Raw genomic sequence first — 271536 nt, 5'->3', positions numbered from 1 at the left:
TTAACCAAATAGAAGCACGCTCAAGTTCATTAAACGAATACTTCTGGACTTACAAGCACTGATAGACCCTCGCACAGTAATAGTGGGAGACTTCAATACCCCACTCTCAATAGAGAAGTTAGACAAACAAAAATCAACTAGGAAACATTAGAATTAAATGATGCCTAGACAGCGTGGAATTCAGAGACATCTACAGAATATTTCATCTAGTAGTTTCACAATACACATTCCTCTCAGCATCCCTTGGACTTTTCTCCAAGTTAGATTGTAATCCAGGATATAAAGCAACTCCTAGGAAATAAAAGACAATTAAAAGAGAAGGGAAGGGAAGGGGGAAATGGAAAGGGGAAAAGGGAAAGGGAGAAGGGGAGGGGAAGGGAGGAGAGAGAAGGGAAGGGAAGGGAAAGGAGGGAAGACACTTAGCCCTAGGACAGTACAGCAAACTAGACCAGTCACCAGACCACACCAGGAGTTCCCGCTTGCCTCTAGAATCTTATCTTACCACCTGTTAGGAAGTGGTATCTTTCTGCTTCTGCCCTTAGGCAAGGCCCAGGCTGCCTGAGGACAACATCATTACTTTCCTAGAGGGCCTGTGACCTATATGTTACTGTGTTCTTAAGTAATTACAACTAAAGAAGCTGGGTTGACCACAGCTCAAGCTATCCAGTGATCTCAGTAATACTTGGCAACTTAGCCAACAAAACTGACTTGTGGCCAGGCACTGGTCGCTCATACTTGTAATCCTAGCAACACAGAAGACTGAGATCTGAGGATCACAGTTCAAAGCCAGCCTGGACAGAAAGTCCCTGAGATTCTTGTCTCAAGTGGTAGAGTGCTAGCCTTGAGCAAAATTTTTTCAGGAACAGCCAGAACAGTCCTGAGTTCAAGCCTCAGGACCCACATACATACCCCAAAATATGAACTTATGAATTTGTTACTCAGTAAGTTCTGACATTGTGGGAAGATAGAAGCCTGTCTTTTCTAACTCACTCATAATGACCATTTTTTTCGTCTCTGAAAGTTTATGATAAGGGCACCTCTGTGTAAAGAAAACAATGTGGGGTGCTTTTTTTGGGGGGGTTCCAGTTGTGGGGCCTGAACTCTGGGCCTGGGCGCTGTCCCTCAGCTCTTCAGCTTAAGGCTAGCACTCTACCACTTGAGCCACAGCGCCACTTCCAGCTTTTTTTTTTCTTTTTGCTTATGTGATGCTGAGGAATCGAATCCAGGGCCTCATGCATGCAAGGCAAGCACTCTACCACTGAGCCACCTTCCCAGCCCTGTGGGGTGCTTTATATTTCATTTGTTTATTTCTCCTTTTTTTTTTTTTTTTGGTCAGTCGTGGGGCTTGAACTCTAGGCTTGGGCGCTGTCCCTGCTCTTCAGTTCAAGGCAAGCACTCTACTGCTTGAGCCACAGCGCCACTTAGGTTTACTAGTGGTTTATTGAGAGTCTCATGGACTTTCCTGCCTAGGCTGACTTTGAACCACGATCCTCAGATCAACCTCCTGTGTAGCTAGGATTACAGGCGTGAGTCACCAACGCTCAGCTTGTTTTTTTTTTTTTTTTTTTTTTTGCCAGTCACGGGGCCTGAACTCTGGGCCTGGGAGCTGTCCCTCAGCTCTTCAGCTCAAGAGGAGCACTCTACCACTAGCGCCACACCGACATTTCCAGCCTTTTCTGCTTATGTAGTGCTGAGGCATGCAAGGCAAGCATTCTACCACTGAGCCACCTTCCCAGCCCTAGATAATTTTTTTACAAGAACAGTAAGAACTCTTATGGAGTACAAATGCTGAGACAAAATATTTTTTCTTAAGCTGGGCCTTGATGGCTCATGCCTGTCATCCTAGCTACTCAGGAGGCTGAGATCTAAGGATATCTGTCAAAGGCAGCCCAGGCAGGAAAGTCTTTGTCTTTGAGATTCTTACCTCCAATTAACCACCAGAAAACCAGAACTGGCACTGTGACTCAAAAAATGCAAGTCTTGAGCAAAAAAATCGCAAGGACAATGCCTAGGCCCTGAGTTCAAGCCCTATGACTGACAAAAAAAAATTGTTTTTCTTGTTTGCCAGTCCTGGGGTTTGAACTCAGGTCCTTATACTCCTACTTGACTTTTTTTACTCAAGGCTGGTGCTCTACCACTTAAGCCTTAAGGTGCACTTCTGGCTTTTTGGTGGATAATTGAACAAAAGAGTCTCTTGGTGGCTGGGAAGGTGGCTCAGTGGTAGAGCGCTTGCTTTGCATGCTCGAGGCCCTGGGTTCGATTCCTCAGCACCACATAAGCAAAAAGAAAAAAAAAGCCAGAAGTGGCGCTGTGGCTCAAGTGGTAGAGCACTAGCCTTGAGCTGAAGAGCTGAGGGACAGTGCCCAGCCCAGAGTTCAGGCCCCACGACGACCCAAAAAAAAAAAAAAAAAAAAGAGTCTCTTGGATTTTTTTCTGCCCAGGCTGGCTTTGAACCAGGATGTCAGACTCCTTAGGCTTTTTTTTTTTCTTGTTAGTTGTGGGCCCTGGGCACTGTTCCTCAGCTCTTCAGCTCAAGGCTAGCATTCTACCACTTGAGCCACAGCGCCACTTTGGTTTTCTGGTGGTTTGTTGGAGATGAGTCTATGGACTTTCCTACCCGTGCTGGCTTTGAACCACGATTCTCAGACCTCAGTCTCCTGAGTAGCTAGGATTACAGGCGTGAGCCACCAGCACCCCCTAGCCTCCTTAGGCTTATAGGTGTGAGCCACCAACATCTGACTTCCTTTGTTTTTTCTTTTTTGACAGAGTTTCACAACTCACTTCACAGCCCAAACTGTTCTCAAACTTTCCATCTTTCTGCCTCCACTTCCCAAATGCTGGGATTACAGGAGTAAAATGCCATGATCTGGCAAGACAGAACTTTGGAGTACAGATACGAATAAACATTAAATGTATCTTGGATCCTTATTTCCTTGCTGGGGAAAAAATGAATTTTTTTTTTGCTTTCAGTGACATTTACAAATAGCATGACATTTATTGGTGAAATCTGTTGGTTCATCAGCTTGAATAAAGAACCGCTTGTTTTTGTTTTTTGTTTGTTTTTTTAGCTTATTATCAGACGATAAAATGAAGACCTCTTTAGCATCACATAACCTGTCATCAATATGTCAAGCTATTGTTCTCCATGACAATAGAATCGTCACTCTTTTGTACTGTGTCTGGCACTGGAATGTCACTTGTTCTAATTTTATATGCTTGCTAATTATTCAGTTCTCACCAACTGCTGTAATTTGGGTTTTGAATGTTCCCCTAAAGGCTCAAGAGTTAAAGGCTTGGTGCTTTAGCACAATTTGAAGGTGCTCTTAGGGGCTGGAATCTTATAGGAAGTCCTTAGGCCCTCAACAGGGACTGGACAAGGTCCAAGGCTCAATGCCTGTAATTCCTGCTACTCAGCAAGGTTGAGATTTGAGGATCAGAGTTCAAAGCCAGCCCAGACAGCATAGTCCAGGAGACTCTCATCTCCAATTCACCAAGAAAAAGCCAGAAGCAGAGCTATGGCTCACATGGTAGAACACTAGCTATGAGGAAATTGGTAAGTGAAAATTCTAGGCCCTGAGTTCAAGCCCCAGGACTGGAACACTCACACACACACACACACACACACACACACACACACACACACACACACACACACACACACACACACACACACACACACACACACACACACACACACACATCTCCATATTGGAATGTTAGACCTTTTTTATAAAGCATAAATGTTATTAAGATGTAAAAAATCATGGAAGATGACTAAATCAACTGCAGGTATTACGAAATCTTTACAATAAAATTAACTCAATCTGCATAACTCCCATTTTATGGTGTTGATACCAAGAGTAGGGGAGGCAACTGAGTCACAGCATGAAAATATTATTTTGTTTTGTTTGTTTTTTGTCAGTTGTGGGCCTGAACTCTGGGTCTGGGCACTGTCTCTCAGCTCTTCAGCTCAAGGCTAGTGCTCTACCACTTGAGCCACAGCACCACTTCCGGTTTTTTCTGCTTATGGTACTTAGGAATAGAACCCAGGGCCTCATGCATGTAAGGCAAGCACTCTACCACTGAGCCACTTTCCCAGCCCCCAAAATACTATTTGTTTTTAAAACAAGGTCTCACTATGTAATCCAGGCTGGCCTTGATTTGTAAGAGTCTTCCTCCTGTCTCTGTCTCCTGAGGCCTGGGATTGCTGTGAACTACTACCCAGATTTTTTTCTTTCTTTCTTTCTTTCTTTTTTTTTTTTTTTTTTTTTGGGTCCAGTCGTGGGGCCTGAACTCTGGGTGCTGTCCCTCAGCTCTTCAGCTCAAGGCTAGCACTCCACCACTTGAGCCACAGCGCCACTTCCGGCTTTTTTCTTTTTGCTTATGTGGTGCTGAGGAGTCGAACCCAGGGCCTTAGGCATGCAAGGCAAGTGCTCTACCACTGAGCCAACTTCCCAGCCCCCAGATTTTTTTCTTAAGAGACAAAATTTTGCTATGTAGTCATTTGTACTCAATCTCACCATCCTCAGCCTCCTGAATACTTAAATTACCAATGTGTGCCACAATGTCTCGTTTAACTCTTGCTTGCTTGCTTGCTTTGTTCTTTCTCTTTTCTCCTCCTCTCTCTCTCTCTCTCTCTCTCTCTCTCTCTCTCTCTCTCTCTCTCTCTCTCTCTGTCTCTTTTGCTTGTTCAAATGCCAGAATTTGGCAGGGGAAACTTGGTTGGTCTCCTTGCTCATAGCAAATGCTGGTGTTCCACCAATTGAGCCATGCCTCCAGCCCTTAACTATTTCTTTTCTTTTCATTTTTAGATCTGGAACTTGAACTCAGTACCTGAACTTCTGCTCTCATTCACTACTGAACGGGCTGAACCATCTCTTGTAAGTGGTTCTGAGGTTCCCATCTCTGAAAGCTTCCATTATTGCATCCATGTGCCAACCCACAAGGACTAAAGACCCAAGGGCACCTGCCCAGTGCTCAAAACCCAAGCCCCACATTGCTGGTAGCTCACGCCTGTAATCCTAGTTACTCAGGAGGCTAAGACCTTAGGATCATGATGTGAAGTCAGCCTAGGCAGTCAAATCCCAGAAACTCATCTCCAATTAACCAGCCAAAAGAGAAGGAAAGCTGTAGCTCAGGGATAGTGTACCAATATTGAGTGAAAAAGCCATGGGGGTGCTGGGAAGGTGGCTCAGTGGTAGAGTGCTTGCCTTGCATGAATGAGACCCTGGGTTCAATTCCTGGGCACCACATAAGCAGAAAAAGCCAGAAGTGGCGCTGTGGCTCAAGTTGTAGAGTGCTAGCCTTGAGCTGAAGAGCTGAGGGACAGCGCCCAGGCCCAGAGTTCAGGCCCACGACTGACACCCCCCCCCAAAAAAAAAGCCATGGTGGGGGGGGGAGAAAAGCCTTGAGTTCAAGCCCCAGCACTGTCAAGTGTGCGCATGCACACACACACACACACACACACACACACACACACACACACACACACACACACACACACACACACACACACGACCTAGAAGTTGATTGTGTTTCTTTTGGCCATAATTCTATTCAACAGATGCTCTAGAGCTGGGGGCGTAGTTCACTGGTAGTGTGCTTGCCTAGCAAGTGGGAAGAAAAGGAGAGAGCAGAGAGGGAGGGTTGTGTAGGGGGCGGGGGAGGGGTGTGTGTGCCTGTGCCCAGGGAGAAGAAGAGAAAGCACGGAGGGATGAGAAGTCCTGCCACAAACTGCTCTCTGCCTGCCCGCTGCTGGCACTGACAGGGCTCTGGGAGGAAATGAGCGGTATCTCCTCCATCCCTCTGCCTGTCCGCTGCCTGTGCCCAGGATGGCTGTGACCAAGCACTCAGGAAGCAGCTACAAAGGAATGACCTAGAACCTTCCAGAAGACCTTTGCAGTGTGAGAATAAATTCCAAGGGTAGGACAAGTTCTGCCTGGATTCCAGGAGGAAGACAGGACAGCAGGATCGTTGTGAATTAGACATATGAAGGACGCTAACACCTATCCCAGGCCTTTTGCTTTCTCACATAGACATAGCAGTCTCTCACTGGGGGTGAACCTGAGATTTGTTTTTTCGTGGGGCTTGAACTCAGGGCCTGAGCGCTGAGCTCTTTCACAAAAGGTGCGCACTCTACCACTTGAGCCACAGCGCCACTCCGGTTTTCTGGTGGTTTATTGGAGATGAGTGTCCTGGACTTTCCTGCCCAGGCTGGCTTTGAACTGCGATCCTCAGATCTCAGCCTCCTGGGTAGCTAGGATTACAGGTGTGAGCTAGCTTCAAACTCGGAGCCTTCCATCTCAGCCTCCAGCCCCCCGACCCCCAGGTAGCTAAGGTCATAGGTGTGATTCCCTCCTCCCCCCACCCCAGCGCCTGGCTGGCAACAACGTCCAAGCAAGCAGGTGACATCACAGGGCGGAGTTCCAAGAACTCCGAGTGTGGCCGCGGCCATCCAGCCCGGCTTCGAAGAGAAGAGAAACCAGAGAGAGGACCTCTCGACGCCCCGCTCCGGAGCTCTCGGGGCTCCGGAGTCCCCCACGTCGTCATGGACCAATCCCCCAAGGCTGCGGACGCCTCGGCTCGGCCTCAGCGCCCGTCAGTGCATACCGGCAGCTTCCTCGGGGTGCAGGACCCCGCCGTCAGGGCCCACCCTGGTGGCGGCCTGAGCCCCAGCTCCGGCCTCGACCTTCGCCTCCCGAGCAGGGTGTCCCCCACAGGGTTCTTGGGAGGGCCCCACGTGGGGCCCCCCGTAGGGATCCTCCACCACGCCCAGCACCCCGAGACCTCGCCAGACACGGGGCCCCAGCCCCACGGCAGAGCGCCCCACCACGGGCATGGGCATGGCGCGCACCACCACCCGAGCGAGCCCGGCGTCCCGAGCGCGTCCCACCACGGGCATGGGCATGGCGCGCCCCACCACCCGGGTGAGGCCGGCGCCCCGCCCCACCACGGGCATGGGCATGGCGCGCCCCACCACCCGGGCGAGCCAGGCGCCCCGCCCCACCACGGGCATGGGCATGGTGCGCCCCACCACCCGGGCGAGCCCGGCGCCCCGCCCCACCACGGGCATGGGCATGGCGCGCCCCACCACCCGGGCGAGCCCGGTGCCCCGCCCCACCACGGGCATGGCGCGCCCCACCACCCGGGCGAGCCCGGCGCCCCGCCCCACCACGGCCGGCCGCACCAAGGCGCGCCCCGCCACCACGGGACACCCCACCATCGCGCCGAGGAGCACCCCCCAGACGGGGAACCCCAAGCCAAGGAGGAGGCCGGCCGCGAAGGGTTCCACGCCAAGCTGCCGTCCAGAGAACGGCCTGCCATCAGCCAGGCCGCCATCAGCCAGGCCGCCATCAGCCAGGCCTTCCTGCCGAGGGCCCACCCCAGCATGACGCCCTCGGCCATGCGCTTCAGAGATTCCCTCCACAGCGCCGGCCCGTCCCGCGTGACCATCCTGTCCCGCTCTTCCCGGAGCTCCAGCAAAGTCCACCCCCAGTTCACCACCAAGGAATCAGAAACCTGGCAGGACGAGGAGAAGATTCACAAGCGCAAATGTGAGGGTTTGCCAGCCCCTCCCTCCCCATCCCACCCCACTTCTTAGTGTCTAGCCCAGATTCGTCCAGACTTAATCCAGGCCCAGACTTCAGTCAGCCCCAGCTGCCGTCAAATCAGGATCCTCAGATACCAGCTTCCTGAGTAGCTAGGATTATACACATTGAGCCACTATCTTGTGGTAATTTTTCCTTCCTTCCTTCCTTCCTTCCTTCCTCTCTCTCTCTCTCTCTCTTTCTCTCTCTCTCTCTCTCTCTCTCTCTCTTTCTTTCTTTCTTTCATGATACACCATGACCAGCTTATTGATTAACATGGAGATTATACTTCTGTCCAAGCTGGCTTTGAGCAGAGATCCTCATGATCTCTACCTCCTGAGCAGCTGGAACTAAAGGCACATGCCACTGTACATTCCCTCTCTCTATTCCTCCCTCCTTCCTTCCTTGCTTTTTCCCCCTTCTTTCCGGTTTTTCTTCTTTTTGTGCTGGTAGAGGAGCCGACACTCAGGTCCCTTCACTTTTCCCCTCAAGGCACAGGTCCACTTCAAACTTCTTGGTGGTTAATTAGAGATAAGAGTTTCATAGATGCAGGGCACTGGTGGCTCATGCCTGTAATCCTAGTTACTCAGGAGGCTGAGATCTGAGGATCACAGTTCAAAGCCAACCCAGGCAGGAAAGTCTGTGAGACTCTTATCTCCAATTAACCACTACAAAAAAGAAACAGGAAAAAAAAAGTAGCTCAGGGACAGCGCTCAGGTACTGAGTTTAAGCCCCATGAGAGTCTCCATAGACTTTCCTGCCCAGGCTGGCTTCAAATTGTATACCTCAGATCTCAGCCTCTTAGTGGCCAAGATTACAGGTTTGAACCACTGATCCCTGACCCATCCTTTACTTTTTTTTTTTCTTTTTTTTGCTTATGTGATACTGAGGAATCGAACCCAGGGCCTCATGCATGCAAGGCAAGCACTCTACCACTGAGCCACCTTCCCAGCCCCCATCCTTTACTTTTTGAATCTTGCCCCTCTGCAAGCCATGAGTTACATGTTTGGTCACTGCTTTATTCACACATTCACTTCTGAAATACCAAGATTTGTCTCGTGTGCGTGCCTGGCCTATGCAGGCCCTGGGATCACAAGGAGGAACTGGCACAGTCCCTACCTGCAGGGGTTCTAGGCTGCATGAGGTCCATCAATCACAGACAATCCTGTGCTAGGGGCTTGATATCCTCCACATCAAAACATTATTTCTGGGGACTCTGTATCCACATGTCCTCCACTAAATGGCGGGCTGCTGAGGACAGAGCCAGGAGTCAGTACCTTAATGGCTGTTACACAGTCCCCCAGTTCCTCGTAGTCCAACAAATATGGCAACAGTCCCATGAACAAGCAGAGACAGGCAAGTGATGGGCATGAGAAAAGAAGCCAGGAAGAACAAAGAAAGAGGAAAGGGAGGGCTCACCAGGAGGCTGGGGGTGGTCAGGAGAGGCTGGCTGGCCTTGTGTCACTTAACATGAGCACAACACAGAGAGATCCAGGACCAGGCATTTCAGAATCCACTCAATCCCAAACAAGCCAGCCACCGGTGGCCCACACCTGTCATCCTAGCTACTCAGGAGGCTGAGATCTGAGGATCATGGTTCAAAGCCAGCCTAGACAGCAAAGTCCTGTAGATTCTTAAATTCAATGAACCACCAAAGGATATCTGTGTCTCAAGAGGTAGAATGCCAGGCTTGAGCAAAAAAGCTAAGGGACAATGCCCAGACCCCAAGTTCAAGCCCCATTACCAGCACACACACACACACACACACACACACACACACACACGTGTGCTCACTCTCTCTCACACACACAAGCATGCACACATGCGCACACACACACACACACACAATCCCAAACAAGTTGGCCTCCAAACCAGAACAGGACTAGCACAGGGTGATACTAATGTGAGACCAGCAGGTCAGTAGGCAAGATGTTGATGAGCCCCACATCTGGTCTGAGAAGGTGCCTTCAGTTCCTAAACCCCTTCCCCCATACCTGCACAAACTTGACTTTTTGTCCCCTGTTACAGTGGGCAGGATCCCACGGATCCACAAGAAGATTTACGGTGGGAGTCTCGTCCAACAGATATTGGATAAAATATGCGCTATCCTGGGGACCCTGCGGATTATGATTCGGTCATTGACCTACTCCCTGGCCTTTGAAACAATCATCTTCCTTTTTGTCTGCCTTAACACCATCATGCTGGTAGCTCAGACCTTTGCTGAACTTGAGATCCGGGGTGGTAAGAGTCAGGGGCCCCTGTTCCTATGGAAAAGCCATTGATGTGGTCCCTGAGCCTGAGCTAATGATGGTCAATTTTCATAGCCTGATCCTCACCCCTGGGACATCAGTAACTCCCAGTGTTAGCAGAGATGAGGCTCAGGTCAGCCAGATGGGCACTGGAAGTTTGCGGTTCATGGATGCAGCCACCAGGTGGTGCACCTGCTCTAAATATGTTCTGGGTGGGAAAGGTTCTGGGACCTTTGCCTGCCTTAGGGGCCAAAAGACCCCTAGGAAACCCTGAAGTAATCAAAGTAAAATTCTTTGGGGCCAAGTGTGGTGGTTAATGCCTGTAGTCTCAGTGACTCATATGGCAGAAATAAGTAGGAGACACTATTTGAAAAACAAAAAATAGGTCTAAAGTTTCAGCTCAAGTGGTAGAGTATTTGCCTGCCAAGTTCAAGGCTCTGAGTTCAAACTCCACAAAAAAAAAAAAAAAAAAAAAAAAAAAAGCCAGATGTTAGTGGCTCATGCCTGTCATCCTAACTGTACAGGAGGCTGAGATCTGAGGATCACAGCTAACAGCCAGCCTCAATGGTAAAGTCCATGAGACACTTATCTTCAAATTAACTACCAAAAAGCTGGTAAGTGGAGCTGTGGCTCAAATGGTAGAGCTCTAGCCTTGAGCAAAATAAGTGCAGAGACAGAGTCCAGGCCTGAGTTCAAGCCCTAGGATCAGACACATACACTTACACACGTGTGTGCACGCACACAGAGTCTAGGGAGCAGAACCTGCCATGTGCAGACAACAAAACTAAGGTAGAGAGTGGTTAAGTCACAGCCATTTACGGGAGAGTCTCTGTATTTGGATCTTTGGGCGATCCCCCTGGGAAGGGGAAGTGGGGGGGTGGTCATGGGATGCTACAGCAGCTCTAAGCAAGTCCCTGGTGTCTCCACAGAGTGGTACTTTTTGGTCTTCGACAGTATTTTCCTCTGCATCTACGTCTTAGAAGCCCTGCTCAAGATCATTGCCCTGGGCCTGGAGTATTTCATTGATCCCTGGAACAATCTGGGTGGGTGGGGCTGAGAATGTAAAGGGGGGGGCTGAACTATGTGGGGTCTCCCTTCAGTGTGGGTTAGGGGTTCAATAGATCCCTCCCCACTCAGGTACCCTCTTTACCCCCAGACTTCTTCATCATGATCATGGCAGTGCTGGAATTCGTGTTTATACAGATCAATTCCCTCACCTACTCCTTCTACAACCACAGCATCTTCCGTATCCTCAAGGTCTTCAAGAGCCTGCGGGCTCTGCGGGCCCTCCGGGTCTTAAGGAGACTCAGGTTTGTACAGCCAAGGTTGTTCTCCCTGAGTGAGGAAAGGGGGACAAAAAGCCCAGGCACCAGGAGCTCAAGCCTGTAATCCTAGCTATGCAGGGGAGTGAGATCTGAGGATCACAGTTTGAAGTCAGCAGGGGGGAAGGAAAGTCCATAAGACTCTTATTAGGAAAACACAGGAGAAAGGAAAAGGAAAAAAACAGACTCGGGCCCCAACAGGCTAGGACTGTTTATTGAGGCACAGCAAGGGGGGACAACAAACTTTCCAGTAGGTATGGAGGTTGTGTAAGGAGGTGGGGTTGGAATTGGGCTTTTATGGGGTCTGAGAAAGGAGACAGAGGTTATTGAAAAGGCTATTAGGGCTGGAAGATGGGGGGTGGGGAGGCATTCAGTTAGGCCCACCATGCAATGTTGACAGCCAGGCTGAAGTTGGATTGCCCTGCCCACACCTCAAGACATCAGCACATACCTGGGGTCTTGCCTGACTTCCATATGCACCTGGGATAATAGAGTGGGAGTCAGTCCTTCAACTCTAACCTCCAATTAACCACCAAAAAGTTGGACGTGGAGCTGTGGCTCAAGTGGTACAGTGCCAGCCTTGAGTGAGAAGAGACAGCCCACAGGCCTTGAGTTCAAATCCCAAGTACCAGCACCAAAAAAAAAAATAGGGAGGGAGGGACCAAGGGACGGATGAATACAGCCCTGTTTCCAAGGAATCCAATGATGAGGGTGAGGAGTTCCAGCCTTCACCTGGCTTTTAATAAACCTAATCTGGGATCCACGGCTGGGATTAATGTCTTGGTTTTCCAGGGAAGGGCTAGGACTTGCTAAATTACCAGCAAATCATGGGTCCCCAGCCTTCCCCCCACACACACACACTGTTTCAGCCTCTTTTTTACCTCTGCCCACAGCATCCTGACCAGTCTCCACGAAGTGACAGGGACCCTGGCCCGAACCTTGCCATCGATCACCGCCATCCTAATCCTCATGTTTACCTGCCTCTGTATCCCCAGCAGGGAGGCAGAGGGCGGAGCGGGTCCACGAGGGTCTGGGGCAGCGGGCGGAGCCTGGGGTGGGGCGGGGCCACGAGGGGCTGAGACAGCGGGCGGAGCCTGGGGGTGGGGCCGGGGCAGGAGGGGCTGAGGCAGCGGGCGGAGCCTGGGGCAGGGCGGGGCCACGAGGGGCTGAGACAGAGAGCGGAGCCTGGGGTGGGGCGGGGCCACGAGGGGCTGAGACAGAGAGCGGAGCCTGGGGTGGGGCCGGGGCAGGAGGGGCTGAGACAGCGGGCGGAGCCTGGGGTGGGGCCGGGGCAGGAGGGGCTGAGACAGCGGGCGGAGCCTGGGGTGGGGCGGGGCCACGAGGGGCTGAGGCAGCGGGCGGAGCCTGGGGCGGGGCGGGGCCACGAGGGGCTGAGACAGCGGGCGGAGCCTGCAGGGCGGGGCCACGAGGGGCTGAGACAGCGGGCGGAGCCTGGGGTGGGGCCGGGGCAGGAGGGGCTGAGGCAGCGGGCGGAGCCTGGGGTGGGGCCGGGGCAGGAGGCGGGGCGGGAGGCCAAGGTGGGATGGGAGCCTGGTTTGGCCCTGAACTGCCTGCCCAGTCCTCTTCTCTGTGGTTCTCCGGGCTCTGTTCCGCCATTCGGACCCCAAGCGTTTCCAGAGCATCTTAACCACCATCTTCACCCTCTTTACCCTGCTCACCCTGGATGACTGGTCCCTCATCTATTTGGACAGTCGGGCCCAGGGTGAGTGGCTGGCAAGAGTCAGGCCGGGTGGGCAGACTCTGAAGGCCTTAGCTACCCATCTTCTGCAATGCGAGGGTTGAGGCCTACTGGAAGGGGTGTGGCAGGCGGAGGAGAGCTGGTGGCTTCACCCTTGTCTCCTCCTCCCTCAGGTGCCTGGTACATCATCCCCATTCTCATGATCTACATCATCATCCAGTACTTCATCTTCCTCAAGTGAGAACCCCACTTTGCTGCCCAGCCTTTCCCCCCTAATGCGCTCCCCACCCCCACCCCCTGCCCGCTGAACTCAAGGGCAGTTACAGGACTTCTCCTCTGGCATCTCCTTTGAGAGTACCCCACTGTCCCCCCTTCTCCAGCCTGGTGATTGCGGTCCTAGTGGATAACTTCCAGATGGCTCTACTCAGAAACTTAGAGAAAGTGAAGCAGGAGGTACTAGGGAGGGAGGAGAGGTGGCATAAAAAGCTAGTGCTCCAGGACTGGAAGAAAAGAGTTCCAGCAGGACTAGAGCCTTTCCCTCCTTGTCCCAGAAAGCTGCCCAGATCCATGAGAAGCTGCTGGACGACTCCCTGACAGAGCTTAAACAAGCAGGTACCTGCCCTGCCCCCCCCCCCTCCTCTCAGCCTCCCTCCACAGCCTGGCACCAAATCACAGGCTCAGTTATTAAGCACTGGAATCTGAAATTCAAGAAGACACTCTAAGTTTGGAACCTTGGTGCAAAGGATTTCAGGACAATCCTGCAAAAGCCAATTCATCATCAATTTCTTTTTTGGGGGGTCAGTAGTGGGGCTTGAACACTGGGGGCCTGGGCGCTGTCCCTCAGCTCTTCAGCTCAACACTAGTGCTCTACCACTTGAACCACAGCACCACTTCCGGTTTTCTGAGTGGTTTATTAGAGATAAGAGAGTCACCAACTTTTCCTGCCCAGGCTGGCTTTGAACCGAGATCCTCAGATCTCAGTCTCCTGAGTAGCTAGGATTACAGGCATGAGCCATGAGTATATTTCTTTTTGGATAATGTCATCCCTTCCTTTCCTTTCCTCCATTTCCCCCCAATCATTAATTCTTTTCTTTTTTTAATTGTGAAAATACTGTAAAGAAGGGTTACAATTACATGGGCAAGATAATGAGTACATTTCTTTTCTTTTTTTTGGGGGGGGGGTCTGGTCATGGGGCCTGAACTCTGGGCCTGGGCACTGTCTCTTAGCTCTTCAGCTCAAGGCTAGCGCTCTACCACCTAAGCCAGAGCGCCACTTCTGGCTTTTTTCTTTTTGCTTATGTGGTGCTGAGGGATGGAACCCAGGAACTCATGCATGCAAGGCAAGTGCTCTACCACTGAGCCACCAATGAGTACATTTCTTATCAAGCATTGTAGCCTCCTCCTTTGTTTCCCCTTCCCATCCCTTCCAATCCTCCCCCCACCCCCCAACCCAATCCTCCCCTCCCACCTAATCAATTCTTGAAAGACACATTTAGAAAATAACTATCTTGTACAATTATGATTCACCAAATCTCCATTTCTGTAATAACAGAAAGTTCATAGCAGCTGGGCTTCAGCAGATCAAGTAAAATCCCATAAATGAACCTTCTCCGTTCTGATTGGATCATGCACCTAATTTTGAACTAATCACTGCAGGCTGTGATTGGCCAGGCTGTAGTCTGTCATGTGATCTCAGAACTGAGGGTGGGACATGGTCCCAATTAGACATCATGCACTGAACCTGGGAGGTGGTGGTTCCTCTGAAAAACTAGAATAGCTAGGGAGTAGAACAGTAGAACATTTGCCTAACATGCAGGAGGTCCTAGATTCTATCCTCAGCTCCACAAAAATTATATGGCTAGTGCCAGTGACATGCACTTGTCATCTCAGTTATTTGGGGGGGGGGGGGGCCTGAGATCAGAGGACCATGATTCTAGGCCAGCCTGAGCAGAAAAGTCTTCAAGACTCCATTTCAACAGAAAAAGCTGAGTGTGGTGATATGTATCTATCATCTCTGCTATAGCAGAAGTAAGCAATACACAGACAGAGCTGGGCAATGGTGGCTCATGCCTATAACCTTACCTACTCAGGAGGCTGAGATCTGAGGATAGCAGTTCAAAGCTGGCCCAGGCAGGAAAGTACATGACCAGGACTGACACACACAGAAAAAGGCAGATTAAAGCCCAGACCTATGCAGAAAGCAAAACCTTATCCTTATCTTAAAAATATGCCGGGGGGGGGGGGGGGCCTGGGAAGGTGGCTCAGTGGTAGAGCGCTTGCCTTGCATGCATGAGGCCCTGGGTTCGATTCCTCAGCACCACATAAGCAAAAAAGAAAAAAAAAAAAGCCAGAAGTGGCGCTGTGGCTCAAGTGGTAGAATGCTAGCCTTGAGGCTGAAGAGCTGAGGGACAGCACCCAGGCCCAGAGTTCAGGCCCCATGACTGGACCCAAAAACAACAACAACAACAACAACAACAACAAAAAAGAGTTTAAAGCTCAGAGTTCTAGGCCCCACTATCAGCACCATAAAAAAAAAAGGGGGGGGGGCTGGGAAGGTGGCTCAGTGATAGAGCGCTTGCCTTGCATGCATGAGGCCCTGGGTTCGATTCCTCAGCACCACATAAACAGAAAATAAAAGCTGGAAGTGGTGCTGTGGCTGAAGAGCTGAGGGACAGCGCCCAGGCCCAGAGTTCAGGCCCCACGACCAGATCCCCCCCCCCCCAAAAAAAGGGCAAGATGCATGACTCAGAGCCAGGCCCCAGTGGCTCATCTCTGTAATCCTAGCTACACAGGAGGCTGAGATCTGAGGATTGTGGTTCAAAGCCAGCCTGGGCAGGAAAGGCTACGAAACTCTTATTTCCAATAAACCACCAGAAAACTGGAAGTTGTGCCATAGCTCAAGTAGTAGAGCACTAGCTTTGAGCTGAAAAGCTGAGGGACAGCGCTCAGGCCGAGTTCAAGCCCCATGATGGACAAAAAAGCGATGCATAACTCAGAGGTAGAGCACATGCTTAGCAAGTGTAAGGCACTGAGTACTACCAAAAATAATAATATTAACTTATCAAACTAAGGGAATAGATAAATGAAAGAACAAAGTCACTACCCATTCCATGCTTGAAGATATGACCTGTTTAGCACATGTTGGATGGAAAATCCCTTAAGGCAGCCTTATGCCTGACATATGGGGTTCTTGTTCCCCCTCAAAACCTGACACACCTCCCTCTCTCTCTCCATGCAGAAAATGAAGAAATCAAGAATTCAATTGCCTTGGGAAAGGAGTTCATTGAGAGAAAGTTCGGGACCATGACAGAGAAGTGAGGAGTCCAAAGGAAGGGGAGGCCTAAGGCTGGAGGTCTGGGGGTTCTCACAGGACAGTGGCTGAGCTGGGAGGGAATGGGATGTTGTTTAACTCTCTGGAAACAGAGTGGAGCATTGAGGCCTTTGCCCATGCCAACAAGTGGGGCATTAGACCATGGGTGGCCCATGGCAGGGCAGGGCAGGGCCCAACTTTAAGAAAACAGGACTCCAAGTGGCCCTCCCTGATGGACCAGCCCAGAAGACCAAGGGGAATCTTGACTGAAGATGGAAATTGGAAGTCAGCAGGGGCAGACAAATCTGTGAGATTCTTCAATTAACCACCAAAAAGCCAGAAGTGAGGCTGTGGCTCAAGTGGTAGAGCACCAGCTTTGAGTAAAAAAGTGAAGGGAAGGCCCTAGGAGTGTGTGGCTTAGTGGTAGAGTGCTTGCCTAGCATGTATGAAGGTCCTAGGTTTGATTCCTCAGTACCACATACACAGAAAAAGCTGGAAGTGGCGCTATGGCTCAAGTAGTAGAGTGCTAACCTTAAGCAAAAGCAGCTCAGGGACAGTGCCCAGACCAGAGAGAGAGAGAGAGAGAGAGAGAGAGAGAGAGAGCGAGCGCAGATGGCAGATAACAGCTAGGTGGGTAGACAAGAGTGGGGGATTGTAGCAGAACATTTTGGGCATAAACCTGGCAGCTAGATGATTAACCCCCTTGCTGTTTATTCTAGCGCTCCATCTGTGTGTCTAGGGTCCTTGGCATGGCCTCTGCTTCCTGGCTCTCAACCTCTACTCCTGTGAAGTCTTTCTGGAAACTGTCTGTAAACTGAGCCCTTCTCATCCTGTCCAATCTGGCTTCAGCCTGGCTCCCACAGAGCATGTTGGCAGAGCACTGGCATCCTCTGGGCTCTGCTCACCCTGAGAGTCCAGGCTCTGCGGACTGGCCTGCAGGGCCTTCGTGATCAGTCTGTGCTAGCCTCCATTGTGCCACGCTCCACACAACCCTGCTTTGTTTACATCTCCCAAACACGGCACATGGCTTCCAACCTCCAGGCCTTTGGCCTTCTCTGTGAGGGTTGTCCAGTCTCAGGTGACAGGAGTGAAGAAAGGCCATTCCTGTTTGCTTCACTTCTTGGGGCCTCCTCTGCTCCATCTCTTTGTTCTAGCACCTGGGACACCACCCTGTTCTAGCTCTTTTCTCTTTTCTCTGGGTGCATGGTTCTCCACTGCTCAACTTCACTGAGAACAATCTTTGTTTTCTTTTTTTTTCCTGGTCTGAACTCTGGGCCTGGGTACTGTCCCTCAGTTCTTCAGCTGAAGGCGAGCACTCTACCACTTGAGCCACAGCGCCACTACTGGTTTTCTGAGTGGCTTATTAGAGATAAGAGTCTCATGGATTTTTCCTGCCTGGGCTGGCTTTGAACCTCGATCCTCAGATCTCAGCCTTCTGAGTAGCTAGAATTACAGACTTGAGCCACCAGCACCTGGTAACATACATATTATCTCTCTCTCTCTCTCTCTCTCTCTCTCTCTCTCTCTCTCTCTCTCTCTCTCTCTCTCTCTCTCTCTCTCGGTCTTTTTTTTTTTTTTTTGGTGGAAGGCAGACTTGAACTTGGTACCTTACACTTTCACTCATTGGCTAGCGCTCTACTAACTGAGACATGCTTCCAACCCAGGAATATTTTTCTCTTCTGAGTCTAAGCTCCTGCCATAGTTTCCTCTCACTGACACTTTCCATCCCCTCACTCCCTGAAGCAGGCTTTTCTGAAGCCTGCCCCGGCCTTCGGGGAGTGACAAGGCGCTGCTGGGTGGAGCACTGAGCCCCACCTGGCAACCCCTCTCACGTGCTCGTGTTAGCTCCATGCTGCTCCTACCAGGAGCCCTCCAGGCCCCAGCACGGGGTGTGACTTCCCTCTTGGGAGCCTTGAGCACCCCATGTTTATACTATGTATTGTGCATGGGTGGCTGTCTGGATCTGAGGGGTGAGGCATCTTAGTCATCTTTTATGTCCTTGGCATTCCTTGCTCATTGTTTCCATGGTAGTTGGCGGGTAGATTGATAAGATCTAATGGGTTGGTGGATGGGTAGGGTGGTGAGTGAATGAGTGGGGGGTGGGTGGGTGTTTACGTGGGTGACTGAGTGCCCAGTATGGCAAGGGCCACACCTTGCCCATGGGTGGGTGGCTCTAGAGAAGAGCAAGTGGGTGAGTACAGGTAGGAGCAGTGGTGGGATTGGTGAGTGAATTGATATAGGTAGGCAGACGGTTGAGTGGTCCATGTACAGAGAATGGGGCAGGCAGATGGGTAGAAGGAGGAATGAGTGATTGGAAGGGTAAAGAGTTAAAGGGTAAAGAGTCAGCCACCAGTGGACCATGCCTTTAATCCTAGATACTCAAGAGACTGAGATCTGAGGATCAGGTCTTGAAGCCAGCCTGGGCAGAAAAGTCTATGAGACTCTTATCTCTAATTAACCATCAAAGAGATTAGCACTCCCCTTGTGAGTTTGCACTCTACCACTTTGGTAGAGTGCTATTTGGTAGAGTGCTAGCCTTGAGCACAAAAGTCAAGAATAGAGTCCAGGTTTTGAGTTCAAACCCCAGGCAGTACCAACATGCACGCGCGCGCACACACACACACCAGTTAATGCCAGAGCCTCCATGGTACAGGCAGACATGGGGACCTTGTCAGGTGTTGGGAAGGAGACATGTGAGAAATGGAGGTCTAGGGGGATGGAAGTTTTAGAGGCAGACTGGCACAAAGAGCCATGGAAGGCTCTGGAGGCCCAGAGGGCACCGAGGCAGCCAGCCTAGCCCTTGCGTCTGCCCCATGTAGGCAGCAGGCGCTCCAGTTCCAGTTCCTGCAGCTGGTGGCTGCAGTGGAGCAGCATCAGCAGAAGTTCCGTTCCCAGGCGTCTGTCATAGATGAGATTGTCGACATTGCCTTTGAGGTGCTGCCTGCAGGGCCTGGGAGGGAAGCTGGGGAGAGGGGCTTCTTGGAGGATTCCTGCCCAGAAGTGGCAAGCCACAGGTGGTGTTAAGTGCTGGTACCTATTTATTCCGCCTCCTGTCCAACCTCTCCCACAGGCTGGAGAAGAGGACTTCACTCAGTGACCCTGCAAAGTGCCACCAGATACAGAAAGACAAGCAAGCAAGCTGCCCGTCAGGGTGGAAGGGGACTGCTGGAATGATTGTCTGGGCCCTGTATAGCTGGGGTCTCAACAGAGTTTTTTAAACCCTCAGTGGCTCTGTGTCCTCACTGGCTGGGCCAAAGCACAATGCAAAGGAATTTCTACCCCTGTGCACAAATCATGTCTAAAAGGTTGTTCTTTTGTTTTAGTCAGTCACGGGGCTTGAACTCTGGGCCTGGGCACTGTCCCTCAGCTCTTCAGCTTAAGGTGAGCGCTCTACCACTTGAGCCACAGTGCCACTTCTGGTTTTCTGGTAGTTTATTGGAGATAAGTCTCATGGACTTGCCTGCCTAGGCTGGCTTTGAACCACGATCCTCAGATCTCAGCCTCCTGAGTAGCTAGGATGACAGGCATAAGCCACCTGCGCCCAGCTTATTCTTTCTCTCTTTCTTCTTCTTCTTTTTTTTTTTTTTTTTGTATCTGTACTGATACTGGGGCTTGAACTCAGGGCCAGGATGCTTTCCTTTAGCTTTGCCACTCAAGACTAGTGCTTTACACTTGAACCGCAGCTCCACTTCCAGCTTTTTTGTGGTTAACTGGAGAGAAGAGTCTCTCCGACTTTCCTTTCTGAGCTGGCTTTGAACAGTAATCCTCAGATCTCAGCCTCCTGAGTGGCTAGGATTACAGGTGTGACTTATGGCACTGGACCAAAGGGGCTTTTCTTGACTCTCCTCTGGCCTCACCAGGGCCCAGCATCCTAGCTCCCATCCAGCAATGCATTAGCCACAGTTAGAGAATGATACAGAAATGGGGCTGGGCTCCAGCACTGGCAACACTGCTGGGGGACAGAGCAGGAAGTACCCCACTTAGGGGAGGAAGGCTTAGTTAGCCCAACAGTCAGGAGAAAAACAGGCTGGATAGCTCCAGACTGTCAGGGCTCGGGGGCTCAGTGATCTCCAGGAATGGGGCTCAGCACTCAGGAACTTGGGCCACCAGCCTGGCTATTCTAGGACTTCTGAGGAGTCCACCATCTATAAGCTGGCATCCTGTCCAGCCAGGTAGCGGCCTGTGTTGGGTCCTACAGACTTGGTACTGAGTCAAGTTTAAACCCACACTTGGCTGGAGAGAGACTTTATCCAGGGATTGGTGGGTGGGGGCAGGGGAAGGGGGGCTTTCACCATCTATAACTATCTCACCCTGAGTGGAGGTCCATCCAGGGTGCAGTGCAGGCTGGAGGGACTCTGGAGTGGAGGCTCTGGAGTTTGACCAGCACCCTTACCCCACCCTGTGGGCTGTGCCAGAGAGTGAGCAAGCCAAGCTCCAGGACTTCAGAATAGTGACAGCTACTCTCCTCCTTGGCTTGGCCAGGAATAGATTGTACAGGAAATGCCATCTGGAATTTGGCCATCGATTCCAGGGGTGGAGAAGCCACTCGGCAGACATCTCTGGCCCCGTTTGAGCCCTGGCATCACAGTCATTCAACAAGTATTTCCTGCTACCCAAGCCTGCGTCAGCCACATGCCTGAACCTCCTGTTTGATGGCACCTGGGAGCCCTTCCAAGCAGCAGGGTGGGCTACCTGAGCTGCCATAGGCTGGGAAGTTCTAGAAGGGTTGCCGCCTGTGTTTCTGTCAAATACAGCCCCTCAGCTCCTCAGGCTTCCAGGTTGGATTAGATTTTTCTACCTCTCGATTCCCAGCCTAATAAGGACTTCCGGGTCAGCAGGAGGGCCGGCTATTGCTCATCAGATCACAGTATTGGGTGGAGGCAGGCGGCACAGTGGGGTGTGAGGCCTGCCTTAGAAGAAAGGGACAAGGGGAGGTGCGGCCCAGATCCAGGCAATCTCCTCGTCCTCTGTGGTCAGCCTGGGTCCCAATGGGCAACACTAACTGCTCAAGACACCTGCTTTCTGCATCCTGTCCTAGATGTGGGCGTGGCAGGGGTGGTGTTGGAACAATTCTGAGGTGCAACCCATGACTCTTTGTATGTCTGGGAACTGTGTAGTCTCCCTAGGGTGCACTACTTCTGTGTTTGGCCTGGGCTCCTGCATTGCTAGGAGGGACTTGAGGGTGTTTTTCTGGCCATGCTGGTGGTGTCTGGAAGCATCTGCACATTGTGTCTGTGTGTGTTGTACAAGGGATGCTGCATCTGTCTTCTCGAAGGAGTATGAAGTGAGGTCCCTCCCCCTATCAGAACCACCCTTCTTCCTTCCTGTGGCAGCAGATCAGATTTGTGTCCTCTGGGAATAGGTCCAACTCCTTCCAGGGTCAGGCATTTTGGGGGAGTCGTTGTGATGCGTGGCCCACAGTGAGAAGGGCAATGACCCAGCCTTGCCTCCTGACTTCTTGGCCTTATAGGGGCTGTTCATTCCCCTCCTGTCATCACAGGCACAGCAGTGTTTGTGGGCTCAGAGTTCAGTGCCCCTACCTGCACCCAAACTGCTCCAGGGTGCCGAGAGGAACAGGGCACAGGCTCCCCTTGAGAGCGCTCATGGCATGTGCACCAGCTAATGTGAGCATGGTCTCTCTCTGGTGCTTTGTCTCTGAGACTATTGGGGGTCTCTGGCTGTGTTGAGGGATGCTGGGGGTTTGTCTCTCTGTGATGTGGAGTGTTGTGGAGGCTCCAGATTTTGGGCACTGATCCCTGTTCCCTCAGTACTGTCTGGGCTGGTACAACAGAAACTGGCATGGGTGCCCTGTTAGTTGGGGTGCTGAGGGCCTCTAGGAGGGGCAGAGTGGTGAGGATGGGGAGAGGTGAAGCAGATAAAAGAAACCAGTGCAAGAAGCAATGCTGATTATTTATTTAGCGACTTGTCCCCGGCCCTAAGGTGCCATGCGTGCTGTGCCACTCCCACCCAGCCCTGCCGCTGCCACTCGGGGGTCTGTTAAATCTGAGCACAGTTTTGCTTTAGAAGCTGAGAAGAGTTCTTCCAGGGAACTTGGAGGATCTCAAATTCACAGCGCAGCTTCTGCAGACAGAGAATGATGGACAAGCAAGGGTGAGCCTGGCCCCTGTCTCCTTCCAGCAGCCAGACCTCAGCCTGCCTTATTGCTCTGGGGCCAGAGATGGGCAGTTGGTGACTCAAAAGACTTGAAATCACCAGGCACTGGTGGCTCATGCCTGTAATCCTAGCTACTCAAGGGAATGATCTGAGAATCGAGGTTCAAAGCCAGCCCAGCAGGAAAGTCCATGTGACTCATCTCTAATGAACACCAAAGACAAAAACTAGAAGTGGCGCTGTGGCTCAAGTGGTAGAGCGCTAGCCTTGAGCTGAAGAGCTGAGGGACAGCGCCCAGGCCCAGAGTTCAGACCCCACAACTGGACCCCCCCCAAAAAAAAAAAGACTTGGAATCCAGCCGGGCCTGTGGCTCACACCTGTAATCCTAGCTACTCAGGAGGCTGAGGTCTGAGAATCACCATTCAAAGCCAGCCTGGGCAGGAAAGTCTAGGAGACTCCAATAAACCACTCAGAAAACCTGAAGTGGAGCTGTGGCTTAAGTGGTAGAGTGCTAGCCTTGAGCTGAAGCGCTAAGGGACAGTGCCCAGGCTGAGTTGAATCCCCTCGACCAAAACAAATAACAAACCTGGAATCTAGCCTGGCACTGATGCCTCATGCCTGTAGTTCTAGCTATTCAGGAGGCTGAGATCTGAGGATAAATCTTGAAGCCAGCCTGGGCAGGAAATTTCCTAAGACTCTCTAACCACCAGAAAGCTGGAAGTGGAGCTGTGGCTCAAGTGGTAGAACCCTAGCCTTGAGCCAAAAAATTCAGGAACAGTGCTCAGGCCCCAAGTTCAAGTCCCAGTAGCAGCACAATCAAATAAACATAAGACATGGAACCTGATGGCCAAAGCTAGATCCTACCTGAACCAGAGCTCCAGCCTCCTCCACCCTGAACCCCACACTGGCCTGAGGCTGGGCAGGCTCAGCCAGGTCTCTGCCTGACCAACTCTACCAACTCAGGATGGCCGAGTTGTGAGCCTCACGCTCTCTGCAAGCCAGGGCTGGGGGCAGTGCTGTTACCTCCTGGTGCACTCCTGTAGCCAGGGGACAGGTGTTGAGGTCCACGCCACTTGTGTAGACCATGCTCTTCCTGCACTCTGTGCTCTCCATGTCCACCGTCAGGTAGTACTTGATGCCAGTTACTATCTGAGGGCAGGGCCAGGCAGGTCAGGGGTGCTGGCAGCCAAGCCTGGGCAGCTGCCCTGCCCCCCACCTCTTTCCAGGGTCTCCCAAATGCCCCAGGGACCTGCAGGGCTCTGGGGGTGGGGGTGGGGTCTGTAGGAGAGGCCTGGGCCAAGAAGGAGGCTGAGATCTGCCCCTGGGTAACACCTTCCTGCAGCCCAGGCAGACATAGAGGGGCCCCCTGGTGCCCCTTGGCTTCTCCCTCTGCCCCCATCTCAGGGACCCTCAGGAAAGGAAAGGGATGCTTGGTGCTCCTTGTGGAATTTGGCATTCATTTGCATTTTCAGGCCTTCTATGGAAGGTGTTGCCCAGGGCGCCCCCTGCCCCGCCTCAGCCCGCACCTGTCTCTCGGCCTTGACGATGTTCGTGTCCCGGAAGTAGAGGACGCTATTGCTGTCCATGTTGTAGGTGGCCACGGCCATCTGTGCCACCTTCTGCACCTGCGGGTCCTGGGGGGACACAGTCCGGCGTTCCCCGGTCCTGCGGCCCCGGAATTCAGCGCGGGCATCGGGGGACAGGGTGAGGAGGCAGAACGCCAGCAGCGCTAAGCCCATCGCCAGCGGGAGGTGTGGACGCGCCATGGCCCCAGTGCGGAGCCCAGCTGGGCCGAGTCCCTTTTACCGCTGCCGGCCCCGCCCTGCCCGCCCCCGCCCGCCCCGCCCCCGCCCGGCGAGCCTGCTGGAGCCGCGGCCGAGGTGGCCTGGCCATCCGCCCCCAGCCCCGCCCGAGGCCCGCAGAACCCAGGCGCCCAGGCCTGAGGACCCCAGGGCGCTGCGTGCGCTGGGGCCCCGGAGAGCGGACAGCGACGACGCCCCAGCAGCAAGCGCGCTCTACGGACAGCTCACACTGCCCCTCTGCTCACAGCGCTGGGGTTGAACTCACCATTTCCAGCCTCTGTGTGACCTAGGAAAGCCTGTTTCCTTTTCTGAAACATGGGTGTTAAGAGGATTTAATGAACTGACATGGTGAAGGGCTCCGGGGGAGATACCACCCCCTGCCAGAGCCAGCACCAGTCACTGCAGCCCTCTGCCCTCCCCTACCCCCCAGGGGAAGCCATTACTAATGCACCTGCTTTACAGGGAAGGGCCTGGCACAGAACCACAGCTGCTAACTCGAAACTGCCCCGGCAGTGTATGGGCCCAGCTGGGACAGGATGGGAATCGGCTGGGGTGTCTCGCTAGCTGCCAACCTGGGCAACTGGCCGTCTACCTCCCAGCTCAGTGCCCTCACCTGGAAGAGGCGACACTCCTTGCCCCCTGAGGTGGTTCTGTCATTGACACCTGCAGCCTGTGCTACCTATAGGTCCCCGGGCAGGTGCTAGCATCTCCCCCTCCTCAACATACCAGCCCCAGACAGTGACAGTGACTTCTAGACCAAAGAGAAGCCACTGGCAGCCCCATTCGCCACCCTGCTCAGCTCAGCTGTGGAAAATAACTGCCGCCACCTTGGGATTGGGAGGAAAGGGTGACAGATGTGTTGTAGGTACAGGTAACTGTGCAAAAGGGACACATTCCACTTTGTAGGAGAGCTGGCCCAAGCTTGACTTGCTGAGGAAACGCCAGACAAGCAGAGACCCTGCATTGAGGAGCGTAGGTAGGGGGAGAGTAAGAGGCACAGGTCTGCTCACAGGGTGCCATGTCAGCTGTACCCCCAAACAGCCAGGAACCCTCGTGGGGCTCTTGGAGCTCTGCTCACTCTCCCATCATGGGCTCTATCACGGTCACACTTACCTCCTATGACACTCAAAAACTAAACAACTAGCGTGGCTCCACTTCTAATCACTAGAAGCAGAGTCCCGAGGGGGACAGGGGTCTGGAGTCTACTTGTCATTACTCTGTACCCGTGCCAGTGAGTCTTTGCTACTATGATCTAGCAATTTCCAAGGCCTGCAGTTTTGCTGTCGCCCACAGTACCCTCTCCTGCTCTTGGCCCAGTGGGCCTTGATGCCCCGGGCAGGCCCTTAATATCTTTTCCAAGATCAGGCCTTCTAGGGCCTCCTTGCTCCTTCCAGAATGTTTTCAGGGGCTGGGAAGATGGGTCAGTGGTAGAGTGCTTGCCTTGCATGCTTGAGTCCCTGGGTTCAATTCCTCAGCACCACATAAGCAAAAAGAAAAAAGCCGGAAGTGGCGCTGTGACTCAAGTGGTAGAGCGCTAGCCTTGAGCTGAAGAGCTGAGGGACAGCACCCAGACCCAGAGTTCAGGCCCCACAACTGGACCAAAACAAAACAAAACAAAAACAGAATGTTTTCAGCTAGGCTCCCTTTCCCTGTCATAGCACATTCTGGAATGGAGACCTTATGGGAAGAACACCTGTGACCCAACAGTGATTAACAGACACCTGGTCTCTGGTGGTGACTCCATGGAGGAGTTACCCTACGTGCCCTCAGCGGCAGTGGAACCGTCCCAGCCCTGCACCCCGGGTGGGAGGACACAGAGCTCAGGGCAGCGGCAGTAAAGGAACTTGCAGTTGGCTCTTCAGTCAGTAATGATACAGGAGGCATGTACCAAGGGGCAAACTGGAGTCCAAGACCATGAGCAGCTTCAGTGTGCCTTCCACGCCACCTGGCCAGTTGCCTGGCAGGGTTGAAAAGGTGTTTTGTTCTCTGTATGTCTATGCAGCTTCCCCCTGCTCCCTACTCAGGGGCAGCAGAATCCTGGGGTTAGCTCACCTCAAGCTCCAGGACAGATCTGAGCACTGAGAATTAGAGCAGATGAGAGTCAGGCTCTAGCTGGGAACAAGGCTCACCCTTGTTTCAGGCTAGCAGGTGTCCAGGCCCAACTTGCTGGGCCTGTGGACACACTAGATAACCCGACTCTTGCCCGCTATAGCAGCACCCAGGCCTTGGTCCCTTTAGCAGGCTGGCTGAGTTGGAGCTGGACCTCTGAGAGGTCATTCTGTCACATGTACAATCTACATGCCCTTTGTCCCCTGGTGCCCCAGGGCTGCCCCAGGAACTTGTGTGGGATGCAATGTGGAGCCCAGATAAAGAGTTCAAGGCCTGCCATCCTGCTCCAAGAGAAATACAAGAAAGTACACTCCCTTGTTTGTTTGTTTCTCTGTCTTTGGGAAGGGGGTAAAGTGGACATAGAAATGGAGGGACAAAGGGTGAACAAATACAGCAGTGGTATTTACTAGACACTATGTTGAAAATGAACTCTACAACTTTGTGGGTAGAGGCAGGAGGGAAAGACTGGGAGAGAGTGAGGGAAGGGACAGAATTGTTCAAAAAGAAATATACTTATTACCTGACTTATGTAACTGTAGCCCCTCTGTACAATATCTTTATAACAATAAAAAGAAAGACAGCAGGTTCTAAACCCTTTAAGACAAAGGATTTCAGTAAAGCCATTAAAAACAAAACAAAAACAAAAACAGGGCTGGGAAGGTGGCTCAGTGGTAGAGTGTTTGCCTTGCATGCATGAGGCCCTGGGTTCGATTCCTCAGTACCACATAAGCAGAAAAAGCTCGAAGTGGCACTGTGGCTCAAGTGGTAGAGCGCTAGCCTTGAGCTGAAGAGCTGATGTATAGTTCCCAGGCCCAGAGTTCAGGCCCAATGACAGACCCCCCCCCCCAAAAAAAAATGCCAGGTGCTGGTGGCTCACTCCTGTAATCCTAGCTATTCAGGAGGCTGAGATCTGAGGATCATGGTTCAAAGCCAGCCTAGGCATGAAAGTCCATGAAACTCTTTATCTCCAATAAACCACTAGAAAACCAGAAGTGGTATTGTGGCTCAAGTGGAAGAGCACTCACCTTAGCTGAAGAGCTGACGGACAGTGCCCAAGCCCAGAGTTCAAGAAGTCCCACAACTGACCAAAACAAAACAAAAAACACGGGGCTGGGAAGGTGGCCCAGTGGTAGAGTGCTTGCCTTGCATGCATGAGGCCCTGGGTTCGATTCCTCAGCACCACATAAGCAAAAAGCCGGAAGTGGCGCTGTGGCTCAAGTGGTAGAGCGCTAACCTTGAGCTGAAGAGCTGAGGGACAGCGCCCAGGCCCAGAGTTCAGGCCCCACAACCGGACCCAAAAACAAAACAAAACAAAACAAAACAACAACAACAAAAAAACACCAAAAAACAATAAAACATCATCACAGGAAGTTGTACAGGGTTTTCCCTCAGATCCCAAAAGGGCAAATTCAGGCAACCAGTGTGGGCTAGAGCCACAGGAAGGGCTCTGTGGGAGAAGGGGGACTCTCCCATTATGGGGCAGGGTGCCAGCAACAATCATATATGGTCAGGACTGAGGAGTAGAAGGGCCCAGCCTCCGTGACAAGAGTTAAGGCTGTTTCTGGACCCAACCAGGAAAACATGGGCTACACAGTCTACAGCCTGAAACTCCAGGGCAGCCATTCCTGCTACATAGTCTGAGCTGAAGCACATGAACCAGGAAGTGTCTAGAACCACAGCTGGGCCTTGCTCTGGGCCAGCTAGAGCCATACACACTGCCCAGACCAGCTTGACTGAACCCTCATTCTCATTCATGTCAACAGTGTCCCATTTACCCCACAGCTGTTCCATCCCCAGCTCTTTGGTTTTTCTCTTATCCTTGTATTATTTTGGGATGTAGCTTACACACAGAAAATGGTACAGTATGTTTTCGTTTTAACAAAGAAGAGTCAATACCTGTATCCCCCACCTCAAAGGTCAAGAAGTGGTAATATCAGAACTGGAGGTGCAGCTCAGAAACCAGAGCTTCAGACTTGAGCAAAAAAGCCACGCAAGTTTCATGAGTTCAAGCCCCAGTACTAGCACAAAATAACCCCCTAATCCTTCAAACCTAACCCCCAAATCCTTCCTGAATCACTCTGTTCTCCCTTTCCTAAAATAATCATTATGGATTTTACTTTTACAGTTGACTTACCAATAAGCATTTCGTTGTTTTTTTTTCTTTTTGTTGTTGTTTTTTGTTTTGCTTTTTTTGGTGTAGGTATTGGGGTTTGAACTCTGAGACTGGGTATTCTCCCTGAACTTTTTTGCTCAAGGCTAGTGCTCTACCACTTGAGCAACAGCTCCACTTCTGGCTTTTTGTGGTTAATTGGAGATAAGAGTATCTTGACTTTTCCTGCCCAGGCTTGCTTTGAACCCTGATCTATCCTCAGATCTCAGCCCCCTGAGAGGATTACAGGCAACACCTAGCCTTTTTTTTTGTTTTTTTTAAGTTTCATCACACACGTAGGGGTCATTGAGCAAGAATTTAATTCTTAACTTTGCATGAATCAAAGCATACCATCTTATGTCTAGCTTCATTTGCTTAATATTGTGGTACATAGGCTGCTGGGGCTTCCCTGGAAGCCTAAACCTAACACTGCCAGTGCCTAGCACCTCAAGATACATGGTTAATGTCCTTTCCTGGATGCTGATGTGTGTCAGTGTGTTGGAGCAATAATTCTGTTGTGGCACACTGGGCTCTGCTTGCGTTTGGGGGCTATGTTCACATCTCCAAGTGATCTCTTGGAGGTGTGCTCCTTCTGGGTTCAGTCAGTGCTTCTGTGTTGCTACACAGGGGTAAGATTGAGGTGTGTTTGTGTGCGTGTGTCTTTTGAATGTGTGTGTGTAACAAGTGGATTGAAGACACAAGCCCAGGTATGCAAGAAATGCTGTACGTTTCCTCTAAGGGGCAACTGCTTTCATGGCAAAGCATTAGGCTGGAGGGAGGGAGAAGGAGTGCCCACTGTGAGGATTCGAGAGGTATTACCCTGTGCTTGTAGCCTCTTAGCCTTCTGACCAGGCTGAAGCTTCCTCATCTGCACCCAAGCTGCTACTGAGAGGACAGGGTACAGGCTCCCCTGCAGAGGGCATATGGCCCTGCACTCCCACTAGTGTGGGCTTTCACCCCTCCTCTGTCATTTTGACTCTGACCAATAGCCTCCTGTGACTATTGGGAGTCTCGTGCTATGTCGAGGGGTGCTGGAGGTTTGTGCCTCTCTGTGATGTGGGACGTTTGTGAGGGTTCACTCTAGATTTGAGAGGACTGATACACTGGGCTCAGACGACGAACTCCCATGCTACCACCATCGGGATGGCACGGGTGTTGTCAACTGGGATGCTGAGAACCTGTAGGAGAGGCAGTGGGTGAGGAGCGGGGAGTGAAGCACACAGTGTATGGAGTGCTGATGTGTGTCCACTTCCACCCGATCATGCTGCCTGCCCCCCCCCCCCCCAATCCAGGCCTGCTACTGCCAAGGATGGATTCCCACCCCTAATTCCCTCCAGGTTCTTATGCTGCCCCAGGGACCTGCAGTGTATGGTATGGAGCTCTGGTAGGGGCTCCAGGGGAGGGGAAGAGGCCTGGATCTTGCAGAAGGCTGAGACCCCCCCCACTGGGCACACCTTCCTGAAGCAGAGACAGATAGGTGGAGGGAGTATCTAGTGCCTCTCTGGCTCTCTGCCCCTTCATTTGGTAGAGGGAGGTGGGAGCAAGTTAGTTGAGTTATACACAGTTAGATGCTTTCTTTCAAATTTAGGTATTTTTCAATCCAATTTTTGGTATTTATCTGTTTTGTTTTCCCTTCCCCCAGTCCTGGGGCTTTTAACTCAGGGCCTGGACACTGTCCCTGAGCTGCTTTTGCTCAAGGCTAGCACTCTACCATCTGAGCCATAGTTCTACTTCTGGCTTTTTCTGTTTACGTGGTACTGAGGAATTGAACCCAGGGTTTCATGCATGCTAGGGAAGCACTCTACCACTAAGCCACATTCCCAGCCATCTATCTTATTCTTAAAAATATTTCATGAAATGTCTCAGTTGTCATTTTGGGATCCCTTTCATCCAGCACTGGGCTACACCTCACCAGCCTGGTTGCTGTACCTTGCTCTGTGCCTTAGGATGGTGCCACCCAAACAGTAGCATGCTCCTGCACATTTTGAAACTGACCATGACCACCTGCCCTGGCTACCAGGGGCCCTTCCAGGGTGGGCCACTTACACTGCCCAGACTCAGCTTTGAGTGAATTCTCATGCTTATTATTGAGTTCCTGACTTATCTCATAATTGTTCCATCCTCAAGTCTTTACTTTTGCTTTTCCTTTTTATCCCATTATTCTGAAATATAGCTAATACATAAGCAGTGACCTAGAACATATATCTCAGGGTCTTGGATATGTTAAATAGGAACTCTACCAGAGCCACATCTCCAGTCCCCAGATCCAACTACTGATTTTTTTTTTTTGTCATGCAGCTTTAACTCTGGACCTAAGCGCTGTCCCTCAGCTCTTCAGCTAAAGGCTAACGCTCTACCACATGAGCCACAGTACCACTTCTGGTTTTCTGGTGGTTTATTGGAGATAAGAGTCTAGACTTTCCTTCCTGTGCTGGCTTTGAACCGTGATCCTCAGATCTCAGCCTCCTGAGTAGCTAGGATTACAGGTGTGAGCCACTGGTACCCGGCCCAACTACTGAATCTTACAATAAGGATTTTTCTTGGTTTTAATTTTATCATACAAGTAGACATCACTAGGCAAGAATTACATTCTCAACTTTACAAGAATGGAACCAGTTTTGTTTCCTTTGCTCAGATTCTTCTGTTGTCCTGTGATTATTCACTTTCCTTGCTGTGCAGCTTTAATTACATACATACCCTAGCGCTGAGAACCATAGTGCTATGCCCTGCTGGGGGCTCCTATAAAACCAGCAGGTGCGTAGGTCCTGGTACAGGTGTTGAAGTTTCTTGGAGGACCAGTCCTGAGAATGGAATTGCTGGCTCACAGGGTGTGTCAGTTTTGCAAAATAACACTGAACTGTTTTTCTAGAATGCTCATAGCAATTTACTCCCACCAACTGGCTATCAGTTCCTGTTGCTCCATTTGCTCAACACTTGGTATTGTCCAACTTTGTGATTTTTGTTAATTGGGTGGGTGTTGATGGAATTTGCTGTTCTGATTACCAATGAAATTGAGTGTTTTCCTATGCTCACTGACTAATAGAATATAATCTCCTGAGGCTGCCTTTCAGATACTTCCTTTATCCTCTTGTCTGCCTTTTTCTCTTTCTTACCAGTCCTGGGGCTTGAACACAAGGCCTCAGCAGTGTCTTTGAACTTCTTTTGCTCAAGGCTAGCACTCTACCACTTGAGCCACAGCTCGACTCCCAGCTTTTTCTGTTTATGTGGTACTGAGGAATTGAATCCAGGGCTTCATGCACGTAAGGCAGACTCTACCACTAAGCCACATTCCCAGTCCCATCTTGCCTTTTTCTTGACAGAGCAAATACACACACACACACACACACACACACACACGCTCTGGTATGGTTGTTCACACACACACACACACACACACACACACGCGCGCGCGCTCTGGTATGGTTGTTTGCTTGTATTCTTTGTTTTCTTGGTGCCAATACAGGTGTCTGAACTCAGAGCCTGAGCACTGTTCCTTAGCTTTTTCACTCAAGGCTAGTGCTCTACCACTAGAGCCATTAACTCCACTTCTAGTTTCATGGATTTTCCTGCCCAGGCTGTTTTTCAGCCTCCTAAGTAGCTAAGATTACAGGCATGTGTCACTAGTGCCCAGCTACTCAAGTTTTTTTTTGTATTCAGGTAAGGGGTAGGTTTATTCAATAGACCTGCTGGGACCAGGCAAGGTTGGCACTCCACACGGCTGGCAAAAGGCCTGGGAAAGGGAGCTAGGAGAGCTGGGAAAGAGAGAGAGAAGAGCTAGAAAAGAACAGAGAGAGAGCAGAGAACAAAGAGCTAGAAAAGAGCAGAGAAAGAGCAGAGAGAGCGGCTGGGCCTGGGCTAGGCCTTATCTCGCTACTCAAGTTTTTAAATGAAATTTCTAAAATTGAGTTCAATTTGTCAACTTCCTTACAGTTTTTTTGTTTTTTTTTTTCTGTTTGTGGGGCTTGAACTCTGGGCTTGGCGTTGTCCCTCAGCTCTTCAGCTCAAGGCTAGCACTCTACCACTTGAGCCACAGCACCAATTCTGGTTTTCTGGTGGTTTATTGGAGACTCTGTAAGAGACTCACAGACTTTCCTGCCTGTACTGGCTTTGAACCGTGATCCTCAGATCTCAGCCTCCTGAGCAGCTAGGATTACAGGCCTGAGCCAATAGCACCTGGCTTCCTTACAGCTTTTCTTTTTTTTTGTCGGCCGTGGGGCTTGAACTCTGGGCCTGGGCACTGTCCCTCAGGCTCTTCAGCTCAAGGCGAGTGCTCTACCACTTGAGCTACAGCACCACTTCCGGTTTTCTGGTGGTTTATTGGAGATAGGAGTCTCACGGTCTCTCCTGCCCGGGCTGGCTTTGAACCTCGATCCTCAGATCTCAGCCTCCTGAGTAGCTAGGATTACAGGCGTGAGCCACCAGCGCCCGGCTCCTTACAGCTTTTCTATCCTGAGATAAATGAACAATCCTCACATAGACCCAATTTATACATTTAATAGCTGTCACTCTTGCCTCCCCAGACATTAAATGTTATGTGAAAAGCTGCTTTGCTTATACTATGAGCACTGCTTAATGATGTTTGATTGAAGGAATGAATGCCAATCAGAATGAGTGATAGAGCACCAACATTTAACTGGTCTCCACAATGCCATTTTCCAAGTAAGGAAATGGGCTCAGAAAGGCTGAGGTGATATGATCAAGACACACAGGCTCCCAAGTAGATGGGTTTCCAACTTACAGTCTGACTTCCACTACTTTCCAGCAGCAAGTCCATGGGCAAACTAGCCTGAACTGTAACAACACCACAATGGTTGGACACCAGTGGCTCACATGTGTAATCCTAGCTACTCAGGAGGCTGAGATCTGAGGATTACGGTTCATAGCAAGCCCATACAGGTAAGTCTGTGACTCTCATCTCCAATAAAACTAGCCTCCCATGCCACCTCAACCCCAGCAAAAAAAAAAAAAAAAAAAAGCCAGAGGTAGAGCTGTGGCTCAAGTGGTAGAGTGCTAGCCTTGAGCAAAATAAAGCTCAGCCACAGCCCCTAAACCCAGAGTTCAAGCCCTATGACCAGCATAAGCATGCGCGTGTGCACACACAGACACACAGACACACACACGGCTTATCATTCTAGAAGGAAAAAATGTAAGGATTTCTGCTTCAGGACTATACTAAGTGCTCAAGAAAGAGGCTGACACAAGGCATACTGGGGCAGAAGCACATATGCCTGTCAGCATCTGGATGTACTTTGAGTTCAAGGGCAGCTTGAACCACATTTTTTGAGATGTCTCAACAAAACAACAGCAACAAAAACTCAGGGTTAAAATGTACTGTATTTGGGTCTAATTCCTTCAAGCCCTCCCAGCTGGAATGACCATGTTTCCTCCCTTCCTGACAGCTGAGAAGACAGCAAGAGCTCTTCCCACATTTCCCAAAGGCCAGGAGAACAGATGGTGATGACTGGCAGAAGAACTTTTCCCCACATATGGTCCACCCTTTTCCTGGTACCTGTGACTCCCACTGACTTTTCCACCAGGTGCTGCCTAGCCCATTAATTGACTGACATCTGGAACCCCAGCCCACCTGGCTCCCAGGAAGAGAACAATCCACACTCTCCCACATTATTCAGGCATTGGGACACTCCAAAGCATCTGCCAAAGCCCATGTGGCTTGGGTGGCTCCCTCTGTGAATAGAAAGAAAAGCCACTGATAAAAGAGCGCACCAGTCCCTGGGGAAGAGATGACTTGTGGCCTGCCTGCTTTCCAATGCACAATGCCCAGTTATGAAGGCCACTGACTTTATTGATCTAAAAAACTTTACAAGGACAGTGACTTCTACCAAGAAAGGGGCCAAATGGCATTCAACAGACCAGAGGGGAGGGAGGGGAAGAAAGAGGCCAGGAATTCACTCTCAAAGGTGTGCAAGTGGCAGAGGAAGGAGGATGCATGCAATTCCAAAAAAGTTGAAATGACAAGGAGAGAACTCCCAAAAGACCCTGGTGTACATTGGAGGTGAGTGTGACAACAGCAATCTTTTCTTTTGCAGGAACGAGTCTCCACTCAGCTGCAAACACTGGAGACTCCACACAGGGGCAGGGGGTGGAGGGGTCTCCAAAGAGCATCACAAGAAGGCATCACACCACTCTCGAAGGCACCCAAAGCAGTCCCGGGACTGCTTCGCATTGGCACCACATGTGTCCTTCAGCCATTCCCGGAAGAGATCTTCATCTTTCTTTAGCACCAGAAACTGGCCAAGGACCACATAGGCCTACAAAACAGGCAAAGCAAAGGGTATGTTGGTAAACGCTCTATAGGGTTGTAACAGGTGTTTAACAGCAGCTTTTGCTGGGAAGCACTGACTCCTCACTTGGGCCCACAAATAAAGTAAAAGCAGGATAAATGCTCGGTACTCCAACTTTCATTTTGTAAATGTCTTTTCTTCTGAACCAGTCTCTCCTGAAATCACTTTACAGCATGTTGGAATCCAGGAAATACCAGCCAACTTGTCAGGAGCCAATAACTGTAACAAGATCCCATCTGACCAACCCAGAGACAGTAAACTGTTTAAAGAAGTGGGGAGGGGGCAGGGAAAGAGAAATAGGCATGAAAACAGAGCTAGGCTAACAGGAGTAACTACAGATTAGTAAGATCAGGTAGGTAGTTTGCATGCATGAAAGTAAAACGAGGGGGGTAAGAGAAAATGACAGAGTGTGATTGAATTGCATACCTGAATGGAATGTCACAGTAAAATCCCCCTTAATGTAACTAAAGTATCTATTTTATTTATTTATTTATTTTTCTTGGTCATGGGGCTTGAATTCTGGGCCTAGGCGCTGTCCCTGAGCTCTTCAGCTTAAGATCAGTGCTCTACCACTTGGGCCACAGCACAACTTCGGGTTTTCTGGTGGTTTATTGGAGATAAGAGTCTCAGGGACAAACTTTCCTGGCTGGGCTGGCTTTAAAAGGTGATCCTCAGATCTCAGCCTCCTGAATAGCTAGGATTACAGGTGTGAGCCACTAGCTCCAGCCTGTATCTATTTTAAAAAGTTGGATGAAGCCAGATAACACTTTGCTATGTTTATACATAAAGTTACTGCATTTTTTTTTTGGGGGGGGGGGGTCGGGCATGGGGCCGGAACTCTGGACCTGGGCGCTGTCCTTCAGCTCTTCAGCCCAAAGCTAGTACCCTACCACTTGAGCCACAGTGCCACTTAAGGCCTTTTCTGCTTATGTGGTGCTGAGGACTCAAACCCAGGGCCTCATGCATGTAAGGTAACACTCTACCACTGAGCCACCCTCCCAGCCCCTGAACTTTTTTTTACAGTTGGTCGTGGGGCTTGAACTCAAGGCCTGGGAGCTCTACCTGAGCTTTTTCTGCTCAAGACTAATACACTACCACTTTGAGCCACAGTGCCACTTCTGGTTTTTGAGTGGTTTATCTCCAATAAACCAGAGGTTTATTGGAGATAAACCACTTCATGGACTTTCCTACCTGGGCTGGCTTCCCACCATGATTCTCAAACCTCAGCCTCCTGAATAGCTAGGATTACAGGAGAAGGCCACTGGTATGGACTGTAAGACTCTTTTATCACCAATAAACTAATCAGAAAAAGTGAAAGTGGCACTGTGGCTTAAGTGGTAGAGTGCTAGCCTTGAGCACAGAGAGGCCCAGGCAGAGTCCAAGTCCTAGGACTGGCAATAAAGAAATAAATAATTAATTAAAATACAGCCGGGTGCTGGTGGCTCACACCTGTAATCCTAGCTACTCAGGAGGCTGAGATCTGAGGATCGCGGTTCAAAGCCAGCCCGGGCAGGAGAGACCGTGAGACTCATCTCCAATAAAACCACCAGAAAACCGGAAGTGGCGCTGTAGCTCAAGTGGTAGAGCGCTCACCTTGAGCTGAAGAGCTAAGGGACAACGCCCAGGCCCAGAGTTCAAGCCCCACGACCGACAAAAAAAAATAAATAAATAAAATAAAATACAAAAGAGTTTAAAGGCTGGGTATCAGTGGCTCATGCCTGTAATCCTAGGTACTCAGAATGCTGAAACTTGAGGATCACAGTTCAAAGCCATACTGGGCAGGAAATTCCATGAGACTCTTATCTCCAATTAAACACCAAAAGTCAGAAGTAGAGCTGTGGCTCAAGAGGGAGAGTACTAGTCATGAGCACAAAGCTCAGGGCTTGGTGCCCAGGCTGAATTCAAGCCTCAGGACCAGCACAAAAAAAAAAAAAAAACAGTTGGATGGGAGGGCAAGACCACCTTTGTGGCATTCAAAACACACAAGGTGGATGAAATCATAATATTCAGTGTATAGCCTATACAATTAAGAAAACTGCGGGTTGGATTTGAGAAGAATGTGGGAGAACAATGATCAAGATGCATTGTACTCATCAAATGATTTGTTGACTGATTTTTTTTTAAGTCCAAGAGATAATCACCAGCGTAGAAACAATCACATTACCCAACACTGCGCCACAAAGCTACCTTTTCCTCACTCCCAATCCGTCCCGCAATATTCCATTCCCACACACGCAGCTCTCCCGCAGAGACCCCAGACCTTGTCAAAGCCCCTTTCCTCCAGCTTCTTGCCCAGGACTTCACCAATCCCGGCCAGGCTCCCCACTGGCTTTTCCCCCATGGGCTCGGCCACGAAATCTCGATGCTTTTGGGAGGTGGTCATCTTGATCGGTCTTAATCTGGGAATCCCAAGAAAACGCAAGTTAGGGCTGAAAACCCGGGAGTGCATAGGGCACTCTCAGCATTACTTAGTCCTCCACTTGGTTCCCTTCATTTCACAGATGAGGAAAATGAGAGCTATTCCGCCACAATTCAGAAGAGAAAGCTTACTCCCCTGTCTGGGCCTGGGTTTTGGTACTGCTCCTGAGGAAACACTATACCGAAGGGAACAGGTGGCGCCCGCAGAGCAGCGAGAAGATCCCCAGTTAACAGCCAGGGACCACCCCGAAGCTGTCGCTGTCGTGACCTTGCTGCAGCAAAGACCTTAACCCTGCCGGAAACAGCACCGTGGTGCGAAAAGGTGGAAGAAGGGACTCTGCACCCCACCTCACACTACCCAACACTGGCAGAGACACACACCGGCCACCGCAGCCCAGCGGAATCCTCGCCTCGCGATAATTCCGCCCGCCCCCGCGAGTTCCGTCGACCGGGCCCGGCCCCGCCCCCAGGTGCCGGCCCCGCCCCCTCCACGAGCGACGGCTCCCACGCGCCACGCGCAGCCCCTCCCGCAGCGCGATGGAGTCCGCTTCAGCGGCGCGCCCTCCGGACCGCCTCGGCAATGGGGCCCCGTCCCCCCCGTCCTCCCGCGCCTCCTTCGGCCTCCAGCCAAGGCCTGTTCCGCAGCTCGCGCTCACCCCGCAGCTCCGGCTCCAGTAACGGCTCCTCCCGCCACCCGGCCGCTCACGCCGATACCTCAGGGCGCTAGAACGTTCTTCGGCTTCCGCTTCCGGGTCGCCTTAAGACCCGCCCTAAGAAAAATATTATAAGTTGGGCGCTTCTAGCTGCCTGCGGGTCATAGAGCTGAGGCGCCCAGAGCCCGCGGCCTCCGCACCAGCCGCTCTCGGAAGCGGCGTCGCCTCCCGTGCGCTCGCTTTCCGGCGGCCCGCGTTGCCTGACGAGGGAGCGAAGGCTCCTCTGCTGCCCGGCACCCGGAACTCTAGGACTTCATTTTGCCCGACCTGACACCAGGAAGGATTAGAGGGACGGACAAAGGAAAGGAAGGGTGGCCGGGAGGATTCCGAAGAGCGCCGGAAACTCCGTTCTTGTAGGCGTCTGACTCGGACTCGCTTCTGGCTTCGCGGGACCTGGGAACACCGGAGATCGGGCTTGACGCCGACTCCGCCGCCCCGGTCGTCGGCAGGACCAGTCTTTGCGTCTTCGTTGGCTTAGTCTGGAAGCGAGTCGCGCTCGAGTCGCTCCCAGCGTCAGCTGACCGGACAGCGCCCGCGGACCCGAGGGCCAGGGTCAGTGTGCATCTTTATTCCCGGGCGGGAGAGGAGGGCGGCAGGGGCGGCAGCCGGAGACGGCGCGTCGGACTTTGCTTTGGAAACCATTGGTCTCGGTGGTACTGAGTTCTCGACTATGGTAAGCCTGCTTACCGCGACTTTTAACAGGGTTCTGACTTGGACTGTCGTAGTGAATTAGTCTCTGCCTGTGGTGTGCTGAGAGACTGAGCGTCTGTCTGTGTGTGACAGTGCTAGACTTGGGGTGTACAAGCTGGTAGAATAAGGTTCAGTGTATGTCAGACTTCTCCGGAGAAGTTGCTAGAATGACTGTTCTAGATAACTTTGTGCTATGCATATAGTTTTTTTTTTTAATTATCTTTAACTACTCATACAAAGGGGTTTTAAAGACTGGGTGTTCGTGGTTCATGCCTGTAATCCTAGCTTTTCAGGAGGCTGAGATCAGGAGGAAGATCATGGCTCAAAGCTAGACCAAGCAGGAAAGTCCATGAGACTCTTTATCTCCAATTAGCCACCAAAAGGCCTAAAAGTGGAGTTGTGGCTCAAGTGGTAGAGTGTTAGTCTTGAGCACAAGCTATCAGACAGCACCCAGGCCCTGAGTTAAAACCCTGGGACCTACACAAAAAAAGGGGGAAGGGGCTTAATTAAGAATGTCAGTTTATGGGGCTGGGAAGGTAGCTCAGTGGTAGAGTGCTTGCCTTGCATGCACGAGGCCCTGGGTTCGATTCCTCAGCACCACATAAGCAAAAAAGAAAAAAGCTGGAAGTGGTGCTATGGCTCAAGTGGTAGAGCGTTAGCCTTGAGCTGAAGAGCTGAGGGACAACGCCCAGGCCCAGAGTTCAGGCCCAATGACCGGACCCCAAAAAATAAATAAGAATGTCAGTTTATTGGTACAGTGCATCTAGATCAGAGTCACCTCTCCCATTACTCCCCCTCCCATCAATCCCAACTTACCCATACCCTCAAGTTTCCTAGTTCCATTTTTACATACATACATTGAAGATCTCATGTTTTTAACTAGGTCACTCCTCAGTATAAGGCTGCACATCTTCAAAGCAGCCCTGGCTTCTGAGTCTGCCATCCAAAGACATCGTGAGGAGAAGTTGACAGTCTCTGCTTCACTAAGCACTCTGGACAGGACTCGGCATGTCTCAGGTCACCAAAAGGAAGCATGTGGTGAAGGAGGTGCTGGGGGAACACATGGTGCCCTCTGACCAGCAGCAGATTGTGAGGGTAAGTGGTGCTGGGCCAAGCAGCTCTTCCTGGTTTCCACTTATATTGGATCCATGGGGTAGAGGCTTATATTGGTTTTCCTGGAACAGGTACTCAGGACCCCAGGAAACAATCTACATGAGGTGGAGACAGCACAAGGGCAGCGCTTCCTGGTGAGCATGCCCTCCAAATACCGCAAGAACATCTGGATCAAGAGAGGTGAGAAAGGCAGCCCTCTAAGAGACAGACCATTTCCTATGGCCTTGGCTTCCCCCAGTGCAAGTGGTGACTGGCTTTGTCTTGTGTCATCCACAGGAGACTTTCTCATTGTTGACCCCATTGAAGAGGGAGAGAAGGTAAAGGCTGAGATCTCCTTTGTGCTTTGCAAGGACCATGTGCGCTCTCTGCAAAAGGAAGGACTCTGGTAGGTTCGTCCCCACCTTGATCATTGATTGGCCTTCTGGCTCTTAGAAAGATTGAGGGAACTATGGGAGGAAAGGTGCAACTGAAAACAGCTCTCTTACTGAGAGGTTTTCTCTAACCTGCCTCTTTTCTTGGCACAGGCCTGAAGCCTTCTCTGAAGTGGCTGAGAAACAAAACAACAGGAACAGGTGAGGAGCAAGTTCTAGGTCAAGGGACACAAAAGGAGGGCCCACATGTGATTCCCGGAGGGGCAACTTGAGCCATCTTTCTCCCTGTGCACAGTACCTAATGAGAACTCCCAACTCTGTGCTAGAGTATAGTGTTTTTGTGTCTTGTTTTGTTTTTTGGTCCGGTCGTGGGGCCTGAACTCTGGGCCTGGGCGCTGTCCCTCAGCTCTTCAGCTCAAGGCTAGCGCTCTACCACTTGAGCCACAGCGCCACTTCCGGCTTTTTTCTTTTTTGCTTATGTGGTGCTGAGGAATCGAACCCAGGGCCTCATGCATACAAGGCAAGCGCTCTACCACTGAGCCACCTTCCCAGCCCCTTGTATCTTGTTTTTTGAGATTGGTCTCTAACTTTGCTTGGGCTGACCTTCAATTTGAAATCCTCTGCCTGTCTCCCAAGTAGCTGGGACTACACTGTGGTATCTACCACCATGCCCCACTATAGGGGGCAATCTTTAGCCTGTTTTCTTTGGCCAAGATTTCCAGCTGTTTGCTTGATTCCATCCTTCCTTTTAGTCTTTAAGGGACTGCTGCATTTTTGAAGACCTGTGTATTCCTGGCTGCTTGACTAATGGTGTTGTGTTTCTTTTGGGGGGGGAGGAGATGGGGAACTCCTTGGTTGCATATCTGGTTTTCCCAAAAGCTGTTGAGCTAACTCTGTTGTCTTCGTTTTGCAGACAGCCTCAGCCAGAGCTTCCGGCTGAGCCACAGACCTCAGGAGAAGAGTCTGGCTCTGAAGATGATTCTGACCTCTTTGTTAACACCAACCGCAGACAGTATCATGAAAGTGAGGAGGAGAGTGAAGAGGAAGAAGCAGCCTGAGACCCGGGGACCCACTTCTCCACTTGCTCAGGGATTAGTCCCTGGTTCCTCTGGGCTTGGACATTCCCAAGGTACCCTGCAGATCTTCTCCCCTGGATGGGGATGAGGCAGGGTCCCCCTTTGAACTGACTTTCTGATCTAGGACAATTAAACCCCTGGTGGGTAGTGACTTGTACTGGTGTCTGAGTAGATCTCTGTGGAAATGGGGTAGAAATGACCAAACAAACCAATCAGCCTCTTGAGGAGGCTTTAGATGCCAGTGGGCAGAATGGGGAGGAAAGAGGGATGGATTAGAGTCTTTTCCAGGTAATTTATTCACTCAAAGTCTCATGGGACATTTAGAAAGCACCGGCTTACCCAGTGGTCCATGCCTGTAATCCTACTCAGGAGACTGACGTTGCTCATGCAGGAAAGTTTGAGACTCTTATCTCCAATTATGTACCCCCCCCCCAAAAAAAAAAAACAAAAAAAAACCAGAAGTGGAATTATGGCCTACGTGGTAGAGAGCTTGGCTTGAATAAAAAAGCTCATGGACAGAGCCCAGGCCCTGAGTTCAAGCCCCAAGACCAACAGAAAAAAGAAAACACCAGGCCTTTGGTGATACAATACCGTTACCAAAAAGAAAAAAAAAAAAAAGTTTAGGCCTAGGCCTAGTACTATATATTCACCTTGCATAAAGTTTTTAATATCTAGGAGACATTCCACTGCATTGCCTACTTTAAGATAATAACAATTCAAACATTCAAGCTTACAGCCTAGGACCCAGTGCCCACCTGTCTACAAAATGCTCAGGAGGGATCCCAGGGTGCCTCTGAGTCACTTTCCTAGTCTTTGTAGTGATCTGTTATAAGAGCACTGGTTAAGCTGCTGTCAGTTACAATTAGTTAGACCCTATCTCAACTTGCCCTAACTATAAACTCCAGAATGTGGGCTTGTGGTCAGCAAACCTATTTTCTTACCATCCTCTGGCTTCATTTGAAACCTATTTATCCCTAAGAACATGACTGCTCTGCTTCTGCTGTTCACCCTTATCTTTTGGGCTTCAACATCAGAAGTTGGAGTTGGTGGCCTCTGGCTACTCAGACTAGCACCCCTCTCCACATGCACACACTGCCTTTTTGTGTGTATGTGTTGGTCCTGGGTTGTGAACTCTGGGCCTAGGTTCTGCACTGTCCCTGAGCTTTTGTGCTCAAGGCTTGTGTTATACTACTTGAACCACAAACTCCACTTCTGGCTTTTTTTGGGGGGGCGGGGATGGTGGGGAGATGTTGGTTGTGGGGCTTGAATTCAGGGCCTGAGTGCTGTCTCAGCTTTTTTGCTCCAGGCTAGCACTCTATAAGCCATATATAGTTCCACTTCTGGGTGGAAAGTAAGAATCTCACAGACTTTCCTGACTAGGCTGGCTTTGAACCTTGATCTTCAAATCTCAGCCTCCTAAGTAGCTAAGATTACAGGTGTGAGCCACCAGCACCCAGTCTGCTGCCTTTGGGTTTTTTTGTTTTGTTTTTGTTGTTGTTGTTTTTGTCGTCGTGGGGTTTGAGCTCTGGGCCTGGGCTTAAGCTACAATGCCACTTCCAGTTTTCTAGTGGTTTTTTGGAGATAAGAGTCTCATAGGGCTGGGAAGGTGGCTCAGTGGTAAAGCGCTTGCCTTGTATGCATGAGGCCCTGCGTTCGATTCCTCAGCACTACATAAGCAAAAAGAAAAAAAGCCGGAAGTGGCGCTGTGGCTCAAGTGGTAGAGCGCTAGCCTTGAGCAGAAGAGCTGAGGGACAGCGCCCAGGCCCAGAGTTCAGGCCCTACAACTGGACCCAAAGAACAAGAACAAAAACAAAAGTCTCATAGACTTTTCTGCACAGGCTGGCTTTGAACTGTGATACTCCTGAGCAGCTAGGATTACAGGTTTGAGTCACCTGTGCCTGGCTGTTACTCAATCTTATGAAAAGTTTACCTCTTGGCTTAGTTTCCTCCCACTCCCCACTGAGTTATTTTCCCTATTTCACAGTAGACCTATTCAACACTATGGCCCCTGGTTCCTTGCTAACCCCCAACTGATTACCCCTCTGTTCCAGCCTTCTGCCGGTGCCCCTACCTACTCTAGATCCCTGATATGGCTGGAAGTATACAGTTATCTACTCGTAAGTGGATAACCTGTACATTTACCACCTGGCTTCCTTGCAAATTCAACTTTTACCTCTATAAAAATTCATCTAAGCCTGACGTTTCTCACCTGAAGCCTCTTTATGCAACATCAGTTCATGGTCCCCAGTCAGTTGCCTCTGTATTCACACAGTGAAATCCTAGCCCTCAGTCATTCAGCTCTGTGCTTAAGCCCAAGGCACTGTTACTAGATGATCTTAGCCATCTTAGCTCACCAGTTACAATGGAAATTGATCTCTTTAAAATCTCAGGTGAACCCTTGGCATTGCCTAGAAGTCTTAAGATATCTGCTGGAAAAGTTCAACTCCTTTTTCCACTCATCCACTTTTTTTGTTGTTGGTGGTAGTGGTCCTGGTGCTTGAACTCTGGGCCTGAACTCTGTCCCTGAGCCTGTCTGTGCTCAAGGTACCACTTCCAGCTTTGTGGTACTGAGGAATCAAACCGAGAACTTCATGCATGCTAGGCAGGCACTCTACCAAGTCACATTTTCAACCCTCCATATACTACTGTTAGTGTGCTCTTATGGGAGCGGGTGGGGGAGGGCTAGGTAATGCCTGTATAGCCTAAGGTCCTGAACTAAGGGCTCAAGCCTTACTCTTTTTTTCTGCTCAAGGCTGGTGCTCCACCACTTAAGTCATGTCTCCACTTTCAACTTTTTACTAGTTAGTTGAAGATAACACCTCATACTTTTCTGCCTGGGCTGACTACAAACTGTGATTCTTAGATCTTGGGTGCACGAATAACTAGGATTACAGACACGAGTCATTAGTGCCTTGCTAAGTGTGTGCTTCTTGTTTTTTGGGTTTTTTTTGGGTCTGGTTGTGGGGCCTGAACTCTGGGCTTGGGCGCTGTCCCTCAGCTCTTCAGCTCAAGGCTAGTGCTCTATCACTTGAGCCACAGAGCCACTTACGGCTTGTTTTTTTTTTTGCTTATGTGGTGCTGAGGAATCGAACCCAGGGCCTCATGCAAGCGCTCTACCACTGAGCCACCTTCCCAGCCCAAGTATGTGCTTCTTGATCTGTTCCCTCTTCTCTCATCTCTCCCCTCGCTCTCCTCGTGTCAGTGCAGGGCCTAGAATTCAGGGCCTTGCCACTACCCCTCAGCTATTTTTGCTCTTAACACTTGAGCCACACCTCCATTTTTTTACTTTTTGTGGTAGTTAATTGGAGATAAGAGCCTCAGGGACTTGCCTACCTGGGCTGGCATCAAACCACGATTCTCAGATCTCAGCCTCCTAAGTTAGACTTACAGTCTTGAGCATGTTAAGTGAGGTAAGACAAGTTCAGACAAATGACATGTTTTCTCTCATATGCAGAAGGTAGCTCTAAAATACCCCGGGACATGATAAATTATGTAGGACTCTATGCATTCATATACAGTGAGACCAAAGGAAGCTACTCTTAGAAGGAACACAAAGCACAATGCTTTTGTGTGTCAGATCGCACAAGGTAATATTTTATCAAGATGAACTCCAGGAAATAAAAGCAAGTTTTTATCTTTTTGTCTTGTTTGTTCATTTATCTGCATTTGTGAGGGTAAAGTGAGGCACAGAAATGGAGGGGCAATGGGTGAACAAATGCAGCAATGATACTCACTGGACACTGTTGAAAATGAACTACCCAACTTGTGGGCAGGGATAGGAGAGAAAAATTAGGAGTGAGGCAAGGAGTGACACTGTCCAAAAAAAAATGTATTCATTACCTGACTTAAGTGGTAACCTATCTGTACGCACCTTTAATAAATAAAGGATATTTAATTTTGTTTTCTTTAAAGCCATTTGTCCTTATTAACAAGTACAGAAAGGAAGAAGAATTGCTTTGGGATGAGGTTTTATTTTAGGGGGGTGGGGGCCTTGAACTCTGGGCTTAGGCACTGTTCCTCAGGTCTTCAGCTCAAGGCTAACCCTCCACTACTTGAGTCACAGTGCCACTTAAGTTTTTCTGTTTATGTGGTGTTGACAAATGGAACCTGGGGTCTCATGCATGTGAGGCAAGCACTCTACCACTGAGCCACCTTCCCAGCCCGGGATGAGGATTTGACAGAATTAAGACCCACCTCAGATTTTCTAAGAAATAGCAGTGTGGATAAATTACTAGTATATGGTAACTCTTGTCTTACCCCAGTTCTAAGAACCTGTGCACACACCAATTCACAGATGAGAGAACAGCAAATCCACCAGATGCTGGTGGCTCACACCTGTGATCCTGACTACTCATGAGGCTGAAATGAGGATCACAGTTAGAAGCCAGCCTGGGCAGGAAGCTCCAAAAAGCTGGAAGTGGAGCTGTGGCTCAAGTGGTAGTGCTTGAGAAAAAAAAAAGCTCAAGGACAGTGCCTGGGCTGAGTTCAAGTCCCAGGACTTGGCTGGGGGGGGGGGGAGGGGGCACAGACAGAGCAGGGACCTGACCTCAGTAACTTGCATGCAGTTAGGCAGACAACCAGAAGCCAAACTGAGGCCCCCAGGTTACCCTGGCAGAGACACGCTAACCCTCAGGTCAATGCTTATGAGGTCCAGGGTGAGAAGTACTGCTGGCAAGGGCAGAGCGTAGCCTGACATGGCTGCCTGCCCCTGGGGCTCCTGGACACTTGGTGGCTTCCAGTCTCTACTACCCCAGCCTAAGCTGAATGGCCATTTCCTAAAAACAAAGGTCAGTCCTCAGAGATGGTCACCAGTGTGCCAATGCTGAGAGCTCCTCATAGGCTTCCAGAAAAACAGTGAACATCTCCCCCAACCCAAGGCCCATCGAGAACATCCACAGCTGCCTCCTTGAGAAACAGCTGCAGGGAAAGATGGGGAAGAATCAGACTGGAAAACAGGAGGGAGCGTGTGACCTGCTGCCATCCTCTCCACATGAAAATTAGGTCCAGTATTTTTTTTTTTTTTTGGGTCAGTCATGGGGCTTGAACCCGGGGCCTAAACGCTGTCCCTCAGCTCAAGGCTAATATTCTACCACTTGAGCCACAGCACCACTTTCAGTTTTGAGTGGTTTTTTATTAGAGATTAAAGTGTCACAGTCTTTCTTGCCCAGGCAGGCTTTGAACCAGGATCCTCACATCTCAGCCTCCTGAGTAACAAGGCAATTGAATTTTGTCTCCCATTTACATTTTTCCCATTCAAACATTGTTAGAAGCCAGGTGCCAGTGTGGCTCACGCCTGTAATCCTAGCTACTCAGAGGCTGAGATCTAAGGATCACAGTTCAAAGCCAGCCCAGGCAGGAAAGTCTGTGACACTCTTATCTCCAATAAACCACTAGGAAACCGGAAGTGACACTGTGTCTCAAGCGGCAGAGAGCTAGCCTTGAGCTGAAGAGTGCAGGGACAGCGCCCAGGCCAAGTTCAAGCCCCAAAACTGACAAAAAAGGAGTTCATTTTCTCTGATTTATTTTTGGTTTCACGTTAGAACTTGTGACCCATCCAGAATGTGTCTAGAGGCATGTGGGACAGGACACCATCTTCTGAGTCCAGGCAGTCCTTTGTTCACTTCCATGATGTGGGGGCTTGTGAGCCCTTAACCAACCTGGCTCCTTTTCACCAATCACCGAGGAAGCCCATGACCCAGTGTGGTCCAGTGCGGCGGTGCAGAGCCAGACTCAGCCCTCCCAGAGCTGTGCGCCTGAACAAACGCCCAACCTAGGCTTGGGCAGGACACGGCCTGGCCCATCCTTGGCTTCACAGAGGTGAGGCAGCACAGGATGAGAGGGGTGAAGCTGGGCCCAGCCCTGCCTGACAAGCTTCACCATCCTGCTCACCCTTGCAAACCATCAGCGAGATTCCAGGGAGTGACTTGTGCAGCCCTGGAGACGCCATGGCGTTCCCGTCACAATATTCTATCCAGTGGGGATCAGGAGCTGGGCCTGCACAAGCGGGCAACCCACAGCTCGGCCGGTGGGAGAGGGAGAGCAAGTGGCTTAGTGGCTGCCCACGTCCTCCCTTCACCTCCATGTCACTACTCAGGACACCTGAAGGCCGGGTCCCACCAGGCACAGGCCGCACGTGTTCAGGGATGAAAAAGCCAAGTTCTCTGGAGAACAAGGGTTTTGACTGCAGAATGGAGGCTCAGAGGTTCTGCAATTTGTTGGAGATCACAGCCTGCCCCCCTCCCAGGACTAGCCCTGGAATCTGTACTGTGACCAGGGAAGAAAAAATAAGGAGGGAGCTTTATTCAATATTACAGTTGAGGAGGGGATGGGATGTGAGACCGTTCACTTGGTGATGGTGTTCCTGCAGAGAGAAAAGAGGCGTGAGGCCAAGCACGGCCTTCCCCAGCCCGGCCCCGCCCTGCCAGGGCAGGCCCTGGGCCCCCACTCACGCGTTCATGCTCTTGCCACTGCCACTGAGAACTATGTACGGGGTCTTCTGGGCCTTCTGCTTCTCCTGCAGCAGTGCCACGGTGCCCAGGGGCGTGTCGCTGGAGCTCATCTTCTTCAGGAGCTGCAGGTGGGGGAGGTCAGTACAGCCAGGGCAGGCCTGCATCCCCGACCCCCAACCGCTGAGCATAGCCCTCAGACACCCACCGCCTCCTCATCGAGCTTCTTCATGCGCCGCTCCGTCTTCATCTTGCCCGAGCCCTTCCCGTGGAAGCGATGGGACAGCTGCCGGAATGCCTGCGGGCAAAGGAAGAAGAGTTGGGTGCTGCAGGAGCCCCATGCCGGGCTAGGCCACCTATACCCACACAACAGGGTGCGTGGGACCAAATGACCTAAACCATGCTCAGGCTGGGGGTGAGAAAAGCACCCCAGACCTGAGGGGCCCTGAAGGGGTGAGACTGGCTTGGAGACAAACATGCTGATTGCTGGGATCCAGAACCAGACATGCCTCGTGTGGGCTGGAGACAGACCAGGAGCATGGGGGACCAGGAGCGTGGGGGACAGGGCTCATAGAGCAGAGGGGCAACAGGGGCCTGGTCCACCCAAGGGCAGAGCTTCTGCTACAGCAGATGGGCACTGATGGACGCTCTGGCCATGCAGAGCCCACTGAAGATAAGGTTCTGCCCCTCAGCCCCCGGTCAGCACGGGGGACAGAGCTGCGCTGCCGCCACGGCCCTGCTCACCTCCTTGGGAGTGAGTTTCCGGCCTGTCTCATCGACATACTCGATCTTAACATCAGGCTTGTAGCCGTCTTTCTCCTTGAAGTCCTGGGTGAAGCCTCGGTACTCCTCCCGCCGGCTGTACTTGTCATCAATGGCCCTGACGAGACGGCTCCGTGTGAATTGGGGCCCGGGCAGCCCAAGCCGACCCCGGCCTCTCCGCCTGCCCGCACCCCTGCAGCCACACTCACATCTTATCCTCGATGCAGTACACAGCTGAGGGCAGTGACTTGTTGGGGGCCTTCACCCGAGCCACCTTCTGCACCGTCGTCTCCAGCAACCCTGAGGTCAGAGGGGCCGTGAGCCTCCATGCAGCCTCCCTCCAGATGGGCACTACCCAGTGGGGCCTGCAGCGCCCACTCCCGGTCTTGTCAAGGAGCTAAGGATGGCAGAGCTGGCAGGGTGACCCCAGGGTCTTCCTGCTTCAACTCCCCCCGACTGCTTCCCAGAGGACCAGAGCCTTGAAGGCACAGCAGAGGCATGGGCACTCCCTGGAACTTCCACAACTGGGAGGAAGGCGGAGGGCTCGGGACCATGGGAAAAGGGGGCTGAGGGGCCTGAAGGTGCTGCACTGGGCCCGCCCCACAGGCAGGCACCCACCCAGCCTGGCACTACCTTTGTTCTGACACAGGAGCAGAGCGGCCGCCAGCCCTCGGTTCACGATGGGCTCTTCATCCAGGATGGTGGTGGAGGAAGCAGAGAACTGGAGATAACACAGGTGGGGCGTGAGCAGCCACAGGTGCTCCTTAGCCCCTTCCTTCCCCATCAGGCACCCCCCCCCGATGAGGCTAGTCCCCAGGCGGGCCTCAGAGCATGTTCTACAGAGGAGACAGAGGCTCTGCGGCAGCGGGTGACGCACCCTCCCCTAGGGCCCAGGCCCCACATCCAGCCCATACCCTGCACCCCTCCTCACATCCTGCTGCTGCTTCTCCTCATCCAGGTTGACCGTGCTCCAGCCAATGTTCTCTTCCCCGTCCGATTCGGAGCCGCCATTGGCCGAACGCTCCTCATCCCGTTCGAAGTCCTGGAGCCAGAAATCAAAGTCAACCTAGACCCCCACCCCACCTCGTAGCACAGGCCAGCAGGCCCTGATGGAGAGCAGAGAAACCCACCAGGGCTGTGGGGAGTTGGGACCCACCATGAGCTCCTCCTGCTCCTCCCGGTTGCCTGCCAGCCCGTAGGTGGGGATCTCCCCCAGGGTGCGGCAGAACTCCGAGGTGGCGTTGAACACGATGGCCCCCTTGCGCTCGGGGTCTTCCTCCTCCTCCCAGCCGCGCTGGCGTGACTCCAGCTTCTTTACAATCTCCACCACCTGGGGGAGGGAGCAGCTGTGGGCAGATCCGAAGTTTCTGGGGTGATACCACTAAGACCTGGGCCCCACAGATCCTCCCTGGTGGCAGTGAATAGGCCATTCCCACTGCTCCTGCTGGCCATGCCAACCAGTCCCCACCCCCATCCGCCTCGCCAGGCCCTCCAGGCTCCCGACCGCCCTTTAACATCCAGCCCTTCCTGACCCCTGCTGACCAACCCTTTCTCCAAAGCCCCTCATGCTCTCTCAGCTTCCCCTTTCTCCTTTCAAGAACGTGTTCTCCCACGGCTCCTTCCTGAGGCCGAGAGCATCCAGATGGCCACTCTTCACCTCTCAAACCTGGCTTCTCACTTCCTGCTTCACCAAGAGCTCCCACCTACTGCCTGTGCTGGGGCAGCCTCTCCCTTCTCCTGTCAGGCCACACGCCCAGCCTCGCTCCCTTCTAACAAGACCCCCTCACCACAGAGCCCCCACATTTCTAGTCACCCCCCTCCTGCCTGCCTGGTACACATCTACAAGGGTCAGCTGGCTGTGGCCTCAGGGCCCACATAAGCTGGCCTTACTGAGACTGGCGGCCTCTCACTTCACCAACCATCGACTCAGCCCTGCTCCAGCCCTGGTCCAAGCACTCCAGACAAAGTCCTCCTGAGGACGCCTGAGGTCCACGCTGCCTCCATGCCATCCGTACCTCTCAACTCCTGCCTCCACCACAGATCCCCGAGTTCCTCAAATCCCTAAGCTCAAATGTTACCCATGAGAGGCTGTCCCTGAGCACCCCAACAGTCATCTCACAATCACAAACTACCAGAGCTGCGTATGATCCCAGGTCCCTGCAAAGCAGGCTGTGAGCCTCGGGTCCCGTGGCTGCCCTGCTCCCCGGTCCTGAACACAGAACCTCACCCACACCACAGGGTGCTACACTCTACAGTACCCCAAGGCTTAATGGGAGACTTCCCCCAGAACAGGGGTGTTGAGTGCTCAGCCTCACCTTCTCACCACTGTCTCGCAGCTGCTGCAGCTGCTGCAGCTGCCGCAGCCGACGCCCCTTCTCCAGCTGCTTCTGCAGCTCCTGCTCCGCCTCATCCTCCTCGAGCACCTCGGGAGAGCCTGACGGCAAAGCACCCCCATCCTCTGGGGAAAGAGGAAGACAATGGCTCACTACTCCCTTAGCCCTGGCCCCGCCCCTCGCTCCCTGCTGGCCCCTCACCCTCATCACTGATGTCCATATTCTCCACGCGGGTGTCATCTGACGCGGGGGGCTGGGACACAGGCTCCTTATCTTCATCCTCTGGAGCTTCCTCCTCTGCCTCCGGCACTCGGCGCCGACCTCGGCCCCTCAGTCTAGGAAAAGGAGGACACTCTAGTGAATGTTGGTGCCCAGAAACCACAGCTCTCATGCCCCAACAGGTATCCAAGCCTACCTGGAGCCAAAGTCCCCATCTTGAGTCTGGTCCCCGAGAGGCAGCAGGTCATCTGCCCGCACTACCACTTCCTTCTCCTTCTTGCGGATCTTCTTTACCCTTCGCTTGGTCTTTTTGAAGGCTACCTGAGGGCCGAGAGGAGAGGCATTGAGAAGGGGACTCGGGGCCACCACAGCCCTCAATAACCATTTCTGGTGTTACTGTCAGTACACCACTGAGAAGACTGAGAGAGAACTACCCTCCTCGGGGAGCCAGGACTAGCCAATTACAGCTACCAAACTCCTCCTCACTCAGCCAAGATGATAACGCCATTGCCCTGGTTCACAGTTCTTCCCCAGCAAGATTCCTGTGCCCCTTGAAAAGCTCTGCCTGCCCACACTGGCAGAGTCCTGGTGGCATGTCTTTGCAGGCGGCTGCTGCTACTGCCATTCCAGGATCAGGTAAGTGGCTCACACAAGGCACACACTGGCCACAGGCTGCGTCAATTTGGCCCAGAACCTCCCCCAGGCTGCCATTCACCACCACCTCCACTTCTCCAGAGCGCATGCCCAGGCCCTCAAGGTCAGAACTGTGCCATTCAAATTATGAGGAGTCGGGCTGGGAATAGGGCTTAGTAGTAGAGTGCTTGCCTAGCATGCATGAAGCCCTAGGTTCTATTCCTCAGTACCACATTTGCAGAAAAAGCTGGAAGTGTTAGAGTGCTAGCCTTAAGCAAAAGAAGCCAAGGGACAGTGTCCAGGCCCTGAGTTCAAAGCCACAGGACTGGCCAAAAAAAAAAAGCACGAGGGCTCACCATCTCCTCAGGTGTGAGGTACTCGGAGGCAAGTCGGGGCCCTATGGAGCTCAGGGACTGAGCCTGTAGCCGCAGCTTCGCCCGAATTTCTTCCAGCTCGCGCTCCCGAAGGCCGTCAGCTGTGCCACCTTGGTCCAAACGGAAGGAGGATGGCCGCTCGCCCTCCAGCTCCTCATCATACTTAGCCAGGATAGAGCGGGGTTTTTGCTGCAAGGCAAGAGGGGTGGATTGGAACCCAGACTGGATCCTAAGAAGCCAGGAAATAATGGCTTCCTCAGCATTCCCCGTCCACCAGCCCAGGCCTTGCCCTGGCAGCGTGCCTGTGCCAAGTCGTCCACACTCTCGTCCTCTGCATAGGGCAGGTAGTCAGGCTTCTTCTTCCGCAGCTCCACGTTCTTCTCGGCACGCTCTTTATCCACCAGGTTCACATTCACCAGTACGTCCTCCCCCTCTTGCAGGACACCTAGGACAGAGCCGAGGTAGTACCACTCCAGAGCCAGAACACGGGGCCCAGTGCCCAGAGCAGCCAATTCAACTCACCTTTGTCCTTGAGGGTGAGGACCAGCGTCTCCCCTTCTCGGAAGGAATCAATGGCATGCTCCACAGTGAGGCCCTGCAGGTCACGGGCACTGTACAGGTCCTACATGGGAGGCTGGTTGAGTTGGGAGCCAAAACTCTGAGAACACCCCCCAACCCCGCACTGCCGCTGCAGCCTCACCTGCCGCCTCTGCTCAAACTCCTCCTCCACCAGCGTGCTGACACCGAATTCTTGGTCCATCTCCTCCAACAGCTTGGCCTGAGGGACAGGGAAGAGGGATTTAGGACCTCAGGCCCTTCAGCACCACCAGAACACAACTGCAGCTCTACCAAGCATAAGTACAAAAAGGACAGGCCTGACAGCCAAGGTGCAGAGAACCCAAAGCTGACCCCCCAACCTAGGCCTCTTCTGAACCAACCCCACACACCTCGCAAGGGTCAGCCCCTGCCAGCCAAGTGCTCACCCTCTTCTCTGCCAAGTCCTTCTCCTTCTGCAGCTGCCGGCTCCTCTCGATCCAGGCTGCGGTGTCATCCAACCAGGGATCATCTTCACCCAGCGTCTTTATCTTCCTGAAGAGAAGGAAGGTGGATGCTCAGGAGTCCAGCCATTACGGAGGCTTCCCATTATGGAGATGTGCTATGGCAGAGACAGCAGTCTCCTCTGCCCCTCCCTGGCCAGGACACTCACCCCAGCTTTTGGTTCAGTAGGCGCTTTTCCTTGGCAGCTGCCAGTTTCTCCCGCAGCTCTTCGCGCTGTCGTAAGGCCATGGGGTTGATGACATCAGCTGCCACGGGCTCCTCCTTGGTGCCCGCCTCTGGAAGGGGGGCCCAGACGTGAGGCTATGCCTGCCCATGGCTGGGGGGAGAGGAGGGAGCCACTCACCCTGCCCCTTCCAGCTCAAAGGCCAGAAGGGGCCAGGAGAGAGGAAGAACCGTTCATCTCACCACTCCCACTTCACTCTAGACAGAACCCTCTATGTACTCTGAAGTTCCTCGAACCAGGTTTCTTTAAAAACCAAACAACACAGCTGCAATATATGTGCACATCCTTCTGAATATCTACAGCAAGGACGCCATGGATGCACAAGTAAGCGGCCCTAGATCCCCACTGGGGGCAGCAAAGAGGAGCCTGGAGAAATACACAGCGCCACCAAGTGGTGCTAACTCTGTGCTGTAACCCCAACTCTTCAAATGCCCTCTTCCCACAGATGCCAGCCTTCAGCCCCCATCCTTAGCTCTACACTTACCTTTCTTGACGGCATTGACCTCTAAGGGTTTCAGCCCCAACTTTGCCCGGAGTTTACTGAGGACAAGAAACATAAGTGTTAGGGACTGCTAAGAAATAGGGCATCAGATGTTATTTCTGAACAAGCAAGAGGTGAAAAAAGAATGGAAGTGGGTAGTCCCAAGGCACCAAGGACACAGGCCTCTATATCAGGAACGTGGGCACTAGGTTTAGCCTAGCCCAGCCAGTGAATGCCATCCTCCCTCTCTTGGGTCTTAGTTTTCACCTTTGAAACTCCAATGGTTGGGTGAAATGACTCCTATTACCCTCCAACTCAACTGGCATGCTTTCATAGAAGATACCCTCCTCAGGGGCTTCACAGAATTGCTTGTCCCAGCAAACAGGAGACCTATAAGGTAACTAGTACTTACTTGGTCTCCTCAATGCTGAGTGATGAGGCATCTCCTGAGCTAGTTTTGGAGCTGGCAGCTGGAACAAAAAGAAACATGGTTCAGGGGCTGAACAAAGGGCCAAGAGGCCTATAACTCTGACTCTAGATGCAGGGTCAAAGACCAGGGCCTCTCACTACCACCTGGGCCTGTGGTAATACTAGCAAACAGTCTTTTTCCTCCTGAGCTAAAAAGCAGCAGCAACTCTTTTTTTTTTTTTTTTTTTTTTTTTAAGTGGGTCCTTGGAGCTTGAATTCTGGGCCTGGGCCCTGTCCTTGAGCTTCTTTTTGCTCAAGGTAAGTGCTCTACCACTTGAGCCACAGGAACACTTCAAGCTTTTTTGAGTAGTTTATTGGAGATAAAAGAGAGTCATGGAGTTTCTTGGCTGGTCTGGCTTTGAACTGTGATCCTCAGATCTCAGCCTCCTGAGTAGCTAGGATTAACAGGCATGAGCCACCAGTGCCTGGATTCTGGTGTCCTTCTATTCCACCACCAATTTTTCCTTTGTTAGTGGTACTGGGACTTGAACTCAGGAACCTTGTGCTTACTAGGCAGGATCTCTACCACCCTGAGCCATAATTCCAGGCCCAGAGTACCTCATCTCTGTATTTCCATTTCTGACCCAAGAAATCTAACTTTTGCATCCCTTTCTGTGCTCTCTTTACTTCTGTCCATTTTGTGGCTTAAGTGATAAGAATGCAAGTCTTGAAGAAACTAAGGGACAGTGCATAGGCCCTGAGTTCAAGCCCCAGAACCGGGCGGGGGGGGGGGGGGGGACACTTCCTGGGACATGTTCTGTGTTCTGTGCTGGATGCCGTAGACCTGTGCAAATAGGCATTTGGGAGCACCTCCACACACCTTATGAACAGCAGATAACTTCACCAAACACCAGAAAGGAAGACAGCTCAGCTGGAGCTCCTTTAACCAGCAGCCACTGTAATGCATACTCTCCTTCACCCTACCTCCTCCTATGTAATCCCCCTGGTTCCTCTCTCCACCAGGGAAAAGGACCCCAACCCATACAGGCTCTCTCCAAGGTCATTAGCCTTGTATTTTCAAATTCCATAAGTTCTCTTCAGTTCTGGCTTTGCTTCCCCTGCAGCAAGATGCTGTCAGTCACTCCTCCTCCCGGCAATTTTCCCTTCCCACAAGACTCCCAACTCAGGAGTTTCTTTTTTCCCTATCTTTCAGCTACTCTTTTTGTAGTACCTTCCTCTGCTCATAATTAGGCTACTGGTGTTTCCCAAGTTTTATTTCACTCATGGAGTTTTGTTTTTTTTTTAAATTTTGCCAGTCTTGGGGCTTGAACTCAGGGCCTGGGCACTGTTCCTAAGCTGCTTTTGCTCAAGGCTAGCACTCTAACACTTGAGCCACAGTGCCACTTCCAGCTTTTTCTGTTTATGTGGTACTGAGAAATGGAACCCAGGGCTTCATGCACGCTAAGCAAGCACTCTACCACTAGCCACATTCCCAGCCTTCACTGAGCTTTGATAACAACCTAACTACTCACTCTATCCAACCTATATCTTGGCTTTCTCTGCACATCAACTTCAATACTTTCCAAAACGACCTCCATTATCTTCCCTCTGCCTCAAACCTGCTTCTCTTCCCCAAAGTAAAGTCCTCATTTTCAACAGATGACATCATTCACCTAGCTGCTCAACCCAGAATTTGAGTCATTCCCTACTCCTCTTTTTCCTTCCAACATCTCCCAAACACCACATTTATTTTTTATTTTTTTGGTCAGTTGTGGGGCTTGATCTCTGGGCCTGGGCCCTGTCCCTGAGCCCTTCAGCTCAAGGCAAGTGCTCTACCACTTGAGCCACAGTGCCACTTCAGGTTTTTAGTGGTTAACTGGAGATAAGGGTCTCACAGACTTTCCTGCCTGGACTGGCTTCGAACCATGATCCTCAGAGCTCAGCCTCCTGAATAGTTAGGATTACAGGCGTGAGCCACCGGTGCCCAGCTCAAACACCACATTTTTAATTCCTTCTTCAGAGCATCTTTTAAATCTGTCCACATCTCTCCATTCCATCCCACTCTCCTGGTGCAGCCACCCTCATCTCTCCTCTGGTCGGTGCTTAATTGCCCTCCTAATTCCAAAGAAAGGTCTACCGCCCTAGGTTTGAACAACGGTCTCTAGGAAATACCGATCAGATCCACTAGCTTTCCCCAAGGGGCTGGGAGTGTGACCTAGCGGTAGAATGCTTGCCTAGCATGCATGAAACCCTGGGTTCGATTCCTCAGTACCACATAAACAGAAAGATCCTGAAGTGGTGCCGTGGCTCAAGTGGTAGAACGCTAGCCTTGAGCAAATGAAGCTCAGGGGCAGCGCCCAGGCCCTGAGTTCCAGCCCCAGGACTGGAAAACAAACAAACAAAAAAAAACATCTCCCCATCTTTAAGCCCCAGCTACCCACCACCATCAGGGCAAAATCCTGATTAAGACAGCATGGAATCTGACAGCCTGGCTGGCAGGCTTGCACTCCGGGCAATCCCGGACCACACTCCCCCCCCACCCCGCCCGCCTCCACCCCCGCGGCAACCTGGCACCCCCGCCCCGCCCCCTGCCCAAGACCCGCCCTCACCGGCCTCGTAGCCATCGTCCCGCTTCTCCCGCTTCACACGCCGCTCCGAGGGCTCGGCCTGGCTTCGTTCCCGCCCGTGCGCGCCGCCGCGGGCCTCGGCCTCGGCCCCGCGCCGCCCGCTCCCGCGCTCGCCCCCGCGCTCCCGGCTCCGCTTTCGTCGCTCGCCGCCGCCGCCGCCGCCGCCGCCACTCCGGTGCTTGTGTTTTTTGTGCTCCCGATGGCGCGGTGGCTGCTCGCTGGCGCTCCCAGTCCCGGCCGCCGCCGTCGTCCCCGCCGCCTCCTTCTCTCCGCGGTGCTTTTTAGACGAGCCCATGGCGGCAAGTCTACGGGAGCGGGTGGCCGACGAGCCCCGACGACGCAAAATGGAAACACTTCCGGGTCGTGCGGCGGACGCTGTTTTGTTGCCGGAAACCAAGAGCGGCGACTTCCGTCGTATACTAGGAAGCCTACCCCCAAAGGCTCATGGGTAAGGCCGAGTCGGAACCCAGCCTTCGCCACTTCCCTGGGCCGGATGATTATCTGCGCATGCGCCCCAGTGGGTACGCTGTAGTAGGCTGCTGGAGGATCCGACTCCGTTATAAGGACCTTGAATCCTTTGTAAACGCGCTTCTGAGGGTGAGGGGCGAGAGGGTCCTTCCTTGCCTTCCTCTTGCACGGTGTGTTCTTTGCTCTGAAGGACGGCTCCCTCCTCTCCACTGAGCAGCCTTCTATTAGGCTACATGGAGTATTAGACAATGTATGTTTTCCTCTTTCGCCCAGAGCCCCATAACCAACATTGTTAACAAACGGTTTCCCTGTTTTTTTGTTTTCTTTTGTTTCGTTTTGTGTTTGCTTTTTTTGCCAGTCCCAGGGCTTGAACTCGGGGCCTGGGCTCTGTCTCTGAACCTGTCTGTGCTCAAGACTAGCACACTGCCACTTGAGCCACAGCGCCACTTCGGTTTTTTCTGTGTACATGGTACTGAGGAATCAAACCCAGAGCTTCATGCATGCTAGGCAAGCACTCTACCACTGAGCCCCTCTACCCACTCTTAATCAGTATGGTTCTAAAATCCTAGCTAGAGCAATAAGGCAGGCAAAAGGAAAGGAATTTAAGTAAAGAAGAGATTAGATTATCCTTTATTTGCTGATGATAATGATTCTGAACTTAACAGATCTTTCAGACTCCAAACAACTTCCTGGAATCATGGGTTTATTTGTCCAGGCTGGCTTCAGATGGCAATCCTCAGATCTCAGCATCTGGAATAGCTAGGACTCTAGGTGTGATCCACCAGCACCTGGCTAGCCATTGCTTTCCAAGATATCCCAGCCCTCTGGAGCAGAAACAGGATGTGTGTGCTGGGTGGTGGGCAGCCAGAGCTCCTGATGATGTGAGTACAGGTAAGCCTGCTGCCACTCCTAATCCCAACCTATAGCTTCCCCTTACCCCAGAAATCGTACGCGGTATCTTCCAAAAAAGCCTTTAATATTTATCTTGAGGGTTTCTCTGGGACCAGGCATGGGGAAGAGTATCTGCCCGACTGAGCATCGATGGCTTCTGTTCTTGGGGGGCTCTGAGAAGAGGGCTTCATTCTTACCCCCACTGACCGATGGCTCCTTAAAGACAGATAGAAATTAATGGGTTCCATAGGTCTCCACCCTATGCCAAGACAGCCATTGATGACTGTGAGTCCAGATCCAACTCCTGTGTAGCTCTGGGCAAATGATTCCCCTTCTTTTGAGTTTCTTTATTGTGAAGTTGGCCTCGTAATCCCTGCTTTGTATACCTGGGGTGGCTAATGGGGCACTAGCCTTCATATGAGGTGCTCAGATGGCTACAGAGTCCCAGATTAGCTCTGACAGTTAGGGATTCCTGTGTCCTTAAACAAGGTCCTGGCCTTCAGCTTCTCAGGTTCTTCATTGGAAAATGAGAACAAGGGCTAACAATGTGGCTCATGTGGTAAAGCATGTGCTTAGCAAGGGTAGAGAGGACTCTGAGTTCAAATCCCAGTACCACCCAAAAAAATTCAACACAATTGTTTGGAGTCTTTTCTTTTTGTTAGTCGTGGAGCTTGAACTTTGGGCCTGGGCACTGTCCCTCAGCTCTTCAGCTCAAGGCGAACACCCTACTGCTTGAGCCACAGCACCACTTCAGTTTGCTGGTGGTTAATTGGAGATAGAGTCTCACGGACTTTCCTGCCTGGGCTGGCTTTGAACCATGATCCACCAGATCTCAACCTCCTGAATAGCTAGGATTACAGGCGTGAGCCACCAGCGCGTGGCTGTTGGAGTCTTTAACTCCCATTTCCTGTATGGAGAGCAGGAAATGTTTCTATTTCTCCTTACTTTAATCCTGTTATACTAAACTTGAAGAGGAGGAAGAGGAGTTAGGAGGGAGAGGAAGAGGGAACAGTAGACCTGGCCCGTGTTCTAGGGTGACATGGAGGAGACCCTACAGAGCCCAGAGGCTAGCCTTGTCTTCCCTCCCCACGACAGCTAGCTAGAACCAGTCCCTTGGCCAGCCAGTGGCCTCACCTGGACTTCCGGGAGGTGCCCTCTTTGTGCCCGTTCCCCTTTCCTGCCTCAGCCAGCAGCAGCTCCTCATCTACACCCAGGGCTGACAGCACCTGGGAGAAGCGCCGGGTGACAGTGAGTCGAGCGTTGGCCTGAGGAGAAAGAAGAGGGGTTCCCGCTCTTCCCGGGGCTGCTGAGGCTCTGATGACTAAGGGGTCTCAGGGCTTCCAGGGGCGCTGTCTGCTTGCACCATTGCGATCCCTCACCTGCATGGCCTGCTGGAATAGGAAGGGTCGGGCCTGCACCCGGTGCCGGATGCCTTGCAGCTCAGTCTGGTACTCAACAAAGCGCTGTCGCTCCTGGCGCCTGTGGGAGAGATGAGACTGAGTGGCTAACAGGCCACAACCCATATCCAGGCCAGCGCCTGCCAAACCTAACTGATCATTAAAAACTGTGAAGCCAAGCCCTCATGCCGGTAATCCTAGCTACTCTAGAGGCTAAGATCTGAGGATTGAGGTTCAAAGCCAGCCCAGGCAGGAATGTCTGTGAGACTATCTCCAAATTAACCACCAGAAAACCAGAAGTGGTGCTGTGGCTCAAGTGATAGAGTGCTAGCCTTGAGCTGAAGAGCTCAGGGACAGCGCCCAGGCCCCACAAGCCCTACAACCGACAAAAAGAAAAGAAAGGAAGAAAGAAAAGAAAGAAAGAAAGAAAATGTGAACAAGGTGCTAGTGGCTCACGCCTGTAATCCTAGCTATTCAGAGGCTGAGATCAAGATCACGGTTTGAAGCCAGCACGGGCAGCAAAGTGCATGAGACTCCCATCTCCAGTGAACCACCAAAAAGCCAAAAGTGGAGTTGTGGCTCAAGTGGTAGAGCCTTGAGTGAAAAAGCTAAGGGACAGGGGCTGGGAAGGTGGCTCAGTGGTAGAGTGCTTGCCTTGCATGCATGAGGCCCTGGGTTCGATTCCTTAGCACCACATAAGCAAAAAAAAAAAAAAAATGCTGGAAGTGACGCTGTGGCTCAAGTGGTAGAGCGCTAGCCTTGAGCTGAAGAGCTGAGGGACAGCACCCAGGCCCAGAGTTCAAGCCCCACGACTGGACCAAAAAAAAAAAGCTAAGGGACAGCACTCAGGCCCCGAGTTCAAGTGTGCCCATGCATGCACACACACAAACACACACACACACACACACCAGCAAAAAGTCAGAAATAGAGGTATGGCTCAAATGATAGAACACCAGCCTTGAGTGGAAAAAGCCAACCAAGAGCTAGAGGCTCTGAGTGTAATCCCTGGTATGGACACAAAGAACAGAGCAAAAAAAGAAACGGAGCTGAGTGCTGGTGACTCATGCCTGTAGCTACTCGGGAGGCTGGGATCTGAGGAGCTAGCCTTGGCAGAAATGTCTATAAAACTCTTATCTCCAATTAACCCCCAAAAAATCAGAAATGAAGCTGTGGCTCAAGGGGTAAAGTGACAGCTTTGAGCAAAAAAAAAAAACAAACTCAGTGACAGCTCCCAGGTCTGGCACAGAAACAAAAAATGGCCAAAATACAGGAAGAAAATAAAACAGCCAGGCTAGGAAGGTGGCTCAGTATTAGAGTGCTTGCCTCGCATGCATGAGGCCCTGGGTTTGATTCCTCAGCACCACATAAGCAGAAAAAGCAGGAAGTGGCGCTGTGCTCAAGTGGTAGAGCACTAGCCTTGAGCCTAAGATCTGAGGGACAGCGCCCAGGCCTAGAGTTCAGGCCCTATGACTGACAAAAAGAAGAAGAAGGGGGTGGGGAATGTGAAGGGGGAAGGGGAGGAGGAGGAAGAAGATGAGGAGGAGGAGGAGGAGGAAGAAAAAACAGCTAACTCCACCTGACCATGTACAGTAGTCTCCAGGAGAAGTCCCAGCAGGGCTTAAGTACTAATATAATGTTTTTGTTTATTAATAAACATGTCTGGCTCTAGGAATCAGAAAAGTGGGTTTCAAAACGGTAAGTATGGATAGCACATTTGACCTTGAGCATCCCACAGTTCTTCTGTTGTTGTTGTTGGTCGTGGAGCCTGAACTCTGAGCCTGGGCACTGTCCCTCAGCCCTTAAGCTCAAGGCTAGCACTCTACCGCTTGAGCCATGGCGCCACTTCCGGTTTTTCTGCTTATGTGGTGCTGAGGAATCAAACCCAGGGCCTCATGCATGCAAGGCAAGCACTCTACCATTGAGCCACCTTCCCAGCATCCCACTGTTCTTATTCACTGAGTGACCTTGGACCAACCCTTTCTCCTCAGTCCACAACATCTTCATCTGTGACTGTGGCCTGACCAACCTGCCTTGGGATCCTGCAGTGTGACCACCAGGTCCTCCTGGCCCTGGGCTCCTACCTCAGCTCCTCCAGCTTGTGCTGGGTAGTCCGGGACCCGTTGCTCCCTCGGGGTGCATAGGCTGCCAGACAACGGGTCACCTGGTGCTGAACTCGCTGTTCCCGGGCCCTTCGCATCTCAGCCTGCTGGCGCTCCTCCTGCTGCTGCCGCTCCCAGGCCAGCAACAGGCTTCTGGTGGGGAGAGAGAACAAAAAGGAGTAAAATCCATGGGAGGGCCCAGCACCGGTGGCTCATGCCTGTAACCCTAACTACTCAGGAGGCTGAGATCTGAGGATCGTGGTTCAAAGCCAGCCCAGGCAGAAAAGTCCGTGAGACTCTGATCTCCAATAAGCCACTAGAAAAAAACTGGAAGTGGTGCTGTGGCTCAAGTGGTAGAGAGCCTACCTTGAGCTGAAGGAGCTCAGGGACAGCCTCTAGGCCCAGAATTCAAGCCCCATGATCAGCAAAAAAAAGAAAAAAGAAAAAAAGAAAGTCCACGGGAGGGTAAGCCTCAAGGAGGGTTAGGGAGATTGGGAGAAAAACTGGGACTCCCAAAGAGTGAAGGGGGTTTATTGTGGAAGTGTGGGCTGAAGGAGGCTTCTTCTAGCACTGTTGCAAAATTCAGCCTTTCTCTTTCCTGCACTGAGCTCCAGTTTTGAACTTTGGCCCAGGCCTCTGAACCCGTGTGGAGCTCAGCATCCTCCCTAGGACTCTGCTTCAATGGTTTGAAGCACAGTTCTACCGATGGATAGACAGACAGATGACTAAAGAAATAGGAAAGTGAGAACAAATGCTAAAAAGGTCAACTGAAGGCTGAAAGGTAGGGACAGTCAAATAGCCAAGAACTAAACATCTGGAACATTCTAGTGATATGCCACTTAAACCATACCTTCAGTCCTTAGACCTGGAACTACTTTCTGCACATCTCAAGGCCAGTTTCTTCTTATCAGATCTTTGTTCAAATGTCACTCCTAACTATACAAACTTTCCCTGAACCCCTCATCAGCTCCACTTCTGGTTTTATTTTGGTTAATTGGAGATAAGAGTCTCACTGACTTTTCTGCCCAGACTGGCTTTGAACTGTGATCCTCAGATCTCAGCTTCAGAAGCTTAGATTACAAGCATGAGCCACCAGTGCATAGCTAGCTACACCTTTTGTTTATTTCTTTATTATTTATATCTGTCTTCTCATAACATTAGCCTCAGATGCTCAGGTTTCTTGTGTTCATTTGCACTGCCAGAAAATCCCCAGCATGTAGAACAGTGTGTAACATATACCAAAATATTTGGTGGATTTACATATAACTGAATCCTGGTTATATAGAAAAATGGCCAGGCAGACAAAGAGATATCAAGCTGGGCGCTGGTGGCTCATGCCTGTAATCCTAGCTACTCAGGAGGCTGAGATCTCTGAGGATCATGGTTCAAAGCCAGCCTGGGCAGGAAAGTCTGTGAGACTCTTTTTTTTGTCAGTTGCGGGGCTTGAACTCTGGGCCTGAATGCTGTCCCTTAGCTCTTCAGCTCAAGGCTAGCACTCTACTACTTGAGCTACAGCGCCACTTCCAGTTTTCTGGTTGTTTATTGGAGATAAGCGTTTCACAGACTTTACTGTCTGGGCTGGCTTTGAATCGTGATTCTCAGATCTCAGCCTCCTAGAGTAGCTAGGATTACAGGCGTAAGCCACCGACTCTAGGCTTGTGAGACTCTTATCTCCAATAAACCACCAGAAATCCGGAAGTGGCGCTGTGGCTCAAATGGTAGAGTGCTAGCCTTGTTGTTGTTGTTTTTGTCGGTTGTGGGGCTTGAACTGTGGGCTTGGGCATTCTCCCTGCACTCTTCAGCTCAAGGCGAGCACTCTACCATTTGAGCCACAGCACCACTTCCGAGTGCGCTAGCCTTGAGCTGAAGAGCTGAGGGGCAGCACCAGGCCCAAAGTTCAAGCCCCATGACCAAAAACAAAAAACAAAATCCTGGAGACATCATACTACCTGACTTCATCATATTCTATAAAGATATAATAACAAAAAAAGCATGGTACAAGTATTAAAAAGAAAATAAGACATACAAAGCATTGAATCAGAATAGAAGCTCATAAATCAGTGCATTGATACTCAATTGAACTTTTGTGGAAATATAAAGAACAGACAAGCCAGGAGGAAAACCGGAAGTGGCAATGTGGCTCAAATGGTAGAGCACTCTCCTTGAGCTGAAGAGCTGTTCAGGGGCTAGGAATGTAGCTCAATGGTCAAGGTTGTCTTAACATGGGAAGGCCCTGAGTTCAATCCCCAGTACCAAAGAGGAAAAAAAATAACAGGTTGCATGTATGGTTCAAGTAGTAAAGTGCTAAGCCTTGAGCAAAGAAGCCAGAGAACACAAGGCCTAAGTTCAATCCCCAGTAACAGCATGTGTGTATGTGCATGGGCACCCACACACACCAGGATGAAGACAGATGTGGCATGTGGTGTCTGAAAACACTGTCCTTATAAAGTAGAAAGGAGAACAGTAGTTATCAAGTGCAGGACAGTGCTGACAGGATGTTGGCACAAAAGGTACAAAATTTTAGCTAGAAAAGAGGAATTAATTCAAGAGATCTATTGTAGCATATGGAGACTACAGTTAACAATGGATTGTATGCTTCAAAATTATTCCAAAAGTAGATCTTAAGTGTTTGCAAGATATAAATATGTAAGAAAGCTCAAGGTCAGCACCCAGGCCCTGAGTTCAAGCTCCAGGACTTTCACTCAAAAAAAAACACTAAAAACAAAAACACCAAGTATGTAAGCTAATGCATCTGTTAATCAGCTTGGTTTAATCATGCCAAAATGTGAGTGTGTGTGTATGTGTGTGTATATATATTTCAAAACATATCTACAACTTCAAATAAACTTATTTTGAAAGGACTGAAAGGTTCTAACAGAATGTTGAGTGTAGTTTTCCCTCCTTCACATGCTACTTCAGCCTGGTTGAGCCAGCCTATGACTATCTCAGGGCTAAGGGCTAACTCAGTGGTAGGACACTTGAACTGTGATCCTTAGATCTCAGCCTCCTGAGATGTGTGAGCCCAGCTCTTTAAAGAACTCTTAAGTCAATCCCCTTCTCTCCACCCATACCTGTTCCAAGCCCTAATCATTCCTCCTCTAGACACTGCCATCAGCCCCTTCCTAGTCTTTAGCTTTCTCATTCTGCTCCCATGGTCTCCAGTTCAAGCTCAAGTATAATAATTGCTTAACTGAACTGACATAATTGTCTATGTATCTCATTTTCCAGACCCAGTCCTTCTCAGGGCTAGCCCAAGATTTAATTTTTATATCCTGAGGACCCAGGAATAGACAGATATGCATTGCAATAATCAGTTAATAGGTTAATGGATGGATAAAAAGCAAGAAATGAATGGAATGTGGTTTGGCTTAATATAGCTGGCCAAGTAGACAGATGGATGAATGGATGGATGATGGATAGATAGATGAGAAAATGGATAGATGGATGGATGGATGAGTGGATGGGTGAGTGAACAGATGATTAGATAACCAAAAACCTTGCAAATAGATAAAGGAATAAATGAACATACAAGAGACAATGTCTTTTGGAGAACTGTCTCCTCCATCTTCCACCCTTGCTTCTTACTCCCTTTACCTGGTAGCTTCCTGTCGTTTGTGGAAGGTGCGATTAGGGAGGTTGGCAGACAGGAATGTTTCATCATCTCCCAAGGTATGGGCTTTTGCATTCTTATTGGAGGCCCGGAGAGCAGCTTGCAGTGCTTTCCACGTCGGCTTCTGGGAGCCTGGGCACAGAGGAATCAAGTCAAGGGATTGCCTCGTTCCTGGCCTACTGAGCGACCTCACTCCCAGCACCCAGAGCCCAACCCATCACCTTCTGACTCTCCAGAGAGGGCCTTAGCTTCCCACCTTCTCTCCCCAGTGTAGCTTCATCGAGAACCCAGCTTTTTGAGGCCCTCACCATTATTGTCCAATTCTTGCTGTAACTGTTTGTGTAGCTTCTCCAGGTCCCAGGGCCCCTCCAAGTCCTTGGGCCTTGACTTTCCCCTCAGCAGCCCTCGGAGGCTGCTGGAGTTGGCACCCTTTTCGTGGCTCTGGCCTTGTAGGTCCCCTTCTTCTAAGGCCTCCTCAGAATTCTGCTCCTTTTTCTTAGAGCTGTCCTTCCTTTCATGGAAGGTTTGAGGCGCCCCCTCTTCAGCCTCTTCTGATATATCTGAGAACTGTTCCTCATCCAAGATGGCGTCTCTCCTGTGGAGCTGGGGCGGTTCCTTAGAGCTCGGAACCTCTTCAGCCTCCTCAACCTCAGAGCTTTCTGACTCTGAGGCCTCCTCATTCTCTTCAGACTCTGATCCTGAGTCAGCCTTGTTCTCAGCTTTATCAGGAGGCCGGGGGTCTTCTCCCCATGTTGACAGCCGCTGCTTCCTCTCTGGGTTTTGGGCCTCCATCTTCTGACAGAAGTCAAGGGCCTCTGGGAGGTTGATTGTGGACTTGTGCCTGGACCTGAGCTTGGACATCCCTGATGATAAGGGCCATAGGGATTGTTGGCTAGCAGCCTCAAACGAGTCCTGCTGAAGCAGAGCCAGGCCATCTGTGATGTAGCTCTCCCAGGCCCACTGGAAGGGGAATGAGGGTTTCCTAGCAGGAGAAGGAAAGAGACTGAAGAGGGAGATGGTCAGGGTCAGGGTCCTGGTTAGGGTCCCTCCAGACCCAGCCTTGCTCCCAGCCCATCCTTAGCTGCTTACCCCTTAGAGGAACCTTGACCTTTCTTGTTCCTCCCCCGAGGCCGGCGCTCCTTCTTTGCTGTCTGCCCTGTACTCTGAGATCTCTTCATTCCGTTATAACTCAGCATGACATCACCACCACCCTGTCTATCCTGGGACAGGGGAGGAAGCCAGCTCTGAGCAGCCTTCTGGACCATTCTACCCCTCCCCAGGGACCTTCTCTCCAAGCACCCTGACTGGGCCCTGTTATTTCTAAAAGTGACTGATCACAATGATCATCTTTCATATTAAAACAGCAAGATCCAGGTGCCAGTGGCTCATGTCTGTGATCCTTGCTACTCAGGAGGCTGAGATTTGAGGATTACAGTTTGAAACCATGTCAGGCAAGGAAGTCTGTGAGACCGCTTATCTCTGAAGTGGAGCTGTGGCTCAAGTGACAAAGTGCAAGAAAAGCTCAGGATAGGTTCAGGCCCAGAGTTCCAGCCCCAGGATTGCCACAAAAACAAACATACAACAACAACAAACAACAGCAAAATCCACCCCCACCAGAACCCCTCTTCAGTGCTTAGGACTTTCAGGTATATGTACCTCCCTAAGGCCATGACCAATGAGATTAGGCCACATCATAGATTCACTATATCTATCACATAGGTCCAAAAACTGAGGCTCAGAATAGTTCCAGTACAAACAGTTGATAAATATGTAAGGGAAGGAAAATGCTAGTTACCTAAATACGTCTTAAAGTAATACATTTTCATTCTGTGCCCCATAAACATGTACAATTATGTGTCATTTATGTGGATTGTTTTTTGTTTTTGTTTTTGGGTCTGGTCGTGGGGCCTGAACTCTGGGCCTGGGCGCTGTCCCTCAGCTCTTCAGCTCAAGGCTAGCGCTCTACCACTTGAGCCACAGCGCCACTTCTGATTTTCTGGTGATTAATTGGAGATGAGAGTCTCGTGGACTTTCCTGCTTGGGCTGGCTTTGTATAGTGATCCTCAAATCTCAGCCTCCTGAGTAGCTAGGATTACAGGCATGAGCCACCAACTCCTGTTGGTCAAGAAAAAAAAAAATCAGGGAGGCTGGGAAGGTAGCTCAGCAGTAGAGTGCATGCCTTGCAAGCATGAGGCCCTGGGTTCGCTTCCTCAGCACCACATACACAGAAAAAGCCGGAAGTGGCGCTGTGGCTCAAGTGGTAGAGCGCTAGCCTTGAGCTGAAGAACTGAAGGACAGCGCCCAGACCCAGAGTTCAGACCCCATGACCGGAAAAAGAAAAAAAAAAAAGAAAAAGATCCAACTCTTAATACCTGGAGAACCAAGAAAAAAAAAATCAGGCAGGTGTCAGTGGCTCAAGCCTATAATCCTAGCTACTCAAGAGGCTGAGGTCTGAGGATCCTGGTTCAGAGCCAGGCTAGGCAGGAAAGTCTGTGATACTCTGATTCCAATTAATCACAAAAAAAAAAAAAAAAAAAAAAAACACAACAAAACAGAAGTGGAGCTGTAATTTTAAGTGGTAGAGCGCTAGCCTTGAGCACAAAAGGTCAGGGACAGAGTCCAGACCCTGAGGTCAAATTTCAGGAACACACACACACACACACACACACACACACACACACACACACACACACGAGAAAGCCAGGATTAGTGGCACACATCTGTAATCCCAAACACGGGCCCCCCACCCCCTGCCATATGGGAGAATTTCAAGTTTGAGGCAACTTGGGCAACTTGTAAGACTAGTTCTACATTTGAGTGTCTCAAGGGCTCTGGACTTGCTAGAGCCAACCCAACAGTGCTCTTCCCACAGTCCTTCCCAAATTACTTTTTAATTCATCATCTTCATCCCACACCCTTTAAGTTTCCTCCTCCAGCGTCCCTGTCACCTAAACCTGAGTTCCAGTCTCATAGCTTCTTCTCAGAGCCTCACTCAGCCCTGGCTTCTCCTGCCTTCAGATGCCCACCTGCCACTGGGCAGTTAGAAGTCACCCTCCTACACACATACACACGCTGCCCCTTTCCCTCTCACCTGTCCTCTCTGGGAGAGGCTGGACAGAAACTTGATGAGCCCTTTTGTTTTCCCTGGAGCCTGTGACAGCAGATCCTGCTTGGGTCTCCTGGAAGTGGCCCTGACCAACTGTTGATGGGGGTTTTGCATAGCGATGTCCTCCTTTTGCCCCGCCCCCACCTGCTGTCCTGGAACTACCTGCCTGGTCATCTCCATGGCAACTAGTCCTTGTCTAGTCTGAAGGACTCTGGCAAAAAGTATGCCCCACAGGGCTCAGCCAGGGGAGGTGAGGCTGACTTCCTTCCAGGGGAAGAATTCACCAGGATTTGAGAACCAGACACAGAGCCTTGTGGGACACAGAGCCTTGTGGGACCTAGGGTAAGTCTCCTGCCCTCAACAGGCCCATGTCTGCCCATCACTTGTAAAAGTAACCTGAGGGTTTGCCATCTCAAAGGGTCCTCAGAGCCAGGCCCCAGGGTCTCATGCCTGTAATCCTAGCTCCTAGGAGGCTGAGATCTGAGGATGGCAGTTCAAAGCTAGCCAGGGTTTGTATGAAAGGAGAGAAGGTTAGCACTCCCCTTGACAAAGATGGAAGAGGCCCTTGGGCCTGACAACACACATATGGTTAAGGCATTGCCACCTACTTCGTGGCATCTAACCATTTTTTTTTCCAACTTTGGTGCAGGGGGGGGTAGGGGGAGCGGGGAGGATTGGGTAGGGGGACAGAGGGAGGATGGGAAGGAATGGGAAGGGGAAACAAAGGAGGAAGCTACAATGCTTGATAAGAAATGTACTCATTATCTTGCCCATGTAATTGTAACCCCTCTGTACAGTATTTTCACAATAAAAATTTTTTTAAATAAAAATATATTGACAATTAATTAAAAAAAAAAAAGCTAGCCAGGGCAGGAAAGTCCATGAGACTCTTATCTCCAATAAACCACCAGAAAACTGGAAGTGGCACTGTGGCTCAAGTGGTAGAGCACTAGCCTTGATCTGAAGAGCTGAAGGACAGTGCCCAGGCCCAGAGTTCAAGTCCTACAACCGACAAAAAAAAGTCCCAGGAAGAGCCACCACTAGGGTGGCTTAGGCCATCTTTTGAAGGCTTCAGAATCAGGGGAGCCAGTGGGGTAACTCTAGTGTGAGGCCAAGATCCTGTGTCTAGTGGTTTAGTTCAAAGGCCAGAGAGCCTAGACTTGGGTGCCTAAGGCAGTAGAAAAGTCTATCTGATTCTTCTTTGGCATCTATGCCATCTGCCTCCAGCTAAGAGGATGATACTGCCTACACTGAGGGCAAATCTTCCCCATTCACACTAATCTGGACCTAGCCTCTGTTTACCAATTCCTCAATCCAGTGAAATGGACACCCAAAATTAACTATCATAGATGGCATTTTGCCCCCCTTTTTTGAGTTAGGCACTCAAGTTAAGGCAATCCTTGAACTCATAGTTCTGCCTCAACCTCCTGAGTGAGGGATTACAAGTATGAACCACTGGGGCTGGGAAGGTGGCTCAGTGGTAGAGCGCTTGCCTTGCATGCCTGAGGCCCTGGGTTCGATTCCTCAGCACCACATAAGCAAAAAGAAAAAAGCCGGAAGTGGCGCTGTGGCTCAAGTGGTAGAGCGCTAGCCTTGAGCTGAAGAGCTGAGGGACAGCGTCCAGGCCCAGAGTTCAGGCCCTACGACCGGACCCAACATAAAAAAAAACAACAACAACAAAAACCAAGTATGAACCACTAGGCTAGGATTGTTTTTTGGGTTTTTTTGTTTGTTTGTTTTGGTCGCTCATGGGGTTTGAACTCTGGCCTTGGGCGCTATCCCTCAGCTCTTCAGCTCAAGACAAGCACTCTACCACTTGAGCCACGCGCCACTTCCAGTTTTCTAGTGGTTTTTTTTTTTTTTGGTCCGGTTGTGGGGCCTGAACTCTGGGCCTGAGCACTGTCCCTCAGCCCTTCAGCTCAAGGCTAGTGCTCTACCATTTGAGCCACAGCGCCACTTCCGGCTTTTTTCTTTTTGCTTATGTGGTGCTGAGGAATTGAACCCAGGGCCTCAGGCATGCAAGGCAAGCGCTCTACCACTGAGCCAACTTCCCAGCCCCTCTAGTGGTTTTTATTGGAGATAAGAGTCTCCTGGACTTTCCTGCCCAGGCTGGCTTTGAACCATGATCCTCAGATCTTAGCATCCTGAGTAGCTAGGATTACAGGCGTGAGCCACCAGCACACGCCTGTCACTTTTTAAGCCCTCATCCAGATCAAGAGTATGAAGGGATCAATGATGGATTTTGAAAAAGGAAGTTGGTGATGACATTGATTTTTTGTGTGTGTCTGACTGGGACTTGAATTCAGTATCCGATGCTTTTGCTCATTGACTGGTGCTCTACCACCCTATCTATGCCTCAACTCCAATGACATTTGGAAAGAGCTGCTATTCTGATGAGTCCCCAAGTATCTAGGGAGCTACATCTTTTTTCAGTGCTAGTATCAAACCAAGAGATTTGTACATGCTAAGCAATGTGCTCTACCACTGAGCTATATCCCCACCTCTTTTTTTGGGGGGGGGGCTGTGATTTTTGACAGAATTATGATTTGAATTCACATCCTGCATTTTACAACTGGAGCCTTGCCCTCTGTCCTTTTCTTTTCTTTTTTCTTTTTTTTTTTTTGTCGGTAGTGGAGCTTGAACTCTGGGCCTGGGCACTGTCCCTCAGCTCTTCAGCTCAAGGCTAGCACCCTACTACTTGAGCCATAGCCCTACTTCTGACTGTTTCTGCTTATGTGGTGCTCAGGAATTGAACCCAGGGCCTCAATGCATACAAGGCAGACACTCTACCACTGAGCCACCTTCCCAGCCCCTCTATTATTTTTCAGGTAGGGTCACTCCTTTTTGCTTGGGGACAGCCTCAGACCAGGATCCTCTCACCTTTTCCCATCAAGTAGCTGCCGTCTCAGATGTGAACCTCCATACCCATCTTGTTTGTTGAGATAGGGTTTCATTAACTTTTTGCCTAAGTTATCCTGGAACCCAGAACCTTCAGATCTCTGCCTCCAAAGCAGATGGAATTATAGGCATGAGCCACTATATTCAATTCCCTTGTTTCTGTTTTGTTTTGTTTTTTGTTTTTTGTCGTCGTGGGGCTTGAACTCTGGGCCTGGGCGCTGTCCCTCAGCTCTTCAGCTCAAGGCTAGCATTCTGCCACTTAAGCCACAATACCACTTCCAGTTTTCTGAGTGGTTTATTGGAGATAAGAGTCTCAGGGTCTTTCCTGCCCAGGCTGGCTTTGAACCATGATCATCAGATCTCAGCCTCCTGACTAGATAGGATTACAGGTGTGAGCCACCGGCGCCTGGCCTTGTTGCTGTTTTTAATAGTAAAGTTTAATTATGAAAAAAATCTTTCAACATATACAAAAGAATATTAGCCCTTGCTGCTCCACCTTTGAGTGACAGAACTCCAGGTGTGCAGCACCACAGCCAATGAGGAGCTACCCTAAATGTGCTACAAGTCACCTGGAAGGCTGAGGGGCTCTCCAAAGCCCTAGAGTCCAGTGGGTGAGCAGTACAGGCAGCCTCAGAAAGGACGGGTTCTGTCTGCAAGGGGAGTTGCTAGAAGTAAGGCAGAAAGTGGCACTGTAATGTGAGGCTCCCAAGAGAGGGTCTGTGTGGGTTGGAGCAGCCCAAAAGAGCCCCGCCCACTTCCCAGACTTTCAGGGGACAGGGGAGCCCACAATGAAACTCTGCGAGGACTGCTGGGGGACCCCTAGGAAGTAGCTATTAACTCTGTCATACATAATCACCCATAAACAGTTACCCAGCACCCATCATGTAAATACCTTCCTTTCCTTCCCTCCCTTCCCTCCTTTCTTCCTCTCCTCCTTCCTTCCCTCCCTCCCTTTCTTCCTCCCTTCCTTCTCACCTTTCCTTCCTTTCTTCTTTCCTTCCCATTCTTTCTCTTCTCCTCCCTTCCCTTCCCTTCCCTTCCCTTCTCTTTCCTTCCTTTATCCCTTTGTGTCTCTGTGGTGAATCAGAAGGCTGAAGAAGTAGAGCCAGCTGGGGAGGGGCAGAGCAGGGCAGACTCATCAGCAGGGCTGCAAAGGCCAGGAAAGCAGAAGCAGAGCATTTCCTTGTAAATCAAGTTCAGAAATGTGGCTCCTAGGCTGGGAAGGTGGCTCAGTGGTAGCATGCTTGTCTTGCATGCATGAGACCTTGGGTTCAATTCCTTAGCACCAAATAAGCAGAAAAAGCTGGAAGTGGTACTGTGGCTCAAGTGGTAGAGCGCTAGCCTTGAGCTGAAGAACTGAGGGACAACATCTAGGCCCAGAGTCTAAGCCCCATAACCGACAAAAAAAAATACATTTAAAAAAATGTGGCTCTTACAGAGGACTGGGCATTTTTGCTTTAGTGTTTTGTGGGTTTTGGTGGGTCTTTTTTTTGGGGGGGGGTCCAGTTGTGGGGCCTGAACTCTGGGCCTGGGCACTGTCCCTCAGCTCTTCAGCTCAAGGCTAGCACTCTACCACTTGAGCCACAGCACCACTTCCAGCTTTTTTCTTTTTGCTTATGTGGTGCTGGGGAATTGAACCCAGGGCCTCATGCATGCAAGGCAAGCGCTCTACCACTGAGCCACCTTCCCAGCCCCATTGGTGGTTTTTTTTTGTTTTGTTTTTAGTAGTCCAGGAGCTTGACCTCAGGGCCTGGGAACCATCCCTGAGCTTCTTTTTGCTCAATGCTAGCACTCTACCACTTGAGCCACAGTGCCAGTCTGGGCTTTTTCTGTTTATGTGGTACTAAGGAATGGAACCCAGGGTTTCATGTACGCTGGGAAAGCACTCTACCACTAAGCCATATTTCCAGCCAGACTGGGCATTAACTAATTTCTTTCCTCCATTTTTTTTTTGTGTGTGTGTGGGGGAAGGGATAACTGGAATTTGAACTCAGAGTCTCACACTTATTTGGTTTGCTCACTTGGCCAATGTTCTACCACTTGGCCATGCCTCCAGTCCTTGTTTTTGCTGGTTAATTGAAGATAAGCGTCTAGAGGACTTTTTAGCCCAGGTTAGCTTTGAAATTCCATCCTTGAAGTCTCAGCCTACTTACTGAATAGAAAGGATTACAGGCATGAGCCACTAGAGCTGGCTAGGAGATTTCTTTAGTGACTTCAAGACTTTTAAGGAACAGAGGGCAGTCAGGGGCCCATTCCTCTCTCTGGCTGCGAAGGAGAAATCACGTAGGAGGGCCCAGGATAGAAACAAGACTTGTCTGGGAGAAAGACTGGAGGACTTGGGCTGAGGAACACGGGAAAAAGACCACAGAGCAGAAGTCAGATTAGCCAGGCTCGTAATCCTAGCTACTCAGGATCTGAGGATTGTGGTGGGAAGCCAGCCTAGGAAAGTCTGAGATTCTTACCTCCAGTTAACCACCAAAAAAAATAAAAAATAAAAAGCTACAAATGAAGGTAGGGCTCAAGCGATCAAACACCAGCCTTGAGAAGAAAAAAAAAAAAAAAGCTAAGTGTCTAGGTCCTGAGTTCCTGAGCATTAGAACAAAAAAAAAAAAAAAAGAGAGAGAGAGAGATGGTTCTAGATCTGTGGCTGTTTAGTGGTTAGAAGAGGTCAAAGAGACCAGATGGCCTTGGAGACCAGATGTAGCAGCCTGTGAGAAAGAAGATTGCTGAGCAAACATGGGCTCCCTGCCAGCTGAAGAACGCCTTTTACCCAAGAGTGAAGTGACTGTGGCAAAAGCCACTGAGAGGTCAAGGCAAGGCCAAGAACTCACGACTGAATGCAGCAACCTACTGGTTCCCTAGGCCCGTTCTCCAAAGACACATCTAAGAGGCCCATTGCAGACCCGGGCTGTGGGAACTGGCCAGGGCCAGCCCCACAGGAAACTTGCCCTTTGGCCATAGTTTAGGAAAAAATTATTTTCTTCTTGAGACTGGAAATGTGGCTTAGTGGTAGAGTGCTTGCCTAGCATGCATGAAGCCCTGGGTTCCATTCCTCAGTACCATATACACAGAAAAAGCCCAGAGTGGCACTGTGGCTCAATGGTAGAGTGCTAATCTTGAGCACTTGGGACAGTGCCCAGGCCCTGAGTTCAAGCCCCAGGACTGGCAAAAATAAACTTTTTTCTTTACAATGAGAAACTTGTATATTCTGTCTGCTCTGGAAAAAAAAAGTTACTATATCTGTTTTTTGTTTTGTTTTGTTTTGTTTTTAGTTTGGCTGCCATGAAGTTCAGAGCCAAAATTGATCATTCAACTCAGAAAGCCTCTTATTGGCCTTTAGGGTCTATGTATTTGTTTTTTTTTTGTTTTGTTTTTTGTTTTTTTGTCGGTCGTGGGGCTTGAACTCTGGGCCTGGGCGCTATCCCTCAGCTCTTCAGCTCAAGGCGAACGCTCTACCACTTGAGCTACAGCGCCACTTCCGGTTTTCTGGTGGTTTATTGGAGATAGGAGTCTCACGGTCTCTCCTGCCCGGGCTGGCTTTGAACCGAGATCCTCAGATCTCAGTCTCCTGAGTAGCTAGGATTACAGGCGTGAGCCACCAGCACCCGGCTGGGTCTATGTATTTGTATATTTATGTTCTTGTTCCTGATCTTTCTTTTCTCATTCCAGTTACATTTCATAATCTTGGTTCTCCATTTCTATTTCCCCCTTCTAGTTTTTATTTCATCTTCCTTGTTCTTACTGGACTCACCTCGGATATAATTCAGCAAACCCATTGTCACCAAAAAAAAAAAATCTAAACTTCACAATGTTTGGCAATCAGTGAAGTATTACTACATTTACAAAGAATAGGATAGACAGATAAGCCAATGCGATAGAATTGAAAGTCCATAAATGTAAGAGCCCTTACATTTATGATCTATTGATTTTAGACGATGGTCTTAAGGCCAATGGGAAGTCTTTTCAACAAATGGTGCAGAGAAAACAACTACCCCAGTATTGGTTCACTACCCCAAAACTGATTCACTTTCCCTGCTATGTCAGAGATGACTTAAGACAATGGTAGGGGGCCGGGCGTTGGTGGCTCACGCCTGTAATCCTAGCTACTCAGAAGGCTGAGATCTGAGGATCGAGGTTCAAAGCCAGACCAGCAGGAAAGACCATGAGACTCCTATCTCCAATAAACCAACAGAAAACCGGAAGTGGTGCTGTAGCTCAAGTGGTAGAGCGCTCGCCTTGAGCTGAAGAGCTAAGGGACAGCGCCTAGGCCCAGAGTTCAAGCCCCATGACCGACAAAAAAAAAAAAAAAAAAAAAAAAGACAATGGTAGGATGTGAATTTTTAAGACTGAAGCAAAACTTGAAACAGGAGAAGGGAAAGAAAAACCATCTTGGGATATCAGGACAGGCAGCTTCCCCATCCCATAACCCAGTCCTGGCCCTCACAAGGCCCCGCCCATACAAGGCCCTGACTATACACTTGCCTACCCAGCTGTCCTGTCCAGCACTGATCTGTGCCCTTGTGACCCTTGCTCTCTCCTGTCTCTGTGTGTGGCTCTTTTTTCTTCATGGCTCCTATCTATACCTGACCATTGAGAGTTGTAGACTTTTGGTGCCTCTTGCCACCTTGCCTGGTGGCATTACAGGACAGCCATTACTGTGGTGGTTTTTGGCCTCTGCAGAGCAGAGCAGGATCAGAGAAGGGCCCTGAGCAGGTGTTCAGTGAATGTTTGTTAAGTGATTGCAGTCAAACATTTATGATAGCCACAAACCTCGCAGGGCCATGGTTTGCTTCCCTCTTGGGGGAAATAAGTCAGTTAGTTCATTCTGAAAGATACCTGATAGTGTCTTCTTTCCTTCCTTCCTTCCTTCCTTCCTTCCTTCCTTCCTTCCTTCCTTCCTTCCTTCCCTCCCTCCCTCCTCCCTCCTTCCTCCCTCCTTTCTTTCTTCCTTTCTTTCTTCCTTTCTTTCTTTCTTTCTTTCTTTCTTTCTTTCTTTCTTTTCTTTCTTTCTTTCTTTGTTTTTTTGGGATCCAGTCGTGGGACCTGAACTCTGGGCCTGGGCGCTGTCCCTCAGCTCTTCAGCTCAAGGCTAGCGCTCTACCACTTAAGCCACAGTGCCACTTTCGGCTTTTTTCTTATGTGGTGCTAAGGAATTGAACCCAGGGCCTCATGCATGCAAGGCAAGCACTCTACCACTAAGCCACCTTCCCAGCCCTCTTTCTTTCTTTTTTTGATCATACAGTGCACAGGCTAAAGCAGCTTGTGCTCCTTGGTTTGCTTATGGTACTATGTCAGCAGTAAGCTTGAAAAGACTCTCTTTTATTTCATGTGTGTGTGTGTGTGTGTGTGTGTGTGTGTGTGTGTGTGTGTGTGTATGTGTGTGTGTGTGTGTGTATGTGTGTTTACATGGTACTAGGGTTTGAACTCAGGGTTTGGATTCTGACCCTCAGCTTTTTTTTGGCCAGTCCTGGGGCTTGAACTCCTGAGCTTCTTTTGCTCAAAGCTAGCACTCCACCACTTGAGCCACTGTCTCATTTCTGGATTTTTCTGTTGATGTGATACTGAGGAATCAAACTCAGGGCTTCCTGCATGCTAGGCAAGCACTCTACCACAAAGCCATCTTCCCAGCCCTCCCTTAGCTTTTTTTACTCACCTCTAACCATGTCTAGGATGCATCTTTCTACTTGTGAGAGGTTTTACCCTGGAAGTACCTGACAGGGCATTGAAGCTAAGAAGGAAAAAAAAATCCCTTTAATTAACACTCCCACAGAATGCACAGACTTCCCTTTACCCCTATTCTCCCCAGGGTCAGTGGTCTGACTTTTTTTGTGTCAGTGTTGGGGCTTGAACTCAGGGCCCGGGTACAGGGAGGAAGCACGACCCCCACGGAGGGGGTGGCAGTGAATCCCAGAGAGGCGAAGGAGCTGTCAGGTCCCTCAGCTCCAGGCCAAGGGAGAAGCCAGAGTTGGGTGGGTAAAGCCACTGAATCTTCCAGTTCTTCTCCCTCCGCCCCCTCCCTAGCCTCGGGTCCCAGTCAACATCCACCTGGGCAGGTGTGAGGTAGGACCTCACTCCACTGCCTTCTCCCCACTCTACACAGCTTCTGGGCTCTAAAGAGCTACTGCCAGATGAGCACTGGTGACTCACGCCTGTAATCCTAGATACTCAAGAAGCTGAGATCTGAGGATCACAGTTCAAAGCCAGACTAGGCAAGAAAGTCACTGGGCCTCGTTTTTTTGTTTGTTTGTTTGTTTGTTTTGGTCCTGGGGCTTGAACTCTGGGCCTGAGCGCTGTCCTTCAGCTCTTCAGCTCAAGGCGAGTGCTCTACCACTTGAGCTACCGCGCCACTTCCAGTTTTCTGGTGGTTTATTGGAGATAAGAGTTTCATAGACTTTCCTGCCCAGGCTAGCTTTGAACCACGATCCTCAGATCTCAGCCCCCTGAGTAGCTAGGATTACAGGCGTGACACCGGCGCCTGGCTCACTGGGCCTCTTATCTCCAATGAACCACCAAAAAACCAGAAGTGGAACTGTGGCTCAGGTGGTAGAGAACACCAAGCCTTGAGAAAGAAAGCTAAGGGACAGTGCCTGGGTCCTGAGTTCAAGCCCCAGTACTAGCAAAAGAGAGGGAGAGAAAAAATGGAGAGGGAGAGGGAGAAGGAAAGAGAGAGGGAAAAGGAGAGGGAAGGAGGGAAGGAGAGCACTGCTGTCAGTGCCACAAAAACACTGCTCAGCCAAGGCAGGACGGAGACGTGGGTGGCAGTAGAGGAAATGGAGCGCGTGGCAGGTGGTAGGGTGGAGGTGGGCACAGAGGAACTGACAGAATAATAGAATCCATATAGAATCCGTACCAATTCCCTGGCCTGCCTCCTTGCTGCTCCAGCTGTTCCACCTGCAGCCCTCTCTACCAACAGCCAGGTGGCTTCCTTCTTCTTCCTTGTTTCCTGGGCTTTCTACTGAAATCTCACCCCGTCTGAGCTGCCCTTCCTCCTCCTTATGCACAGCACGACTTGCCATTTCACACGCTATTTGTGGTCTTCATTGTCTCCTTTAGAAATAAACTCCAAGAGCATTTTGCTCACACAATCACTACCACATAGAACATTGCTTCATGTGCAACAGGAGATAGACAGACAGACAGACAGACAGACAGAGACAGATATAATTTTTGTGTGTATGCCGGTCCTGGGACTTGAATTCAGCTCTGGGTGCTGGACACTTAGTTTTTTTTTTTTTTTTTTATTGTGAAAATACCGTACAAAGGGATTACAATTATATGGGCAAGATAGTGAGTACATTTCTTATCAATCATTGTTGCCTCCTCCTTTGTTTCCCCTTACCATCCTTTTTTTTTTTTTTTTTTTTTTTTTTTTTGTTGGTCGTGGGGCTTGAACTCTGGGCCTGAGCGCTGTCCCTCAGCTCTTCAGCTCAAGGTGAGTGTTCTACTTCTTGAGCTACAGTGCCACTTCTGGTTTTCCAGTGGTTTATTGGAGATAAGAATCTCATGGACTTTCCTGCTCTGACTGGCTTTTAACCACAATCCTCAGATCTCAGCCTCCTGAGTAGCTAGGATTATAGGCCTGAGCCACTGGTGCCTGGCCGGGCAATTAGCTTTTTCATTCAAGGCTAACACTTTATCTCTTGAGTCATAACTCTACTTCCAGCTTTTGGTGGTGGTGGAAGAGTTTCAGGGACTCTCTTGCCCAGGCTGATTTTGAACAGAGATCCTCAGATCTCTGCCTATTAAGTTACACATGTGAGCCGCTGACACCTGGTGAGGCAGAATTTCTATGAAGATATAAAAGTAGGGGCTGGGAGGGTGGCTCAGTGGTAGAGCACTTGCCTTGAATGCTCGAGGTCCTGGGTTCGATTCCTCAGCACTACATAAGAAAAAAGCTGGAAGTGGCGCTGTGTGGCTCAAGTGGTAGAGTGCTAGCCTTGAGCTGAAGAGCTGAGGGACAGTGCCCAGGCCCAGAGTTCAGGCCCCATGACCAGACACAAAAAAATAAATAAAGTATACAAATCGTGTGTGTGTATGTGTGTGTGTGTGTGTGTGTGTGTGTGCCAGTACCGGGCCTCTTATTCTCTCTTGGCTTTTTTGATCTCAAGGCTAGAACTCAGAACTCTACCACTTGTGCCACACCTCTACTTCTAGCTTTTTTTCTGGATAATTAGATCTCAGCCTCCTGAGTAGATGGCATTACAAGCATGGACCACAGGTCACTGGGCTCAAAAGTGCACAAGTTTATGTTTTTTGGTCATTATAAAGGTGATTGTTATTATAAAGGTGTATTATAAAGGTGGGGTTACAGTTACATCAGTCAGGTAATGAGTACATTTCTTTTTGGATGTCACCTCTTCCCTTGCTGTCTCAGTTTTTCCTTCCCAATCCTACCCATAAATTGCATAGTTCATTTTCCACCACTGCATTTGTTCACCCTTTGTTCCTCCATTTCTGGACCTCCCCCCTTACCCTTCCAAAGACAGATAAACCAACAAAACAAAAAGACAGATAAAACAACAAAAAGACAGATAAACCAACAAAACAAAAAGAAAAAAATCTGGTTTCCATTTCCTGGTGTTCACTTTGAAAAATACTTTACGTGATCAGAGGCACATAGGCATGGAGCCTTTGTGTTCTCCCCTGAGACTATGCTCCTGTGGTGTCACTGTGTTTGAATGCCTGGCGTCCTGTATCATTTATCATGTCCCGGTATATTTTAGATCTAGCTTCTGCATATGAGAGAAAACTTGTCTTTTGTCTCTCTGAGCTTGGCTTACATCACTTAACATGATTTGTTCTAGATCCATCCATTTTCCTGAAAACGATGCCATATTATTCTAATGGCTGTGTGAAGTTCCAGTGTGTATAGCTACCACATTTCTTGGATCCACTCATCTATTGTAGGGAATACAGTCTTTTTTTTTTTTTTTTTCCTTGGATCTGGTCATGAGGCCTGAACTCTGGGTCTGGGCGCAGTCCCTCAGCTCTTCAACTCAAGGCTAGCGCTCTACCACTTGAGCCACAGTGCCATTTCCGGCTTTTTTCTTATGTGGTGCTGAGGAATCGAACCCAGAGCCCCATGCATGCAAGGCAAGCGCTCTACCACTGAGCCACCTTTCCAGCCCAGAATACACAATCTTAAGTGCACAACTGAGTATGATTTTACCTACCACAGTTCCAGCTATAGTGTATTTCCAGATGCCTCTTATGGCCTACGAGTCTCCCCACCACTTAGATTACTATTATACTGATTTCCATCATCACTGATTAGTTTTGCCTATTCCTGAACTCTATTGAAATGAATAACATCATCTGGTACACTGTTTTTGTTTGGCTTCTTTTGCTCAAGAAGACATCTGCAAGATATGTGCAAGAAGTTTGTTCTTCTAGCTGTTCTTCTATCACACGTAGGCTACCGTGTGTGCCCATGCCTTGTTGAGGGGGACGGGGAGCACTCTGCTCATGTCTATTGGGGCTTTACTTCCTTTGGGGGATTTATAGGAGTGCAAGTGCTGAATTGCAGGGAAAATGGGTGTTAACAGACTAAACAAGAAACTGTAGCCATGTGCCAGTGGCTCATGCCTGTAATTCTAGCTACTCAGGAGGCTGAGATCTGAGAATCGTAGTTCAAAGCCAGCCCAGGCAGGAACATCTGTGAGACTCTTATCTCCAATTAACCACTAGAACACTGGAAGTGGCACTGTGGCTCAAGTGGTAGAGCACTAGCCTTGAGCTGAAAAGCTCAGGGACAGCACCCAGGCCCAGAGTTCAAGCCCTATGACTGACAAAACAAAACAAAACAGAACAAAAAACAAACCCTGCAGTTGGATGCTGGTGGCTCACACCTGTAATCTTAGCTACTCAGGAGGCTGAGATCTGAGGATCATGGTTCAAAGCCAGCCCAAACCATAAATCTAGTATTTATCTAGCTTGTATTATACTCATGAGCCACCAGCGCCTGGATTTTTTTTAACGTATCAATTCTCTTCTCCCCATCTTGTCCCTTGATCCTCTCCTGTCTAGAAGCCTGAAATCTCCCCTCACTCCCCTCTGAAGTCTGTAGTCTTGATTTTTTTTTTCAGTGCTAGAGATGGAACCCAGAGCTTTACACAAGCTGAACAAACATCTACCATATACTCCTCTTTCAGTCCCTTCATAACCCAGGTGAGGCTTATCTGGAGTTTCTCACCTCAGCTCTGTGAAGGTCCCATGGAGCTGGACTCCTCTCCATTGGTGGCACTGGATGTCTGTCCTCTCTCTGGATGGCTCATCTAGGTGGCCTGGGGTAGCCTATGCAGGCCCTCCCTACTCTCTGCTGAGGTCACCTGCTCTCCAGGTCTATACACCTGCCCTAGGCCTCCAAGTCCACATACCCATTTGACATCCTCAGCAGCCCAACAGACACCCCAAATTCATCCCAACCAAACTGATTGTAAGGGGAAATTCCTGTCCTTTCTCCCATGTTTCCCAGCTGGGAAACAGCCCCATCCCTACCAAAGGGCTGCAGAAAAGAACCAGGGAAAGGTTCTTATGGATTCCCACCCTCTACCCTTGTGCTCAGTCAAACCCATGGTCAAACAGGCCCAGTCTCCCCATATGCTCTCTGCCTCATCGTACTCTGACCTCTGCCATCCTCACCTGCGCTCTCAGGACGTCACTGAGGTCCCTGGATATCTCTGGCAGGAAGAAGCCAGTGACCTCATCAACACCAGAAGGAACCCAAGGCCTCCCTAGCTCCAAGAGTTTGAGAAATGTTTCTGGACCCAGGGGGGCAATGTAGCAGCCACCTCCAGGCTGCTCAGAAATGAGCATGGACAGACAGACTCCTCCATTCAAAAGCTGTGGTCAAAACCACCCCCTCCTGCTCCTTCCCACAAGCTCTCCACTGTGCTGAGTGCAGAGCTCTACAGTTTTCACGGCATACTTTCTTATCTTTTTTTTAGGTTCAAGACCAGGACTCCATCTTGGTACCTGCCGCTTTCACTCATTGGCTGGCCCTCTACCAACTGAGCCACACCTCCAATCCCTCCGGTCTCTTTTAAGGGCAGCCCAGGGAAAGGCAGAGGCCTGCCCAAGGTCACACAGAGCAATGGGAAGCCTGTCTTCCCATGGAGCTAGCACCTATTGGCTCAGGCCCTCACCACAGCCCCATCTTCCTTTCTTCAATGCCCAACACCACCATGGTGACCAGTCTCCCCATTTGACACCATTTTCCCTCAGCCACTGTTAGCCCCCACTAACCCTGACCCCAGCAGGTAATGATGGGAAAGCAACCACAAAGCCCTGAACAAAGGCTGGGAAGACACAGGCTCTTTCATTATTTTTTTAATAAATTTAAGAACAACTCCATCCTTTCTCCTCCCCCCAGAATAACTAAAACCAACTAAAAGGGGGTGCAGCCAGAAGGCGCTAGGAATCATAGTCTTCTTCATCCTCTGCATCGGGTGCTGAGGGGCCTGGGGGTGCCGGAGGCAAAGGCAGAGGAGAGGTGAAGGGCATAAACGGGGTCGGAGGGCTGCAGAGCAGAAAGTAGGAAAATCAGGCAGGCTCCCAACCCATTCCAGCCCGAGGGAGCTCATACTTTTCTCTGTAAAAATAGAAGCTATGGCCTACAGCAGATCAAACTGTCCTAATCCAGGTCCACCCACTCCCCCCGATCAAGGTGAAGACCTTCCCAGAGAACAGTCTCCTGGTCTTAAGATTTTCTCAGGAGCTAGAGGTATGGCTCCAGTGGTAGAGCACCTGCTTAGCAAACGTGAGGCTCTAGTTTGAACCCTGGTACTTCTAAAAAGAAAAAAAAAAATCCACCCTCTCCATCTGTCCCTGTCCCCTCTGACCCCCAAGTCTACCACACCCAACATCACCAAGTGGCCATGGGAGATGAGAGGGGAAAAACAAATGGCTCTGGGGAGTCTGGGAGCCCCTTCTTGGTGTTCCTGAGCTGCTTACCTCTGAAAGTGGGCAGGAGGGTGGCTGGCTTGGGGTGCAGGCAGTGGTGTGTCTTCTTCCCCATCAGTATCTGTGTCTTCAGACTCATCCTGTGAGCACAACAGGGGTGAAGTTGACAAGAAAAGGCAGGGAGCCAGGTGCTGCTGACTCACGCCTCTCACACCTATAATCCTAGCTACTCAGGAGGTTGAGATCTGAGGATCATGGTTCAAAGCCAGCCCAATTAACCACCAGAAAACCAGAAATGGTGCTATGGTCCAAAGTAGCAGAGCACTGACCTTGAGCATAAAAGCTCAGGGATAGCGCCCAGGCCCTGAGTTCAAGCACTATGACCACCACCCACAACAACAAAAAGGAAGCAAGCAAGCAAAGGCAGGGATCCATCAATGGGGAGCCCAAAGTCCTGAAAGTGGGAGAGACAGAAAGAGACCCTTCAGAGACCCAGAAAGCACGGGGGCCACAGATAAGGATGACAGGAGGCCTCCAGCCAGCTCAGCTTCCCCTCACCATGAGGGGAAGACTGAAAGTTGGGGGTGAGGGAGCGGGCTTCACTTACCTCCTGTTCGGAGTCTGTCCCCGATAACTTCTTGTCTTTGCCTTTGCTTCCCATTCCACCATTCTTCCGGCCACTGCTGCCTGGCTTCCGACCCCTTCAAGAAGGAACAATATCAGCCTTAAGGGCCTCTCCCTGCTCCTTGGCTGCCCCACTCCCTCAGAAGCCCCCAACCCTGTTCTCTCCCACCTGCCTATTTGGCTCCGGCCACCCACCTGCGAGGACCTTTGTCCCCATCCATGTGGTTGTCTTCCCCATCCCCCTGCATGTCAGGCACGGATGCCACCAAGTCCTTCAAGAAGTCAAACTTTTGCTCCAGTTCGATGCACTGTTTCCTGGGAAAGGTGGGAGGGACAGACCCTCAGGAACCCTCCCCATCTCTGCCAAGCCTCCGGGCCCCTCCCGGTGGGAACACCGCCTCCCAGCGGCTCCTCCCGGCTCCCAGGCCACTCACAAGTGGGATGTGGTCATGGTCTTGGCGTTCCGGGACTGGGTCACCTGGCAGGCCTTCTTCAACAGCGACTCCAGGAAGAGTTCGAGCGCCCGGGCTGGTGGGCTGTCAAGGAGGACTCGGGAAAGGGGAGTGTCCCAGGCCCTCCCCACGCCCCTCATCGCGGCCAGCCCCCCCCCCCCCCCCGGCAGGATACAGATGATGACAGGCACCGCCGCCGCCACCTTCCCAATCTCTTCGTCCGTCTGCATGATCTTCTTGATCCTGGCCTACGAAAGGGGGCAGTGTTCGGGCGCTGTCGCCGGCGTCCCTCATGGGATGTTGAGGGGCGGGGAGGGGTACCCCGGGAGAAAGGGGGCGGGGGGCACCAGGCCAGGAGGGCCCCGGAGGGGGCGGGGCATCAAGGCCTCCAACACCCGAAGCGCCCGCCCCCCCCCCCCGCCCGCCCTCCTGGCCTGGGCCCGAGCCTCCCCGAGCCCGGCCGGCTGCTGCCCGGCCCGGCCACGTGCTTACCGGCGGGAACCGCGCGTTGTATTTCTTCTTTTTGCTCGGCATCTCGGGGCCTCGTTCGTCGCGCCGGGCCCAGAGCCGCCGCCCGCAGCCTGCCGGCCCCCGGGCCTGCTCGCCGCCCGGCCGCCCGCCGCGGTTCCCCCGGGTCCTGGTGCCGCCCGCTCCGCCCCCGCCGCTCTCCGCGGGGTCCTAGCGCCGCCCGTCAAGATGCGGCTCCCAGGCCCCCGACGTCCGCCTCCCGAAGCGCCCCGGGCACAGCGCGTCCGCCCCCCCTCACAGGCCCGCCACTCCCGCCCGCTCCTGAGTCAGAGGGGCGAACGTTAGCCCCGCCCCCGGAGGGCCCGCCCCTCCCTGGATTCCCGCGGTGGCCCCGCCCCCGACAGCCCCACCCTCACGCCCCGCCCCCAGACAGCCCCGCCCCTCCGCCCCCGGGTCCGGCCCTGTGGCCCCGCCCTGTGGCTGCGCTTGTCTATAAAGTTGTTGTTGAGGCGGCGGGGCGCTAAGATGGCGGCGGCGGCGGCGGCGGCCGTGGCGGGGGCGGGGCGCGGCGGCGGCGGCGGCGGCGGCGGCGCGGACCCCGGGCCGGAGCGGAGTCGGGCCCGAAGCTGGGCCAGCGCCGAACGCAGCGAAAACAGGAGGTGACTGCGGGGGCTGCGGGAGGGGCGGGGGCAGGGCGCCGCTCGGGCCGAGAGCGCTAATGGCGGCGGGCGCAGCAAGGCCGGAACCTTGCCCTCCTGCAGGCCCTTAGCCGGGGTTCGAGTCCGGACGCCGCCATTGGCCCCCAGCTGGTTACTCCTCTCTCTGGGTCTCAGTGTTCGGGACTTTAAAACGCCCTTTGAGCCAGCCTGGCCCCGCCGGGCCTGTGCGTTCCCTGTGGCCCTGTGGGTCGCCGCGATCTGGGCACCTTCCTGCAGCGAGTCCATGCTCCCGCAGCTAGGCCCGCACTCCATCCCTGACATTCTGCACCGACAGGTGTGACCTTGGGCAAGTCCCTTTTCTAGGAGCTTAAGCTTCCTCGTCAGTGTGCATGGAGAGAATCAATAGCATCAACAGGTTTGACGTCTGACTGTCTCACGTCTAATCGATTGTGAAGAAGGAGCAACTGAGGCACATAGATTAGGGCCGTTGGGCCCAGCAATCTGTAGTTAGTGTCTCAGACCTCTGCTGACTTAATTAACCCTCCCAGCAGGATGGAGCCCAGTGAGGAGCTGGAGGAGGAGGACTCTGCTGGCCGGGAGGATGGCTTCACCGCCGCTGAGCACCTGGCTGCAGAGGCCATGGCCGCCGATATGGACCCCTGGCTGGTGTTTGATGCCCGCACTACACCCGCCACTGAGTTGGATGCCTGGTTGGCCAAGTACCCACCATCCCAAGTTACCCGCTATGGAGATCCTGGTTCACCCAACTCTGAGCCTGTGGGCTGGATTGCAGCCTATGGGCAAGGCTACAACCCCAACTCAGGGGATGTCCAGGGCCTGCAGGCAGCCTGGGAGGCTCTGCAGACCGGTGGGAGACCCATCACACCTGGTACCCTGCGCCAGCTGGCCATCACCCACCAAGTGCTCTCAGGCAAGTGGCTTATTCACCTGGCACCTGGCTTCAAGCTGGACCACGCCTGGGCTGGCATTGCCCGGGCTGTGGTTGAGGGCCGGCTTCAGGTGGCCAAGGTGAGCCCACGGGCCAAGGAGGGTGGGCGCCAAGTCATCTGTGTTTACACGGACGACTTCACGGACCGCTTGGGTGTATTAGAGGCAGATGCTGCCATCCGTGCTGCAGGCATTAAGTGTCTGCTCACCTACAAACCGGATGTCTACACCTACCTGGGCATCTACCGGGCTAACCGCTGGCACCTCTGCCCCACTCTCTATGAGAGCCGTTTCCAGCTTGGAGGCAATACACGTGGCTCGCGAGTGCTGGACCGTGCCAACAATGTAGAACTGACCTAGTGGGGCCAAGTGAGGGAGACCACCCTCGGTCCCCTGCTGGGGATGGAACCTTCTGTCTTCCTCTTCCTCTTCCCAAGAAGTCCAAGCCCCCAGCTCTGAGGACTTGTTCACTCAGGAACTGCCTGCATCTTCAGTCCCCCTGAACTTCCGCCCTCTGTTCAGGGCTCACTCCAGCTCCCACAGGCTGGGGGCTCTGGCTCCCTGAGGGCCGGGCCCTCAGTTTCCCTTTTTGATGCTGCTCCCCTCCCCTGTCCATCCGCAGGCTGGATGCAGATACTAAAGAGAGCCTTGCTTAGCCACCTTCATCCCACTGTATCTCTCCCTCTTCCTCTTCCATTCTTTCCCTTTTTCCTTGCTCCTCACAAGGGAGAAAACTTAGTGCTTCCAGTCCCTGTCCTTGGAGCTTTTATAGTCCAGGGGACAGGGGCTCTGCAGGACTGACTGCGCATGCCATTTAGGAGGAGGGGTAGTTGTGCCAATTCATCCCTTGGCCTAGAGGGGATGCCAGGCTGTGGACCTGCTCCTCCTGCCAGCTCATAGCCTGCATCACTGCCCTCCCTTCCCTGCCCTGACGTGTCTGCTCCTGGCATTTCAATAAAACCCAGCTTGGGTCTGTGTCTTGAGTGTTTTTTAAAATGCTGTCTTGTGGTTGGTTACCTGCTTTGATTGCTGGGGAGAGGCAGACTAGGAGAGCCCTCCCATCCCTGGCAGGCTTCCCAAGTGATGAGACCAGCCTCACTGCAGGGGAGGGGGCGGTTACCTCTGAGAACCTCTGGCACAGCCATCCTTGCACCCCAAGAATCACAGTCAGGTTCTCTGATTTCGCATCAATACAGGAGTTGACCTGGCTAGGAAGTCCCCAGAGTGCATTTGTGCATGTTGGAGAAAGGAGCTGTCTTGGTACCTAGAGGCCCAGGCCTATGGGGTGCTTGAGCAGAGGATGGGCTGGATTTCAGTGCCTTGGGCTGGATGTGCAAGGAACCCACACAACCTAGTGTCTGCTGCCAACCTACGTCTGCTGCCAACCTGGCTGTCGCCAAAACTCCCAGACAGTTTGCTAAGCACTTCTATAGAACCCTCTTCACTCTCCCAGCCTCTTGAGGGAGATACTGGTCCCAGCTAGTATCCCAGTCAAGATGGAGGCCAAGAGGAAAGAGTTTACTCAGGGTAGCTCAGTGGAGTGACCAGCATGTGCCTCCCCATCTTCTTGGTGTGGTTCCTGACCTGAGGAGAGAGCAGAGCTACACACACTGCTCACACGCCATGGGACATTCTGCTCTGCTGCCCTGCTCTGAAGTCTTCAGGCCTTGGAGCCGCAGAGCCTGGTTTCTATACTGCCACTGTCCCCGCCTCGCCAGCCCAGTGTCCTGCCCTCCTTTGGTTAGGGGCCAGGGAATTTGGCCAGGAGCCCCTGGGGACACTGCTCTCGTGCCGGGCCTGAGCTGACTAAGTCTCCAGCAGCCTCACCAAGTTGGAATTTGGAGCAGAGGAGCGGAGATGCCACCAGGCTGACTGGGTGGAAGTGGCTGAGTCATGAGATGCTAGCTCAACCCCCTCCCGGCTTCCTCCCCACCCTGAGCTGCCCCAGAGCTGAGCCCCCCAACTCCCACCCTCCCCTAGCCCAGCCTGGGGAAGTCCCCAAAGCTGATGGTCTCAGCCTGCTGTCCTGCCTAGTTGAGACCATCAGTGCCTTGCATTTGATTAAAGTAGGCCAGGGCGTGGGGAAAAGTGGGAGGCGGGGTCCTAAGTTGGGGGCCTCATGTATCCCCTAAAGATGCCAAATGAAGGGGGCAGCCCCAGTCTCCCATAATGAAGCCTGCAAAGTCCTCCCAACTCATCATTTCCACTACCCTACCTGAGTCCACCCCTCACTGTGTACCAATATGGTGGCAGCCTCCAACTCGCCTCCTCCACCCCAAGCCTCCTTCCCTGCCCCCTCCCCCCATAGCCAGTGCCACCTAGCTCCCTCTAGAGCTGCACATGCTCCTCCTCAAAGCACCTCTGGGCCCCCCCCCAGTCTGCAGGATAGAGGCCCTTCCTTCTGGGCCGGTATTGACCTGCTTCCTCCACCCAGCTGTGCCAGCTGTCTGCAGGCTCTCCTTCCCGCATGTGCTCATTCCACTGAAGCCAACTGGCACATCCCTCACCCCCTGGCAAGCAGCCCTGAGCCTGGGGCCTTCCTTCTGCTTCAACACCTGCTTCTCACTATAATCATAAGATTGGGTCGTTACTTATGTAACCAACTGTTGCCATCTATCTCCAACTGACCCCTAAGCCACATGTCCAGACTGCTTGCTCCTCAAAGGCAGGAAGTGTCTGTCAGCCCTGACCCCAGAACCAGCTCTTGATAGTTTTGTATGTGTGGTGTAGATGTACACGCTGGTAGTAGGGCTTGAACTCAGGGCCTCACTCATTTAGCTTTTTTCATACCAGGCTAGCGCTCTACCCATTGAGCTGCAGCTCCATTTCTAGCTGTTTGGTAGTTAACTGGAGACATGAGTCTCAAAGGCTTTTTTACCCAGGATTGGCTGAGAATCACTATCCTCAGATTTCAGCCTCCTGAGTAGCAAAGATTACAGTCATGAGCCAGTGGTGCTTAGTCATGAATTATTAAATGAAGGAACGAAAAAAGGAAAGAACTGACTCAGCCCAAGCCCCTGTGGCCCGCCCCCCTCCTCTGTTTTATACTCCTGTCTCATCCTCCTCCTGATGGCTGAGTTCAGTGGGTTTTCTTGCATGCTTCTGGCCATTCTCATTTCTTGTCTTGGCTTCTGCTGTAGCCTCTGGCCTGCCCAGCCCTTCCCACACACCTGGCTAACTCCATATCTTAGAACCACTAGCTCAGGTGTTGCCCCCTGAAGCCTCCCCAGACATCTTCATCCCAGGCTCCACTGTACCCACCTATAGCTGTCACCAGTGCATGCAGCACACAGCCTACCCTAGTGTTAGTGTCAAATAAGTACATTGCTCATGTGTGGATTGAATACAAGTCATTCTCTATTTGTAGGCCTCAGTTTCCTCCTATTATTAACAAGAGCCAAGCACCCTATGAAGCATTTACCCATGCTAACTCATCCAAACTTTTTTTTTTTTTTTCGTCTGTCGTGGGACTTGAACTCTGAGCCTGGGCACTGTCCCTGTGCTCTTCAGCTCAAGGCGAGCACTCTACCACTTGAGCCACAGTGCCACTTCCAGTTTTCTAGTGGTTTATTGGAGATACGAGTCTCATGGTTCCTGCCCGGGCTGGCTTTGAACCGTGATCCTCAGATCTCAGCCTCCTGAGTAGCTAGGATTACAGGCCAAGCTTTATCTGACTGTTGTTATTGCTATTTTGCAGAAGAAAAAAATGAGATGAAAAACTGAGCTAGGCACCAGTGGCTCACTCAGGGCCTAGGCACTATTCTTTAGCTTTTCTGTTCTAGCACTTGATCTACATTACACTTCAGCTTTTTGATGGTTGGTGAACTGGAGATAAGAGTCTTATGGACTTTTTTTCTGCATGGGCTGGCTTCAAATCTCCATTCTCAGGTCTTAGCCTCCTGAGTAGCTAGAATTACAAATGTGAACCATCAGTGCCCAGCTCCAGACTCCCTTTTAGACAGCTGGGTGGGGTGATATGCATTTATTATCCAAGCTAAGACAAAATGCCTTAAATAGGTGAGTCAAGGCCCAGGTATACATGTAGGCAAGAATTAAGATCCGATCTCAAAAAATAATTGACACAAAAAATGACTGGACGCTGGGCACTGGTGGCTCACGCTTGTAATCCTAGCTACTCAGGAGGCTGAGATCTGAGAATCATGGTTCAAAGCCAGCCCAGGCAGGAATGTCCATGAGACTCTGTATCTCCAATAAACCACTCAGAAAACTGGAAGTGGCGCTGTGGTAGAGCGCTTGCCTTGAGCTGAAGAGCTGAGGGACAGTGCCCAGGCCTAGAGTTCAAGCCACACAACCAACAAAAAAAGGACTGAAGGCCTGGCTCATTGGTAAAGAACCTACCTAGCAAGCATGAAGCTTTGAGTTCAAGCCCTAATATAGCCAAATGAGGGAACTGAGCCCTATACAAGTTCAGTAATTCACAGTTACAGAGCTTGCAGAAAGAAGAGACAAAATTTGAGCCTATGTCATGCAATTCCAGAGCACTTGATGCATGACACCTAGCTGAAAGTGCTGTTCCAGTGGGCCCTGCAGAAATCAATGAGATCTGGTAGTGACTTAGGAGTGATTCCTAAAGCACACAACTTAGAGCTTCAGAACCATTTGGGAGGCAGGCTAGCAAAACATGGAGGTTCCATGTGACACTGGTGCCGCTACCCAGCAAGAACAGCCCAGCGAGTGCAGCCACTAGGCCTATCTCTATAACAAGGGTCTTCCTAGGCCTGCAATGGGAACTGCTCCCCTTTCAGGGCAAAGGCACCCCCAAGCTGACAAGGAGCTCTGCTCTGTCCAGTTCCTGCCTACTTGGATTATGTAAGTAGCTAAGGTCAGGGGCAAACTTGAACAAACCTGTGTGCCCATCTCCTTTTTTAAAACCACCAGAAAATGCTGAGTGCTGGCAGCTCATGCCTGTAATCCTAGCTACTCAGAAGGCTGAGATCTAAAGGTCTCAAAGGCAGGAAAGTCCATGAGACTCTTATTTCCAATGAACCACCAGAAAAACAGAAGTGGCACTGTGGCTCAAGTGGTAGAGTGCTCGCCTTGAGCAAAAGAAGCTCAGGGACAGTGCCCAGGCTCTGAGTTCAAGCCCCAGGACTGGCAAAACACACACACACACACACACACCAAAAGATGCTATAAGCCAAGGAAACTTCATTACGCCCTCCCTATTCTTTTTTCTACTATAAACTGCAAACCCTGTCCCCCCTCCCCTCCCCAGGCCTTAGGGAGGAGTACAGAAGGGCTGTCGGGGAGACTGCCTGACCCCTTACTCAGGCCTGGACCCAGGTCACTGAATCAGGGAGTACAGGAAACAGCCAAGTTAGGAGATGCAGCCAGAGCCAGTTAGGGTTTTGGGATTTTCCCAGCAGGGCAGCTGCGCCCCACTCCTGCTGGCTGGGAGGGGCCTTGGCAGGGCTGAGGATTGGGTCACACAGCTGATTCATGGAAAAGGGAAACTCCCCGCTTGTGTGACACGCTTCCCCCGGGTATCAAGGGGTACATGTGAGGATGCTCGACTGTGAAACCCACCAATCTTGTCTTTCTGTGGTCACCGGTCTCCTGGCAGGGCAGAGAGCTAGATGAGCAGGTGACAGGGCCTTGGGGACAACTCCCTAGGAAAGAAAACTAGACTGCAACTTGGAGTGAAGGCTGAACAAGAAGCACCTCTGGTGTCCTTTCTCACCCATTTTATAGATGAGACAACTGAGGCAGAGAGTAATTACAAGCAACTACCCAGACGTGCTCTGGGCCAGGCATTGTCTAAGCAGGTTGTGTGCATTCATTCATTTCACTCCTCACCGCCCTGCTTTCACTGATGAGGAACTAGGATAAAAGATGCTAACTTGGTTGGCCAAGGTGAGGCCTGGAAACGCTCAGGCACTTTCTATGACTCTTTTTTTTTTTTGGTCTGTCATGGGGCCTGAACTCTGGGCCTGAGCGCTGTCCCTCAGCTCTTAGCTCAAGGCTAGCTTCTCTACCACTTGAGCCACAGCACTCCTTCTGGTTTTCTGGTGGTCCACTGGAGATAAGAGCCTCACGGACTTTCCTGCCTGGGCTGGCTTTGAACCATGATTCTCAGACCTCAACCTCCTCAGCTAGGATGACAGCTCTGAGCCACTGGCAAAAGCTGGCCTGGCAGCAAACCAGCCAAACCCACGGAGGCCAGGAGAGGGCACCGAAGCATTCCCGCCAGAACCTCTCTAGGGCTTTGACATTTTTCCAAACCCCAATCCTTTCCTCCCAAGTCACAGCCTTCCTTTCCTGTCTTGCCCCTCCCCCTCAGCCCCCCCTCCAGCCTGTGAGTCCAGCTCCCCCTGCAGTGCTGGCCACCCTGCTCCCCTCCACTCTGGGTGCCCCAGGGAGGGTACGGGTTGTGGCTCTGTGAGGTGTGGCCAGGGCTCCACGCAAGTCTACTCTGCTCCATTTGGCTCCTGCTCCCAGGCCTCATGACTCACCCCCTCGCCCCCCATGACTCAGTTTACACCGGTGCCTGGAGGTCCTCCCAGCTCGGGTGGGGCGGTTTATGGGTCCAGCCCAGGCCCGCCAGTCTTTCATCTCAGGATAAGCATTTCATCCCACTCTTGGCATCCCCAAGGACAGTAGGTCAGGCTCCTGAGAGCCTGAGGACAGGAAGTGGGGGGGAGCCCCAGATCCCCAATGTTGGGAGAACTGGGTGATAGACCCCAGCTACCCAGGGTCTGGGTACCTAGGGGAGGGGGAAGAGTTACCCCAGCAGTCTTAAAGGGCCAGGCCAAAAGGGTAGAGCTAGCTGTGCAAGCCTGACACCTCGCTTCAAAGGAAATGGTCCATATGGCACAATAATAGCAAGAAAATTCTCAAAAATATCCAGGCACTGATTGGTCACTTAGTCAAGCAAGCCTGTAATCCTAGCTACACAGGAGGCTGAGATCTGAGGATTGCAGCTTGAAGCCAGCCCAGCAGGAAAGTCCATGAGCCTTTTATCTCCAATTAGCCACCAAAAAGCCTGAAGTGGAGCTGTGAGTCAAGTGGTAGAGTGCTAGCCCTGAGCAAAAAAGCTCTGGGACAGGGCCCAAGCCCTGAATTCAAACTCCAATACTGGTACACACACACACACACACACACACACACACACACACACACACACAATCTCAAAAATATGTATATTGCTTCCTTACTATGCAGGTCCCCAACTGAGTTTTATCTGTACCTTACTTTGTTGATTCCCATCAATAACCCTGAAAAGCAGATGCAAATATTATATATTTTTATTTTAATAAACGGAGGTAAGCAGAAGGGAAGGGAATTGCTGTGTTACCCAGCCAAGAAATTTCTTCATTTATAAAAGGAGAAAATGCCTGGCCCACAACATCTGTGTAGGTGTTTGCTCTTACTATACGCCTCACTTTTCTCATCCATAAAATGGGTCAGAAAGGACAGCTTTGATGCCAGACTGCCGTCTGGTCTTCTTCTCTGGGAAGCTGCCCCCAAAGCCCTGGCCAGCTCACTTGTGCTGTCATCCCCTCCTTCTTCCCAGGCTGTGCTGCCCAGAACTGGGCTGAGGACCCCAGTGGTCATCCCCAGCCCTGTATGTGAGCTGACGGTGTTCTGAACGCCACTCGCTGGGGGCTCATCATTGTAATCCTTACACTTAGAAGGCTGAGATCTGAAGATTGTAGTTCAAAGCCAGCCCAAGCAGAAAACTCCATGAAACTCTTATGTCCAAGCAACCAACAAAAAAGTGGAAACGGAGGAGTGGCTCAAGTGGTAGAGCACCAGCCTAGAGCAAAAAAGCCAAGTGAAAACTGGAGGCCCTGAATTCAAGGTCCAGTACCAACAAAAAGAAAGAAGAGGAGAGAGGAGAAAGAGGAAATAGAGTAGAAGGAGGAAGGGGAAGAAGAGGAGAAAGAGGAGGAGGAGGAGGAAGAGAAGAAGGAGGAGGAGGAAAAAGAGGCAGAGGAGGAGGAGGAGGAGGAGGAGAGGGAGAAGAAGGAGAAGAAGGAGAAGAAGGAAGAGGAGGAGGAGGAGGAGCAGGAGGAGGAGGAGGAAGAGGAGGAGGAGGAGGAGGAAGAGGAGGAGGAAGAGGAGGAGGAAGAGGAGGAGGAGGAGGAGGAGGAGGAGGAGGAAGAGGAGGAGGAGGAGGAGGAGGAGGAGGAGGAGGAGGAGGAGGAGGAGGAGGAGGAGGAGGAGGAGGAGGAAGAGGAGGAAACTGAGGATCCCAGAGGGAGAGATTGATGTGAATTTCCTAACAAGTGGAAACTAAGCCCAGGCTAGGCTGGCTTCTGGAGTTCTCTCTACTGTCTGGGCCTAAAGAGTGGCCCGCGTGGGTAGCCAAGCCCCAGAAAAGAAACAGGAAGACCAGAGCTGCCTCTGATGTCCCACAGTGCTTAACTCAGTCTGCTCCCCTGTCTGGAGACTCTGGTCCTTGTCTGCCTCACAGCAGGGTGGCATGAGGCTCCAGGGACACAAAGGGTCAGGCAGCATCCTAGAGGAAGGTCACCCTGCCATCCTGGTGATACAAACCCTGGCATCCGCTCTAGCTCACCATTGCCCCTTCCCCTTTCACAAATGGCTTCTCCTTACCCCAGAGACCTGGAGGGCTAGGCCAGGAAGGCCCTGCCCCTCCCAGCCGCCTTGTCCCTCAGCCCTGCCCATCCTCACAGCCTGACTGCCCCTCCAGCTTGTCACCCAATGCATGCACATTCCTCTGGGTGCCCTGACCTGAGCCTCCCCTGCAGCCCACTCACAGGCTTTTGTACCCACTGTGTCCAACCCCAGGAATGTCTCCCTTGACCTCGACTCCCTTTTGCCAAGAAGACTTCTCCCACTCACTCCTACCCCAGTTGCAAAGAATCCTTCCTTTCTGGAGGCTCCAGGAATGTTCCATGTACTCTCTGACTCCTGCCTCCAGCCCTGTGTCCCAAATGCCAGGACTGTTTTCCTTGAGTCTGCCCACTTCTCTGAGCTTGGCAGTGCCTTGGAGCCAGGGTCAAGTCAAAAACCTTCTCTTCTTGACATCTGGCTCCATACAATCTTTAGTTCAATTAATTTGGGACAGACGCTAAAGGAACTGTGGTACATCCAGACAATGGAATACTACTCAGACATGAAAAGAGTCAACAAAGGCTATACAGACATGGAAGACCTTCACAGACACAACTAATCTATGACAATGGAAATGAGCCACCCAGCACCTAGCAATTCCAGACACTCTAATTCCTAGCTGTGTTCTAGCTTCTAGCATGTTGCTTCATTCCTCTATGCCTCCCTTTCCTAAACTGCAAAACAAAAAAATTGGGTTTAAAATGGTAAAATAGTTATCTAATTCCTAGGATGGTTGTGATGATTAAGTAAATGGTACTGGTGGCTCACGCCTGCAGTCCTAGCTACTCAGGAGGCTGAGATCTGAGAATCATGGTTCAAAGTCAGCCCAGGCAGGAAAATCTGAGACTCCTATCTCCAATGAACCACCAGAAAATCAGAAGTGAAGCTCAGGCTCAAAGTGGTAGAGCACTAGCCTTGAGAAAAAGAGCTCAGGGACAGAACCCACGCCACAAGTCCAAGTCCCATAACTGACAAAAAAATGAAAATAAAGAATAAATAAATAAATGGTGCCTAGTTCAGCAGAGCTCAGTGAGGTGAACCCCTCTTACTAACTCCTTGGTCCTCATAGTCCCCCAAACAAAAGACAACCTTAAAGATCGCACGAGTTTTCTAGCTCTGCCCAGAGCCCAGGTCTTTCTGTACAGCACTTATTTATTTATTGGTGTGTGCAGGTCCTAGAGCTTAGATTCAGGACCTGGGTGCTATCCCCAAGCTTTTTGTTGTTGTTGTTGTTCAAAGCTAACACTCTACCATTTGAGTCCCAGCTTTACCTCCTAGTTTTTGGTGGTGGAAAGAAGAATCTCATGGACTTTTCTGCCCAAGCCTGCATTGAAGTGTGAGCTCAGGCCCCTGAGTAGCTAGGATTACAGTTGTGAGCCATCAGTATCCAGCAAGAAAAAAATGTTTTGGTGTTGTTTTTATACCTCAGGCTAAGGCCCGTGCCAGGCTGGAGCCTGTGTTAGGAAGGAAAGAATGGCGGCAGGACACAGAAGAGTCTTTGCTGAAGAGAAGTAAAATGTCATCTCCAAGGACTGGGCTGGGACCTAATGGATAGCTAGTTCAGGTCCTGAGTTCTAGGACCTGGGTTCAATCTCCAGCACATGTGCGCTCGCTCTCTCTCTCTCTCTCTCTCTCTCTTACACACACACACACACACACACACACACACACACACACACACACACACTCACAGGTCACTTCTGTGAGCTGGTGGTTTACACCTGTGCTTCTAGCTGCTGCTGCTGCTTTTTGTTTTTTTTTTTGGTCAGTCATGGGGTCTGAACTCTGGGCCTGGGCGCTGTCCCTCAACTCTTCAGCTCAAGGCTAGCGCTCTACTTATTGAGCCACAGCGCCTCTTCTGGCTTTTTTCTGCTTATGTGGTGCTGAGGAATCGAATCCAAGGCCTCATGCATGCAAGGCAAGTGCTCTACCACTGAGCCACCTCCCAGTCTTGCTCCTAGCTTCCTGAGAGGTTGAGGTTGGGAGGATCTAGATTCAAGGTCAGCTAGACTGAAAGAATTTTTTTTTTTTTTTGGTCGGTTGTAGGGCTTGAACTCTGGGCCTAGGCGCTGTCCCTCAGCCCTTCAGCTCAAGGCTAGTACTCTACCACTTGAGCCACAGTGCCACTTCCAGCTTTTTTCTTTTTGCTTATGTGGTGCTGAGGAATCGGACTCAGGGCCTCAGGCATGCAAGGCAAGCGCTCTACCACTGAGCCACCCTCCCAGCCCCTATTCTTTAGCTTTTTCATTCAAGGCTATCTCTCTACCAGTTGAGTCTAACTTAACTTCTGATTTTCTGTGGCTAATTGGAGATAAGAGTCTCATGGACATTCCTGCCCAGGATAACTTTGAATCCTGACCCTCAAATCTCAGTCTCTTGAGTAGTTAGATTACAGTCATGAGCCACCAGCACAGGTTCTCTAAGATGTCTTTAACTTAGTACCTGGAAACTAAAGCTGAGCATGGGAGGGGTGTGTGTGTGTGTGTGTGTGTGTGTGTGTGTGTGTGTGTGTGTGTGTGTGTGTGTGTGTGTGTGTGTGTGTGTGTGTGTGTGCGTGTGTGTGTGTGTGTATGTGTGTGATTACAAAAACAAGTATGTAATCACAGTATTCTGGAGGCTTGGGTAGGAGGATCAAGAGTTTAAGGTTAGCTGGTACCAGTGGTTCATGCCTATAATCCTACAGGAGGCTGAAATCTGAGGATCATGGTTCAAAGCTAGCTCAGCAGGAGTCTCATATCCTATTAACCAGCAAAAACTGAAAGTGGTTTAAGAATGCCAGATTTGAGTGAAAAATAAAAGGAAAAGTCCTAAGGAAAAGTCCCAAAGCTGGCACACACACACACACACACACACACACACACACACACACACACACACACACACACACACACACACACACACACACACACACACACACACACACACACACACACGTTTAAAGCCAGCCTGTGTTACAAAGAAAGATTCTGTCTCAAAAAAATTAAAAACAAGCCGGGCGCTGGTGGCTCACGCCTGTAATCCTAGCTACTCAGGAGGCTGAGATCTGAGGATCGCGGTTCAAAGCCAGCCCGGGCAGGAGAGACCATGAGACTCCTATCTCCAATAAACCACCAGAAAACCGGAAGTGGTGCTGTAGCTCAAGTGGTAGAGCGCTCGCCTTGAGCTGAAGAGCTGAGGGACAGCGCCCAGGCCTGGAGTTCAAGCCCCATGACCGACAAAAAAAAAAAAAAAAATTAAAAACAGCCGGGCGCTGGTGGCTCACGCCTGTAATCCTAGCTACTCAGGAGGCTGAGATCTGAGGATCCCGGTTCAAAGCCAGCCCGGGCAGGAGAGACCGTGAGACTCCTATCTCCAATAAACCACCAGAAAACCGGAAGTGGCGCTGTAGCTCAAGTGGTAGAGCGCTCGCCTTGAACTGAAGAGCTGAGGGACAGAGCCCAGGCCCAGAGTTCAAGCCCCACGACCGACAAAAAAAAAAAAAAAAAAAAATTAAAAACATATTTTAAAAAGAAAAACAAGCACCTCTCCTACACACCTACCAAAAAATAAATGAATAACTATTTTTTTTTAATTTTGAAACTAGCAAGGATTGGCAAAGATCTCACACACTATTGGTGAAAATGCAAAATGATACAGCTACTTTGGGAACCAGTCCAGCAGTTCCTCAGAAAGTTATCATATGACACAATTCTATTCTTAGATATATACCCAAGAAGTAAAAACATGTTCCCCACAAAAACACATGCATTGATGTCCATAGCAGCCTTATAGACTGTGCATCATCCCATCAATTTAGGGATAAACAAACTGTAGTACATACATCTCATGGAATATTATTTAGTCAGGAAGAAGGAAAAAGACTTGATACATGCTATAACACAACTGAACTTCAGAAACACTATACTAAGTAAAAGAAGCCAGACATAAATAGTTACATGTCATATGATGTTATTTACCTGAAATGCCCAGAATAGGCAAAGACATGGAGACAGAAAGGAGATTAGTGGTTACCAGGAAAAGGGTGTGTGTAGGGGGGGGGGAGTTGGGAGGGATTACTTAATGACTATGGAGTGTTTTTCTGGAATGATGAAGTTTTGAAACCAGAAAGGTGATGGTTGCCCAACATTTTAAAATACACTAAATACCACGGAACTGCAGATTCTAAAACAGTTAATTGTATGTTAGATGGATTTCGCCTCAATTTTAAAAAGAAAACTTCAAATTAAAAAAGAGAATGGAAACCCCAAAGCATAAACATCACCTCCCGGGCCTCGGTGGCCTATGGACCCCACCCCCACCCCTTCACGCTCAGCCTGCTCAACCTTGGCCTCCTTTAGTCACCTAGCTGGGAAGATGGAGGTTTCCTGGGCTCAGAGACAGGAAGCCACTGAGCTGGTCTCATGGGGCTGCTAGGGGTCAGCAGCAGGGTCCCTCAGACCCCCCACCCCAGACTGGAAGCAGTTGTTCAGACACCCCCCACACACACACCCAAGTTGCTCCCCTGGATCCCCAGCTGGGAGCTGGTGAGGTCAGATACCAGAAACGTTTGTGCAGCCACAAGGCAGGAGTTAGTGAGTGAGGCGTTTGGAATGTACCACTGCTGAAAGGGCCTCTTGTGGCTTCTTGCTGGTTGAGGCAGGAAGGGCCTTTCAAAGTCACGTACACACACACACACACACACACACACACACACACACACACACACACACACACACATCCCCCAGAGACCTGTGTCCTGCTTGGCCTGCTCCCCTGACCGTGGGGGTGGGAGAGGGGACAGGGTGCTGGGCTGCAGCAAGGCAGCAATGCTCTCCAGGCTGCTGCTGGTCCAGTCTTCTCTGGGCCACCACCTGGCTGCCTGCCTGCGTCATCTGGTTTACCTTAGATCAGCTAAGGAGTTCAGATAGCCGCGGTTGTGTGTGCACGCACTGATGAGCACGTGTACCTGAAGTCCCAAAGAGGTTTTGTGTTCATTTGTGAATTGATTTTCACTACTGCTTGTCAAATTATTTTTTGGGGGGGTGCCTGTCCTGGGGCTTGAACTTAGGGCCTTGTAGTCTTGGTTTGGCATTTTTGCTCAAGACTGGTGCTCTACCATTTGAGCCACGCTTCTACTTCCTCAAATTCCTCCATGTGAGGCTAAGCATGGGGGACCTTATTTTATTGCCATCCTCCAGTAACTCTGAGATGTAGTTGTCATTACATCTCCATTGGACAAAGAAACAAAGAAACAGAAGCTCAAAACGAGAGCCAAGTACCAGTAGCTCATGTCTATAACCCCAGCTACTCGAGAGGCTGAGATCTGAGGATCCAGGTTCAAAGCCAGTCCAGGCAGGACTGAGACTCTTATCTCCAACTAACCACCAAAAAGCCAGAAGTAGAGCTATGGCTTAGGGGGTAGGTCAACCAGCCTTGAGCATAAAAAGCTAAGGAACAATGCTGAGGCCCCTGAGTTCAAATCCCAGCAGCAGTACACACCCACACCCACTCAGACCCACATACAAAGCTCAGAGAGATTGTGGATAGCATTCAGGTCACACAGCTTATAAGCAGCCTAACTAGAATTTAAACCCAGAACTCAGAGCTTTCTGACTCTAACAAGGATGCCTTAGGGTCTCACTGCCTCCAAAATGGCCCCCCAGCCCCCTGTGTCTCTCTCATTCCTATATTCTTCATTCCAACTAGTGCTCTGTTTTCTTTTCTTTCTAGAGGAAGACACGCACTGAGGAAAACCAGGTCAAGGGAGGGGCAGGAGGCCAGGGATCAGCTGAGCGCACAGCACTTTATAGCTTATGGAGCACTTTCTCATTTGTGATCTCATTTCTGCCCCGCAGCAGCCCCATGAGGTCAGCAGGGAAGGTTCTTTCAGACTGGGACTCGAGGAAGGTGACCTGTCCAGGGTCACACGGATAGGAAATGGTAGCACTGAGTCTGGGATCCCAGAGGGCAAAACCGGCACCTATCCACCAAAGCTCCTCGTGGACAAAACAGGAGGAATTGTGTACCCTTGGTAGTTCCTTCCTCTCTCTCTCTCTCTGAGCCTCAAGAGAAGGGTTCATCAAGAGAAGGATTGCTGAGGGACATCTCTCTACCCTGACATGTCTAAAAAGGTGTCTCTGCTCTGAAAAGAATCTTGGCTGAGCCTGAGCTTGGAGCTCTAGACTCCTGACTTGGCCATTTGCTTTAGCCAGTCACTTAGTGCCCTCAGCCTTGGTTTTTCCCATCGTTAAAGTGGGGGTAAAGATACTACCTATCTACCCAGCCCAGTGAGCCAGGTCTTACATTCTAAGGACCTTTCACCTAATTCTCCAACAAGGCTGGTGACACACAGAAAGAGCACCAATAATCAAGATGCTGGGTGCCAGTGACTCACGCTTGTAATCCCAGCTACTCAGGAGCCTGAGATCTGAGAATTGAAGTTGAGAGTCAACCCAGGGAGAGAAGTCCAAGAGACTTTTCTGTCCAATTAACCAGCAAAACTCTGGAACTGGAACTGAGGGTGTGACTCAAATGGTAGGGCACCAGCCTTGAGTAAAAGAAAACAAAGCAAGAGTGAAAGGCCCTGAGTTCAAGTCCCAGTATCAACACACACACACACACACACACACACACACACACACACACACACACACACACACACACACACACACAAGCTGTGTCATTAAGACCTTAGGATGCCTATGCCCCTCTGCTCTCCCTGTCTGTAGAGGTGCTGAATTAAAACTTGCCATAGCTCCTGAGACTATGCAGAGTAACACAAGCTTTTTCTTTCCTCCAATAATGGGTTTTAAACTTAAGGCCTCCCATTTGCTAGACAGATGCTCTACCCCAAAGCCATGACTCCAGCCCTCTGAGTAACATGTCTCTATTGCATTATATTTGTGTGTAGTTCAAAGCATCACCTTGTTTATTGCAACCATTTAAAATACATCGGCATTTTTGCAAGCCTGGTTTGTCATGCGTTCACTTTTAGTTTGTGTGAGTGTGTGTCTGTCCTGGGGCTGGAACTCAGGGCCTGGGTGCTGTACCTGAGCTTTTTTGCTCAAGGCTAATACTCTACCACTTGAGCCACAGCTCCACTTCTGGCTTTTTGATGATTAATTGGAGATCAGAGTCTCATGGCCTTTTCTGCACAGGCTGACTGCAAACTTCGATCTTCAGATCTCAGCCTCCCGAGTAGCTAAGATTACAAGTGGGAGCCACTGATGCACGACTATTCACTTTTTGGTTTAGCCGAAGCCTTAGTGCCAATGCAGCCCCAGGTGTTGGTATACACCTGCAATCCCAGTTCAAAGCCAGCCAGGCTACAGTGAGACCCTATTTTAACGAATGAACTGTGTGTGATGGCTAACTTCTATGATCACAGCTATGTGAGAGGCGAAGGTTAGAGGACTAAAATCTGAGGTGAGGAGAAGGGAGGTTGAGGATGCTAGCAAGATTCCGTGGTTCAAGGGGGTAGATCACCTGCTTAGCAACCATTGAGACTCTGAGTTCAAAGTCCAGTACTGCCAAAGTATCATCATCATCATCATCATCATCATCATCATCATCATCATCATCATCATCATCCCCATCACTTCACAATTCACTTTATCGTTTCCAGACAGGCAAGGTGATTATTTCCTCCTAGTGTAGGGAAGCAGACACCCAGGCCAACCAGGGCCGGGAGCGGGCCGCGGGCGGGGCGGGTTCGGGGTGCGCGCGGAGGGGGGGGGCGCGGGGAGAGGCGGGATTCCAGGCAGGTGCGCCGGGCGCGGGGAATCCTCGGCTCCACCTGGGCGCGGCGAGGAAATGGCACCATGTATGGGCAGCTACGTCAGAGGGGGCGGGCCCGCCGCGGTGGCTGGGGGACGCCGAGCGGGGCCCCCCTGACAGCCCGGAGAAAAAGGCGGCGGGCGGCGGCGGGAGGTGTCAGAAGCCGGCGCGGCGGCCGCAGAGGTGGGGCTCGGAGCGCCCCTGCCGTCGCGGAACGCCCCCACCCCGCGAGCCCGAGTGGTTCAGCCCGGCAACTTTTCATTCATAAAAAGAAAAGCCTGCGAGGCGGGCGTGAGTCAGAGCCCCAGCCGCCGACGCGGACCCCGCAGAAGCGGCCGGCCCAGGGCATGTACCGAGACTTCGGGGAACCGGGGCCGAGCTCCGGGGCCGGCGGCGCCTACGGCGGCCCCGCGCAGCCCCCGACCGCCGCGCAGGCGCAGGCGGCGGCCGAGCAGCAGGTGAGGGCGGGTCCGACGCCGGAGCGGGGGGGGGGGGGTCCCCGGCAGGGATGGCGTCGGGGACGCGGGGGTCGGCTCCGGGCGCAGCGGGCGGAGGCCGGGGGCCGGGGTGGGGGGATGGGACCGAGGCTCCGGCTCCGTGCGCGCCGTCCAGGGGCCGTTTGGGCCCCGACGCCTGGGGACGCGCACGGCGGACGCGCGGGCTGCGAACCCCCGCGGTCCCGTCGACCCCTGATCTCTGGCTGGCTGTCGGTCTGTCCCTCTGTCCGTCTGTCCCTGTGCCATCGCTTGCCGTCTTTGATTTCTTCTTATCCACCGCTAACTATCCACGTCCCATCTGCCCCGGCGCTCGCCGCCACCTGGGGCTGAGAGTCCTGGGGTCGGAGGCGGTGGGGGGACTGGGCTCGGGGTGGCACCGTCGGGCGGACACCGTCAGGAAGCAAGCGGGATAGAGGCGGGATCCCCGCCGCCCGCCGGCGGCTGTCCGTACGTCGGTCCGGAGCCGGGCCCCGCCGGGCTGGGAGACACAAAGTCAGACCCCGAGGTGCGGGACGTGAGCGGGGGCGGGGGGAGGTAACGGGGTCCCCGCAGCGCGCACGCGCCGGGTCCCTGGCTCCCGGCCCTAGGTGGCTGGGGTCCCCCCCCCCCCCCCCGCCTCGGGAGCGCAGGTGCCCATTTCCTGTCGAGGGGCTGCGCGCACGTGTCGCCGGGGAGGGAAGGAGCGGCGTCCGTTCCGCCGAGTCACGGCGGCTGAGTCACCCCGGGCGCCCCTCCCTTCCTGGCCCCGAGCAGCCCGGGAAGCGACAGCTTCTTCGGGAGCGAGAGATGCCCCCCGGCGGGGCCTCCAGCCCGGAACTGGGGTCACTGGGCCGCCGTACCTGCAGCGCCAGATCGGGGACACCGTTGCCCAGACTTGCCTGGACTCGCGGGGAGCTTCCCGGATGCCAGGTCTTCCACACCCAGAGCCCAAGTGCGGGGCCTGACCCCAGTTCTCTTCCTAGCACGCCGAGCCCCTCGTTCCCGAAGCTCTTCTCAGATTTCTAGTCGAAAGGGGATGGTCATGGGCAGCTTCCTGGCACCAGCCGGGGCGCCCCGCGCCCCGAGGCACTTTCCGCTTCGTTTACCATATGTTATGGACTCTTTATGGATGTCACAACCCACCAATCCTTTCAGCCGCTGAATTGATACATTGCCAATTAAACTTTGATTTCAGGGCTATCAGAGCTCCAGTTTCTCAGCATCAATGAAATGCTATAACCCTCATCTATGATAATATTAGAAGCAACGAAACTAGTGAGTGGGTCGCAGGTGGCTCTTGCCTATAATCCTACCTACTCAGGAGCCGAGATCTGAGGATCATTGTTTGAAGCCAATCTGAGCTGGAAAGTTCATGAAACTCTTATTTCCAATTAGCCAACAAAAAGCCCTAAGTGGAGCTGTGGTTCAAGTGATTAGATGGCCAGCTTTGAACAAAAAAAGCCAAGGAACAGTGACCAGATCCTGAGCGCTGGAAAGAAAGAGAAAGCAAGCAAGCAAGCAAGCAAGCAAGAAAGAAAGAAAAAGAAAATCAGGGCATAGTGAAGTTAAACATTTTCTTAGATCCATACAGCCAGTGGAGAAGCTGTGATTAGAATTGAGGCAGAATCTAGAGCAGCAGCTTTTGCCTGTTACAGCCCCTCCGCATTCCAGGCTGTCACACACATGCTCTGACCGACTCTTCAGTCACGGAGGAAGCTCTGTATGGTGGGTGCGGGAGTGGACAAGAACCCAGCCATCTGGACTCAAGTCCCATTTCCCACGCTGTGTCTTTGCACAACTGATCTCCTGTGTGAAAATGAAGATACTCTTGCACCATTATATGAGTCACTATTTGTAAAGTGGTTAGTTAGAATAGTGTGAATAAAAGAATTCACATTTGATTAAGATGAGTGTGATGGGGAAATAACCCCACAATCCCTTGAAGATAAGAGAGATTTTGTGACTAGCCCAAAGTCACATATCTCATGAACAATGATTTCCCTCCAAATCAATTTCTCTGATTGCCACTCTGTGCTCTTTCAGATCTCTCTGAAGTAAGTAGCATCTTCAACCTAAGGATGGAGAGCATTGTGTCCTGTTCCCCCAGAAATCCCTCAATCCACATAGACTTGATCTCTGACCCTCCATTTCTTATCTCTAAGAAGTTCCACCTCGTGCCAAGCATCAATGCTCTGAGCGGCAGCCAAGAGTTGCAGTGGATGGTTCAGCCTCACTTCCTAGGGCCCAGTGGCTACCCCAGACCTCTGACCTACCCTCAATACAGCCCTCCACTCCCCCGGCCAGGAGTCATCCGGGCACTGGGACCACCTCCAGGGGTACGTCGCCGGCCCTGTGAACAGGTAAGGAACAGACAAGTTACAATGGTTGTGATGACCCCACAGAGGGAGGGGACAGGGGACAAGATCTTGCTGGAAAGAATACAGGCCTAGAGGAGGGGGTGGAAGGGCCATCACTGACTATCGCCCAAGGCAGAAAATGATGGGAATCTCTGGGGAGGCCAAGAAGGTCATTTGTGGATCGAGGAAAGTTTCCTGGAAAAAGGTGACTGTGTGTTGACCTAGGAAGGTAGTTGAATAGGTAGATCGGAAAGAAGGACCTTCGTGGTAGAGGGGTGGCTGGCACAAAAATGGAAGTGGAAAAGAATGAGTATAAGGTGTTCATGTGGAGAGGTGAAAGGGTCTCCATCTGCTGGCATGCCTGGAGGGGGTGGCTTATGCTATCTGTAGTCAGGGAGGGAACCAGAACAAAAAGGTTTTCTTCAGCTCTTCTCTGGATCTGTTTCCTACTTCATTTAATACTCATTAAAAAAAAAAAAAACTGAGCTAGATGCTATATAATCCCAGATACTCAGGAGGCTGCGATCTGAAGATCAAAGTTTGAAACTAGCCCAGGCAGGAAAATCTGTGAGACTCTTATCTATAATTAAGCACCAAGAAGTCAGAAGGAGAAATATGATTCAAGTGGTGTAGACTGCCAGCCTTGAGCAAAAAAGCGAAGGGACAGCGTCAAGTCCAAGTCCAAGCCACATTAGATTTACATGTGTGTGAACACACATACACACACACACACACACACACACACACACACACACACACACTGTCATGGAAATTCTCTGGAAATGTACTGGAAAGATTTCCTTTCCTTTTTTTTTTTTTTTTTTTTTTTTGTTGGCCAAGAGACTTGAACTCAGGGCCTGGGTGTTGTCCCTGAGATTTTACTGCTCAAGACTAGCTACTTGCGCTACCACTTTGAGCCACAGTGGTTAATTGCAGATAAGAGGCTCACAGACTTTCCTGCCTGGGCTGGCTTTGAACTGGAATCCTCAGATCTTTGCCTTCTGAGTAGCAAGGATTACAGGTGAGAGCCACCTGCACCTTCCTTCCATTTTCTAGCTGAGGAAGTGAAGGCACAGAGAGGTAATGTCTTTCTTGCCCAAGATCATACAATAGTGAGTAATGAAACAGAACTGGCCTGGGCCTCAGGTCTACCCAACTTTTTTTGTTGGTCGTGGGGCCTGAACTCTGGGCTTGGGGGTGCTCTGAGGGGGTCCCTCAGCTCTTCAGCTCAAGGTTACTGCTCTACCACTTGAGCCACAGTGCCACTTCCAGCCTTTCCTGCTTATGTAGTGCTGAGGAATCGAACCCAGGGCCTCATGCATGCAAGGCAAGCACTCTACCACTGAGTCACCTTCCCAGCCCCTAGCCAACTCTTAAGTTGGATCCTAACCACCTAGTCACACTGTCTCACTGAAAACTAACAGAAGATTTTGGGCAGAGGATGCTAGGTTCTGTTGCCTCCCCAAAGCTCTTTCTAAAATAAATGAATAACAGATGGCATTCTCTTTTTCTTGAGAGAATCTCCATATGTAGCTCAGGCTGATTTTGAACTTGAGATACTTCTTCAGCTTTCTGAGTGTTGGGATTACAGTGGCTAACATGGAGTTTCTTTTCTTTTTTTGGGGGGGGGTCCAGTCATGGGGCCTGAACTCTGGGCCTGGGCGCTGTCCCTCAGCTCTTCAGCTCAAGGCTAGCGCTCTACCACTTGAGCCACAGCACCACTTTCGGCTTTTTTCCTTTTTGCTTATGTGGTGCTGAGGAATCGAACCCAGGGCCTCATGCATGCAAGGCAAACGTTCTACCACTGAGCCACCTTCCCAGCCCCCAAGATGAAGTTTCTTTAAAAAAGAATTAGTGCCAGGGCTAGGAAGGTGGCTCAGTGGTAGAGTGCTTTCCTTGCATGCATGAGGCCCTGGGTTTGATTCCTCAGCACCACATAAACAAAAAAAGCAGAGTGGCACTGTGGCTCAAGTGGTAGCGTGCTAGCCTTGAGCTGAAGAGCTGAGGGACAGCACCCAGGCTCAGAATTCAAGCCCCATGACTGGCAAAAAAAAAAAAAAAAATAGTGCCAGTCATGGGACTTGTACTTAGTTCCTGTGTGCTGTCCCTTAACTTTTTCACCCAGGGCTACCCTCTACCACTTGAACCACACCTTTACTTTCAGCTTTTTTAGTGGAGATGAGTCTAATTGGAGATGAGTGTCACAGACCTTCCTTCCTCATGATCCTCAGATCTCAAACTCCAATATAACTAGGGTTATAAGCATGAGCCACCAGCACCCAGCTGAGATGGAGAGGCTTTAAAAATTGACACCTCAAGCCAGGCACACGTGCTCACACCTGTAATCCTAACTATTCATGAAGCTGAGATCTGAGGATCTCTGTTTGAAGCCAGCCAGGGCAGGAAAGTCCATGAGACTCTTAACCTCTAATTAACCACAAAAAGCTGGAAGTGGAGCTGTAGGTCAAGTGGTAGGGCCATTAGCCTTGAACACAAAGGCTCAGAAACAGCACCAATGCGGGGGAGACTGTGTGGAGGATGTTATTGTGAGACTGCAGTGAGGTAATGTGTTTCCACAAGCTTCCTTGGCTGGGTAGAGATTGGGTACCTTTGGAGAGATGGGGAGTGGGTTTGGAGCCCTGGAGATGAGCTAACAATAGGATTCCTAGACATAGAAAGGCTAGCCTTTGTGACCATCTAGGAAAGGGACTTGGATTTGAGCCACAGAGGCAGGCCAGGGGTAATCCATCCTGTATTTCCTTCTTTCAGCCCTGTCCTGGGTGTAACCCTTGATCCTAAGTAGTACTGGGTTGAGGCTGTGAGCTGTGAGTAAAGTCCTCCGGGAAGGTGGTCTCCTTCAGCTGGCCTCTCAACCAATGTTAATAGAGTGAGTGGATATTAATTTCTGCCCAGAACTATAAACAAGTTATTCATCTTTGCTGGACTTACCCAACCTAGGAAGTTGGGTAAGAACCTATGATCAAGCTGGGTGCTGGTGGCTCACGCCTGTAATCTTACTTACTCAGGGGGCTGAGATCTGAGGATCATGGTTCAAAGGCAGTCTAGGCAGGAAAGTCTGTGAAACTCTTTTTTTTTTGTTTGTTTGTTTGGTCATGGGGCCTGAACTCTGGGCCTGGCTGCTGTCCCTCAGCTCTTCAGCTCAAGGCTAGCGCTCTACCACTTGAGCCACAGCACCACTTTCGGCTTTTTTCTTTTTCCTTTTTTTTTGGGGGGGGGGGGTCCGGTCATGGGGCCTTGAACTCTGGGCCTGGGCGCTGTCCCTCAGTTCTTCAACTCAAGGCTAGCGTTCTACCACTTGAGCCACAGTGCCACTTCCAGCTTTTTTTCTTTTTGCTTATGTGGTACTGAGGAATCGAACCCAGGGCCTCAGACATGCAAGGCAAGCGCTCTACCACTGAGCCACCTTCCCAGCCCCCGGCTTTTTTCTTTTTGCTTATGTGGTGTTGAGGAATCGAACCCAGGGCCTCATGCATGCAAGGCAAACGCTGTACCACTGAGCCACCTTCCCAGCCCTCTGTGAAACTCTTTTTTTATTTTATTTATTTTTTGGGGGGGGGTCCGGTCATGGGGCCTGAACTCTGGGCCTGGGCGCTGTCCCTCAGCTCTTCAGCTCAAAGCTAGAGCTCTACCAGTTGAGCCAGAGTGCCACTTCCAGAGTTTTTTCTTTTTCCTTATGGGGAATAGAACCCAGGGCCTCATGCATGCAAGGCAAGCACTTTACCACTGAGCCACCTTCCCAGCCCCTCTGTGAAACTCTTATGTCCAGTAAACTACAAAGAAAAAGCTGTGTAATAGAGTACTAGCCTTGAGAAAAGGAAGCTCAGACACAGTGGCCAGGCCCTGAGTTCAAACCGCAGGATCAACCCCCTGCCCTCCCCCCCAAAAAAAAAAGAAAAAGAAAAAGAAAAAAAACTATGCCTAGGGGTTGAAGGTATGAGTTAATATAGTGCTGGCCAGTGATCAAAAATGTTGGTTACTGAGTTTGAGTCCCAGTCTCACAGTCCCACACCCCGGCTCCCCCAAAGAAAGAAAACTACCTATGCTCAGTGATAGAGCACTTACCTAGCATGTACCAGGCCCTGAGTTCAATCCCTTGTCACAAAGGGGGTAAAAAAGTCTATGTAAAAAAAAAAAAAAAAAAAAAAAAGTGGCCGGGCACTGGTGGCTCATGCCTGTAATCCTAGCTACTCAGGAGGCTGAGATCTGAGGATCGAGGTTCAAAGCCAGCCCGGGCAGGAAAGACCGTGAGACTCCTATCTCCAATAAACCACCAGAAAACTGGAAGTGGCGCTGTAGCTCAAGTGGTAGAGCGCTAGCCTTGAGCTGAAGAGCTGAAGGACAGCGCCCAGGCCCAGAGTTCAAGCCCCATAACCGACCAAAAAAAAAGAAAGTGTTTAGGACTGGGAGTGTGGCTTAGTGGTAGAGTGCTTGCCTAGCATGAAGTCCTGGGTTTGATTTCTCAGTACACCATAAATAGAAAAAGCTGGAAGTAGCACTGTGGCTCAAGTGGTAGAGTGCTGTCCTTGAGCAAAAGAAGCTTAGGGACAGTGGGCACTGGTGGCTTATGCCTATAATCCTAGCTACTCAGGAGGCTGAGATGTGAGGATCACAGTTCAAAGCCAGCCCGGGCAGAAAAGTCCGTGAGACTTATCTCCAACAAACCACTAGAAAACCAGAAGTGGTACTATGGCTCAAGTGGTAGAACGCTAGCCTTGAGCTTAAGAGCACAGGGACAGTACCCAGGCCCAGAGTTCAAGGCCCAGAGTTCAAGCCCCAGAACTGGCAAAAAAAATGTTTTAAAAGTGTTTAGCTACATGTGGTTGTACGTGCTTATAATTCCAGCACTCTGTGGACAAAGGCAGGAGGCTCTGGAGTTTGAGGCTACCCTGGGCTATATAAATAGGGAGACCCCGTCTCAAAAAAAGCGGGGGGGGGGGAGGCTGGGAAGGTGGATCAGTGGTAGAGTGCTTGCCTTGCATACATGAGGCCCTGGGTTTGATTCCTTAGCACCACATAAACAGAAAAAGCTGGAAGTGGCGCTGTGGCTCAAGTGGTAGAACACTAGCCTTGAGCTGAAAAACTGAGTGACAGTGCCTAGGCCCAGAGTTCAAGCCCCAACACCAACAACAACAACAAAAAAATGTCAGCCAGGTGTTAGTGGCTCATGCCTATAATCCTAGCTACTCATGAGGCTGAGATCTAGGGATTGCAGTTTGAAGCCAGTCCAGGCAGGGAAGTCTGTGAGACTCTCATCGCTATGTTACTACCAAAATCCAGAAGTGGAGCTGTGGCTCAAGCGGTAGAGTGCTAGCCTTGAGAAACAAAGACAAAAACTCAAGGACAGCACCCTGAGTTCAAGCCCTGGGACTGGAATACACACACAAAGTCTATCTTTGTTTTTGGTTTTGTTTTGTTTTGTTTTTGTTTTTTTGGGTCCGGTCATGGGGCCTGAACTCTGGGCCTGGGCATTGTCCTTCAGCCCAAGGCTAGCGCTCTAACACTTGAGCCACAGTGCCACTTCTGGCTTTTTTCTTTTTGCTTATGTGGTGCTGAGGAATCGAACCCAGGGCCCCTTGCATGCAAGGCAAGCGCTCTACCACTGAGCCACCTTCCCAGCCCCACAAAGTCTATCTTTGGAGGTTACCTTGGCATGAACATGGCCCATGATTCCACCCCAGCACTGCAAAGGCTGGGGAGAAGTACCTTGCCCTTTTACCTGGATACTGACTACAAGCCTGCCATATAGCAGAAGGTTTAACTGGCACACTGTATGCAACTAAGAAATCACAACTTAGCACACAGGAGCCTCTCCTGGTCTGCATGGTTCCTGCAGGAAGATATTTAGAATCTCCCACAGATTCAGAAGATGAGGGCCCTGGGAAAAGGGGGTAACTCTGCCCAGGGGGACTCATAAGAGGATTAAGGCCACATCTGGCTGGGGAAGGAGAAGGCTTTCTGGAGGTGAAGGCATCCTAGTCGAGTTCCTAGGGAAGCAAGTTAAGGGTTTGGGATCATTACGAGAGAGAAGCTTGAAGTGAGGAGGAAATCTAAGTACTTATTTACTTGTTTTGCCAGTACTGGAGCTTGAACTCATTTCTTGGCTTTTCCCACTCAAGGCTGGTGCTCTACCACTTGAGCCATACCTTCCAGTTCTCATTTAGAAAATTAAGCTAGTTGGGGTGCAGGTTGAAGCAGAGGGACCCACACAAAGGGAGAACTCGGGACAGCATAGCCTGGGGGCTCCCTCACTTTTACCCTCTTTCCCGACTCCCCAGATCAGCCCCGAAGAGGAGGAGCGCCGCCGAGTTCGGCGGGAACGGAACAAGCTGGCCGCGGCCAAGTGCAGAAACCGGAGGAAGGAACTAACCGACTTCCTACAGGCGGTGAGCCCCGGCCCGGGGGGGTGGGGGGGGGAGTGCCCACCGAGCCTGAGGGGTGTGTGCGAGGGGGAACCTCGGCTCCCGGGAGCCCAAAGCTGGTTGGCAGTCTTCTAAGATGCCCCGAGTCCGATGGCAATCGTGCCCATTTTTCTCCCAGGGGCTCATGGGAATTGCAGTCCAGAATTGCCGAGGCCTCCGGCCCCCACCCCCACTCTGTTAGAGGCGTGAGGTCTCCGTCCTTAGCTTCCCTAACCTCTCTCCTGATCCTCTACAGGAGACTGACAAACTGGAGGATGAGAAATCCGGGCTGCAGCGAGAGATTGAGGAGCTTCAGAAGCAGAAGGAACGCCTGGAACTGGTGTTGGAAGCCCATCGCCCTATTTGCAAAATCCCGGAAGGAGACAAGGACAGGGACACAGGAGGACCCAGCAGTGCCAGTGGCACCAGCAGCCCACCAGCACCCTGCCGCCCTGTACCTTGTATCTCCCTTTCCCCGGGCCCTGTGCTGGAACCAGAAGCTTTGCACACCCCTACCCTCATGACCACACCCTCTCTGACTCCCTTTACCCCCAGTCTGGTTTTCACCTATCCCAGTACACCAGAGCCTTGTGCCTCAGCTCACCGAAAGAGCAGCAGCAGCAGTGGGGACCCTTCCTCTGACCCCCTGGGATCCCCTACCCTCCTTGCCTTGTGAGACACCTGCTCGTGCTCTGCAGGTGCTACTCTAGCTATTTCCTTTCCCCTATTGGTCCAGCTGGTCCGGACCCATACCATGCTCAGTGCCAACTGGTCTTCCATTCCTCCAGATGAGACAACATAGTCTGATTCAAGGTAAAACCAGCTTAGGGCAACCAAAACCACCCACTATTTCTTTGGGGCGGGGCTGGTCTATTACAAAATGCACTTAATCAGAGATAAAAATATTTCCTGCCAGCAGCTCACACCTGTAATCCCAGCTTCAGGATCTGAGGATCACAGTTCAAAGCTAGCCCAGGCAGGAAAGTCTGTGAGACTCTTCAGTTAACCAAAAAAGCTCTAAGTGGAGCTGTGGCTCAAATGGTAGAACACTAGTTTTGATCAAAGAAACACAGGGACAGCACCCCAAGGCCCTGAGTTCAAGCCCCTGAACTGGCACTGTGTGTGTGTGTCCCATTTGTGCCAGAGTAATCCTGGCAGCCCAAGACTGCGGATCCCCAGAGGTTCTCTGGGGCTCTACCTCCTGGCAGACTCCATCACCCGCTTCCTGTGGTGCACCCAGAATGCCGCTGACAGAGGTGCCCTTTTACAAGCCTAAAACACTAATTCATCCAGCCCCACTTCCAGCAGCACCAGATGATTGGACTAGGGAGATCTGCGGACTCTTCCTGAACCCGCACAGCTGAGGAGGTGCCAGAGGGCTTGGTGAGGAGCTGGTCGGCAGCCCCCAGCTCTGAGAAGCCTTTAGCGCCTGGGAATCCAAGCTTTCACAGAGAAGACAGCTATTTATTTTCCTAAAGAGAATATTTTTATACAAACCTGCCAACATGGAATAAAAGGCTTGAAGCTCTGGCCTGGGTGTCTGCTTGGATCCAGAGACGAAAGGACACCACGGGAGCTAGACGGCCTGAGTTCCGGCCTCCGCCCCTGACTCACACTGCTCGGCCTTGGACAAACTTCCCGTACTTTGGGACCAGGATTGGCTTATCTGATGAATGGGGTTACATCCTCATCTCCTCCACGGAGAGAATGCTCTGGGATGCAAGCAAAGAGGATTATCATCCTTCTCCTCATGGGGGCCCACAGAGCCGCGTGAGCACGCGGGATGGGGGGGGGGGTTGTGCTACGTCCCCCTTCCACGCTAAGCAGCCAGCCAGTGGGTTTTAGGCCCCCAGCACCTGCTTCCTGCCCCATTGTCTTGGACAGGAAGGAGCCGGGAAGGGAGCTAGAGCCACTTCAGGGGCGGGATGACTGCCCGTCCTGGCGCCCAAAGGGGAAGTCAGTGCTTTACCACTGTCCCATATTCTGCCCCAGATAATGGGAGTTCACAGCCCCTCCTGATGGGAGCGGTACGCTGTCGAGGCGTTCCCGCCCTCTCCCCAACCCCGGCGAACCTCAGACAAATTGCCCAGACTTCGGGCTCCGCTTCGGTCCCTGTTTATTAGTTTCCCCCCTCCAGCCCCCCCCCCCAGTAAGTCCCACCAATCACACCTCCAGTCCCCCCTGCTGCCCCGCCAGCGAGTGCGAGGGGCCTTCTCTAGCGCCAGGGCTTCTCAGGCCCCGTCAGCGGCTCCAGGTGCACTCCCCCCCCAACCCCCGAGGACGCGTCCTAGTTCGGGGGTTCACAGCAATCGCAGCGCTCCGGGAGCAATCTGGACGGGCGCCGCGTGGAAGCAGCAGCTCCCTCAGTCATCGGGGGAACAGGCCAGGGGCAACTGATCGGGGCTGCCCACGCTGCCGGTGCTGGAGCTGCCGTCGCCTAGATCGCGGGGCCCGCAGGGGGGCAGGGCGAGCTCCGGGGTCGGCGCGGCGCCCGAGCCCCCCGCGCCGCCACTGCCGCCGCGGGGCCCCCACTCCTCGCCCAGAGCCAGGCAAAGCTCCTTCAGCGCCAGGTTTTCCCGCAGCAGCTCCTCCTGGCGGCTCTCCAGCTCCGCTAGCTTCTGCCAACAGCCGCCCAGGTCCTCGCGCACGGCCCTGGAGGCTTGGGTCCCGAAGAGCTGCCACTGGCGCGCGGCGCGCCGCCCCCGCTGGCGCTCCGAGTCCAGGAAGCAGCAGAGGTCGCGCAGCTCGCGGTTCTCGGCCTGCAGGCGCCGGTTGAGCTGCTTGAGCTCGCGGATCTCGCCCAGGTGACCCTGCAGCTGCCGGTTCACCTCCTGCATCAGGCGGCCGCGCTGCACCAACGCCGCCAGGCGCGCCGCCTCCTCCCGCCGCAGACGCCGCACCAGCTCTTCCTTGCCCAACGCCGCCATCTCCTCATCTGTCAGCTCCTCCAGGCCGCCTGCCTCGGCCTCCATGGCTGGTCAGGCTGCTGGAGCATCGCCCGCCCGCCCCCGCGGCCCGGGAGCCCCTAGTCAGCTGGGCACCGATCCGGCTCCCGCTCAGACTCCGCAGGCGGCCGGCAGTGGCGGAGGCAGCGCAGGCTGCAGCAGCCACCCGGGGGTGGGCACGAGGCGAGGCGCGCGCGGGGGCGGGGGCTGATGGCGACACGCGAGGACAGCCAATCAGGAGGCCTTCCCGGAAGGGGGCGGAGCCCGAGCGCCGGGCGCCCCTTCCCTCCCACTCGCGACCCCCGCAGTGGAGACCGCCGCGCACAAGGATTTCCCTACGCCTTGTCCTCCTCCTTCGATGATCAGAATCCGGTTGAAGGCACTGCGTTCCTCCAAGTTGCACATCTCCTTAAGCCCGAGCTTAGACCTCTCAGCCACCTTTTTTGAGACCCAAGATTGGGGTGCCCAACCGTGACTCCTCACCACCACTTGAAGGAATACAGACTAACGGCCTCCCTCCTTCCTTGGACCTGGAGAATGTTGGATAGACGTCACTCCCAGCTCCTCTGAATCTTAAATCCAAACGCACTGACTCTACCAAAAAACTACACTCCCCCCTCCCCCCCCCTCCCTTCCATGGAGGTTTCCTGTTTCCTGAGGGCTACTGGGTGGGGAGACATCCAGGAGATTCATTTGTTCAGTAAACCTTTATTGTATGTAATGCCCACGCAGAAATAAATTTGGCCAAGATTCTGATCTTGATCCCTGAAGAGGTTCTAGCAGTCTGTCAGAGGAAAAAGCAAAAGCAAATGAAGGCAGAAGACTGGAGTATAGCTGCAAGCACTAAGCCTGGGCTTATTTCCAGCATTGGAAGGGGGAAAAAAGAAAAGGGAGAGGGTGGGGCAAGGGAGGACCATAGTAGAGTCTCCGGAATTGACCAGAGTCGATAGCTTAGGGACCCTGAAAGATTTATGACTTTTCCAGGTAAAAAGAAGGCTATTTAAGTGAGAATGCTGATTTAGGAACCATGACCAGCCTGGCGAGGGTGGCTCACGCCTGTAATCCTAGTTACTCAGGAGGCTGAGAACTGAGGATCGAAGTTCGAAGCCAGCCTGAGCAGATAAAGCCCTCAAGAATCTCTTATCTACAATAAACTACTCAAAAAAGCCAGAAGTGGCACTGTGGCTCAAGTGGTAGCGCACTAGCCTTGAGCACCAAGAGGCTCAGTTTGATGTCCTTATTCAAATGTAGGGGAAGCCAGGTTCTTGCATACCCAGGATTAAACTCAGGGCATGAATTCAGATCTGGATTGCTCCAGCTCAAACTCTACCACTGTAGCCATACATCCAGCCTTAGCTTTCACTGGTTATTTTGGAGATGGAGCCTGACACTTTTCTTCTTGGGTTGCCTTTGACTTGTGATCCTCCAGATCTCAGCATCCTGAATAGCTAAGATCACAAGCCAGGGACATAGTCTGTATCTAGTTAGAACCCAGGTTCTTAAAACCTTTTAGTACTTGATTGGAGAGTGACCAATTGGAATTTTGAACAGTAACTTTGTCCTTTGAGATAGGGTCTTAGGTGTGTAGCCCATGCTAGCCTCCACTAAAGTGGTATTACAGGCATGCACCATTACACCTGCAAGAGAGTAACATTTTAAAGTCTGCATTTTAAAAAGATTGCTCAGCAGCTGTGTGTGGGATGGACTCTGAGGGGAGGGGAGGTGAAGGCAGGAAGCCTAGTAACACTGTGTCAATGAGCAAGTAGAACTAGGCTAAGACTAGGCTGGGGCTGAGTCAGCAGGAGTGGAGGAGACCAAACAGATACTAGAAATGCTCAAGAGGCAAAAGAGAAGCAAATGTGGGAGAGAGAAATCTGGGAGAAAGTCCAGGTACCTAGTATGTAAACTGGGTGGATGTTAGGACTGTGACAGAGATAGGGACCAGGAAAGAAGCAGATTGGGGATAGCGAGAGTTCTGTCGAGTGTGTTAAGCCTTATGTGCCTGGTGCTGGAAATCCAACCTAGCACTTTGCCCCTGGCTACAACCATATCCTGGGTTGAATTTTGGAGGGGCTTGGGGCAAGATTATGTGGGAAGACTTGGCAGATGGGCAGCCCTGCAAATGAGGACTTGAGACAGATCTAAGGGACAGAGTAAGAGGGTATGAATTAACTCCTACAGAGGTGAAGAATGTGGTCAGAACTATGGCAAGCCGGGTGCCGTTGGCTCACACCTGTAATCCCAGCTACTCAGGAGGCTGAGATCTGAGGATCGCGGTTCAAAGCCAGCCTGGGCAGGAAAGACCGTGAAGACTCCTATTTCCAATAAACCACCAGAAAACCGGAAGTGGCGCTGTGGCTCAAGTGGTAGAGCGCTTGCCTTGAGCTGAAGAGCTGAGGAACAGCGCCCAGGCCCGGAGTTCAAGCCCCACGACCGACAAAAAAAAAAAAAAAACCCTAACTTATGGCAAGTGCCCCGTACCCAGGAGAGGGGCTCAACTGTAAAAAGTAGGGCTACACACATATTTGCTGAGAAGAGATTTAGGAATCGAGGCCTTGAAACTGGAAGTGTAGGATAAAGGTCAAAGTTAGGAGGCCCTGAAGAAGGCAGAGAAAGTAGGAGAAAACATGGAAGTGAGAGACAAATCTGCAGGGCAGGAGAGACGCGGCGGAAAGCACCCTGGATGTCCTCTTCAAAAGCGGGATTCCTCTCCCGCAGCAGCAGCTGCTATTCCGTAGCGCAGTATTTTTCTTCCCAGGCAGGGATTTCTTCCCGGGCTACTTCCGCTCCGCTAGCCCCGCCCCGGAAGTGGTCCTTCATTGGCTCCGGTCGAGGGGGAGCGGAATCTCGGAGCTCCCGGAAGTGGCTCAGCGGCGGCGCGCCCCGGGCTGGGCCCGCGCTCCCTCCAGCTCCTGGAACCCCGGCAGCCCTGGCACGCCGGGCGGGGCCGCGCCATGACCAGCGAGCTGGACATCTTCGTGGGGAACACGACGCTTATCGACGAGGATGTGTATCGCCTGTGGCTGGATGGGTATTCGGGTCCGTGAGTGGCCGGTCCGGAGGAGCGGCTGTTTTGGATGGGAGAAGGGGCGGGACCAGGCCTCGTGCATCCTTTAGAGTTCGCGGGCAGGTGGCTGGGAATAAGGGAGGGAGAAAGATTGGGGCTGGAAGCTCTGCAGCGTCTCTGGGGTCGGCGAGATAGGGCTTGATCCTTGTGCCCACTCTCCAGTGAGCGACGCGGTGGCTCTGCGAGTGCGTTCGGGAATCCTCGAACAGACGGGCGCCACGGCAGGGGTGCTGCAGAGCGACACCATGGACCACTACCGAACCTTTCACATGCTCGAGCGCCTGCTGCATGCACCGACCAAGCTGCTACACCAGCTCATCTTCCAGATCCCTCCCTCCCGGCAGGCGCTGCTCATTGAAAGGTGCTCACCCGGTGTGGTGACCTATATTCATTTTGCAGGCTGAAACTGAGGCCCAGGGAGGGATGGAACTTCACCCAAGGAACCCAGAAAGTTGAGAGAAAGGAACAACTCAGGCCCCCTTTTCCCTCCTTTATGAAGGGTCAGTGGTGTCCTCTGCCTCTACAAGGTACTACACCTTTGACGAGGCCTTTGTTCGGGAAGTCCTGGGCAAGAAGTTATCCAAGGGCACCAAGAAGGACCTGGATGACATCAGCACCAAAACAGGCATCACGCTTAAGAGTTGCCGCAGGCAGGTGAGCGCTGATCCACATGTGTATCACATCCCATATAGTTCACTCATTCTCTCCATTCCTTTGCACACTTGTTGCATTTTTGTCCCTTTTTTCTTTCTTTTCTTTTTTTTGGGGGTGGGGGTGGGGGGCTCAGTTGTGGGGCCTGAACTTTGGGCCTGGGTGCTGTCCCTCAGCTCTTCAGCTCAAGGCTAGCACTGTACCAGTTGAACCACATTGCCACTTCCAGCTTTTTCCGCTTATGTGGTGCTGAGGAATGGAACCTAGGGCCTCATGCCTGCGAGGCAAGCACTCTACCACTGAGCCACCTTCCCAGCCCTACATTTTGTCCCTTTTATATGATCAGATCTGACCATGACTTTCTCTTGATTATATACTTTCATTGGCTCCCATTGCCTCCAGGGTGGCAGTGTACTATTAGTCTTGACCTTCAGACTTCCCTGTGATTTGCTCTCTGCAGGTCAAATCCTTTTAGTCCCAATTTTCCTTTAGATTATGTTGTTGTTACTTGGAAAGTACAGTTCTTGCCCATATCTACCATTTGAATTTCTGGGCATGGCACTGGATGCTGCCTTCTCCACAAACTTAGGATTTGCTCATTTTGAGTAATTTGGACTTACCTAGGAGAATCCATTCTGGTTCAAGCTTATGGAGAACCAAAGAGCAAGGCTGGAACAGGACTGAATTAATAATAGAGAATAGTGTTTACTCAAGTCCAGATGGTAGAAGCAAACAAATATCTGTTGAATTGATAACTGCTAATAATAACAAGTAGTTATTGAAGGAATAACTGGTGCTAAAGAAATAGCTGCCAAGGGCTGGGAAGGTGGCTCAGTGGTAGAGCGCTTGCCTTGCATGCATAAGGCCCTGGGTTCGATTCCTCAGCACCACATAAGCAGAAAAAAAAAAGCCAGAAGTGGCACTGTGGCTCAAGTGGTAGAGCGCTAGCCTTGAGCTGATGCGCTGAGGGACAGCGCCCAGGCCCAGAGTTCAGGCCCCATGACCAGACCCAACAAAAAGAAATAGCTGCCAACTGGAGAGGCAGATAAGAGGGAGGGGGGTATTGAGTAAGCATTGATTGGCTTTTGACCAGTTCCTCTCCTCCACTAACCGCTCTGCAGTTTGACAACTTTAAACGAGTCTTCAAAGTGGTGGAGGAAATGCGGGGCTCCCTGGTGGATAACATCCAGCAACACTTTCTCCTCTCCGATCGGTTGGCCAGGTGAGAGGCCAACTATCTCCCACCTGCACATGCCTTCCCTAGTCCTTGAGCCTGTTACACTTCAACTCTTTCACCTCCTGGCTGTGCTGGGGAGACACTTCTGGAGGTTAATGGGAAATAAAAGTCTTAGGGAGGAAGTGGCGCTGTAACTCAAGTGGTAGAGGGCTCGCCTTGAGCTGAAGAGCTGAGGGACGGCACTCAGGCCCAGAGTTCAAGCCCCATGACCACCAAAAAAAAAAAAAAAATGTCTTAGGGACTTTCCTGTCCTGGCTTCAAACTGTGATTCTCATATCTCAGCCTCCTGAGTAGCTAGGATTATAGGTGTGAGCATATAGTGTGAGCACCCCACATTATTTCATTTATGATCTCTACTACAGATCAGGCTGACTTGGGTTCAGATCCTAGCCTGGTTATTTTCTACCTGGGCTTTTATGCGATGGCACTTAGGAAGTACGGAGACATGATAGCTGTTACTACTCACTGTATCTCTTAGGAAACTGGGCTGAATCTTCTCTCTGCACTGTTGAAGAGCCCCATAAGAGGTAGTTATGGGAGAGTCACACAGTGGGGAAAGAAAGGCCAGAACTCAGATGGCCAGCCAAGGTTGCAGGTGGAGGCTGCTTGACAAGAAGAAAACTGTTTTAATCCTACAATGTATATTGAGTGAGATGAATATGAACACATCGTTGTAGGCTTAGTAAGAAAGGATTTCAAGTCTTGAGAGGACCTACACTGTTCCCTGTCTACAGGGACTATGCAGCCATTGTCTTCTTTGCCAACAACCGCTTTGAGACCGGGAAGAAAAAGCTACAGTATCTGAGCTTCGGTGACTTTGCCTTTTGTGCTGAGCTCATGATCCAGAACTGGACCCTTGGAGCCGTCGGTGAGGCCCCCACCGACCCAGGTGCCTGGACCCTTCCCACCCTCTCAAGGCCTGCTTCCTCACCAGCACTTCCTTCTCTAGCCCCCTGGGTCTCAGTGTCCTTTCTTCAGGTCTCCACCCAGACCTCTGCTTATGTAGTCTACTTCTCTCCACCCCACCTTGTCTGAGACCAAGGGCTCCCTCTGTCTGGCCTGGGGCATGTTATTCCACCCACGAGACCCTGTTTCTTCTTCTGTCCTGTGGGGTGCAAGGAGGTGGTGGTTGAGAAAGGTTCTGGCTGTCGTAGATGAGTTTATCACTCACCCCATCTTCCTTCATGCAGACTCCCAGGTGGATGACATGGATGTGGACTTAGACAAAGAATTCCTCCAGGACTTGAAGGAGCTCAAGGTGCTAGTGGCTGATAAGGACCTTCTGGACTTGCATAAGAGGTGACCTTGGGATTCCATGGGAACCGAACCTGCAGTGAGGGCAGAGGTGATTGTAGTATGCCCTCTTTTTCCCTCAGCCTGGTGTGTACTGCCCTCCGGGGAAAGATTGGTGTCTTCTCTGAGATGGAAACCAACTTCAAGGTCTTTAGCCCTTTCAGCCCTCTCCCCTGGGGAATCTTCAGCTTCTTGGGTCATAGGTTGGCCAGCAGATGGCACTGCTGCTCCCTGTGCACTTGTAAACAAAGGAACTTGATTGGGGGAGGGAGGGTGTTTTTGGGGACAGACCAGCCTCCAAGCTCAGCCCCCAGAACTCCTAGGATCCTTGCCCCACAGAATCTGTCCCGAGGACTGGTGAATGTTGCTGCCAAGCTGACTCACAATAAGGACGTCAGAGACCTTTTTGTGGACCTGGTGGAGAAGGTGAGCTGTGCTGCCTGCTACCCTCGATCCACACCTGTGCTTTTCCCGAGTCGAACTGGGGATGGTAAATGTTCCCTTGGGCCCACAGTTTGTGGAACCCTGCCGCTCTGACCACTGGCCACTGAATGATGTACGGCTCTTCCTGAATCAGTATTCAGCATCTGTCCACTCCCTGGATGGCTTCCGGTGAGAAACCACAGGCCTCCTGTCAGCTTGTCCTGGCCCCAACCAGCCAGCCTCCTGGGGCCTCACTTCCCCCTCCCCCACATATGCACCCTTGGGGATCCCCATGTGCTACTTGGAGTGTAAGTCTCTGGTTCTAACCCATAGAATCTGTGTGACCTGGGACACACAGATTAACTTCGCTTTACCTCAGTTTCCTCATTTAAAATGCTACTGTAAGTAGAAGAATCATAAGAATTTATGATTTGTGGGTGTAACTCAGTAATGGATCACTTACCTAGCATATACAAGGCACTGAATTCAATCACCAGCACCACTAAAAAAAAAAAAAAAAAAAAGGCCAGGTGCTGGTGGCTCACGCCTGTAATCCTAGCTACTCAGGAGGCTGAGATCTGAGGATCGCGGTTCAAAGCCAGCCCGGGCAGGAGAGACCGTGAGACTCCTATCTCCAATAAACCACCAGAAAACCGGAAGTGGTGCTGTAGCTCAAGTGGTAGAGCGCTTGCCTTGAGCTGAAGAGCTGAGGGACAGCACCCAGGCCCAGAGTTCAAGCCCCATGACCGACCAAAAAAAAAAAAAAAAAAAGCCAAAGCCAGGCCCTAGTGGCTCATGCCTGTAATCCTAGCTACTGAGGAGGCTGAGATCTGAGGATCATGGTTCAAAGCCAGCCTGGGCAGGAAAGTCTCTGAGACTCTTATGTCCAATAAACCACCAGAAAACTGGAAGTGGTGCTGTGGCTCAAGTGGTAGAGCGCTCGCCTTCAGCTGGGACAGCACCCAAGCCCCACAACCACCACCACCACCAACGAAAAACCAAGTGCCAGTGGCTCAGGCCTGTAATCCTAGCTTCTCAGCAGGTTGAGATCTGAGGATCATGGTTCAATGCCAGAAAGTCTGAGACTCTTATCTCCAATTAAGCCGCCTCCCCCCCCCCAAAAAAAAAAAAAAAAAAGCCAGAAAGTGGAGCTGTGCCTCAAGTAGATTGCTAGCTTTGAGCAACAAAGCTAAGGGATAGCACCCAGGCCCTGAGTTCAAGTTCCAGGACAGGCACCACCACCACCACCACCACCCCAAAGAAAAAAAAAGGAATTTCTGAGGATTTAATAAGGTATAGGAAACACTTGCAGCCATCTCCGACTCAGGGTTTAAGTGAACATCTGTCACTGTTGCCGTTTTCATTTCAGGCACCAAGCCCTCTGGGAACGCTATATGGGCACCCTCTGTGGCTGCCTCCTGCGCCTCTATCATGACTGAGGCCCTCTCCCTCCATCCTGAACACAGTGACAATAAAATTGCCATGAGTTTGGAGACCAGTCCTGGTTCCTGGGGAGGAGCCCACAGGGCCGTGGGCAGCGTGCAAGTATATCCTGAGTGCCATGGCTTTTGAGCATGAGGATTCCGTGTACATCAGCCCCTCAGTGACCGGGTCAGATCAGGGTGGTCAGTGCTCTCCTGGCCCCGCTCTCTCCAGATCTCAGCTGAATCTACTAAGGAGCCAGGGGTATTATCTTGGTTTATTGAAGCCATAGAGAAAAGATGGCAAAACCTCATGATGAGTTTGGCAGGGAAGACAGCTGGTGTGCTGGAGAGGCTGAAGGGTGGCTGCCCCACTCAAGGAGGGCAGATGACTTGCTGCTTCTTAACTGGTTGTTTCCCCACGCGGGCTGTGATCGGATACTTGGTGATACCACAGGCATTGCTCCCCTTGTGGAGCCGGAAGTAGCCCTAGGAAATTTAGGGGCATTAGGGCCAGAAAGTGGAAAGGGCCTGTTCTGCCCCGCCCCTTCCCCATTGGGTCAGACTCACCTTCTCACCCCAGTGGGCCCCCCAGGAATTCTTCAGGATCCAGAATGGGGTGGAATGACTGGGATGACAAGATCCCGATGACACTGTCTTCTCTGCCTTGTTTTTACCAAAACCCACCAGCAGGACACAGTGGTCTACAAGTTGAGGGTCACAGGTGGTGCTTGTGGCTTTGATCACACCCTGTTGGTAATGCTGCAGGGGTAGAGGCAGAGGGGCTGAATCTGGGGTCCCCTTCTTCACATGGCCCTCCTCCCACTCTGCCCCACTTACCTGTAATAGGGCCTTGTTGATGGTCACAGTGATAGGCCCCTGGGTGGCCAGGTACCAAGCAATTTCTGAAGATAGAGAATGCTGTCAGGCTCTGCTGCTCTTGGCACATGGGCATGTTCCTCATGCCACTTGTCTGTTGTGTGTCTTTTCCCCAGTGTCACCATCACCCCTGCCCCTCCCCCCTACTGTCTGTAGTAGATAGGTCTGTCTGCCTCTGTCCTGGCATCTCTTTTCCTCATCACCCCCCCCACATCCCCACCCAGATCTCACTTGTTTCACTGTCTGGTAACATGATGAAATCCTGGATCCAGGCCACCTTGGTGTACTTCTTGGCCAGGCACCTGTTTGGTTTGGCACGGCCTACGTATGGGTAGTCCTTTTCACTGGCCAGACCACCTGAAGACGACAAGACAAGGGAAGAGTCCTGGTTCCTGATCCCTGCTACACGTACACACGCACGCACGCACGCGCGCACGTACATACACATACCCACACACACACCTGCAGCCACCCAGCAAGCCCAAGTACTCACTGTCGTTGAGGACAGTTATGAACGCGTCCCAGACGAAGCCACCCTGGCACCCATCTCCACAGCGGCCACAGTCAATCAGCTCTGAAGGCAGAAAGGGACCGTGAACAGGGCCTTCATCTACCCTTCCCTCTCCCCCATCCTCCTCCTTCCCAGCATACCTTGCACCGAGAGTTCTACAGACTGCTGGCTCTTGATGCCCCACTGGGCCTCGATGTTGCCTGCTGCCGCCATGGCCCAGCAGGACTGGCAGTTCTCCTGGTGGGTTAGATAGTAGGGTAGGATAGGGCATCCAAGTCTTGGCCTTCTTCTACCCCTTGGGCTGGGTAAGGCTGAACTGGGCGGGGCACATACCTGGTTCTTGATGGGTGAGATGATACCAGGCTTCTTCCGCCAGTCACAAGTGTGGGGCACCAACTCCCCCCAGTCTTCAGACCCTACCTTCCTCTCCATGCTGAAGTCTCCTCCAGCTGCCCTCCAATTCCCATAGAGCTGATCAAACTCCTCCTCTGGGAACAGAGCCATAGAAGTCACAGATTTGACCCTGTCCCCCCCCCTTTTTTTTTTTTGCCAGTCCTGGGGCTTGAGCTCACAGCCTGGCACTGTCCCTGAGCTTCTTTTGCTCAAGGCTAGCATCACTCTATCACTTGGGCCATAGCACCACTTCCAGCTTTTGCTGTTTATGTGGTACTAAGGAACCAAACCCAGGGCTTTATGCATGCTAGGCAAGCACTCTACCATTAAGCCACCTTGCCAGCCCTTGTGTTTGTTTTTCTTCAGTTGTGGGACTTGAACTCAGGGTTCTGGATGCTATCCCTGAGCTTTTTTGCTCAAGGCTAACTCTCTCCCATTTCGAACCACAGCTCCACTTCTGGTGTTTTGAGCGGTTAATTGGAGTTTCACCAGGACTTTTGTGCTAGGCTGGCTTCAAACCTCAATCCTCAGATTTCAGCCTCCTGAGTGGCTACAATTACAGATCTGAGCTACCAGCCGGGCTACTTCCAGCTTTTTGTCTTTTGATTTTCTTTTTTTTGGTCGGTCATGGGGCTTGAACACAGGACTTGGGCGCTGTCCCTCAGCTCTTCAGCTCAAGGCTAGGGCCCTACCACTTGAGCCACAACGCCACTTCCTACTTCCAGCTTTTTGATGGTTAATTGGAGATAAGAATCTCTCAGCCTTTCTTTCCTGGCCTGACTTCAAACCAGGATCCTCTGACCTCAGCCTCCTAAGTAGCTAGGATTACCAGCATGAGCAACAGACACCTGGCTACTCCACTCTTGATACCTTCTCCCACTCCAGCTAAGCGCATCCTTAGTCATTTGCATCCCTGTATCGGATGCATCAGGCAGAAATACTGAGTCCTCTAGTCTTGTCCCTGAGCTGCCTTGGATGCAGGCCAGCAGGGTTCCTGCCCCTGAATTCTGGGGTGGAACAGATACCTAGTTTAGTGCTTCAAGTGGACACTATTCTGTTTATCTGCCGTATCCCTAGAAAATTGCTTCTTCGCTCACTGCCTACAGTCCAGGGGAGTCTCAGTACCTGTGAGGTCACTGAATGGAGTCACCCCAAACTCAGCTGTGCCCAAGTCCTCTTCTTGTAGCCGCTGAGCCCGGATCAGGTTGTGGGCAAAGATGTCCAGACGGCGAGCATGCTCTGGACCAAAACGGATTTGTCTCAGACTGACTCCCTAGAGGCAGGAAGTGGCCACTGGCCGGGTTTCCGGCCACCCACCCCCACCCAGGTGAGCACAGACTCCTTTTCTATAGCCTCCAGTTTCCACTGTAGACACTGGGCCCAGGAAGTGGTTATCCAGTTAAGTGTTAGGTCCCCCAAGGCAGCAAGGGGGGCATCTGCCCACCCTGAGAAGAAGCAAAACCCAGAGTCCGGAGGCAGTGACTCAGAGGGGGAGATTGAGTGAGTAGCTAGGGACAGGCTTCCGGCCCGGCCACCATTTTGTCCACTTCACACCTCACATCGGAAGCTGCAGGGGGGAGGGGACAGCATTGTCTTGCACACACCAGCACTCGGTGGAAAATGAGACCTAGAGAGAAGGGAGGAGCAGGACCTTCTCTGTTCTTGGAATGGTGGTGACAAGGAATGCCATCATGGGCACACAATGCGGGGACTGGTGAGTGAACACCTGATTTGATAGTCATCAGTCCCATGCTTGTAATCACTGCGAGTTGACGAAGGAGCCAGAGGATCCTTTAAGGCTAGGGCAGATGCCTGTCAGCCATCATGAAATCCTCCAGCTTCAAGGCACAGGACAACCCTGTGTTCACCCACGCCCTGGACACATGAGCCAGTACAACTCCAGTCCTGTGTCCTGCTGGGTGGGATGGATCAAGCCTAGTCCCCAACCTAAACCTCCAGTTCTGTGTCTTTTTTTTTTTTTTTAAGTGCCAGCCCTAGGGTTTGAACTCAGGGCCTGGGTACATTCTTGAGCCTTTTCTGCTCAAGGTAGTATTCTACCACTGAACCACAGCTCCACTTCAGGCTTTGTGGTGCTTTGTTGAAGATACAAGCCTTAGATGTATCTTCTTGTCCAGACTGGCTGTGAACTACAATCCTCAGAACTCACCCTCCTGAGTAACTAGAATTACAGGTGTGAGCCACCAGCGCCCTGCTCAAGTTCTCTATCTTTTTTTCTTCTTTTTAAAATTTTTTTTATAATCATATTTTTTATTGTAAAGGTACTATACAGAGGGGTTACAGTTACATGAGTAAGGTAATGAGTACATTTCCTATTGAGCATTATTACCCCCTCCTTTAAGCTCTTCATCTTTTTTTTTTTTTTTGTGGTCCGGTCATGGGTCCTGAACTCTGGGCCTGGGTGCTGTCCCTCAGCTCTTCAGCTCAAGGCTAGTGCTCTACCACTTGAGCCACAGCGCCACTTCCGGCTTTTTTCTTTTTGCTTATGTGGTGCTGAGGAATCAAACCCAGGGCCTCAGGCATGCAAGGCAAGCACTCTACCACTGAGCCAACTTCCCAGCCCTAAGCTCTTCATCTAGAAATATATATGCCCCATGATACCTGCTGGGTTTGAGTAACTCCGGTTGAACTGGATCTGAAACATCTTGAAGACTTCTTTCAGTTCCAGTGGCTGGGGACCAGGGCCCTGGCACAGAATGGCAGGAAGAAGGGGGAGAGGGGAGAACTCATTGCTGGGAGTCTGCCTTAGCTATACCCCAGCAAGGCTTGAGCATGACAGATGTCTCCCACATCAAGTGCTCCCCCTGAGAAATGGAGGCTAGCTGGCTGTTTCGGAAGAGGAGCCAGTTGTGAGAAGCAGCTTGGCAACACTTACCTGAGCTCCAGGGGAATTCCAGAAGCCATGGGCTTGGCCTGACACCATCAGGACCAGGAGACAGGAGAGTTGGGCTGTCAGTGCCATGGTATGCAGCCTTGAGTGCCAAATGCAGGGGCAGGAAGCTATGCAGATCAAGTTGGAGGGGGTAGGGCTGGGGAAACACCCAAGACGTCAGGCTCGGGGTAGCAGGTGGACCCTAAAGCATGCGTGTAGGCTGCCTTCCGGACATTTAGGCCTGCTTAGCTTCTTTCCATCCTCCTTTTTTTTTTTTGTCAATTCCACAGCTCTAGGCCACTCCACTTCAGGGCAACTCTAGGGAGACAAAGACAGAGCTGTCCTTCAGGGGACTGGAAGGCAGATCTGAAGTGGACAGTGACAATATATAGACATGATGGGAAACCCAAGGGGCGTAGGCCAAAAAGACCCCTAGACACCAGGCAGAGATAGAAAATGATCAGTGCCCTCTTGACAGCTATTCATGCTCCTGTTAAGCTCAGCCATCTCCTTCTAGAAACTTTCCTAGCTAGGTGCTAGTAGCTCACTGCTGTCCGAGACATTCAGGAAGTTAAGATCTGGGGATCTTAGTTCAAAGCCAGCCCAGGCAGTAAAGTCTGTGAGACAATTTTTTTTCTGGCCCTAGGGCTTGAACTCTGGGCCTGAGCACTTTCCCTGAGCTATTGTGCATAAGACTAGCACTCTACCTACAGCTCCACTGCCCTTTTTTGATAGTTTCAGTGGAGATTAGAGTCCCATGGAGTAATCCTAACTGCTCAGGAGGCTGAGATCTAAGGATTATGGTTTGGAGCCAGCCTAGGCAGGCCTGGGTGCTGTCCCCTGAGCTCTTTTGCTCAAAGTTATTACTCTACTACTTTGAGCCACAGTGCCACTTCTGGTTTTTGAGTGGTTAAATTGGAAGATAAGAGTCTCACATGGACTTTTGTGCGGGCTGTCTTAAACCATGATCCTCAGATCTTAGCCTCCTGAGTAGCTAGGATTACAGGTGTGAGGCTCTGGCGCCCAACAATACATGAGATTCTTATCTCCAATTAACCAGAAGAAAACCCAGGTTGGGGCTGTAGCTCAGAGTGGTAGAGTGCTAGGCCCTGAGCAAAAAAAAAAAAGCTCAGGGACAGCTCACCTGAACCAAACAAAAAAAAAGGTCCCAAAATCTCCTGCCCATGATGCCCACTAGGGTCACTGAGGCTTTCTGAGAAGGCGATTCCAAGTAGCAAGTTCTCCTGGGCCTACATGCAAAGTTGGAGGTTCAGATTCAAGTTTACAAGTATACAGTCATTCCCCTCTGGGCATCAGTGTTTCATCTTTGTAACAGCAACAATTCTCTTTGAAGTTTGAATGAAATGATAGTGCACACCCATCAGCCTGGCCACCTGTTCACATGGTGGCTTCTTAACATTGATAAACACTGATATGGGACCAAGTCAGAATCTTGGAGACAGCGGGATTTGAATCCTCATGCTGTCCTTACCACTCTGGCTGTACCTAAGACAAATCTTTCAGCCACCCTTATCTGTGAAAGGGCGTGGTAACACCATCCCATTGTCCCATTATAGCTTGGCAGAATCGAATGAGGTCCTTGTCACTGCCTAGAATGGTTAAATCTTAATAATCAGGTGAGATTTTTTCTTGTTTTTGCTTCCTCCTCTTTTTTTCTTTTTAATTGGTCCTGGGGCTTGAACTCAGGGTACGGGCACACTGTCCCTTAGCTTTTTCACTCAAGGCTAGTAAGTGCTATACCACTTGAGCCACAACTCCTGGCTTTTTTTTTTTTTTTTGGTATTTAATTAGGAGATAAGTGTCTTAGGACGCCTATAACCAGCCCTAGCAGGAAAGTCCATGAAACTCTGATCTCATATAAACCACCAGAAAACCGAAAGTGGTGCTGTGGCTCAAGTGATAGAGCTTTGAGCTGACAGCACCTAGGCCCAGCATTCAAGCCCCATGACCACCACCACCACCAACAAAAAGAGTCTTAGGGACTCTCCTGCACAGTGTGGTTTTCAAACTGCAATCCTCTGGTCTCAGCCTCATGAGTAGCTAAAATTACAGATTTTTTTTTTTTGGGGTCCGGTCGTGGGGCCTGAACTCTGGGCCTGGGTGCTGTCCCTCAGCTCTTCAGCTCAAGGCAAGCGCTCTACCACTGAGCCACCTCCCCAGCCCAGGTCTGGCTTCTTTTACTTAGTACTTTGTTTTCAATATTCACCCATATTGGAGTAGTATCAGCATTTCAGTCCTTTATTTATTCATTTATTTTTGTAGCTGAATACAAGAATGGATAGACCAGCCGGGCGCTGGTGGCTCACGCCTGTAATCCTAGCTACTCAGGAGGCTGAGATCTGAGGATCGCGGTTCAAAGCCAGCCCGGACAGGAGAGACCGTGAGACTCCTATCTCCAATAAACCACCAGAAAACCGGAAGTGGCGCTGTAGCTCAAGTGGTAGAGCGCTCGCCTTGAGCTGAAGAGCTGAGGGACAGCGCCCAGGCCCAGAGTTCAAGTCCCACAACCGACAAAAAAAAAAAAAAAAAAAAAAAAAGAATGGATAGACCAAAATTTATCAGAGGATGGACATTGGCTTCTTTCTACATTTTGGCTGTTATAAATAGTGCTGCTTTAGCTGGGTGCCGGTGGCTCACCACGCCTGTAATCCTAGCTACTCAGGAGGCTGAGATCTGAGGGTCAGGGTTCAAAGCCAGCGGGGGCAGAAAAGTTCATGAGACTCTGATCTCCAGTAAACCACTAGAAAACCAGAAGTGGGGGGCTGGGAAGGTGGCTCAGTGGTAGAGCGCTTGCCTTGCATGCCTGAGGCCCTGGGTTGGATTCCTCAGCACCACATAAGCAGAAAGAAAAAAGCCGGAAGTGGCACTGTGGCTCAAGTGGTAGAGTGCTAGCCTTGAACTGAATTGCTGAGGGACAGCACCCAGGCCCAGAGTTCAGGCCCCACGACCGGACCCCCCCCCAAAAAAAAAAAAAGAAAGAAAACCAGAAGTGACACTGTGGTTCAAGAGGTAGAGCACAGGGACAGCGCCCAGGCCCAGAGTTCAAGCCCCATGACCTACAAAAAAAAAAAAAAAAGTGCTACCAGTACTACATACAGATATCTTGGCGTGTAAATGTTTTCATTTTTCCCTAGAGGTGAAATTGCTGGATCATGCAACATTTTGGGAAAAGACCAGAACGTTTTCCATAGCAGTTGCATCACTTTATACTTACAATAGAGTAGGAACAATGAATAGTTTATTGCATGTGCAAGAGGCTTCCCTAGTGCTGGGATGGCAGGCGTGTGTGCCACCATCTCCAGCCGTCATTTTTGGTTTGGATTCTAATTTTTAGCCTTGACCTAGTGGTTTGCGCGTTGGGCAGTGCGAAGGCCACGCTCAGTAGTTTTCCTTGAACCCCAAGGGCTCACACCTTAGCCACCACCTGCACCCTTCCCCCTCCCCGCACAGCCCCACCTCGGTGCCACCTTGGAAACGATGGCAGGGACAAGCAAGGATGGAGAAGGAAAGGGCAAGGCAGGGGTAGGCCGCGCTATTCCGGCTCGCAGCCCGGCCCAAGCGGGGGATCCCTGGACACGCAGCCTTTTCCCGTCTGGCCCGCCCTGAGACGTTTGCACGGCGAGGCCCCGCCCCTTCCTGGGGGCCCGGCTCCGCCCCAAGGCCTGCGCTCCGCTGGGGGCGGAGGCGGAAACCCGGCGGGGGACGTGGGTGAGAAGAGGGTGGGGAAGGGGCTGGCACTGGGCCCGGGCGTCCGGCTCGCCGGAGTTCAGGCATGCCAGCCTGTCTTAGGGGCTTCCATTCATTTGGGGCCAAAGGGGAATTGCGCCCCCAAACAGTTGCGACGTTGAGCCCGGCAGGCGTGGGGGCGCGCGCTGGAGCGGAGGACCACCGGGCCGAAGGCTGCCCCGCGGAGGAGGGCAGGGCCGGGGATGCACGGCTCTGCTGGGGGGGAGGGGCGTCTCCTGCCTGCGCCAGGGTCCCCACGCCCTCACTTTGGGGGCCACCTGGGAGCCCAGAATAAGATCTTGGAGGGAGGCGAGTGAGGGTTTGGAGCCCCCAGAATGAAGTGCGGGTTTGGGGTGCCTGGTACCCGTGAGATGTAGGTGCACCATCGGAGTCCGGGTCTTGGCAGGACCAAGGTGTGTTCGCACAGGATACAGTTCTGGGGGTGCAGGTTGGGTAGGGTGTAGGTGTACAGGATATATTGAGTGAGGGTCTAAGGGACCCCCCCCCCCCGTCCAGGTGAGCCTGGACGCCAGGCATCAAGGTTAAGACTGAATGCTGGGGGTCCCTGGCTGAACCCCGGGAGGCGGCTCCGGGCAGGGCAGCGCCGCGGGGGACCGGGTGGGGACCTGTGGCCGGCCGAGGGCGGAGAAGCGGGGGTCGGGGTCCCTCCCCCTGGCGCGGGCTCAGGAATCCGCCGAAGGGCGGGCGGAGGCGCCGGGGTGGGCCGCGCCGGGCGGGCGGGCGGGCGGGCGGGGGGCGCTTCCTGGGGCCGTGCGTCCAGGGAGCTGCGCCGTCCGCCCGTCCGTCCGCCGCCTGCAGGCACTGCCGGAGTCCACGGAGCTGCCGGGCGCCTCGGGCCCAAGTGAGTGGCCGTCCGCGGGGGAGGGCGCGGGCCCCAGCGTCCGCCGAGACAGCGCGGCGCGGAACCCAGAGGCCTGCGCCCCACGGCTCGCACTGCTGGGGCAATGGGCAGAGGCCGGGTGGGCCTGGGATCCGGGCCTGCGAGAGGAGTCGGCCCCCAGCCATGGAAGGCTCGGGTGCCAAGCACGGCCCTGAGCTGGAGGCGGCGGGAGCGGGGGCTCGCGTGTCTTGGCAGAGGCCCCTGACCCCTGCCCACCACCTCCTAGCCTCGGGATGCTCCCTTTCGCTTCCTGCCTCCGCGACTCTCTACTGCTGTGGGCGCTGCTGCTGCTGCTCCTGGGGGCAGCGTCTCCCCAGGAGTCTGAGGAGCCGGACAGCTATACGGTGGGGACCGTGGGGCCGCTGGCCTGGGATGGGGCGGGCAGAGAGGATGTTGGTACTGGAGTGGCAGCTGCGGGGACCCAATCTCCCCTTCCTGGTTGGTGGGTCGGCTGGAAGCTTTTGTTTGGATCGTGCTTGGAGGGTGGCAGGGCTCAGGCCCTGTGGTTGCTGGCTGGTTGGAGGAGACCTGGAATGAGCGCTGGCCATCTCTGGTTCCCTTCCAGGAATGCACAGATGGCTATGAGTGGGATCCAGACAGCCAGCACTGCCGGGGTGAGTGTACCTGCAGGACCCACTAGCCCCGGGAGCCTAGCTGGGGTTCAGGTGTTAACCACCACCTCCAAGAACTGTGGCCAGAGCCTAATGGCCTGCCCTCTACTCAGCTCTGCTGGGCCTAGGCCAGCTCCGGTTCTCTGGGGGCTCAATTAGAAGTGGCTCTTCCTCTAATCTACCCCCTCCCAGTAAGCAAGCAGCTGAGCACTACCCAGGAGAGCCAGGTTGCATACATCTCTCTGAACCACAGACCTAGCCCAGCTCTTTATCCTGTAACTTAGGAGGGCAGTTCATTAGGAGGCCTGCCCATTAGTCTTGGGCTGAGCTAGGGCTAGGGCCTTGAGGTGGGGCTGAAACCCACTTTGAGGCAAGAGAATTGGGACAAATAGGGAACAGGAGCCCCACCTGCAGCCCTGACAGGTCCTAGGCAAGCAGACATCCTTATCCACTTTAGAGAAGGCCGAGCCGGGGCTCCTGCCTCTCACTACCTCCAGGGCCAGCCCAGATGACTGGCTGTGCCCAGCAGGCCCCTCTCTGCAGATGTCAACGAGTGCCTGACCATTCCTGAGGCCTGCAAGGGCGAAATGAAATGCATCAACCATTATGGGGGCTACTTGTGCCTGCCCCGCTCGGCTGCCGTGATCAATGACCTACATGGCGAGGGACCCCCACCACCAGTGCCCCCTGCTGAACACCCCAGCTCCTGTCCACCAGGATACGAGCCGGATGAACAGGAGAGCTGCGTGGGTGAGTGCCAGCCACTCCAGTACCCAGGCTTCCAGCCCTCTCACCAGGCGTCCTCTCCTGATCCTCCCTTGCTCAAAGCCCATTGGGCTCTTCAGTGAGGCACCCCCACTCATTCAGATCCCCACTCATTCAGATCCCCACCACCCCCGGGGATGTAAGAGCTCTGCCCCTCCTCCCCCGTCCCCTCTTCCCCAGCCTCTGGCTCTATCTGCTTTAAGATCTATATCCCACCCCAGGGAGCCATGGGCCTTGAAGAAGTGAAGGTCCCGGTGTCAGTGATATTAGGGGGTGGGCAGAGCCTTGTTTAGCTCCACTGATATGGGGTGTCACAGGGTCAGGGTGCCTTTGGAGGCTCCCAGGCTGCTGGGTTTTTTTTTTTCTTTGTTTTTTGTGCTGTGGAGAGGATTTAATTCTTGTGTTCTTGCCAGTCTACCATGTGCCCATGTGAACGTTATCTGGTGTGTGCCACCACTCAAGCTGGTGGCACGTGGGATTGTGCTCAGAGCTGAGTGATGTCTTCCGCAGATGTGGATGAGTGTACCCAGGCCTTGCATGACTGTCGCCCCAGCCAGGACTGCCATAACTTACCTGGCTCCTACCAGTGTACCTGCCCAGATGGCTACCGCAAGATCGGGCCAGAGTGTGTGGGTGAGTCCAGGGAGTCTTTGTTCTGGGCCCTAGCCTGGCTCTCATTCTAGCACCTGCCCCCTCTTCCTATCTACTCCCTAAATCACCTCAGTCCCTTATCACCTGTGGGGGGGTGGGGGGGCACACTGTATGTGGGCAGGGGGCGTGTCAAGGCTGGCCTGGCTCTGGCCCAATCAGCTCCTTAGGTAAAGACAAGATGGATCATGGGTGCTGAGGCCTTGAGTTCTAGCTGACCAAGGCCCTGCCTGACCTCTACCCTCCGCCCTCCTCCCCTATCTCCATCCCAGACATAGACGAGTGTCGCTACCGCTACTGCCAGCACCGCTGTGTGAACCTGCCCGGCTCCTTTCGCTGCCAGTGCGAGCCAGGCTTCCAGCTGGGGCCCAACAACCGCTCCTGTGTGGGTGAGGCTGGGTCCTGGGTCCTGGGTCCTGGGAAAGAAGGTGTGAGATGAGGGAACTCCCTTCCTAAGATCAGCCTAAGTGGAGGGGGGCTGTGGGCTGCTCTGTTCCTTTCACCCCTCCAACTGTTCCTGGCACCTTCAGATGTGAATGAGTGTGAGATGGGGGCCCCGTGTGAGCAGCGTTGCTTCAACTCCTATGGGACCTTCCTGTGTCGCTGTCACCAGGGCTACGAGCTGCATCGGGATGGCTTCTCCTGCAGTGGTGAGTCCAAAACCTGCGCTGAGTTTCTGAAATTGCCCTTCCAGGCCTTGCAGTTCACCATGCCACCAGCAGCCACATGGTTGTGTTTGACCCTTCCGTGTCCCATTCTCCTCACCCATACACCACCATGCCCTCCATCCTGCGCTGGTCGCAGGGCACTCCAAGACGGTGGGCACCCTCAGGTGCAATAGTCTCCTTCTGAGCTGGCAAGACGAGAAGGATATGGGTACCATTCTTCCTAGCAGTCAGGCTGAGCTACATTTGAATCCTGCACTAGAGCAAGCCATTCGTCTCTCTGAGCTTGTTCCTTCTACAAAATGGGTTGGATAGGGGATGAATAGGGACAGTGATAATGGACCGGCTTCATCAGATCTCCAGCAGCTGAAGTTGGGAGAGGAGTTTGTTGAGAACTTACTCTGTGCAGGGTACTTGGCTCTGCACACTTGGTCTTTGTGTCACCCTGTCAACAATCCTTTGACATAGGTATGATTTTGTTGTCCTTTCTCTTCAAACAAGACAATAACATGACCATTATTGGGAGAATTGTAAAACAAATAAGTTTTGGGTGAATTCCTGAGAAGTTTAGCCTTCAATTTAGAGAGGTTAAGTGACTTTACCTAAGTTAATTAAACTCCAAGGATGAGATGGGCTGGGGCTCAATCTCAGACTTTTCTCTCCATGTCACGTCATGTGCCCTTTTTTTTTTTGTTGGTTGTGGGGCTTGAACTCAAGGTGTGAGTGTTGTCCCTGAGCCTCTTTGTGCTCAAGCCTGGCGCTCTACCACTTGAGCCACAGTACCCCTTCCAGTTTTTGAGTGGCTAATTGCAGATGAGAGTCTCATGGGGGCTTTTCTGCCTGGCCTGGCTTCTAACCACAATCCTCAGATCTCAGCCTCTGAGTAGTTAGGATTGCAGGTGCGAGCCACTGGCTCACACAGAAAGTATCCTTTCTGTCATACTTTGCTATGGAGTAGAAGCTCGTTGATGCCTGACTGCATAAGGGGAACAAGAGTAGAAAACAGCATCCTGTGTGTAGCTCATAGCTGCCAAGAGGGGACTAGGTGCAGACTGATTGTGGGTTGTAGGAATTGGACAAGTTGTTGAGAACTACAGCAGACACTTCTGATCTGCTAGTTTAACCTGTTCATGTTACTGGCAGGGAAATGGGGAAATGGAGTTGAATGTATGCCCAAGCCTTTAGATTTCAAGTTTTTTTTTTTGTTTTTTTTTTGGTGGGGGGAGGGTCCAGTTGTGGGCCTGAACTCTGGTCCTGGGCGCTGTTCCTCAGCTCTTCAGCTCAAGGCTAGCGCTCTACCACTTAAACCACAACACCACTTCTGGCTTTTTTCTTTTTACTTATGTGGTGCTGAGGAATCGAACCCAGGGCCTCAGGCATGCAAGGCAAGCACTCTACCCCTGAGCCACCTTCCCAGCCCTGTTTTTTGTTTGTTTGTTTGTTTTTTCCCCCAGTCGGTCGTGGGGCCTGGCCTGAGCACTGTCCTTGAGCTCCTCAGCTCAAGGCTAGCACTCTACCACTTGAGCCACAGCGCCACTTCTGGTTTTTTCTGTTTGTGTGGTACTGAGGAATCAAACCCAGGGCCTCATGCATGCAAGGCAAGCACTCTACCACTGAGCCACCTTCCCAGCCCTTTTGTAAAAATTTTAATTGTTTTTTCTATTAATGTTCTTACAGTCCTGGGACAGATCAAGGACTTAGGAGATCTGGGCCAACCTATAGACATAGCCTTCTAAGTTATTCACACACTTGCTTTTGTAGTACTGGGATTGAACTCAGGGCTTGATACTAAAGCATACAGAATACCACAGAAGTATACCCACAAACCCTTCAGACCTTTTATTTTTGTGCTGGTATTGTGGCTTGAACTCAAGGCCTGGGCACTGTCCCTAGTTGAACTCAAGGCCTGGGCACTGTCCCTAGTTGAACTCAAGGCCTGGGCACTGTCCCTAGTATCCTACCACTTGAGCCACAATTTCACTTCCAGCTTTTTGCTGGTTAACTGGAGATGAGTCTCATGGACTTTCCTGCATGAGCTGGCTTTGAACCATAATGCTCAGATCTCAGCCTCCTGAGTAGCTAGGATTGCAGGTATACCTGGCCCCTCTGACCTTTCTTTGAGCCCTCTATCCCCCTCCTGAGCCTTTCAGGGCTCCTCTTGTCCCTTCTCTCTTCCCATATCCAGGGCTCTTGTCCCTAATTGGGCTGTGGGACTCAATGGTGAGGGCTGCCCTGGTCCCGGTATCCTCATCTCCACCCTCCCTCCCTCAGATACAGATGAGTGCAGCTACTCCAGTTACCTCTGCCAGTACCGCTGTGTCAATGAGCCAGGCCGCTTCTCCTGCCACTGCCCACAGGGCTACCAGCTGATGGCCACACGGCTTTGCCAAGGTACAGGGGGCTGGGTTGGGCGGATGGGTTTAGGAGCTCATGTCCCTGATTCCAGCCCCTCTGCCCTGGTACAGACATTGATGAATGTGAGTCAGGTGGGCATCAGTGCTCTGAGGCCCAAACCTGTGTCAACTTCCATGGGGGATACCATTGTGTGGACACCAACCGTTGTGTGGAGCCCTATATCCAGGTGTCGGACAAGTGAGTCTCCGAAGTGACAGGCTTCTGTGGAAACAATTCCCAGAAGGCCTTATAGCGGGCTAGTGCACCTGAGGGCTGGTGGGAGTTGTAGTCTTCTGCTGGGATTCCCAAGAGGATCTTGGATGGGCCAGAATCTTACTGTCTTCCATCTTGGGGCCTCTAGCCGCTGCCTCTGCCCCGCCTCCAACCCCCTGTGTCGAGAGCAGCCTTCATCCATTGTGTACCGGTACATGAGCATCACCTCGGAGCGCAGCGTGCCCGCCGATGTGTTCCAGATACAGGCAACTTCCGTCTACCCCGGGGCCTACAATGCCTTTCAGATCCGTGCAGGAAACTCTCAGGGGGACTTCTACATTAGGGTAAGGTGCTCTCTTACTCACCCGCCGCCCCCCCAACATGCATTATTCTAAGAACAGTGAGTGGGAGACTAGGTTGTTCCACTACTTCCCATCCCAGGAGGCGGGACTGGTGTGTGCAATGGAACATTCCCAGGGTCCCAGCCTCTAAGACAGTTCTGACAGGCAGTTCATCACTGGGGTTTGAGCCTCAGTATCGGCCTCCCCTACCTGGCCTTGATTTCTTCAGCCACAAAACAAGGAATGGCGTTGAGATTTGTGTAGGAGTTGGATTGGATCCAGTTCTGCTGCTGAGCTAGCTGAGGCTGGCACGGGTCCAGGTGTGGCTTGCAGTGTGTGTGGGAGGGCCTCAAACCCCCTGTGTTCTGCTGTATTTAAGCTTTTAGAGGCATTTGGCATCAGAGCTTGCTTTTTTCCCCTTGGAGTTGAGTGCTTCGGGGCTGACAATGCAGCTTAGTGATACAACATGTGCTTAGTCTGTAGCAAGAGGCCCCGGGCTTGATCTCCAGCACCGAAAGAAGAAAAAAAAATACTGATGGCTTTGAAAGGGAGTCTAGTCTGTTCCAATTACCAAAGGCTCCATCATTCCAACACTGGCCTTGAGTCATCAGTTAATCTTGATTAGAAAGCAACTAGCTGGGAGGGGTGGGGAGAGAACCAGTGGGGTTATTTTGGAGGGCAGAACCTTAGGCTAGAAGAAGGATGTGTGTGAGAGCCTGGGTGACAACAGCCTGACCAGGGCTGCCCCCTCCCCCACTTGACTGCCCTGTGACGGGAAGTGAAGTGGAAGTGACACTGGGACAGGATCCTGCCTGGCACAGAGGCTGACGACCCCCATGTCCTGCCACCCACTGTGCCCTGCAGCAAATCAACAACGTCAGCGCCATGCTGGTCCTCGCCCGGCCAGTGACAGGCCCCCGGGAGTACGTGCTGGACCTGGAGATGGTCACCATGAACTCCCTCATGAGCTACCGGGCCAGTTCCGTACTGAGACTCACCGTCTTCGTGGGGGCCTACACCTTCTGAGGAGGGGGGGACCCTTAGAGAGGGGCCATCTGCCCCCTGTAGCTGAGGAGCCTGGGGCTCAGAGATGACTGTGTTCTGCTAAAAAGCAAGATGTTGTGAAGGATAGAAAGGCAATAAAGGGAGAAAGGAGGAGTCCTGGTGGCTGAGGTAGGCGGGCAACCTCAGCTTGGGGAAGGGGCCGGGCTTGGGAGAAGCAGGCCAAGCCCACCTGAAGGGAGCTGTGTTCAGGTTGAGGGGCTCCACTGAGGTGGGCCTGAGGGCTTCAGAATCACCCCAGGCCTCATCCCAGCACCCAGCTTGGCTGATGTGGAGGGGGGTGAGAAACCTTACCCAGGACATTGCCAAGAAGCCCAGAGTTAGAGTCCTAGCGCTGCCTCAAAGTAGATATTTGTTTAAGCCCCGCTCGCTTCCTGGGCCTGTTTCTCAATCTACAAAATGAGATGATGACTGTGACTGCTTTCCTAGCTCCTCTTTTCCACGTTATAGAGCTTCTTATCAAATGAACTTTTATTGGACAAGGGACCATCTAATTACATAAAGTAGATTCAAAGCTGCAATGCCCATTGACTCCATCTCTCTGACAAGGAAACTCCAGATTGTCCTGCTCAGCTTCCCAACTGCTGTTATTATGGTCATGTGCTACCACACCTGGACAGGAACTTGTTCTTAAAAGCACTGGCTAGGGCTATATCTGTAGCTCAGTGGTAGACTGCTTGCCTAGGATGCCCAGTGCTCTGTGTTTCTCAGCACTGCAAAACAAACACAAAAAAAAACCCACTGGACTCTACCTATTTCACTCCTAAGTTCCTGCATATTGTATAAGGGTCTAGGGGCTTGGCATTTCCTCCATAACACATAATAAGGCTGCAGACACAAAGGTTTTTATTGTAGCCCTAAAGATCTCAGTTGAAAGGCTGGGGAGAGAAGGAAGATGAGGACTGGGGTCTATCTCTTGGCACACGTAGCTCAGGTCAGGGGGCTGTAGCTGCAGTAGAGCTGGGACAAAGTCCTGCTCAGAGCAGGTCCCAGGTTCCTGCAGGAAGAGAAAGGCAGGGGACGGTTGGCCCAGGGCCTAGGCTGCCTCCCTCCAGATGAAGGCTCACCCTCACCTCTGCAGACGCCCACACTTGATAGTGCTCAGTAGCATCTCCTGCTCCTTGGGGGTGGCGCAGGCGTCGTAGGCGGCCAGGAGGCTGCGGGTGGGGTATACGGCGCTGACTATCTGTATGTACCAGCACCATGAACCATGAACAGGGAAGTCTGGGGTGTCAGGGTCTAGACACTGCATATTTTACTAAGCCTGATATTTGAGGCCCTGCTCCATCCTGTCTGTCCCTCTGTTCCTGGGGTGCGAACCAGCAAAGCTTCCCAAAGCTCCCCATCTTCCTCGAAGAAGCCACCTCCTGGCACCGGGTAGCACACATTCCTGTCTTCCCCCGCAATTCCATCGACCTGAGTTCCCAGGGTTCGCCTGGATCTGTGCACAGCCAAGCTCACTCCATAGGAGCCCTGGTGAAGGTGAACCTCACACAGGCAGCGCATACCTGGCGGGAGTGCTGTATCGCTCCAGGAGCGCCGCTGCCTTCTCCCCACTCAGCCCTCGCACCTGCATCAGCTGCCGGGCAAACACTTCTCGCACAGATTGGGCCTAGGGTTGGGGAGGCCTGGGTCAGGGGCAGGCTGGGCCCCTGGGCCACCTAAGCAGGGGCCAGGCAAGAGCAGTACCTTGTTCTTGATGGCTCCTGCGTTGAAGTCTCTGAAGGTGAGGAGTGAGCAGAGTGGGTTTGGGGAGGGCCTCTCCCCTGGCTTGGGATCCCCCTGGGCTCCCCAGGGGCGGCTGTGCAGGGTGCGGCCCTAAGGGAAGAGGTGACTTAGGCCAAGCTGGGCAACGCCCAACCTGTGTTTCCGAGTCCTGGGCCTCCCCAGGCAACCTGAGAAATGGACATCCCCCCCACACTGCCTGCCTAGGCACAGCGAGGCTCCACTGCCAAGCAGGAGCCCTCGTCACCTGGTAGAGTCTCTCCAGGGCCCGGGTCAGCAGTGCCAGGTAGGCGGCTGACTCCTTAATGTCAGCAGTGCGCTTCACGAAGAACCCATCGATGACCTGTGCAAGAGGAGAGCAGATAGAGAGCTGGCTCCCGGCTTGAGGCATGAGCCGTGGCTCCTGCCAGCCTGGCCCTGCCCTCCCACTTCACCTGGGTGTTGGTGACAGCCTGCAGCAGCGTGCTCTCAGGAAGGCTGAGGTTATGGACTGAGCCATGGTCCTCCACCAGATACACAGGGCGCCCCAGGCCGCAGCGCTTCAAGCGGAACTGGGGAGGTGGAAAGGGGGATGGGGTGGGGGAGGGGTGGTCAGGCCCAAATGCCCAAGTGACTGGGCTGTTTAGCATGCCCCACATTCGAGCTTGCAAGGTAACCCCAAGTCCTGCCAGTTGTCTCCTGCTCAGAGAGGTCTGTGCAACCAGTGTTCCTACTCCTGGGGGAACCCATCCTTTAGGCCCCTAAGACTTGTATGTGACCTCTGACCCTAAGGCCGGCGAATAGCCTCTGCTTTTCTATTACTGGGGGCCCTGGCCTTATGTGGGATGGCTGCACTGGGTAACAATAAGGTCTTTTTTTTCTTTTTTCATGTTAGTCCTGGTGTTTGAACTCAAGGCCTGGACACTGTCCCTCAGCTTTTTTGCTTAAGGCTAGTACTCTACCTCTTGAACCACACCTCCACTTCTGACATTTTGATGGTTACCAAAGATAAGAATCTCAGGGACTTTGGGGGGTGGGGCAAGGTGGGGAGAGGGCTTGGCTTTGAACATGGATCCTCAGATCTCAGCCTCCTGAGTAGCTAGGATTACAGACATGAGCCACCAGAGCCACCCTTGGGGTCTTTAAGATGCTCCTCAGCTCAAAGGAGGCCAGAGGTGCTTTGACTGGAGGAATCTTCTCAGCAGTGCCCTCTGCTTGCTTTGGGCTGAAGACGGGCCTGGGGCAGGCAGTGGGAGGATAAGGCCTGCGAGCCAAGGCACCTTCTGCTCCCGGAAGCGGCCATCCACGATGCTGCTGCACAGGTCATCTAGCCGCTTGCGCTCCACAATGTGGTCCAGAACTAACTCCCCAGGTCTTGCTGCCAAGAAGCCAAAATGCGTCCTCTTGACTTGTGACACCCCCCATCACCAGGTCTAGTCTCTGACCCTTGCCCATCCACAGATCCCTCCCTTTTTTTGTGCTAGTACTAGGACTTGTGAGATAAGGATCTCACAGACTTTCCTGCACAGGCTGGCTTGGAACTTCGATCAGATGACAGGGTATAGCTAGGCTTATAAGTGTGAGCCATGGGCACCTGGCCTATCCACAGCCTTTTACCTGGATCTCTGGGCTCAGTCTCCTGTGCCACCCACACAAAGTCCCCGACGTGCAGTTTGCGCACTGTGTGTGCCACACGCAGCCGCTGCAGCTCTCGGAGCAGCTCTGGCCGGTGTCCTGCCCTGAAATTACAGGGAAGGAGGCCAAAGTCAAGGTGGTCTACTACAGGCGCCCCCCCCCAGCATCTACTCATCAGCTTCACCACTATTCCCCCCACCCCCCTTACCCTCGAGTCTCTCCAGTGTCAACACACAACAGCACCCTGTACTCTCCAGGCCTCAGCTCCAGCAGGGGCTGCTGGCCCTCTCCTCCACTGGTGCCACTACAAGGAAATGGGGCGGAGTGTGAAGCCAGGGGCACCCCTGCACACACAGCTCACAGCTCGGCTGAGCTGCAGCTCACAGAATTAAGAATGTGCTTCTGGCTTCGTTTGTAGGAGCCCCCACCCTCCCTTGCCCCAATTCCCCCCCTTCTTCCTCACAGCTCGGCAGAGGCTGCTCTTGGCACTGCTGGTTCCTCCCCAGGAGGCTCCTTAGGCCTGGTGCCCACATTCACATTCAGCGAGCTTGAGCTTTCTGACTCTGCCAACTTCTGGGCCAGCTCCAGGCCCTCCGGGGTCAGTGAGAACCTGGGAGGTGGAGGAGACACACATAGCTCTCTCTTCTTCACATCTGGCAAGGTCTCCTGCTGCCCCTAGTGAGGTGAACTTCACCCCGCCTTGGCCTCCCTGCCCAGTCCCTCTTCCACTGTTTTCTTGCCTCTCAGACCAACTTCCTCAGGACCTCCTTAGTGTCACTTCTGAAGTCTGCAGTATGTGTGCCTCCGTCTCCTTCCCCTTGTCTTCACTCATGCCGTTCCCTCCTTTCAGCATGCTTCCTGCATTCTACTAGGGCCCCATACTTTTAAGGCCAATCCTCTCCACCTGAGCAACAACCCCAGCTCATCTTGCATTAGCTATTTTTCAAGTAGTGCCTCAATTATTATTATTTTTTCCCCCAGGCTAGCCTGTACTGTGATCCTCCTGTTTATACCTCCCGCATGGCTGGGAATCATAAGCACTCATTACAGGTGTGGCTTTGGTAACTTTGTGCCTGCTCAAACTACAATTCCCCAGTCTCTGCCCCCAGAGTAGCTGGGATTACAGGTGTGTGCCACTGAGCCTGTCCTCCAATCAGATTTAAAGACATGCCAATAATGCCATGTCCCCATCAAAGGCTTTCTGCTCCTCTAACAATGGAGCTCCCTCTGCTGTTTTAGTTGCTCATAGGCTCCGTTTTTCCACAGTGCAGGCTCCTGAGATGGGCTAGGCCTCCCCAACCTCAGCAGTACCATGTGTGGGAACTGCTGGGGGTAGGCGAGCCTCACTAAGAATGCCAGAATGCCGTGCATGCTCCTTCATTCCTGCCACCAGTATCTTCCTGCAGCAGGCCCATACCTGGCTGGCTGGTGTGTCCTGAGGACCAAGTTCCTGTGGAGCAGGCCACGAAGGGCAGGCCAGGGTCGAGTAGTCCCAGGGGCTACCTGGAAATAGGAATAGAAACAGAGCTCTTGGTATTCCAGGTTCCTGTGTCCCTCAGCCATGAGCCATACTTGGACAAGGCCTCATGCCGTCCTTCACTGCCATGAAGGAAAGACTCCAGCCCAACTTGGGTGCTCACCTTGGGGGCCTTCTGGCCACACCTCTGCAGCAGTTCCTCCTTGGTTAGGAAAGAGTGGCCATCAGGGTTCTGCAATCATGGTGGAAAAGTTAGGAGCTGCTTTTTTACTTCCCTGAATGGCTGAGAAAAACTTAGCCTTGCCATCACCAGGTGCTTCTTGGAGCCCACAGCTCCACTCATTGCCTCATCCCACCCACCGCTGGGGTGGCCAGCCAACTTACCAGGTGCTCCTGGTAGAGCTGCAGTAGAATAGCTCGAGCTCCTGAGTGCCGAGCTGGCCAGTAGCCACCAGAGCCTCCTGCTTGGGGTTGAGCAGAAACCTGAAAAGGACAGAAAGAATCTGGACATGAATGATGGTCAGTCAGTCAGTATCAGCTCAATCCCTGGCAAGGGCTGCATTTTTCACAGGCCCATGCAGCCTGTGGATGAGACAGAGACCAGTTGTAGGGCAAAGACAAAGGGTGGAGGTTTGTGCCTGGCCCTGCCTCAGTTCTGCCACCACTGCAAGAGAACACAGCAAGGAAATGGCTCCCTCTCTGTTATCAATATCCCCATTTACAGTCTCAAAGAGATTCATTGAGGAATCTCTCAAACCAAGTCGTACTCTCAGCGCTCCCCCTTTGCCCCCTCCTCACCGGCATGTTAGAGTCCTGGTCTTGGGCAGGTGACCCTTCCATAGCTGGACTCTTCTCTCCCGACGGGGGGCCTGGAGCATGGTCACCTGCGGGAGAAGAAAATCAACCTTGAGTCTTGGGGAGTACGCAGCTAGCAGAGTCCGTCTGTTTATGCTGTATTTGAGATCTATGAGGTTCAGAGAGTGCCAACCACTACCCCAGGCCAAGTGGCAGCTCCTCCAGGAGTTGGGGAGCTTGAAGCCAAGGCACCCAAAGTGGGCGCGGAGGCTGCCCCTGGCAGGCCACCCGCTGCGGCCCGGGGCGCTCACCGCCCGACGCTCGGTGCTCCTGCAGCCGCTCGTCCAGCATCCGGCAGAGCCCGTCTCCGAAGTGCTGGAGGATCTTGGCTTCCTTCCCGCTGCGCAGGGGCAGCGGGTACCGCCGGAGCGAACGCAGCGCCTGGCGGGGCAGGGGTGCGGGTCTCGGTCAGGGGGAGCGCGGGCTCGGGCGGCGCCCTCCCGCCCCCGGCGCCGGCAGTCCCGGTACCGGACTCACCTTCTGAAACACGAAGCGCGTGCGGCGCCCTCTGCGGGCCGCCTCGTCCCGCCACTCGGTCAGCCAGAGCACGAAGAGCGGGTTGGGACAGGCGGGCAGGGGGCGCTTGCGGCCCAGGCGCACGGGCGCCGCCATGAGCCCCGGGGCTGGACCCTCAGCGTCCCACGCCGGTGCGATCGCGCGGCGCGGCTGTCAGGACGCGAACATCTGGGCGCGCGGGCGGGGGGGGGCTGAGGCAAGAGTGAGGGCAGATCCTCCCCGAACACGTGGCCCCTGTTGGGCACTAACTAGAGGTTCGCTCCCTGCGCTTCTCTATCCCCGCACCACTCCATAAGAGACCCAGCGGGAAAGGGTCGCTACCATCTTCCCTCTCCCCACCCCCTCGGCTTCCCCAGACCCCACCCCCCTGCCAGGACCCGCCCTTTGGAAGCGTCCCGTCCAGGCCAGAAGCTCTGACCCGCCCCTTCCTCTCGCCTTAGATTCGAGAGCAAGGGTGGGGGGGAGCCTCTCCGTGTTGGAGAACGGAGGGGGGCAGCGCCCCCTGCGTCTGGGAGGACTGTCACCCGAAATTAGTAGCCCGGAAGATTTCTAAGCCTGGCAGTTACGGCCTCACCCCCGCAGAGGTGACAGGTGACCAGCTAGGCTGGAGAAGAGTCGGACAGGGCAACACAAGTACAAGTATATTTGTAGATGGGACATCCGGGAAGGAGTGTAGGGGATGGCACAAAGGTAAGACAGGAATAGCTGAAAGATCTAAGAAGAAATGGTGAGCCGTGGGACACGTGTGTATGTAGTGGGGGGGGGACACAAAGTCAGGGACGTGCCCCGAAGGCCCAGGCTAAGTGTAAGGGGCGCGCGGGGCGGGGTGGGTGTGGGTGTGTGTGTCAGAGAATAAGTAGAAGACCTTTAAGAGGTGCTGGGGTTCCTGGAAGGTTGGGGAGACCAGATTGGCGTGTGATGGCATCCCAGGAAGCTGCTTAGTAGACAGAACACTTCGTTTTCGTGGCTCACGGAGGTTGACGATCGAACTCTTGCACAGGGGTCTCAGGTTGAAGGACAAATGTAGGTGAATTGGGTACAGGTCTCGTCTGGGGTTTCAGCAGCCCCAGGCCGCCAGCTGTCAGGCCAGAAGTGGGCGGGCTCCAGGCAGCGAGGAGCGGGGCGAATCCTAGCTCCAGGCCCGCCCAGCCCGGCTCCCGGAGCCCGCCTCCTTCCCGACCCGGCCTTATAAGGAGCCTGAAGCCGGAGTTGGGGCCGGCCCCGCCCCCTCTAGTCTCTTGTCCTAATAAGGACATCTAGGGCATCCCGCGGCCGGGGGCGGAAGGATCGCGTCTCCAGGGTAACTACGAAGCCCCTTCCCCCTCCTCGTTGCTCTGGGAAACTGCGAGGCTCACAAAACGGTGGAGCTAGTCTTCTCTTTAGCCCGGGGTGCTGAGGGGACGCGGCAGAGAAGGGGGTGTCCAGCGGCTTCTTCTACCTGCTGCAATCGGAGCTTGGACGGTGGACGCTGCTGCCGACTACAACCCCCAGCATGCTCTGCGAAATAGCCCCCACTCCTTGCGTTGCTCTCCACTTGCACGCTTTATTCTGCTTGTGGTACCAACGCCCTTGCTCCGACTGTTTCCATTGCCCAATTTTCTTGTAGTGAAGCTAAGGTCGGTCGTTGTTCTAGGCCAACGAAATCTTCCTGGAAGTTCCCCACATGTTTAATTTTAGGCTCATGTTCCCATAGAGATAGTGTCTCGGTTTTTCTGAGTGTTAGAGTGACTAAATTTATCAACTTGACAACTAGGTTCGTCTTTCTCTTCTCTCTGCCTGGCAAAGGGCACGTAAGTCTTGAATGCACACACACATACACATACCCGTCCTGCTTCACTGAATTTGCCAAACGTTAAGAACCAAGCTCTTCTTTCAGATTCTCTTGTAGCTATTCCCGTGTGTGTGTGTTTCCCTCTTATTCTATATGACCTGTTCCTTTTTGTGAGTGTGCCGTTTTAGGGCTTAAACTCAGGGTCTGGGCACTGCCCCTGAACTTTTGTGCTCAAGGCTAGCACTCTACCACTTGAATCACAGCGCCACTTCTGGTTTTTTGGTGGTTAATTGGAGATAAGTCTCACTGTCTTTCCTGTCTGGGCTGGCTTTGAACTGCGATCCTTAGATCGCAGGTTCCTGAGTAGCTAGATTTGGCTCGACTGTTTAATTGACAAGAATTACTTCGCTCACGGAGGGTGCAAAGTTTGAAGATACTTTTTTTTTTTTTTTTTTTTGAAGATACTTTCAAACTAGGTTTCCAGAAAGTGCCAGGTGGACCTTAGGAAACCGTTTCCCGGCGGAAGAAGGAGCCGCTCCATCGAGGATGATTTTCGGGGCACTGCGCTCCGCGCTGGGCACCTCCCTCGGCGCCCCGGAGCGGTTCCTGGTGAGCCCCACCAATAGGCCCGCTCTACGCGCACAGCCCCGCCCCTCGGCCTACATTTCCCCGCAGGCCCTGCGGAGCCGCGAGGCAGGCGACACCCCCGGCTATTACCCAGGGAGCCCGAAGACCGTGCGAGACCCTCGGACTCCATTTCCCGTCGGCACGAGCAGGGAGCACCGGAAGCCCGCCCCGCCCCTCATTGTGCGGCTCCTACTAAACGGAAGGGGCCGGGAGAGGCCGCGTTCAGTCGGATCCCGACAGCAGCTGCAGCAGCTTTGGTTTTCCCAGGCTCTCCTCGCCCTCTTCTCTTCGCTTTCGGAAACATGGTGAGCGGCAGGCCGCGGCTCCCGCGGGGGAGGCGGCTGCGGGTCGGTCCCTCGGACGCCCGGGGATGGAGAGGGCGACCTCGGCCCTCCCGACCCCCCGGCAAGACCGGGTCTTGCATCGACCGGCGGGCGGCCCTGGGCCGCGCGTGCGCGCCCGCGGGTGCGGGGCCGGGCCGGACGCCGCTCGCGCGCCCCCTGGCTCCCTCCCCTCCCCCACGCCGCCCGCGCGGACACCAGCCGTGGGGGAGGGGTCCGGGCGCGAGCGCGCGCCCCTCGCGGAGCCTCCGGCGTCGCGCATCCTCCGAGCCGGCGCGCCCGCCCGCCCGCCCGCCCGGGAGCACGCGGCGTCCAAACCCAGCCCCGGGGCGGCGGAGGAAAAGCGCGCGCGCCCCACCCAAGGGCTGTTCCTTTCTCCGCGTCACCCTCCCTCGGCGGGCGGCTCCGTCTCCGGAGCAGGTGGCAGGGATGCCGGGGTCCGGGAAGGGCGAGGGGGTCCTGGGGGGGGGCACCGGTGTCGGGAGACCCAGAAGTTGGCGAGGCGCGCGACCCGCCGAGGCCGCCCTCCTCGCGAGCCCACAGCGCCCGCTACGCCCGCGCTCGCACCCCGGGCTGCGCTGGCGCCGCGCGTGCGTACACGCTCCGGCCCGGCCTCGGGGGGCCGGGGTTCGAGACCCGCGGGGCCTCCAGCTCTCCCGGATGGGGCCTGAGGGCGGAGCCGAGTTTAGGGAAGTGACCCAGGCGGGCACCGCCCGGAAACCACCCGCCTCCTACGTTTAGCCCGAAGGCTTCGAAAACTGAAGCTTCGGCCACTTGCCCGGGCTCCAGCCCCAATCGGACACGCGAGTTCGTGTATTCTCAAAGGCGGCCCCGGCGTGAGGAGAGGCGCCGGGCTGCGGTGGCCTCCGGGGTACAGATTTCTCTCCCGTGGAGGGGGCAGGCCTAGCCCATCTCTCTCCACCCACTCCGGAAGCGACGGTCACGTGGCCAGCTTCCTCTGCAGTTCCCCGAGGGGGGGGGCAGACTTCACCGTGAACAATCGTTCCCTCTCCCGGCTGGGGCGGCCCTCGGCACCAGGCCGAGTAAAGATCTGAGGAGGTTTGGGGAATCCAGGACACTAGCAGGGTTCTGTCAGCGACCTCTAGGGTCCTGTACCCCTTGCAGAGGAGGCTGGGGGGGCGGGGGGCTGTCCAGCGGATTTGAATTTGAGGGCCGTGATTCTCCTTTGGAAAGATCCTAGCTGGGGAGAGGGGCGTTTGTGTCATAACCGTATTGAGCGGCTCTAGTGAACTTAACGGTGGAGCACCCTTTAGTGCCTGCTTCAGCATCATGGCCAGATCCCAGTTTGTCCTTTCGAAGAGGAGAGTGAAGCCTGTCTGGGCCGTCTGGTTTCTGTGAAATTCTGCTACCTAAAGGCTGTGATTGAGTACTCTTAAGAGCTCAGCCAGTAGGTTCTAATTTTGAGTTCATAGCTCATGGAAGGATTTTGTTTACCATAGCTCTCCAGTTTCTAACCTGTAAAATCAGTAAGGATGCTGAGCTAGACGGCTGAGACCACTTCCGTACCCTCCGTGCAGAGGAGTTATGCATGTCCTATCTGGTTCTCTTGGGCAGTGGTTTAGATGGGGAAAAAGTCTTACCTTGGCAGGAGGATTAGCCGACTCCTTGTGAATATGAGCTGAGAGCTGTACCTTTTGTTACCCAGATTGAGATCTAATACTAGAAAGCAGGGGCTTCAGGAGACAGTTCTTTCATGAGGTGTGAGTGTGTGACTTGTCCCTCAGGCGTCCGGTGTGGCTGTCTCTGATGGTGTCATCAAGGTGTTTAATGACATGAAGGTGCGCAAGTCTTCAACGCCAGAGGAAGTGAAGAAGCGCAAGAAGGCAGTGCTATTCTGCCTGAGTGAGGACAAGAAAAACATTATTCTGGAAGAGGGCAAGGAAATCCTGGTAGGTGATGTGGGCCAGACTGTGGATGACCCCTATGCCACCTTTGTCAAGATGCTGCCAGACAAAGACTGCCGATATGCCCTCTATGACGCGACCTACGAGACCAAGGAGAGCAAGAAGGAGGACCTGGTGTTCATCTTCTGGTGAGCTCCTCATTCAGAAGCACTCCTGGAGGTGCCATTTTGAGGGGAGGGGGTGGGGACAAAATGTTCCCTCAGTGGGGAACATTAGTAAATGATAGAGGCCAGCCCCAGGGCTTCTTGAAGAGTAGTCTGTTGCTGAGGACCATTGCTGCAAAAGTTCCTGGTTTGTCTGTCTACAGGGCCCCTGAGTGTGCACCACTTAAGAGCAAAATGATCTATGCCAGCTCCAAGGATGCCATCAAGAAGAAGCTGACAGGTATGTAATGGTGGTACCTTTGTGTGCGTGAGCCCTGGCTGAAGGGTAGAGTACATGACAATGACGGGGTTCCTCCAGTCTTCCCTGCCTTGCTGGGCCAGACCTTCCTTCTATGCCCTTCCATCTGCTCTGATGGCTGCTTCCCAGACTCGGGAACTGCTTTCTCTCACAGATGCTCCCCTCTCTCCTACAGGGATCAAGCATGAATTACAAGCAAATTGCTATGAGGAGGTCAAGGACCGATGCACCCTGGCGGAGAAGCTGGGAGGCAGTGCTGTCATCTCCCTGGAGGGCAAGCCTTTGTGAGCCCCCTCCAGCCCCCTGCCTGGAGTATCTGGCAGCCCCAGACCTGCCCTTGGGGGTTGCAGGCTGCTCCCTTCCTGCCAGACGGGAGGGGCTGGGGGGGAACCCAGCAGGGGGAGGGTAATTCCTTCGCCCCAGTTGCCAAACAGCCCCCTCACCCCATGGACCTTCCTCTTCTTCCTTCTCCTCCATCCCTGATGGTTCTGGCTCTTCCAAACCGCTTTTGATCTTCTCATTCCTTTTTTGGTTGAGGATGTCCCATCCTCTGCCCTCTCCCCTGCACCCAGTTTGGAGGGAGGCTTGTATTTTTTTTTAACAATATCCCTACTCCCCACCTGTTCCTCCCCCATCCCATGCTGCCAACTTCTAACCGCAATAGTGACTCTGTGCTTGTCTGTTTAGTTCTGTGTGTAAATGGAATGTTGTGGAGATGACCCCCATCCCCCGCGCCGGCTGGTTCCCCCCCACCCCCCCTTTCTTCTGGTCTTGGCCATTCATGGAGGCAGGATCAGTGAGGACTGTCAATTAAAAAAAAAAAAGATACAACAATAAAAAGCCTCATCAACAGGATGCTTCTTCAGGGCTGGGGTCTGCAGGATTTCTAACAGGGTTTGCTGGGTAAAAGATGCTGTTGGCTGTCTGTCCTGTACCCTACCCTCAGCCAGCCTGCAGGGACAGACAGAAGCCTTGGTGTGTGGCTGTAATTACTTCCATACTGGCTGTTGAATGGGGTATCTGAGCCCGGGGAGTGTCTGCTGTTACTGCTGGGGGAGGGCTAGACCATTGGCTTCTGCGTTCATGGAAGCTCAAGAGAGGGGATGAGCAGTGAAGTCCACTGGGTACTTGGCTCAGTCCTACCCAGGTGTGTGGGCTATTGAGCTACTTGCTACCTTTTAAGGTTTTGTTGGGTCCCTGGATGGCTGACTCAAGATTACAAGGCCAGGCTCACGGGCTGCTATGAGTCAGGCCAGGTTGAGCCTTTGGCCTTTGGTAGATGTGGCTGGAGTCCACTCAGGGTGGGGCTGGCCAGGTGGAGTGGAGGACTTCAGACCCAGTTTGTGAGACTTATTTCCAATTAACCACCAGAGAACAGGAAGTGGCATGGTGGCTCAAGTGGTAGAGTGCCTTGAGCTGAAGAGCTGAGGGACAGGGCCCAGGCCCAGAGTTCAAGCCCCACAAACAACAACAAAAAAAAGAACGGGGCAAAGTGGTAATCAGCAGAGGAGAAGGCAGGTAACTATCTGGACCCTCAGCACTATGCATACCTGTAGGAAGGAGGGGGTTACACTAGGAGGATCAGCAAGGAGGGAGCGTTCTGGCCTAGCTGCCAACTTGATGAGGTTCTTATTCTAAGAGGAAACATGGCAGGACTTGGAAGTCTGAGTTCTGGGGAGGAGACTAAAGAGAAATAGAGGCAGGGTAAGCGGTTCCACTCAGCTGCTAGACAGTGGGGGGGGTGTCACTGCGTGGCAGGTGGAGCGTCTGGAGAGGCATTAGCCGCACCTCCCAGTTCCTGGTCTCTGAGGGTGCTCTGGGACTGCCATTTGCCTTGGCTGCCTATGTGTAAGCAGCCTGTCTGACAGTTTCCATCCTCAGAGACCACTCACTCTGCCTTCTGGTTTCTACATTAAGAAGGTGAGGACTGGGGAGGGGGCTTGGAGGGGCTGGTACAGGGTGTGAGGTCCCCTGCCCCGCTCCCCAGCATCCAATATGGAAACACTGTAGATCAAAACCTGATTCTCAGTACAGGCCAGGGAAGCCTTGAGAGGAAGTGGCCTCTGACCTGGGCCTTGAGGGTAGAATAGGACTCACACAGACAGGCAATAAGCACTTGCCAGAGGGCAGGCTGAGAGCTTGGACTTTGTCTTGTATAGGTTCTGGAGGGGTTGGTTCTTTTAACAGGAAGATTAGCACACACTAACAGGAAGATTAAGAAGTACCCTTGCGGCAGCTCAGGCAACGACCACACCTACACTACTTCCACCCCTCACCCATCTCCCACTCGTGCTTAAAGCTAGATCATCAACTCCACTAGACCAGACCAGCCTGAAGTGGGAGCCAAGGGTGCCACCAGCCCCACCATTGCCTATCATCCCTGAGGGCAGACAGCTCTGCTCTCTCCCAGGTCTCGCTCACCAGGAGCCCCTGGCTCAGAACGCAGCACTCAACAACCTCAGCTGTTGGGAGAGCTCTGCACATTTGAGGAAGCTAGGAGGTGGAGGGCAGGAGTCTGGGAGCAGCTCAAACCTTGCCCTTTGCCCTCAGCCCTTTGGGACTCTCCCTTCCCCAAACCTCTGTAGGAGCTTCTGCAGCTCCCACCTAGAGCCAACAGCAAATGGCCCCTCATGAGCACACACAGTATTACAGGGACAGGAGTGAGGAGTCCTCACAGCTTTAGCTGATGGGCTTCCTCGTTCCCAGCCAGGTCAGCACAGTAGAGATAAGGATGTACCCATCCCCCATGCCTATTGGGGAACAAACCCCCATCAGAGCCATACATCAGCCCCGCTCCCCTGGTGTTAAGGCTATAACCAGATGTCATGCCCTGTTCCTCCAAGGACTGGAATGGCTGGGGAGGAATGGGGTTCAGGGGCCCTTGACCCTACATATACTGGGAGTACATAACAGTCTGTCTTCAGGCAGGCATCTCAGATGTGGGTGTGATATTCTAGAAGAAAGGTCCTCTTGTGTTCAAATCCACCGCTTAAGGGAGAGGACAGAACCCTTCTTACCCAGTCTAGCCACACAGCAGTGCACGGTGTCTGTCAGTGGCTTCCCTCCCATAGCCAGCTTGGGCTTCAACCTTGCAGTGGTCTGGACTCCAGGGAGGGGCCCAGGGACCACCATGAGCCCTGACCTGCTGTGACCAATAATTCATCTGCAGATGTGAGAAAGTTCCTCAGAATCTACCAGAGGTGATCCTGTTCCTCGAGCCCTCAGCTGAGCGTACAGAGACAATGAGGTGCTACAGCATGTTTGCACCTCCCACTTGAGTCACACGTCATTCTGGGAGATGACCACATGAGCCTGAGTCCACTGGGAGCTCTTTCCCAGCCTCGCACCTTTGCCCCATCTTAGCTCCCTGCCAGGGGATGACACTGGCATTCGCAGTGGGCTGGGTCTTGGCTGTATTCCAAAAACAAGTTGTGAGCCAGGTGCCAGTTGCTCACGCCTGTAATCCTAGCTACTCAAGAGGCTGAGATCTGAGGATCTTGGTTCAAAGCCAGCCGGGGCAGGAAAGTCCATGAGACTCTTATCGCCAATAAACCACTAGAAAACCGGAAGTGCCACTGTGGCTCACACGGTAGTGTGCTCACCTTGAGCTGAAGATCTGAGGGTCAGCGCCTAAGCCTAGAGTTCAAGCCTCCTGACAAACAGGAAAAAAAAAATTGTGATCCCCACACCCCTCCGCCTCCAAATTGGGGCTTGAACTCAGGCCTGCTCTCACTCTGTTGTTGTGGGGCCTGAACTCTAGGCCTGGGCATTGTCCTTCAGCTCTTCAGCTCAAGGCTAGCGCTCTACCTAGAGCCACAGTGCCACTTCCGGTTTTCTAGTGGTTTATTGGAGATAAGAGTCATGGACTTTTCTGCCCAGGCTGGCTTTGAACCGTGATCCTCAAATCTCAGCCTCCTGAGTAGCTAGGATTACAGGTGTGAGCCACCAGTGCCTGACTAGAAGTTGTGGGGTGGGCTGCAGGTGCTGTAGAAGGACTTCATACTTCGCAATTGTGTGGGTTTTTTTGTGTGAGGTTTTTTTGTTGGTTTGGTTTTTTTTTGCTGGTACTGGGGATCTTGGTGCTGTCCCTGAGATTTTTCTTTTGCTCAAGGCTAGCACTTGAGCCACAGTGCCACTTTTGGCTTTTTCTGAGTAGTTTATTGGAGATAAAGAGATTCATGGACTTTTTTTGTTGTTGTCATGGGGCTTGAACTCAGCCTGGTTGCTGTCCCTGTGCTCTTCAGCTCAAGGCAAGCACTCCCACTTGAGCTACAGTGCCACTTCCCAGTTTTCTGATGGTGTATTGGAGATGAGTCTCACGGGCCGGGCCCTGGTGGCTCATGCTTGTAATCCTAGCTACTCAGGGAGATCTGAGGATCAAGGTTCAAAGCCAGCCTGGGCAAGAAAGTCTGTGAAACTTTTTTTTTTTTTGGGGGGGGTCCGGTCGGAGGGCCTGAACTCTGGGCCTGGGTGCTGCCCCTCAGCTCTTCAGCTCAAGGCTAGCACTCTACCACTTGAGCCACAGCGCCACTTCTGGCTTTTTTCTTATGTGGTGCTGAGGAATCGAACCCAGGGCCTCGAGCATGCAAGGCAAGTGCTCTACCACTGAGCCACCTTCCCAGCCCCTGTGAAACTCTTATCTCCAGTATACCACAAGAAAACCAGAAATGGCGCTGTAGCTCAAGTGGTAGAGCGCTCACCTTGAGCTGAAGAGCTAAGGGACAGTGTTCAGGCCCAGAGTTCAAGCCCCAGGACCGACCAAAAAAAAAAAAAAAAGTGTCATGGATTTTCCTGCCTCTGCTAGCTTCTAACTGCGATCCTCAGATCTCAGCGTCCTGAGTACCTAGGATTACAGGCATGAGCCACCAGCGCCCAGCATGGCACTCATATTTGCAGTGCCTGCTTCATTTTGGCAAACTCCCTAGGTGATGGAGCTGTCTCCCTCACTCAGCTTCTGCAGCTAGTCTGTCAAAGCCTTAGATCTGGCTTGGGAGGGACTGGAGGAGTCCAAGGGGGGATGGATTTCGAGTCCATTACAACCTAGAGTCCTTACCCACATGCCTGGCCTGCTGGCAACAGCCCAACCAGGTCTTTCCTTACTATGAGGCTGGAATATTCCTCATTTTCTTTTTTTTTTTTTTTTGGTCCGGTCGTGGGGCCTGAACTCTGGGCCTGGGCGCTGTCCCTCAGCTCTTCAGCTCAAGGCTAGTGCTCTACCACTTGAGCCACAGCACCACTTCCGGCTTTTTCTGCTTATGTGGTGCTGAGGAATCGAACCCAGGGCCTCAGGCACGCAAGGCAAGCACTCTACCACTGAGCCACCTTCCCAGCCCCTCCTCATTTTCCATATGGGTGTCAGCCCTGTAGCCAGATCAACCCCTCATGCTGCCAAACCACTGAGACCTGGTGGTCTTTCCTCCCTTGATGTTGCTCCACCAAGCCTTTAAAGCACCACATTTTGGGCTTCCCCATTCCGTACACCAGATGAGGCAGGGGAGAGAGATGGTTAGGTTTCAGATGAAAGTAACCACAGCCCAGCCAGGATGCTCACTTCTAAGTGGCAAAGCAAGGTGAAAGACTTCCTCACTGCAGGCTCTGGTCCTTCAGCAGGGCTGCTTTCTTAGTGGCTCAGAGTCAATAACAAGTGACACTCATAAGTCACTCTTGCCTGGAGCACGTTATAATTATGAAGTGTTTTCTTACCTCCCATCCTCAGAGGCAGGAAGAATGCCTCTTGGCTTTCTGATGTCAAAGCTGAGACCACCAGAGGCCAAACAATTTGTCTAAGGGCAGTGTCATGTGCACAGTGACATGGGCATATTTGAGCTCTACCCTCCCTCCCTCCCTCCCTCCCTTCCTTCCTTCCTTCCTTCCTTCCTTCCTTCCTTCCTTCCTTCCTTCCTTCCTTCCTTCCTTCTTTCCCTTTCCCTCCCCTCTCCTCCCCTCCTCTCCTTCTCCCTCTTTATTTCATTCATTTGTGATGCTAGTATTACCAAGGCTAGGTAAGTATTCTCCCTCTGAGGTACCTAGCTCTAAACTTAGTTTCTTGGTTCCTAGTCCCATTTCCTTTCTCAACTATTTGCCCAGCTCTGGTCCAATTGGGGAAGGGACCCCAGGGATCCCTTCACCAAAGCTTAAAGAGAGTTGAGTTAAAAAAAAAAAAAAAAAGAAAGAAAGAAAGAAAGAAAGAAAGAAAAAGAAGAAGCCAGGCGCTGGTGGCTCACGCCTGTAATCCTAGCTACTCAGGAGGCTGAGATCTGAGGATCGCGGTTCAAAGCCAGCCTGGGCAGGAGAGACCGTGAGATTCCTATCTCCAATAAACCACCAGAAAACCGGAAGTGGTGCTGTAGCTCAAGTGGTAGAGCGCTCGCCTTGAGCTGAAGAGCTGAGGGACAGCGCCCAGGCCCCGAGTTCAAGCCCCACAACCGCCAAAAAAAAGAAGAAAGAAAGCCAGACACCAGCGGGTCATGCCTATAATCTGAGGATCACAGTTCTAAGTCTTCTGGGGCAGAAAAGTCCCCATGAGACTCATCTCCAGTTAACCACCCAAACACTAGAAATGGTGCTGTGATTCAAATGGTAGAGTGCTAGCCTTGAACACAAAGAGGCTCAAAGACAGTACCCTGGCCCTGAGTTCAAGCCCCACAACCAAAAAAAAAAAAAAAAACAACCATAATAATAATAATAAAGGCCAGCAAAGCACCAAGCTTTATATTCTTTGCATTCCTGAATTAAGCTATGGAATATACAAATTCCATATGCACAAGTAATTCTTTTGCTTGCTTCATTTATTTATTATTGTTGCAGTACTGGGAATTGAACCTAGGGCCTCTCTTAGGCAAGTGCTCTACCACTCAAGCTTCTCCCCCTCCCCTCCCCCCACGCCCAGCCCTTTTGCTTGTATTCTGGTCTCACCTGCATGTTAGGAAACCTACTGTGTCTAGGCCATTGTGCAGTAATACTGAGACCAGAGACTCCGGCCACCCTACTTGCTGCTCATCAGATTAGAGATGTGCACCAACCCTCCACACCTAGCAGCTTCCTTTCTCCTCTGACTGCCCTTGGCACACTTTGAGGGACAGTCTCTGTGATGAGGCCTCCTAATGGTCTATGGGCCCCCAAACCAGGCCATACCCAGCCCACATGTAGTCTAGGATTCCTCCTACATAGACAGAAATCCTGTGCCTGTCTCCTGCTCCTGGCTCTTCATTGTGAACAAAGTGACTGAAGTCACTTATTGAGCTATTTCCATTGTCTTTCCTTCCTTCCTTCCTTCCTTCCTTCCTTCCTTCCTTCCTTCCTTCCTTCCTTCCTTCCTTTCTTTCTTTCTTTCTTTCTTTCTTTCTTTCTTTCTTTCTTTCTTTCTTTCTTTCTTGTCGGTCATGGGGCTTGAACTCTGGGCCTGGGCCCTGTCCCTCAGCTCCTTCAGCTCAAGGCTAGCACCTACCACTTGCGCCACAGTGTCACTTCCTGTTTTCTAGTAGTTTATTGGAGATAAGAGTCTCATGGACTTTCCTGCCTGGGCTGTCTTTGAACAGAGATCCTCAGATCTCAGCCTCCTGAGTAGCTAGGATTACATGTGAGTAGCTAGGATTACATGTGAGCCACCAAAGCCTGGCTTTTCCTTTCTTTTTTAAATTTATTATTATTATTATTTTTGCTTATCTATATCTATCTAAACTCACATTTTGTTGTTTATTTATTTTTGCTGGTCCTGGAGCTTGAACTCAGGGTCTGTGTACTATCCTGAGCCACAGTGCCACTTTCAGTTAATTGAAGATAAGAGTCTCATGGACTTTCCTGCCTGGGCTGGCTTCAAACTGTGATCCTTAGATCTCAGCTGTAGCTTGGATTACAGGCAAGAGCAAACAGCCTCTGGTTTGTTTATTTTTGAGTTGGTCCTTAGCTTGAACTCAGTACCTAGAGATGAGTCTGAACTTTTGTGCTTAAGGCTAGCGCTCTATCACTTAAACCACAGTTCCACTTCCAGCTTTAGGTGGTTAATTGGAAATATGAGTCTCGCAGACTTTCTTGCCTGGGCTGGCTTTGAACCATGATCTTCAGAGCACAGCCTCCTGTACCTAGTAGTAACTAGGATTATAAGCATCATCCCTACACCTGGCTCTGTCCCTATTCTTTTTTTTTTTTTTTGTCAGTCTTTGCCTTGAACTCTGGGCCTGGGCATTGTCCCTCAGCTCTTCAGCTCAAGGCTAGCACTCTACCACTTGTGCCACAGCACCACTTCTGGTTTTCTGGTGGTTCATTGGAGACGAGTCTCACAGAGCCACCTATAATTCTAGCTACTCAGTAGGCTGAGATCTGAGGATCATGGTTCAAAGCCAGTCCGGGCAGGAAAGTTCCTGTGAGACTCTTTTTTTTTTGGGGGGGGGGGGAGTCCCGTCATGGGGCCTGTACTCTGGGCCTGGGCGCTGTCCCTCAGCTCTTCAGCTCAAGGCTAGCGCTCTACCATTTGAGCCACAGCGCCACTTCCGGCTTTTTTCTTTTTTTGCTTATGTGGTGCTGAGGAATTGAACCCAGGTCCTCAGGCATGCAAGGCAAGCGCTCTACCACTGAGCCACCTTCCCAGCCCCTGTGAGACTCTTATCTCCAATGAACCACCAGAAAACCAGAAGTAGTGCTATGGCTCAGGTGGTCGAGTGCTCGCCTTGAGCTGAAGAGCTCAGGGACCAGTGTCCAGGCCCAGAGTTCAAGCCCCACAGACAACAAAAAACAAAAACAAAACAACAAAAAAAAAGTCTCACTAACTTTCCTGCCTGGGCTGTCTTTGAACAGAGATCCTCAGATCTCAGCCTCCTGAGTAGCTAGGATTATAGGCGTGATGACTGGCTATTCTTTAGTGAGATTCATCTATGTTGCTGAGTAAGCTCAGTCATTTTCATAACTGTACTATTCTCTTCTGGAACCTTATTGTTTATTTACCCATTCTATTGAGGAGAAGTTGTTGGTTGTTTAGAATAAAACTCTCATGAATGTTGAATGTTGTTTCCTGCTTCTTTTGGGAAGGTGTGTGTGTGTGTTTGGAAGAGTTGTTTCTGTTGGGTGGAAGTGCTTCTTGATTATAGGCAGGCTTATTTTTAATTAAACGCTTTTTGCAGATACTGCTAGTTTTTCAAGATGATTGAACTAGTTCACATTCCCATCAGCGCTGCATGAATGTTCCAGCTGTGCCACACCCTCACTAGTACTAAGACTTGTTAGTCATTTTTACTTTTGCCACATTGATACAGATATGTAGGGTAATAGTTAACTGGAGGTTTAACTTGTGTTTCCAGGTAAGGGATGAGGTAGAGCAGCTTTTTATGTTCTTAACAGCCATCTGGACGTGTGTGTGTGTGTGTGTGTGTGTGTGTGTGTGTGTGTGTGTTGATATAGGGTTTGCTATATAGCCCAGGTGTGTGTGTGTGTGTGTGTGTGTGTGTTGATATAGGGTTTGCTATATAGCCCAGGCTAGTGTCACTCATGATCTTCCTACCTCAGCCTCCCCAGTGCTAGAATTAAAGCTATACCCCAACTCTTGTTCTTTGTCATTATCATTTTGACGATTATAGGTCCTTTACACTTCCAGAAAAGTTCAGTTTGCTAATTTCTATTGCAAGAAGTTTATTGGGGTTTTGATTGAGATTATATTTAATCTCTAAATTAATCTGGGAAAAACAGAAACTGAATCTTCCAACCAAATACCCTTCTAATTACTTGAGTCTTTAATTTTTCTCAGTACTGTTTTTTTTTTTTTTTTTTGGTCGGTCGTGGGGCTTGAACTCTGGGCTTGGACGCTGTCCCTCAGCTCTTCAGCTCAAGGCAAGCACTCTACCACTTGAGCTACAGCACCACTTCCGGTTTTCTGGTGGTTTTATTGGAGATAGGAGTCTCACGGTCTCTCCTGCCCGGGCTGGCTTTGAACTGCGATCCTCAGCTCTCAGCCTCCTGAGTAGCTAGGATTACAGGCGTGAGCCACCAGCGCCCGGCTTCTCAGTACTGTGTTAATATTTTCCTGCATACCTTTTGTTAGTTTTTTTTTTATTTTTTGGTAAGTTGTGGGGCTTGAACCAGAGCCTGGGTGCTCTTGCTAAATTCTTTTGCTCAAGGCTAGCATTCTACCACTTTGAGCCACAGCTCCATTTCCATATTTCTGCTGGTTAATTGGAGAGAAGAGTCTCAAGAGATTTTTCTGCCTGGTCTGGCTTTGAACTGCAATCCTCACATTTTAACCTTCTGAGTAGCTAGGATTACACATGTAAGCCCCTAGAACCTGGCTCTGGCTAGATCTGCCCCGTGATTTCTATTTTAAATGGTGCTTAAAATTTTTCATGGATTTTCTCTTATCTTCTTTAAACAGTAAAGTTTTGGTTGTTGGGTTTTTTGCATTTGTTTATATTTCTTTCTTTGATTCATTCATTGCCAGTCCTGGGGCTTGACCTCAGGGCCTGGGCACTGTCCCTGAGCTTCTTTTGTTCAAGGCTAGCACTCTACCGCTTGAGCCACAGTGCCACTTCTGGCTTTTTCTGTTAATGAGGAACTGAGTAATAGAACCTAGGGCTTCATGCATGCTAGGCAAACACTCTACCACTAAGCCACATCCCCAGCCCCATTTTGTATTTTTAAAATGTATATAAACTTTTATTTTTCCATATAATAGTTATTTTGCCCTTGATTTTTGCATCAATTTACTTGTTTACTTATCTGTTCTAACCCATAGTACCAGTTTTCCACTTGGTATTATAGCCAGCAAAATTTTATCCAAAAAACAGTAAACAGTAATATTCCTTGTACCTGCTTATATACAAAAATTGGGAACCAAAGCCAGGCTCCAGTGGCTCACGCCTGCAATCCTAGCTACTCAGGAGGCTGAGATCTGAGGATAGTGGTTCAAAGCCAGCTCGGGCAGGCAAGTCCGTGAGACTCTTATCTCAAATAATCCACCAGGAAACCGGAAGTGGTCCTGTGGCTAAAGCGGTAGAGCTCTCGCTTAGAGCTGGAGAGCGCAGGGACAGCGCCCAGGCCCAGAGTTCAAGTCCCAGGACCAAAAAAAAAAAAAAGGAACCAAAAAACCCATACTAAAAACAACGAAATTCCCCCCTCCCCCCCCACACTTGGCAACACCTCCTAAATCTACATACATTCAGGCATGGCAGAAAGAAGCTCCTTCCCTCTTCCCTGCCTCTGTTCTTCCCGTCCCACACACTTGTCCCAAGTCTCTCAGAATCGATCTCAGATGTCAAGAGGCTGGGGCTTCACCACCAAGCTCCTGTGTGGCCCACGTTCTAGCCAGTCCCCGCAGCACTCGGCCCGTGCTCCAGGCCTCGTGGAAGGGCTTCCTGCGCCTTCATCCCGCTGATTCCCAGCTCAGCTCCGGGCGCACCGGAACTCCGCTGCCCCCAGGCCCCACGCTCCGGGCGAGGCCTCGCCCAGCAGTAACCAGTTCTTTTAGATCCGGGACTGAGAAACTTCTCCGAGGAGTGGCCACACCCCACCGCCCAGGACATCCGGGACTTCGATGTTGCCCTACATAACCAGGAGCCCTAAAACAATCATGGGAGGCCAGTGGCGGGGTGCCAGGTCACCCGCGCAGCCTCCTGCACGGGTTGCAGGTGTTGATCAGGACGTGCTGTGAGTTCAAGTCCCACCTGCTGAACCGGAGCGCGAGCCGAGGCGGCTGTGTTCTGCAGCCACTTCGAGGAGACTGCGTGGAGGAAGATGACTGGGTGACGTGTATGTCCGTCCTACTGAGCCAGATCCTTACCTGGTTCTTAATCAACAGGAACTGCGCCAGCTTGGCTGCCAGGGCGAGTCCTGGTACTCGGCATTATTGAATTCACCCAATCTTGTTTTCCTCAAGCAAAGCTATGCTCCGTTTTATTTTATTCTGTGGCTTATTCAACATGATCCTATTTTTTTGTTGTTGGCACTGGGCTTGAACTCAGGGCCTGGTGCTGTCACTGAGCCTTTTTGCTCAAGACTAGCACTCTACCACTTTGAGCGACTGCCCCACTACCAGTTTTCTGGTGGTTAATTGGAGGTAAGAGTCTCATGGACTTTCCTGTGTGGCATGGCTTTGAACAGCCATCCTCTCAGCCTCCTGAGGATTGTAAGAGTGAGCTGCCAGCTTGTGGCTTAACATAATCCTATTTTTTTTTTTTTTTTGTCGGTCGTGGGGCTTGAACTCTGGGCCTGGGCGCTGTCCCTCAGCTCTTCAGCTCAAGGCGAGCGCTCTACCACTTGAGCTACAGCTCCACTTCCGCTTTTCTGGTGGTTTATTGGAGATAGGAGTCTCACGGTCTTTCCTGCCCGGGCTGGCTTTGAACCTGGATCCTCAGATCTCAGCCTCCTGAGAGGCGTGAGCCACCAGCGCCCGGCAACATGATCCTATTTTGTGTGTAATTTTTATCTGTGTTGTGAGATACTGGATTTTCCTTTAAAAGTAAGTGTGTGTGTGTGTGTGTGTGTGTGTGTGTGTGTGTGTGTGTGTGTGTGTGTGTGTGTGTGTGTGTGTGTGTGTGTGTGTGTGTGTGTGTGTGTGTGTGTGTGTGTGTGTGTGTGTGTGTGTGTGTGTGTGTGTGTGTGTGTGTGTGTGTGTGTGTGTCCTGGGGTTTGAACTCAGGCCCTGGGCGCAGTCCCTAAGCTTTTTTGCTCAAGGCTAGCACTCTACCACATGAGCCACAGCTGTACTTCCAGCATTTTTTTTGTTTTGTTTTGTTTTTTGTTTTTTTGGGGGGTTGGGGGAGGGTCTGGTCGTGGGGCCTGAACTCTGAGCCTGGGCGCTGTCCCTCAGCTCTTCAGCTCAAGGCTAGCGCTCTACCACTTGAGCCACAGCGCCACTTCCAGCTTTTTTCTTTTTGCTTATGTGGTGCTGAGGAATTGAATCCAGGGCCTCTGGCATGCAAGACAAGCGCTCTACCACTGAGCCACCTTCCTAGCCCACTTCCAGCATTTTGTAGTTAACTGGTGATAAGACTCTCATGGACGTCTCTGCCAGGGCTGTCTTCAAACCATAATCCTCAGATCTCAGCCTCCTGATTAGGATTACAGGGATAAGCCACTGGCATCTGGTGCAGTAAACAAAACAAAACAAAACTGTGGGCATGACAGATTATTGATGAGCATGATTAAGACGATTAGTGGTGGGGTAGGTGGAGGTCCTCATGAGTGCAGGCTCCCCAGTTATTGGAGGTCCACGATTTGGGATATATTTGACTCCACAGCTATTATGGGTCAGACATGTCTTCAAGCTCATCTGCATTAAACATAGTAAAGCCCCGCTTCTTGGATATGCGGCTCTTCTGACAGCAAGGGAACTTGAGCTTGTTCTAGGTTAGGGCCTCGGTCTAGCTTAGGGCCTCAGTCACATGTTATTTATTCTGCAGCTTGGTGTGGATGGACACAATTACCTGGCCAATGTGATCCCTGGCCACTGTGCCCTGGACTTTCCAAAGGCCTCCTGCACATCTGGTGGGAGCCTGCCAGTCCTGGTGCAGGACAACATCTGTGAATGCAAATGCTGTGGAGAGGATGGAAGTCACCTTTACCACAACTTAATTTTTTTTTTTTTTAAATCGGTTGTGGGGCTTGAACTCTGGGCCTGAGCTCTGTCCCTCAGCTCTTCAGCTCAAGGCTAGCGCTCTACCACTTGAGCTACAGTGCCACTTCCGGTTTTCTGGTGGTTTATTGGAGATAAGTTTCACGGACTGGCTTTGAACCGTGATCCTCAGATCTCAGCCTCCTGAGTAGCTAGGATTACAGGTGTAAGCTACTGGCGCCTGGCTCAACAACTTAATTGTTTTCAGAGGGTACTAGGGGGGCTGGGAAGGTGGCTCAGTGGTAGAGTGCTTGCCTTGCATGCATGAGGCCCTGGGTTCAATTCCTCAGCACTACATAAGCAGAAAAGGCCGAAAGTGGCGCTGTGGCTCAAGTGGTAGAGCGCTAGCCTTGAGCTAAAGAGCTGAGGGACAGCACCCAGGCCCAGAGTTCAGGCCCCACGAACGGAAAAAAAAAAAAAAAAGAAAAGAAAAATTAAAAAGAAAAGAAAGAGAGGGTACTAGAGCTTAAACTCAGGGTCTGGGTGCTATCCCTTAGCCTTTTCTGCTGAATGCTGGTGCTCTACCACCTGAGCCACAGCTCTATTTATGGTATTTTTTGGTGGTTACTTGGAGATAACAGTCTCATGGCTTTGCCTGCCTGGTTGGCTTTGTACATTGATCCTCAGACCTTAGGCTCCTGAGTAGCTAGGATTACAGACATGGGCCCCTGGCACCAAGTTTCTAAGTTCTCATGTTTAAAATATATGTCTATTTTTTTTTTTTTTTTGTCGGTCGTGGGGCTTGAACTCTGGGCCTGGGCGTTGTCCCTCAGCTCTTCAGCTCAAGGCGAGCGCTCTACCACTTGAGCTACAGCGCCACTTCCGGTTTTCTGGTGCTTTTATTGGAGATAGGAGTCTCACGGTCTTTCGTGTCCGGGCTGGCTTTGAACCGCGATCCTCAGATCTCAGCCTCCTGAGTAGCTAGGATTACAGGCGTGAGCCACCAGCGCCCGGCTAAAATATATGTCTATTTTTGAGACAAAGTTATGCTATGTAATTCAGACTGGTTATGAACTCGGTATTTTCCTGCTTCAAACTCCTGAGTGTTGGAATTACAGGTGTGTATCACCACAGACCGCTTAAAATATCTATTTTTAAAAAAAACTATATTTTTTTTCTTAAAAAAATCTAATCTGACAATGCTTGTTTGTTTTTCCTTTTCTTGGTGGTACTGGGGTTTTAACTCAGGCACTCTATCACTTGAGCCACACCCCAATGATGCTTTTTAAATTTAAGTGTTTAGAACATTCATAATTCTTGTAATTAATGGTATAATAGGCTACAAACTTGCTGTCCTGCTTTTTTCCTTTGCTTGTTCCGTCCTTTTTACAATTGTGTGGTGTGTGTGTGTGTGTGTGTGTGTGTGTGTGTGTGTGTGTGTGTGTGTGTGTGTGCATGCGCCAGTACTGGAACTTGAACTCAGGGCCCTGCACTCATGCTTGGCCGGCTTTTTTATCAGTTCTAGCACTCTGCCACTTGAGCCGCTCCTCCACTTCCAGCTTTTTGCTTGCAGTTTTGTCTGCCCTGGCTTTGAACCTCAGTCCTCAGATCTCAGCTTTCTGAGTAGCTAAGCCACTCCTGCCCAGCTCAAATATTTTTATTTTCATTGATATATAGTAATGGTACAAATTTACAGGGTACAACGTGGCATTTACATTCATGTATACAATGTGTGTACTTCATCAGATCAGAGTAACTAGTGCATCTGTCACTTCAGACATATACCCATGTCTTTGTGCTGAGGTGTCCCACTGGTCATATGTATTTATTACTTTTTTCCCTAGAACTGGCATTTGAACTCAGGGCTTTATATGTGTGTTCTACCACTTGAACCATACCTTAGTTCTTTTGCTTTAGGGTATTTACTTATTTACTTAGTGCCTGTACTTGAACTCAGATCAGAGCTCTCTCCTTTAGCTTTTTTTTGTTCAAGGCTGGTACTCTACCCCTTGAGCCACAGAGCCATTTCTGGCTGTTTTGGTATGTGGGACAGAGGAATCGAACCCAAGGCTTCATGCATGCACTCTACCACTAAGCTACATTCCCAGCCTGCTTTTAGTTTTTGCTCAGGGTAGCCTTTGACTATCATTCTGTTATCTGTGCCTTCCAAGTAGCTGGGTTTATAGGCATGTCCTACCATGTCCAGCCTATAATTTTATTCTTTCTTGCCCTCAGTTGTATTAATCAAGTATTTTACCTGATTTCATATATAGGCTCTGTGGATCAAACCTTGGGCTTTATGCATGCAAGACAAACGTTCCACCATTAAGCCATGTTCCTAGTCCTTTACTATTTTAATATCTTTGTGTGTGTGTGTGTGTGTGTGTGTGCAAACGTTCCACCATTAAGCCATGTTCCTAGTCCTTTACTATTTTAATATCTTTGTGTGTGTGTGTGTGTGTGTTTGTGCCCTCCCTGGGGCTTAAACTCAGGGCCTGGGTGGTGTCCGGGGTCATTTTTTGCTCAGGGCTAGTGCTCTACCACTTGAGTTACAGCTTTACTTCCAGCTTTTTGGTAGTTTATTGGAGATAAGAGTTTCACAGACTTTCTTGCCTGAGCTGACTTCAAACCATAATCCTAACATAGCGAGGATTGGGGCTGGGAAGGTGGCTCAGTGGTAGAGTGCTTGCCTTGCATGCATGAGGCCCTGTGTTCGATTCCTCAGCATCACATAAGCAGAAAAAGCTGGAAATGGCACTGTGGCTCAAATGGTAGAGCACTAGCCTTGAGTTTAAGAGCTGACAGACAGCACTGAGGCCCAGTATTCAGGCCCCACGACTGGCAAAAAAAAAAAAAACAAAAAAAAACATAGCAAGGATTACAGGCATGAATCACTGGTGCCTGGCAATATCTCTACATTTAAAGGAGGAGCCAGTGGCTCATGCCTCTCAGGAGGTTGAGATCTGAGGATCCAGACTCAAAGCCAGTCCTGGTAGGTTTATCTCCAATAAACCACTCAGAAAACCAGAAGTGGCCCTGTGGCTCAAGTGGTAGAACACTAATTTTTAGCTGAAAAGCTGAGGGACAGCGCTCAGGCCGAGTTCAGTGCCCATGACTGACAAAAAAAAAAAAAAAAAGGATCTTAGAGGAGGAAATCTTTAACATAGAATATGAGTACTAGTAGTGGACTTTTGGAAAGTATGGCTCTTACAAAGTCTAGGGGTACATCTGTCATTTAAAACATTCAGCACAGCAGGGTGCCAGTGGCTCACGTTGTAATCCTAGCTACTCAGGAGGCTGAGATCTGAGGATCACAGTTCAAAGCCAGTCGGGGCAGGAAAGTCCATGAGACTCTTACCTCCAATAAAAGCACTAGAAAACCGGAAGTGGTGCTGTGGCTCGAGGTAGAGCACTCGCTTTGAGCTGAAGAGCTAAGGGATAGCGCCCAAGCCCTGAGTTCAAGCCCCACAGCCGACCAAAAAAAAAAAAATTGCACATCCTCAAAACACATAGCATTCTATTTGATAATAGTAACAATACCAATAACTAAGTTATCAGTTATAGTTGCTTTTATAATATGTTAAGTTCTGCTGTAGTCATTACATATACACGAATAATATGAATATAGATGCGCATTGAAGCAGATACTTGTTGTTCTATGCTTTGTGTCTCTCAACCCCTCTGACACCTCCAAACTCCACTTGAATCCCTCTCCTCACATGGATTTTCTTTTTTTTTTTGGTTGGTCGTAGGGCCTGAACTCTGGGCCTGGGCGCTGTCCCTCAGCTCTTCAGCTCAAGGCTAGCACTCTATCACTTGAGCCACAGTGCCACTTCCGGCTTTTTCTGCTTATGCGATGCTGAGGAATCGAACCCAGGGCCTCAGTTATGCAAGGCAAGCGCTCTACCACTGAGGCACCTTTCCAGCCCCCCTCACATGGATTTTCTGACACTCCTCGGGCAGGCTCTCTAATTCCCATTCACCCACTCAACACAAGACAGTCTGGCTCACTGGTGCAGTTGGCTTATAGGACTGGGCCTCTTTCCTGAGGTCCTAGTATCTCTGCTCATACCTACACTCTTCACTCTGCTTGAGAGAAATGGGACTTCCAGGATGGACCACATCTACTCTGCCCTTATCTTCATCCATAACTCACTAAGCACGTGCCTCCAACCCCCAAAAGGCTGTACCTCTGTTTCTCCTAAGCATCCTGGGCACAAGGTAGATGTTTAATGAGGATTTGATGAATGAAGCCGAAAGGAAAAAAAAAGGAAGAATGATCTTATGATTATATGGACACACATACTCAAGCCCTAAATGCTGAACTGGATTCCCCAACTTGGGCAAGAATAGGATGTCATTCCTTACCTTGGTATCCTAACGGTCCCTATGCAGGTGCTATAGAAACAACCCATTCCCCTGCTCAGGTCTCTATCCCTGCTTAGGTACAGGGATGATGGAGAGAGGTGGAGGTTGGAAGGGGGTTTGCATCCTTCCTTTTCCTTACTCTCCTTCCATTTCTGGATGCGTCTCCATTATATTCCTCGGCTGTAGTACACAAGGATTCCGTTGCAGGCCATTGCGGGCACGCTCTGGAAGCTTCGTTGAAGTAAGTGAGAGATCCTGCAAGCCGGCTCAGACACTCTCCCCTCCCTGACAGAGTCTGAGGTGGTTCCCATTGACGTCATCCAAAGCAGCGACTTTTGATTGGGTACTAGTCTACAGTGTGCCGCGCCATTGGTTGCAACGCCTATCAATTCTGTGTCCAAGCCCCAGGATTTAAAAGCACAGCGCAGGACCCGGACCAAGTGTTAGCGGGAGGGGTGGACCGGCGATGAGCCTGCCGAGTGTAAACTCTAGGGTCACAAGGGTCACAGGCTCTGCGTCCAGATTTTCCTCCTACCCCAGTTGCGGAGTCCCGGCCCAGCCTTTCCGGTCCCGCCTTCTAACGGTCACGCGGGACCTGCGCCTGCGCACAAGGTGGGGCCGGGCAGGGCGGCGGCAGGAGGCCGATGGTGGGAGGGAGGGTGGGGTTAGGGGGGAATGGGGAGCTGGAGTCAGCCAGGTGGGGTTGGGGCGAGGGCCGGAGGCGATGTCTGTGGAGAAAAGGCCTCAGCCGTCGTATTTACCCTTGGACGTGAGGGAGAGGAAAAAGTTTAGAACCCCGAGGGGGAGCGGCAAGCCCCGAACGCAGGGCAGCCCCGGCATCCATGGGCGTCCACCGCCGGAAGTGGGCTACAGGAGGGCGCCGGTGTTGCCGGAGAAAGGGAAATTGTGCGAACCCTGGCAAGGGCTCATAGTCATTGGGAAGAAGATAGAGCTCCTGGAGAGAAGCCCGCCAAAGCCTAAATGGAGGGACTTGAGGGCTGAGGGAAAAAAGGTCTTGCTGGAAAAGCGAGGCTCGAGTCAGAAGATAGTGGACAAGAAGCCCAGGCCCCGTGGAGCAAGCACAGTACAAGCTCTGCCTGGTTTGGGGGAAAACAACCTAATAGAAGTCTGGAAGACGCAGGAGGAGGAAGCAAAAGGCCAAACTGGGGCCATACCCGAGAGTTCAGAGATGACAACGCGCTCCAGAGTGGGGTCTGGGTTTGAAGACAGGTTGACAGCAAATGGCAACAAGGTGGAGACCGGGGTAGAGGACTTGAGTTCTAGAAGGTATCAACTGGGACAGAATGAGGAGCTGAGGCCCAGTGGGGAGGAGCAGAGAGCCAGTAGAGAGGAGGTGAAACCCAGTGAAGAGAAGCTTGGGCCCAGTAGCGAGAAGCTGAGATCCAGTGTAGAGAAGCTTGGGCATACTGAAAAGAAGGTAAGACCTGAAGGAGAGAAGTCAACCTCTGGGGGAGAAAAGCAGCGTGGATCCATTGGAGAGAAGTCAACATCCAGGGGAAAGAAACGGAGATCAAGTGAGGAGAAACGTAGAATCAGTGGAGAAAAGCTCAGATCCAGTGGAGAGAAGCTCAGATCCAGTGGACAGAAGCTCAGGTCCAGTAGTGAGAAGCACAGGTCCAGTGGTGAGAAGCTCAGAATCAGTGGAGAAAAGCTCAGAATCAGTGGAGAAAAGCTCAGATCCAGTGGAGAGAAGCTCAGATCCAGTGGACAGAAGCTTAGGTCCAGTGGTGAAAAGCCCAGGTCTAGTGGTGAGAAGCTCAGGTCCAGTGGTGAGAAGCTGAGACCTAGTGAAGACAAGCACAGATCCAGTAGAGACAAGCTCAGATCCAGTGGAGAGACACTCAAATCCAGTGGAGAAAAGCTCAGATCCAGTGGAGAGAAGCTCAGATCCAGTGGACAGAAGCTCAGGTCCAGTGGTGAGAAGCTCAGGTCCAGTGGTGAGAAGCTCAAGTCTAGTGAGAAGCTCAGGTCCAGTGGTGAGAAGCTGAGACCTAGTGAAGACAAGCTCAGATCCAGTAGAGACAAGCTCAGAACCAGTGGAGAGACACTCAGATCCAGTGGAGAAAAGCTCAGTTCCAGTGGTGAGAAGCTGAGACCTAGTGAAGAGAAGTTCAGATCCAGTAAAGACAAGCTCAGATCCAGTAGAGAGATGCTCAAATCCAGTGGAGAGAAACCCAGTTCCAGTGGTGAGAAGCTGAGATCCAGTGAAAAGAAGCTCAGGTCCAGTAGAGACAAGCTCAGATCCAGTAGAGACAAGCTCAGATCCAGTGGTGAGAAGTTGAGATCTAGTGAAGAGAAGCTCAGATCCAGTGGAGAGACACTCAAATCCAGTGGAGAGAAATCCAGTTCCAGTGGCGAGAAGCTGAGATCTAGTGAAGAGCAGCTCAGATCTAGTGGTGAGAAGCTCAGATCCAGTGAAGAGAAACCCAGATCCAGTGAAGAGAAGCCCAGATCCAGTGAAGAGAAGCCCAGATCCAGTGAAGAGAAGCTCAGATCCAGTGGAGAGAAACTCAGATCTAGTGGAGAGACACTCAGTTCCAGTGGTGAGAAGCTGAGATCCAGTGGTGAGAAGCTGAGATCCAGTGAAGAGAAGCTGAGATCTAGTGGAGAGAAACTCAGTTCCAGTGGTGAGAAGCTGAGATCCAGTGAAGAGAAGCTCAGATCCAGTGGAGAGATGCTCAGACCCAGTGAAGAGAAGCTCAGTTCCAGAGATGAAAAGCTGAGATCCAGTAAAAAGAAGCCCAAATCCAGTGGAGAGGCACTCAGTTCCAGTGGAAAGAACCTCAGATCCAGTGAAGAGCTCACATCCAGTGGAGACAAGCTCAGATCCAGTGGAGAGATGCTCACATCTGATGTAGAGAAACCCAGTTCCGGTGGTGAGAAGCTGAGATCTAGTGAAGAGAAGCTCAGATCCAGTAGAGACAAGCTCAGATCCAGTGAAGAGATGTTCACATCCAATGAAGAGAAACCCAGTTCCAGTGGTGAGAAGCTGAGATCCAGTAGAGAGAAGCTCAGATCCAGTGGAGAGATGCTCACATCTGATGGAGAGAAACCCAGTTCCGGTGGTGAGAAGCTGAGATCTAGTGAAGAGAAGCTCAGATCCAATAGAGACAAGCTCAGATCCAGTGAAGAGATGCTCACATCCAATGAAGAGAAACCCAGTTCCAGTGGTGAGAAGCTGAGATCCAGTGAAGAGAAGCTCAGATCCAGTGGAGAGATGCTCAGACCCAGTGAAGAGAAGCTCAGTTCCAGAGATGAAAAGCTGAGATCCAGTAAAAAGAAGCCCAAATCCAGTGGAGAGAACCTCAGATCCAGTGAAGAGCTCACATCCAGTGGAGACAAGCTCAGATCCAGTGGAGAGATGCTCACATCCGATGTAGAGAAACCCAGTTCCGGTGGTGAGAAGCTGAGATCTAGTGAAGAGAAGCTCAGATCCAGTAGAGACAAGCTCAGATCCAGTGAAGAGATGTTCACATCCAATGAAGAGAAACCCAGTTCCAGTGGTGAGAAGCTGAGATCCAGTAGAGAGAAGCTCAGATCCAGTGGAGAGATGCTCACATCTGATGGAGAGAAACCCAGTTCCGGTGGTGAGAAGCTGAGATCTAGTGAAGAGAAGCTCAGATCCAATAGAGACAAGCTCAGATCCAGTGAAGAGATGCTCACATCCAATGAAGAGAAACCCAGTTCCAGTGGTGAGAAGCTGAGATCCAGTAGAGAGAAGCTCAGATCCAGTGGAGAGGTGCTCACATCTGATGGAGAAAAACCCAGTTCCAGTGGTGAGAAGCTCAGATCCAGTAGAGACAAGCTCAGACCCAGTAGAGACAAGCTCAGATCCAGTGAAGAGATGCTCACATCCAATGAGGAGAAACCCAGTTCCGGTGAGGAGAAGCTGAGATCCAGTGAGGAGAAGCTGAGATCCAGTAGAGACAAGCTCAGATCCAGTGGAGAGATGCTCACATCCAATCGAGAGAAACCCAGTTCCAGTGGTGAGAAGCTGAGATCCAGTGAAGAGAAGCTCAAATCCAGTAGAGACAAGCTAATATCCAGTGGAGAGACACTCAGTTCCAGTGGAAAGAAACTCAATTCCAGTGGTGAGAAGCTTAGACCCAGTAGAGACAAGCTGAGATCCAGTGGAGAGACACTCAGTTCCAGTGGAAAGAAACTCAGTTCCAGTGGTGAGAAGCTGAGATCCAGTGAAGAGAAACAGAGGTCCAGTGGAGAGAATTTGAGGACTGGTGGAAAAGATTTGATATCCACAGAAGATAAACAGGGATCAAGTGCTGAAAGCTTATATTCCAATGAGAAGTTGGAGGAAGGCTCAAGAAAGGAGAGTGAAACAGAAGAGGAAATTGAAACAGTGATAAAAGTTACTGATGGTGAAAGAGAGATAGGATCTCCTGATGAGATGGAAATTCCTTTAGAAAGTATAGAAAGAGAAAGAACTAGAAATGGTTGAGCCAAGGAATGAAGTTGATAAGAATGACTTGAATGAAGAGAAAAATATTACTGGAGAATCTGTTGCATTGGAAGAGAAAGATATGACAGATGAAGGTCCCAGTGGATGAAATGGATGAAGGATTGAAACAAGATGGTGGGGGAGTATTGAAAACCAACGATGAAAAGTTAGAGCCAAGAAGAACATTACTGATCCTGAAGGGTTCAAAATGAAAGAAGAGAGGAGAAAGCCACAGCCTAAAAAGTGTGGGAATGAAGGAGAACAAGGACCAGTGGAAGTGAAGAAGAATGGGAAAGATGGTAACAGGAATCTTTTGAGGAGAAAGAAGAGATTTAGTAATTTATTATAGAGGAAATTGGATATTGGGTTATTAAAGAATATTTGAGAAATCGATTTAAGATTGGAGATATGAGAAGGAGAATGCATACAGAGGAGGAGAAAGCAGGATAAAGGATAACCATGGAAGGTTGTGGACAAGTAGGCTGAAGTGCAAAAAATATCTGGAAGCAGGTCCTGAAGAATGAGGGGGACAAAAACAAGAGGACATGGAGATGAGCAACTTACAAGGTGAAAAAAGTAAGAAGCCATAATCCACCATAGTGATTATATTTGGTTTGTTTGTTTATTTTGCTGTTATTTACTTACTTTGGATTTGCAGTACTAGGATTTGAACTCAGTCTTATAATTACTAAGCAAGTACTCTACCACTTGAGCCATGTCCCTGGCCCACATTTGTTGGTTTTCAAAGTTAGTTCCCTCCCTATTTCTGTACTTTGTCCTCCTATACAGCCAATTTACCATCTAATATCCCACAGGGCTGTACCATCTGATTCTCCCAATTGTATCTTTGCCAGTCTTCATATTTTAATCACCTCATCACAATCACTATTTCTTCTATATCAAACTCAAATCACCCATGCTAAGTTGTCTTCTTTGCACCTGCATTGTTTCCATCTTTGACTTTTTAAAAAAAAAATTATTTTTGTTGGTCATGGGGTTTGAACTCAGGACCTGGACTCTTTCACTCAGTGCTAGCGCTCTACCACTTTGAGCCACAGTGCCACTTCCAGTTTTCTGGTGGTGAATTGAAGATGAGTCTCATGAAGTTTCCTGCTGGGGCTGGCCTCAAACCATGATCCTCAGATCTCAGCTATCTTGAGTAGCTAGGCTTACAAGCATGAGTTGCAGGTGCCTGGTTCCATCTTTGACTTTTAATTATTATTTTAATGACAAGTGCTTTTTGTCTTCTTAAGTCTCTTTTTTCTTCTTTCTTTCTTTTTTTTTTTTTTATGCTCAGTCATGGGGCTTGAACTTTGGGCCTAGGTGCTGTCCCTCAGCTCTTCAGCTCAAGGTAAGGGCTCTTAACACTTGAGCCACAGTGCCACTTCTGGTTTTCTAGTGGTTTATTGGAGATCCGAGTCTCATGGACTTTCCTGCACAGGCTGGCTTTGAACCACAATCCTCAGATCTCAGCTAGGATTACAAGCATGAGCTACTAGTGCTCAGCAAGTTTTTGGTTTTTTTGTTTTGTTTTTAAATAATTAAGTTGTTATTGTGAAGGTCTTTCACCTTTTGGGTTAAGTATTTTAGTTTTTTTTTTTTTTTTTTTTTTTTTTGTCGGTCATGGGGCTTGAACTCTGGGCCTGGGCGCTGTTCCTCAGCTCTTCAGCTCAAGGCGAGCGCTCTACCACTTGAGCTACAGCGCCACTTCCGGTTTTCTGGTGGTTTATTGGAGATAGGAGTCTCACGGTCTCTCCTGCCCGGGCTGGCTTTGAACTGCGATCCTCAAATCTCAGCCTCCTGAGTAGCTAGGATTACAGGCGTGAGCCACCAGCGCCCGGCAGAAGTATTTTAGTTTTTTTGAGGGCTATTGTGAGTGGAATTGTTTTCGAGATATATAGAAAAGCTAATCATAGGCTGGGAATGTGGCTTAGTGATAGAGTACTTACCTAGAAGGCATGAAGCCCTGGGTTTGATTCCTCAGTACCACATAAGCAAAGAAAGCCAAAAGTGGTGCTGTGGCTCAAGTGCTAGCCTTGAGCAAAAGAAGCTCAGAGACAGTGCCCAGGCCCTGAGTTCAAGCCCCAGAACTGGCAAAAAAAAAAAAAAAAGAAAGAAAGAAAGAAAAAAGAAAAGAAAAGCTAGTTAGTCCTGAATGTTGGTTTTATAGCCAGCTACATTTCTAAAATAAACATTTTTCAGTTCTAGAAGGTTTTTGGTGGAGTCTGTAGAGTCCTTTAAGTATAAGCTCTTATCATCTGCAAATAAGGAATAACTTGACTGCTCTATTTAAATCCCTTTTATTTATTTTTACCTGCCTTACTGTTTGCTAAGACTTCTGTGGGGAGAATAGACACTTCTCTCCCAGTCTTGACTTTAGGAGAAGTAATTTCAGGCTTTCCCGATTTTAATCTGATGTTTGCTATATGTTTGTCATATGTAGCCTTGAAGTTCAAGTACATTCCTTCTCTTCCGAGCTTTTTTTTTTTTTTTTGGTCAGTCATGGGGCTTGAACTCTGGGCTTGGGCGCTGTCCTTAGGCTCTTCAGCTCAAGGTGAGCGCTCTACTGCTTGAGCCAGAACGCCACTTCTAGTTTTCTAGTGGTTTATTGGAGATAAGAGTCTCATGGATTTTCCTGCCCAGGCTGGCTTTGAACTGTGATCCTCAAATCACAGCCTCCTGAGTAGCTAGGATGAAGGCGTGAGCCTCGGGTGTCTGGCTTTCTTCAGAGCTTTTATCATAAAAGAATGTTGAATTTTATCAAAGACTTTTTTTTGTAACATTTGAGATGATTATATTATTTTTGTTCTTGGTTCTGTTTATGTGTTACTACATTAATTTTCCTATGTATGTTGATCTTTTTTTTTTTTTTTTGTCAGTTGTGGGGCTTGAACTGTGGTCCTGGGCACTGTCCCTCAGCTCTTCAGCTCAAGGCTAGCGCTCTACCACTTGAGCTACAACACCACTTTGGATTTTCTGGTAGTTTATTGGAGATAGGAGCCTCACAGTCTTTCCTGACCAGGCTGGCTTTGAACTGTGATCCTTAGATCTCAGCTTCCTGAGTAGCTAGGATTACAGGTGTTAGCCACCGGCGTCAGGCTTCCCTGAACTTCTTTTGCTCAAGGTTAGCACTCTACCACTTGAGCCACAGCCCCACTCTCAGCTTTTTTTTTTTTTTTCAGTCATGGGGGCTAAGCTCTTCAGCTCAAGACTAGTGCCCTACTACTTGAGCCACAGCACCACTTCTGGCTTTTTTCTGCTTATGAGGTGCTGAGGAATCAAACCCAGGGCTTCATGCATGCTAGGCAAGCACTCTACCACTGAGCCACCTTCCCAGGCCTCCCCCACCCCCCCCAAACTATTTTTTTTTTTAAATTTTGAGATATAGTCTCATTAAGTTGTCAAAGTAGAGCTGTGGCTCAAGTAATAAAGCACTAGCCTTGAGCAAAAAAACTCAGGGACAGCGCCCAGGCCCTGAGTTCAAGCCCCCATGACTGACAAAAAAAGGGGGGGGGTGCTGGGAAGGTGGCTCAGTGGTAAAGTGCTTGCCTTGCATGGGGCCCTGGGTTCAATTCCTCAGCACCATATAAGCAGAAAAAAAGCCAGAAGTGGTGCTCAAGTGGTAGAGGGCTAGCCTTGACCTGAAGAGCTGAGGGACAATGCCCAGGCCCAGAGTTCAGGCCCCACGACTGACAAAAAAAAAAAATCTTTAAGTTACCAAGTTTGGCCTCGATCTTGGAATCCTTGTTTGGCCTGTGGAGTAGCTGAGATTGCAGCCACTGGACCTAGCTGTCCTGCTTCCTTCCTTTCTTATTTGGGGGTTTTAAATACAAGGTCATGCACTGGGTAGACGAGCACGCTTCCAGCTGGAACACCCTACCCAGCCACATACCCCTCATCCCATTTTTGCTTTCATTTCTTTTTCAGCTAAGGTCTTTCACTTACCTTCTCTGGAATTAAGCTGACCCTGCTACCCCTGCCTCCCAAATCGCTGGGATTAAGCATGTAATCCCCTCCAGGTCCCACTATTGGATTTATCTGATGGTTCCATCCTGACCTGCAGTTGTTCTGTTCTTTGACTGGAAGTTGAGACCCAGAGCTCTGCTTCCCCAGCACCCCCCCCCCCTCACCTCCTCCCTCTGACTCACAGATTCCTCCTGCAGTTGTTTTGTTTGTTTGTTTATTTTGAGACTAGGGCTTGTTCATGTAGACCAGGTTAGTGTTGAACTCCTATTCCTCCTGCTTCAGCCTTAGGAGTGCTGAGATCACAGGCATGTGCCCCCATACTTGTAATTACTTTTCTTCTGTCTCTCTCCACTAGATCATAAGCTATAGTCTTTTTTTTTTTTTTTTTTGCTGGTCATGGAGCCTGAACTCTGGGCCTGGGCAGTGTCCCTCAGCTCTTCAGCTCAAGGCTAGCACTCTACCACTGGAACCACAGCACCCCTTCCGGCTTTTTCTGCTTTTGTGGTGCTGAGGAATCGAACCCAGGGCCTCAGGCATGTGAAGCAAGCACTCTACCACTGAGCCACCTTCCCAGCGATCATAAGCTACCTAGAGATAAAAATACATACTTTGGGGAGTGGCTTAATGGTAGGGTACTTGCCTAGTATGCATGAAGCCCTGGGTTAAATTCCTCAGTACCATATAAAGCCGGAAGTGGCGTTGTGGCGTTGCTAGCCCTGAGCAAAAGAACCTCAGGGACAGACCCTGAGTTCAAGCCCCAAGACCAGCATGCACACTCAAAGAATGAATTTATGTGGGGATCTTCTCTATTCTTGTGAATAATCAGCACACAGTAGATACTCAGGATGTGTTGGAGGAATGAATCAATCCATCACTTTAGTGGCTTTATTGGTCTCAATACCATTTAACATCTAGCCAGAAATTGCTGTGATACTTCACCCTCTCTCTTAGAATATTTCACATCGTTTTTAAGTCCTAAAAGTCAGAGAATGTCCTTATCACATTCTGGAACTTGCGGTTTCTCTATGGAGGGATGTGTTCTCAGCAGTTTGAGACATGCTCTGTTTTCTTCCTTCCAGCATAGCTCATGGAAGTCTACATCTATTTTTATTCTGGAGCTGGTTGCGTGGCCAGCTCTTCCATGGACGTGGCCTCTTTTCTTCCTGTCTCCACTATTTCTGCTTCTTCCTTGAGCAGCAATGGACAGATTGCTCCCCCCCCCCTCCATCCTATAGAAAGTCTTATCCCATAGTTGGGATGGTAACATTGAGATACTGGAAATCATGGACAGAGTTGTAAAAGTAAGCTTCAGACAGCTCAGGGCTTTGTGTTCTTGCTTGATGTTTTTGGTTGGCACTCTATTATTTCCAGCTCTTTGCTAGTTAATTGGAGACAAGTCTCATGGGTTTTTCTGCCAAGGCTGGCTTTAAACTACAGTGCTCAGATCTTACCCTCCTGAGTAAGCTAGGATTACAGGAGTAAACTACTAATGACTGGAATTTTTTTTTTTTTGTCGTGGGCCCTGAACTCTGGGCCTGGGTGTTGTCCCTCAGCTCTTCAGCTCAAGGCTAGCAATCTCCTGCTTGAGTTACAGCACCACTTCCAGCTTTTTTCTTTTTGCTTATGTGGTACTGAGGAATCGAACCCAGGGCCTCATGCATGCAAGGCAAGCACTCTACCACTCAGCCACCTTCCCAGCCCGAATGTTTTGTTTTTAAGATAAGGTCTTTCTGAGCTGAATGCTGGTGGCTCAAACCTGTAATCCTAGCTACTCAGGAGGCTGAGATCTGAGGATCACAGTTCAAAGCCAGCCCAGGCAGGAAAGTCCGTGAGACTGTATGTCCAATTAACCACCAGAAAATTGGAAGTGAGTGCCACTGTGTGGCTCAAGTGGTAGAGCACTTGCCTTGAGCTGAAGGGGCCCAGAGTTCAAGTCCCATGACCAACAACAACAAAAAAAAAAAAAAAAAAAAAAAAGAAAGAAAGAAAAGAAAAGCAAGCAAGCAAGCAAGCAAGCAAATAAGCAAGCAAATAAGGATGAAACTGCCAGGACCAGGCTGCCACACAGACAGCCCAACCTCAGAGTTACACTGAAAACCACTGTGCTCAACTTTCCTCCTCCATTCTTTCTGCAGTAGACTGCCAAAGCAAGCTTTGCCTGGGGGCGGGGCTGAGACTGTGTAACAACCCCTCCATTCACTGTGTGAAGAATTGCAGAATGAGTGTTTCAGTGACCAGTTTTGTTTTGTTTTATTGCTGGGCCTGGGTCTTGAACTCTGGGCCTGGGCTCTGTCCCTGAATTTCTTTTGCTCAAGGCTAGTGCTCTACCACTTAAACCACAGTGTCACTTCCGGCCTTTTCGTAGTAGTTTATTGAAGTTAAGAAACTCATAGACTGCCGGGTGCTGGTGGCTCACGCCTGTAATCCTAGCTACTCAGGAGGCTGAGATCTGAGGATCGAGGTTCAAAGCCAGCCCGGGCAGGAAAGACTGTGAGACTCCTATCTCCAATAAACCACCAGAAAACCGGAAGTGGTGCTGTAGCTCAAGTGGTAGAGTGCTCGCCTTGAGCTGAAGAGCTGAGGGACAGCGCCCAGGCCCAGAGTTCAAGCCCCACGACCGACAAAAAAAAAAAAAAAAAGAAACTCATAGACTTTCCTGCCTGGGCTGGCTTCAAACAGTGATCCTCAGATCTCAACCTCATGAGTAGCTAGTATTATAGGCATGAGCCACCAATGCCCAGCTTAGTGACACGTTTTTAAGAACGTAAATGTTGGGCAGGAAGGTGGCTCAGTGGTAGAATGCTTGCCTTGCATGCATGAGTCCCTGGGTTCAATTCCTCAGCACTATATAAGCCGGAAGTGGTGCTGTGGTTCAAGTGATAGAGCACTAGCCTTGAGCTGAAGAGCTGAGGGACAGTGCCCAGGCCCAGAGTTCAGGCCCTATGACTGACAAAAAAAAAAAAAAAAAAGCATAAATGTCAAAGAGGAAAAAATGATGTATTTTCTTCCCCAGATCTGTGTATTCCTGAGATCATCGGTGACTCTGCTAGCACAGGAGCTATCATCTCTTATAAGAGCCCTCCATGGGCACAAGGTCAAGACTTGGGTAGTTTCGGCATTCCAGGAGTCTTACTGTGCTGCAATGTACAGATTATGGCCGAATCATCAGATTTCTGTTCTCTGGCTGGATATCAGATGCACTTCACTGAGACCACAGAAAGAGAACTGAAGATGGAAACACTATGCCAAATGCCATGCCAGCCACCTGGTAAGTGCAGATGACCAGTTGGGGCTGGACTTAGAAGGTGAGGTAGGGGATGCGTGGAGGACAAACATTCTGAACGGAAAGAATAGTGCTGCCAACGGCCTATGACAGGAAACTGTGTGGCTTCCAGGAAAAGGCCAGGCCAGGGGTTTGAGTATGACTGGGACAGACACAATTGTTTGGTTGAGATTGGCCAGCTATAAATGTGAGGGGAGTTTTATTGAAGAATTTAAGCCGGCTAGTGGCTCACACCTGCAATTCTGGCATCTCAAGAGGCTGAGATCTGAGGACTGGGGTTAGAAGCCAGCCTGGACAGAAAAGTCCCTGTGAGACTCATCTCCAATTAACTACTCAAAACTTAGAAGTGGAGCTGTGGTTCAAAGTGGTAGAACACAAGCTTTGAGCAAAAGAGCTCAGGCCCTGAGTTCAAGCCCCATAATCAAAAACAAAACAATCCAGAGTCACATTAAAATCTGGGTTTGGGGATTTTCTTGAAAAAATGGGCTCTTGCATTCAACCAGATACCTGCTGATTTTTGCAGCTGAGGTCTGCGTACCTGCTTTGGCTGGAACCCCACTAGCTTGCCTGGGGTCCCCTTCCACCTTCGCAGGGCCACTGTTAGTATCTGCTGTTCTGCCCAAGGCATGCTGCTCCGCTCAAGCTAAATTAGATGCCAGGCTGTGCTTTCATTCAGGGTAAGCCCAGTCCTCCATGGATGGCTGAATGGCCTTTTGGAGATGAAGGGAATTGACGATAAAAGAGCACGTGTTTTGCTTGGTTTGCTTTTTTCCTTCATGCTGTGGGAATTGAGAACTCATTACCACCCATGCTTGAATGCTCACAGGAAGGAGGGCTGTGTACAGTCACTGCAGAACAAAGGTGAATGGTCATAGTTTGTGAAACCAACACTGCTTAAAATGCAATATAGGGCTAGAGGTGTGGCCCAAACAGCAGAGTGCCTGCCTAGCAAGTGGGAAACCCTGAGTTCAAATCCTAGTATTGCACCCCCTGCCCCAATCCAAAACCCACAATATAAATTACACCCTGGAGGGCTGGGAAGGTGGCTCAGTGGTAGAATGCTTGCCTGGCATGCATGAGGCCCTGGGTTCAATTCCTCAGCACATATAAACAGAAAAAGCCGGAAGTGGTACTGTGGCTCAAGTGGTAGAGTGCTAGCCTTGAGCTGAAGTGCTGAGGGACAGCACCCAGGCTTAGAGGTCAAGCACCATGACAAAAAAAATAAAACAAACAAACGAACAAATAAATTATACCCTGGAAATGGTAAAAAAATGGTGGTCTACTCTTGGTACGAAAATTAGGTTGTGGCTTTTCAAAAATATACTTTGTGATGAATCATTTCTTGAATTTGAGCCATGTGTATACTTTGGATGGTTCATAAGGAATCTTTGGGGGAAAATGGGTGTAGGTACATGTATGTGTGTCTACCAAAGCATACGTAACTTAGAATTTTCTATAGCTACTCAATCTTAGAGCATTTTTTGAGAAAGTTTCATGATTTATTAAAAGTTGGCATTAGCCGGGGCCACACCTGTAATCCTAGCTACTCAAGAGGCTGAGATCTGAATATCACTGTTCAAAGCCAGCCCAAGCAGGAAAGTCTATGAGACTCTTATTTCCCAGTAACCACCAGAAAACCTGACATCGCGCTGTGGCTCAAGTGGTAGAGCGTTAACCTTGAGCTGAAGAGCTGAGGGACAGTGCCTGGGCCCAGAATTCAAGACCCATAACTGACCCCCCCCCTAAAAAAAGTTGGTATTTAAAAGTACCATTAAGTTAAAATGTGCCCTGGGCTTGGAAACAGGCCTTTGTCCACATTAAATGTTTTGTTACCAGTTACTATTATTCACTTATTTATTGTTATTTATGGTTATAGAGCTTGAACTCAAGGCCTGGGTGCTGTCCCCAAGCTCTTTTGCTTGAGGCTAGCATTCTATCACTTTGAGCCACAGCGCCACTTCTGGGTTTTTGTTTTTTGTTTTTTTGGTGGTTAATTGGAGATAAGAGTCTCATGGGAACTTTTCAGCCTAAGCTGGCTTTGGACCATGATCCTCAAATCTCAGCCTCCTGAATAACTAGGATTACAGGTGTGAGCCAGTGGTGCCTGGCTGTTCTTAATTATTTTAAGAGCTGGGTAATGGTAGGTCATACCTGTAATCCTAGCTGAGATCTGAGGACCCTTGTTTGAAGCTAGCCCAAGCAGGAAAGTCCATAAAACACTTATCTCCAATTAAACACACACACACACACACACACACACACACACACACACACACACACGCGCACACACACACACACACACACACACACACACACACACACACAGCTGGAAGTGGAGTTGAAGTGGTATAATACCAGCCTTGAGCAAAAATCTAAGGGAGAGTGTCCAAGCCTTAAGTTCAAACTCCATACCAGCACTATGTTCTCACAAGTTTTTCCCTGCAATCTATAAACTGCCCCCTAGACATTAGGTTGCAATCAATGCAGGAAGCCCAACTGACCCCAGAGCTGTGGGAGTTGCACTCCAAGTCAGTGCTCAGTGTGTCCTAACTGGGAACTTGCCCTCCTGCTGGCTGCCTGGGTGAAAGCAAGTAGAAGTTGGCCACGCTGCCGAGTGGGGTCTTCTCAGACCCCACTGGGGGCAGTTCTGGGGTGGCCACTGATTCTCAGAAGCTCCTTATCCATGCCAAACTGCCATCCCTCCTATCAGCCTATGCTCCCCAACTTGAGAGAAGCCAGCTCTGCAAGCTTTCCCCTGGGAACGAGAGTCACAGTTTGTACTGTCGATAAATTTGGTCTCAGGGATCATTTCTACCAGATGACCTGGGTTTCTGAGGTCATGCCCTGCTTTCTCCCTGGACTCTGACCCCTGCTTTGCATGGCTTCCTTCCTTCCTTCCTTCCTTCCTTCCTTCCTTCCTTCCTTCCTTCCTTCCTTCCTTCCTTCCTTCCCTCCTTCCCTCCTCCTCCTCCTCCTCCTCCTCCTCCTCCTCCTCCTCCTCCTCCTCCTCCTCCTCCTCCTCCGACAGCCCTGTCCCCAGGATCATGCCCACACAAACTTGGGGATGACCAGAACCCCTGCCAAGACTGACCGTGCAAGAAGCAGTGCTTTGGTAAAGCCCCGCTAGCTTCGTCTCTCGTTATGTGATGTTGCCTAGAATGTCCAGGCTCCCCAGAAGATCTAGCTAAATTCATGACAAAGTTCCACTATGTCTTCATTTATTTATCAAGCACCTATTTTTTTGTGTGTGTGGGGGGTAGGGGGTCAGGTAGCATTTCAGATATCAGAATTGTCATAACAGGGAGCAACAATGGACAAAATGGCTCTGTTTTCTTAGAGTTGTGTTACCAATGAGAAGGACAAACACACCATCCATGATGTGATTTAAATTTTTTGGTGAAAAATTAAGCAGCCTGAGCAAGAGAGCATGGCCATTTTGATTGGGAGACTTAAAGCAGAGTCAGGAAATGAGGCTGTTATGAAGAGTCATTTCCAGTCTGGGGAGCAGAAGGGAAGAACTTTCTAAAAGGAATTATGCCTGGGGTGACAATGCTGAGTCCGCCACCACTGATCCACACTTCTCATTTTCTTTGCATCTCTCTGAGCTATGGAGAGGAACTCGTCAAATCATTTCTGCAAAAACAATCATATAACTGGGTGCCAGTGGCTCACGCCTGTAATCTTAGCTACTCAGGAGGCTGAGATCTGAGGATCATGGTTCAAAGCCAGCCTGGGCAAGAAAGTCACTCAGAAAACCGTAAGTGGCACTGTGGCTTAAGTCGTATAGCACTAGCCTTGAGCTGAGGAACTGAGGGACAGCACCCAGGCCCAGAGTTCAAACCCCACAACCGACAAAAACAAACACAGTAATATAGCTAGGCTCTGGTAGCTCATGCCTGTAATCCTAGCTACTCAGGAAGCTGAGATGTGAGAATCATGGTTCAAAGCCAGCCTGGGTAGGAAAGTCAATGCAACTCTTTTTGTTTGTTTTTGTCGGTTGTGGGGCTTGAACTCTGGGCGTAGGTGCTGTCCCTCAGCTCTTCAGCTCAAGGCTGGCATTCTGTCACTTGAGCCACAGCACCACTTCCGGTTTCCTAGTGGTTTATTGGGGATAAGAGTCTCTCGGACTTTCCTGCCGGGGCTGGCTTTGAACTGTGATCCACAGATTTCAACCTCCTGAGTAGCTAGGCTTATGGGCATGAACCAGTGGCGCCCAGCTTCTATGAAACACACACACACACACACTCTCTCTCTCTCTCTCTCTCTCTCTCTCTCTCTCTCTCTCTCTCTCTCTCTCTCTCCCCCCCTCCCTGCCTCTCTCTCTCTCTTTCCCCCAAGAAACGCTTATCTCCAGCGAACCACTAGAAAACCAGAAGAGGCTTTGTGGCTCAAAGTGGTAGAGTATAGCCTTGAGCATAGAAGCACAGAATTCAGGCCTCCATGATGGACAAGAAAAAAATAATCCTAGGAAGGTGGCTCAGTGGTAGAGTGCTTGCCCTTCATGCATAAGGCCCTGGGTTTGATTCCTCAAAACCACATAAGCAGAAAAAGCTGGAAGGGGGACTGTGGCTAGAGTGCTAGCCTTGAGTTTAAGAGCTGAGGGACAGTGCCCAGGCTCAGAGTTCAGACCCCAATACTGACAAAAAAGAAAGAAAGAAAGACAGACAGACAGACAGACAGACAATCGTAAACTATCAAGCCCTGTATAAAAATTATTCTCCTGGGGCTGGGAAGGTGGCTCAGTGGTAGAGCGCTTGCCTTGCATGCTCAAGGCCCTGGGTTCGATTTCTCAGCACCACATAAGCAGAAAAAAAAAAGCCAGAAGTGGCGCTGTGGCTCAAGTGGTAGAGTGCTAGCCTTGAGCTGAAGAGCTGAGGGACAGCGCCCAGGCCCAGAGTTCAGGCCCCACGACCGGACCCAAAAAAAAGATAAATAAATTAAAAAAAATAAAAATTATTCTCCTTATATTGACTTTATCTAGTATTGGCAGAGTGTTCTAAATCATCAAGAGTTATGATTATTACAGTTCTGCTCTTTCATTTTTTATTATTTCACATAGCATATAATTAACTATTTTAAAGTTACAATTCAATGGTATTTAACACAGTTACTATACTGTGCAACCATCATCTCTTCTAGTTTCAAACTTGTATGTCATCCCTACTCTCTCTCCCTCTTCCCTCTCCCTCCCCCTCTCCCTCCCCTTTTCCCTCTCCCTCTCCCTTTCCCTCTTCATTCCCCTCCCCCCCCCCCCCCCTCCAGTACTGGGGCTTTAACTCTGAGTCTGGCTGTTGTTTCTTGGCTTTTTTTTTTTTTCCTGCGAAGGTGACTTTCCACAACTTGAGCTACAGCTGCACATCTAGCTTTTTATTTTTTCCACAATAGCATTGTTTATTCTGATAAGAATCAGTAACTACATAAGTGCCTCAATAGGAAGTCAGTGCTACTGTCAAAATCACATTTATGAAAAGTTTGTAATATAAATACTTGTATGCAAAGAATAAAGCCATGCATCCTTTTATTGTTGTTGCTTTTTTTTTTTTTTTTGCCAGTCCTGGAGCTTGAACTCAGGGCCTGGGCACTGACCTTCAGCTTCTTTTGCTCAAAGCTGTGCTCTACCACTTGAGCTGCACCTCCACTTTGGGTTCTTTGCTCGTTAATTGGACATAAGAGTCTCCTGGACTGTCCCTGCCCTGGCTGGCTTCAAACTGCAATCCTCAGATCTCACACTCCTGAACAGTTTAGGATTACAGGAGGAAGCCATCAGTGACATTCATTTTTTTTTTGGCCAGTCCTGGGGCTTGAACTCAGGGCCTGGGCACTGTCCCTGACATTCTTTTGCTCAAGGCTAGAGCTCTACCACTTGAGCCACAGTGCCACTTCCTGCAATGCTTATATGGTACTAAGGAATTGAACCCAGGGCTTTATGCATGCTAGGCAAGCACTCAATAACTAAGCCACATTCCCAGCCCTGTTTTATGTTTTATGTTTTTTTGGTTTTTGTTCTTTTGGGGTTTTTTTTGACTGTTAGTTGGAGATAAGAGTCTTAGGAGCCGGGCGCTGGTGGCTCACGCCTGTAATCCTAGCTACTTAGGAGGCTGAGATCTGAGGATCGCGGTTCAAAGCCAGCCCGGGCAGGAGAGACTGTGAGACTCCTATCTCCAATAAACCACCAGAAAACCGGAAGTGGCGCTGTAGCTCAAGTGGTAGAGTGCTTGCCTTGAGCTGAAGAGCTGAGGGACAGCGCCCAGGCCCAGAGTTCAAGCCCCACGACCGACAAAAAAAAGAAAAAGAAAAAGAGTCTTAGGGGCTTTCCTGCTCAGGATGGCTTTGAACCATGATCTTCAAATCTCAGCCTCCTGAGTAGCTAGGATTACATGTGTAAACCTCTTTCCTTCTTTTCTTTTCCCTCCCTCCCTCCCTTCCTTCCCACCGTCTTCCTTCTCTTTCTCCTTCTTTCCTTCCTTCCTTCCTTCCTTCCTTCCTTCCTTCCTTCCTTCTTTCTTTCTTTCTTTCTTTCTTTCTCTCTCTTTCCCTCCTTCCCCTCCCTCCCTCCCTTTTTTCCCTCCCTCCCTCTTTTCCTTCCTTCCTTCCTTCCTTCCTTCCTTTCATACTTTCTGTGTGGAGGATTGAACCCAAGGCCCCATACATGCTAGACAGGTACTATCCACTGAACTACTTCCTCAGCTTTCATATTTTTTTTTAGTATTAATTTATGTTATCATTCCTGAAATAGGATTTTCTGCCTTGTATCTGTCTTTGTCATTTTCATGTCTTGCTGGCCTGAACCAGGTCCTGTGATTCACCCATTCTGGCAGGCCATAGTAGAGTATCCACTGATAATACAGCCCTGTGTCCAGGAACTCATAGTCTGTTGGGGGATTTAGGCACCTAATAGATACCTGGTAGAAAATTGCGATACATGTCTAAGGAAAAGTGTTTTGAAAATCATGTTTAAAAAATTGAAAACCAGGGGGGGAGGGGGGAGGCTGGGAAGGGATGTGAAGGGTAAACAAAGGAGGAGGCTGCAATGCTTGGTAAGAAATGTAAGCATTATCCTGCCCATGTAATTGTAACTCCTCTGTACAGTATGTTCACAAATAAAATTAAATTAAAAAAAGATTGAAAACCAGGGGCTAGGAAGGTGGCTCAGTGGTAGAGCGCTTGCCTTGCATGCATGAGGCCCTGGGTTCGATTCCTCAGCACCATATAAGCAAAAAGAAAAAAAGCCAGAAGTGGCACTGTGGCTCAAGTGGTAGAGTGCTAGCCTTGAGCTGAATTGCTGAGGGACAGCGCCCAGGCCCAGAGTTCAGGCCCCATGACTGGACCCCCCTAAAAAAAATTTGAAAACCAGGGGCTGGGAAGGTGGCTCGGTGGTAGAGCGCTTGCCTTGCATGCATGAGGCCCTAGGTTCAATTCCTCAGCACCACATAAGCAGAAAAAGCCAGACCTGGTGTTGTGGCTCAAGTGGTAGAGCGCTAGGTTTGAGCTGAAGAGCTGAGGGACAGCTCCCAAGCCCAGAGTTCAAGTCCCACGACTGACCAAAAAAAAAAAAATTAAAAAAAAAAATAAATAAAATAAAATTGAAAACCATGTTAAGAAACATCCGGGGCAGGACCCTGGTGGCTCACATCCATGATCCTTGCTTCTGAGGATTGAGGTTTGAAGCTAACCTGGGCAGACGACTCCGTGAGTCTCTTATCCACAGTTAACCAGCGAAAAGATGGAACTAGAGGTGTGGCTCACCAGCCTTCAGGGAAAAAGCCAGGAGCAAGTACTGAGACCCCGAGCTCAAGCCCAGTCCTGCACAAGGAAAACAGATACATTTACGAAATTACTAAAGGTACTGGAAGACAGCTGTGGCTCTTGGAATGCTGGGACTGCGAGGTGCATGTAGTTGAGGCACCGAGCAGAAAGATGGCTTCAGGGGGTGAGCAGGACACGTTAGGAGGGAAGTAGGCAGGAAGGGGCGAGAACCGTTCCTTGGCTTTTGAGGACCCCCGCCCCGTCCTGCCCCCTGTGAGGTGAGCAGCTGCACTGAGACCTCCTCTCCCGTCGCGCAGCTGTGCACAGGGGCTCCGCCCGTGGGGTCCGTCGCCCCCTAGCGAGAGTTACGTCGAACAAGCCGACGTCCGGGGACGCCGCAGAGCGTGCTGTCCAACAGAGGGCAGGCGCGCGCCCGGCTGGGAGGAGGATGCCGCGCATCCTCCCGGCCGCGGAGTGCAGTGGCCCTCCGGCAGGGGGCGCTGCCCACCCGCCTCGGATCCCGGGCGCGGCGCGCGCGGGGCGGGGAGGGAAGGGGCGGGGCGGGGCGGAGAGGGGCGGGGCGGGGAGATTCGTTCAGGACCGGGGGACTGTGGGGCTCCAAGACTTCTGACCCAGCAGCTCTGCGCGCCCTCGGGCGTCTTCTTGCACACAAGTGCGTGCTGGTGTTTTCCTAGACGTTTGTTTTGCTCCTCAGTCCAACTGGACGAACCAAACCGGAGCAGGTCATCCAAGTCACCCCCAGCCCAGAGCAGGGCCTCCCGCCGGCCCCCCCTCCCCACCCCCGGGGCAGGGCGCCGCGCACGCTGCCCGCTGCCAGTGGCGGCCACAGGCGGCGGGGATGGTGCCCGCGCCGCACGTCCCTGGTGTGGGCGCAATCTGGAGTTTCTTCAGGCGGGATGACCTGGCAGCGTTCGTACCCCACCCACAGCGGGTTTCGCTTTCCTAATGTTAAAGTGCCTCTAACTGAGGGAGGGTGAAACTGGTTCTACATTTTACCTATTTTTTTTTTTTTTAAATATACTTGCTTGTTTACCATTTCTTCTTTCTGGCTTGTCTCCCTCCTTTTCCCCGCAGAAGATGCCTAGAACTGCCCTCTTTGGCATCCGTCCAAAGTCCAGGTTCTAATAGCTCTCTGCTGGTTTAATTTTAACCATAAAGCTTTCTTTTGGAATAATTACTTTTTAATCTAGAAAGGGCTGGTTTGAGGTAGGACCATAAAACACTCCTTCCTGGAGTTTAGTTGGTTATATTCATTTGCTGCTAATCTTCCTCTTTTAAAAGAGGAGACTGATGGGGGCGGGGGAGGGGTGGTGTGGGGGGAGCGGTGATGGAAATTGTGGGAACCAGTTTGAACCGATTAAACATCTGCTTCTTTTCTTTTTTTTGTCAGTCCTGGGGCTTGAACTCAGGGCCTGGGCACTGCCTGACATTCTTTTGCTCAAGGCTAGAGCTCTGCCACTTGAGCCACAAAGCACCATTTCCAGCCTTTTCTGTGTATGTGGTACTGAGGAATCAAACCCAGGGTTTCATGCATGCTAGCACTCTACCACAAAGCCACCTTCCCAACCTGAATATCTGCTTTAATCCATGAGATGAACTGTTGTCTACAGAAAGCAAGTTTAGGGGCTGGGAAGTTGGCTCAGTGGTAGAGCGCTTGCCTTGCATGCCTGAGGCCCTGGGTTCGATTCCTCAGCACCACATAAGCAAAAAGAAAAAGGCCGGAAGTGGCGCTGTGGCTCAAGTGGTGGAGTGCTAGCCTTGAGCTGAAGAGCTGAGGGACAGCACCCAGGCCCAGAGTTCAGGCCCCATGACTGGACCAAAAAAAAAAAAAAAAAAACAGAAAGCAAGTTTAGGAGAGACTGAGGAAGGAGCCCTGAAGCCCTGAGGCAGTTCTGAGCAAAGAACAGCCTGACAGCAGTCCTGTGGTCAGCCATGTGACCCCTATTTTCTGGGACAATCTCCATTTCTGGGACAGAAGACACACTGGCCTTTTGTCGGATCACACATCAGACTGCCACCAGGTCTTAGTTCTGAAAATGTGGTCACCTGAGAGGCCTGTCAACTCTCACAGGCCTTATCTCTGCGGGGATGACCTAGACCAAACAGTCAGGATCACCTGTGCTGGTCAGAATACTTTTTGTGGCTGTTGTTTGTTTTTGCTTTTAGTTAGTTTTCAAGTTGGGTCTGGTTTTTGCCTGAGGTCAGTTTTCTACTAAGATCTTCCTATCCTGGCCTCCCAAGGGAGCTGGAATCATAGATACATACCACTATGCCTGCCTTGTCTGTTGACATGGAAGTCTCAAAACTTTGGTCCAAGCTGGACTCGAACTTCTAGCTTTCTGATCTCTGCCTCGCAAATAGCTAAGATTACAAATGTGTACCACCATGTCCACCCTGGTTGGAATACTTCTGATTCCACTCTTTCTCTTTTTTTTTTTTTTTTTTTTTTTTTCTTTTTTATGTTTTTATTGTAAAAATGCTGTACAGAGGGGTTATAGTTACATGAGTAAGGTAATGAGTACATTTCCTATTGAGCATTGTTACCTCCTCCTTTGTTTTTCCCCTACCATCCTTTTCCTCCCCTCTTCCCCCTTTCCTACCCCTCACCAAGTTGTAAAGTTCGTTTTCAACATAACGTCTTGTACATCTCATTGTTACAATGGTTCAACCTGTATCCCTATTTCAGCATTTTGTTATTTCCCTTCCCCTCTCCAAATTAGAAAAATGTATATACAAGATCCAGGGCACCAACATCAAATACAGTGAAAACAGGGGTTATACCATAGGGGAAGAACATACAAGTGAAATGAACCCCAAGATAGAGACACAAGTGGTTTTTTCTTTTTTTTTTTTTTTTTTTTTTTTTCCCACTTTAAAAATTTTTATTTATTTTTTTTTTAATTTTTTTTATTGTAGAGATACTATACAGAGGGTTACAGTTACATGAGTGAGGTAATGAGTACACTTCCACTTCCTCTTGAACATTGTTACCCCCTCCATTGTTTTCCCCCTACCATCCCCTCCCTCCCTCCCTTCCCCAAGGTTCTTTTTTTTTTTTTTTTTTTGATCGTGATTAAGTGATTACTTAATTTCCGGAAATTCACAGTATTGTGGAATAATGATGCTCATTTAAAGTCACAAGTTCATTCTAACTTTCCTGGAGCAAATTGTCTATCACAGTCTGTAATATATAACGGTGCTCATATGTTATATACCATATATGTGATCAGCAGCATGGGGATATTTGGTAGTGGTTCAACCAGATGAGTGGGAGTTCTTTGTTTCTTAAGTCCTGTTAGTTTTGTCATATCACCTAACATTTTGGATTCATCATCCACTTATCAGGGAGACCATGTACTGTTTGTCTCTTCATTCTTGGCTTACCTCGCTCAACATGATTCCTTCTAGCTCCATCCATTTCCCTGCAAATGCCATTATTTTGTCATTTCTAATGGCTGCATAATATTCCATTGTGTATAGATACCACAATTTTTGGATCCATTCATCTGTGGTGGGGCATCTAGGTTGTTTCCATATCCTAGCTATTGCGAACAGTGCTGCAATAAACATGGAGGTGCACGTGTCCTTGTATATTGGTTCCTGTTGTTCAGGGTAGATGCCTAGAAGTGGTATGACTGGGTCGTAAGGGAGGTCAATCTTTAGCTTTCTAAGGACCCTCCAGACTGCTTTCCAAAGTGGTTGTATGAGTGTACATTCCCACCAGCAGTGTAATAGCGTTCCTCGTTCTCCACATCCCCTCCAGCATTTGTCGTTGGCTGATTTGTGGATGTGGGACATTCTGACTGGGGTAAGGTGGTATCTCAGGGTTGTCTTTATTTGCATTTCCTTCACCACCAGGGATGATGAACATTTCCTCATGTGTTTCTTTGCCATTTTTATTTCTTCATTTGAGAAGTCCCTCTTTAGTTCCCTTGCCCATTTAGTAATTGGTGTGTTGGGTTTGGGAGGGATTAGTTTCTTGAGTTCCCTGTATATACAGGATGTTAACCCCTTGTCTGATATATTGCTGGTAAATATTTTTTCCCAATTAGTTGGTTGTCTTTCTAGCTTGGTTGCGATAGCTTTATCTGTGCAGAAGCTTTTTATTTTAAGGTAGTCCCATTTGTCGAGTCTCTCTCCAATTTGTTGTGACCCTGGGACTCTGTTCAGGAAGTTCCTTCCTGTGCCTATTAGTTCAAGTGTCTCTCCTACTCTGTCCTGCAGTAGTTTCAGAGATTCAGGTTTAATGTTAAGGTCTTTAATCCATTTTGAGTTGATGTTGGTGCATGGTGATAGGCTGGGGTCCACTTTTAGTTTTCTGCATGTGGCTGCCCAGTTTTCCCAGCACCAGCGGTTGAAGAGGCTGTGTTTCTTCCATTGTATGTCTTTGGCTCCTTTGTCGAATATCAGCTGGCTGTAGGCCTGTGGATTTATTTCTGGATCTTCTATTCTGTTCCATTGGTCTTCGGGTCTGTTTTTGTGCCAGTACCATGCTGTCTTTGTTATTATAGCTCTGTAGTAGAGTTTGAAGTTCGGCATGGATAGCCCTCCCATATTGTCTTTATCCCCTAGAATTGTTTTGGCTATTCTAGGTCTTTTGTTGTTCCATATGAATTTTTGGACTGTTTTCTGTATTTCAGTGATGTACGTCATTGGGATTTTAATAGGAATTGCGTTGAATTTGTATATTAGTTTTGGAAGTATTACCATCTTTACTATATTAAGTCGGCCTATCCAGGAGCATGGGAGGTCTTTCCATTTCCTAGTGTCTTCTGCAATTTCTTTCTTTAACTTTTTATCACTCTTTCTCTTTTAAATGAAGTCCTTTTAAATAATTACTTGTAACATCTTAAAGGAATTTTGATGCATCAGGGTGAACATTTGTGTCTCCGGTTTTGAAGTTGTGGTAGCAAACTTTATTTAGCACTAACAAATAAAAGATTGGAAGAAAATAGAATGTGTGTGGTAGAGACCAATTTACTGATTGTTGCTAGTCTTCACCGAGGCCAGTGAATTTGGGAATACTTCTTTGTATTACAGAAATGGTCTTTGTTGGGTGCCAATGCCTCTCACCTGTAATCCTCACTACTCAGGAGGCTGAGATCTGAGGAGTGTGCTATGAAGCTGGCCTGGGCAGGAGATTCTTACCTCTAATTAATACTCAAAAGCCAGAGGTAGAGCTGTAGTTCAAGTGGTAGAGTGGCAGCATGAAGCAAAGAAGTGCCCAAGCCCTGAGTTCAAGCCCTAGTACTAGCACATAGAAATGGTCTTCACTTTATCTTAGATTCCTGCTTGGGCTTACTTAAATACAGAGTTCTTCCAGAGGGTTTGAATAGGAAGGAAGACAGAAAAAAACACTTTCTGTTGTTAGAGATTATGGACAGTGGCAACTAAGTCTCTTTAAAAAAAATTGAAATTGATGTACAAATTCTAATTTATTATGTCTATTTATGTGTATAATGACTCTTTTTTTTTTTTTTTTTTTTTTTTTTTTTTTGGGTCCGGTTGTGGGGCCTGAACTCTGGGCTTGGGCGCTGTCCCTCAGCTCTTCAGCTCAAGGCTAGCACTCTACCACTTGAGCCACAAGGCCACTTCCAGCTTTTTTCTTTTTGCTTATGTGGTGCTGACGAATCAAACCCAGGGCCTCATGCATTGCAAGGCAAGCGCTCTACCACTGAGCCACCTTCCCAGCCCCGTATAATGGCTCTTGATCAGTGTCACCTTCCCATCATACTCTCCTAATTCAGCCTTGAATATCAAGGGCCAGATGATCCAATAAGAGAGGCAGTGCTGAGTCTTTCATTTAGGAAAATCTTGTGCAAAGTTTATGTGTGCGTGTGCACATGCGCATGTGCACATGTGTGCACATACACATGTACATCAGAGCCTTGCACTTTTTGACTCAAAGCTCTTGCTTAACCACTTAAACTATAGCTCCACTTTTAACTTTTTCCTGGTTCATTGAAATCAAGAGTCTCAGGGACTTTTCTGTCTAGGCTGGCCTGGAACTATGGTCCTTGGATCTCAGTTTCCTGAGTTGCTAGGATTATAGGCATGAGCCACCAGTATCCAGTTTCTATGCAATCTTTATAAAGGTAGATGAAAGGGGTGGGGGGCCAGGCGCTGAGGCTGAGATCTGAGGATCACAATTCAAAACCAGCCCCAGCAGGAAAGTCCATGAGACTCATCTCTAATAAACCACCAGAAAACCGGAAGTGTCACCATTGCTCAAGGTGGTAGAGCTCTAGCCTTGAGCAAGAAAGCTCAGGGACAGTTCCCAGGCCCTGAGTTCAAGCCCCACACTGATGAAAGAAAGGAAAGGAAGAGAGAGACAGAGGGAGAAAGGGCAGGCTGGGGATGTAGCTTAGTACTATAGTACCTGCTCGGCATGCTTAATCTTCCATACTGGAGTGGGTGTAAAGACAGATGGAAAAAGTCAAAAGTATACCCATGGTGGCCTACCAATAACCTAGAAGCTCCTAGAGACAAGGCCTGCATCTTTTACAGTTGTCCTTGCTATGGCTCATTGGTCAGAACATTCTATAATGTTCCATCAACATATCTACCCATATGTGTAAGGTAAACGATCCATCCAGTTAGCACCTAGGCCAGCACAAAGTCCAAGTGCTGTGCCTCACTTGTGTCTGAGGACTGAAGAAGGAGGGGAAAGCGAGTCTCACACCCAGAGTAAGACGGGAGACAAAGATGAACTGGAAGGAAGGGAGGGAGGGAGGGAGGGAGGGAGGGAGGGAGGGAGGGAGGGAGGGAGGGAGGGAGGAAGCGACACTAATCTGGAAGGTTGAGCATTGTTTAGAACATGTTCTTGTTTATTCCTTCAGTTTCTAGTTTCAGACCTGAGCTTGAGCCGCTGTTCCGGCTCCTTCTGGCTCCTCTGCCCATTTGGACCTGGGCTGCCACATCTCTGGACACTTGTCTTTCCCGAGTCCTTTCTCTGTAGCTACCAAAAGCAGGGATTGGAGTGGCACTACCAGGAGCAGGCACTGCTTGACTGTCCTTAGTGACGTCACTAGGAGCTCTGGGAGGTGATGGAGGGAGGCAGCACAGACATTGGATATCTGTTTTGTGGTGCACCCTGGGGAAGGGCTAGCCTGGTTCAACTGGCTCCTTGGGGGAGGAGGAAAGGGAGTGAGAACCTTTGACCATGAATTCTTTTTTGTTGTTGTTGGTGGTGGTCATGGGACTTGAACTCTGGGCCTGGGCGCTGTCTCTCAGCTCTTCAGCTCAAGGTGAGCACCCTACCACTTGAGCCACAGCACTGTTTCTGGTTTTCAGGTGGTTTCTTGGAGATCAGAGTCTCATGGACTTTCTTTCCCAGGCTGACTTTGAACCTCAGTCCTCAGATCTCAGTCTCCTGAGTAGCTAGGATTACAGGTGTGAGACACCGGCACCCGGCTTCACCATGAATTCTTAATATATTATGACGGTTTCCCCCAATCTAGCACACACAGAATTCACCCTTCTGAGGCTCTATTCCTGAAAGTACAGTCAAACCAGTGAGAACAATAGTATGAAACAACAAGCCGACATGGGAGGCCGGGTTATTGGGGCAGATGGCAGAAGTCATGGGACGTCCAGGGTGTGTCTGTGGACACACAGGGACGTCTGTGGATGTCCAGGGTGTGTCTGTCCACTTGAGGTGTGAGGAGGACATTTGTGCATGGGGTTCTTGAGAAACTCATTCTAAATACTATAATCCCAGGGAGAAAGGAATGAAACCAAGAGCTGATGTCAGAGCATATGTACTTGACCTAATTACAAGGTTGTTGCTCTGTTGCATTAATACATGGCTCTGTAGTGTGGGACAAGATCGGAAGAGTAACAGTTCTATCCTAGGGCTCTGGAAAAAGTAGTGACAAAGTCTTCAACTGTAGGCCTGTTGTCTTACGTCTCCAGGCTGGCATGGATCAGAAACAGAAAAACTGCACGCACACACACACACACACACACACACACACACACACACACACACACACACACTCACACACACACACACACACTCACACCAAGGGAGTAAACAAAACAAGCACCTTGAGACCCAGTGTTGGCCTAAGGAAGCCAAGGATGAATTACCTCACCTGCTGGTGCCTGGAGGGGAGCCCCAGAGGCTGCCCCAGCCTTGCAGTCACATGTGCTGCCTGTGGGGGTGTTCCCTGCTGTAGACTCACTCAGTCAGCAAGAGCTGCGCAACCATTGTTTACAAAGTTATGGCACATTATGCAAATTTCACATTCCATGAAATGAATGCTTAGAAATAGTGTAGACTAGAAATGTGCTAGAACAAACGGTGATCACTGAGATCAGAGTGCTTTGAACTTGAACATTAGTGCATTTGAACTTGTAAATTTGTAAGATTAACCAAGACAAGTCCCATCTCAGGAAAAGCATCCAAGTTTCAAAATGATACTTGCACTGCTGGGCACCATTAGTTCACACCTGTAATCCTGACTACTCAGGAGACTGAGATCTGAGGATTGTGGTTCAAAGCCAGCCTGGGCAGGAAAGCCTGTGAGACTCTTATCTCTAATTAACCACCAAAAAAACACAAGTGGAGTTGTGGTTCAAGTGGTAGAGCACTAGCCTTGAGACAAAAATGCTAAAGGACAGTCACGCACAGGTTGTTCACATCTGTAATCCTTGCTACTCAGGAGACTGAGATCTGAGGATCATCCTTGGAAGCCAGCCCTGGCAGGAAGTTCATGAGACTCTTGTCTCCAATTCACCACCAAAGAGCTGGAAGTATAGGTGTGACTCAAGTGATAGAACACCAGCCTTGAGCAAAAAAGAAAAGCTCAGAAACAAAACCCAGTCCTGAGTTCAAGCCCCAGGACCAGCACCAAAAACAACAATAGCCAGGTGCTGGTGGCTCACTCCTGTAATCCTACCTACTCAGGAGGCTGAGATCTGAGGATCACTGTTCAAAGCCAGCTTAGGCAGGAAAGTCTGTGAGAGTCTTATCTCCAGTAAACCATAAGAAAACTGGAAGTGGTGCTGTGGCTCAAGTGGTAGAGTGCTCGCCTTGAGCTGAAGAGCTCAGGGACAGTGCCCAGGCCCAGAGTTGAAGCCCCATGAGAGAGAGAGAGAGAGAGAGAGAGAGAGAGAGAGAGAGAGAGAGAGAGAGAGAGAGAGAGAGAGAGAGAGAGAGAGAGAGAGAGAGAGAGAGAGAGAGAGAGAGAGAGAGAGAGAGAGAGAGAGAGAGAGAGAGAGAGAGAGAGAGAGAGAGAGAGAGAGAGAGAGAGAGAGAGAGGGAGGAGAGAGGGAGGAGAGAGGGAGGAGAGAGGAAAGAAAGAAAAAAAGAAAGAAAGAAAGAAAGAAAGAAAGACAGACAACAGCTAAGGGACAGTGCTTGGTTCTGAGTTCAAGCCCCAGTATTGGCACAAACAAAAAGGGATTCTAGCACTATGTAAGAGATCTTTCAGGTAGCTTGGGAAGAAGAAGAGAAAGCAAGACTAAGGCATCAGAAATCATCTCCCAAGACCAAGAGTTATTTCTCTTCTACAAAGCACTGGGGGGGCGGGGGGGGGGGGGGAGGGGGGATTGCCTGGGTCAGTTAACAGAGGGGAAGAATGAGCTGTAAGAAGCCGGGGCCCTGCTCAGAGGAAGTGGTCAGGGATGAATACCCTGTAGCAGTCTCTTTGATGGTGAAATATTTGAACCCCAGACCTTGCTGTTAGCTGTGAAGAGTCACTCCAACTTTATAAGCTCGTTAAACTACTAGTATTTTTGGCTGTCTACAGGTTTGGCTTTTTAAAAAAAGTGTATAGAATGCTTCCAGCCACACCTAAACCCTTTCAAAGTACTTAGCTAGCTGACAGATTTTTTTTTTTAAATTCTAATTACTCAAGTGAACATCTCTGTTATTTGCAGTTTGTGGTTTGGCTCCCTTTGCAGTTCAAGGAGCCGAGTGTAGCCCACCTGGTCACATCAGCCTGCCCTCTCAGACTACCAGACACTGCCAGGGCCTAGAACCAGCCCACTAAAAAAAAAAACAAACCCAAAACTCAGGTATCTGTCTGGTTTACTGTAGTTGGAACCAAAAGAAGAGCTTTGAATTTCTCATCTGTGCTTTTCCCTAACCGTGTGGGTGAAGCGTGGCTCATTTTACCAGGTGCCAGTGGCTCATGCCTGTCATCCTAGCTACTCAGGAGGCTGAGATCTGAGGACGGCAGAAAAGTCCCTGAGACTGTTATGTCTAGTTAACCAGCAAAACCCCAGAAGTGGAGCTGTGGCTCAAGAGAATAGAGCACCAACCTTGACTGAAAAAGCCGAGTAAGAATGCGAGACCCTGAATTCAAGCCCCACTCCTGGAACAAACACAACAGTGGCTGGTTCACCTGAAAGCGCTCTCTCCCTGTGCACTTTGGAGTTGACAAAATGAGAAAGCCTTTGCCTTTTCCTTCCTTCTTTGGTAAAATCAACGAGATGATGGGCATCTGGTGCTTTGAGAGTACAGCCTGGCTCCTCATTGCATCTGGTCAACTCATATATCTCCAGATTCTCCTTCCCATCTACCAGCCTGGGGGTGGTGCCCACGCAGTCACACGCAGCCCTGTTCACTGCAGATGCTCCTTCTGACCTTAACATTGATGATCTTGTCCGTGTGTGTGTGTGTGTGTGTGTGTGTGTGTGTGTGCGCTCGCACGCACGCACGTGCTCGTGCATATGTGTCTGTGTGCATGCCAATTCCGAGCTTGAACTCGGCCTCATGCTCTTCTTGGCTTTTTCCTTCAAGGCTAGTGCTCTTAACACTTGAACCATTCCTCCACTCCTGGCTTTTTTCTTTTTTTAGGTCAGTCCTGTGGCTTGAATTCTGGGCCTGGGCGCTGTCCCTCAGCTCTTCAGCTCAAGGCTAGCACCCTACCACTTGAGCCACAGTACCACTTCTCTGGCTTTTTCTGTTTATGTGGTGTTGAGGAATCGAACCCAGGGCCTCATGCATGCAAGGCAAACACTCTACCACTGAGCTACCTTCCCAGCCCCTCCTGGCTTTTCTGTTGTTGTGGGGCTTGAACTTGGGGCCTGGGTGCTGTCCCTGAGTGTGTTTTTTTTTTCTTTTTCTTTTTATTGTGAAAATACCATACAGAGGGGTTACAATTACATGGGCAAGATAATGAGTACATTTTTTTATCAAGCATTGTTGCCTCCTCCTTTGTTTCCCCTCCCTGAGTATGTTTGTGCTCAAAGCTAGTGCAATAATCATAGTGCCACTTTTGGCTTTTTCTGAGTAGTTTATTGGAGATAAGTCTCAGGACTTTCCTGCTGGGCTGGCTTCAAACTGCCATCCTCAGATCTCAGCCTCTGGAGTAGCTAGGATTACAGGCATGAGCCACCAGCACCAGGCTCAACATCAACAATCTTACTTCTGGAAAAAGGCTCAATGGTAGTGTGTCCTCCTGTGCTTATCATCTCTAGGACAATCACATGCTTCCAGCCCCTGGTCCAGGAACCAATAATAGGTGGAATGAGAAGTCTGTTCTCTATGATGACCTTTTTTTTTTTTTTTTTTTTTCCAATCCTGAGTCTGGGAGCTGTCTCTTAGCTCTTCAGCAAAAAGACTAGCATCCTACCACTTGAGCCACAGCACTACTTCTGTTTTTTCCTGACTAGTTTATTGGAGCTAAGAGTATCACGGACTTTCCTGTCCAGGCTGGCTGCGAAAAACAATCCTCAGATCTCAGCCTCCTGAGTAGGTAGGATTACAGACGTGAGCCACGGGTGCCTGGCTATGGTGAACTTTTATGAGATGATTTCAAAGATGAGACAGGGAAATGGTGAACCTGTCCACTCATACCAAAGAGTGTCAGAGGGATGGCAGCGAAGCCCCTCCTACTGGACAGCTCTTGCTCAGAGCTTCCTGGTCCTTAGATGGCCAGGAATCTGGAGACATCAAGGTAGCCTTGAGACTTATAGCACCCATGCCATTGCGCTGGCCTGGACCCGGTGGGCATATGTGGTCAGAAGGGTTTGAGTCCTGGGAAGGTCATTCTTTCCACACCAGCTTCCTTTAGGTACTGGCTCTTTACTAAACCTGTGATACCTAGGGACTGTCAGATGTCTCCTTTACCCTTAATACCTTTCCTCATGGTGGTAAAGGAGTTGGATTTCCTTCTCTCTCTCTTTTTCTTCCTCCCTCGCTCCCTCCCTCCCTTCCTCCCCCCCCCCCTTTTTGTCAATCATGGGTCTTGAACCCAGGGGCCTAGGCACTCTTTTGCTCAAGGCTAATGCTCTACTACTTTGAGCTACTGGTTTTTCAGTGGTTAATTGTAGATAAGAGTCTCACAGGGGACTTTTCAGCCTGGGCTGCCTTTGAACACAGATCCTCAGATCTCAGCCTTCTGAGTGGCTAGGATTATAGTCATAAGCCATGGGCACCCAGCAGAGTTAGAGTTCTTTTTTTTGGGGGGGGGGGTCTGGTCGTGGGGCCTGAACTCTGGGCCTGGGCACTGTTCCTCAGTTCTTCAGCTCAAGGCTAGCGCTCTACCACTTGAGCCACAGCGCCACTTCCAGCTTTTTTCTTTATGCTTATATGGTGCTGAGGAATTGAACCCAGGGCCTCAGGCATGCAAGGCAAGCGCTCTACCACCGAGCCACCTTCCCAGCCCCGAGTTAGAGTTCTTATAAGAAGGATATTATATGGTTGTATATCCCAGAGGAGGAAACGCTTGTCCCTATAAAGGTTATTTATTTATTTATTATTTATTTTTGCCAGTCCTGGGGCTTGAACTCAGGGCTTGGGCACTGTCCTTGAGCTTCTTTTGCTCAAGGCTAGCATTCTAGCCTTGTGCCATAGTGCCACTTCTGGCTTTTTTTGTGTATGTGGTTATGAGGAAGGAACCCAGGGCTTCATGCATGCTAGGCAAGCGCTCTTATCACTAAGCCCCATTCCCAGCCCTATGAAGGTTATTTTTGAGGTTTTGCCCAGGCTATCTTCTGATCTCAATTCTCCTACCTAGGTAGGATTACAAGCATGAACCACCAGGCCCTGATTGTTGTTTTGTTTGTTTCTTTTTGTCGGTCCTGGGGCTCAAACTCCAGGCCTAGACACTGTCCCTAAGCTCCTTTTTATTTATTTTTTTATTTTTGTCAGTCGTGGGGCTTGAACTCTGGGCCTGGGCGCTGTCCCTCAGCTCTTCAGCTCAAGGCTAGCGCTCTACCACTTGAGGTACAGCGCCACTTCCGGTTTTCTGGTGGTTTATTGGAGATAGGAGTCTCACAGTCTCTCCTGCCCGGGCTGGCTTTGAACCGTGATCCTCAGATCTCAGCCTCCTGAGTAGCTAGGATTACAGGCATGAGCCACCAGCACCCGGCTTCCTAAGCTCCTTTTGCTCAATGCAAGCACTCTAACACTTGAGCCACAGCACTACTTCTGGCTTTTTCTTTGTTGTTTATTGAAGATAGGAGTGTCCCGGAGTTTCCTGCCTGGGCTGGCTTCAAACTGGGATCCTCTGATCTCAGCCTCCTGAGTAGCTACGATTATAGCCTTCCCAGCTTGTTCTTTGTAATAGCCTTGCTAAGCTTTCTTTTGCCTGGGCCATCCATGAACTTTGATTCCTTTCTCCACCTCTTAAGTAACTTCAATTATAGGTATAAGCCACTGTGCCTGGCTGAAGTGACTCTTATTGTTTATTTGTTTTTTATTTATACTGTTAGATTGTCTTCCAACCAATTTTAGCTTTAATTTTATAGAGCTAAGAATTAAACCCAAAATTTTATGCTTGGTAGACAAGTACTCTACCACTGAGCTATTACCCCAGCCCACAAGATTTTTGTTTTTGTTGTTGTTTTGTTGTTTGTTTTTGTCAGTCCTGGGCCTTGAACTCAAGCCCTGGTCACTGACCCTGAGCTTCTTTTGCTCAAGGCTAGCACTCTACTATTTGAGCCACGCGCCACTTCTAGCTTTTTCTGCTTATGTGGTATTGAGGAATCAAACCCAGCGCTTTATGCATGCTGGGCAAGCATTCTACCACCTCAAGCACATTTCCCCACCCTCACAAGTTTGGGTTTTAAGAATATGTTGGCAGGGCTGGGAAGGTGGCTTAGTGGTAGAGTGCTTGCCTGGTATAGAGGCCCTGGGTTTTGATTCCTCAGCACCACAAAAGCAGAAAAAGCTGCTGAAGTGGTAAAGCACTAGCCTTGAGCTGAAGAGCTGAGGGACAGCGCCCAGGCCCAGAGTTCAAGCCCCACGACTGACCCAAAAAACAAGAACAAATGTTGGCAAAGGCAACAATTCCAGGATCCCTGGTTCTACCTAGACCCTGGTCTAGGGAGATGAGGACCCTATCTCACCCCTGACATTTTGTGGCCTCTCTTTTTTCTTACTAGCTACCATGAGCCACAAATGACTTTTATCCTGGATGCTTGCTTGCCTTTCCTTCTGAAAGCCAGGTTCTTGCCCTGAGACGTGTGTATAAATGTGTGTGCACATACATATCGCATATGTACATGCAAGGGACAGGATTCTGCCTTTTGTGGCTATTTGAAGACTTTAGACTGAGTCAAAGTGTAGCAAGAGTGAATCCATGTACCAGAACAAGGGCTGGCTGTGGCATCCGTGTCTTTTGCCCTGGGTTTACAGGAGCAGACAGCCAGACACTTAGTTCCAAGCCAGAGCACCCAATAGGGAGCCTGGAGCCTCCAGGAGGGTTCCACAGCCAGGTGCTGCTAGTCATTTGCATGAAAGGAGTAAGCTTAGTGAGAATTGGAAGAAGAAGCAAGGCTTTTAATAGCGTGTTGTGTGTGTGTGTGTGTGTGTGTGTGTGTGTGTGTGTGTGTGTGTGTGTGTGTGTGTGTGTGTGTGTGTGTGTGTGTGTGTGTGTGTGTGTGTGTGTGTGTGCGCCAAACTGGGGTTTGAACTCAGGACCTGGGCACTCTCCCTTAGCTTTTTCAGTCAAGGCTAGAGCTCTATCACTTGAACCACTTCTACCTTGTTGCTGGTTAACTGGAGAGAAATCTCATGGACTTTTCTGCCCAGTCTGTCTTTGAAACTGCTATCCTCAGATCTTAGCCTTCTGACTGGCTAGGATTACAGACATAAGCATGAAAATAAAAATCAGAATGATTTTTTACTGTTTTGTAGGCTACACTATGCTGGGCTCCAGGCGGGCATTCTAGTTCTTTAACACTCATTAAGCCAGAGGTAGGGAAACGTGGAGTGGCTTCCATTAGGATGCTGTGGGGGCAGAGAATTCTGAGGATTCAGCGCCGGCTGCCCTGCGCCCGCGGCTGGGTTTCTGGCTGCCATGCAGTCATGTCCTCCGGTTTTCCTTCATGGAAGATGGGTCAGGGAATAGGTTTGTTTGTCCAGATGCCACTAGTTGGATGACTGTTGCGCACAGGAGTGTCTTCAGGGCCTTGTGCCAGCCAGTCCCACCTAAACATCTCAATTCCTCATACAGGAGTGCTGTAATCAGCAGGTTGATGCAAAACTAGGAGGGGCTGGGAAACCCCTTGGGCAGGAGATTTCGAAATGAGATTTGGATTAAAACACACACACACACACACACACATACACACACACACACACACACACACACACACACAGTGGGTGGGGTTCTAAGGAATGAAGGAGACAGGAAAAACTCCCATCTGCCACTCCGCTGAATAGCGGGGATCAACTGAAGGGCCTAGAATAGAGGGACAGAGGCCCAGGGCCCAGCCAGCAGACATGTTAAGGCTATTTCTTGTTGCCTCTCCTTACCCTTGCCAATCAGGATGCTGAGAATCTCAATTCACCAGGCAAAAGCACACCTGCCACCAGGCTTTCTGTCGGGGCAAGTCAGCACCAGCCAGGGGTAGATAAACCCCTGCGGAGAGGACTCCCTGCGGAGAGGGAGTGGTGGGGAAGCAGGTGGTGGTTTGGCAGGCAGACTGGAAGAAAACATGGTGATGTGGGATAATTCAAAGACAGGCTTGAATCAAGGATGAAGGAAGTGCATGGGCTGGTGGTCTTGGTGTCCCCAGTGGGAAGGGGGTACTTCTCTACACTGCCATTCAGTGGCTGTCTCTCTCTCTCTCTCTCTCTCTCTCTCTCTCTCTCTCTCTCTCTCTCTCTCCTTTGTCTGTCATAGGGCTTGAATTCTGGGCCTGGGCGCTGTCCCTCAGCTCTCCAGCTTAAGGCTAGCACTTTACCACTTGAGCCACAGCGCCACTTCTGGCTTTTTTTGTTTATGTGGTGCTGAGGAATCGAACCCAGGATCTCATGTATGCCAGGCAAGCACTGTACCACTGAGCCACCTTCCCAGCCCCAGTGGCTATCTCTTGTCTGCGTCTTGTCAACAGATGGTCTTCCCTGGGCTTAAAATCTGGCATGGAGAGCTGGCTTCCACCGGCAGGTGTCTTGCGCAGGAAGAGCCACTCAGTAAGATGTGTGCAGGATCTAGTGGTAGAGGAAGGCAGACAAGAGGAGATGGAAACTGAGGATATAGGAGAGGAAGAGAAATTAACACAATTCTGAAAAGGCACAAAAGGAGGTAAGATAAAAGGAAAGAGAAGGGGGTATTCAAGAAAAGAAAGCAGAAAAGAATGAAGATTATGCTGAATGCTAGTGGCTCACGCCGCCTATAAATCCTAGCTGCTCAGGAGGCTGAGATCTGAGTATCATGGTTTGAAGACAACCTGGCCAGGAAAGTTCCATGAGAGTCTTATCTCCAATTAACCACCAAAAAGCTGAGCTGGGGCTTAAGTGGTAGAGTGCCAGCCTTGAGCAAAAATGCTAAGGGAGAATGCCCAAGCCCAGAGTTCAAGACCCAAGACTGGCACCAAAAAAGAAGAAGAAGAATGAGTCTCTAACAAGATCAGTACTTAAGGAGCTTGTTATGATGAATTCATTTCATCCAAGTAGACTGAAGAAAGCAGTAGTCTTCAAAGGTGTTTGGAGTCATACAATATGAAAGCCCAGAGAGGGACTGTAAGAACTAGCTGAGCAGCTATGAACAAGAGGGGCTTATGATTCATGAACACGCGTCCCCGCCTCGTGTGGGGTGGGGACTCATCTAACCAGAATCGCCGCCCAGCCTCTCCCAGTCTCCTCCTAGATGACAAGCTGTGACATCTTGGTCCACCCAACTCAGCCCCAAGCATTTTGCAAAAACATCAGTATAAACAAGTACAGGTGAGGGAGGTCACCAGCATTTTGTGTCTTTTTTTTCTTTTCTCTCACGTTCCTCAAAAGATCTCAGAAGTCATTGAACACCATCCTTTGAGCTCAGAGTTTTCTTTTTTTTTCTTTTTTTGGTCTGATCGTGGGGCCTGAACTCTGGGCCTGGGCGCTGTCCCTCAGCTTTTCAGCTCAAGGCTAGCGCTCTACCACTTGAGCCACAACGCTACTTCCGGCTTTTTTCTTTTTGCTTATGTGGTGCTGAGGAATCGAACCCAGGTCCTCAGGCATGCAAGGCAAGTGCTCTACCACTGAGCTACCTTCCCAGCCCCTCAGTTTTCTTTTATGTTCTATCACTGTGGAACAGGAAATTCAAATGTTTGTCTGAACTGTATGGAAAAATTGCCTCTCACCCTACAATATGTCCACCCTTCTTAGCAGCCAGCACAAGCTTTTGTGTCAAAGTTAAAAAAAGAATGTCAGGGCTGGGAATACGGCTTAGTGGTAGAGTGCTTGCTTAGCATGCAGGAAGCCCTGGGTTTGATTTCTCAGTACCATATACACAGAAAAAGCCAAAAGTGGCACTGTGGCTCAAGTGGTAGAGTGCTAGCATTGAGCAAAAAACAAAAAAAACAAAAAAAAAAAAACTCAGGGACAATACAGGCCCTGAGTTCAAGGCCCAGGACTGGCAGAGAAAAGAAAAAAAAATGTCATTGATGGTTTACACCTGTAATCCTAGCTGTTTAGGAGTCTCAGATCTGATGATTACAGTTTGAAGCCAGCCAGCACAGGAAAAGTCCATGAGATTCTTATCTCCAATCAACCAGCTAAAAGCCCGAAGTGGATGTATGGTTCAAGTGATAGATTGCTACTCTTGAGTGAAAAGGTTAAGGGAGATTGCCTAGGCCCTAAGTTCAAGCCCTAGTACTGCCACCCAGAACAAACACAATGAATCCTATTAACTACTACATCAACATCTATTTAGGGTTTTATATCTTCTAAAGCAACACATTATCCTATTTAATCCTCACAATAATCCTGTTTTACTGGTATTCTAGTTTATATTTTCTTCCTCAGAGTCAACTGGTAGACCTCAGTTGTAAACCCAGCATCCTCTGATTCAAATCCTTTCTATTTTCTATACAATGTCAGACCTCCTACCCTCAACTTTAGAGCAACATAAAGGACAGAATTCCTGGACATCTTCTCCCAATTTGTCCTCTCTGCCTTCCAGTCATTCATTCCTGTTCATGCTACTTCTTTTTTTTTTTTTTTTTTGATTGTGAAAATACCGTACAGAGGAGTTTCAATTACATGGGCAAGATAATGAGTACATTTCTTATAAAGCATTATTGCCTCCTCCTTTGTTTCCCCTTCTATCCCTTCTGATCTCCCCCCCACCCACCCCCGTGCTACTTTTTTAATTGTTTGGTGGAGAAGAATCTCTAGTTCTCAGTGAAGAATGTAATGGAAAACAAAGGATTCTAATATTTCATTTGCTAAAAGAGTCTTTCTTTTCTTTTCTTTTCTTTTTTGGATCCAGTTGTGGGGCCTGAACTCTGGGCCTGGGCGCTGTCCCGCAGCTCTTCAGCTCAAGGCTAGCGCTCTACCACTTGAGCCACAAGGCCACTTCTAGCTTTTTTCTTTTTGCTTATGTGGTGCTGAGGAATCGAACCCAGGGCCTCATGCATGCAAGGCAAGCACTCTACCACTGAGCCACCTTCCCAGCCCCTAAAGAGTCTTTCAAAATCAATAAAAATGGTGTGTGTGTATGTGTATGTGTGTGAATACTGAAGCTGGAACTCAGGGCCTAGGCACTATCACTGAGCCTCTTTGTGCTCAAGGGTAGCACTCTACCACTTGAGCCACAGCGCCACTTCTGGTTTTCTGGTAATTTATTGGAGGTAAAAGACTCACAGCCTTTCCTGCCTGGGCTATCTTAAAACCACAATCCTCAGATCTCAGCCTCCTGAGTAGCAAGGATTACAAGTGTGAGCCACTGGTGCTTGGCATACTTCCAGCTTTTTTGTGGGTAGTTTATTGGGGATAAAGATTCTCATGGAATTTCCTGCCCAAGCTGGCTTTGAAACCCAATCCTCAGATCTCAGCCTCCTGAGTAGCTAGGATTATAGGCATGAGCTGCCAGGGCCCAGCCAAAACTTCTTTTTATTTAATTATAAAAGCAATGTGAGAATATCATACTTACTTTTCTGTGTGTGTGTGCATGTGCGCCCCTGTGCACGTGTGCGTGGGCACGTGTGTGCGTGTGTGCTCTGGTACTGGGGCTTGAACTCAGGGCTTGAGTGCTGTCCCTTAGCTTTGTCACTCTGCCAGTTGAGCCATAGCTCCACTTCCAGCTTTAAAAAAAATTATTATTTTATAAAGGTTATATACAGAGGAGTTACAGTTATATAAGTCAGGCAAACAGTGCGTGTCTTTTTAGAGAATGTCTCCCCTCCCCTTGATCTCTCTCCCAGTGTCTTCTCCCATCCCCACCCACATGTTGTATAGTTCATTTTCAACATAGTGTCCAGCTGCATTTGTTCACCCTTTGTCCCTCCCAAAGACAGATAAATGAACAAACAATACAAAAAGAAAAGAAAAACAGCAGCAAAGAAAAAAAAGATCTTTTGTTTCCATTTCCTGGAGTTCAATAAATATTGTATATGGTCAGATAGGCACAACAGACATATTGTGGGCCTCCCCTAAGAATGCCCTCCTTTGGCACTTCTATCTTTTTTGTGGTTAATTGGAGATAAGAATCTCATGGACTTTTTTTTTTTAACCATGCTGGACTGAATCCTCAGCTCTCAGCCTCCTAAGCAGCTGGGATTACAGGCCTGAGGCACTGGTGCCTGCTTTACTGGGATTTCCTAAAATTTATCACCTCCTTCTCCTGACACCAGCTGCGCCCCCAGAGGTGAGAAAAGGAAACCCCAGACCCTCTTAGAACTTTCTAGGAGAAAGTGGAGGAAGAACAAAGGCTTAGGGGTTTTCATTTGGAGGGAAGCCCTCTCATTGGGGGTGGCAGCAAACCCTGTCATGGCAAGAACAGACCCCACCCCCCACCCCACCCCCTCTGTAGGCCACTCTTGCTTCTGTGAAGGGGCCTAAGTTGTGCTGGCATGGGCAGCTGGCTGCCAGCCTGCCCTCCTCCTCCTGAGTCTCAGGCGGGTCCGCTCCTTTGCCCTGTTATTACCGCTGGCAGATTGTTTGTGCCGCTGGCAGAAGCACGCAAGTCCTTCCAGTTCTCCTGCTCTCCTTCTGCAGCTCATCCGCTGCTGCGCGTGGGGAGGGGGAAGCGCCCAGGCCTGTTACCTGGAGGCCCCAGGGGTGGGGGAGGCAGGGAGTGCCCAGGCCAGGCGGCAGCCGGCCTGACTGGCCAAGCTGAGGACCGGATGAGTTTCTTATAGGACTGGAAAACTGGGACTGTAGGGAGGAGGTCAGCGGATGCTAGGGCAGGTGCTGGAGTTAGTGTCAGCACTCAGGTGACTTTGGAATGTCCTGACCCACTCTGGAGTCGCGGCGTGGCTTTCCTGCCCTGCCTCTGCTTCACACAGGAGCACCCCAACCACAGCGGTGGCGGTGATTTGAGCCCTCGTGGCATCCTGGAAGGAGCCACAGGCGGGCAGCTGGCCTCCTGGGCCAGGTCTCTGGCTTTTGTCTTGCGAATGGGCTTAGGGGTGATCACAATCTCCTGTGTGTTCTGGAGAGGACTGCCACATTCTAGAGGGAGCACACACACACACGTTCTCCTTGCTGACCTTGACTGCGTCTTCACCTCTTTAGGGCCCGCGGTTCCACGTACAATACACCAGATGGGTGGTAGGTGGGGTTCCTACCACCTGTCCCTGTTCCTCCTCTCCCTTTTCTCCTCTCTGTCAATATGGGGTGAGTTCTGGGAGCTTGAGAACTTTCTGTGTGAGACTAGATTCCATGGAGGGCTTCATCGCTGACCTGGGCAGCTGGCCCTGTCTGCTGGCCCTGTTCTCACTGCCTGGGTGCTGTCCCCTCCACTCTGCAGGCAGGCCTGAATTGTTTCCCCCACTGGAACTGAATTTCTGGGGACTTGGTCTTTGCTTTGGACCCCCAAAGCCTCTGCACATCTGGCATCAGAAAAGAAATGCAGGACAGATTAGGAAGGCTGAGCGGGCACCAGTGGCGCACATCTATAATCCTAGCCACTCAGGAGGCTGAGATTGGAGGATCGCGGTTCAAAGCCAGCCCAGGCAGGAAAGTCTATAAGACTCTTATTTCCAATTAACCATCAGAAAACTGGAAGTGGTGCTGTGGCTTAAGTGGTAGAACACTTGCCTTGAGCTGAAGAGCTGAGGGACAGCGCCCAGGCCCAGAGTTTAAGCCCCACAATCGACAAAACCAAACCAAACCAAAAAAAAACAAACAATAGGAAGGCTCTCTCAGGTCACAGTCGTGGAGGGTTGAAGGGACAAGACTCAAATCTGAGTCCTGGCTTCCCGCAATAGCTGTACGACCTTGAGCAAGACAGTTCAGTGGACTGAGCCTCAGTTTCTTTGTCTAAAAATAGCCTGCATAATAGCTACCTCGGAGAGCTGTTGTGAGAATTAGAGGTGATGTCAGAGAGAAGCACAGCACACCACTGCCCGGCGCGTAGTAGGAGCTTAATGAGTGGAAGCGATGATTAACTGTGGTTATTAGAGTGTTCAGGTATTTGCCTAAAGCAAAGTCTTAATCCAAGAACTCAGGTTTGTGGCAAGTGACACACAGCCTCTCAGTGCCCAGGATCACCTCTTGATTTAGTCTTACACCTTAGTGTTAGGGCCCTTCTGTTCTGTAGAATGGAAAGTCCTTCTGGGGGAGAAACTAGCAGTGGAGGGCAGCAACCTAGACCAAGTGGCACTCGCTTACTCTCTGTCGTGAGCAGTGCCTTGGGGTGTGTGTGTGTGTGTGTGTGTGTGTGTGTGTGTGTGTGTGCGCGAGCGCGTGTGCGTGTGCGTGCGCGGGCGCGTGTGCGTGTGCGTGTGTGTACCACCAGTACTGGGTGCTGTCCCTTAGCTTTTTTTGCTCAAGGTTTGTGCTCTAGCACTTGAGTTGCAGCTCTACAATTTTTTTTTCTTTTTTGGTGGTTAATTAGAGATAAGAGTCTCACAGACTTTCCTGCCTGGGCTGGCTTTGAACCAAAGTCCTCAGATATCAGACACCTGAGTAGATAGGATTACAGGCTTGAGCCCCCAGTGCTTGTCTTTGTGTTTCCTTTTTGTGGGGGGACGAGGGTGGGATAGAGATGGGAGAGAGGCACATCAGTTGCCTCTCAAATCTGCTGTTGGGAGTGAGATTGAAGCCCACATACATCTATCTGTATTTGCCATTGGACAGAATACTCAGTGACCTGGCTCCTAGCCATCACATTTTAAGATTCCTGGCTTATTTTATTCTGTTTCTTGTTGGTGTGGATGTGCCAGTACTCGGGCTTGTGCTCATGGCTTCTTCTCTCTCAGCTATTTTCTGCCCATGGCTGGTGTTCTACCACTAGAGCCATGGCTCCTGTTCAGCCTGTTGTTATGCTAGTTAATTGGAGAGTCTTTGAGATTGGTTTGAGAGTCTCTCCGGCTGGTTTTTAAATTGTGATCCTCAGATCTCAGCCCCTGAGTGGCTGTGATTATAGGCATGAGACACCAGCACCTGGCTCGGTCTTTTTTGTTATTGTTGTTGTTGTTGGTCACAGGGCTTGAACTGAGGGCCTGGGTGTTGTCCCTGAGCTCTTTTGCTCACTTTGAGCCACAGCTCCACTTCCAGTTTTTAGGTGGTTAATTGGAGATGAGTCTCACAGACTTTCCTGTCTGGGCTGGCTTCGAACTGCTATCCTCAGATCCCAGTCACTTGAGCAGCTAGGATAATAGGCATGAGCCAACAGAGCCAACCAGGCACTGTTTATCATTAAAGTTTATCATAGATACATGTAGAGGGGGGGGGGAACCACAGACTATACATAGCCTATTCAGTACGAAACATAGTCTCAGGCATTTACCAGGGGTATTGGAATAGATACCTTGGCAATATGGGGGTGGGTGGGTGATGACTGTAGACAAGGAGAAATGGTGAGGAATGAGAAATCAGCCACTGGCCTCCTGGCCCTTAGGTACCTGCCTCACCCTGCCCAAATTTCCACGTGTGACCCACCCCACCCTCTAGAGCTGGTCCTGCCTTGCCCCCCTCCCCCATGCTTCCAGCCTAGTGTCCACAGATGAGGCCCAAGAGGAGCTACAGGAAAAGGGGGCATGTGAGGCAAAGCCCAGGGCAAAGCGATGGGTCAGAGGAGCAACAGCTCCACCCCGTCAGCCTGGGGCAGGACTGCTAGTGTCAAAACAAACTCTAGGAAAGTTGGGAAGGGGCCAACAGAGGGCAAAGGAAGCGGTCCGGTTTGGTTTTTTTGTTTGTTTGTTTTGTTTTTGGTCCGGTTGTGGAGCCTGAACTCTGGGCCTGGGCGCTGTCCCTCAGCTCTTCAGCTCAAGGCTAGCGCTCTACCACTTGAGCCACAGCGCCACTTCCGGCTTTTTTTCTTTTTGCTTCTGTGGTGCTGGGGAATCGAACCCAGGGCCTCAGGCATGCAAGGCAAGCGCTCTACCACTGAGCCACCTTCCCAGCCCAGCAGGTCTGGTTTGGACAAAAGAGTGGGACTTCTTGGCCAGGTGGCCACCTTGGCCCCAGGGGGTGGACGCAGAGGATGGCATGGAAGCCTTATCACCCCCAAAGCCAGAGTCAGGTACAGCTTTGCAATGAGCCTCACACTGCTGTCTTTTCATCCAACTACCCAATTTTTGCCCAGCATGGCACTTTGGTTCATCTCTATAGGATTTTGTGGGTGGAAGAGCCTTGGAGATTATATGACCAGTGTGCAGTCCCAGGACGGAGACCCTATAGTGATTGCTGCCAGCGGCTCCCCAGGCTTACTTGGATAGCATCCCCCCCTCCCCCCAGTCAGGCCACTGGCTCCTCCCTCTGGTGGTAGAGCTGTGTCAGGGCTTAGGGCTTGGAAGGGTCTTCTGCTCCCTCAGAGGGAGTTTGCACTCCTGTATCTGTCGCCTCTTGCTCCTGGGGTCTATAGAAGAAACCAGCTGGAGAACTTGTCTTCTACCTCAGGCCTCTGCCGCGGCGGCCTGCCTTCCTCTCCTTTGGGCGCATCTCCTCAGCCTCTGTCCTCATCCCCGTCCTCATCCCTGTCCTGGGCCCTGCTCAGTTGTCAGTTGTTTCTCAAAGGATTCTATTGAGATTGGGATCTAGAGACTCTGCAGAGTATAAAGGGATTTTATTTTATTTATTTTTTTGTTGGTTGTGGGGCTTGAACTCTGGGCCTGGGCGCTGTCCCTCAGCTCTTCAGCTCAAGGCGAGCGCTCTACCACTTGAGCCACAGTGCCATTTCTGGTTTTCTGAGCGGTTTATTGGAGGTAAGAGTCTCATAGAGTTTCTTAACTCAGGCTGGCTTTGAACCGTGATCCTGAGATCTCAGCCTCCTGAGTAGCTAGGATTACAGGCATGAGCCACAGACGCCTGGCTCTGTGTGTGTGTGTGTGTGTGTGTGTGTGTGTGTGTGTGTGTGTGTGTGTGTGTGTGTGTGTGTGTGTGTGTTCGCGTGTGCACCAATACTGGAGATTCATGCTCTTATGTAGCTTTTTCACTTAAGGCTGGTGCTATACCACTTGAGCCTTAACTTCATTTCCACTTTTTTTTTTTTTATCCTGTTTGAGCTGGCTTTTAACCCATGATCCTCAGCTAGGATTACAGATATGAGCCACTGGTGTAGGATTCCAACCACGCCTCTTGATTCAAGCCTGGCTCTTTCCAGTCACCTGCTGACCCTACAGGACTTGGTGGAAGTGAAGAGCCGTGACTAGTAGAGCCCACACTTGGATCACTGAGGCTGCATTTGCTCTTTTTGTAAGGGTAGGAAGGGGGCACCCACATCTCGAAGTTGATGTGTTAAACTTCAACTAAAACCAGTCAATGGTTTTACCACTCTATTTTGTTCTAATTATAAAAATAACCTATGCTGACTGTAAAATAAATTAGAAAAGACATTTAAATTTAGGGCATCTTTTCAAGAGTATTCCCTGGCTCTCCTGCTTTGTTTTGGGAAGAACAATAGGAGTCTGAGCCATTCCCCACCCACACCAGGCCTCTCAGAAGCAGGTTTTGTTATCAGTCCTTAAGGCCCCCAGGAAAGATTCCCAGAATGCCTGTGGCTGAACCCGGCAGGCTGGGGATTGGTGGTGAGTCTGCCTTATTGTTGTCATACTCCAATCATCCGCCAGCTCTGCAAGTCCGCTGTGCTCTGGGAGCTTTCTGTGTCCTGTTCATCCTGGCCTCCTCTGAGACACCCCACATCCCATCCTGAATCCCCAGGCTGGAACCCCACCTTCGCCAAGAGGCCTTTGTTCTTTCAGAAGCAAAGGACTCCTTTAGGGGTTCCCTGGTGCTTGTGGTCTGGCCACACCATTTGTCCTTAGTTACATATTGACTTAGGCTAATCTCCTCTCTTCCGCACCTGGGCCTATTGCCAGTCTGCTGGAGCTCTCTTACTTGCTCTTTCCCCCAGCACTTACTTACCTTCTAGACCCTACCATCCAGGAACCTGAAGGTGCCTGAGCTGTGTGAACACTCACTGTCTCCTCCAATGCTGCTGGGGAGTTGGGGGGGGGGGTCCTGCCCTGAGCTCATCTGAGAAGCTGGGACCACAGAGATTCAAAGGAGCCCCAGGACCCTGCTTCCCTGGCCCCCAGGACTCTCTTCCCAAAGTTGACAAGATTAGGTTTTGTACCCCTTAGATGTGTAAAATGGAAGTTAAGTTGAGCTTGGTATGTGTGGGGGGAGGGCGGTCCTCTAGAGAAAGCAATCCTCTCTGGTGGCCAGGGCTCTGTCCAGTACTCAGGTTCCTCATAGTGAGCCAGAGGTTATAACAGTGCTTTGCTCTCTCTTCACAGTGCCCAGCGCCAGCCCCCTTGCACCCCCCAGGATGTACGCCAATGGCCCTAGCCTGGAAGCTCTCCTCCTCCTCCTCCTCCTCCTCCTCCTCCTCCTGCTCATCCATCTGGCAGGGGCATGATGGAGGGATCCTGGACCAGGGTCCTCTGTGGTCAAGTCTCCCAGAATGATTCTACTTCGGTGATGGGCAAGGCCAGGTAATCTCCCACTTACCTTCTAGTGTGAATACATAGAGGTGCCTTCTGGGTCCTCTCCTGGTTGTCTAGTGGCTGCGTGCAGCGCATCTGAGCATAATATCTGAGCCAAACAGGCTGGTTGCTCTCCCAGCTCCTCTCCTAGTTGGTTGTAAGGCTTTGGGCCAGCTCTAAACAACTGTCTTCTAAGCGTGGAGGTAAGAACAGCACCAGCAGCTGAGGGCTGGTGGTTCACAGCTGTAATCCTAGCTACTCAGGAGGCTGAGATATGAGGATCATGGTTCAAAGCCAGCCCAGGCAGAAAAGTCCACGTGAGACTCTTATTTCCACCTAACCACTAGAAAACCAGAAGTGGCGCTGTGCCTCAAAGTGGTAAAGTGCTAGCTTTGAGCAGAGCAGAAAAGCTCAAGGACAGTGACTGCCAAAACAAAAGACCCAGCACTGGCCTCAAGTGGCTAGAGGATACTGAACTGCTCTGCAGAAGCACCTTCGGGAGCGCCTGGCACAGACCAGCACGGTGTGTGGCGAGGCATCGCTAGGTGTCTAACTGGAATTGATATGTGTTGTGCCCTATTTTTGGGAATGTGACTTCCCTTCCTTTGGTTTAATCCTGGCACCCTTCTTAGGGCCCCAAGTGACTGAAGAGATGAAGGCTGCTGGCATCTCAGGACACTTGCTGAGCACTGGCTGAGGAGGGGGTATGTGTTCCTCCGCTGCTGCTGCCTTAAAGAGCAGGCTGGAGCCGGGCACTGGTGGCTAATGCCTATACTGTAATTCTAGCTACTCAGGAAACAGATCTGAGGATCTCGGATCAAAGCTAGCCTGGGCATAAAAGTCCCTGTGAGACTCTTATCTCTGATAAACCACTCAAAATCCAGAAGTGGTGCTGTGGCTCAAGCCCTACAACCAACAACAAAAAAATAGACTGGACCAGGGTTAGCAGGCTCTGACTGACGGAGGCCCGGCAGGTCATATCATCCAGCTGCGTCAGGTTCTTGTCTTAAGCTCAGTGGTAACCATGAAGGAGAAATGTTTGGATACTGGGGCTTAAATTCAGGACCTTGGTGTTTACCACTTAGCTGTTTTGCTCAAGGCTAGCACTCTACTACTTGAGACATAGCTTCCCTTGTGACTTTTTGGTAATGATTGTAGATAAGAATCTCACAGGGCTGGGAAGGTGGCTCAGTGGTAGAGCGTTTGCCTTGCATGCATAAGGCCCTGGGTTCGATTCCTCAGCACCACATAAGCAAAAAGAATAAAGCTAGAAGTGGCACTGTGGCTCAAGTGGTAGAGTGCCAGCCTTGAGCTGAAGAGCTGAGGGACAGTGCCCAGGCCCAGAGTTCAGGCCCCACGACCGGACCAAAAAAAAAAAAAAAAAGAATCTCACAGACTTTTTTACCCAGGCTGGCTTTGAACTGTGATGCTCAGCTCTCAGCCTCCTGAATTAGGATTACAGACAATTGTTTTGATGGGTTTGTTTCCCTATGGGTGTGATAATGGTGGTGGTAGTGAAAGAGACCCAAGACAACACAACCCTCCCCTAAAATACAGAAAACATTAGCGATCTGATTTTAATTGGTGGAGGGAAAGTTATAAGACAGTTACAACACAGAGCCTCACAGCTATCTCTGATTGTCAGTGAGCACAGGGGTACAGAAATGTAAACACAAACAGAGCTTTGGGATAACCTGTAGGACTTTGAGAATACAGCAACTCCCCAGACAATTAAAGTAAAATGAAAACAAGCCTTCAGAGTGGGTCTATACAATAGTTCAGATACAGAACAAGAAATCTCCTCCCTCTAGGGTCAGTCTGAGGTTGGGGCCACAGTGGGGTCTGTGCCGCACACCGGGTCTTCTGGGTGGGGGATGCCTCGGCAGGGTCTGATGGGGCTTGGTTGCCACACTAGGTGGCCATCTGGTGAGTCTGGCTCGCTGACTCTCCTGCAGGCTGGCTACATGTAGCTCCAGGTCTGTCTCCTTTGACCCTCAAGACACACCCCCACTTTGACCTACAACCTCATTCCCCGTTATCAACAGGCCTCCTCACTCTTCTCTCCGAGGAGAGAACCAGAACAGCTGCTCAAAATCCCAGCCATGTGCCAAACAGCCAGGCCACGGGGAAATCTTGTTAACCTCCTCTTCTCCCTCTAGACATTTCTGATGTTATTATCCACCACCACCACCCCTTGCCCCCTTTTTTTTCTGCTGTTCTAGGGTTTCTGACTCATCCAGAAGAGGACCAGCCCTCCAGCTCGGTCCTGTACTCGCCTGGTGTTTCAGGCAGCAGACTCAGTGTTAAAGACTTGCCATCCACCTGGCTGACCCCTAATGCCCCCGCGGGACCCGCCCTCAGCCTCAGACACGGTGAGTTGTCCATCAGGAGTGCACAGGCTCACCAGGACAGGACACCTGGGGCCTCATGAAGGAGAGAGGGCTGGGGAGGGAGGAGCAGGAGAGGTGAGGCTCTGTCCAGCAGAAGAGGAAGGACAGAAGGAGTGTTCCACCCTCAGTGTGGGGCTGTTGGAAGGTCTCTGGTTGGATGTTCAAAGATCAGGGGGGTGGGTTGGCACAGCCACCCCAGAGCCAAGGCACAGAGGAGGTTTGAAATGTCCAGGATAAATAGAACCACAGGGGGCGGGGGTGGAGAAAAGCCAGCTCCAACCCTCTCTTAAAAATAATCGCCATGGGCACCAAAAATATATTAATATCTGTACATTTGTCATCTTTACAAAAAAGGAAATAAAACCTCCTTGGCACCTTGTGGTTGGTTTAAGAATGAGGTGATATGCCGAGAGGCCACGTGTGTGCACCCCCGTGCACAGGAATACACACGTGTGGGAACCCACATACAACGAGAAAAAACAGAGGACACATGTAGCTGCTTGGGCACACGCGTGCACACACACACACACACACACACACACACAGAGCTGTGCAAACATGTGCCTCTTTGTCAGAAGGGCAGAGCCCTCTGGAACCCTGAGCATTAGAACCTGCTGCTGCCAGCCTCCCCCACTGCTGTTTGCAAGGGTGCTCTTGACTCATTGTCCACGGGGACCCGGGCTCTGCAGAAGGGCATCAGGGTCCCCTCTGGTCTTTCTCCTTTGGGGAGGAAGTCCTGCTACGAGGAGGCAGTGCTGGGCTTGCTTGGCCTCACCCCTGCCCAGACATTCCCATGTCTTCCCACACTCAGAGCAGCCTCTGTCCATAAGTCAAACATGGAGGAAGGAGCACCATCAATGGTAGGCTTGCGTGATCAGGAGGTGCCTTGTGGGAGCCCAAGGCCCAGGGGCTCTGGTCCTGATCACTGGTATTTGGGCAAGAGGCCATGGGAGGGTGGGTTGGCCGGGTAGCAGAGGTGCCCCTGGCCCCTCTGGGATCACCCCAGCCTGGGTACTCAGAGGTGGGGGCCGCCCTGCAGCAGGGAGGTGACGGTGTTCTGCAGGGCCACGGCCACCTTCTTGGAGGTCTTGCGCAGCAGCGGGCTGTCAGGGTGGTGCTCCTTCAGGTGCAGCACGTGGCCCTCCTGGCTCTCGGAGGTGCAGCCACACTCCTCACACACGTACAGCTTGGCCCGGCGCTCCTTGTACGCGTACTGCTGCTGCACACCGTGGATCTTCTTGAGGTGAGACTCCAGGGAGCAGCGCTGCGTGAAGGCCTTGTCGCACAGGCTGCATTTGTATGGCCGCACACCTGCAGAGGACAGGGGCCGACATCAGGGGACCTTGGAGCCTGTCAGCAGTGTCCAGACACAGAAAGGTCAGGACACCCGCCTCTGGGGTAGAGGAGGGACAGATGAGGCCTAGTTAACACTCATTTCCCCAGTGAGCCTCGAGTCCCAAGTCCTCATCTGTGAACCCAGGAGGCTGTGCGCTCTCCTAGGCCCCATCACCAAGGAGGCTGCTGGCAGCCTCCCACTTGAACCTGTCCAGGTAGGTCTGGGGTCTCCCTCCTGGCCACAGGCCTCCACGTACCAGTGTGGGTTCGGACATGTCTCTTGAGGTCAAAGGTGTCGTTGAAGCCCTTCCCGCAGTAGGTGCACAGGTGCCTCTTGACGTCATTGTGGCACTTCATGTGGCGGTTCAGCATGCGTTGGTAGGTGAAGGTCTTCTGGCAGATGTGGCAGGTGAAGAGGTCTCCATTGGGACTGTCCCCCAGGGTCACCTGTGGGTGAAGACAGTTGTTTGGTTTTTTGGTGTGTTGGCACTGGTACTTGAACTCAGGGCCTTAGCTTTTTCTGCTCAAGGCTGGTGCTCTACCAGTGGAGCCACAGCTCTATTTCTGGATTTTTGCTGGTTAATTGGAAATAAGAGTCGGGTGGACTTTCCTGCCTGGGCTGGCTTCGAATCTCAGTCCTCAGATCTCAGCCTCCAGAGTTGCTAGGATTACAGGCATGAGCCACTGGCCCCTGCAAGGACAGTATTGTGACAGATTTCCAGAACCCCTGTGACGGTGGGCTGGCAGGGAAGGAGCACACATGCCAGCCCCTAGCAGAGGCCCTCCAGTGCCCAGAGCCTATGCTGTCTGCTAAGAGAGAGGCAGTGTGCGGGTGGGAAGAAACGCTTGGGTCTTTCATCCAGCTTCCTTTCCCCACATCTCTTTCTGAGGCTGCCACCTAAGCCTTCCTTAACCATTGAGAGCTGTGGCTTGAATGATCATCCATAAGTGGCTATTGTACCACCAGGCATCTGCGCGTGAGGGGGTTCGCCCTCAGCTGTGGCTGGGTCTCCCTGAGATTCCCGTGCCTTGCACAGTTTCCTCTGCCCTTTGAGACAGGGAAGAAGTCCACACTATGGTCCCTGTGGTGGCCTCCCGTGCTGTGACTTCCCTGAGCTGGCCTCCATCCAGGTCTGATTGCCAGGGCGTTGGTGTGCTCCCTTTTGCCATTCTCTTGCCTAGGATTTTTTTTTTTTTAACGACAGGAAATTTCAATATCATGGGCCGGTGCCTGCTACTCAGTGAGAATCTTATTCTGCCACCTTTCTCCTTTACCTGAAGCAAGTCCCAGGAGCTACCAGATCTCCCGCCAAGTGTGCTGCTCTGTGTGGCCAAGCACAGGACAAACTGAATGGCTGGCCCAGGGAGACACACCTCTGTTCACACCCAGAGGTGGCCTTGCTCTGTGGGGGGCCCTGTCATTGGCCATTCCTGAATTCCAGCTTCCTCATGCAGCTAGCTGACTCTGTGGGTCAGACTCGGTGCTCTGACTCCTCGGCTGCCCTGCCCCAGGTTCTTCCCCCTATTCACAGGGATGTGAGAGGTAGGGGAGGGCTGGCAGGGGTGGGGGGTGAGGGATAGAAAGTCAGGAGGGCTCTGGCTGGCTGTCACTAACTATGGAGCATGTCCCCTGTGCTTACAGCACACTTGACCCCTGTAGGTAGGAGGGGAAGGGGTAGTCTTCTTTGGGCCAGCTGACTGCAGTCTTTCGCACACGGGAGAGCTAGAGGAGCACCCTTCCGCTAGGTCACTGCTGGCAGATGCCCTCAGGTTCTGGAGCAGTCAGGAATGCCAACCCAGTCAGGGCAAGCCTGCTGCCAGTGTTCTCCATGGAAGCTGGGCATCTACACTCCTGCTGGGTATGGGGGAGGGGCAGGGGGTTGCCTGGCACACTGACAGGGCTGGAGATGGCACACCTGGGCAAGGTGGCCACGGCCACATGCCTCAAGGAACAGCTGACTGCCGCACCAACTCCAGACCTCATGCTCCCTGGGGGGCTGGACCCGAGGCCAGGCGGCAGCTGGGCTGGACTCAGGACTTGTGTGTGAAGAGGTATTTCTTCCCACGGCTCTGCTTGCCTCTTGTGGCACAAAATAAAACTGGATGCCCCAGATGGGGACCCCCAGAGCGCGAGGCGTCCCACTGCAGACCCGCTTCTCCCCGACCCTTCCCATGACAGCTAAGCTCTCTTCTCTGCCTCAGCCCAGGGCCCTGGTCCTCCCCGGCCTGTCTCATGCTTTTTGACACTCTGTGTGGGCTGCACGCGGGGTGCTGCCCACCTCTGGACCCTAGAGACCGTGGGAGAGCCATTACCTTCATCTTGGTGCGCAGAAAGCCCTGGTCTCTGACCTGTGGGTCTGCCAGGCGGCCCACATGTTCCGAGGGCAGCTGGGCCACCACACAGGGCCCAGGGGCCACAGTGTAGCCGGAGTCACGGAGGCTCATGTCCAAAGCCAGGGGGCAGGAAGGAGCTTCAGCCACCGAAGGCTCTGGCTCCCGGTAGGGCTGTGGGGGGCAGAAGCCCAGGCTCACTGAGGAGAGAAGAGCAGCTAGGTGAGGGTGTGGGGAGACAAGAGGATTCCGTGCAGTGTCGGAGGTGGCTGGAACCAGAAGCTTCTGTTCCTCCCCTTGCAGGCATGTGGGCAGAGCTGGGGGGGAGGGGGATGGAGCAGCCTGACCACACCTGCGCCTCCCTCCTGCCCCATTAAGGTAATTACAGGTGACGCCAGCCAAATGCCACTGCTGGCTGAATAACTTGTGTCTTAGCGGAACTGGGAGGACGAGGTGCCCTGCCAATTACGCCTGCACTGTCCGAGCGCCCCACCTCGGCCAGTCCCTCTGGATTCCAGGCCTGTCCTCACTTCTGTTGGGACAAAGGGCACCGTGGGAGCTCTGGCCAGGGACAGCTCTCCTTGAGGCTTGCCCTGGCCACCAGAGGGTGCCGGGGTGGGATGATCTAGCCCCCCCCCCCCCCCGTGTGCCTCCCCTTTGGGCAGATGTAGCTATTAGCCTTTGGGGCCCTAGCCCTCCTGTACCCCTTGCCCATCAGGGCTCTGGCTGTCAGCTGGGGCTGAGCCCAGCTTGGTAGACAAACAGGCCAGGTGGGTGGAGAGGGAGGAGGTCAGGGCGCAGCAGGTGGATGCTGCCCGCCCTGCGCTTGCGCAAGCCTCCCCTGGGGACCGCTGTGCGCCGCCACGCACTGGGGCTGGGCTCCCTCGGGCAGTGCACACCGATACCTGGCAGCCCTTTGGCAAGGCCGCTCCCCTCGGCACACACCTCATACTAAGCGGGCCAGGGAAGCTTGGCTGCAGACCCTGCGCCCCAGGTCCTGACATGAAAGAAACAGCGGCACCCAGGCAACAGGTCTCAAAGCCAACAGAGCCAGGCCCAACGGTCTCAAGCTTTCAACCACAATTTCAGATCATCAGTCTAACCTGAGCTCCAACTCTGTACTTGGAACCAAGAAGCAAGGGGGCATTTCCCAAGCTTCAGAAGGACAAAAGAGGGACGTGGGCAGAAAGGCTGATTCAGAGGGACCTGGGGTGTGGGGGTGGGGGAGTGTGGATTTGTAATGTCAGCCCCCCCCCCCCACCAGGGTCAGGCTCTCCCCTCACCTCCTGTCCCTGGCTAAACAGAGCCAAAGAGGATGTGATCGTGGAGGAAGGGTGAGTGGGGAACACTGCAGTTTCGGGGAGCAACCCAGCTTTCGCCCCCTCAAAACACAACAAAGTTCTGACAAGAGAAGAATGCGCCTGCGTGCCGCCCAGAACCCGTTCTGCTGGCGATGGCGTCCGTCTGACCGGGGACTTTAATGAGCCACCTCATTCCAGGGTTGATTCACCACACCTGGACCCAGCCCTTAGCTGGCACCCCACCTCTCTCTGAGGGCCCAGCTCTTAGCCATGCTTTCTGAGACCTGGGTACCCTGGTAAACGGCAAGGGGACCTGACCTAGGCGGGGGGGGGGGGGGGCCTGGGGGGGAGATGGGTGGCGGGCTGGCTCCGGTGCCCGCTTACCAGCCAATGGTGAAACCTTGGCTCAAAGTCCCAAATGGAGGAAAATTCCCTCTTCTTAGCCTAGGTGGAAGCACACAGGCCTCTACCCTTGTCTGTCATTTAGTGGAATTGTGTGAGTGAGGTGGCCCAAAGCTGAGCGTGGTCATGCAGACTGGCCGTGGCAGTAGGTCATTCGGTCTGAGCTCCGGACGGGGCAAGCTGTCACCCTGGGCTCTACAGCTCCATGGAGAGGAGGCGGGGGGGGGGGGGGCGGGGGGCAGGTCTAAGGACCCACGCCTATTCGTTGGAGAGGAATCTCCTGCTGGCCTGTCTGTCTCTGCCTTCCCACAAAACCCTGGAAAGGCTGCTGTTGAGGACAAGGTGTACGCTCGCTGTGGGGCTCGAGAGGCTGCTAGGGTGGGGAGGTTTCCTTCACCCCAGAAGCCCTGTCAGACCTGTCTCCCTGCCACCCCCGTGTGTCCCTGCCGGGCCGCACGCACAAGGAGTGTGCATTGGTGTGTCATCCGCTGGTCCTGAGTGGCAGGAGGCGGGAGGTAGAACTGGTTGGGCCCTGCTGGTGCTGCTCCATCTCCTAATTAGACGTTTCCGGTAAGGTGGTGGCCACTGTGACCGCTCATCCCCTGCCCACAGCTATGGAGTGACAAGGCTAGCCCAGCCAGCCTTCTCCCTCCTTCCCCTCCCCCTCCTCCTCCTCTCTCTAGAGTCTGCTGGGTTTCCTCCAGCTGGCTCTTGGCTCAGCCACTGTCCAGTGCCTGGTCCTACCTTAGACAGGCCAGGGCTCTGGGGACAATACAGCAAGCCTCCTGAGTCCCTAGCTGACCACCTGGGTTCTGGGGTGGAGGTCCATTCTAGTGCGTGTGTTATGAAGTCACAACCTCAGCTAGTGGGCACAGGTGGCCTCCTGTCTTAGCCTATTGCTCTCCTATTTAGTGCCAGATTCTTCTTTAGAGCAATAAACTTGGTCCCGTTTGCTGATGTTTTTCATTCAGCATCCAAAACAAAGTTAGAACTGGTCCCTTCACCCCGGCGCCTGGCCCTCAAGCTGCAGGAGCTGTACTGAGTCTCCTTTGTAGCTCCCACCTGCACAGGTCTGAGTGCCCGGAGGGGACAGAGAACCAGCACCAGCATTGGCCAGACTTCACTCTCTGAGGCCGCTTGCTTTCTGGGACAGACAGTCTGGCCACTTCTGCCTCAGGACACCCTAATTCAGACAGTTTAGTGGCTTAAGTGATCATGCCCCATGGGACAGGAAAGAGTCCCAACTGGTCCACTGCTGGCATGCCTTCCGTCCCCGTGTACTGGCTGACGTCCCTCTCCCAGCCTCACTGCCTTACTCCCTGGAGTGATGACTATTGAGTCCTCCTTCACTGTCCCACGCTCCCAGCCATCGCTGCAATACTCAGTGGAGGCCCTGTCTCTCCACATCCCCCCCCCCCTGCCAAGTCCCATGAGGAGGGCACATCTGACTTCCTGGGTTACTCCTACCCAGCCTGGAAACGTCCACCAAATCCCCACACAAGCCAGCAGCAGAGCCTGTCTGGATGGCATTACAGAAGGAAAGCCTGGCTAGCCTCTGGGGCTTGTGGGGCGGGATCAGTGGCATAGGGGAGACTCAGAGTAGGGATGTGGGGTTGGGAGTATGGCTTCATGGTAGAGTGCTTGCCCAGTAGGCATGAAGCCCTGGGTTTGGATCCTCAGTACCACATACACAGAAAAAGCCAGAAGTGATGCTGTGGCTCAAGTGGTAGAGTGCTAGCCTTGAGCAAAAGAAGCTCAGGGACAGTGCTCAGACCCTGAGTTCAAGCCTCAGGACTAGCAAAAAAAAGGGGGGGGCGGTATCTGGAGTTTGGAACGTCTGTAGGATGATCTTGGAGTTCCAGCTTTCAGGCTGGGTACAGGCTGTGTCCAAGGGCCTTGGCCTTAAGCTCAGTCTCAAAACTAGTTACCTGCTGTTTCTGGAGCTTTTCCCAGCCAAGACATGGAATTTACCCATAGGTACAGGTGCCTGCTTCATCCTCAGGGAGCCAGCAAACCCCTCACCCCCCAACCCCGCCTTACTCCATACCGACACGATCAAGGAGAGAAGCCCACACGGGGAGAGGAGAGGAGAGGCGAGTGGGGCTGGCCATCCTAACCAGTGGGACACTTCCCTCAGTCTGTCCTCTAGCTTGGGCTGTCCCCTCCACTTTGGGAGGACAGCAGGGCTGAAGGAGTCTCCTCTGGGAGGGCAACCTCTAGAATTTTATATGCAAAAGGCTGGTGCGATTGTGAGTTACAGCTGCCAGGCCAGGCCCAACACCTTTAGTACAGTCCAACCGTCTTCCTTCAGGAGGGGTCCCCGTGATGCCTTGAGGGTCTCAGAGGGCCTTGGTGGGAAGGACAGAACTCACATGCTCCCACCACGTTCCCGGCCCTCCCAGTGCGAAAGCGGGAATGGGGTCAGTGCTCAACCAGTCAGTGTGCCAGGGTTCTGTGAGGAGGGGTGACGGAAACGTGCTGGGCTGGCTCCCGGGGTCATGGTTGGCTGGTGATGGAATGGCCCAGCCAGGGGACAAGCCACCACAAAACACACCCCCTGCTCTCCAGCCATGAGGCACCCAAGCGTGGACGGAGGACGTTTCCTTTATTTCCAAAAAGGGTGGGAAAGCTCTCCAGTGGACGACGGGGGGGGGGGGGGGGGAGGATAGAGGCAGGGGAAATGAAGTTCTATGGGCAATTCTTACCAGCAGCTGTCCCGCACATGGGCAGGTTAGCTGGGTCCTGCCCTAGCCAGCAGTTGTGTGTCCCCTCACCTGGATAAGAGCAGCAGCAGGGGACATGGACCACCCAAGGCCACCTCTGCACCTGACAGGATGGGTCCCAGGGGCACCAGAACTGGGGTGGTGAGGAAATCACTAGGACTCAAAGAAGTCAAGACTTGAACAAACGGAATTTCTTTGTCCTTCATAAAAGTCAACACATGATCTGGTACTGATTGGGATGTGAAATAAAACTAAAAATAACAGCACACCGAGCCTGGCTCAAGCCTCAGCTCACCTTTCACACAGTCCAAGTTCAGTTTATCAGATCCCAAGGAGCAGCTAAGCAGCAAGTCAAACACAGGTTGGGGAGGAGGCAGGAGCAAGGAAGGGGCTGCCCGCCTCCGTGGCTTTTCCGGAGGTGGAGCACTGGTCAGCTAGCCAGGGTCCTTGGTAGGGAAGAACTAGAGTCCTGAGCCCACAGCTCAGGTGAAGAGCCACCAACTACTTCCCTTTTGGCCTCCCTTTTCTCTACTGGGGCCATCACAGCCTTCGGGCCTATTCCCCAATTAAGGAGATTGCCGAAGTGTGGCCCTATCCTCTTGGGAACACGTTAAGTCAGTGACACTAGCCAAGCGATCCTGGAAGGCCAGGCCACAAAGAGCTCACCGTGACACATCTCCACTAGCATTTCCAAGAGGGAAACTGAGGCCAGAGGCTTCACAGAGCCCCTCACCCACTGCCCTCACTTCCCGACTTTCTTAAAGGCCTGGGCGGTGCCAGAGAGCCTGCGGATCAAGGGTCAAAGTCGGTTGGTTAATTACCACCTCTTCCCACCCCCACCCCCTCTTGGAGGCGCTGGGCAGCGCGCCCCCGCCCCACCCCCACCGCGGGGCAGCGGGGCGCCCAGGCACCGGCCGCCTCCACACCAAAAGGGCAGGATGGGGACCGAAAGCGCAGGAGTGCCTCGAGGACACCGGAAGATGCAGCGGGTGGGGGTGTGTGTGATACAACGCGGGTTACTCATTCCAAGTGGACGCGGACGCTGTCAAGGCGTCTTCTCGAAATAAACTGGGCGCACCAGTTTCCTGGGGCCCGTCCCCGGCCGTGGGGTGCACTCCAGGGACCCTCTTCTCCCCCCCCTCCCGGCGTCCTCGGCAAGGTTGAAGGTGGGTAACGGAGGTGAGACCGGACCCCACGTTTGTCTCCAAGGGCAGGCGGGTGTAGCGGGCGCTGCTCGCCGTCCCCCCCCGTTCTCCCCTCCCCGCTCCCGGAATCGCGCCTCGCCGAGCGGGAGCCGCACCCGCCCCCAGCCCCGATCGGACCCCTAGTGTGTGTGGGGGCTGATCTCCCCCCTGGCGCCCCGGGGCCCCTCGCCCGCCCCCATCGACGTCCCCGCTTTCTGGATTTACGGTGTGAGGGCCGGAGGAGGGGGTCGCCGGGGGTGCCACACCCCGCTGCCTCCGCCCCCCGCCCCGTGCCGGCGCGGGCTAACGGGGCCACGGCCGCGCCGAGCCCCGCGCCCCAACGGCCGGCCCCCGCCCGCCCTCCGGTCCGCCCTCCCGCGCCGCGCCGCGCCGCGCCGCACCTGGCACGTAGATCTCGCCGCGCTCCTCGTCCGGGAGCTCGCTCCAGTTCCGCTTGCACGTGGAGACGCACGGCTTCTTCACCAGGAACGCGCGGGGCATTTTCGAACCCTGAGAGTCTCGCGCCGGGCGCTTCCGTAACTCAATTGGGCGCCGGCCCCCGGGCCGGGCTGGAAGCGCGGGGCGACGGGCCGGGTGGAGACCGGCTCCGGGGCAGGAGGCGCCGCGGGGGCTCCCGCGCTCCGCGCAAAGACGGTGCCCGGACGGCGCGCGCCACAGCCCACTCCGCCGACGGTCTCGGTCCTCCCTCCGGAGCGGAGCCCCTGCAGCCGGGTGCACCGGGCGGCTCGGCGTCTCCGGGTTCGGCTGCTGTCCCCGCGGCCGGCTCGGCGAGGCTTCAAGTGCGAGCCGGCCCGACGGGTTCACGCTTTATTGGCCCGCGGCGGTGCGTGGCGGTGGCGGGGCGGGGGCGGGCGGGGGTGTGGATCGGATCTAATTAGCTCCGAGTGGCCCGGAGAGCGATGGCGCATGCGTTGGGAAATAACGGTGACAACCCACCTATTTGTTACCTGTCGAACCGGTTTCCATTCCGCTGCCGGTGAGGTGGCCTCGCGGCCCGGGCGGGGCGGCCGGCCGGGGGCGGGCGGCGGGCGGCGGGCGCCGGCTCGGGCTCTCAGCGGCCCCGGCTGCCCCCGCGGGGCCGGCCCGGCTCCCCGCCTCGCCCCCCCCCCGCCCCCTCTCCCCGGCCCCGGCCTTCCCAGCCCGGCGAGTTTCGGAGACGGGGCGGGAAAGAGGAGGGCGGGGAGGGCAACGTTATTTGCACCGGCGCTCGCTCGCACGCTCCGCGGTGATGAAATGAAACTCGCCCAACTGGGCTGGGCTCAGCCCCGGGCGCCCGAGGAGGCGCGAAGCCTCCCGCCGGGAGGGGACGAGACGGCCCGGGCCTGCGCCCAGGCGACCCGGGATCCTCAGATCCGCGCTGGGCCACCCCCCGTGGTGTTCGGGGAGCTGCTCGGGCCGATGGGCGGGGAGGCGGGGACCGCCTACACCGCAAAACCGGAGAACTAGCCGAATGCATTGGGTCGGCTGAGAGCCCCCAAACGTCAGAGCCTTGACTAGTGGCTCTCCTGGTCCTAAACTGCCAGAGCGCAGATGCAGCCAGGGTCAGAGGAGGGCTGAGGGTCGGGGCCCCGGATGGGTCAGACCTAGTCTTTTTCCTAATGCTGGTGACCTGCCGAGAGACTCAGCCAGGGACCCCCTCGCCGCCATCCATCCAGGCCCGGGGTGGGGGTGTCCCGCCCCCATCGCCTGTCCAGGAGGGCTGATTGGCCACCAAGAGCCACTTAACCATGGCACTTTAGCCATGACTGTGCTTCTTTCATTGACTAACCTAAAGAGTAAGGGTGGGACCTAACATTTGAATCCCTTTATCATATAGTATTAAATGGTTGCTGGAACAGATTGGGAGGAAATGAATCTGACCAATGAATGCACTCAGTTCAAAAAGTCAGGAGTCAGCATGAGCAGGAGGTGAATTGCAGTCATTCAGGAGGCTGGGATCTGAAGATCAGGGTTCCAAACCAACCCGGGCAGAAAAGTCTAGGAAACTTATCTCCAGTTAACCTCCCCAAAAAAGCCAGACATAGAGGTGTGGCTCCACTAAGCCTTGAGCTGCAAAAGCCAAGTTGAAAGCACAAGGCCCTGAGTTCAAGCCCTAGTAGTGGCAGAAAAACAAAAACTAAACACCTTCTCTGAAAACAAACTAAAAGTAAAAATGAAGTAGTGTGTGGTTCAAGTAGTGTGCCCCCCAGTCTCCCCCCCCAAAAAAAGAAGAAATGAAGTGGCTGATGTGAGTTCTCAGACTTCTGGTTGCAGGTGGCATTCTTTCGAAAGCAGGGAGGCCTGTAGTCTCTGCACAGTCTGTTGAGCCTGTGGGTGAGGGAAGGATGGAATTTGGGGACAGATGGATTCTTGCTCATTGAAGGAGAAGGTGTCCAAGGGCCTTTCCAGTTTGTCCGGTGAGAATTCTGTCACATACCTCCTAGCATTAGTAGGAAGGACAGGAGCTCTTGCAAGAAGGTTCTAGGGGGGCTGGGAAGGTGGCTCAGTGGTAGAGCGCTTGCCTTGTATGCATGAGGCCCCTGGGTTTGATTCCCCAGCACCACATAAGCAAAAAGAAAAAAGCCGGAAGTGGCGCTGTGGCTCAAGTGGTAGAGCGCTAGCCTTGAGCTGAAGAGCTGAGGGACAGCGCCCAGGCCCAGAGTTCAGACCCACAACCAGACCCCCCCCCCCAAAAAAAAGAAGAAGGTTCTAGGCTGTAGTGTTTATCCCCTCCCCTTCCTTCCTTTCCAGGGATTCTGCCTATCCCAAACCTTCCCTCTCCACGCTCCACTCTGATCATGGACCTTTTTCTTTTTGCTTTCTTTGTTCTCTCTCTCTCTCTCTCTCTCTCTCTCTCTCTCTTTCTCTCTGTCTCTCTCTCTCTGTCTCTCTCTCTGTCTCTTTCTCTCTCTCACACACACACCACACGCTTTCTCCCTCCCTCTCTCTCTCCCATGCTGGTACTAGGACCTGAACTCAGGCCCTTGGTAGTTTTAGGCTTTTTCTCAAGGCTGGCACTCTACCACTTGAGCCACAACTCTGCTTCTGTGTTTTTGTTTTTTGCTAGCTAATCAGAGATAAGAGTCTCACAGACTTTCCCACTTAGGCTGGCTTCAAACCATGATCCTCAGGTCTCAGCCTCAAGTGTGAGCCTCAAGTGCCCGTCCAGTATCCTACTTCCTCTTTCATGTTCCAAGTGGTAATAATGACGGCTACACAGCAGATCTCCTTATGATATGGAAAATGATAGTGCCAGCTTAGTAATAAAAAGGAAATGATTCTAGTTGTTGGGAAGACAAAGGAGTGGTGGGTACTGTGGAGAACATGCCCACCCACAAGGCAATCACAAGTATGTGGTTCAGGTAAGACAGACATGGCCACAAAAAATGGAGATCCAGATTTGTATGTTAAAACTATTTTTTAATGTTTACTCACATTAAAAACGAAGATAAGCAGGGCACCGGTGACTCATGCCTATAATCCTAGCTACCCAGGAGGCTGAGATCTGAGGATCACCGTTCAAAGCCAGCCCAGGCAGGAAAGGCTGTGAGATTCTTATCTCCAATAAACCACCAGAAAACCGGAAGTGGCGCTGTAGCTCCAGTGGTAGAGCGCTCCCCTTGAGCTGAAGAGCTGAGGGACAGTGCTTAGACCCAGGGTTCAAGCCTGGAACACTGGTGGCTCACACCTGTAATCCTAGCTGCTCAAGAGGCTGAGATCTGGGAATTGAGGTTCAAGCCAGCTGATTCAGAAAAGTCTATATATATATATATATATATATTTTTTTTTTTTTTTTGCCAGTCCTGGGGCTTGAACTCTGGGCCTAGATGCTGTCCCTGAGCTCCTTTGGTTCAAGACTAGTGCTCTACCACTTAAGCCACAGTGATACTTCTGGATTTTTCTGTGATTAATTGGCAATGTCTCATGTCCCTGTATCTGTGAGACTCTTATCTCCAATTTTAAAAAGCCAGAAGCTGGGCTTGGGTGGCACACACTTGTAATCCTAGCTACTCAGGAGGCTGAGATCACAGTTCAAAGCCAGTCCATGGACACAGATCTGAGAGGCTTGAGTGAAAAAGACAAGCAAGGCCCTGAGTTAAAGCCTGGTTCCACTCCAACAAATAAATAAGCAAACTGGGTTAGACCTACAAACAACAGAAATATGACATGATTGTAAAAGAAGGATTGTTTTCTAAGTGAAGAACCAGCAGAAGGGAAAAAAGGAAATAAAGGACGATGGAAATGAGCATGCTAAAAGTACATTAGTTGGCTGGGTGTAGGTGGCTCACACCTGTAATCTTAGCTGCTCAGGAGGCTGAGATCTGAGGATTGAGGCTCAAAGCCAGCCTGGGTAGAAAAGTCCATGAAACACTTTTTAAATATTTTTTGTTGGTTGTGGGGCTTGATCTCGGGGCATGGTACTGTTCCTGAGCTCTTTTGCTTAAGGCTAGTTCTTTACCACGTTGAGCCTTAGTGCCACTTCTGATTTTCTGGTGGTTAATTGGAGATAAAAGTCTTACTGACTTTCTTGCCCAGGCTGGCTTTGAAACACAATCTTTGGACCTCAGCCTCCTGAGTAGCTAGGATTACAGGTGTGAGCCATCAGCACCAGGATCGTGAGACTTGTCTCTCCAATTCACTCCCCAAAAGCCAGAAGCCGAGTTGTGGCTTAAGTGGTAAAGTATTAGCCTTGAGCACAAAAGCTCAGGGACAGCCCCAGGACCTATGGCATGTACATATGTGCAATAATGTATACAAGAAGAACAGAATGAAATTCAGAAAAAAACCTTAAAAGTGAGAAAGGAGGGTAAGAGAGATGGGTAAATATGATCAAAGTACATCATGCATGGTACTTTGTAAATATCACTATGAAACCCTTTGTACAATTAATATATGCTAATAAAAAACTTAAAAATAGTTCAGGGCTGGTGACTCACAGCTATAAAATTCTAGCTACTTAGGAGGCAGAGATCTGGATGAAGGCTGTTAAAAGTCAACCCACACAGACAAGGCTATGAGAATCCCATCTTCAGTTAACTAGCAAAAAAGCAGGACCAGACACGTGGTTCAAACGGTAGAGTGCCAGCTAAGCAAGCTAGAGGCCCTGAGCTCAAGCCTCAGTACAGGCATAAAAACAAAAATAGACTGGGCCAAACAAAACACTTGTGGGGCTGGGAAGGTGGCTCAGTGGTAAGAGCATTTGCCTTGCATGCATGAGGCCCTGAGTTCGATTCCTCAGCACCACATAAGCAAAAAGAAAAAAAAAAAGCCAGAAGTGGCGCTGTGGCACAAGTGGTAGAGTGCTAGCCTTGAGCTGAAGAGCTGAGGGACAGCGCCCAGGCCCAGAGTTCAGGCCCCACAACCGGACCCCCCCAAAAAAAAAAAAAACACTTCTGAGGGTCAGATTTGATCTACAGGCTGCAGTTTGTGGGCAACGGAGCAACTCTGGCCTTACATAAGGCCTGTGAGCCTGGAGCTCAGCGCCGAGCAGCGTGAGGCCCGGAGGCTCTGCTCTGTCACCGTTCATAGGCATGAGGCCAGCCAGGTGGCATTCTTCCTATCTTAATTCCATTAACAGGTATTTTTGTGGGTTCCAACTACATGCTGGTCTCTGGGGAGTCTGCAATGCAAGGCAAAGAAATAAGGAACTTATGCCACACAGACCAGTTTAGTGATGGCAGCCCGTGTAGGCGCCCAGATGGCAGTGAGAGCTTGGAGCCAGCTGTGCAGAGCAGGTAAGAGCATGGCCAGCAGGGGAAGCGTGGGCGCCAGGGCCCCTGACTGCATGCTGAAGGGGAGGGGTGAAGCAGGAGAGGCAGGGGCCCTCCATTGGCTCCCAAAGCCACCGGACCTGCTACCAGGTGAATGGGCTTATGTGTGTTGGTGGGAGTAGAAAGACCAGTAATGGAGCCACTACAATGGTCTGAGCACGGTGGTGGCCTGCAAACAGCCAGGAGGACCTGAGTGGACATTCTCTCTCTCTCTCTCTCTCTCTCTCTCTCTCTCTCTCTCTCTCTCTCTCTCTCTCTCTCATCCCTTTTCCCTTCCCCCTCTTCTCCCTCCCTGTCTCTCTCTCCCTCCCTCCCTCTGTCTCTGTCTCTATCTCTGTTTATCTCTATTTCTCTCATGCTAGTCCTGGAGCTTGAACTCAGGACCTGAGTGCTGTCCTTGAGCTTCTTGCTCAAGGCTAGTGCTCTCCCACTTGAGCCAGGTTTCACCTCAGCTTTTTGTTTATTTGGAAATAAAGGTCTCACAGAGTTTTCTGCCCAGGCTGGCTTCAAATGGCGAGCCTCAGATCTCAGCCTCCTGAGTCGTTAGGATTAACAGGCGTGAGGCACCGGTGCCAGGCTTCAGTGGTCAGCTGTTGCCGGTACAGTGGGCAGAGGCGTTTAAGGAGCTGCAGCAAAGGTGGACACATGCTCCCAGATTTCATACTTAGCTCCCGTCCTGAGGCTCCAGAGACACTCAGGTGGGATTTGGATGATGGGGGAGAAGGCCAGACCAGCCCTTCCTGTTTTGAGGAAAATCTGGAGAAGCCAGGCTGGGATGGCAGTGTGAAGGGGATCCTGGAGGCTCAAAGGCTCATGGGAGATGTGCTGAATAGACCCTCAGGAAGGATCCCGCTGCAGACACGCTTAGTGTCTAGGAACTTGAGCAAAGCTACCTGCTTTCTCAGAGCCTCGGTTTCACCTGTGAAAGTATCACTTCCTATATGAAGTGGGGCTTCTAGTCCTGCCTCGCAGCAGTTAAGACACTGGATCAGCCAGGCACCGGGGGCTCACACCCAGAATCCTACTCAGGAGGCTGAGATCTGAGGATGGAAGTTCAAAGCCAGTGCAGGCAGGAAAATCTGTGAGACCCTTTATCTCTAAACAGCCAAACGCCCGAAGTAGAGCTGTGATTTGAAGCAGAGCTCTAGCCTTGAGCAGAAAAAGCTCAGGGACAGCACTCAGGCACAGAGTTCAAGTCCCAGTATCAACACAAAGAAGGGGGGGGAAACTGTGCTTCAAATTGGCTTTTGTCCTGAAGAACTGCAGCCTTTGCCAAGGGACTCGGCTTTACAGCAGACATGAAGCCTCTGGTTGGCTCAAACGTTAGCAGACTGTTCCATCTCTTGGGGGAATTCCTGTCTCGGGCCTCTGCGTGTGTGAGCAGGGTCACTGGGGACTGTTAGAGGGTGTCATACCCTTTGTGGTTATGGCAGAGGAGGTAGCTTTGTGCCATCTCAGCTCCCGGGGCGGAGGGCACCAAGGAGTTCGGTCGGCCATATCAGAGCCCTGTGGTTGGCTATGGCTCCCACCCTCCAAGCGCTCAAGGCCTGAAACAAGCTCACTGTCCCGCCCCTCCCCCCCACGTCATGTCCACCACCAAATCCCAGCAGCTCCCATGGCAGTGCCAAGCCACCGCTCACCTGTCCCCAGCCGCACAGCCAGCCCCCACATTTGGTGAGAACTCACGCCTCACTGGCCTCCTCTCAGCACCGTAGCACCCCGCTGGCCCTCTCCTTCCCCGGCTGCTGAAGCCCCGTCCCAGAGGAGCCTCTCCCAGGGCTCCTGTCTGCGGCATTTCCTGCCAGGTAACAGGCTTCCTGTCCCCACTCAAGTCCTTTCTTCAGAGAGGCCCCTCTGATGCCCAGCTAAACTCCCTGCCCTGATTTGATTCTGTGTTCTTGACAGTGCCTTTCACTGTGACATTTGGGTTAGTTTAAATGTTTCCTCTCCACCATTGGTAGTTCTGTATGTGGGATGCCATTTGTAATACCATTTTTTTTTTTTTTGTCCAGTCGTGGGGCCTGAACTCTGGGCCTGGGTGCTTTCCCTCAGCTCTTCAGCTCAAGGCTAGCGCTCTACCACTTGAGCCATAGTGCCACTTCCGGCTTTTTTCTTTTTGCTTATGTGGTGCTGAAGAATCGAACCCAGGGCCTCATGCATGCAAGGCGAGCACTCTACCACTGAGCCACCTTCCCAGCCCTGTAATACCATTTTAAATCACTTATTTAAATATAATTTACACGCCATTAAATCCATTATTTTGTAAAGAATACAGTTCAATGGTTGTTAAGTCTCCTGAGTCTCACAACCATTACCGCTAAGTTCAGAATTTTCTTTGCCTCAAAAGAAAATCTGGCTGGGTGCTGGTAGCGCCTATCTATAATCCTAGCTAGTCAGGAGGCTGAGATCTGAGGATCCTGGTTCAAAGCCAGCCCAGGCAAAGAAGCCCATGAGCTTCTTATCTCCAATTAGCCACAAAAACAGAAGTGGAGTTCTAGTGATAGAGCACTAGCCTTGAGCAGAGCAGCTCAGGGACAGTGCCCAAACCCCAAGTTCAAGTTCCAGGCCTGACACACAAACAACAAAGTGGTGCACATGAGCGCCTGTCACCCTCTATTCCCCAGACACCAGTGCTGGCAGCCATGGCCCATCCAGGAACCCTGGACACCCAAGAGGGCTCAAGATGGCAGGTGTGTGTCAGGGGCTTTTTAAAGAAAGGCAGCTCCACCTCTTAGGAGCCCTGGGGCTTGGTGCCAATGGCTGCTTCTGCTCTCCCACCGGGTACCCCAGCATCCGTGAGGCTGTGCCTGTCATGGTTCTGGAAACCACCTGGGGTCACAAAGCCCCAAGGAAGAGGAGAAGGAGGTTGACAGAGGCCATGCTGTCAGAGGCTGGGCCAGAGCCAGGGTTGGCCTCCCTGACCCTCAGAAGAGAGGCCAGCCTTAATAATGGTTCCGGGCCCTGGCAAGTGGTGAGACAGCCATGCAGTTATCGTCTCCCCCCGCCTTCCCCCAGACAGGGAAACCAGACAGGCTCCACGCCAGCAGCCTCCCAGGGCTGCTCTCATCCTGGCCTCTTTCATCTTAGGTTTAATTAGCCAGGCGCCCCACCCCACAGCCCTTTGGGCAGGAGTCATCACTCCCATTTTATAGATGGGGAAACTGAGGCATCTAGAGGGAAGTGGTGTGGGGCTGTCGCCTGTGAGTCAGCTGTGGAGCCAGAGCCGGGGAACCGGGACCAGGCCTTCTGGCTAGACCTGTCCCTCCCGATGGCATCCTGTCTCCATCCCTCACACCCCACCTGCCCCTCCCTGGGCAGACAGACACCTCCTTTCCAGCCTTTTACCCACCGCTCCCATGTGCACGAGGGGGCGGGAGGGTTTGGGGCAGCCTGGAGGAAGCAGAGGCAGGTTGGCCGCGGCTGGCATAGGGGCTCAAGCGTTTCATCTTCAAAGCGGCTCATTAGAGCCAGAGGCGTCAGGCTGGTGAGGTCCGGACGCCTGAGGTTCTGTGTCTTAGAAAACAGCGGTCAGTGGGGCGCCCGCGGCCCGGGCCCCTGCTTGCTTGCTGAGCCTCAGGTCACCCATAACAGCCAGGATCTTCCGAGGCCTGGATTCAGGTGCTGGGTTCAGGGCCTGCTTGGCCCCAGGTCTCAGGTCGCCCGGCCTTGGCTCCCGTGTTGGGTGCGGGCCTGGGCTCCCGCGGCTGGCCCTGCGGTCCACCGGGCCCTGGATCCCGTTGTCTTCCCGCTTCCCTTGGGCTCAGGGCCCTGCCCCTCAGGCTTGACGCCAGCCCGCCCGCGGGACCCCTGCCGACCTCGGGCAAAGGTCAGCAGCTACTACCCCGCGATCAGGCCGTCTCCTCGCCCCCAATCCGGACGGGCTGGGGGCCGGGCTGGCGTCGGGGACGCGAAGCAGTGCTCCGCGGCGCCGGTCGGACCGGTTCGGCGGCGGCCGCACGCTCTTCCCGCGGCGCCCGCGCCTCGCGCGCCCCCCGGCGGCGGCCGGAGGACCCGCGCGCCGCACGCAGTGCGCCCGGCGGCCGGCGGGGGGCGCGCTGACGGCCTTCGTGACCCGCCCGGGCCGCTGTGCGCCCGAGGTGCTGGGATCCGGGCCCCGGTCGGGAAGCCCGGCCTACCCCGCTCCACCGCCCCTGCGCGTGCCTGCGGCGGTTTCGGGGAAGGAGGCCTGCGCGGCGGACAGTTACTCAGCCTCAGCGAAACCGGCGAGCCCACACCTGCCGGGCGGCGGGCGGGGCAGGCGGCGCCCCGTTACGCCCCGCCCCGGGCCTGCCCGGTCCCCGCCGCCCACGCGCCGGGCACCCCGCCCCACGCCGCGGGCCCGCCCTCCCGGAAGGAGCCGGCCCGGCCGGCCCGGCGCCCGCAGCGGTGAGTCAGCCGGTGAGAGGCCGGCCCGTTACCGCGGGCGGCTGCTCTGTGGGCTCGGGGCCGGCGCGGACGGGCGGTCGGGCGGCCCCGCGAGCTCTGGGCACGCGCCCGCCCGGATCGCCGGCGCTCCCGCCGTGTCAACCCGTGACCTCCCGGCTGGGCTGGGCGCCGGGGCGAGGCCCCCGCCGGGCTCGTCCAGGTGGTCCCGGTGACAGCGGCCCCGGGGCGCCCCCTGGCGGCCGCCGCTCCCCCCGCTGGGCGGCGAGCCCCGCCATGGGGCCCCAGAGCCGGGATGCCTGGGCCCAGCGCCTGGGGGCCTTCCGAGCCAGCCCTGCCGCCTTCCTGGCCGGGGCCGAGGGCGAGCACCTGGGTCGTGACCTGCTGAGTGACCTGAGGAGCGAGAAGCTGAGCGAGCCGACTAAGGTAGGCCCCGCGCGGCCCCTGCCCGTCACCCCGCGGAACCTCGTCTCCAGGCCTTTCACCTCCTCAATCCTCCACCCCAGGTTTCCCTGCTGGCCCTGAGCTTGGAGTACCCGGCCCAGCTGTGGCCTGACGCCCCTGCGGCAGAGGCGGCCGCCACCTCCCTGTTGGACACCCTCGTTCTCCTGCCCCCGCGACCCTCAGCCCTCCGACGGCCCCTGTTGCTGGCCACTACCACCGTCCTGGTGGCAGGCGGCGCCCTGGGCCCCAGCTCGGGAGCTTCCGGCCGGCTCCTGCCCCTACTGCTCGGCCTGGCCTCCGGCCGGGATGTCGGGCGAAGCTTTGGCCCCGCCTCGGAACAGCGCCCCCTGCAGGCCACGGCGTGCGAGTGCCTTCGCGAGCTGGAGAGCTGCCAGCCTGGGCTGCTGGGGGGCAGCCTTGGGCCACTGCGGAGCCTGCTGGGGCAAGGGGGTCCCGTGCAGCCCCTCAGCCTGCTGCTGGCGCTGGCGCTGCGCCACACGCTGCTGGTCCGCGGCAGGTCTGGGGCTGGACTGCACAGTCTGCTGCTGGCAGGGGTCTCCTCCGGGGGCAGCGCCTGGGACTGGACACTGGCCAAAGGAGATGCCCGCCTTCAGCCCCAGGCACCCTGCTGGCCGACAGCTGAAGGGGAGCAGGGCTCTGCAGAGGGAGAACCCAGCTCCGAAGACACCCAGGAGCTGAGAGCCACTGTGGCCCAGCTGCTGGACGCTTCCTACCTGCTCACTCCTGTGGCCCAGGCCCAGCTTCTGTGGCTTCTGGGCTGGGCCCTGCGAGGTCTGCGGACTCAGCCACCAGTGCTCTTCAAGCCACAACTGGTTCGCCTGCTGGGAACAGCGCAGCTGACCCTGCTGCACTCTATTCTGGCTCTCAAGGCAGCTTTTGGTGAGGCGCTGTTCACTGCCCAGGATGAGGCCCTGCTGCTCCGCCGGCTCACCCTGGCAGCCCAGCACCCATCCCTACCCCAACCCACACATCTCTTCTACCTGCACTGTATCCTGACCTTCCCTGAGAACTGGCCGCTGGGCCCGGAGGGGGAGGAGGCTGCCCCGCTGCTGCTGGGACCCCAGCTGTGCGGCAGCCTCATGCCCAGCCTCCTGCATGAGCCGATGGCCCTCCTGGCCCGCCTGCATTTGCTGTGCCTATGCTGTGCTGAAGACGAGGACGAGGAGAAAGGCCGAGTCCAGAGCCCACAGCGGTACCTGGAGGAGCTGCTGGCTGGCTTGCGGCAGAGGGCAGCTCTGGAGGGTGGACCCCGCGCACTGGCCATTCTCTGTTTCCAGGCCTCCTACCTGGTTGCCAGCTGCCTGGCCAAGCAACCCGCAGTGGTAACACCCTTGATCCATGGACTGGCTCAACTTTACCAAGCTCGGCCTGTGCTTGCGCCCCACTTTGTGGACTTGTTGGATCAGTTGGGGCCTGAACTCAGGGAGCCCCTCAGACAGGTGCTGAGGCAGGAAGTGGTGTCCAGGCCAGTCAGGGATGAAGCTCTTCGCTGGCATCTGCACGTGCTGGCGAAGGTGGCAGGAGGGGATGCTCAGAACGCCACCCTCAGCTTCCTGAAGGCTGCAGCCGCTCACTGCACTGACTGGGGCCTGCAGCAGGCTCTGCTGGGGGTCTGCCGGGTCTTGCTGCAGACAAGCGCAGGTGCTGGCCTGGCGGATTTGCTGCAGGTGTTGGCCAGACAGCTAGAGGACCCTGATGGGAGGGATCACGCCCGTCTGTACTACATCCTTTTAGCCCACCTGGCAGGGCCCAAGTTGGGAATGGCACTGGGCCCCTCCCTTGCTGTGCCTGCACTGGCCTCATCCCTGGTGGCTGAGAACCAGGGCTTTACAGCAACACTGATGGTACAGGAGACCCCGGCCCCAATTCAGCTGAGCCTGGGGCCTCAGAGGGCAAAAGGCCCATTCCCAGTGCTCCAGCTCCAGGTGGAGACGCTGGAGCCTGTCTATTCCCTGGAGCTGCGCTTCCATGTGGAAGGACAGCTCTATGGTCCCTTGGAGGCCATCCACGTGCCCTGCCTGTGTCCTGGCCGCCCCGCCCACCCTCTGTCCCTGTCCCTGCAGCCTCGATGCCCAGCCCCTGCACAGCTGGATGTCCAGGCCCTGTTCACTACACCTGCTGGCCTCACCTGCCACGCCTGCCTGCCACCCCTGGCAGTGAGCTTCGCTGACCTCTTTCTGCCTTTCCCCCAGGCCCCCAAGGGGGCTGAATCGAACTTCTTTGAGGAGCTCTGGGACTCTTGCCTACCAAAGGGTGCAGAAAGCCGTGTGTGGTGCCCACTTGGGCCACAGAGCCTGGAGACTTTGGTGGCCCGCCACCTAGGGCCCTTTGTAGTGGTGGCACAGCCTCCCACCAGCTACCACATAGCTGTCCGGCTGCCTCCGGACTCCATGCTGCTGCTGCGGCTGGAGATGGCCCGGGGGGATGGAGTGCCCGTGGCTCTGCGGACAGATGACTGGGCTGTGCTGCCACTGGCTGGTGACTACCTCCGTGGGCTTTCAGCCTGCTGAGTGAGCCCCAGGAGCTCATGTGGAGCAGGACTATGGTCTTTGTAGGGACTGACCTTAGCTGGGCTACAAAGAGGCCATGCTTCTGGAGCTCCTGTTCCATAAAAACTTGTAACTGCCAGTAACCTTCATTGGGCTTGTTTACTCTTGAACCCTGGATAGGAACAGGCTCACTAAGGTGGGATCCTAGGCCCCAAGAAAGTTTCAGACTAATGCTGGGCATTGGTTGCTCATGAGTGTAATCCTTGCTACTCAGGAGGCTGAGATCTGAGGATTGAGTTTCGAAGCCAGCCCAGGCAGAAAGTCTTTCTAGTTTACCAGCAAAAAAAAAGATAGACAATGGAGCTAGCCGTGGAATAGCATCTAGGCCGAGCTGAAGTTCCAGAACTGGCACACAAAGAAGTTGTAGATGAAACCCAAAAAATGCAGGCTCCCTAGTTCCTTCCTGCTCAGGCTGTGTCCAGAATCTCTGGAGGGCATGCGCTAAGACCACTCAGCAACACAGGAGGGAAGCGGCAGCATGGGCTTCCTTATCTGGGGGTGCTGTCTTCCAACTTGCCCAGCCCCATGGGATGGCAGACTGGCAGCCTGAATCAGCAGCTCCTCATACTGTGCTGAGTGGAGCCTGCCAGGAAGGGTTTGGGGCAGAATGGGGGTGGGGGTGATCTGTGCTAAAATCAAGCTGGCTTCTCCTAGCCTCAGCCCCCTCCCCAGAAACCCAGTCTATGCTTAGGTCTCTTCTTGCATTAGAATAACTTAGTCCCGCCGGGCGCTGGTGGCTCACGCCTGTAATCCTAGCTACACAGGAGGCTGAGATCTGAGGATCTCGGTTCAAAGCCAGCCCGGACAGGAGAGACCGTGAGACTCCTATCTCCAATAAACCACCAGAAAACCGGAAGTGGCGCTGTAGCTCAAGTGGTAGAGCGCTGGCCTTGAGCTGAAGAGCTGAGGGACAGCGCCCAGGCCCAGAGTTCAAGCCCCACGACCGACAAAAAAAAAAAAAAAAAAGAATAACTTAGTCCCTTATATGGAGGCTAGCTATGGCTGCTAGTGCCCAGCCAATATTTTCAGGTATGTTGCTTAGTGTCAACCTTGTAGCTGCTTTCAGGGCCTCACAGATGAGGAAACCTGTAAGCCAAAGAGGTTGACCAAGATCACCAGCTGATTGGGAGTTGCATGTTGTCATCCTGTAGTGGCTTTCCCTGCCCACACATGGAACACAGTCTTCAGGGGCCACACGAGACCCCAGGATGCCTTGGACACCACAGCCAGCAGTGCTGAGTGGGAGAATGACCTTGGGCTTGAGCCCTCCTGGAGGAAGGGCCTCTTCTGGAGCCGCTGGGCTCCCAACCCTCAGGTTTCTTATGAGCCAGTCTTGCTCTCTTGGCTGGGACAGACTAGGAGAGGAAAGAAGGGGCAGAACCAGTGGAAGTGGTTATAGGTCAAAGTGCAAGGCCAGTTTTAAGCTCAAGTTGTAGAACTAACTTACTCTGTCACTGGCAAGCCATTACCAAATCAGAAAGCAGGCAGTTCAGGAAACAACGTCTCCAGCTATTTTCAGCAGAAAGGATGGAAGACAAAACCACGGGCACTTTCTTATATATTTTTGCTGGTCCTGGGGCTTGAACTCAGGGCCTAGTTGCTGTCCTTGAGCTTTTTTCTTTTTGCCAGTCCTGGGGCTTGAACTCAGATCCTGGGCACTGTCCCTGAGCTTCTTTTGCTCAAGGCTAGCACTCTACCACTTGAGCCACAGCACCACCTTTTCTGTTTATGTAGTACTGAGGAATCGAACCCAGGGCTTTATGTGTGCTAGGCAAGCACTCTACCACTAAGCCACATTCCCAGCTCATCCATGAGCTTATGTTGTTTTACCATTTGAGCCACACATCCACTTCCAGATATTTTTGGTAGTTTATTGGAGCTAAGAGTCTTATGAATTTTCTTGCCCAAGCTAGGTTTGAGCCATGATCCTCAGATTTCAGTCTCCTGAATACTTAGGATTATAGGTGTGAGCCATCTGTGCCAAGCCCTGGGGAAGGCTGGAAAGGTCAGCTTCTGGGCTACTACCACTAGGACTATTGGAACACACTGCCCTGTGTGCAGTGCTGTCCTCTCAGCACCAGGAAGCTGGACCTGCACCCTGGGATGGGGATGGACTGGTGTCACTGCCTCTCAACCCCCACAAAGCCAGAGACTTGTTGCTTTTGTTGAACTGTCAAGTTTGGGCCTCTGCCACAAAGGACAGATTCTAGCTAGGCAGGAGGCTGAGATCTGAAGATCGCAGTTCAAAAACAGCTAGAGCAGGACCGTCTGTGAGACTATGATCCATTAAACACCAAAAACGCCAGAAGTGGAGTTGTGGCTCAAGTGATGGAACACTAGCCTTAAGCACAAAAACTTGGGGACAGCCAGACCCTGGTGGCTCACACCTGTAATCCTAGCTACTCAAGGAGGCTGAGGTCTGAAGATCAGGGTTGGAAGCCAGTGGAGGCAGGAAAGCCCATGAGACTCTTACCTCAAATAAACTACTCAGAAAAAGCCAGAAGTGGCACTGAGGCTTAAGTGGTGGAGTGCTAGCTTTGAGCAAAAGAAGCTCAGGGACAGTACCCAGGCTCTGAGTACAAGCCCTAAGACCAGCACAAAAAAAGAAACAAGAAAACAAAAAAGCTAACTGCTCCATATAACAATTCAGTCATCTTCTTGTCCCATGTGTTTGCCCACTAATACATCATTTTATCCATCCACTCTTCCAGTGCTGGACACCAGGTGACCTCTAGCTTCTCCACCAAAACAGGCTATAGACTCAGTCCTGTAAGACTGCCAGTCTTCACCTACCAGTTGGATGTCCAAGGTTATGACCTATGATTCTCACCAATAGGCTATAAATTGGCGTTTCAATGATTATTTCTGGGTTTGATGGTTTCTAAGAAAGTTCACTGAAAACCAAGGAAACACTACTTAATTTTATGGGTTATGTTTCTGGAACACATCTGTAATTTCAGGACTCGGGTAAGTGGGTAGGTGTGAGGCCAGCCTGTGTGATATAGGGGGACCCGGCAGCTCTCCTCCTCTCTGAATTGGGCGATTATCAAGTGAAATGATAAACACAGAGATCTGGAGGCATGACTTAAGTGGTAGAGTGCCTTCTAGAAAGTGCCAGGGGCCTGAGTTCAGCCCAAATACTACAAACAACAGAATCCCAGCAAAATTTGTAGGATGAATAGGTATTTATAGCAAGATTTCTTGATATAAGGATAATACAAAGAGCAAGCAGGAAGTGGTAGCACATGGAAGGCAGGAAGGGAGAATACTGAGTTTAAGGCCAGTACAAGCAAAGTCGGGTATCACCCCTACACCTATTAGAATGACCAGAATCTAAAACACTGACACCATCAAATGCTAACAAGTATGTGGAGCAACAGGAACTCTCAGGCTGGCTGGAAAGTGGAAGGTAGGCACTTGGGAAGCTAATTTGTCAGTTTCTTACAAAACCAAACACTCCTACTATATGATCCAGCAATGGTACTCTTTGATATTTACTCAAACAACTTGAAAGCTTATGTCCATATAAAAACTTTTACATGTATGCCCAACCTTAGCAGCAATCAAGATTTCTCTCTGTAAGCAAATGGCACATCTAAACAATTGACTATTATTCGGTACCAAAAAAGGAATGAACTATCAAACCATAAAAAGACACAGCTTAGGGGCTGGGAAGGTGGCTCAGTGGTAGAGCGCTTGCCTTGCATGCCTGAGGCCCTGGGTTCGATTCCTCAGCACCACATAAGCAAAAAGAAAAAAAGCCTTAAGTGGTGCTGTGGCTCAAGTGGTAGAGCGCTAGCCTTGAGCTGAAGAGCTGAGGGACAGCACCCAGGCCCAGAGTTCAGGCCCCACGACCGGACCCCCCCCCAAAAAAAAAAAAAACGACACAGCTTAGTGTGCCTTAAATGCATGTTAGTGCCCGAGGCATGGCTCAAGTGGTGGAGCACCTGCCAGCAAAGTGAGAGATCCTGAATTCAAACATCTTTATATAGTCTGGATCTTAAGCATTGTCCCCCAAGCCGGAGTGTAGCTTAGTTCAACCCTCAGCACATCCAAAAAGGTGTGGACCCCAGGGCAGTGCTTGGCCCTTCAGGGCAGTGCTCCTGGGAAGTGGAACCTCCCGGGAAGTGGGACCAGTAGGAGGTTGTTAGATCATTGAATGTGTTACTCAAAGGAGGTAATGAGACCAGAGCCCTATCTTCTCCTGTTGCAACCCACCGGGACTGGGAGCAAGGCAATAACGGAGACTAGTCCTTAGAATTGAGGTTTGGGGTACCAGAGGACCTATAGCCTTCCACCATCTTCAGATCCCAAGGTTCCATTCACCAAGGTTTTCATTGGTCTTGTATAGGGCAGCATGTGCAGAAAGTAAGGTATAAACTTCAACGTGACAATATTTTTGTATACAAGTGGTAGGTGACCACCTCATTCCGAGAGAACAGTAAACAGCTTACAATTTGCATAAACCTTAATCTACCCCCAGCATGGAGTTAGACCACAGCCAGGATAGAAATCTGAATTCCCATTAAGCTAGGACAGATGTATTTCCAAGAAACTCAACGTTCTCAGAGTACATTGGGAAAAGGCCTTTCACACTCCCAATCCTTTCAGGGTCTCACAGCTTGGATTTTCAGGCTCTCACATTATCCCTCTTTTTTGTATAAAGGGATGAGCAGGTTTGCTCTACCACATACTCTCTTTTTTTCTGATGCTGATTCTGAGGCTTGAACTCAGGGCCTGGGCACTGTCTCTGAGCTTTTGTGCCCAAAGGTAGTACTCTACCATTTGAGCCATAGCTCCACTTCTGGCCTTTTGGTGGTTAAATTGGAGATGAGTCTCAAGGACTTTCCTGCCTACACTGGTTTTGAACCATGATCCTCAGATCTCAGTTCTCTCAGTAGCTAGGATTACAAGGATGAGCCACTAGTGCCCACCCTGTCATGAAATACCCTAACAAATCAACAAATCTTAACTTGAAGGACAGAAGACTAGATGGACGCTGTAACAATTAAAGAAATAAGGTACTACTGAAGGAAAACTTTTTTTTTTTTTGAGAGTCCTGGGGCTTGAATTCTGGGCCTGGGCACTGTCCCTGAGCTTTTTTTGCTCAAGGATGGCACTTGAGCCCCTTCCAGCTTTTTCTGTGTATGTGGTACTGAGGAACTGAACCCAGGGCTTCATGCATGCGAGGCAAGCACTCTACTGCTAAGCCACATTGTCAGCATGGGCTTTTTTGAGTAGTTTATTGGAGATAAGACTCTCTTAAAGACTTTTCTGCCCAAGCTGCCTTCAAACTCCAATTTTCAGATCTCAGCCTGCTGAGTAGTTAGGATTACAGGCATGAGTCACTGACACTCGGCCTTTACATGTTTGATTTAAGGAAAAACTTGACAAAGTATGCATGTTGGGTATCTGAAGGAATATGAAGTTCAAAAGGTATTGCAAAAAATAAAAATGGCTGATAAAATCTGACTACAAAAAATAAGTTTTCTGGGGCTGGGAAGTTGGCTCAGTGGTAGAGCGCTTGCCTTGCATGCCTGAGGCCCTGGGTTCAATTCCTCAGCACCACATAAGCAAAAAAGAAAAAAGCCAGAAGTGGCACTGTGACTCAAGTGGTAGAGCGCTAGCCTTGAGCTGAAGAGCTGAGGGACAGCGCCCAGGCCCAGAGTTCAGGCCCCACGACCGGACCCCCCCCCAAAAAAAAATTTTTTTCTGTAAAGTAATAAAAATCTCTCTCTCTCTCCCTCCCCCCACTCCTCTTTGCCAGTCCTGGAGCTTGAACTCTTTGAGCCTCTCTGTGCTGAAGGCTAGCACTCTACTACTTGAGCCACAGCACCACTTCTGGCTTTTTCTGTGTATGTGATGCTGAGGAACCGAACCGAGGGCTTCATGCATGCGAGACAAGCGCTCTACCATTCTACCACTAAGCCACATTCCCAGCCCCCAGAAAAGTTTTTCTTGTATACAGGTTTGCAAGACAACAAGTAAAATAGCTTAAGTAAATGTGAGAAAAGCGTTGGTGACCCTATTAAACTAAAAAAATAACCTATCTTCCTGCCGATATAAAAAGGGCACTCTTCGCAACAGCTTTTTACAAAGCGGTTTTTTGTTTGTCTGTCTTTGTTTTTTATTGTTACAGGGAAATGCAGGAACTTGCCACTAGGGAAGCGGGCCTTTTCGGAAGACTACACTTCCCACGAGGCTGCGCGACATTGCCCGGCCTTCCGGACTACATTTCCCATGAGAGTTCGCGCCATGGCCCCAGCCTCCCGACACACCCTGCGTGCTTTACCCGCCAGCTTTGGCTTCTGCCAGGGAGCGTCAGGTGATGGAGAGCAGCGACCCTACAATCGCTGGAAGGCAGCGCGTCCACCTACGCCCCGCTACTCTGCGGGACGCAGCCCCGGTCACGCTACACCTCCTGCCCTGCGAAGTCCTGGCGAACCGGCCCGCGCCAGTGGAGCGGTTCTTCACGCCTGCCATCCGTCAAGGCCCTGACGGTGAGCCACTGGTCCACTCCTGCTCCCAGCAGTCTTTGCGCTCGTCGCGGGCGCCGCGAGGGCTCCTGGGTATCGTGGTTCGTTCGAGCGGGCGAGCGGGCGCGCTCTCCCGCAGAGCTTGTGTACCTGGCTGGCCTGATCGGGGACCCGGTCCTCCCTCCGGCAGGACTCCAGGTGTCGTTCCGGGGCCGCAGCCTCCGGGGCGAGGAGGTGGCCGTGCCCACTGGCCTCGCTGGATACGTGATGGTGACCGAGGGAAAGGGTGACGGGCTGAGGAAACAGGACTTCGCGGAGAGCCTGAAGAACGGCGGAGAGGAAGAGCAGGAGCCGCTGGAGCGGGACTTCGTGAGCCAAGGGACAGGGGAGGCCGGGGTGCGGGAGGAGCAGCAGTTCCAGTGCTGAGTGGGCCCCTTTCCAGGACCGCTTTATCGGAGCCACTGGCAGTTTCAGCCGCTTCACCCTGTGGGGCTTGGAGACCACCCCTGGCCCAGATGCCAAAGTTCATGGGGCGCTGGCTTGGCCCGACCTCGCTGCAGCGGTGAGTAAAACGGGGACCTCTTCCTCCCAGGCCTGTCCCCCTCCCGGAATCTTGTCCCTAGTGGATCTGGGGCCTTATCGCTGAAACACCATGGGATGAGACAGGGAAGGGTGGGAAGCACAGCTGTCTCCCACGTGCTCCTCGGCCGTTAAAAGGGGGTGACGTTCTGAGTATAGCTCCTTCCTGGCTAGTAGGCTCTCGAATCTTAGAATTTACTACAGTGGAGGCGACTTCCCGTTGCAGATTCACGCACAGGTGCCTGAGGACTGAGAAACAGCTTGAAAGCTACAGATCTGTTCACACCAGTAACTTCACTTCACTTTGAAGCCACTGATTATGTTCTCCCAATAAACAGCCTCTTCACAGCACCTGTGAGTCTGTGGGCACATTGGTGTCCCAAAGCCAGCTTGGTTCCTTCTTCCACAAGAACTCTTTGGTGGCTCTGGCCTATAGAGACAATTTATTGCTGGGGGCAATTAGAGCAAGGGAGGCCAGATTTTGCAGCCAGCATCCATCCCACCCCCAGCTCCTACTTTACAAAAGAAATTTTTACAATCACCAACCCTCTGTACAGTGTCCCCTGTCCCATATTACTGTACACAGCTGCTTAGCTTCCTCTGGTCTCTGGTTCAGAGCAGGCCTGGGCATGTGGCCAGTTGTCCTTGGAACTAGCTTAGCCCTGAGCTCGCCTTGATCCCGGCCCCTCCCAGGCCTGTCTTCTGGAACTGTCCTCAGCCCTGTCTCCCTTGGCTGCCTTCTCTTCCTTGGTGTGCCTCTTGGGAGCCCTGCTAGGGGCAGAATAGGCTGCCAGTCCTGTTTCTGACAGCTGTCGTGGTGCTGTGATGGGCAATGCCTGGTCACCACTTTCCTCTCTTGCTCCAGTCCTTGGGAGTGAAATGCAGACACTTGGAGTCAATTCGAAGGAGCCTCTTGAGCATAGCTCGCTCATGCCCATCCACGATGTCTTCTGACAAAGTCAGGATGTACTGTCCCTGGATAGGAGATGGGCCCAGCAGATAATCAGCCATAGCCACACAGGGCCTACAACCTACACCCTCTGGCTTACCTCCCTGGCATGCCTCCTACCTTGTAGTAATTGATGAGGTTGAGGTACTGCAGGGTGGATATGACATCCTCTTTCTTGATGCTTGTGATTTCACTGATCTCACTGGGGGAGAAGGGGGCAAAGGTCAGCTTCTCTGAGGGCCCTCATCTGTCCCCAGGACTCCCAGGGACAGACATCATGCCATGCATTGCCCAGGTACAAAGCCAAACTCACTTGATGGTGATCTGTGGCCTCTCCCCACTCTCTGACTTCAGCCCCATCAAGATCTCCAAAATGGTCTGGGACCAGTAACTTCTGTAGGATAGGAGGCCAAGATCCGAAAGGGGCTTCTCAGGGGTCCCTGTCTTCCCTTCCACTTTGGAGAGTTCATAGCCTGAAGCATTGTGGAGCAGGAGAGGGTGGGTGAGTAGTCACAAGTGTGCACACAGGCAACCACACAACAGTAGCAGCTGCAGAGTTAGGCTATTTCTCATCCTAGTCATCATGTCTGGCACTTGCAACCTTGGGTTATGTGGCTTTTCTGCTCTATCTCATACCTTTCCTCAGAAAGGTCAAGTAGGCATTCACTCTTCATCTGCAAGCTGAGCAGATGAGGAATTGAAGGCACCAAGCAGCAGCTGCAATCCAGGGGTGCTCAGAAGCCAGCGAAGGCTTATACATAAACTGGGAGAATGCAGATACAAAGGCTTATGGAGAGAAAAATATCACCAATTTTCCTTTGCTTTTCGTTCCCTTATATCCTGTTTAAGGGATGGGGGGGGGGAGGTGAGGCCAGCCATCATCTGTGCCCCGTCCCGAGGATGCCTGAATTGGTGAAATCAGTCCCCCAGCTGTGACCCTGGGAGTGTCAGCTGATCTAAGATGTGGTTGTGAGGGTAGGAAAGCACATCTGGATGCTTCCCATCTCAGGGAAGGTCATTACACAAAACCAAGTAAGTGACCTGGAACTTCACAGCAGCTTCTGCCTATTTGGGCTAACTACTGGGCACTGCCAGATAGATTCTGGTGAGATCCAAAGGCTTTGTAGAGCTGAGTGGCTTCACTGCTTTTCCACAGGGACCTTTAATTTTTTGCTATGGCTCTGGTATGTCTCTAACTTACCACAGAAGCCCTTCCTCACCTGCAGCCTAACTGGCCTCATGGTGAACCTTGGAGCTTTCTGCTTTTCCACCCTTGCTACCTATCATCAGTCTTACCCTCTTCCCAGTCTACTGTGACTTGACCCAAGCATCCTGTGGTAAGACAGACCAAGAGGCTGGTGTCGAGAGAGGAAGCAAGAAGGGGAAGAGGGCACAGTGGTTTCTTACTCAGCTCTGCTGGATCCCCACTGCATGTGGTCCTCACAGATCCACTAAGGCCATATTCACCATCACAGCCCCTCCCAGGGAACATCCACCTTGTGAGCTATGTGGAATTGTGCTTTGAGGTGCCCTGTTGGACAGAGTCCACCCCCACAAAAGTCTTGACTTGACTTTTTTCTGAACTCTGGGCCTGGGCGCTGTCCCTCAGCTCTTCAGCTCAAGGCTAGCGCTCTACCACTTGAGCCACAGCGCCACTTCCGGCTTTTTTTCTTTTTGGTTATGTGGTGCTGAGGAATTGAACCCAGGGCCTCATGCATGCAAGGCAAGCGCTCTACCACTGAGCCACCTTCCCAGCCCCAAGTCTTGACTTTTTTGTGTATTCCTCTACATGTTCTACCAAGCTGAGTTTGCCACAGATGTGACCCGTTTGGGTATACCATTTGATCAATAAAAAATTTCTCAAGTGGACTATGATCTTGGTCAGGTCAGATCAGTGTCTTCACTGGGCAAACAGCTAAGAATTCTGACTCCTAGGTCAGAACGTGGATATTCCAGCACTTTGGAGAGTGCTGAGATGAATGGGGGGTGAAGTGGGGCTAGAAAGCATCCCTCCTGCCGGGCGCTGGTGGCTCACGCCTGTAATCCTAGCTACTCAGGAGGCTGAGATCTGAGGATCACGGTTCAAAGCCAGCCCGGGCAGGAGAGACCGTGAGACTCCTATCTCCAATAAAACCACCAGAAAACCGGAAGTGGCGCTGTAGCTCAAGTGGTAGAGCGCTCGCCTTGAGCTGAAGAGCTAAGGGACAGCGCCCAGGCCCAGAGTTCAAGCCCCACGACCGACAAAAAAAAAAAAAAAAAAAAAGAAAGCATCCCTCCTGGGCTTCAAGATTTACTTGGGGGGCTGGGAAGGTGGCTCAGTAGTAGAGCTCTTGCCTCGCATGCATGAGGCCCTGGGTTTGATTCCTCAGCATCACATAAGCAGAAAAAGCCGGAAGTGGCACTGTAGCTCAAGTGGTAAAGGGCTAGCCTTGAGCTGAAGAGCTGAGGGACAGCGCCCAGGCCCAGAGTTCAGGCCCCATGACCGGACCCAAAAAAAAAAAAAAAGATGGAACAACAAAAGGAACAGCCCAAGTCCATCTTATAATTGGTAACTTGATCAAGACTTTTTCTATGCCCTTTTTTTTTTTGGTGGTGCTGGTGTCTGAACACATAGCCTTATACTTGCTAGGCAGGTGGTCTGCCATTAGAGCTATGCCTTCAGCCCTTTTTTGCTTTATTTTTCAGAAAGAGTATTCCCACTTACTGCCTTGGACGGCAGTCCTACCTTTGCCTCCCATGTAGCTGAGATTTTAGGTGCATGCCTCTACAAGGCTTAAGATAGGATCTCAATCAATTTTTGCATGGACCAACCTTGAACCAAGTCCTCCCTCCCCTTCACCTCCCAAGTAGCTGAGATTACAGATATGCTGGGCCTTGTATTAACAGCCTTCTAAACATCTACTACCTGCAAGAGTCCTGGAGATATGAACCATGGGTCCTTGGCCAATAACTTGTATCATGGAATAAGCCCAGCCAGATGAGTAAGTTCTTAAGGGCTCCAGGCAGATGAGCCCAGTTTGGAAAAAGTTGAGTGGTGCTTAGAAAACTAGCCAAAAAGTAGTAGGGGTTGAGAACCTACTCCAGCAGGGGAGAGACCTTAGTTGAATCCCACCTCTATTTTTAGCCAGTTCCTATGGTGATTGGGCTATACTACCAGGGCTGAGAATGTCAGCAACCTGGCCTGTCTGTGAAACAGGTGAGGGTGTATTTGTTCTGGGCCTGGGCCTCTCTGTCCCTCTAGACCTGGCTGGCAGCATGCATACTCACTGAACTCAATCAGCAATTTGCCATAGCCCCGGCGCTGGTAAGGAGGCAGGGTCAAGATGCAGGCCACATTATAGTCTTCTGTGGACTCCTTCTCCTGGAAGAGAGGTACAGGTTAATAAGGGAAGGGGCCTGACTCTGGTAGGACTGAGGGACAGTCTAGGTGATAGCTGACCTTGGAGAAGTAGCCCACGATGTGAAAGCCCTTGCAGTCATACTCTGTCATCACGTAGAAGAGGAAGGGGTCTGTGTCATAGTACAGGGTCTTGTGGTCAAGGAAACACTTGGCTAAAAGACACAGGTTCTGGGAGTAACTCTGCAAAGGAAAAAGGTCTGTCATTACTTTGGGGAGCTATGACCAGGGTGGATAGGTGATGGCAGTTGCTTCCTGGGGTTTCACCTACTCCACCAGTCAGATCACTGTCACTTATTTAGGCAGGGCCATTTTTCAGCGTCTGGGAGTCCACATACCAGTTCCATACTGATGTCTAGTCACTTATAAGACATGCATGTTTCCTCTGCCCCCCCCCCCCCCGTTACTTCTGCCTAAGCCTGATCTGGGGGACTCCACAGCCATCTGCTGACTTTCTTTTGTTTTAATCAAGCCACAGGCCTGGGTGCTGTTCCTGAGCTTATTTTGCTGAACGCTAACACTCTTGCATTTGAGCCACAGCTCCACTTCCTGCTTTTGGGTGGTTTACTGGAGGTAAAAGTCTCATGGACTGTTTTTTTTGTTTTGTTTTGTTTTTTTGGGTCCGGTTGTAGGGCCTGAACTCTGGTCCTGGGCGTTGTCCCTCAGCTCTTCAGCTCAAGGCTAGCGCTCTACTACTTGAGCCACAGGGCCACTTCCGGCTTTTTTTCTTTTTGGTTATGTGGTGCTGAGGAATTGAACCCAGGGCCTCATGCATGCAAGGCAAGCGCTCTACCACTGAGCCACCTTGCCAGCCCCTCTCACAGGGACTCTATGGGTTGGCTGTGGACTGTAGTCCTCATATCTCAGCCCTCTGAGTAGCTAGAATTATAGGCATGAGCCATTGGCACTGGACGCTCTCTGCTGTTTTTTTCTGTTGTTGTTGCTGGTCATGAGGCTTGAACTCTGGGCTTGGGTACTGTCCATCAGCTCTTCATCTCAAGGGGAATGCTCTGCCACTTGAGCCACAGCACCACTTCTGGTTTTTTGGTGGTTAACTGGAGATGGGCCTCATAAACTTCCCTGCCCAGGCTGGCTTTGAACTATGATCCTCAGATCTCAGCCTCCTGAATAGGTAGGATTACAGGTATGAGCCACCAGTGCCTGGCCTCTGATTTTTTAATTTTTAATTTTTTTAACTTTTGAAGAAGTCAGGGGCTGGGAAGGTGGCTCAGTGGTAAAGTGTTTGCCTAGCATGCATGAAGCCCTGGGTTTGATTCCTCAGTATCACATAAACAGAAAAAGCCAGAGGTGGTGCTGTGGCTCAAGGTAGAGTGTTAACTTTGAGCCAAAAAGAAGCTCAGGAACAGTGCCCAGGCACTGAGTTCAAACCCCAGGACTGCAAAACAAAACAAACCACAAATAAGTCAGACTCCTACCAAGTCTCAAGACTGAAACTCTGCCCATCTGGCAAGTCAAAATCCTATGGTTTTAGCTCACAGTCATTCATCTTGAAAATTAAGCCACTATCCTATATACTTGGAACAAAATAACAGTTTTGGGTGATCCCCCAGAATGACAAATAATCTGGCTGCTTTATATCCGTGGTATCAAGAGGAATTTCAGACACAGCTGCCTCCCCCCCATATTGGTGATTAAACCCAAGACCTTTGAGTGTGTTAGACAGCCATGCCACCAGCCCTTTTATTTTTTATTTTTTTTTGGGAGGGGTCCGGTCGTGGGGCCTGAACTCGGCCTGGGAGCTGTCCCTCAGCTCTTCAGCTCAAGGCTAGCGCTCTACCACTTGAGCCACAGCACCACTTCTGGCTTTTTTCATTTTGCTTATGTGGTGCTGAGGAATCGAACCCAGGGACTCATGCACGCAAGGCAAGAGCTCTACCACTGAGCCACCTTCCCAGCCCTTGTTTATATTTTGTTTCTGAGACAGAATCTTGTGAACTTGAGGCTGGCCTCAAACTTTCTTTTTTCTTTTTTGTCCGGTCCTGGGGCCTGAACTCTGGGCCTGGGAACTGTCCCTCAACTCTTCAGCTCAAGGCTAGCACTCTACCACTTGAGCCACAGCGCCACTTACCGCTTTTTTCTTTTTGCTTATGTGGTGCTGAGGAATCGAACCCAGGACCTCAGGCATGCAAGGCAAGTACTCTACCACTGAGCCACCTTCCCAGCCCCTGGCCTCAAACTTTCAGTCTTCCTGACTCCACTTCCTGAGTAGCCAGCTTGTACGTACTGGGCATATCCATGAATGCCCAGGTCCACACTTAACCAGATTTCTCACCAGGGCAGATCCCAGTCAATCTTGTGGCCCATCTTTCCCCATTGACCTGAACTGTCCCTTACCTTGCCTTACTCTCTATGCTTTCCCTTTTAGCCATAGTGACCATTGCCTTTCACACAGTATCCCGGAGGTCTGTGCATGCCTTAAGAACCCAATGATTAGAATTTCCTTACTTTCTCCTTCACATCCAGGCTCAAGGACACTCGTGAAGCCTTGATGATTACTTTTTCTAAACTCTGCTAATCTGCCCTTCGTTCATGACTTCTCAAAACAGGATGGCAGTAGCTGGCACTTATTGAGTATGTGTGTCAGTACCAGGGCTTGAACCCTTGGCCTCATATTCTCACTTGGCTTTTTCACTCAAGGCTGAAAGTCTATACCACTTGAGCCACACCTCCCCTTCTGGCTTTATGTTGAATTAGAGATAAGAATCTCACAGACTTTCCTGCCCAGGCTAGCTTCCAACCAATCATGATCCTCTAATCGCAGCCCCCTGAGTAGCCAGGATTACAGGCATGAAGCACCAGGTCTTAATATCTATTTCAGCTATGACTCTCAGAGAAGTCTAACTCTTGGTCATCTGTATCCCCCACCATCTGCCTTATGGCAGGAATTCAATAAAAACAGGCTGAATCTTCAGTTGCTCACTTGGCTTATACCAGGTCCCACTATCCTCACTCACTGACCTTGTTTTTCCGCCCATCAATCTCAAAGAAGGAGATGGTGCCTTTGCGGTAAATCTCATTGCCTGGAGGGTGCCGCAGGTCACACTTGGTCTGAGGAAGAGAGGAGGTCAGGGGCAGAGGCTGGTGTGGGGATGCTGTGAGGGAAGCCTCCTGGGACCCTTCATACCAAGTGGCGCTGCAGACACTTGAGGCTACGGCCGTATTTGAGGCAGAATTCGCACAGGTACAGGACAGGCAATGTGGTGAGCTCCTGTGGGTACGGGGAGAAGTACCACGGCTTGAGGCGGTGTCGGCCCAGCTCGATACACTCTATGTTCTTCATCCGGGTGACAATGTCGTCGTGACTCCGGTCTGACACCAAACTACCAGTCATGCGTGGTGCTGATGGTATTCCATCTGAGCTGTCCTGAGAGTCCTACCAGGGGCCAGTGGAAGAGTCCAGATTAAAGGAGACAGCTTAGCAAGAACATTGTAACTCCCAGTCCTGTGCAAGCTTCTTCCTGCAAGCCTAATGGCCGCTATGGGGAAAGTACCATAAGCCTCACCTTCCAAAATAAGGAAAACAAAGCTGAAAAACTGGTCATTCGGAAAAGATTATGCAAGAGCCAGTCTGAACCATGCTCTGCCACATTTCCAATCCTACCGTCACTACCCAATACCCTTTTTTTGTTTTTTTTATTTTTTTTGTCAGTCGTGGAGCCTGAACTCTGGGCCTGGGCGCGGTCCCTCAGCTCTTCAGCTCAAGGCTAGCGCTCTACCACTTGAGCCACAGCGCCACTTTGTCTTTTTCTGCTGAGGAATCGAACCCAGGGCCTCATGCATGCAAGGCAAGCACTCTACCACTGAGCCACCTTCCCAGCCCGCTTTGTTTAGTTTTAAACTTGACAGTGATTAGACTTTGCACCCCAGCTTCCCTCATCCACTGCTCCGTAGACACACCTCATCAGTGCCCAAGCAATTTGACTTCCGCTTCCGTCCAGGCTGAGCTGCCACTGCCCTGCGGGCTGATCCATTCTGCAGAGATGGTAAAAGAAGGAGTGGCTGTGAGATGAGCCTGAAGGAGGCTGCCAGAGAGCAGAAAGGAAGATGAGGTGATTGAGGGGACTCACCTGAGGAAACACTGAAGCTGGGGCTGTCTCGTTAGGCACTGGCGTTGCTGGTGAAACCACCTCCACCTTCCGTTTCTGCAGAGAGAAACCAAAAAAGGTGGGTCAGAAGGTAGAGAAGGTGGGACCTGAGAAGAAAGCAAGGTCCCTGGAATTGCTGAGGGTACCGTTGAGCGGTGGTTGGGTTGCAGGCAGGAGCTGGAGGAGAGCGGCTGGTCGGGCTCACCACCGGGAATGGCCTCCCGCTCCTTAGGCAGGTTGAAGCGGAGTGTGATCTGGACCGGGATTGGCAAGGTCTTCCCGCTGGCCTGGGCGGAGGCCGGCTGTAGAGATAGGTCCAGGGTCTTCCTCTGGGGTGGGGATGGTGGTGGGATGGCGAAGGGGAGGAGGGGCCCCTCATCATGGAGTGATCAAACCCCACCCAATGCTTTCTCAAGGACTCAGTAATAATCACTGGACTCTGGAAACTACATCTGCAATTTGGCCCCGTCCTTTGCAAGCTATAGTCAAGGTGGGAGTGTGCCGCCTCCTCCTGCCCATCCAGCCCCTAAGGCCAAGAGATGAGAGAAGGAAGAGGCATCAGAGAAGAGGGGAAGTGGGGGACCTACTCACCACCTCTCTCTCTGGAGAGCCGGGGCGGGACCCAGGAAGTCCGTTCTTGGTTGGGGTCTTGGCCTCTTTCTTGGGGAACTGGATCTTCTTTAGGTCCAGCCGCTCATGGGTCACCCATTCATCCAGACGTTTGTTGACTGCAGCAGTGGGAGTGGCTCAGGAGGGAATGCCAGAGGCTGCCCCTCACCCTACCCAGCAGCCCCATCCCACCCAGACCCAGAACTCACAGTCAATATAATGGACGTAGAAAAGCTTCCGGCCACTGATGTCCTTCACGCTTAGGATCTCAGCCAGGGCTATGGGAACAACACAAACAGGGGTCTCAGACCAGGCTATGAGGCTCCACCTTTCTACAACCCGAGCCCAACCCCCACGTCTGAACCTACTACTCCAGCACTTGGAAGCTCTGGCCCAAGCCCCCTCCAGGAACGAAGTGCCACCCCAGATCCTGGCCCCGCCCGGTCCACCTCGGAGCCACGCCCTCCGGAGCACTCACGCCCGCCCGCCCCAGGATTCCAGAGGCTCCTCCCTCTCCCAGGGGTTCCGAGGACTCCCTCCCGCCCCGCGCCTCGGGTTCCTTGGCCCCGCCCCTCTACGTCACTCACGCCACTCATCTTCGTTGTCCTGGTTCCGCCGCAGCACGGGTAGGCGGCAACCCTCGATTATCTCCCCCTGGGGAGACAGCGGGGCGCCAGGGTCGGCTACTGGGGGGCCTCGGGCTCTACCCACCTCCCCTAGCTCCCTCCGCCCCGCCCCAGGCACCGGACTCACCACCTCCGCCATCTTCCCTCCCTCCACTGCCACTTCCGGCCCCTCTGGGAGACGTCACTTCCGGGACTCACTGCACGGCGGGCCGGGGCCTCCTGACGCCACTCTAGAAGACAACATTTGAGAGACTCCCCGGCCCTGTTGCAAGCGGGAGGTGGCTGGCAGGAGAATGGGGGAGTCGAAATGTCCGGCCGGGCCCTCGGGGGAAATTCCTACATTGTGCAGACGACTTGATTCGGTCACGTGATGCCCACCGGGCGCGACGTCGGTCACGTGTGGCGGCGCTGGTCACGTGGAGCTGGCGATTGCCTGGTGTCGGCGCGCTGGCCCCTCCAAGTGAGGCGGCGGCTGCGGAGTGGGCCGCCTGTGCGGTGCCTGCGGTGGGCCTGGAGGGCGGGAAGTGACTCTTGGAAGCTGGTGGAGTCCTAGCGATTGGTAGGGCTTGAATTCCTTGCTAGGCCTGTAGACTTGATGGCGTGGGACTGGAGACTCCAGGAAGATTCCCAACCTTGTTTTGTACGTTGATTTTTCTCGTCTTAAAAACAATACATGGTGAACCTATTCCTAGCCACTCAGGAGGCTGAGTTCTGAGGATCGCGGTTCAAAGCCAACCGGGCAGGAAAGTCCGTGAGACTCATCTCCAATAAACCACTCGAAAACCGGAAGTGGCGCTGTAGCTCAAGCGGTAGAGCGCTCGCCTTGAGCTCTTGAAGAGCGCAGGGACAGCGCCCAAGCCCAGTGTTCAAGCCCCATGACTGACATAAAATAAAAAACAAAAATAATACATGGGCTGGGAAGGTGGCTCAGTGGTGGAGTGTTGCCTCACATGCGTGAGGATCTGGGTTCGATTCCTCAGCACTAACATAAGCAAAAAATAAAGCCAGAAGTGGCGCTGTGGCTCAAGTGGTAGGGTACTAGCTTTGGGCAGAAGAGCTGAAGGACAGCGCCCAGGCCTAGAGTTCAGGCCCCACAACCGACAAATCAATAAATAAAAAAAATTCATAGAAGCTGGGCACTGGTGCCTCTTGAATGTAATCCTAGGTACTAAGGAGGCTGAGATCAAAGCCAGCCCAGGCAGGAACATCTGTGAGACTCTTATCTCCAATTAACCACCAGAAAACAAGAAGTAGCGCTGTAGGGCTAGGAATGTGGCTCACTGGTAGAGTGCTTGCCTTGCATGCCTGAGGCCCTGGGTTCGATTCCTCAGCACCACATAAAAAGAAAAAAGCCGGAAGTGGCACTGTGGCTCAAGTGGTAGAGCGCTAGCCTTGAGCTGAAGAGCTGAGGGACAGCACCCAGGCCCAGAGTTCAGGCTCCACGACCGGACCCAAAAAAAAAAGAAGTAGCGCGGTAGCTCAAGTGGTAGAGCACTTGCCTGGAGCTGAAAAGCTGAGCGACAGCACCAGGGCCCAGAGTTCAAGCCCCATGACCGACAAAATAGAGACGGGGTGCGGGATCACACCTGTGATCCTAGCTGCACAGGAGGCTGAGCTATGAGGATCTTGGTTAGGAGTCAGCCCGGGCACAAAGTCCGCACCAGAGAAAGCTGAAGTTGGACCTGTGGCTGTATGGTAGAATGCTCAGTGACAGCACCCAGGACCTGAGTTCAAGGCCCAGGACAGGCACACACAAAAAAGAAAATTTCCTGAGACTGGCTAGGTATTGATGACTTGAATCTGTAATCCTAGCTACCCAGGCTGATCTCTGAGGGTCCTGTTACAAAGCCAGCCCAGCCCAGAAAGTTTGTGAGATTTTTTTTTTCTTTTTTGTTGGTGGTGGGGCCTAAACTGGGCTTGGGTGCTGTCCCTCAGCTCTTTAGCTCAAGGCTAGCGCTCTACCACTTGAGTCACAGCACCACTTCCAGCTTTTTTCTTTTTGTTTATGCGGTGCTGAGGAATCAAACCCAGGGCCTCATGCATGCAAGGCAAGCAGTCTACCACTGAGCCACCTTCCCAGCCCCTTTGTGAGATTCTTATCTCCAAGTAACCACCAAAAAGCCAAAAGTGGACCCGAACCAGGTGGTAGAGCCCCTTGAGAGAAAAAGTTCAAGGACCCTGAGTTCAAGCCCCCAGTATAGCACACACATGAAAGAAAAGAATAAGGAAGGGAATGAGGGAACGAGGTAGAGAAGGAAAGAAGAGAAAAAAAATGAGAATGGTCCCAAGAAGTAACATCCTTTGGAAGCAAAATAATTGCTTAAAATTTGATAATTTTTCACTGGATGCCAGTGGCTCATGCCTATAATCCTAGCTATTAAGAGGCTGGGATCTGAGGATCTTGATACAAAGCCAGCCTGGGCAGGAGAAGTCCATGAGACTCTTATCTCCAATTAAATACCAGAAAACCAGAAGTGGGGCTATGGCTCAGGTGGTAGAGCACTCCTCTTAAGCTGAAGAGCTCAGGGACAGTGCCCAGAGGTCAAGCCCCAAGAATGACCGACAAAAAAAGAAGTTATAATCAAGGGAGCCCCCATGTGCTCCTGGCCTCAGCTGTTTGGCTTCCTGCTTCCCTGCCAAGTTGTGACTTTCAGGGGGCCTCTCCAGAGGCACAACAGGGAGCCTCCTGATCTGGAGTTTTCACCCTTCAAACACCCCCTTTGTCTTTACCCTCTCCTCCCTCTTACTTTTCTTACTTTTTTTTCTCTTTCCTTTCCCTCCCTCCCTTCCTTCCTTCCTTCCACAGTACTTGGAACTGAACTCAAGAGGTGCTAGTGGTAGCATTCAGCCATACCCCTAGTTCTTTTTCCTTGATTTGTATTTCAGATAGAGTTTTATGCTTTTGCCCAGGTCCAGCTTTGGACTCCAGTCCTCCTAACTCCACCCCCTCCACCCCCCCCCCCCCAAGTAGCTGGAATTACACAAATGGGCCAGTACAACCAGCCCTTAAATGTCTTTTCTTTATCAACATTGTTCTTTAGGTATTTTGTTAAAGCAACAGAAACAGATTCAGATACCATCCTAGGAACAGAGCCACTGTTGGTATAGCACCTCTTGATATCATGGTTCTGCTGGGAAGGTGGCTCAGTGGTAGAGCGCTTGCCTTGCATGCCTGAGGCCCTGGGTTCGATTCTTCAGCACCACATAAGCAAAAAGAAAAAAGCCGGAAGTGGTGCTGTGGCTCAAGTGTTAGAGCGCTAGCCTTGAGCTGAAGAGCTGAGGGACAGCGCCCAGGCCCAGAGTTCAGGCCCCACGACTGGACCCAAAAAAAGAAAAAAAAAGAGAAAAGAAAAAAGAAAGAAAGAAAGAAAAAGATATCATGGTTCTTGGTGACAAGCGTTGCCTTTCTCCCAAGTCCCTGTGCTAACCCTCCAGGTGCCCAAGGTCAGTGAAGCTTTTAACCAATTCCCAGGTGCCCACTGGCCAACAGCCACCATTGACTCCTTTGGTCATGGCTCTAGCCCAAAAACCTGGCTTCCAAACCCCAGATTCCTCTCTGCTGCTGCTCCCCAAGGCCCATGATTCCACATATCTGTTAGAATGGGGTTAATAGGCATAAAGTCAGCGGCCTTGAGCAACTCATTCTCTCTGGGGCTCTTTCTTGTTTTCATGTCTCACCAGGGTTGAGGCTGCCTGCAACTGGGACACAGCCCCTTCCTGGGGATATGCTGAATTCTCTGCTCCTTTTTCTTTCTTCCCCCATTCCTGTTTTGGGGTGGGTTTTTTGAATCAGGATCTCACTATGTTGCTCAAGCTAGCTTTTAACTCCATATCCTCTCACCTTAACCTCAAGAGGGCTGGGATTAAAAACATATACCACCACACCAGCTTCTCCCCTTCTTTGTAAAACCTTTACTATTCTCATCCTTTCTTTATTGCCTTAGTGAGGGTGGGAGGGAGGACAGACAAGAAGGTAAAGGCTCAATAGTTGAATATTCATTTTTCCAGACTTGTTAAGGACTCTGAAAACAGCTTTGTAGCTTCCTTTGTTCCATTGTGTCCTGAGTCAGAGACTGGACAGGGAGGGTCACAGGATAACAGGAAATATGTGTCTGGGTGTGGGTGTATGTGACCCGTGATAAAATCTCAAAGTCCCTTCTCCAATTCCAAATACTTAATATACAAGGCTTGCGGAGAGATGTGGAGGAAGGCTGTGAATCTGAAAGAGCAGCCCTGACACTTGATCCTGGGCCATGGCTGGACTGGGAAAGATTTTGGAGACAATGGGGGTAGGGGAGGGATTAGAGGGGGAAAGGGCAGTACTATGGAGAAGGGAAGGTGTGAGTTTAGTGGGAAATAACCTTGGGCTTGGGGGGAAGGGCAACAGAGACTCAGCTCTGAGAGATGAACGTGGAAGTGGGGTGGGCTTGTGGTTCAGACTGCATATTTCACGTGTGGTGTTTTTCTTTCCTTTTTCCTACATGGCCAGAGTGCAGCTCTGGGATTGCCCTGCACATATGGTCACGCCAAGCCCCAGGGACACCAGGTCATCACAGCCAACCCCATGCCCTGTTCTCTGTATAGCTACCTTCTCTGAGACTGTGTTTCCAAAAGACTTTAGATCTGGAAAGACCACAAAAGGGTGAGGTATGTCATGCAAGCACTAAACTTTCTTCCTATCTCTCCCTTTAAAATGTCATCCCTATGCTTGGAGCTGGTGGCTCCTGCCTATAATCCTAACTACTCAGGAAGATGAGCTCTGAAGATCGCAGTTCAAAACCAGCCTGGGCAAGAAAGTCCGTGAGATTTTTTTGTTTTTTTGCCAGTCCTGGGGCTTAAACTCAGGGCATGGGCACTGTCTCTGAGCTTCTTTTGCTCAGGGCTAGCACTCTACCACTTGAGCCACAGCACCACTTCCAGCTTTTTCAGTGTCTGCGGTACTGAGGAATCAAATGGGCTTTATGAATGCTAGGCACTGTACCATTAAGCCACATTCCTAGCCCCTGAGAAACTCTTATCTCTAATTAACCATTAGAAAACTGGAAATGGCACTGTGGCTCAAAGTGGTAGAGTGCTAGCCTTAAGCACAAAAGCTCCGTGACAGCACTCAAGCCCCAAGTTTGAGCCCCACAACTGACAAAAAAAAAGTCACCTTTCAGGCTGGGAAGGTGGCTCGGTGGTAGAGTGCTTGCCTTGCGTACTTGAAGCCCTGGGTTCGATTCCTCATTACCGCACAAGCAGAAAAAGCTAGAAGTGGCGCTGTGGCTCAAGTGGTAGAGCACTAGCCATTGAGCAAAAGCAGCTCGGGGACAGTGCCCAGGCACTGTGTCCAAGCCCCAGGACTGACAAAAAAAGAAAGAATAAAACATTATAGAACAGGGGCTGGCCTTCCTCTCTCCTGAGAGGCAGATGTTGATTCTGCACCAGAAAGGCGTTAGGTCAGCCAAGCTGCAGAGAACTCGCAGTTGACTGAGCTAAGCTCATTGGGGTTGGAGGTGGACCCTGAGATGCTCTTTGAGTGGGACTTACTCCAGAGGAAGCACATAGGGTTCTAGAAAGATGATTAGGCTTTGCCAGAGAACCATGCAGACATACAGGTACAGAGAACAAAGGTTTATTGCCAGGAAAGAGGGCCGGCAAGACCCCTTCTCACGAGAGAGAAGTGAGAAGAAGTACCAGCTATTGTCTGAGGTGACCTATATAAGCTAGAGGTTTAGGAGGGGCTAGATGGGGCTAGGAGGCAGAGATCCTGGTGAGGACGTGTGTGGGCCAGGGGCTTCATCATGGCGGACTAGGATTTATGGCTGCTGTCTAAATAGTAGATAAGGGTCCTGCAGCTGCCCAGAGCTGAAGGTCAGTCTAAGGGGCTCTTGTTGCCTTATATGGTGGTAGCTGCCCCAGAGAAATGCCATCCCAAGATAAAGGAGGTTGGAGGATGATTATTTACTGCCTTTACTACATGGGCCTGGTGTTGCCTAGGAAGGGAGCATGCTAAGCTGTGGAGAAGGGAAGGAGTGGACTAAGCTATGGGAAGGGAGCTCATTTCGCTAACAGTTCTGGGGGCGCTTCCAGCTCTTGTGTCCCAGAAGAAGGCAACTGCAGTGGAGGTGGAAGATTTTTAATTACTATATAGTCTAGATTGGCCTCAAACTTTTTTATAAAGGTGATGTGCAGAGGGGTTACGGTATCATAAGTCAGGTAACCGGTACATTTCTTTTTAGATAATGTCACCCTGGCCTCAAACTCATGATCATTCTGCCTCTGTCTCCCCAGTGCTGGGATTTCAGGTGTGTGCTACCCTGTCCAGCTCTTTTTTTTTTTTTTTTTTTTTGTCGGTTGTGGGGCTTGAACTCTGGGCTTGGGCACCATCCCTCAGCTCTAAAGGTCAAGGCGAGCACTGTACTGCTTGAGCCACAGTGCCACTTCTGGTTTTCTAGTGGTTTATTGGAGATAAGAGTCTCACGGACTTCCCTTGCCCGGGTTGGCTTTGAACCGTGATCCTCAGATCTCAGCCTCCTGAGTAGCTAGGATTACAGGCGTGAGCCACCGGCGCCCAGCTGTCTGTCCAACTCTTGAATCAGGGTTCAAGTCCTGGTCCTCCATTGAGCTGTGTGGCTTCAGCATGTCACTCAATATCTCTAAATGTGTTAGAGCACTCATAAATGGTGCTATTAATGGGCCTATCAGAAAGGCCAGCTGTTAAGTGTTAAATTCAAAGATAACGTTAGTATATTTATCTCTCATCTGGCATACAGCCATGCCCAGTAAGCATTGGCTATTGTTAAAAGTGCTGGAGATAGGCCCAGGGACTGGTTCCCAGAGGCTGGGGAAGTAGGATGGGTCATGTGCAAAGCAAATCACCAGCCAAAAGTCAGGCACATGGCTCAACTTTCTTTTTTGGTGATTGTGGGGCTTGAACTCAGGGCCTGGTCATTGTCCCTGAGCTTTTTTACTCAGAGCTGATGGTCTGCCACTTTGAGCCACAGCACCGCTTCTGGTTTTCCAGTGGTTAACTGGAGACAAGAGTCTCATGGACTTCCTGCCTGAGCTGGCCTCGAACCATGAGCCTCAAATCTCAGCCTTCTGATTAGCTAAAATTATAGGCATGTACTACTGGACCCAGCTCACTTTGTATATTTAAAATTGAAGCCACAGACTGGTGGCCACATTTGTAATCTGTGGATCATGATTCAAAGCCAGCCTGGGCAGGAAAGGTCCTGAGACTCTTATCTCCAACAAACCATGCAGAAAAAGCTCAAAGAGACACTGTGACTCAGTGGTAGAGCACTAGGTTTGAGCAAAAAAAAAAGCTCAGGGACAGCATCCAGGCCCTGAGTTCAAGCCCCAGAACCAGCACAAAAATAAGATAAAATAAATAGTTAAAGTACACTCTTCTAGAGTGATAAAATTTTGCTAGTAATTTTTTTTTGCGTCTTCTTTTTTGGTTGTACTGAGATCAAACTCAGGGCTTTGCACTTGCTAGTTAAGTAGTATACCACTGTTCATGCATGTGGCCCAATGATGCTGTTTTGGGGAGAGCTACAGAGATACATTTTTAATTGTAGATGTTTCTTGTCTGTATCAGAAACATGGAGAGGTCTCTTGGTTCTGAAGTCCCTTCTCTAAAGATGGAGTTTTAGGAGATAGTCTGCTCTTTTCTTTTTTTTTTGGGGGGGGGTCCGGTCGTGGGCCTGAACTCTGGGCCTGGGCGCTGTCCCTCAGCTCTTCAGCTCAAGGCTAGCGCTCTACCACTTGAGCCACAGCACCACTTCCGGCTTTTTTCTTTTTGCTTATGTGGTGCTGAGGAATCGAACCCAGGGCCTCATGCATGCAAGGCAAGCACTCTACCACTGAGCCACCTTCCCAGCCCCTAGTCTGCTCTTTTCTATACAACAACAATCTCCAACAAACCAGCTATCTACATTGTTTATTGTCAGTGTTTATACTATCTTATTAACTTCAACTCTATTAATGAAAGCAGATCATTGGTGGAAACAGTACATTTATCAACACTGACAAATTTGTTGCTTTAAAATAACAGCTGTTCCTCCATATCCACAGGGGAATGACTCCCAGACCTTCTCAGATTCCAGAATTTCCAGATGCTAAGTTTCCCCTTCCCCCCAGTGGAATGTATTTGCACATAGTGCTGTCAATTTGGGTTATTTTAAAGACCCAGTAGAATGCAAAAGCTATGTAGATAGTTGTTCTACTGTACTGTTGGGGTGAATAATGATAAGAAAAAAGTCATTTTTCCCTAATATATACAGGTATATATATGTATTGGTTATGGTGCTTGAACTCTGGGCCTGGGTGCTGTCCCTCAGCTCTTCAGCTCAAGGCTAATACTCTACCACTGAACCACAGCACCATTTCCGGTTTTCTGGTGGTTAATTGGAGATAAAGAGACTCAAAGACTTTCCTGCTCAGGCTGGCTTTGAACTGCAATCCTCAGATCTCAGCCTTCTGAGTACTTAGGATTACAGGCATGAGCCACTGGCGCCCGGCCCTAATATTTTTTTATTATGCTAATTCTGGGACTTGAACTCAGGGCCAGGACATTGTCCTTGAGCATTTTTTTTTTTTTTTTGTCAGTCATGGGGTTTGAACTCTGAGCTTGGGTACTGTCCCTCAACTCTTCAGCTCAAAGCTAGCATTCTAGGGCTGGGAAGGTGGCTCAGTGGTAGAGCACTTGCCGTGCATGCATGAGGCCCTGGGTTCAATTCCTCAGCACCACATAAGCAAAAAGAAAAAAGCCGGAAGTGGCGCTGTGGCTCGAGTGGTAGAGCACTAGCCTTGAGCTGAAGAGCTGAGGGACAGTGCCCAGGCCCAGAGTTCAGGCCCCATGACCAGACCAAAAAAAAAAAAAAAAACTAGCAGTCTACCACTTGACACACTGTACCACTTCCAGTTTTCTGAGTGGTTAATTGGAGATAAGAGTCACACAGACAGGCTGGGAAGGTGGCTCAGTGGTAGAGTACTTGCCTTGCATGCATGAGGCCCTGGGTTCGATTCCTCAGCACCACATAAGCAAAAAGAAAAAAGCCAGAAGTGGCACTGTGGCTCAAGTGGTAGAGTGCTAGCCTTGAGCTGAAGAGCTGAGGGACAGCGCCCAGGCCCAGAGTTCAGGCCCCACGACCGGACCCTTCCTCCCCCTCAAAGAAAGGAGTCTCACAGACTTTCCTGCCCGGCCTGGCTTTGAACCGTGATCCTTAGATCTCAGCCTCCTGAGTAGCTAGGATCACAGGCATGAGCCACCAGTGCCTTTGACCTTCCTTGAGCATTTTTGCTCAAGGCTAAGTACTCTACCACTTGAGCCATAACTCCATTTCTTTTCTTTTTAATATATATATAATCAGAGAGAAGAGTCTCACAGAGTTTCCTGCTAACTTGGAACCACTGTCCTCAGATCATAGCCTCCTGAGTAACTAGGATTACAGATATGATCCACTAGTGCCTATCTTCCTAATTTTATTTTTTTTGTGTGTGTTTGTCCTGGGGCTTGAACTCAGAGCCAGAGCGCTGTACCTGAGCTGCTTTTGCTCAAGGCTAGTACTCTACCATTTGAGCCACAGCACGACTTCTGGCTTTTTCTGTTTATGTGGTACTGAGGAACTGAACTCGGGGTTTCATGCATACTAGGCAAGCACTCTGCCACTAAGCCACATTCCTAGTCCCATGAGTCTTATCACCAATAAATTACTCAGAAAAAGATGGAAGGGATGCTGTGACTCAAGTGTCATAGTGCTAGCCTTAAGCAAAAAGAGGCTCAGGGACAGCACCCAGACCCTCAGTTCAAGTACCAGCACCAGCAAAAAGAATTTAAAAAAAAAAGAGAGAGCAGGATGCTTATGGCTCTCACCTGTAATCCTAACTACTCAGGAGGCTTAGATCTGAGGATCATGGTTTGAATTCAGCCTGGGCAGAAATGTCCTCAGGAGACTTTTGTTGTTGTTGTTGGTCACGGGGCTTTAATTCTGGGCCTGGGTGCTGTCCTTGAGCTCTTCAGCTCAATGCTACGGACTTCTGGTTTTTGAGTGGTTAATTGGAGATTAAGAGTCTCCTGGGGACTTTCCTGCCTGGGCTAGCTTTGAACTGCGATCCTCAGATCTCAGCCTCCTGAGTAGCTAGTATTATAAGCATGAGGGCTGGGAAGGTGGCTCAGTGGCAGAGTGCTTGCCTTGCATGCCTGAGGCCCTGGGTTCGATTCCTCAGCACCACATAAGCAAAAAGAAAAAAGCCGGAAGTGGCACTGTGGGTCAAGTGGTAGAGTGCTCGCCTTGAGCTGAAGAGCTGAGGGACAGCGCCCAGGCCCAGAGTACAGGCCCCACGACCGGACCCAAAATAAATAAATTAATTAATAAATAAGCATGAGCCACTGGTGCCTGGCTCCCCAAGACTCTTATCCCCAATTAACCACTCAAAAACCAGAAGTGGGGCTGTGGCTCAAAGTGGTAGAATGCTAAGCCTTTGAGTAAAAGAGCTCAGGGACTGCACCCAGGTCCTGAGTTCAAGCCTCACAACAGACTAAAATAGTCTCACAGACTTTCCTGCCTGGGCTGGCTTTGAATCTTGATCCTCAGATCTCAGTCTTCTGACTAACCAAGATTACAGGTGTGAGGCATCAGCACCCAACATCCTAATACTTTTGATCATGGTTTGTTCAGTCTGGATGCCAGACTCACACATGGAGGACTGACTAGATGAGTTCTAACATTGATGCTTCGCTCTAAAACTTCCCACCCCTATCGGTGCACTCAAGGCAAAAAAAAAAAAGGAATCAGAAGCAGAAAAACCGTCCATGGAGGGAAGCGTTGCCAAACTGACCCACAGTCTGTTATTTAACTTCACAAACAACTAGTGCCAAACATGTGAAGGCAGGCTCTTAAGATTAGTAGAAATAGGAGAGAACTTCTTGTGAACAGTATGGAATAAGGATTAGGCCTCCAAATAACCATTTATAGCCCTTGTCCCTCCTGAGTCCATCCATAACCAGTTCTGGTACCTGAAGTTCTGCCTACTGGAAAAATTTCTTCCTCACCAGGTTTTTATTTTTTTAACTGTATTTTTTTTGTCTTTTCTTTTTTTTGGTACTGGGGATCGAACCCAGGACGTTGCACTTGCTAGGCAAGCGCTTTGCCACTGAGCTACATCCCAGCCCCCTCACCAGGTTTTTACTGTGAGAGGGGCTGGAGCATAGCAACAGTCCATTTTGGTTCACTCCATTAACTAACCCATCCATGAACCGGACCTAAAGTTTTCTTCACTAGCTGGTCCTAAGGAGCCTTAAAAGGTCATAGGTCTGGGCTGAAGAAGAGATGCTGAGGCAGCAGAGATAGGTGAGGATCAGGCCACAGGCTTAGGAGACTCACTTGCGCCTTTTTTTTTTTTTTTTTTGCCAGTCATGGTGTCTGAACTCTGGGCCTGGGCGCTGTCCCTCAGCTCTTCAGCTCACGGCTAGTGCTCTACCACTTAAGCCACAGCACCACTTCCAGCTTTTTCTGCTTATGTGGTGCTGAGGAATCGAACCCAGGGCCTCATGCATGCAAGGCAAGCACTCTACCACTAAGCCACCTTCCCAGCCCCTCACTTGTGCCTTTGAATCTTCTCAATTTTTGTGGTAGTTAATTCAAGATAAGGGTCTCACAAATTTTGCTGCTGGGGCTGGTTTTGAACCATGATCCTCAGATTTTAGCTTATTGAGTAGCTAGAATTACAGATGTGAACCGCTGGTACGCAACTAAAGCAGCCCATACTAATAGAGAATTTCAGAGCCATATGAGGTAGGACATGCCTACAATTCCAGCATTTGGGAAGTGAAGCCAGGGGGATCAAGATTTTGAGGGTAGCCTCAACAAAGTTAGACCTAATCTAATAAGCAAAATACAGACAAAATGCAAAAGTGCTGGGGCATTATTACTTAAGTAGTAGAGCAAATGTCTAGCATGTGTCAAGCACTGCATATAAACCCAGGACTTAAACTCTAGCACAACCATTCATCTACTTCTTCCCCCAGCCAAGTGGCCATTTTTCTGTTCAAATCTGGTCAAATGCAAGGACTGTGTCCACCAAGTGATCTACTCAGAAACAGACTGTAGCCTAAAGCAGAATTGCAGAAACCGAGCTAGTCAGCCCTGCAAAGGGAATGCCTTGATCTTGGAATTATATTTTTTTGTGTGCATGTGATTCTTAGTAATGGTTTGTTATAGTACAAAACAAACAGCTTATGTTTGTATTTATTTTGTATCCCATACATCTCTGTACCATGTCTCTCTTTCTTTTATCTCTCCTCTATTCCTTAAAAAATCGGTTGGATTGTAGCCAGGTCCTGGTGGCTCACACTTGTATTTCTAGTTACTCAGGAGGCTGAGATCTGAGGATCAAAATTCAAAGACAGCTACTTTCCCATAGGAAAGTAGGTGAGATACAACTGCAATTAACCAGAAAACCAAAAGTGGAGCTGTAAATGTAAGTGGTAGAGCACTAGTCTTTAAAAAACAAAAAACTATGGGCTGGGAAGGTGGCTCAGTGGTAGAGCGCTTGCCTTGCATGCATGAGGCCCTGGGTTTGATTCCTCAGCACCGCATAAGCAAAAAGAAAAAAGCCGGAAGTGGCGCTGTGGCTCAAGTGGTAGAGTGCTAGCCTTGAGCTGAAGAGCTGAGGGACAGTGCCCAGGCCCAGAGTTCAGGCCCCACAACTGGACCAAAAACAAACAAACAAACAAACAAAAAAAAAGACCTGCCAGGCATCAGTGGCTCACACTTGTAATCCTAGCTACTCAGGAAGCTGAGATCTGGGGATCACAGTTCAAAGCCAGCCCAGGCAAGAATGTCTGTGAAATTCTTATTATTTTCTTTTATCGGTCAAGGGGCTTGAACTCTGGGCCTGGGCGCTGTCCCTCAGCTCTTCAACTCAAGGCAAGCACTCTACCACTTGAGCCATAGCACCACTTCAGTTTTCTAGTGGTTTATTGGAGGTAAGAGTCTCACGGAGTTTCCTGCCCAAACTGGCTTTGAACTGTGATCCTGAGATCTCAGCCTCCTGAGAGACTAGGATTACAGGTGTGAGCCACCAGCGCCTGGCTTCCATGAAATTTTTAGCTCCAATAAACCACCAGAAAACTGGAAGTGGCACTTTTGCTCAAGTGGTAGAGCGCTAGCCTTGAGCTGAAGAGCTGAGGGACAGCGCCCAGACCCAGAGTTCAAGCCCCACGACCGACAAAAAAAAATAAAATAAAACAATAAACAAAAAAATAAACAAAAAAACCCGCAACAGGCTCTGAATTCAAGTCCCACAACTGACAAAAATATTTTTTTTTTTTTGGGTCTGGTCGTGGGGCTTGAACTCTGTGCCTGGGCGCTGTCCCTCAGCTCTTCAGCTCAAGGCTAGCGCTCTACCACTTGAGCCACAGTGCCACTTCTGGCTTTTTTCTTTTTGCTTAGGTGGTGCTGAGGAATCAAACCCAGGGCCTCAGGCTTGCAAGGTAAGCTCTCTACCACTGAGCCACCTTCCCAGTCTGACAAAAATAATTTTTAAAAAATTGGGCCAGGTGCTTGTGGCTCACACCCGTAATCCTAGCTACTGAGGAGACTCAGATCTGAGGATCTCGGTTCAAAGCCAGCCCAAGCAGGAAAGTCTGTGAGACTCTTCTCTCCAATTAACCACCAGAAAACTGGAAGTGGTGCTATGTGGCTCAAGTGGTAGAGCTCTTGCCTTGAGGTGAAGAGCTGAGGGACAGTGCCCAGGTTCAAACCCTATGACCAAAAAAAAAAAAAAAAAAATTGGATTGGATAGGAGGCAGGAACTAGCAGGATGAGGGATGTTGGGGAGGACTAAAGAATATGAATATGAATATGCATGCATATATGAAAATAGGAAAATGAAATCAGTTGAAATTGACAAGAACGGGGATTGAAGGCGAGTGGTAGAGGGGGTTGACAAGGGTACATTGTCTGCATGTAGGGAAATGTTACAATGGAATAAAACTAATAGATGCTAATCAAAAATTTAATTTACAAAACCTATTGGGGCTGGGCACCAGTGGCTGACTTCTGAAATCCCAGCTGCTTTAGAAGTTGAGATCTTAGGATCACAGTTCAAAGCCAGGAAAGCCTTATGTCGTTGAGACTTTTATGTCCAGGAGACTCATCTCTAACCACCAAAAAGCTGGAAGTGGAGCTGTAGCTCTAGTCATAGAGCACTATCCTTGAGCACAAAAGTTTAGGGACAGTGCTCAGGTCTGAGTTTAAGCCCCAAGGCCAGCAAACACAAACACACCCACACCTTCCCCCCCCCCCCCCAATTGGAAATAGAAAAGACATTATTGGGGCTGGAGATGAGAGGCTCAGTGATAAGAGCTTGCCTAGCATGCACAAGATCTTGACTTCCATTCTGAGCACCACAAAACAAAAAACAATATTCACTTCCTATCTGTGTGACCCCTGGGCACAATCTATGCTAAGATAATAGGTGTGCATCACTACATTCAGCTCTCCAGAGAAGGGGTCTCAGGACATTTTCTGCCTCACCTAGCCTCAATCCAATATCCTCCCAAAATTCAGCCACTAATCCCAGCTGCTAGCTAGGATTATGAGCATGAGCCACACAGCTTGTGTAAATGATCACTTTGGATCACTGATTGAAAATGGTGGAAAACCAATGCAAAATTTTGGAAACTGAGGAAATACTATACCCTAATAAATCACTTTAAGGTATATGCCCAAGAGAAACTCTTGGATACATGTTCAACCAGAGATACTCACCAGGAATATTCTTAAGAAACATAGTTTGAAATAGAAAAACAAAACAAAACAGGAAATCCTATTTCCATCCTTAAGGCAAAGAGATTAATAAACTGTGGTATAGTAACACAACAAAAAGAATATCGAGCAAGGAAAAGGGAATAAAACTGAGTTGAATGAACCTTACTAGTTTAATGCAAAAAGTATAATAGAAGGACAATAATAAACTATTCTCTTCATAAAAGTTCAAAGATAGGGGCTGGGAAGGTGGCTCAGTGGTAGAGCGCTTGCCTTGCATGCCTGAGGCCCTGGGTTCGATTCCTCAGCACCACATAAGCAGAAAAAAAGCCAGAAGTGGTGCTGTGGCTTAAGTGGTAGAGTGCTAGCCTTGAGCTGAAGAGCTTGAACACACACACACACACACACACACACACACACACACACACGTTCAAAGATAAAGCCAAACAGTATGTTTTGTTTTTGGTGGGTCAGGGGGCTTGTACTTAGGGCCTGGATACTGTCTCTGAGCTTTTGTGCACAAGGCTAGTGCTCTACCACTTTGGAGCCACAGCCTCACTTCTGGTTTTCTGGTGGTTAAATTGGAGATAAGTCTCATGGACTCTCCTGCTCAGGCTGGCTTTGAACTGTGTATGATCCTCAGATGTCAGCGTCCTGAATAGCTAGGATTACAGGCGTGAGCCACTAACACCCAGTTAAACAGTATATTTTATAGGCATGTAAAGATGTGTAATTTTTTTCTTTGAAATACATTCTTCCAGCCAGGTGCTGGTGGCTCATAAGACTTATCTCCAATTAACCACCAAAAAAACAGTAGTGGGGCCCGGTGCCAGTGGCTCACACCTGTAATCCTAGCTATTGAGGAGGCTGAGATCTGAGAATCAAGGTTCAAAGCCAGCCCAGACAGGAAACTCTTTTTTTTTTTTGTCGGTCGTGGGGCTTGAACTCTGGGCCTGGGCGCTGTCCCTCAGCTCTTCAGCTCAAGGCGAGCGCTCTACCACTTGAGCCACAGAGCCACTTCCGGTTTTCTGGTGGTTTATTGGAGATAGGAGTCTCATGGTCTTTCTTGCCCGGGCTGGCTTTGAACCGCGATCCTCAGATCTCAGCCTCCTGAGTAGCTAGGATTACAGGCGTGAGCCACCAGCGCCCGGCTAGGAAACTCTTATCACTAATAAACCACTAGGAAAGCAGAAGTGGTGCTGTGGCTCAAGGGTTAAGAGCACTGGCATTGGCACCGGGAAAGCGCCCAGGCCCAGTGACCAACAAAACAAAACAGTAGTGGGGGTGTGGCTCAAGTGGTAGAGTTCCAGCCTTGAGCAAAAAAGTTTGGGGACTGTACCCAGGCTCAGAGTTGAAGCCCAAGACCAGCACAACACAAAAACTAACAATAACAAAACCAGAATTCTGGCCGGTGGTATCCAGGACACGCGGATAAGGAACAGGTGAAAAAAATATAGATGAATGTGGTTTTATATCTGTCCCTTCAAGGGATAAAACTCGACTCTGCAATGAGTATTCATGGT

General features: G+C 51.4%; 20 protein-coding genes and 1 non-coding gene across 32 annotated transcripts; 11 read left to right on the top strand and 10 right to left on the bottom strand.

The window, feature by feature from the left end:
- The first annotated feature begins 6492 nt into the window (after positions 1–6492).
- LOC138824331 (cation channel sperm-associated protein 1-like) lies at positions 6493–23843 on the top strand. 2 transcript variants are annotated; one of them, XM_070018145.1, is made up of 12 exons: positions 6493–7553; positions 9615–9827; positions 10765–10878; positions 10992–11145; positions 12051–12142; positions 12737–12880; positions 13030–13093; positions 13237–13309; positions 13408–13468; positions 16095–16170; positions 18986–19100; positions 19237–19358. In XM_070018145.1, the coding sequence occupies exons 1-12, from the start codon at positions 6548–6550 to the stop codon at positions 19261–19263; spliced, it is 2139 nt and encodes a 712-aa protein (XP_069874246.1). In that variant the 5' UTR covers positions 6493–6547; the 3' UTR covers positions 19264–19358. The 2 variants fall into 2 exon arrangements, with proteins under 2 accessions (XP_069874246.1, XP_069874247.1); XM_070018146.1 differs by lacking the exons at positions 18986–19100; positions 19237–19358 and adding an exon at positions 23750–23843.
- On the bottom strand, positions 22065–24075 carry LOC138824332 (cystatin-M-like). Its single transcript, XM_070018147.1, has 3 exons — positions 23804–24075; positions 23301–23426; positions 22065–22247 (listed from the first exon to the last, which is right to left on the bottom strand). Exons 1-3 carry the CDS (start codon positions 24041–24043, stop codon positions 22164–22166), a joined length of 450 nt encoding a protein of 149 aa, XP_069874248.1. The 5' UTR covers positions 24044–24075; the 3' UTR covers positions 22065–22163.
- Positions 24076–33652: 9577 nt separating this feature from the next.
- LOC138824330 (barrier-to-autointegration factor) lies at positions 33653–37814 on the bottom strand. Its single transcript, XM_070018144.1, has 3 exons — positions 37714–37814; positions 36900–37038; positions 33653–34606 (listed from the first exon to the last, which is right to left on the bottom strand). The coding sequence occupies exons 2-3, from the start codon at positions 37020–37022 to the stop codon at positions 34460–34462; spliced, it is 270 nt and encodes an 89-aa protein (XP_069874245.1). The 5' UTR covers positions 37023–37038; positions 37714–37814; the 3' UTR covers positions 33653–34459.
- A 216-nt stretch (positions 37815–38030) lies between these two features.
- On the top strand, positions 38031–41177 carry LOC138824329 (probable RNA-binding protein EIF1AD). 2 transcript variants are annotated; one of them, XM_070018142.1, is made up of 6 exons: positions 38031–38322; positions 39344–39555; positions 39645–39753; positions 39850–39958; positions 40098–40145; positions 40858–41177. In XM_070018142.1, the coding sequence occupies exons 2-6, from the start codon at positions 39469–39471 to the stop codon at positions 41000–41002; spliced, it is 498 nt and encodes a 165-aa protein (XP_069874243.1). In that variant the 5' UTR covers positions 38031–38322; positions 39344–39468; the 3' UTR covers positions 41003–41177. The 2 variants fall into 2 exon arrangements, with proteins under 2 accessions (XP_069874243.1, XP_069874244.1); XM_070018143.1 differs by lacking the exon at positions 38031–38322 and adding an exon at positions 38342–38443.
- Positions 41178–47211: 6034 nt separating this feature from the next.
- LOC138824328 (U4/U6.U5 tri-snRNP-associated protein 1) lies at positions 47212–56934 on the bottom strand. Its single transcript, XM_070018141.1, has 20 exons — positions 56568–56934; positions 53963–54020; positions 53554–53609; positions 52995–53121; positions 52771–52876; positions 52488–52565; positions 52310–52409; positions 52090–52232; positions 51770–51976; positions 50977–51101; positions 50763–50896; positions 50544–50686; positions 49385–49558; positions 49160–49270; positions 48862–48949; positions 48438–48528; positions 48211–48346; positions 47675–47764; positions 47470–47591; positions 47212–47381 (listed from the first exon to the last, which is right to left on the bottom strand). Exons 1-20 carry the CDS (start codon positions 56878–56880, stop codon positions 47363–47365), a joined length of 2421 nt encoding a protein of 806 aa, XP_069874242.1. The 5' UTR covers positions 56881–56934; the 3' UTR covers positions 47212–47362.
- Positions 56935–58012: 1078 nt separating this feature from the next.
- On the bottom strand, positions 58013–68285 carry LOC138824213 (testis-specific protein 10-interacting protein-like). Of its 2 annotated transcripts, none has more exons than XM_070017877.1 (8): positions 68142–68285; positions 66140–66270; positions 65359–66053; positions 65035–65182; positions 61423–61593; positions 59324–59423; positions 59079–59209; positions 58013–58160 (listed from the first exon to the last, which is right to left on the bottom strand). In XM_070017877.1, the coding sequence occupies exons 1-8, from the start codon at positions 68268–68270 to the stop codon at positions 58034–58036; spliced, it is 1632 nt and encodes a 543-aa protein (XP_069873978.1). In that variant the 5' UTR covers positions 68271–68285; the 3' UTR covers positions 58013–58033. The 2 variants fall into 2 exon arrangements, with proteins under 2 accessions (XP_069873978.1, XP_069873979.1); XM_070017878.1 differs by having other exon boundaries at positions 59079–59170.
- A 379-nt stretch (positions 68286–68664) lies between these two features.
- LOC138824376 (U6atac minor spliceosomal RNA) lies at positions 68665–68790 on the top strand. The gene has a single exon (XR_011371067.1). It is a non-coding gene; the product is annotated as a U6atac minor spliceosomal RNA (small nuclear RNA).
- A 13577-nt stretch (positions 68791–82367) lies between these two features.
- LOC138824327 (dr1-associated corepressor) lies at positions 82368–84681 on the bottom strand. The gene is made up of 7 exons (XM_070018139.1): positions 84524–84681; positions 84207–84279; positions 84014–84107; positions 83775–83894; positions 83563–83656; positions 83007–83095; positions 82368–82572 (listed from the first exon to the last, which is right to left on the bottom strand). The coding sequence occupies exons 1-7, from the start codon at positions 84563–84565 to the stop codon at positions 82467–82469; spliced, it is 618 nt and encodes a 205-aa protein (XP_069874240.1). The 5' UTR covers positions 84566–84681; the 3' UTR covers positions 82368–82466.
- A 343-nt stretch (positions 84682–85024) lies between these two features.
- On the top strand, positions 85025–87102 carry LOC138824212 (UPF0696 protein C11orf68 homolog). Of its 2 annotated transcripts, none has more exons than XM_070017876.1 (2): positions 85025–85158; positions 85710–87102. In XM_070017876.1, exons 1-2 carry the CDS (start codon positions 85025–85027, stop codon positions 86464–86466), a joined length of 891 nt encoding a protein of 296 aa, XP_069873977.1. In that variant the 3' UTR covers positions 86467–87102. The 2 variants fall into 2 exon arrangements, with proteins under 2 accessions (XP_069873977.1, XP_069873976.1); XM_070017875.1 differs by having other exon boundaries at positions 85707–87102.
- Positions 87103–102776: 15674 nt separating this feature from the next.
- LOC138824211 (fos-related antigen 1) lies at positions 102777–112390 on the top strand. Its single transcript, XM_070017874.1, has 4 exons — positions 102777–102920; positions 105101–105298; positions 111592–111699; positions 111971–112390. The coding sequence occupies exons 1-4, from the start codon at positions 102810–102812 to the stop codon at positions 112388–112390; spliced, it is 837 nt and encodes a 278-aa protein (XP_069873975.1). The 5' UTR covers positions 102777–102809.
- A 1483-nt stretch (positions 112391–113873) lies between these two features.
- Positions 113874–114837, bottom strand: LOC138824210 (coiled-coil domain-containing protein 85B). The gene has a single exon (XM_070017873.1). It carries the CDS (start codon positions 114684–114686, stop codon positions 114078–114080), a length of 609 nt encoding a protein of 202 aa, XP_069873974.1. The 5' UTR covers positions 114687–114837; the 3' UTR covers positions 113874–114077.
- A 2692-nt stretch (positions 114838–117529) lies between these two features.
- LOC138824326 (acidic fibroblast growth factor intracellular-binding protein) lies at positions 117530–122823 on the top strand. 2 transcript variants are annotated; one of them, XM_070018138.1, is made up of 10 exons: positions 117530–117698; positions 117889–118087; positions 118254–118380; positions 119499–119599; positions 120349–120482; positions 120805–120913; positions 120991–121054; positions 121247–121333; positions 121422–121519; positions 122700–122823. In XM_070018138.1, the coding sequence occupies exons 1-10, from the start codon at positions 117614–117616 to the stop codon at positions 122767–122769; spliced, it is 1074 nt and encodes a 357-aa protein (XP_069874239.1). In that variant the 5' UTR covers positions 117530–117613; the 3' UTR covers positions 122770–122823. The 2 variants fall into 2 exon arrangements, with proteins under 2 accessions (XP_069874239.1, XP_069874238.1); XM_070018137.1 differs by having other exon boundaries at positions 120349–120503.
- Positions 122824–122880: 57 nt separating this feature from the next.
- LOC138824325 (cathepsin W-like) lies at positions 122881–127525 on the bottom strand. Its single transcript, XM_070018136.1, has 10 exons — positions 127428–127525; positions 127154–127238; positions 125660–125773; positions 124475–124629; positions 124282–124378; positions 124124–124204; positions 123862–123987; positions 123592–123656; positions 123322–123513; positions 122881–123240 (listed from the first exon to the last, which is right to left on the bottom strand). Exons 1-10 carry the CDS (start codon positions 127512–127514, stop codon positions 123127–123129), a joined length of 1116 nt encoding a protein of 371 aa, XP_069874237.1. The 5' UTR covers positions 127515–127525; the 3' UTR covers positions 122881–123126.
- Positions 127526–131099: 3574 nt separating this feature from the next.
- Positions 131100–139292, top strand: LOC138824324 (EGF-containing fibulin-like extracellular matrix protein 2). Of its 3 annotated transcripts, none has more exons than XM_070018134.1 (11): positions 131100–131153; positions 132299–132416; positions 132638–132686; positions 133227–133433; positions 133959–134081; positions 134369–134485; positions 134627–134746; positions 137033–137152; positions 137227–137353; positions 137517–137712; positions 138574–139292. In XM_070018134.1, exons 2-11 carry the CDS (start codon positions 132306–132308, stop codon positions 138733–138735), a joined length of 1332 nt encoding a protein of 443 aa, XP_069874235.1. In that variant the 5' UTR covers positions 131100–131153; positions 132299–132305; the 3' UTR covers positions 138736–139292. The 3 variants fall into 3 exon arrangements, with proteins under 3 accessions (XP_069874235.1, XP_069874236.1, XP_069874234.1); XM_070018135.1 differs by lacking the exon at positions 131100–131153 and adding an exon at positions 131202–131584; XM_070018133.1 differs by lacking the exon at positions 131100–131153 and adding an exon at positions 131958–132033.
- Positions 139293–139596: 304 nt separating this feature from the next.
- On the bottom strand, positions 139597–146422 carry LOC138824322 (crossover junction endonuclease MUS81). 2 transcript variants are annotated; one of them, XM_070018130.1, is made up of 17 exons: positions 145824–146422; positions 144920–145126; positions 144694–144823; positions 144386–144471; positions 143972–144070; positions 143751–143819; positions 143528–143613; positions 142574–142720; positions 142319–142414; positions 142093–142214; positions 141756–141853; positions 140931–141047; positions 140744–140839; positions 140461–140589; positions 140280–140383; positions 139845–139928; positions 139597–139768 (listed from the first exon to the last, which is right to left on the bottom strand). In XM_070018130.1, the coding sequence occupies exons 2-17, from the start codon at positions 145052–145054 to the stop codon at positions 139702–139704; spliced, it is 1665 nt and encodes a 554-aa protein (XP_069874231.1). In that variant the 5' UTR covers positions 145055–145126; positions 145824–146422; the 3' UTR covers positions 139597–139701. The 2 variants fall into 2 exon arrangements, with proteins under 2 accessions (XP_069874231.1, XP_069874230.1); XM_070018129.1 differs by lacking the exon at positions 145824–146422 and having other exon boundaries at positions 144920–145293.
- A 1106-nt stretch (positions 146423–147528) lies between these two features.
- On the top strand, positions 147529–150874 carry LOC138824323 (cofilin-1). Its single transcript, XM_070018132.1, has 4 exons — positions 147529–147661; positions 149443–149750; positions 149930–150006; positions 150200–150874. The coding sequence occupies exons 1-4, from the start codon at positions 147659–147661 to the stop codon at positions 150310–150312; spliced, it is 501 nt and encodes a 166-aa protein (XP_069874233.1). The 5' UTR covers positions 147529–147658; the 3' UTR covers positions 150313–150874.
- Positions 150875–168650: 17776 nt separating this feature from the next.
- LOC138824195 (golgin subfamily A member 6-like protein 25) lies at positions 168651–215981 on the top strand. The gene is made up of 4 exons (XM_070017851.1): positions 168651–172979; positions 179383–179637; positions 213490–213687; positions 215901–215981. The coding sequence occupies exon 1, from the start codon at positions 168651–168653 to the stop codon at positions 172401–172403; it is 3753 nt and encodes a 1250-aa protein (XP_069873952.1). The 3' UTR covers positions 172404–172979; positions 179383–179637; positions 213490–213687; positions 215901–215981.
- Positions 215982–216048: 67 nt separating this feature from the next.
- On the bottom strand, positions 216049–226131 carry LOC138824321 (putative transcription factor Ovo-like 1). Its single transcript, XM_070018128.1, has 4 exons — positions 225746–226131; positions 219717–219934; positions 217661–217850; positions 216049–217379 (listed from the first exon to the last, which is right to left on the bottom strand). The coding sequence occupies exons 1-4, from the start codon at positions 225843–225845 to the stop codon at positions 217084–217086; spliced, it is 804 nt and encodes a 267-aa protein (XP_069874229.1). The 5' UTR covers positions 225846–226131; the 3' UTR covers positions 216049–217083.
- A 9212-nt stretch (positions 226132–235343) lies between these two features.
- LOC138824320 (AP-5 complex subunit beta-1-like) lies at positions 235344–238595 on the top strand. The gene is made up of 2 exons (XM_070018127.1): positions 235344–235924; positions 236005–238595. Exons 1-2 carry the CDS (start codon positions 235775–235777, stop codon positions 238471–238473), a joined length of 2619 nt encoding a protein of 872 aa, XP_069874228.1. The 5' UTR covers positions 235344–235774; the 3' UTR covers positions 238474–238595.
- A 6245-nt stretch (positions 238596–244840) lies between these two features.
- Positions 244841–245918, top strand: LOC138824319 (ribonuclease H2 subunit C-like). Its single transcript, XM_070018126.1, has 4 exons — positions 244841–245012; positions 245179–245357; positions 245431–245550; positions 245794–245918. Exons 1-4 carry the CDS (start codon positions 244841–244843, stop codon positions 245818–245820), a joined length of 498 nt encoding a protein of 165 aa, XP_069874227.1. The 3' UTR covers positions 245821–245918.
- A 73-nt stretch (positions 245919–245991) lies between these two features.
- On the bottom strand, positions 245992–255530 carry LOC138824318 (histone acetyltransferase KAT5). 4 transcript variants are annotated; one of them, XM_070018123.1, is made up of 14 exons: positions 255382–255530; positions 255216–255282; positions 254838–254906; positions 254611–254747; positions 254166–254321; positions 254002–254076; positions 253832–253906; positions 253059–253307; positions 252893–252982; positions 249956–250096; positions 249784–249877; positions 246830–246989; positions 246637–246718; positions 245992–246542 (listed from the first exon to the last, which is right to left on the bottom strand). In XM_070018123.1, exons 1-14 carry the CDS (start codon positions 255391–255393, stop codon positions 246408–246410), a joined length of 1542 nt encoding a protein of 513 aa, XP_069874224.1. In that variant the 5' UTR covers positions 255394–255530; the 3' UTR covers positions 245992–246407. The 4 variants fall into 4 exon arrangements, with proteins under 4 accessions (XP_069874224.1, XP_069874226.1, XP_069874222.1 ...); XM_070018125.1 differs by lacking the exon at positions 254166–254321 and having other exon boundaries at positions 255382–255526; XM_070018121.1 differs by having other exon boundaries at positions 255216–255408.
- Between the last annotated feature and the right edge of the window lie 16006 nt (positions 255531–271536).

Source organism: Dipodomys merriami, unplaced genomic scaffold (genome assembly GCF_024711535.1).
Source record: "Dipodomys merriami isolate MVZ:Mamm:240054 unplaced genomic scaffold, mDipMer1.0.p SCAF_128, whole genome shotgun sequence".
In the NCBI taxonomy this organism is placed as follows: domain Eukaryota; kingdom Metazoa; phylum Chordata; class Mammalia; order Rodentia; family Heteromyidae; genus Dipodomys; species Dipodomys merriami.
This window is presented reverse-complemented; position numbering and strand designations above follow the sequence as displayed.

Bases quoted from the DNA above. Each gene is read 5' to 3' on its own strand.
- LOC138824324 (XM_070018134.1), top strand. From the start codon at position 132,306: ATGCTCCCTTTCGCTTCCTGCCTCCGCGACTCTCTACTGCTGTGGGCG. The intron at 132,417-132,637 runs GTGGGGACCGTG...GTTCCCTTCCAG, and splicing joins AGGAGCCGGACAGCTATACG to GAATGCACAGATGGCTATGA. The intron at 132,687-133,226 runs GTGAGTGTACCT...CCCTCTCTGCAG, and splicing joins AGACAGCCAGCACTGCCGGG to ATGTCAACGAGTGCCTGACC.
- LOC138824211 (XM_070017874.1), top strand. From the start codon at position 102,810: ATGTACCGAGACTTCGGGGAACCGGGGCCGAGCTCCGGGGCCGGCGGC. The intron at 105,299-111,591 runs GTAAGGAACAGA...CCGACTCCCCAG, and splicing joins GTCGCCGGCCCTGTGAACAG to ATCAGCCCCGAAGAGGAGGA. The intron at 111,700-111,970 runs GTGAGCCCCGGC...GATCCTCTACAG, and splicing joins TAACCGACTTCCTACAGGCG to GAGACTGACAAACTGGAGGA.
- LOC138824195 (XM_070017851.1), top strand. From the start codon at position 168,651: ATGTCTGTGGAGAAAAGGCCTCAGCCGTCGTATTTACCCTTGGACGTG.
- LOC138824331 (XM_070018145.1), top strand. From the start codon at position 6,548: ATGGACCAATCCCCCAAGGCTGCGGACGCCTCGGCTCGGCCTCAGCGC. The intron at 12,881-13,029 runs GTGAGTGGCTGG...CTCCTCCCTCAG, and splicing joins TTTGGACAGTCGGGCCCAGG to GTGCCTGGTACATCATCCCC. The intron at 13,310-13,407 runs GTACTAGGGAGG...TCCTTGTCCCAG, and splicing joins TAGAGAAAGTGAAGCAGGAG to AAAGCTGCCCAGATCCATGA.
- LOC138824325 (XM_070018136.1), bottom strand. From the start codon at position 127,514: ATGGCACTGACAGCCCAACTCTCCTGTCTCCTGGTCCTGATGGTGTCA. The intron at 124,630-125,659 runs GTACTGAGACTC...CTCTGTTCCCAG, and splicing joins TCCATTCAGTGACCTCACAG to AGGAGGAGTTTGATCAGCTC. The intron at 123,657-123,861 runs GTGAGATCTGGG...CTCTATCTTCAG, and splicing joins GTTACCAGACAGTGAAACAA to AAATTGCTTGGTACCTGGCC.
- LOC138824318 (XM_070018121.1), bottom strand. From the start codon at position 255,393: ATGGCGGAGGTGGTGAGTCCGGTGCCTGGGGCGGGGCGGAGGGAGCTA. The intron at 246,719-246,829 runs GTGAGTTTGGCT...CTTCTCCCCCAG, and splicing joins AGGCCACAGATCACCATCAA to TGAGATCAGTGAAATCACAA. The intron at 246,543-246,636 runs GTAGGAGGCATG...TCTCCTATCCAG, and splicing joins ACCTCATCAATTACTACAAG to GGACAGTACATCCTGACTTT.
- LOC138824320 (XM_070018127.1), top strand. From the start codon at position 235,775: ATGGGGCCCCAGAGCCGGGATGCCTGGGCCCAGCGCCTGGGGGCCTTC. The intron at 235,925-236,004 runs GTAGGCCCCGCG...CCTCCACCCCAG, and splicing joins AGCTGAGCGAGCCGACTAAG to GTTTCCCTGCTGGCCCTGAG.
- LOC138824326 (XM_070018137.1), top strand. From the start codon at position 117,614: ATGACCAGCGAGCTGGACATCTTCGTGGGGAACACGACGCTTATCGAC. The intron at 117,699-117,888 runs GTCCGTGAGTGG...CCCACTCTCCAG, and splicing joins GTGGCTGGATGGGTATTCGG to TGAGCGACGCGGTGGCTCTG. The intron at 121,520-122,699 runs GTGAGAAACCAC...TTTTCATTTCAG, and splicing joins CACTCCCTGGATGGCTTCCG to GCACCAAGCCCTCTGGGAAC.
- LOC138824323 (XM_070018132.1), top strand. The intron at 149,751-149,929 runs GTGAGCTCCTCA...GTCTGTCTACAG, and splicing joins GACCTGGTGTTCATCTTCTG to GGCCCCTGAGTGTGCACCAC. The intron at 150,007-150,199 runs GTATGTAATGGT...TCTCTCCTACAG, and splicing joins CATCAAGAAGAAGCTGACAG to GGATCAAGCATGAATTACAA.
- LOC138824319 (XM_070018126.1), top strand. From the start codon at position 244,841: ATGGAGAGCAGCGACCCTACAATCGCTGGAAGGCAGCGCGTCCACCTA. The intron at 245,358-245,430 runs GTGAGCCAAGGG...GCCCCTTTCCAG, and splicing joins AGCCGCTGGAGCGGGACTTC to GACCGCTTTATCGGAGCCAC. The intron at 245,551-245,793 runs GTGAGTAAAACG...TTCCCGTTGCAG, and splicing joins GGCCCGACCTCGCTGCAGCG to ATTCACGCACAGGTGCCTGA.
- LOC138824212 (XM_070017875.1), top strand. From the start codon at position 85,025: ATGGCGGCGGCGGCGGCGGCGGCCGTGGCGGGGGCGGGGCGCGGCGGC. The intron at 85,159-85,706 runs GTGACTGCGGGG...TAACCCTCCCAG, and splicing joins GAACGCAGCGAAAACAGGAG to CAGGATGGAGCCCAGTGAGG.
- LOC138824330 (XM_070018144.1), bottom strand. From the start codon at position 37,022: ATGACCACCTCCCAAAAGCATCGAGATTTCGTGGCCGAGCCCATGGGG. The intron at 34,607-36,899 runs GTCTGGGGTCTC...CCTGTTTTGTAG, and splicing joins AGGAAAGGGGCTTTGACAAG to GCCTATGTGGTCCTTGGCCA.
- LOC138824213 (XM_070017877.1), bottom strand. From the start codon at position 68,270: ATGCAAAACCCCCATCAACAGTTGGTCAGGGCCACTTCCAGGAGACCC. The intron at 66,054-66,139 runs GTAAGCAGCTAA...CTCCCTCTTCAG, and splicing joins GGTCAAGGTTCCTCTAAGGG to TCTCTTTCCTTCTCCTGCTA. The intron at 65,183-65,358 runs GTGAGGGCCTCA...CTCTGTGCCCAG, and splicing joins GCAAGAATTGGACAATAATG to GCTCCCAGAAGCCGACGTGG.
- LOC138824210 (XM_070017873.1), bottom strand. From the start codon at position 114,686: ATGGAGGCCGAGGCAGGCGGCCTGGAGGAGCTGACAGATGAGGAGATG.
- LOC138824328 (XM_070018141.1), bottom strand. From the start codon at position 56,880: ATGGGCTCGTCTAAAAAGCACCGCGGAGAGAAGGAGGCGGCGGGGACG. The intron at 50,687-50,762 runs GTGAGGGGCCAG...CTCTTTCCCCAG, and splicing joins TATGGACATCAGTGATGAGG to AGGATGGGGGTGCTTTGCCG. The intron at 48,950-49,159 runs GTGAGGAGGGGT...TGTTATCTCCAG, and splicing joins AGGAGAAGCAGCAGCAGGAT to TTCTCTGCTTCCTCCACCAC.
- LOC138824332 (XM_070018147.1), bottom strand. From the start codon at position 24,043: ATGGCGCGTCCACACCTCCCGCTGGCGATGGGCTTAGCGCTGCTGGCG. The intron at 23,427-23,803 runs GTGCGGGCTGAG...CCCTGCCCTCAG, and splicing joins TCGTCAAGGCCGAGAGACAG to ATAGTAACTGGCATCAAGTA. The intron at 22,248-23,300 runs GTAACAGCACTG...CTCTGTCTGCAG, and splicing joins CTACAGGAGTGCACCAGGAG to AAGCTGCGCTGTGAATTTGA.
- LOC138824327 (XM_070018139.1), bottom strand. From the start codon at position 84,565: ATGCCGAGCAAAAAGAAGAAATACAACGCGCGGTTCCCGCCG. The intron at 84,280-84,523 runs GTAAGCACGTGG...CCCCTTTCGTAG, and splicing joins ACAACGCGCGGTTCCCGCCG to GCCAGGATCAAGAAGATCAT. The intron at 83,895-84,013 runs GTGAGTGGCCTG...CACCTTTCCCAG, and splicing joins ACCATGACCACATCCCACTT to GAAACAGTGCATCGAACTGG.
- LOC138824329 (XM_070018142.1), top strand. From the start codon at position 39,469: ATGTCTCAGGTCACCAAAAGGAAGCATGTGGTGAAGGAGGTGCTGGGG. The intron at 39,556-39,644 runs GTAAGTGGTGCT...TTCCTGGAACAG, and splicing joins ACCAGCAGCAGATTGTGAGG to GTACTCAGGACCCCAGGAAA. The intron at 40,146-40,857 runs GTGAGGAGCAAG...TTCGTTTTGCAG, and splicing joins AAACAAAACAACAGGAACAG to ACAGCCTCAGCCAGAGCTTC.
- LOC138824321 (XM_070018128.1), bottom strand. From the start codon at position 225,845: ATGCCCCGCGCGTTCCTGGTGAAGAAGCCGTGCGTCTCCACGTGCAAG. The intron at 219,935-225,745 runs GTGCGGCGCGGC...TTCTCTCCTCAG, and splicing joins CGGCGAGATCTACGTGCCAG to TGAGCCTGGGCTTCTGCCCC. The intron at 217,380-217,660 runs GTACGTGGAGGC...TGTCCTCTGCAG, and splicing joins ACATGTCCGAACCCACACTG to GTGTGCGGCCATACAAATGC.
- LOC138824322 (XM_070018130.1), bottom strand. From the start codon at position 145,054: ATGGCGGCGCCCGTGCGCCTGGGCCGCAAGCGCCCCCTGCCCGCCTGT. The intron at 144,071-144,385 runs GTGAGGAGGGGG...TGTCCTTTTCAG, and splicing joins ACCAGGACTCTAACATGCCG to GTTTCTGCTCAACCCCAAGC. The intron at 143,820-143,971 runs GTAAGTTGGCTG...CCATGATTGCAG, and splicing joins AGCTCTACCAGGAGCACCTG to AACCCTGATGGCCACTCTTT.